This window comes from Lepidochelys olivacea (genome assembly GCF_965140295.1).
Source record: "Lepidochelys olivacea isolate rLepOli2 genome assembly, chromosome: 7".
In the NCBI taxonomy this organism is placed as follows: Eukaryota; Metazoa; Chordata; order Testudines; family Cheloniidae; genus Lepidochelys; species Lepidochelys olivacea.
The window spans coordinates 32290888-32529495 of NC_140417.1; the positions used below are offsets into that span (position 1 = coordinate 32290888).

At 52.9% G+C, this 238608-nt stretch overlaps 17 protein-coding genes across 31 annotated transcripts; 8 read left to right on the forward strand and 9 right to left on the reverse strand.

Annotated features, from left to right (window-relative positions):
- Positions 1-3021: 3021 nt before the first annotated feature.
- LOC311523200 (toll-like receptor 5) lies at positions 3022-10330 on the reverse strand. 2 transcript variants are annotated; one of them, XM_084632975.1, is made up of 2 exons: positions 10254-10330; positions 3022-6577 (listed from the first exon to the last, which is right to left on the reverse strand). In XM_084632975.1, the coding sequence occupies exon 2, from the start codon at positions 6567-6569 to the stop codon at positions 4605-4607; it is 1965 nt and encodes a 654-aa protein (XP_084489101.1). In that variant the 5' UTR covers positions 6570-6577; positions 10254-10330; the 3' UTR covers positions 3022-4604. The 2 variants fall into 2 exon arrangements, with proteins under 2 accessions (XP_084489101.1, XP_084489102.1); XM_084632976.1 differs by lacking the exon at positions 10254-10330 and adding an exon at positions 8640-8698.
- A 4984-nt stretch (positions 10331-15314) lies between these two features.
- VPS51 (VPS51 subunit of GARP complex) lies at positions 15315-24405 on the reverse strand. Its single transcript, XM_084634983.1, has 10 exons — positions 24129-24405; positions 23239-23368; positions 22974-23120; positions 22114-22333; positions 20935-21676; positions 18123-18338; positions 17035-17253; positions 16828-16949; positions 16294-16381; positions 15315-15839 (listed from the first exon to the last, which is right to left on the reverse strand). Exons 1-10 carry the CDS (start codon positions 24342-24344, stop codon positions 15579-15581), a joined length of 2361 nt encoding a protein of 786 aa, XP_084491109.1. The 5' UTR covers positions 24345-24405; the 3' UTR covers positions 15315-15578.
- A 1170-nt stretch (positions 24406-25575) lies between these two features.
- Positions 25576-33707, forward strand: TMEM262 (transmembrane protein 262; the record flags this gene model as incomplete). Its single annotated transcript, XM_084635097.1, has 3 exons — positions 25576-25749; positions 26178-26277; positions 33595-33707. The coding sequence occupies 3 exons, from the start codon at positions 25576-25578 to the stop codon at positions 33705-33707; spliced, it is 387 nt and encodes a 128-aa protein (XP_084491223.1).
- Positions 26894-33630, reverse strand: ZFPL1 (zinc finger protein like 1). 2 transcript variants are annotated; one of them, XM_084633866.1, is made up of 8 exons: positions 33546-33630; positions 33149-33271; positions 32350-32461; positions 31693-31886; positions 31328-31403; positions 30683-30868; positions 30169-30307; positions 26894-29934 (listed from the first exon to the last, which is right to left on the reverse strand). In XM_084633866.1, the coding sequence occupies exons 2-8, from the start codon at positions 33248-33250 to the stop codon at positions 29745-29747; spliced, it is 999 nt and encodes a 332-aa protein (XP_084489992.1). In that variant the 5' UTR covers positions 33251-33271; positions 33546-33630; the 3' UTR covers positions 26894-29744. The 2 variants fall into 2 exon arrangements, with proteins under 2 accessions (XP_084489992.1, XP_084489993.1); XM_084633867.1 differs by having other exon boundaries at positions 30169-30304; positions 33546-33627.
- Positions 33674-59415, forward strand: CDCA5 (cell division cycle associated 5). The gene is made up of 6 exons (XM_084633868.1): positions 33674-33848; positions 36257-36366; positions 48810-48872; positions 58235-58273; positions 58558-59046; positions 59243-59415. The coding sequence occupies exons 1-6, from the start codon at positions 33779-33781 to the stop codon at positions 59321-59323; spliced, it is 852 nt and encodes a 283-aa protein (XP_084489994.1). The 5' UTR covers positions 33674-33778; the 3' UTR covers positions 59324-59415.
- A 12691-nt stretch (positions 59416-72106) lies between these two features.
- Positions 72107-80529, forward strand: LOC311524220 (uncharacterized protein; the record flags this gene model as incomplete). The annotated part of the gene is made up of 6 exons (XM_084635098.1): positions 72107-73540; positions 74329-74366; positions 75742-75870; positions 76918-76984; positions 78042-78149; positions 78960-80529. 6 exons carry the CDS (start codon positions 72107-72109, stop codon positions 79899-79901), a joined length of 2718 nt encoding a protein of 905 aa, XP_084491224.1. The 3' UTR covers positions 79902-80529.
- A 711-nt stretch (positions 80530-81240) lies between these two features.
- Positions 81241-93711, forward strand: NAALADL1 (N-acetylated alpha-linked acidic dipeptidase like 1). 3 transcript variants are annotated; one of them, XM_084633860.1, is made up of 19 exons: positions 81243-81598; positions 82037-82209; positions 82657-82775; positions 83871-83993; positions 84647-84836; positions 85511-85604; positions 87114-87218; positions 87985-88070; positions 88481-88600; positions 88792-88877; positions 89158-89221; positions 89656-89723; positions 89813-89904; positions 90384-90474; positions 90895-90976; positions 91077-91253; positions 92213-92303; positions 92753-92845; positions 93263-93711. In XM_084633860.1, the coding sequence occupies exons 1-19, from the start codon at positions 81360-81362 to the stop codon at positions 93429-93431; spliced, it is 2262 nt and encodes a 753-aa protein (XP_084489986.1). In that variant the 5' UTR covers positions 81243-81359; the 3' UTR covers positions 93432-93711. The 3 variants fall into 3 exon arrangements, 2 of the variants coding, with proteins under 2 accessions (XP_084489986.1, XP_084489987.1); XR_014712398.1 differs by lacking the exon at positions 92213-92303 and having other exon boundaries at positions 81241-81598; positions 93263-93371; XM_084633861.1 differs by lacking the exon at positions 88481-88600.
- Positions 93712-99393: 5682 nt separating this feature from the next.
- LOC311523659 (prospero homeobox protein 1-like) lies at positions 99394-106538 on the reverse strand. The gene is made up of 5 exons (XM_084633862.1): positions 105088-106538; positions 102416-103427; positions 100523-100624; positions 99896-100090; positions 99394-99601 (listed from the first exon to the last, which is right to left on the reverse strand). Exons 2-5 carry the CDS (start codon positions 103412-103414, stop codon positions 99416-99418), a joined length of 1482 nt encoding a protein of 493 aa, XP_084489988.1. The 5' UTR covers positions 103415-103427; positions 105088-106538; the 3' UTR covers positions 99394-99415.
- Positions 106539-109978: 3440 nt separating this feature from the next.
- Positions 109979-112759, reverse strand: SAC3D1 (SAC3 domain containing 1). Its single transcript, XM_084633865.1, has 2 exons — positions 111896-112759; positions 109979-111149 (listed from the first exon to the last, which is right to left on the reverse strand). The coding sequence occupies exons 1-2, from the start codon at positions 112449-112451 to the stop codon at positions 110686-110688; spliced, it is 1020 nt and encodes a 339-aa protein (XP_084489991.1). The 5' UTR covers positions 112452-112759; the 3' UTR covers positions 109979-110685.
- Positions 112760-117263: 4504 nt separating this feature from the next.
- On the reverse strand, positions 117264-126205 carry SNX15 (sorting nexin 15). 2 transcript variants are annotated; one of them, XM_084634628.1, is made up of 8 exons: positions 125997-126205; positions 125345-125380; positions 124733-124853; positions 123674-123789; positions 122633-122894; positions 120368-120514; positions 119806-120084; positions 117264-117654 (listed from the first exon to the last, which is right to left on the reverse strand). In XM_084634628.1, exons 1-8 carry the CDS (start codon positions 126093-126095, stop codon positions 117548-117550), a joined length of 1167 nt encoding a protein of 388 aa, XP_084490754.1. In that variant the 5' UTR covers positions 126096-126205; the 3' UTR covers positions 117264-117547. The 2 variants fall into 2 exon arrangements, with proteins under 2 accessions (XP_084490754.1, XP_084490753.1); XM_084634627.1 differs by having other exon boundaries at positions 123665-123789.
- A 1647-nt stretch (positions 126206-127852) lies between these two features.
- Positions 127853-131667, reverse strand: ARL2 (ARF like GTPase 2). The gene is made up of 5 exons (XM_084635369.1): positions 131186-131667; positions 130411-130521; positions 129471-129633; positions 128875-128955; positions 127853-128504 (listed from the first exon to the last, which is right to left on the reverse strand). The coding sequence occupies exons 1-5, from the start codon at positions 131362-131364 to the stop codon at positions 128370-128372; spliced, it is 669 nt and encodes a 222-aa protein (XP_084491495.1). The 5' UTR covers positions 131365-131667; the 3' UTR covers positions 127853-128369.
- Positions 131668-134039: 2372 nt separating this feature from the next.
- On the reverse strand, positions 134040-145674 carry LOC311524346 (RNA-binding protein 4.1-like). Of its 9 annotated transcripts, XR_014712530.1 has the most exons (5): positions 143847-143953; positions 140367-141376; positions 138857-138988; positions 138229-138299; positions 134040-138140 (listed from the first exon to the last, which is right to left on the reverse strand). XR_014712530.1 is itself a non-coding variant. In XM_084635368.1 (3 exons), exon 2 carries the CDS (start codon positions 141316-141318, stop codon positions 140386-140388), a length of 933 nt encoding a protein of 310 aa, XP_084491494.1. In that variant the 5' UTR covers positions 141319-141376; positions 145547-145674; the 3' UTR covers positions 134040-138988; positions 140367-140385. The 9 variants fall into 9 exon arrangements, 2 of the variants coding, with proteins under 2 accessions (XP_084491494.1, XP_084491493.1); XR_014712531.1 differs by having other exon boundaries at positions 134040-138299; XR_014712532.1 differs by having other exon boundaries at positions 134040-138299; positions 138764-138988.
- Positions 145675-155634: 9960 nt separating this feature from the next.
- BATF2 (basic leucine zipper ATF-like transcription factor 2) lies at positions 155635-162321 on the forward strand. The gene is made up of 3 exons (XM_084634891.1): positions 155635-155929; positions 157760-157861; positions 161242-162321. Exons 1-3 carry the CDS (start codon positions 155822-155824, stop codon positions 161434-161436), a joined length of 405 nt encoding a protein of 134 aa, XP_084491017.1. The 5' UTR covers positions 155635-155821; the 3' UTR covers positions 161437-162321.
- Positions 162322-183616: 21295 nt separating this feature from the next.
- Positions 183617-185168, forward strand: GPHA2 (glycoprotein hormone subunit alpha 2; the record flags this gene model as incomplete). Its single annotated transcript, XM_084633000.1, has 3 exons — positions 183617-183723; positions 184246-184430; positions 185067-185168. The coding sequence occupies exons 1-3, from the start codon at positions 183621-183623 to the stop codon at positions 185166-185168; spliced, it is 390 nt and encodes a 129-aa protein (XP_084489126.1). The 5' UTR covers positions 183617-183620.
- Positions 185169-190320: 5152 nt separating this feature from the next.
- On the reverse strand, positions 190321-208597 carry PPP2R5B (protein phosphatase 2 regulatory subunit B'beta). Its single transcript, XM_084635553.1, has 13 exons — positions 206217-208597; positions 199814-200010; positions 199313-199414; positions 198864-198956; positions 198098-198228; positions 197236-197295; positions 196744-196852; positions 195716-195769; positions 195582-195632; positions 195094-195213; positions 194557-194684; positions 194069-194170; positions 190321-193517 (listed from the first exon to the last, which is right to left on the reverse strand). Exons 1-13 carry the CDS (start codon positions 206413-206415, stop codon positions 193370-193372), a joined length of 1494 nt encoding a protein of 497 aa, XP_084491679.1. The 5' UTR covers positions 206416-208597; the 3' UTR covers positions 190321-193369.
- Positions 208598-215073: 6476 nt separating this feature from the next.
- LOC311524221 (solute carrier family 22 member 6-like) lies at positions 215074-225339 on the forward strand. The gene is made up of 12 exons (XM_084635099.1): positions 215074-215571; positions 215922-216025; positions 217324-217478; positions 218093-218261; positions 218661-218784; positions 219848-219957; positions 220693-220696; positions 221218-221618; positions 223137-223351; positions 223830-223938; positions 224201-224404; positions 224531-225339. Exons 1-12 carry the CDS (start codon positions 215200-215202, stop codon positions 224601-224603), a joined length of 2040 nt encoding a protein of 679 aa, XP_084491225.1. The 5' UTR covers positions 215074-215199; the 3' UTR covers positions 224604-225339.
- A 3361-nt stretch (positions 225340-228700) lies between these two features.
- Positions 228701-236570, forward strand: LOC311523495 (solute carrier family 22 member 6-B-like). 2 transcript variants are annotated; one of them, XM_084633510.1, is made up of 10 exons: positions 228701-229145; positions 231355-231458; positions 231747-231901; positions 232357-232525; positions 232881-233004; positions 233244-233362; positions 233931-234148; positions 234602-234710; positions 235356-235559; positions 235964-236570. In XM_084633510.1, exons 1-10 carry the CDS (start codon positions 228777-228779, stop codon positions 236010-236012), a joined length of 1620 nt encoding a protein of 539 aa, XP_084489636.1. In that variant the 5' UTR covers positions 228701-228776; the 3' UTR covers positions 236013-236570. The 2 variants fall into 2 exon arrangements, with proteins under 2 accessions (XP_084489636.1, XP_084489637.1); XM_084633511.1 differs by lacking the exon at positions 228701-229145 and adding an exon at positions 230636-230781.
- The last annotated feature ends 2038 nt before the right edge of the window (positions 236571-238608 follow it).

Consider the following 238608-nt stretch of genomic DNA (forward strand, 5'->3'; position numbering starts at 1 on the left):
TCTTTCGCCAGTTATTATTTATATTGCAGTAGTTCCTAGGACTGTTGTGCTAAGCACTGCACAAAGAGAGGCCCCCCACCAAAGAGCATGCAGCAGTTCCACTCACAACACATGCAGTTTCCAAGCTGCAGCTGGGATACTGATTTTATTTCTGGGCACAGAGCAGGGATTGGATGGCCCTGGGCAGACACCCCCACGTGGAACTCTCATTCCCAGAGGTTTCCTGTCCTGAAGCCGGGCATCCAGTGCAGTGCGGATCTGCCGCTCTATCTGGCTGTTTACCTTTCAATCCCTCCCAGCTGGAAAATTAGAGGCCAGAGTGTCTGACAGGTTGCAGGCATGGGCGGGGCTTCTCCGGTACCTTTCCCTTTGGGGGAAGGGCACTGGTTGTTAACTAGCTGGTCCTGTCCATGCTCTGTCACTGGTTCCAGAGGCACCAGAACCGGGCAGGGCCCTCCCACTTTTTGAAAGTCAGGGGGCCTGGCCCGTCCACTTGTCACCTGGGCAGACCCTGTCCCCTTCCCCTCCTCTTCCTGCCGAGTGCCCCTCCCTGGCCATGCCAGCATGGAGCCTGGCTGGGGAGTCTCAGCAGCAGCTGTGGGGAGCCACTTTTGGGAGAGCTCCAGCACCCCTGACTGGTTCAACATCCTGTGTCCACTCCTCCACTTCCAGAGGAAGGTCCTGGAGTACTTTTGACCAGGGAAGCACTGGGTCTCTTTAGGTGTCCTGAGCCTCCATCTGGAAGAGGGATGGTAGGGCCTGGTATGTATACACAGCCAGGTTCATACTTTCTGTCTTCAGGCTCTGCAGAGGCTCCTTTCTAGAGCTCATAGTCCGACACGGAGCCAGTTATGGCACGCCTTCCTGTGCCGCCTCTGAGGGCTCTGATATGACTGGCAGCTCTTTTAACTCCAGCCAAGAGTCTCCCTCGAGATGCCTCTGAGCCACTGGTCTTTTACCAGGACCTCCTCAATACCTTGAAGTTGGCCTCTGCAGCTGGATCCGTTGTGGCTACCGAGGGTGTCAACTCCCTGTTGAACCCTGGTTCCACAATCTACATTGTGTGGCAGAGGTGGAGGAGGTGACCTCGCTGCACAGGAGATTGGTCTTGGCTGGTGACACCAAAGTCGGAGACCTCCTGGACTATAGTCAGCAGGTCTAGGTGGATACTGTACACTCGCTGAGTGTATGGAGTTGCCCACCCCATGTGTCCCCCACCTCATGCTCCAGGATGTAAAGGCTGCCCTGCCCCCTGCCTCTTTATCTTTCCTTGAGTGAGTCCTGCAGCAGGGTGTTCCCCACGCACCTGTATCCCCTGGCCCTTGCCCTGCAAGCCAGCTGCTTCAAACCTCCCACAGGAGCTCCGCTTCCGAGCTGCATCACAGGAACAACTACAGAAGCTAGAGCTCCAAACTATCCTCGCTTTTCTGTCCTGTCCCTGATATGAACTGTCCTTTTGCCATCTGTGGAGGGCTAGGAGCCGCAGTGGGCCAGCCTGTATTCCACCTTGGTTCCACAGCCCACTGGTGTTATAGGTTGGCAGCTCCGCCATGGAGCCATGAGCTCAGACACATTGCTGACGTACTTTTCAGACTCCCCAACGCTTATTTTTCTTGTGGCGAGAGGGAGACCTTGACGCATTCATATTTACTGTGCACCAGGTTGCAGCCATTTTCCTGCATCCTCCAGAACCTCTTGCTGAGGTTCTGGCTTCACTTTTTTCCAGACCTTTTTATTTACACTCTCCCCATCCGTGGTCACGTGAAGTCACAGGACCTCTTCATCAACCTCCTCTTGGAGTTGGCCATGTATCTACCAAGGAAGAGGGGGTAGGACAGGGGGGTTCCTTGCAAACGTGACTGTGGGGCTCCAATTTGTGCACTTGCACATTCATGTCTCTGGGCAGAGTTCCTCTGGGCAGTGCCCATTAGCTCCCTGGACTCTTTTGAGAAGTAATGGCCTCTGTTCGGGGTCCTCTGCGCAGTGTCCCCCTCTGGAACTCTGCTTGTAAACATACAACCCTCACTCCCATTCTTGTCTTTTTCATTTGTTGCCCCCCAGAATTAGTTGATTCCCATGTTGGATTTTTTTGTCCTTCCCCTCTGAGGAGGGGGAGGACTTCTGGTTTACTAGATGGATTTCCTTTGGGGATTCATCACATACATGGGGACCAAATAGGCCTGAAGCAAGGCAGAGACAGCCCTTCTGTGTGGCTCTAGGAACTCTGTTCACTTCTGGGTCCCCGTTCTGCCAGAGAGAATGATGTCAGATCGGAAGATACTCTAAGAGAAGAACAGCCAAAAATGGCTGGAGGGACTGACTCATGAGTTAAGAATAAAAATTGCTAAATATGTCTAAGCTTGGGTCAGAACTGACTGAGAGGCATGGAAAGGGACAAAGGCTGAGACAAATGACGGGCTTGTTGAGGGGCATTCAAGGGGTGTGGCTGGGAGCAAGTGGCTGAATTTGACAAGAGAGAAATTCAGAGCTGAATAGCAGGAACCTATTCTTAGCAGTGAGATAAAGTTTTCTGTTCTATACAGGCTCTTATCCCACTCTCATCACTGTAGTATCTTTGCATTATGTAATATGACTAACATCTGCCCCATGGGGGTCATTCTTTCTCTTATCCTCTCCCCAGGGGGAGAATCCTGCGTGCAGTGGTTTGTTTAGGTAGGATTGTGTCTTTGTCCACACTGTTCTGTGTTTATGTCAGAGAAGGCTGGTTGGAGAAGTGAGCCTGTCACTAGGAGTAGAAGTCAAGGAGGGTTGGGATGGTCCTTGTTTCCCAGAGGATTTTGTTCCACATTTTTGGACCGGCTGCTGAGAAAGCTTGGTCTCCTGCACAGACAAACTCTGTGTCCTGCTGGCTTTCCCCCTACTTGATTTTCCTTTCCTTTCTTAAACCCTTGTACTCCCATGTCTTTGTAGCTCTCCCTGCAGCCCTGGCACATTCCAGGCTCTATGAATCCAGACTATTGTGTTCTTTTAAAATTGCATTTAAGAATTTGAGGTTTTATTGGCAAAGGTAACAACAAAAAATCAACACTGCTATTTCAGAGAGACCATTTAGGAAATAGCACTCATACAAAATCCCAGCTCCCATATGCAAGCCCCAACCATGTCTACATACATTGTTATTAATTATGTTGTCTATTGTGATGACATCTACAGTCCCAGTCATGGAAAAGGAGCCCATTGTGTTAGGTGCTGTACATGTGCAGAACTAAAAGATGGTCCCTGCCCCAAAGAGCTTGCAATCTAAGGCCACATCCACCCTTGAAAGTTTTACCAATAGTATTTTTGCCAGCATACAGCTGCTGCTGTTCCAGTGTCACCAGCATGGCCTTTGCCAGTACCACGCAGCCTCACTGTGAGAGGCTGTGAAAGCAAACGGGACACTGCACTGTGAGTAGGTGTACCAGTGTCCAGCGCACTGCCTTGTGGGTCATTTTTGAAGTAGGGGCAGGGACTTTTTGTTCTGTATTTGTACAGCACCAAGGGGTCCTGACTAGGATCCCTAGGCACTACGTTAACACAATATAAGAATAATGAATAATACCAGCACTCCCCTTGGGTGAGCGCATCCCTTGGTCTAAGTAAGGATAAAAGGTGTGTTTTTAAACACATGTTAAAATCCTAGTATAGGCAAAGTGATTGTAGGTTTAATATGGGTTTACCTTGACAAGCTAACGTGTTAAAACTGCAGCTCACCTGGTCTGCACTATGATTTCAACATGTCAACAGGGTTAGTTAACAGATATGGGCTAACGTGTTAAAATCACACCTTGTTCCCTAAGAAAGACAAGACCCCAGTGACTGGAGTGTAGCTAGTGATTTAACCTGCCTCTGTGCTAAACAGACCCTGCCTAATGCCCATAGTGTACCCATAATCCTCCAGGGTTGAGAAAGCATAGTTTCTGCCATGCCAGGAGCTATAAGGGATTTCAACCCATTCTACAGGCATTAGAAGAATAAAGGTGATGACACCGAGCACTTTATAACACCCCAGAGATTTATGAAATCTCCCAATGCCTCTACTGTAAGGTGGGCAAAGGAGAATTGTTGTACAGGGTTGTATAGCCAGGGGCAGGACTGTGAATAGAACCAAGGACTCCTGACTTCCAACACCCCTGCTTTAACTACTAGACCTCTCTCCTCCTGGAGCTGGAAACCAGGGAGCCTGACTCCCAGCCCTCTGCTCCAACCCACTAGACCCCACAGAATGGAAACAGAACTCAGGAGTCATGACTCTGAGCCCCCCTATTCTGATCCATGAGACCCCATCCCCAGAACCAGGAATACAACTGACCCCCCACCCCAGCCCCATCCTTCTAACCACTAGACCCTACTTCCTTCCCCTTGCTCTAACTACTAGACTCTACTCCCAGAACTAGGAGTTGAACCAAGATGCCTTGACTCCTAGTCCAGGCTGTGCTTATGCCTTTGGGAAACCGGTTCACAGCTGCAGGTGCCTGGGCATCGCAGCCTGTGATCACATAAGTATCACAGTTCAGTGCCAAGCGCACAGCATATGGAACAGCTTTTAAAGCCACACAGGTGGGATCCTATGCTGGGGAAAGCTGGGCACAGCATGGGCTGTACTACTGGACACAGCTGCTTTGGGTGAAGAAAAGGAGGGGCATTCCTGGGAAGGGAGGGGTGGGTACAAGACAGGTGACCCCTTCCTTCCCAGCACTCAGGGTCACGTTGGTGGAGTGCAGCCAAGTCTCCAGGTCCTGCAAGCTGCAGTGGCAAAGCAGAGAGACCTTCTGAAGATTCAGGAATGCCAGTGCCTGGAGTGGCTGAAGAACAGATGGTGACAGGGTCACCAAGGGGTTACTCTGCAGCCCTAGCACCTGCAGGGAGCGCAGATCCTGGAACAACCCATCAGAAAGCATGGCCATGAGGTTCCCAGACAGGTCCAGAGCCTGGAGAGACACCAGCCCCTGGAAGAGGCCCTCAGGCAAGGTCTGGAGGTTGTTTCTGCTGAGATTCAAGGCTGTCAGCCTGTCTAGATGGTGGAAGACATCCACACAGCCCCCTGCATTCCAGATGATATTCAGGGAGTTCTGGGAAAGATCCAGAACCCTGAGCTGACTGCGCTTGGGCATGGCTCTGTCCTGGCGCTCAGAGCACCTTGAGATCAGGTTGTGTGAAAGGTTTAGGAACTGCAAGGCAGGGATGCCCCTCAGCTCATTCCAGAGTCCCCTCAGGTCTTGCATGCGGTTGGAAGACAAGTCAAGGAAGGTCAGGTTTGTGGAAAGCTTCCCAATTCCCCAGGTGTCCTTGATCCTGTTCTGGCCCAGCAGCAGGTGCTCCAGGGCAGGGAGCCGCCCTGACAGCATGCGTGAGAGGGCGTTGTCCTGCAGATTCAGCGTCCGCAGGGTCCTCAGTCCCTCCAGGGCATTGTGCTGGATGGCCCCAATGTGGTTGGACTTGAGGTTGAGGTGCAGCAGTGGGGAAGAGCTTAGGCTCTGGAGAGTCTTCGTGTTCAGCTCCCCCAGCAGATTGTGGGAGAGGTCCAGGGTCCAGAGGTGCTGCAATCCAGCAAAGGCCTCCCCAGAGATCTCGTGGATCTGATTGGATGCCAGGCGCAGCGCGCGCAGCTCAGGGAGACCCGAGAAGACCAAAGGCCCCAGCTTGGAGAGGAAGCCGTGAGACATGTCGAAAGAGAGGACCCTGCTCCGGCTGAGCCCTGAGAAGGTGCTGGCAGAGAGGCCCTGCAGGTTATTGAACCCAAACCCCCTCCCAATGGCCCCCGAGTGCTGTAACTTCAGATGCCATATCTGGGCACCCGCCATGACCTTAAAGAACCATTCAGCACTACCCACATCCCATGGGTTGGAGGAGACATCTAGAGTTTCCACTGTGATGTTGCGGAAGGGACTGGGGCAGGAGTGGTTGTACCAAGGGTTCCTATAGGACAGAAGGTTGGACGAGAGATCTAGAAGAGACAGGTGTCGTCCCCCGAGGTGAGTCAGATCCTCCCCGCAGATTGTCTTGATCCTGTTCAGCCGGAGCTGGAGGAAAGCCAGCAGCTTCAAGCCTTGGAAAGAGGAATCGGGTCTCAGCCTCTTTATCTGGTTCCCTGTGAGATCCAGTCTTTTGAGGGACACTAAATCTTGGAAGTAGCCACTCTCCAGCACAGTCTCGTCAAGGCCATTGGCATCCAGCAGGAGCACCTCGAGCTGCTGCAAGCCAGCCAAGGCCGTGGGTTGGAGGCTCAGCTTCCTGTTGCCCCCGAGGTCCAGGAATGTGATATTGGCCACCTTCTGAAAGGCCTTCTCTCCAATGGAGAGTGATCCCCCTAGCTGACATCCCAGAGACAGCTTCCTGAGCCTCTCCAGCCTGGGGAAGGAGGAGGCCGAGATGTTGGAGAGGAGGTTGAAATTCAGCAGAAGGATCTGGGTGGATGGGTCAATTTCCGGCAGCGTCTCATGATGTTGAGCTTGGCAGCTGGAGACCACTGAAGCCTGGACCCTGGAGGCATGACAGCTCCGAACGTCAGCCAGGGCAGCACTAGAGCCCAGGAGCCAGAGCGCTAGGAGACAAAGGTGTCTGAGCATGGTGGAATCTGCCAAAGAGTGAGAACGATGTTACTCCACAGCACCCACTCTTGTAATGGGACATTTATACTGTGCCTGCTAGTGGTGCTAAGTGCAGATACAACCCACACCCATTCTGTGCGGCACGCTAGCACCTGCCAGTGATGGCTGGGAGATATATAGCGGTTGATGAGGCTGCTACAGGCATAATAAAGCTGTCTCTTAGCCCAGGCATAGAGGTTCCTGCTTGAGATTCCAGGTGTGATTCCTACTACTAACAACGCCCGCAGAGAACTGGTGTTATACAGAGATAGCAAGATATCTAAAAGGGGACTGCCCTGAGCAGGTTGCAGGGCAAGAGATGTCAATCTGGGGGTCACAAGCAGGTAACTTCTCTTTCTTTCCCAATTTAAGAACATAAGAATATAAGAACGGCCCTACTGGGTCAGCCAAAGGTCCAGCTAGCCTAGTGTCCTGTCTTCCGACAGTGACCAGTGCCAGGTCCCCAGAGGGAATGAACAGAACAGGTAATCATCAAGTGATCCATCCCCTGTCGCTCATTCCCAGCTTCTGGCAAACAGAGGCTAGGGATACCATCCCTGCCCATACTGTCCAATAGCCATTGATGGATCTATCCTCCTTGAATTTATCTAGTTCTTTTTTGAACACTGTTATGGTCTTGGCCTTCATAACATCCTCTGGCAAGGAGTTCCACAGGTTGACTGTGCGTTGTGTGAAGAATTACTTCCTTTTATTTGTTTTAAACCTGCTGCCTATTAATTTCATTTGATGACCCCTAGTTCTTGTGTTATGAGAAGTAGTAAACAATACTTCCTTATATACTTTCTCTACACCAGTCATGATTTTATAGACCTCAATCATATCTCCCTTTAGCCATCTCTTTTCCAAGCTGAAAAGTCCCAGTCTTATTAATCTCTCCTCATACAGAAGCCGTTCCATACCCCTGATCATTTTTGTTGCCCTTTTCTGAACCTTTTCGAATTCATATATACCTGTTTTTGAGACAGGGCGACCACATCTGCACACAGTATTCAAGATGTGGGCCCAAACCATGCATTTATATAGCGGCAACATGATATTTTCTGTCCTATTATCTCTCCCTTTCTTAATGATTCCCAGCATTCTGTTCGCTTTTTTGACAGCTGCTGCACATTGAGTGGATGTTTTCAGAAAACTCTCCACAATGACTCTAAGATCTCTTTCTTGAGTTGTAACAGGTAATTTAGACCCCATCATTATATATATATATATATATAGTTGGGATTATGCTTTCCAATGTGCATTACTTTGCATTTCTCAACATGAAATTTCATCTGCCATTTTGTTGCCTAAGTCACCCAGTTTTGAGAGATCCTTTTGTAGCTCTTCGCAGTCTGCCTGGGTCTTAACTATCTTTAGTAATTTTGTATCATATGCAAATATTGCCACCTCACTGTTTACCCCTTTTTCCAGATCATTTATGAATATGTCGAATAGGACTGGTCCCAGAACAGACCCCTGTAGGACACTACTATTTACCTCTCTCCATTCTGAAAACTGACCATTTAAACCTACCCTTTGTTTCCTATCTTTAACCAGTTACCAATCCATGAGAGCACCTTCCTCTTCTCCCACAGCAGCTTACTTTGCATAAGAGCCTTTGGTGAGGGACCTTGTCAAAGGCTTGCTGAAAATCTAAGTACACTATATCCACTGGATCCCCTTGGTCCACATGCTTGTTGACCCCCTCAAAGAATTCTAGTAGATTGGTGAGGTATATTTCTCCTTCCCAGTTATCTGGTACAGAAGCTGATTTAAATGATAGGTTACAGGCTACAGTTAGTAGTTCTGCAATTTCATATTTGAGTTCCTCCAGAACTCTTGGGTGAATACCAGCTGGTCCTGATGACTTATTGCTGTTTACTTTATCAAAATTTTTTTCCAAAACCCCCTCTAATGATACCTCAATCTGGGACAGTTTCTTAGATCTGTCTCCTAAAAAGAATGGCTCAGGCTTGGGAATCTCCCTCACATCCTCAGCCATGAAGAACAATGCAAAGAATTCATTTAGTTTCTCTGCAATGGTCTTACCGTCCTTGAGTGCTCTGTTAGCACCTCGATCGTCCAGCGGCCCCACTGGTGGTTTAGCCGGCTTCCCGCTTCTGGTGTACTTAAAAAAAAATTGCTATTACTTGTTGAGTCTTTGGCTCACTGTTCCTCAAATTCTTTTTTGGCCTTTCTAATTGTATTTTTACACTTCATTTGCCAGTGCTTCTGATCCTGTCTATTCTCCTCACTAGGATTTAACTTCAATTTTTTAAAGGCTGTCTTTTTGCTTCTCGCTGCTTCTTTTTCTTTGTTGTTCAGCCACGGCGGCTCTTTTTTGGTTCTCTTACTAGGTTTTTTAATTTGTGGTATACATTTAAGTTGAGCCTCTATTATGGTGTCTTTAAAAAGTTTCCACGCAGCTTGCAGGGACTTCACTTTTGGCCCTGTCCCCTTTAATTTCTGTTTAACTAACCTCCTCATTTTTGTGTAGGGCCCCTTTCTGAAATTAAATGCTACAGTGTTGGGCCTCTGTGGTGTTTTTCCTGCCACAGGGATATTAGATTTAATTATATTATGGTCACTATTACCAAGCTGTCCAGCTATATTCACCTCTTGGACCAGATCCTGTGCTCCATTTAGGATTAAATCAAGAATTGCCTCCTCTGGTGGTTTCCAGGACTAGGTGCTCCAAGAAGCAGTCATTTAAGGTGTCAAGAAACTTGATCTCTGCATCCCATCCTGAGGTGACATGTACCCAGTCAATATGGGGATAATTGAAATCCCCCACTATTATTATTGAGTTTTTTATTTTAATAGCCTCTCTAATCTCCCGGAGCATTTCACAGTCATTATCACCTTCCTGGTCAGGTGGTCGGTAAGATATCCCTACAGCTATATTCTTATTATTAGAGCATGGAATTTCTATCCATAGAGATTCTATGGTACAGTTTGATTCATTTACGATTTTTACTTCATTTGATTCTATGTTTTCTTTCACATATAGTGCCACTCCCCCACCAGCATGACCTGTTCTGTCCTTCTGATATATTTTGTACCCTGGTATTACTGTATCCCATTAATTATCCTCATTCCACCAAGTTTCTGTGATGCCTATTATATCAATATCCTCATTTAATACGAGGCACTCCAGTTCACCCATTTCATTATTTAGACTTCTAGCAATTTTATTCTAGACCCATTTCTGTTGTGCGCTACAGCTGTAAGGTACAGGCACAAGTAAAGCCAGGAGGCTCTCAAGGGTAGCTGAGCATGCCTTTCCCTCCCATCAATGTCCTCATATCCTGGCTATCTCAGGGATCGGGTACAGGGCACTGTGCGGTTGAGGGAATGGGGAGCCCACTGGATTCCCTCTCCAGGGCAGTGACTGCTGGCAGTGACCAACGACTGCCCAGTAGCATATGAAAAATGAGCGTGACCAGTCTCAGCTCAGCTCCCAGGGAACAGGTGACCATAACTGGCCCTTCATCTCAGCAGAGGACCACAGGGTCAGAGCTCCCCTCTAGCAGCCATACTCAGAAGGCAGCACCTAGGCATGCTGACCGGGAAGCTTGCACTGCAGGCACCCTGCTCTATCCTTGTGCAGAGCTTCCCCTCCCACCCAGCATCTCCCCCATCCCTACGAGACCCTCTACTCACCCTGAGGGAGCGAGGATTCGTGCTGGAGATACTGCACAGCAGCCGCGTTCACCGCCTATGCCCTTTGCCATCCACCCGTCTGCTCCAGCTTTATTTAAGCCCCCACCATGGAAGAGGACAGCAGCTCCCAGGAAGCTCCAGCCCCCACCTCGGTTGCTGTTTACTCAGCGGGTGTTCAGGAACTTGCGAAATAGGAAGTTGGGGGAAATTCCCCTCCGGGCCCCCTCCTGCAGTTACTGCTTCCTCGGGCCTTTGCTGTGAACGGTCGCGGGTCACCCTAGCAAGCTGGTGTGCATGGCCTTATATCTTCTTGAGTTAATGGGCCGCAGCCTTACTCTCAGCCCTGCTGCTCTAACCACTAGACATCACTCCCCACCCAGAGCTGGAACAGAACCCAGGAGTTCTGACTCCCAGTCTCCTACTTATACCAGTAAATGTGAGAAAGGCTGGCCATTTGGACTGGGACTTTCGTGACCTCAGGATGCTTCAGACCAAAACCTTGTGCAATCCTGGCCCGAGGCAGAGTCCTTCTTCATTCCCACTGGTGACCAGCTCCAAGCCTGAAGAGTGAGGCTGGAGAATCCCTGGGTTGTTGCTGGCTTGGACACATACTCCCTGTGTGCACATGGGCAGATCACTGAACCTCTCTGGGCCTCAGTTTCCCATCTGTGAAATGGGAAGAATAGTTGTTCCTCTGCCTTGTCTATTCAGATTGTCCTGGGGCAAGGGCTGAGTCTTACTGTGTGTGTGTGCAGCACCTGGCACAATGGGGCCCCAATCTCGATCAAGCATAGGCAGCCCCCAGCACAATGGGGGCCCCACTCTCAGTCAGGGTCTGTGAAACACCTGGCACAATGCAGGCCCTAGTCTTCATCAGGGTTTGTGCAGCACTCCATACAATGGAGCTCTGATTTCAGTCAGGTCTGTGCAGCGACGGCTACCAATAGGCCCCCGTCTCAGTGAAGGACTGTGCAGTGCCCGGCCCAATGTAGCCCTGATCTCATCTGGGCTCTGTAGGTGCTACTGCAATGCCAGTGGTAAATGCTGCTCCAACACTGGAATGGTAATCGGGGGCCTAGCCAGGACCATGTTTTGGCACTATGTTAGGAGGGAGGAAAAGGAGACAAGACCCGCAGCTGGGACTGCTCTGTGATGACACTTGACATTTCAGTCGTGCCAGGAGAGAGCCTGGCCAGGGAGAACCAAACTCTCTGTCTCCTTGAACTGGTATTTTCCCAGGTTGTGCTTTACCTCATTGTCAGAGCATGTTCACTTGCCCAACCCTGGAATCTCCCTGCCTCCCTGAGCAGCGCTGCAGAGCACAAGGAGTTAAACTCTCTGCGCACAGAGTGTCCCAGGACCCTGGGTAACTACAGGGTGCTCGGGAGCGTTACCCAACTGTGGCCCTTTCATCACAGCCTGAGCTAGTGCCAGGTCATGGGGCACGTGCCGTCCTCTGAAGCAAACAGGATCGGTCCAAGTTATGAAACCAGGGGTGTTCTGACTGCATAGGGGCCCGGTGTCTGGGATGCAGGAAGCACCACGGAGCCATGAAAAGGCCCCTTCTAGACAAGAAACTCTTGCTGCCATTGGAGTGGATAGTAAAAGAAAGAACCAACTGCTAGACTGCTGTGAGCTGGTTACCCCCCAGAGTTGTCTGGCCAGGATTTAGATGGGAGACCGGGTAAAGGTGTTGCAGGGAGTGGTGTAGGTTGCAGTGAACACCCTCTCCTTGGAGTCAGTGCAGATGCCTCCACGTGTTGCGAGGGGGTGCTGTGGTACAGGGAGTGGGGTGGGGGCTCAGTAGGGGGGCACTATCCCCTCAGAGGCAGTGCCGGCACCAGTGTGGCATTAAGGGGTGCTGTGCTGCATAGAGCAGGGTAGGGGCACGCTCCCCTCAGCAGGAGTGCTGATACTACTGGGGTGCTGTGGGGTAGGATACCCTGCTGGGTGGCGTGGCTGCCGCTGCTCTGCTGTAGTTTTTTGGCAGACACACAATGCTGCGGTTCTAACCCCTCATGCAGATTAAAGACATTTTTCCCAAGCGCAGAAGCATTAAATGCACCTCACTACCCAAATGCCAGCCTAGGTCAGTTCTGTCATCAGTGGCCCCTGATAGTCCCAGTTAGATCGGGGTGGGGGTTGTCCCTCCCCTTTAACTCCCTGTCCTAAACGGATGCTTTGGCACAGTGTTAATGCTTGCTACTCTCTACACCAGAAGCAGGTAAATTTCAGCAAGTGGTGAGCAGTCTTTGTATAAAAAGCTGTGGTGCCCGACCCCAGAGGCAGCTGAATCTAAGGGTATATGTACACCACTAATTAAGGTGTAAGTGTAGCAAGGGTAGACATACGCCTCTAGATTCCTTATAGTTAGCATGGGTAACAACAGCAATGAAGATGTGGTGGCACAGGTATCAGCATGGACTAGCAATCCCAGTAGATGCCTGCCAGGGACCATGGCTACTTATCTGAGCGGCTAGCCCATGTTGAAGTCCATGATGCCACATCTGCCCTGGTGTCGTTACCTGCACACTCTAGACTAAAGCTAGCATCGGTATGCTTTCGCACACTGTTCACACCTTAATTTGCGGTACAGCCATATCCTTGGCACTGGGTGAATGGTCTTTGTATAAACAGCTGCCATGCCCCACCCAAGAGGCAGGTGCAAGTGAGGCTTAGAGTATGTCTACACTTAAACCATTACAGCTACGGCCGCACCACTATAGCACTTCAGTGTAGAGAGTACCTGCACCGACAGGAGGGTTCTCCCATCCATGTAGTTAATTCACTTCCCAAGAGGCAGTAGCGAGGACAACGGAAGAATTCTTCCATCGACCTAGCGCCATCTACACCGGAGATTAGGTCAGCATAGCTGCATCTCTCCATGTAGTTATACAGCTATAAGTTCCCAATGTAGACCACCCCTTTGTATCTTTCTGAAGGATATGACAAGCCAATCCTATTTATTGGTAGAATCTGCCCCAGGCAATTACCTCTGACCTGGATGAAAACTGGATTTAAATTCTGTGCATGCACTGTGCTATTACAAAACCAGAGTGACACTCCACCATTCCCACCCTGAAGAATGAAGATGGGAAAATCCTGTGGTTTCAGGGCAGGGTCGCTGCAGGCATTTCCCCTCATACATAGCAATCATACTGTGGTCAGCATCTCCCTTTCTGCAAAAACAGAAGTAAGAGAAAGACAAAGGAAAGTGCAGGGCCATTACTTAATGGAGAAGGAGAGCAAATAATGGCTGACACAGGGAAGGCTGAAGTGTGTTTAATGCCTTTTTTGCTTCAGTCTTCACTAAAAAGGTTAGTTGGGACCAGATACTTAATACAGTTACTACTGAAAAGAGGGAGGAAGAACACATTCCAGAATAGGGAAAGAACAGGTTAAAGAATATGTAGCTAAGTTAGATATATTCAAGTCAGCAGGGCCTTCTTAAATGCACCATAGGGTAGTTAAGGAACATGCCGAAGCAATCTGCAAACCAGTCGCGTTTACCTTCAAGAACTCAGGGAGAATGGGTGAGGTCCCAGACAACTGGGGATAACACCTATCTTCCAAAAGGGGGAAAATGGAGGACTTGGGGCATTATAGACCCAGTCTGACTAACTTTGATACCCAGAAAAAGATACAGGCACAAATTATTAGACAATCAGTTTGTAAGCCCCTAGAGGATAATAAAGTTATAAGGAAAAGCCAACGTGGATTTGTCAAGAACAAATCATGCCAAACCAACCTAATTTCCTTCTTTGACAGGATAACTACCCTAAGGGATAGAGGGGAAGCAGTAGATTTGATATATCTGGACTTGAGTAAAACTTCTGACATAGTCCCACATGACATTCTCATAAGCAAACTAGGAAAATATGAAATTACTAAGTGAAATTACTATAAGATGGGTGCATAACTGGTTGAAACGCTGTTCTCAAAGGGTAGTTATCAACGGTTTGCTGTAAACTGGGAGGACGTATCTAGTGCGGTTCTGCACGGGTCTATCCTGAGTCTGGTACTATTTAATATTTCCATTCATGACTTGGATGATGCAGTAAAAAGTATGCTTATAAAATATCCAGATGACACAAAGCTGAAGAGGGTTGCTAGCACTCTGGAGGACAGGATTAGAATTCAAAATGACCTTGGATGAATTGGTCTGAAATCAATACGATGAAAGTCAATAAAAACCAAGTGCAAAACGCTACACTGGGGAAGGAAAAATCAAACGCACAAATACAAAACAGGGAATAACTGGCTAGGCAGAAGTACTGCAGAAAAGGAACTGGAGGGCGACATAGTGGATCTCAAGTTGAATATGATTCAAGGCTGTGATGCTGTTGCAAAAACAGCAAACGTCATTCTGGGATGTAGTAACAGGAGCATCATATGTAAGACACAGGATGTAATTGTACTTGCTCTACTTGAGGTGAGGCCTCAACTGGAGCCATGTGTTGTTTTGGGCACCACACTTACACACAAAAGGTTGTTCTAAAGATTAGTTGTTCTCCACGTCCACATAGAGTAGGAAGAAAAGTAAATGGATTAGATTGCAGCCAGGGAGATTCAAGTTAGATATTAGAAAAAACTTTCTAACCCCAACAATAAGCAAGGACTAGAACAGGTTACACAGGGAGCAGGCAGAATCCCCTTATTGGGGTTTTTGATAACATGTTAGACAGACACCTGGCACGGATAGTCAAGGTATACTTGGTTCCTACTCAGTGCAGGGGGATGGACCAGATGAGCTCTTGTGGTCCCTTCCAGTTCTACGTTGCTATGATTCTATAAACCACACAAAGTGAAACAACAGGAGGGGGAGAAGGGATGATATGGAGAAATGCAGAGGCTGTAGCACATGGCAGCTTGCAAAGGCAAAAGCTCTTGCACCCACATCCGGGAAGGACAGAAGAGGAGGCTATTGCTAGATGGGAAGGGAGATTCAGACCCTGCAAGTAACAAGGCACCAAGGAAGCCATACATGACACGGGGTCTCTGAGATTGAGGCCAGTGGAGGGGAGCTAACCCCAGAGCTTGCAATGAGCAGCAGAGACATGATCAGATCATGGTATGTTTTATTCAGCACATTCCCCTCCCTGTCCAATAAGATCCAGGCTAGCAGTAGTGAGAATATGCACATGGCATTCCCCCTCCCCCCGGTATGTTCACAGGCCATTCTCTGCCATGCTCTCAGGCACCCTTCATAACCATCTGGTATGGGAAAGATCTGGTAGAATGGATGAGTCTGAGGGGGACACGTGTCCACTCCCCACATAGGAGTAAGCCAGCATCTGCCTTGAGGCTGGGCTGACTCGCCTCATATCAGCCCCTCTCACAGATGACCTCAATGACACTCTGCTCCATGGGCACAGGGTCCAGGCAGCGGTGGGCTGTGCTGCCCACGATTTCATCTAGCAGGAAGTGCACCAGGTTCTCATCGCAGACAAAGCGCCACAGGTAAAGCTGTAGATAGTAGCAGTCCACCTGGATCTGCTGCAGGCCATAGCGCCCAAAGGTCCGCAGCCGCACGCATTCCAGGAAGGTCTTCAGGCTGATCTTGATTATGCCAGTCAGGACGGAGACCTGGGGAGTGGGTGGGGAGGTCATTCAAGCACTGTCCCTTATGGGCCTGGAGGACACAGAGGGGAAGAATCACCTCCAGGACTCCCTATGTGGCTGAAGTCTCTTGTGGAGGAATGAGGCCAGGTCTGGGCTGCACACCGAGCCGGAGGAGCAAGGGGATCAGTGGCAGCTAGGGAACAGGGAAGTGTGAGTGAACATGGAGTGGGTGTGTGACAGCTCTAGAGGGAAGGGTCCCCAGAGGACGGGGGAGGTGTGTGGGGAGCTCTGTTCCTCCTTTAATGCACTGTGGGGGGTCCCTTGAAGATTAATAGATCCTAAGGCCAGAAGAGACCACTATGATCAGATGGAGTGAGTGTTGGGAGATGTGTCCCTGCACTGAGGGGGAGCTAGAGGACTGGCTGAGTTTAGGGGGTTCTGATCTGTGGCTCTCCCCCAGGGTGGTAGCTCTGCTCACCTTGTTGAACTCCACGGGGCTGAAGATGTCGATGCGCTCAGAGAACAGCTTCTGAATGTTACTCAGGAGGTTAGTGTCCAGGGGGGCACTGCATGGGAAGGGGGGGGAGGTGAGGCAGAGACAAGGGGTTACACACTCACCAGGAACCCCACTGCATAGCAGGGGATTGGATCTGGGCAGGCCTCCTCACCTGAGGCTGCGTCTGGGAGTAAAATACTGGGTCACAGCCCTCTCCTCTGGGGTGCAGGTAGGAACAGCCGACCTGCCTTCGTGCAGGCCACTCACCCCAACATGTAGCTAGGAGGGTAGACACCTCACTGCAGCTCTGCCAGTGCCCCTCAGTTCTGACCTGCAGCCCCCTAATATCCCAGCCCTGCCGGTGCCCCTTAATCCTGACCAGCAGCCTCCTGCTATCCCAGCCCTGCCGGTGCCCCTCAATCCTGACCCACAGCTTCCTGCTTTCCCAGCCCTGCACTCCCCCCGCCAATGCCCCTCAATCCTGACCCACTCCACACCCTGCCGCAGCCCCCTGACCTGGGCGTGTAGCTGGGTGCGTAGCGGCTCTGCTGCCGGGAGCTGCTGTACACGGAGAAAGTCCTCTTGCTGGAGTCGCTGCTCTGGGCCTTGCGGACGCCCTCCTCGTACAGGAGCCCCACCTGCAAGCGGGTAGGCAAGAAGCCTGGGTGAGTGCGGGGTCCCTGGGGGTACAGGAAGCCCTGGATCCTCCTTTCCCCCACTGACCTGCACGTCGATGGAGGTGGTGTCCTCCACCACCCTCTTCATGACGGCCCGCACGTTGCGCGGCTCAATGGTGTTGACCCAGTCACGTGTCTCCACGCTCTTGCGCAGCATCTGCGAGATGATCAGCCCCTGCACCTTCACGTAGTGATTGAGCAGCCTCTGGGCTGCCTCGCGGGCCTCCGCACACAGGCTGGTAACTGGGGTGATGGGGGAGTGATCCTAGGGAGAGAGAACAGCGGGTCAGTGGTGCCGGACCGGGCATTTTCCCCAGCACCCACTAGCTCCAGGAAGGACAGGCTGCCCCACCCTTCCACATACGTGCCACCCAGCACCACCAGCTCCATGTGGGTCAGGGTCGCTCAGCCTCTCCATCCCACCTCACCCCACTGCTCCTCTGGCTCTGTGTGGGCAGGGGTGCTGCTAGGGATGACATAGGCTTCATTCCCCCCAACTCCCCACCAGTTCTGTGTGGGGCAGGGGCACTCAAGATGGCATGGGCTGCCCCCATCCTACCCTGCCCAGTGCCATCCATACATCGCTTCCCCCCAAGCTGCCCCCATCCCTGATGCTCCCCATGTCCCCACTGCCTGCAGGTGGGGATGGAATCTCAAACCCACTGAAGGAGTGGGGTGGTCAGATCAGCTGGGAACTGACAGGAAACCCTGTGGCATGCAGCAGAGCCAGGGGGGTGCATGCCCACACACTAGATCTCCCACTGCCATCCAGTCTGAATACATATATCCCATCCCTTCCCCTGGGCAAACGATTCCTCAGCCCTGAGGATCCCAGCCCTGGGGATCATCCCCTGGAAATCTGGCTTAGTCACACACTCTGGGGCCACTTCCTAGCATGCTCCTCTTCGGGGAGACTGCCTCCCCCACCCTGTCTAGGTCCATCCTACTAGCCCTTGATGGGAAAGGAGGCCCTGGGGATTGAGGGGCTTTGAACTGAACATGGGGTCCCAGGTGGAGAATCCCCAGAGCCAGACAGACAGGGACACCCCTCCCCCCATACTAAGGGCCTGGATCCTGGGGGCGGAGATGTATTTCCTCCTTGTTCCTGCGTCCCAGGGGCTGGCACCTACCCACCTGCACTAGGAACTGCTCATCGGTCAGGGTGAGAATGTAGCTGATGGTGGAGGTCTCATAGTCCAGGCAGAGGCGGGAGAGCAGGAGCAGCAGGGCCGGGGGAGTGGAGCCACCCTTGTCCCCCGTGCTCTCACAGAACTGCCGTGCCGTCTGGCAGATGGACTTGATGAAGCCGACGATCAGGCCCTCGCGGACACCCTGACTGCAGAACTCACCCTGGGGGATGAAATGGGGGGAGGGGTTCAGCACTTCCTCTTGCTGCCCAGTAGAGCGGCTCCTTCTGGAGCCAGGCAGCAATTCTGACACCATCTCCCCACTCCATGTCTGCTCCCCGAGATGAAGACTGCCCATGGAATACACCCAGATGACAGACCTGGTGGGGTTGTGGGTGGGGATCAAAGGGCACCAGCAGAAATGTCATAGTGGGAGGAGTCCTAGGAGCCATGGGTTGGGATTAGGGGGAAAGATATAGGAAAAAGTTACAGGGACATAAGACTCGACAGGACCTCCTAGGTTACTGAGTCCAACCCCCGCTATCACAAGCAACCAGGCCATATCGTCCTGGCCACAAACTCCCTTGTAAAATTAGTTGGGCTGTTTTCCCCCCACTTCACCTGCTGGGAGGCTGTTCCAGACCCTTCCTCCTCTGATGGGTAGAAACCTTCTCAATTCCAGCCTCAACCGATTCCTGGCACTTTATCCCCATTTGTTCTTGTGCCAACACTGTCCTTTAGCGCCAATAGTTGTTCTCCCTCCCTAGGGTTTGCCCCTCTGCTGTATGTACAGAAAGCAGTCAGATCCCCTCCTGGCCTTCATCTGACCAGTCTAAACAAGTCCAGCTCTTTCAGTCTCCTAAAATCAGCTCTCCTTTCTCCTCATCAGCCTAGGAACTCTTCTCTGCCCACGGGCCAGTTTGAAAATCTATCTGATAGACGGGGCTTTTCAGTACACCAGATGAAGGCATAGCAAGATCCAATGGTTGGAAGTTGAAGTTAGACAAATGTAATCTTGATATAAAGCAATTTCCTAGCAGGGAGGGTGGGTAAACACTGGAACAGCTCACCAGGGGAGCCGTGGGCTGGCCAACACCTGGAGTCTGCTGATAATAGCACATCTTAATTAATTAGCCTCTTACAGTTTGTATGGCAAATTCCACCTTCTCTGTATGTGTGTGTGTGTGTGTGTGTGTATACATATATCTTCTTATTATATGTTCCATTCTATGCATCCGATGAAGTGGGCTGTAGCCCACGAAAGCTCATGCGCAAATAAATTTGTTAGTCTCTAAGGTGCCACAAGTACTCCTGGTTTTTTTTCGGATACAGACTAACACGGCTGCTACTCTGAAACCTAAAGCAAAACTAGATTTCTTTCTAAACTAGATCTCTTTCATGCTTTAATCCAGCATCTGGGGAAAATTCTACAGCCTGTGTGCGTAGGAGAGCACTGCGTGATCATAATGGTCCCTTCTGGTTTTAGAATCTATGAAAGGCCCACATGGCTCCTTAGTTCAGGAGACAAAACACACAGCTGAATTGTGTATCAACATAAAAAGGCACATGTATGGTGTAGTTTCAATTGTACAAAGTCCTTGTGAGGGATGGGACATTCAGAAAGGCCGCAGGCTCTGAAGCCAGTTATGAAGTCAGGGAGGTCCCAGCAGCAGCCAGGAAACCCCTGCAGACTGATACAGAATAGTATCTGCATGGAATACATTATTCCAGAGGTCCCCAAACTGGGAGGCGCGCCTGCACCAGAGGGGCATGGAAGAACCTTCAGGGACAGGGGGCAGCAGAGACTGGGCCAGCCCCAGGGTTGGTGAGGGAGCACCACCCAGCCCCTCCCTGCCCGCAGCTCTGGTCCCATCCCAGCCGCATCCCCGGCTCCCAGCCCTGTGCCTGGCCCTATCCCCAGCCTGGGGGTGGGGTGGGGCTGGGAGCAGAGCCGCACCTGACTGCAGGCTCGGTTGCCAGTCCCCACCACAGCCCCCTATAGCTCCACCCCTGCCCCCAGCCTTGGCAACAGCTCTGTCCCTGGCCCCGCTCCTGGCCCCAGACCCACCCCCAGTTGTGGCCCCAACCTCGGCCCCCTTATCCCTGTCCACATCACTGCCGCACCCCAGCTGCAGCCTCCACTCCCGGCCCCAAAGACAGGGGTAAGGGCGCGACTCTCAAAAGTTTGGGGACCACTGCGTTATTCTGACTCCCTGAAAGGCCCATAGCCAAGGATTAGGTGTTTATGGACATGTGGTTTAGAGGATAGAGCACTGGGACTCAACAGACCAGGGTTCTATTCCCAGCTCTGCCCCTGGCCTGCTGGGTGACCTTCAGCAACTCACTTCCCTCCCTGTACCAGTGTGTATCTTTGGGGCCATATCCATACATATCCCATGGCATCTGAGTGCCTTACAATCTTCAACGTATCTATCCCCACAATACCCCTATGCAGCAGGCCAGAGCTATTATTCCCCTTATATAAATGGGGAAACCGAGGCACAGAGTGGCTAAGTGACTTGCCCAAGATCACAGAGAAAGCCTGTGGCAGAGCAGGAAATTGAACTTGTCTCCCAAGTCCTAGGCTAGTGCCTGAACCACTGGACCATCCTTTTGAGTTTCCTCATCTCTACAAATGGAGCTGATGATAGCAACTGCCCTTATACAGAGCTTTGAAGATGTCCTGATGAAAAGGGCTAGAAGAGCTAGGGATTGCTGAGGGGCACCAGAACTGCTGGAGAAGAAACTGAATACCCCTGACCCTCAACCTCTAACTCCCATGGTTCACAATCCCCTCCTCCCCCGCCAGGCAGTGTCACCTTAAAATAGGGCTTGTTGGAGAAGGTGATGTCCTTCGCTGTGAAAAGGTGAACGTAGGTAAGCACTGACTTGATCTGGTTAAGGACAGAGGCCGAGATGGTGCCCAGAAGCTCAGCCAGGTTGGGGCTCTCCTTGCCTGCCAGGCGTGGGGCAGCTAGTGACTGGCGCACATCTGTCAGACAGTCCTGGTAGAAGCTCTGCAGGGCCAGCAGGTACTGGCGGATGCGCTCCTTGGCGGCCCGCACCACAATCTCTGTGCCCTCTGCTGCCACGTTGGAGGCTGGCAGCAGCTTGGCCAGGGCTTGTAGGCGCCGATGGAAGCGATCCAGGGCCCGCACCAGCAGTGAGTTGTCCCCGACCCCTTTCTCCAACTGGATGCGCCGCTCCACCAGGGAGAAGTATGTCTCCATGAGGGAGTTGACGAAGGCCACCAGCTTGTCCTGCGCCATGCGGGTGATGCTCTGCACCCCTTCTCGGCTGACAAAGAGCTCCTGGTAGGAGGCGATCACCAGGCACATGTTGCTGACAAAGATGTTGCAGCCACGGTCGATGAACTCCAGGATGTCAGTGATAGGGGCACCACCTGGCTGCCCCAGCTCTGCTTCTAGGGCCTCCAGCTCAGCCTCCAACCGGCAGCAGGCATGTGAAAGGAACTCGTCACACAGCTCCTCTGCGGGTTCATCCAGCTGCAGCAGCAGTTCCACGCACTCAGCCAGGTCCTTTGCCCCAGAGCCCCCATCCCTACCAAGGAAAGGAGAGGACACTGGAGATGCCAGGGGAGCTGACACATGGACCCCCCCGCTCCCAGTGCGTCTGCAGCAGGGTTTAAGGGACGGCTATTGGAATTAACAAGAGCATGCAGCTTCTGGACCTGGAATCCAATCCAACTGTCCCAATCGAGGTGATAATTCTGAAACCTGATGATAGACCTCAGTGTTGCTGATTTCCACCATGCGGTCACTATTTGTGTTGCCGTTAAGTTTCAGAGTTAACAGCCTGACTGAAATGAATGGGGGAAGTTGGGTGATTAAGGTAATAGATAACCTATCACCCTTTGGATCAGACCATTGCACCCATCTACCCTGGTATCCCTCCCTCTCTGGGTCAGACCAATGCAGCTGTCCCACTTCATTCTGTGTCTGCTCCCCCAACACTGGATCAGATCCAAGGGCCTGTACCTGAATTTCTCCCGCAGCTTCTGTGCCAGGCTGGCCATGATCTTCTGGCAGTCATCCTGGATGCCCTGGAAGGAGGGCATGTGCTGGTACTGGTGCAGGATAGAGCGGGCTTTGCTGTAGTAGCGCACTGCCTGTCCATAGGCCTCCAGTTCCACACACTTGGTGAGGCGGGCAGGCAGCTCAAAGAGGAACTGCAGCTTGCGCAGGAGCGTGTGGACCCCTGGGATCCAGAGAGACCCTGTTAGAGACAGTGCCAGCATCCCCTAACACGCACCTCCTCCGTATGCCCTTCTCCAGCTGCTCAGGCAGAATGTGGCCCGGAGCTCTTCATGGACCCTCCCACAACCCCTGTTCTATCCTGATTCTTCTGGTCACTGGGTGGTTTCCTGAGCTGCTCTTCCCCCTCCATCAGCTGTCATCTTGGCCCTAGATCAGGGAGACCAGATAACACTGCCCTCCCGAGCTGTGGAGATGAGCAGCCACAGCACTGGCCAAGCAGGAGAATGAACAGTGCAGCTACAGGGCTCTCCCTCCCAGGCTTCCCTCCATGCCTCGTTTCTAGCCTTGGAAGCCGTAGATCCACTCCTGAGTCCCTGCCTCCTGAGAAGAGACTTGGTGTCTTGGCCCAGACAAGGCAGAGGACAGCACACCTACCACCCTCTCCCAGAATCCTCTCTGCTCTTGAACCTCACATAGGATTTACTGTGTCAGATACAACCAATGAGCTCATCATGCCTCCCCATGCCATCCCTACTGCCCTGGATCAAATCCATGAGCCTATTCAGCCCCATATCCCTACCACCCCAGATCAGACCCTTGGATCTTTCCAGCTGGCTCATAGGACAGCTTGTGGCCAGTACCCGAGAGCTTGGTGATCTGCTCGTGCTGGTCCTGGAGAGTGCTGCTGATGCAGGCACTGAACTCCGTGATGACAGCCATGTTGGCAGCCAGGCAATCCATCTCGTCCTCCATCTTCTTGAAGTCATTCTTCATCTTGCGGATTGTGTCTGGGGAATAGAAGAATGAAATCAGCCAGGCCCAAAGATTCAGCTGCAATGTTAAGGACACAGGCCCACTCATCCCCCACATCTGGAGGACTGGGATCTGGGTAGCCCTGCATGGTACCTGTGGCTGAGATGAACTTGTTGTAGTTCTCATAGACCAGGGTCTGCATGTCACTGTCCAGGGCGCGGATCTGCTTTACCATGTCAGTCTCACAGTCCATAAGCTGGGCTAGTGAGCACTCCTTCCGCAGCTAGGGAGAGTAACAGTGAGTGAGGGGCATGGCCAGGGATGCCAGCTCTGCCAGTCCCCTTCAATCCCCACCTGTTTCCCTATTATCCCAACCCTGAGCTTCGCCCTACAATTTTGCCAATTCCCCTCAATACTGATCTGTAGCCCTCTACAATCTCAGGCCTAGACTATGTGCTCTCCCCAGCTCTGCTGGTGCACCTCAAGCCTGACCTGCAGCCCCATCAATCTCAGGCCTGAACTCCCCTACTCTGCTGGTACCCCATATTCATGACCCACAGACCCCCCCCCATATTGGGGGATGGAGGTGCATGGGAAGGAGGAGGAAGGAGGGCTCCCCAAGGGAGGCAATAGTCACTGGCAGGGGTTGCAGTACTGAAAGGGGTTTGAGCGGCTGGTTTCCCTGAGAGACAGGCTATAAAGTCAACCCCTTTTTGGGAGAATCCCCAGGTGCAGTGGCTGCTGTGACAGGGTCCCTGGGAGTGAAGTGTGGGCGTGTGGAGTCCCGCCGGGGGCGCTACCCCCAGGAGCCTGGGTCCCTAGCAGGGGCAGACCGGGGACTTGAGGGGCGAACCCTGGAGAATCAGTATGGGAGGGGAGGGGAGGCTCCGCGGGCAGGGTTCGGCGATCCGGGGGCGGGGGGGGAGTCCGGCAGAGGGGTCAGTGTGTGGGGGGGCTCATTGAGGCATACTGGGGGGAGCGCCTTGGTACGCGGGGTCCCATAGGGACCCCTGGGTCTGAGCACATCCAGCATCAGGGAGCACCTTAGTGAGGAACACTTCCGGGTCGAAGTGCGCCCCATTGATGTCAGTCGGTCCCCCGGGATCCCCGCCTGGGGCCAGGCCGCCCCGAGCCTCCCCCGCCGGGTCCGGCAGCCCGTAGTAGAGCTTCAGCATCCCGTGCGGCCGCCGCTTCCCGCCCGGCGCCTCCGAGCCGGGCTCGGCCGGGCCCGGCAGGGGACCCCCCTGGGGAGCTGACATCTCCCCCGGCCCAGAGCCGCACAGGTTTGTTTGGATGAGGGAAAAAAGACGCTGAGGTCACTTCCGGGATCAGTGACGTTCCGTTGAGAACATTCCCCCCCCCGCTCCCGATGGTGAGGTCATTTCCGGGATCAGTAAAGTTTGTTGAGAGCTTTCACCCTCCATGGCGGTGATGTCACTGCCGGGATCAGTAACGTTCTGTTGAGAGCACTCAGCCCCAATGGCCGTGAGGTCACTTCCGGAATCGGTAGCCTTCTGCTGCTTTCACAAAAGCTCCCCTGGAGCGACGCGCTGTTCGGCAGACGACGGCCGCTGTCTCGGCAATAAGCCTCTGGCGGCTGGGGCAGCGCAACGGTAACCACGACAAGGCGCCGTTTGCAACTGGATGATGTCTTGTCATGAGCCAGTGACATCATAGGCGCCGCGTGGTTCCCTGAGCCTGTGGCCGCGCCCTGGCATGCTGCGATGTCACCGTCTGACATCAGCCAGTTCCATACACACATGAATTAATCAGCCATCTGCCCAGCATTTCCCAGACCATTTTATGATGTCAGCACACAGGTGTGATTTATGACATCTCCTAGTCCTTATTTTGCCACATGACACCTTCAAATGGGTTTATGATGTCATCCTATTATTTCAATGTGTTAGTCTAGTTAATCTGTGCGTCCATCCACAGATCTAACTATCCCCATGCACACATCATCTAATCTATCCATCCATCCCTTTCCATACCCATCTAATCTAATGCATCCAATCCATCTATCTACCCATCCATGCCCTCACATACCATCTAATCTATCCATCCATCCCATCGCTATCTAATATTCCCATACATGCTCATCCATCCATCTATACTCTATCATGCATGGGGACAATCTAATTTGTTTATCAGTGTGATATCTCAAATTGGGGGTAAGAGTTTATAATGATTCCCCATCCTGTATCCTTTTTTCCCCTCTTCCAGTGTGTCCACTCATTCAATCTTCTGCAATCCGTTCTCCTAGTCCCTATGGGTGTTCTGCAAACCTTTCTAGAACTCCCAGTTCTTTATGACCTCAGCACCCTGATACATGGATTCTGAACCACTCCTAGCCTGCAGTGAGGTCACGCCATCACTACAAACAGCCTGCAGACTGCCTCCTGGAGCTAAATACCCCCTCCCAGCACCATGGTCAGCATCAGAGTTACCAAGCAGCTGGTCCTTACACCTAACATGGGATGGGGAGGTATGAGCTGGAAGGACTCCTTTGTCACCATCACTTTCCCCAGCAAAGTAATCTTCACCAGTGCCTCCCTCCTGCTGCTGCTGGTTCACATGGGTATCTTCGGAGGAGACCTCTACCACTTCACTGTGACCCAGAAGTTCGATCTCATGAGCTTTCATGGCACCACAGTACTACTGGTAAGGGAGGTCCCCTTGCTCCTTGTGTCTTGCAGCTTGGCCTACAGGTTAAGGCACTAGCCAGGTACTTTGGACACCTGCTTTCTACTTGAATCTCTGCCACAGACTGTGACCTCAGGCAAGTCACCTCATCTCTGAAGTGGAGATAACCCATCTCTACTAGACAGGGATCTACAGGCTCTGGCCACTGTCAGACCTTAGGTCCAATCCAGGCTGGTTATTCCTATACCCCTAATACAGTTGAATACTGAGGGATGTCTATAGTATGAGGAGGGCAGCATTAGGACTCCTGGGTTCTAGTCTCAACTCTGGGCAGGAGTAGTAAGACATTTAGGAGGGGAGTGGGTTATAGCAGGTTAGCACTGGGGAGTGACAGATCAGGGAAGGGTCCTGACCATCTCCCTGACCATTTGCATTGGTCTCTACAGGTATCCCATGTGATGAGCTTTTACTGGGCCTTGCTTGCAACATTTTACACCTTGGAGGCCAATGACAAGGTTCTCAGGGGGTTTGCCCTGACCTCACTGGGTAAGTGACTCCAGCCAGATGCCTGAACTGCTGGGTGTTCCCAGCAAGGGCAACAGGGAAAACTCAGCTGAGTCTAACCAGTTTAAGTGGTTGGGGGGAGGGACAGGAGTCAGGACTACTGGGTTCTATCCTCATCTCTAGATGAGAAGTGTGCTCTAGCGGGAGCACCTTCCAAAGCCAGTTTGCAAAGGACATGGCAGCTGGGATTTAGGCTCCTCAGCTCAGGAGGTTTCTGAGCATGACTCAGAACCACACAAGGGCACAGCCGGGGGACCTGTGTGCGTGACCATGAACACGTGGACACTCAGTTATTCTGGGGAGGACTCCAGCTGTTTAGCTGCCCCTCTGGTCCAGCCGCAAAGGGAAGCTGTGATCTCCTTTCCCATCCCCTTGACCAGGGCTCTGGCTCTAACCCCTCTAGTGATGAACTTCACCCTCTTCGTGGGCCGCTTCTGCCTGGACTACCTGACTATTGAATACAGGGAGGAGATTTACTGAACCCCATCCTGGCCTTGTCCAAAGCAGCCCTGGAGAGAGACGCACACGCAGCATTCATCCCCAGATCTGTCAGAATTGGGAAGTGGGAAGGAAAGGGGGCAGTAACACACTGCTCAGGCTGTAGCCAAAATCAAGTTTAATAACAATATAGGATATTGCTGTAGTGTTAGCGATGGTGTCATTCATTAGTCATGTCACCTTCCTGCGAGGTGAGAGCAAGGCAGTCATTACAGCCAGGATCTTTCCCCCAACACGCCCAATGGGCACTCAACAACTCAGGTGGCCAACCCTCAGTGGGAACATTTGATGGCTATAGGGCTCATCCCGTTCCACTGCAGTGGCCCATCACAACCCCTACCCCAACACCCCCCTGACCATAGGGTCATGCTAAAGGGCATGGGCCCAATCCAACCCTCTGGCTCATGCTGGAACTAACCCAAGGGAGGGGAAGAGGTTCTGATTCCACCCCCTCCATCCCCCACCACAAACAGCCCCCATCCTTTGGTGGAAGCCCACAGGACTTATGTTCATAGCTCTCCTTTCCACTGGCAGTGGCTTGTGAGGAAGGTGATATTTTTCCTCTACTCCTTCCAGCCTAAGTCCCATGCCACCTCCCCTACCCCAGGGCTAGCAGAGCCATCAGCAGAAAAGGGTGGGAGCTGAGGAGGTTGCAAAACAGATCCTGACTCAGGCCCAGTCAAAGATCTGGACTCAGGAAAGCAGGGGGATTGGAGGCAATGGTCAGTTTTTGGGCAGAGGGGGTGTGTGGCGTGTGCTGTCTTTGGTCACTGAGGCCACCCCATGCATTTCACACCCTACAGGAAGAACTGTCTCCTATCAACCATTTCAATAAATAGAAGGAAAGCAACCGTATTCAAAGCATGAAACCCCATCCCCACCAGAGCTCTGAAAATCCACAAGTCAGGAAGTCTCTTCCCCTCCCCTCCCCTCCCCCCATCCATCTTTAACTCCAGTGCTGACCAGCATGTCCCATCCCCTCCCTAAACTCCAGAACAGGTCAATACTTCACACACACGTGTCCCTTTCCAGTAGGGGACAGCCCAAAGTACCCATAGCAACAGCTCTGTACAGAGATGGGAGGGACCAGCTTTGGAATTACACACACCCGCCCTCATGGAAAGCAGAGGGACACCAACCCCACCCCGTTCTCATTAGTAAAATAATCACACCCAAGAGGACCAGCCAACTCCTTCCCTTTCCCCTGGTATTATGAGATGGGAAGTGAAGGCTCCCCTCAACGGAGATGATGTTAGGGGAAGGGGTTAACGACATCTCATCCCTACAAATAATGCTGGACGTAGGGGGTGGATCTCAGTATTTGCCCTTTGAATTCTAGCAAAGTTAAGGCCCAGGTAGTTACTGATGTGAAAAATTAGAATTGGTGAAAGTAAGTTATATCTCCCCCACCCCCCAATATAGCTCAGTAGGAGGGGAGGGTAAATGAGGATGCGACAAGGGGCTGGTTCCTGTCATTTGGTTCAATGAGCTGCATTTGCAAAACTAAAACGTGTGTGTGTGTGTGTGTGTGGCAGGGAGAGGGTTGGGATCCAGTGTCCATTCCATTTGAACCCCCCAAGGATGTGTGGGAGAAGGGGGATGATGGAAGATTATGTACCACTCCCATTCACAGCAAAGCAGAAGGGTAGTTTTATGTGGGGTCTGTGGGTGGGGCTGAAATCCTGCCCCATCCCCAGGCAGGAAAGGAGGTTTATGTTGGAACAGGCCTCCCCCAAAAAGTCCCAGCAGCTGGCTGTGTCAAACAGATCCTCTGTCTCCCATCTAGTTGAGACCAGGAAAATAATGACACCTCCCTCTTCAGGGCAAAGGGGTTTTGGAGACAAGGGTGAATAAAGCACAAGGTGGCTTAACATAGCAGATGGGCTTAGAATCAGAGAGCTCTGCAGCGCTTTGAGGATACAGGAATGGGTCCATCAAATATGGGATGGGTTTTACAAGGCACCTCTGAGGAAGCAGAGTCTGCCCAGGATTGGAGAATGGGAAAGGGGAACAAAAGAGCCCTGAACCCTTTCAAACACCTGCATTCAAACAACTGTATTCTCACCCACTGAGACAATCTGGGCTGGCAAGTTCCAAGTGACAGACAGTTGAGAGGCTCCTAGGGGAAGGGCATTGAAGCCCAAGGTTTAAGGAGCCAGATGCCAGTTTCAGGGGGGCAGGGCTGTAATGCCAAGGAGTTCACGCTTCCAAGAAGGTGTGGGACATTTTCCCTTCAGTGCTGCTAACATCAGCTCTTCTGCAGGCAGGAATGGAAATGCCCAATTTCCCTGCACACACCCCACCAGCAGCATTGCTAGTTACAGAGTGGGGAAACTGAGGCATGGGGCAGGGAAGTGACTCACCTGAGATTGCGCAACGGGGTCAGCAGCAGTGGGAACAGAACTCAGGAATTCTGGCTCCCAATTTCCCTGCTCTGACCAATAAATCCTTGTGGGCTGGCAATGGAACCCAGGAGTCCAGGCTTCCATTCCTGTGCTGTCTCTCACTTGCCCCAGTCCTTGGACACTCGTACTAGCAGCACAAGCCCTCCCCGATCACCAGTGCTTGATGCTTTCCTCTTTCCTGGCCCATTCCAAAGCTGAACAGCTATAGTGGCTGATTCTCAGCTGGAGCACTCAGCGACTAGAGAGCTCATTCCAGCCCACCTCGGGGGGCCCAATCCGTAGCTGTACAAGTCTCCCCTTTCCTCCCAATCCTGCTCTGCCCACCCCACCTAGAGAGATGAGTCTCATTTTTAAAAGAGGCCAAAGTCACTTCACACCCCCCTCACCAGTTTCGTGTTTTGACTCTCAGCTTAGCTGACCCAGCAGTGTCCTGGCTGGAGGCTTCTCCTTGTACTCCCCCCGGAGCCCCATTTGCAGCTGCCAGTCCCCAGCATCCCTGCCTTGGCAGGCCAGTCTTGGTGCCCAGGGAGGAGCCACCAGCTTGGTTCATTCCTGGCCCACCCGGATGTGGGGGTTGAACATGGGGTCCAGGTTGGGGTCATTGTCGGCCGAGGCCCGGCCCAGCTTTGACATGATGATGATCAGGGTTAGGAAGCCGATGCCGCCAATCAGGAGGATGATGACAAACCGCTGCATCAGGGATCTTGGCTGCCGCTTCTTGGACCCAGAGCGATTCCTGCCAGGGGACTTGTTATTAGCATGACAGTAGCAGTGCCCAGAGGCCCAAAGCGACATCAGGGGCACATCAGGGCATGTGCATCATTAGCAGTATTATGGTAGCGCCTAAAGACCGCAAATAAGATCGGGGGCACATTAGCAGTATTACGGTAATAGCTACAGGTGCCAACCGAGATTGCGACCCTATCATGGAGTGCACTGGTTTCCTCCCACCCCACCACTGATCACTTACTTCAGAAGCTGTGCGAACCAACTGAGTGTTGGCCGCCGGCGGTACTTGTCCTCATCACAGTCGATTTGGGTGCTGGATGCTCTGCCACTGCCACCCCCACCCTCCCGGGTGTCATAGACCTTCCGTGGTGTAGAGGCTGCTGGGGAGATGGGGAGTGTAGGAGCTTAGCAGAGAGCCATTGGCACCAGGAAAGGAGAAAGTGGTGGTGGGGGGGTACAGGCACCCCCCTAACCTTATTGTCCCCCTTTCTGCCACAGCTAGGCAATCCATACACCTGTTCTTCCCCAGCCCTGTTGGCTGTGGTTGACCCAGACTCCTTTGCCCCTGAGTTATCTTGTCCTCTAAGTGGGCTCCTGATCCAGACAGGAGTGAATGGAAACAGCCTAAGGGACATGAGACACACAACCGCTACCCCACTCAGAAGGTAGCCACTGGGTCCTCACTTCTTCGGGGCTATGTTCCACTGATTCGTAATCCCCCCACCGCCGCAGGAGATGACAACAATGCTGCTCACCTGCATTGATGGTGATGGTCTCATTACTAGCATTCCCCATGTCGATGACTGAATGCTCCTCCTTCACGCCCCCATTGTTCACGCCCTGCTGCTGCTGTGGGGAAGAGAGGCCGGGCGGAGCACTGTAGGAATAGGCCGACATGGCACTTTGCTGGATGGTCTCCTCTGAGCTGGGGTCTGCCGTTGCTGCCAAGAAAGGAGGTAACAAAATGAATCCTGTGTGGAATGGGGCAGCCTAAGACAGCTGGCTTCCATCTACAAAGCCGGGACAGCAAACTGTGACCCACTTGCTCCATGGATCTCTGTGTCAGGGGCCCAACTAGAAGTGATGCCCTAGAACTGAAAAGTCTCATATCCCATTCCTTGATCCCTGAAAGCCAGCCAGTCTTCCCCTCCCATCACCTTAGAAGAGAGAGCAGATGAAATTGGACCCCTTGGTCTCATCCCAGGCAGCAGGGAGGTGGGGATTCTGGGCTACACGTGACCACTGGTCTGATCCAGTGTGGAAGGAGGGGATAGCAGACTAGGTGGGCCCCTAGGTCTGATCTAGTGTGGTGAGGGTGGGGGAGGTGGATACTGGGCTAGATGGGCCCTGTGCAGGCATCAGTGGAGCCATTCCCATGCCCATAGCCCGGCAGCACTTACCAGAGAAGCTAGACCAGTCAGTGTAATCTGTGGTATCAGGCGACTCTGTCTCTTGTATGGTATCAGCCTCATCAATCTGAAGAGAACAGAAGAAAACTGCGTCAGACCTTAGACACCAAAGCAAACTCTGCCCCATCAGCTCAGCCAATCCCAGATAGTGGTTGCTGCTCAAGCCGGAAGCTAGATCAAAGCTGGTGTCCCCTCTGCCGCATCCCCCAGAGGGGAAAGGCCCCTACTCTGTTTCCCATCTCCGGCTGGTACATTAACAGCAGTATCTGTCCAGCTTGGCTGTCCTCTTGGCTCCCATTTTGAAAACCCTCAGAGAGCCCCAAAACAAGAGAATAGTCTCATGGGTAATCTCTTACCAGTGGCAGCCCAAGCCCGGCCCGAGCCCAGTTCACAGTCGACAGTTTCTCTTGCAGCACTGAGGCCACCGGACTGACCAGGTTGGCTGGGGGGAAGATAGGACCCTTGCAGCTGGGACACTGGTAGCCAGCTGGGGCCGTGTTCTTTGGGAGCTGGTTTGCCATCTCGTTGAGACATGACCAGTGAAACAGATCTGCAAAGGTGAAGAGCATGGAATGTCTTTAAGTGAAGGGTCTAGATCAGTTACTCCCCTAGTCAGATCTACTTCACAAACATCTCCCCTTCCATTAGTCCCCAGGGGCAGCACAGCTGCTGGAAAGTAAGCTGGAGACCATTCTGCCATAGACATTGTATTCATCCACTCAGTTCTCATAATTGTAGGGGCTTTATTCCCACTTTCAGAGGCCAGCTGGCTCTTATGTGGGGTAAAGGGGTGGGGGAATCTGTGTGTAGAGATACCCAGTCTGATGAAGAAACTACAAAGACAGAATAAACAGGGTGCCATTTTGGCAATCATTTTTCTGACCCAAGTTTTATATTTGCTTTTAAAAAAAAGTAAATCAGGCTTTGGTGGCCAGGACTGTCACTTGCTAATGAAAAGAAAACCAAGCAAAGCTCTTGAAATGCTCCCAAAGCCATGGCTAAAAGTAACTCACCATAACACACAAGCCGGGCAGTATCTTTGGTGGACAGGAGGGTGTTGCAAAGACGACAGTTGGGGTTGTAATCACTGTCCTGAAGCCACTGGAGATAGGACTGAACAATGCACTGGAAGATACAGGAAGTTAGTGACAGAAAGCCCATGGTATGGGTGAGGTAGGATTGCAATTGGAGGGGCAGCACAAGAAAAGACTTTACATTTTAAGGCCTAAAGGGACCATTATGTTAGTTGAGTCTGAACTCCTGCCTAGTACAAATCACAGAATCTCACCCAGTGATTCCTGCATCAAGCTCATAACCTGTGTCTGAGCTGGAATATCTCTTGTAGAAAGATGTCCACTTATGACTTAAAGATTGCAACGGACAGAAAATTCATCATATCCCTAGGTATGAAGCATTTGTAGATGGGAACGTCCAATGAGGTCTATGCTAACAGGCCCCTGGACAGAATTGTGGAAGTATCAGAGGAAATACGAGGAAGGTGTCCATTGCTGGATATTAACAGGATGCGCCGTTCCAGGAGTCATGACACAGGATAGAGGAACACTGATAACCAAGAACTCAGGTTGGGGGCAGGGGAGAGGGTTGTTGAGCAAAGAGGACTTTCATATTTGATCCAGGTTGGCAGCAATTGAACCAGTGTCCAAGAGGGGAAAGCCCCGTATCCCATTCCCCATCCTCCTGAGCTAGCTGGTCCCCCCTCCCTGGGGCCACATTATAGCTGAAGCCCTAGAAACTCCCATTCCCCTGAGATGCCATTGCTCAGCAGCCAGACTGGAGCTGGAGTCCAGTTACCTTGGAATGGTTTGCGACGAGGCAGCTCTCACAGACATTCACTCGGTGCTCAAAACAGAAAAGGTTGGTGACTTTCCTTTTGGGGCATTTACACAGCCCCATGGTGCTTCACTGATGACACAGCTGGAGAGAAAGCGTACTGAGCAAAATCAAAGCCCAGATCGACCCCACTCCCGTCCCAGCGCTGGGACAGAACCCAGGAGTCCTGGGTCCCAATTCCCACCCCAACCACTAGACCCCACTCCCCTCTCGGCTCCAGGAGTCCTGTCTCCCAGTCCCCCCCCGCCCCTGCTCTAACCGCCAGACCCCACTCCCCTCCCCAGTGCCAGGGAGGGAACCCAGGAGTCCTGGCTCCCAGCCCCGCTTTGCCCCTCCATAGGGTCCCCCTGACACTCACAGGCTCCTATTGAGGCTGAGTCCGCTGTTGCCACGTCTCTTCCGGGTAGGACGCAGCTTGATGACGTTACGACCTGAGAGACTCCCCGCAGCTCGGCGCTCTCAGGGAGAGATCGGGTTCGAAGGCTCGCGAGAAGTAGCTGCCGCGTCACTTCCACTGTAGCGGCGGGTGATTCGAACGGGGCTTGGTGGCGGGTTCCATCCCGCTCGGCGCGGAGCGGACAGGCCCACGGGATGGCGGGCGGGGGCCAGAGGCGGACCCGGTCCGCGGGCGCGGCCCCAGCGGGGAGCGGAGCCCGCGGGGGTGAGTGCGGCCCGGGGGTCACCCTGGGCGGGGAGGGGTCTGTGCCGGGGGCGGGGGTCTCTGGGGGGCACTTGGGGGCTACGTGCGGGGTCTCTGGGGGCACTGAGTGCGCGGGGGGCGGGGTCTCTGGGGGGGGCGGTGGGTACGAGGGGGCACGCTGGGGGTGGGTCTCTGGGGGGGGCGGTGGGTACGAGGGGGGCACGCTGGGGGTGGGTCTCTGGGGGGGGCGATGGGTACGAGGGGGGCACGCTGGGGGTGGGTCTCTGGGGGGGCGGTGGGTACGAGGGGGGCACGCTGGGGGTGGGTCTCTGGGGGGGGCGGTGGGTACGAGGGGGGCACGCTGGGGGTGGGTCTCTGGGGGGGCGGTGGGTACGAGGGGGGCACGCTGGGGGTGGGTCTCTGGGGGGGCGGTGGGTACGAGGGGGGCACGCTGGGGGTGGGTCTCTGGGGGGGGCGGTGGGTACGAGGGGGGCACGCTGGGGGTGGGTCTCTGGGGGGGGCGGTGGGTACGAGGGGGGCACGCTGGGGGTGGGTCTCTGGGGGGGCGGTGGGTACGAGGGGGGCACGCTGGGGGTGGGTCTCTGGGGGGGCGGTGGGTACGAGGGGGGCACGCTGGGGGTGGGTCTCTGGGGGGGCGGTGGGTACGAGGGGGGCACGCTGGGGGTGGGTCTCTGGGGGGGCGGTGGGTACGAGGGGGGCACGCTGGGGGTGGGTCTCTGGGGGGGCGGTGGGTACGAGGGGGGCACGCTGGGGGTGGGTCTCTGGGGGGGCGGTGGGTACGAGGGGGGCACGCTGGGTTTGGGTCTCTGGGGGGGGCGGTGGGTACGCGGGGGGTGGGTCTCTGGGGGGGGCGGTGGGTACGCGGGGGGTGGGTCTCTGGGGGGGGCGGTGGGTACGCGGGGGGTGGGTCTCTGGGGGGGGCGGTGGGTACGCGGGGGGTGGGTCTCTGGGGGGGGCGGTGGGTACGCGGGGGGTGGGTCTCTGGGGGGGGCGGTGGGTACGCGGGGGGTGGGTCTCTGGGGGGGGCGGTGGGTACGAGGGGGGTGGGTCTCTGGGGGGGCGGTGGGTACGCTGGGGGTGGGTCTCTGGGGGGGGCGGTGGGTACGAGGGGGGTACGCTGGGGGTGGGTCTCTGGGGGGGGCGGTGGGTACGAGGGGGGTACGCTGGGGGTGGGTCTCTGGGGGGGGCAGTGGTATCAGATGTTTCCCTCAGGTGGGGTCTGGGGCAGTAATTTCTCTAAGGGGGATTCCAGGAGGAGCAGGATACAAGGAAGAATCATAGAATATCAGGGTTGGAAGGGACCTCAGGAGGTCATCTAGTCTAACTCCTTGCTCAAAGCAGGACCAATCCCCAACTAAATCATCCTAGCCAGGGCTTTGTCAAGCCGGGCCTTAAAAACCTCTAAGGAAGGAGATTCCATCACCTCCCTATGTAACCCATTCCAGTGCTTCACCACCCTCCTAGTGAAATAGTGTTTCCTAATATCCAACCTAGACCTTCCCCACTGCAACTTGAGACCATTACTCCTCGTTCTGTCATCTACCACCACTGAGAACAGCCAAGCTCTATCCTCTTTGGAACCCCCTTTCAGGTAGTTGAAGGCTGCTATCAAATCTCCCCTCATTCTTCTCTTCTGCAGATTAAACAAGCCCTATTCCCTCAGCCTCTCCTCTTAAGTCATGTGCCCCAGCCCCGTTGCCCTCTGCTGGGGACTCTCTAATTTGTCCACATCCTTTCTGTAGTGGGGGGCCCAAAACTGGACACAGTATTCCAGGTGTGGCCTCACCAGTGCCGAATAGAGGGGAATAATCACTTCCCTCTATCTGCTGGCAATGCTCCTACAAATGCAGCCCAATATGCCATTAGCCTGCTTGGCAACAAGGGTACACTGCTGACTCATATCCGGCTTCTTATTCACTGTAATCCCCAAGTCCTTTTTTGCAGAACTGCTCTTAGCCAGTCGGTCCCCAGCCTGTAGCGGTGCCTGGGATTCCTCTCCATGGGAGCAGCGTGTGGAGGAACATTTGTTGGAGTACTGATGGGGGCTTGGGGAGCAGGGTATGAGGAGAAGGTGTTGCTCCCTGTGGATGCAGGATTTGTGGGCATGTTTCCTGAGGTTTGGGAGGGGGGTCCTCAGAGAATCAGGATGTGGGGAGGGGTCCCACTGGAGGAGCAGGGTGCATGGGAATGTCTCCCTCAGGTTGGAGAATTCCTTGGGGTAGGATGCAGGACTGGAGGGTATTTCACAGCTTCCTAGCATCTTACGCCTATGAAAAGGCAAACACCAAGAGATAGGAAAGTACTGAGAGGCAGTTAAATGTCCCCACATTGGTAGTTTGGATGAAGGGGCTTCCCCATGCGGTGGGAACAATCAACTTTCAAACTTTTCCTCTCTCCCTCACTTTCAGACACTGTCTCCCCTCCTCTGAGGCGCAGGTCCGAGAGGATTTCAGGGTCTCCTACCAGGCGTGGCCCCCAGAGGAAACCTTTGGTGGAGAAGAAGATGGTGGGGAGCCCAGTGAGTAGTAGTGCATCCCTGTTAGTACCAAATGTTCCCAAATCCAGCTGTGGGAGGGTTTGGAGTAGGTTATACGAACCCTGAAAAGCTAGATTTTTCCATTCTGGAGAACTCAACAGGCTGTCAACCTTAAAAGTCATCCTGAGTTGTGCCCTCAGTCTAGAAGCATCCCCCACGCAGAAGTCCTTTGGTGCTCTGATATTATTTGCTCACCCAAGGCACTTTCCAGTCTGGACTGTTCCTTGCTTGTTTGGATTGTGAGCTCTGCAGGGCAGGTGTCTTACTCAAGTGGTTTGTTTGTACAGTGATGAATCTGCTCCTTATTATTGCAAAGCAAAGAGCTGCAAACTTGCTCTATGTGCAAAGGACAAGACATATCCTTGGCCATCTGAGGAAAAGGGATTTAACTGCAGCATCCCTTTTAAAAAAAAAAATAATGGATTGGGCAGATGCGCAAAAAGTGCAGTGCTTGGCAGTATGAAGGCTGTCTAAAGTGTAAGCTCTTTGCACGCTATTGCCACTTCATAAATAATGCACCTGGATGTGGGTTTAATTGTTGGCACTTTAGAAACCACGTATAATAGTCATGACTAACTAGAAGCTTCTCCCGTCTGAAAGCCACTCAGTGGCCTGTGTGAGTCAATTGGGTTTCTTAGTTCACAAATACTTATATTGTTTAATTGACTTACTCGTTGGCAGCCTTGACAGAGAATGGAACGGGCTGCAGATGCTGAACTCTTCTTCACTAGAGAAGAGTTGGGGTGGGCAGGCACTGCCCTTGTTGTACTTGGGCTGTGGATAGGCAGAGGCAAAGATTTTAAGCCCATCACCCAGCAGGGTCCATTCCGATCAGCTAGGCTCACCTGCATACCACAGGCTAGAGAGCCTCACTCATTGTTGCATCAAGCCCATTACTTCTGTTTGAGCTCCACCATGTCTTTTAAAAAGACAGCTAGTCTTGAGTTAGATGTCAAGTAATGGAAAATCCATCATGCCCCTTGGTAAAACTATTTCAGTGGCACTGGTAATAGCCATTAGGAACTATCTGCATGCACTCCAACTTCATTAACTGTGTTGGGTGCAGGTGTATTGAATGGTGGAGGAATAAGTTGGAAGAGTTGTGATGTGATCTGGGGGGCTGTGGCATTGTTCTTGCCCCTAGGCCACACTGTTGCTATGTGGTTCCTACATGCCTCCCTGTGCACTTTGTTTTAGTGGAATGGACATAGTGGTCATGCATTGAAATATTTGGATGATGGAGTTGTTAACAAGTGCTGAAAGAAATCTCAGACGTGGTTTGTGTCCAAAGAACTTTACCTTCATAACAGTTGTGACAACTGAGCACTCCCGAGCAGTGACGAATTATCTCACCAAGATTTCCGGTTTCAAAGTGAAATCCATCAATAACCCCTTTTACTTTACTATCACGGTTTACTGTTTGTTCAAGTGCCATGTCTGTTCAGACTCTGCTGAATTTATTTTTTAGACTGAGCCACAGCATGATTTCTTTGCACAAACTGCTCATGAACTTTGGGGGCATAATCTGGCAGAAGGTTTATGTCACTGACGTACACAGCTATCCAGAAGGAATAATTGGTCCAGTCAAAGGCAAAAAATAATGGTAACATATCTACAGCCACCGTGAGATGCAGGTCCCTGTTGCTGTCACGTTCTGCTCTAATGAAACGCATTAGGATGTCGGCCTAGAATTGGGGTTCTCAAACTGGGGGTCATGACCGCTAAGGGGGTCGCAAGGTGTCATCCTCCACCCCCAAACCCCATTTTGCCTCTAGCGTTTATAAGCATGGCTTGCTTTGTGACAGGGGTCACCAATACAAAAAATTGAGAACCATGGATCTAAGGTAGGAAAACCAGAATGCTGGGACCGGTGCTGGAATGGCGAGACTAGCCAGGTTATGAAAACCAGAGGACCTACTCAAAGGGAGTTAATGCAGGCGCTATGCTTCCTGTTGAAGATCAAGTTGCTAAAGACCTCTGTCTGTCATCCACAAATGGACAGACTAGTTGAGAGATTCAACAAAACCCTGAAGGCAGTGCTGAAAAGATTTGTGTCCTTTGATCGCAAGCGTTGAGGATCAGCTACTCTCTCCTTTTTGGCCCACAATAAGGGAGATGCTGCAAGTTTCCATCAAGTTCTCTCCCTTCAAACTGTTATTTAGCAACAGCCTCAAGGGATAATGGCTCTCCTGTATGAGGGCTGGGAGGAGCAGGAACTGAGAGCATCCAATGTGGCCCAGGATGTTCTCCAGTTCAGGAAGCTCCTCCAATTCCATTTGCTCACTAAAACCGTTGGGGTCCCAGCAAACACAAGAACGGGGTGCATGCCTCTAGATCTTCCAGTCCAGTGATAGTGTAGTTACTACTCCCTAGCACGGAACCCAAGTGACTAGCCAGATGACAAGAGCCTTTTGAAGTGGATCATCAGCTTGGGCCTGTAGACTGTGAGGTCCACCTGCTTGGGAGGTGGAAAGAAACCAGGGTCTACAATTTGAACCTGCTGAAGCCTTGGAAAACCAGGGAAGGGATGTTGACCACTCCTTACCCACCAGAAGCTGAACTGGGATTTCGGGCATCCATTCACCCAGAGCCAGCACACATGCAGAGAGAGGTGCTGAACTACCTGGACAAAGAGCTTAGGTTTTACTATTGCTGAGGCCTTTCCCAGTATATTCTCCCCTGCACCCGGCTAGCCCCAGCTGATACACCCTCTCATCAAGATGGTCCCAGGACAGCAGGATAGAGACCCCATACCCCAGAAGATGTGGGAGACAGTCTGGGAGCTACTGGAACATTTAGGGTCCGTCAGCTATATCAGTACCATAGATCTTTAAAAAAGGGTATTGGCAAATCGCCCTTGTCAGGGTTCCTTCCCCACTCTGAACTCTGGGGTACAGTTGTGGGGACCCGCTTATTTTTACCAGCTTCGGTTAAAAACAAAAGATGCACAAAACACAGAGGAACCCCCTCTAGCCTTAGTTTCAAAGTTACAACAAAACAGGAATAAACCTCCCTCCAGCAAAGGGAAAATTCACAAGTTGAGAAAACAAAGATAAACTAATACGCCTTGCTTGGCTGTATTTACAATTTCGGTAATGTGAGAGACTGGTTCAGAATGGTTTGGAGGACATGAATTGAAGAGCGAACAAACACAGAAACAAAGAACCCGAAACAAAGCCTTTCCCCATCCCCAGATTTGAAAGTATCTTTTGTCCCCGTTGGTTCCTTTGGTCCGGTGCCAACCAGGTTATTTGAGCTTTTTAACCCCTTACAGGTAAGGAGGAATTCTAGGCTACCCTTAGCTGTATGGTTATGACAGCCCTTCTCTCCCAAACTTCAAGAAAAAAGTCTTCTTGACTGACTCCCTTTGGGCTCTTCTACTTCTAGACAATGCCCTTTGGTTTAGAGTGGTAGCAGTGTTTCAGCATTTAATGAACAAGGTGTTCAGGCCTCATCAGCAGTACGATGCTGCATATTTGGACATTGTTATATATAGCAACAACTGGGCCTGCTTGCAACAAGTACAAGCCATCCTCCATTCCTTGGCTGAAGAAGGTCTCATAGTCAATCTGGCCAAATGCAAATTGGCAAATCAAAGTGTTACTTACCTGGGTAGTAATGTGGGATGAAGCCAATGTAGGCCACTAGTTAGCAAAGTGAAGGCAGTGTTGGCCTACTCAATTCCTTGAACAAAGAAAGCAGGTAAGAGACTTCCTTGGACTAGCTGGGTATTACAGGCAATTTGTCCCTTGTGCCGCCACCATTGCATTCCCTCTGACGGACCCCAATAAAAGGTGGTAATCCAAAGGAGGTCTGCTGGAACAGCACTTGTGATAATGCCTTTAACATGGCTGTGCCAGGAAACAGTCCTCTTCCATCCAGATTTTTCAAACGGGTTGATTTTAGAGAAGTAGGCCTGGGTGCTGTGCTGTTAGAAGGGGTGAATGGTGAGGCGCACCTACTTCTATACTCATGTAGGAAGGTCTTTCACAGGGAAGAAGCCTATTCCATGGTTGAAAAGGAGGCACACGCAGTGAAGTGGGCATAGAATCTCTTAGGAATTATTTTTTGGGTAACTCTTTTCCCTCATTACGGCCCATACCTCCCACTAACCATGATGAAAGAGATGAACCTGCACCTTATGGGGTGGTAGTTTGCTCTCCCAACACTATACTTTTAGTATACAACATCATGCTGGAGCAAAACACAGAAACACGGTGTGGGAGTTGGGCCCCTGAGGAGTGGGGTATGTAGTGGGGTAGGTTTGCACCCCAGCCAGGAAAGGATTAAAGAACTCCTCTGGGCACAGTCAGGCCCAACTTGGCCCACCTTTTAGGCCTGGATGACACCTTGAAAGGGAGAATCTAAGCCTAGTGCAAAATGGCACTCAGAGCTCCCTAGCCCTGCAGAGTGGGGGCGGGGGGGGAGAAGTTGATGCTTTCTGGGGGTACCCAAGGTTGTGAGGCACCTGACAAAGCCTTGTCTGTCCCTGTTGTGGGTCAGCTCCCCAACTCCACTGGCTGTGAGCAACACAAGCCCTCCCAGGCCCAGCTATCCATTTGCAGGCTAGCGATAGCATGCTCGAGCTCTCTGTCTCCCTGGACAGCTCCTGCACCCCTGGACATTCACAGTATTCGCAAACTTGCTGCTTCCAGAGGAACAGAACACCCCAGTTAATCTCTGATCAGCGCCCCACTTATCACACAGCACTTAGATATATTTATAGTGAAATCAAGTATATTTATTTAACAAAGCATAGTGGTGCAAGGAGTGGCAAGCAGAAGTATTGGAAACAGATGGCTACATATAGAATCATAACACACATTCTAGAGCCTAGACTTAATTAATAAGATACTCTCATGTCTGGTAGAGTATTGCTCACCCAAAATCCTTGCAGAGCTTTTCAGCCAGGCTGGCTGTGACCTCCTTTCCTGAGACAGCACGCTGCCTACTAGATGAAGGATGCAGTGTGTTCCTTTGCACCCTAAGATATCCCAGAACAATCCTTTGTCTTCATTCAAAAACAAGACATCCCCTTCAGTTTTCCTCTCTCGTAGATTTCATGGTTTTTCAATTTGTACTTGGCTCAGTATGCAAACAGCCATACCGTATGAGGCACATAATACACAAATAGCCAGACAGGGACAGAGGAGCATTTCTGAGGTATGTCACCTCCTGGTGACCTGCCTTAACTCCAAGACCTAAAAAGCATAATTTATAGTATAGATGCATAACTCCTTAAATATTATCCATACATACATTTAACACTAATTATGATGACAGTGGACTACTGGCTGTCACATGCCATCCTTCAGTGAACTATTATGCAGATATCTGGCTCAGGATCACACTAAAACCTTATGCACCCCCTGTACTCTCTGCCATTTGGCATCATGGGTCCTTGAGTCAATCATCCCCCCCTACATTGGTGCAGTAGGGTCAGCCACTGGCTAATCCACAGAACCCTCTTGCCTACACAGTGCATCCACCACTACACTTTCCTTGTCTTGAATATGTACAATTTCTATATCATAATTTTGAAGTGCTATATTCCAGCATAGCAGTCTGGAGTTGGTACCTGTTGTTCTGTGAAGCCATACCAATGGGGAGTGGCCTGTTAGGACCCTGAACTTTCTGTTGAACAGGTACGGCCTTAGCTCCCTGACCACCCACACAATTGCACAACTTTCTCTTTCTATAACCGTGAAATTTTGTCCAGTGAGGGGGGGGTGTCAGTTTTTTTACTTAAGAAAGCAGTAGGATGCTTCTTATTGCCTTTGCTCACTTGCATCAATATAGTCCACAGGCCTGTATTGGATGCTTCTGTGCAGAATTCAAACATCTTGTCAAAGTTTAGACTAGCTTCTCTGACAGAGCTCTTTTCACTTTTATTAAAATCCTCCTGACAGGCAGTAATCCAAACCACCATGTCAGGCTGCGTTTTCTTGCAGAGGTCTATAATTACGTACACAAGGTCTCTGAAACCCTCCACAAACCCGAGGTAATAATTTGCCAAGACTATAAAACACTGAACTTGCTTTTTGGTTCAGGGCATGGGACAGTTAACAGTGGATTCCACTTTTAAGGGATCTGGCCCCCTCCAATCCAGTGACCTAGATAAGGGACTTTGGCTGCCCCTGTCTTACACTTTGATGCTGTAATTGTGAGACCTGCCTCTCTGAATTTCTTCAGCACAATTCCCAAGTGATTTTTATGATTGTGATACACTTTTAACCTGTTTATATGCCATTTGAGCTGCTACCTTTCTGTTGGGCCTTTGGACATTATAGGTAACATCATTAAACCCTTTCTACTACCTCTAAAGGCCCCTCCCATGAGTTTTGCATTTTGTACTTTTTTACAGGGTCTAGCACCAGTATTAAATCTCCCACATGAAATCATTGATTGCAGGCATTGTAATCAGATCATTCTTTCTGAGCGGCCTAGCTTTTAAAAAGTGAGGTTTTGCTGCACTATCCCCATCATGGATTTTAAATCCTCCCCGAACCTCTGCACATATTCAGTCACCGGTTCCCCCTCTGCTTCAGTGCCACTTTCCCAGGAGTCTCTAATGAGATCCAGGGAACCTCTGACCATTCTATACAGCAGGTCAAATGGGCAAGCCCCAGGGACTCTGGGGGCACCTTCTGATATGCAAACAGATAAAGTAACACTATGTCCCTGTTTACTTACATTCTTAGCATAGATTTTAGGATCCAGTTGAACCTGTCAATTAATCCATTTGTTTCTGGGTGGTATTTTTCCCCACACATTCTGGGACATGAAAGCTGATCCACAATCTGATGAGACCTCTTTTGGAAAGCCCACCTGCTGATTATGGAGAACTGTGCCTTAGCAACAGTTTCAGCTTCCACATTTGACAGAGCAACTGCTTCTGGATACCTGGTGACAAAATCCACCACCAATAATATAAATTTTCCCCCTCTGAGTTGGTCTGGGTACAGGCCTTATGATGATCATAGCAAGCCTGAAAAATGCTGCTTTGATTGCCAGTAAAGGATGCAAAGGAGCCTGGCAGAGACATAAGTCACAAGGCTTGCAGTATTCCTCTTCTTCATTTTGAATATGGGGCCAATAGACATTTTTCTTTAGCCTTTTATATGTCTTCTCCATTCCTAAGTGATCAGCAAAAGGGCAGTTTTGGGCTAAGAACTTTAACTCCACACAATGTTTTGTGGGAATGATTATTTGTAGGGCCCCAGCAGGACTTCTGTTTTCCCCAACCAAGGCTTCCCTTTAAATCCTTCCCTCTTCTGAAAACCACCTGCTGTGCTCTCTATCTGGGTCAATACTGAGGATGCTTCCCCAAAACATGTCTGCAGTTGGTTCTGCAGCAAACTCCATTTTGGCTCTTGCTTGTACTGATAGCTGCCTCAGGTAAGGGGGGGACGACTCCTCATTTCCCTCCCCTTTAGACACATTGCTGTGTTTTGCTGGTTAGGTGTCCCCCACCCCCCACAAGCATTTACCTTTGGGACAGAATACTAATAGCCTTGGCCAGTGATATCCTGTCATTTCCCACCAATACATTAGCCAGTAAATTCTTAAAAACTCCTACGTTCAAAATACCCCTTAAGCCTTCCCACTCTAATTCAATGGGAGCTAAAGACACCATGGTTCTAAACTGCCCCAAGGCCAGGAGTTTTACCTCTTTCCTGGGAGCATATCCACTTCCTTAATGATGTACCTCCTGAGTAGAGGAGGTATGTGATTATGTCTCTCCTCTCCGGCACATTTGGCCATTTACCTTGGCCTCCTTCATACACTCTTTATCTACCTCCAGAAGGTCAGACTGCACAAAATTTAACTAGAACCCCCTTTGGCATCACTGAAGGCTCTGAACTGAGGGTAGCTGCGTTAACTTGGATAGATCAGGCATTGTATTTGGACTCCCCATTGTTTGTGCCTGTGTTGTAGGGACCCACATCAGAGAAAATACTTTGGGCTGTTCCCTCAGGCTGGGATCTGATAATTAGGGACTTTCGTGTGCTTATTCCCCTCCCCTTCTTCATTCTTTCCAGGAACAAACAAGGGTCTCCCTTTTACCCCAGGCTTTTGTCCTTCCTTTTGGGCCTTGTGCCCTAGGAATGGTCTCGCTTGCAGGTATAAGTCAGCAGCACTGGCTGCCTCTTCCACAGTTGCTGGGGAAATTTCCCACACCTCTGCCCCCACTTAATCAGAGCAGACCGCAAAGAACCGCACCGGAGCAAGCCGATCTACCAACCGGTGATCATTTTCTCCCCTTTTACTTTTCATCCATTTTCTCCGATAATCTCCCATTTTATGACCATATTTCCTGTTATCCAGTTGTTAGGTTTCTACACTTTAGGTGATATATCTATGGGGTAAATTGAAAGCTTTCTAACATCGACCCCTTAAACCAATCATACAACATAGCATTATTTACATTCATATAATTAAACCAGTTGTTCTGAACACCACTGTGGGTCACACATGCAGCTCTCTGTGTTATGTGGGCGGCATCCACACTATATACTCCCTGTGTGGCCTGAGGATGTCACATGGGCTGCAGCTGTGTCTTCATTGGGCCGCAAGTGGCCCACATGCTGCAGGTTGAGAATGACTGGATTAAATATGTGTAAGGCTTTGCCAGTCAATTTGGGAGGTAAGAAGGCCAAGTCTGTTCAGCAGGGATTTTGTACATCCTGCCTATCCTTTCAAATGTGGTCATATTCTTCAATGGACTCTCTCCCACTGTGACTCAGGCAGTTTCCCCCAGCTGGGTGATCCCTAGGGAGGATTACTTGTGGGCTGAGGATTCTGTTTGTGTAATTCCAGCTTTTTAAACTTGTGGGGCCTTTCCTTCTCCCTTCCTTTAACTTCTGTGACCTGCTTTCGCTCCTCTGCTTTCCTCTTTTTTGGCTTTCTCTGCTGCTTCTAGTTTATGATCTCCCTCTTGGCCAGTTCTAACTGGAGGGCTGCCCCTCTGGGACCTGTGCCAGGCTGGTTTCCTAAGCCTGCACCTCCCACTCAACTTCACGTAATTTTGATGGATGAATCAGTTCTCCATGATGCTTATCATATTGCATGAACAGAGATTTTTATCCCCTCTACTATTTTCCCTAAAGCCTCCAAGCCATGATCTGTACAGTTTTTCCAAGTGTGATTTGGTATGTTTGGCATGTCTCTGGCTTACTTAACCTGTCCTTTATGTTCTATTTCCCTTACCCAAAATAAAGCAATGGAAAACAACACACCATAACCTTTTTCTTTACCTGTTTCTAAGCCTCTCACTTTTGACTCTCTCAGTGTATATATACTATCTGGTATGTCAATGCTTGGCGCATGATCCTTGGTTAATCAGCAAACAGGGTGTAGAGTGTGCTGTTTACACCATTAGGATGCTACGAGGGGGTTCCAGGGTTGTGAGGTACCTCACAACCACCTGCCCTTTGTGTGAGGAAGCCTTGTCTGTGCCTGCTGGGGATCACTACTCTACTGGCCATGGACAACACAAGCCCTCCCCTCTGGACCTCGCAGACCCTGCTGTTACTCTGCAGGCTAGCTATTGGCACACTCAAGCCCTCTGAGTGTCTCCCTGGAGTCACCAACTCCTGCTCCCCTGGACACTCGCAGTATTCACAGATTTGCTGCTTCCAAAGAAGCAGTATAGCCCGGCTTACCAAATCCTCCTGAGGATCCCCGCTCTGCTTAATACACAGCACTGAGATAGGTTTATAATGAGATCAAGTATAAGTTTATTTAACAAACCATAGTAGCAAGTACAAGTATTGGAAACAAATGGTGACATATAAAATAAAATCATAACACACATTCCAGAGCCTAGACTTAATTAACAAGATACTGTCATGTCTGGTAGAGTATTGCTCACCCAAAATCCTTGCAGAGCTTTTCAGCCAGGCTGGCTGTGACCCTCCTTTCATAAGACAGCCTGCTGTCAGTCTGCCTGCTAGATCAGTGGTTCTCAACCAGGAGTCCGGGGGCCGTGAGCAGGTTTCAGGGGGGTCTGCCAAAATAAACCAGAGAGCAGGGCCGGCTTTAGACTTGCTGGGGCCAAGGGCAAAAAGCTGAAGCCTGAGCTCTGCCGAGGGCTGCAAGCCGAAGCCAGAACAACTTAACTTCACAGGGCCCCTGGGCAATTGGCCTGCTTGCTACCCCCTAACGCCAGCCCTGGCTTTTAATCTACTGGCTGTGCAGAAAAGCAGCTGTTGCGGCACAGGTGGGCTGTGGAATTTTTTTTAGCATGTTGGGGGGGGGGGCTCAGAAAGAAAAAGGTTGAGAACCCCGGTGCTAGATGAAGGGTTCAGTGTTTCTTTGCACCCTAAGGGTATGTCTACACTTGCAGAGGTTTTGCGCCGTCAGTTTCACCGGTGACAGGGAACCGGTGAAAGAAAAGTGCTGGTTTGTGTTCTCACTTAAACTTCCACGGGCGCCAGAGAGTGGTTACATTAGCAGCACTTCCATCACTGATGAGAGCAGCGCTTGAGGGAAGGTATCCCACAGTGCAGCTCTCTCCAGTTTGACGGTGGGCCTTATGGGAAGGGGTGGGGGTCAATCGCAGGGCATCCTGGGTCCTTGCACAGCCTCCTCTCCCCAAATGCTGATCAGCTCGAGTAGCTCAGCATTGCTCCAAGCAGGGGTCGTTTGCTTTGTGGAGCAGGCATTTCACTTGGCCAGATAAGTGAGCACTTGCCAAGAAATCAGGAAGGGGAGTTTTAAAGTTCCCTGGGCTTTACAGAGGGAGGGGTGGATGTCTGTTTACCTGGTGTCAGAGCAGCAGAGCTGCTGGCCAGAGTGGTCACCTAGGCACTGTGGGATATGCTCCGGAGGCTAAAGCTCTGTAAACAGGAAGAACATGTCTTCACCTGCACATCACCGCAAAAGCATCACCAGTAAGAGCTGTACGCTTCCCGTGGAGGTGGTTTACTTTTTGCGGTGAAACTTCTGAGTTTTGCTGCAAAAAGTCATTGGCAAGTGTAGACGCTCCCATGGTTTTTGTGCAAAAAAGGGACTTTTTCCGCTTTAAATGGCAAGTGTAGACATGCCCTCCGATATCCCAGAAAAATCCTTTGTGTTTATTCATAAACAGGATATCCCCCTGCTCTCTGTTACACCACGCAGAGATTTTCTCTCTTGTAGGTTTCACAATCTTTCAATGTGTACTTGGCTCAGTATGCAAATAGGCAAACAGTATACAAATGGCTAGACAGGGAGATGGGTGGGTGTTATCTCCTACCTGAAAGGAACATTGCCAAGGTATATCACCTTCTGGTGACCTGCCTTAACTCCAAGACCTTCATAGCATAATTTTCAGTGTAGATACATAGCTTCTTCAAAATCTGTTCATACATTTTGTAATGATTATGATGGCTAGTGGGCTACTGGCTTTCAGTAGAGACCTCATATGCCACCCTTTAGTGTGAATTATTATGCAGCTACCTGACCCAGGAAATCCCTGTAAAAAGCCTATACTCCTTTGCCCCATGCCCTCGGCCAGTTGGCATCAAGGAGTCCCTGGGTAGCAGACTGATTACCAGGAAAGCTGCTTAAGAGCTTCTGCCACCTGGACCCTAAGGAGAGGTAGAGGGACCATTTCAACTTTGTACCATTCCTTGCATATATACTCACACCCTTCCTTGGGAAGCTGGCGCAACAGTCCTGCTCTGTCTCTGGCATGCCAAAGAAGTCTGATGGTCCAGATCCCCTTTTACACGGTGTTCTGGCCTGTTACAGGGCCTGGGGGCTGTCATGAATATTCACACACATGCCCAGCCTCCCTTGTCCATATCTAACTTCTTCACCCTAATTATGTTGGGGTGTCCTTATCCTATAGATTAGTATAGTCATGGTTTCAACTAATTGTTAAATACATCAACTTATTGCCAAGGCCAGTCTGCAGTTAAGCATTTGCCAACATTTTATCCTAAAATATCCAAACCTAATATCAGTTCAGTGTTCCTGTGATTACCTGGTATTCCGTTGTACGAACTCTCTGCTTTAAGCACACTATTCCCAGTTCCCCAAGCCTCAGGGTCACTGTCGGGCCATTTATCTATAACAAAGTTCATGGGACTCAAAGCCTTATTATGGTAACTGGGTAAGCTAATGTCTTACAGGATACAGGCCTGTACGTTCCTTGAATTACTGTTAAGTAAAATAAAATGCTAAAGCTAGCTCAATGGGCTACAGCTGTGGGTCGTCAAAGACGGTTGTGTTCCAGTCTGACCTTTCTTTCCTTGAGCACATCTGTCTCTTTTGTCTTATGCTTGGACTGGAAGCTTTGGGGAGCAGGGGCCATCTTTTAGTTCTGTGTTTGTACATCACCTACCACAATGGGGTCCTGACCCAGGACCAGGTCCTAGGCTGTACTACAGTGCAAGAAACAAATAATAAGTCTTGTCTCTTTTATCCTATTTACGCAGCTTCCAGCTCCAGTGGTGAAGCGATTGATCATGGTGAAAAAGATCATGCCCCGAAAACAGCAGGTCTGTGAATCAAACCTTCCTGTAGCTGTTGTTTGTGTATGCATGCAAACTGAAATCTGTTTTGATTATACTCCCCAACTCCAAACCAGCCATAGACCAAGCATCGCTTTCCAGCCTGTAGGAGAAGTATAAGAATAAAGAATTAAAGTTAGGATGTTTGGTTAAGGATATATGTGTGTGAGTGTGTGTGTATATATATATAAAAAGAAAAGGAGTACTTGTGTCACCTTAGAGACTAACCAATTTATTTGAGCATGAGCTTTCGTGAGCTACAGCTCGCTTCATCGGATGCATACCGTGGAAACTGCAGCAGACTTTATATACACACAGAGAATATGAAACAATACCTCCTCCCACCCCACTGTCCTGCTGGTAATAGCTTATCTAAAGTGATCATCAGGTTAGGCCATTTCCAGCACAAATCCAGGTTTTCTCACCCTCCACCCCCCCACACAAATTCACTCTCCTGCTGGTGATAGCCAGCTATCCCATGATACCCATGCTATCACCAGCAGGAGAGTGAATTTGTGTGGGGGGGGTGGAGGGTGAGAAAACCTGGATTTGTGCTGGAAATGGCCTAACCTGATGATCACTTTAGATAAGCTATTACCAGCAGGACAGTGGGGTGGGAGGAGGTATTGTTTCATATTCTCTGTGTGTATATAAAGTCTGCTGCAGTTTCCACGGTATGCATCCGATGAAGTGAGCTGTAGCTCACGAAAGCTCATGCTCAAATAAATTGGTTAGTCTCTAAGGTGACACAAGTACTCCTTTTCTTTTTGCGAATACAGACTAACATGGCTGTTACTCTGAAACCTGTATATATATAGTGTGTGTTCGTGTGTTGTAAAGAAGGCCCCAATCAGCAAGTAACAGAGGCCATGAGAATAATTAGTATTACTTGTAGTGTGGGAAGGTTGTATGGTTTCAAAAGTAAAACTAATAAAATAAAGAGCTGCAGTAACAAGACAAAGAAAAACTGTCTTAAAAGAAACACGCCCAAACCTTCCCACCGTTCTGCTAGTAAGCAAAGGAGGAGGTGGGGAGAGAAGATAAGAAAGAAAAGGCTTTGGGAAGAAAGGAGGCTGTAAATCTTATCTGGATTAAGACTTGGAAAAAGGGTAAATAGTTTCACACTGATTTTTAGCTGAAGTCAGTAATTGGCAGTGACATCACTTGTTTGATAAAGGGTATAAAAAGTAAACTTTTAAAGGGTTCACTGCTAATACCTGCCTGACCACCGCTGGAACTGATCACTATTGGTCTAAGCATCCCCCGGGTTTAGCTCATTTGTAAGTATCTTGATCAAAAGTCCATAAATGTTTTGTTACTGTTTGGATGCAGTACATTGCTTACTAGCTAGACTTTTTAGGCACGTTTAGAGCAACTGTATAAATATAATTTGGCCTTGGGATTTAATAAAGAAATTTAGTGTTTGGTGGTTTCCCATATCAATTAGTGTTTAAATTAAATTAAAATTAGTGTTTGATGGTTTCCCATATCAATATTAATAATTCCAACACAGCCCATTGAGAAAGGAAAGGCAAATCTCATTTTGTTTCTCTTTCCAGCTCTGGAAAGGAGTGCTGTCTAGCATTTAGAGCAGAGTGGGCGGGTTGGCAGGACACCGACTATTAGTTCTGGCTCTGCAGCTGGTTTTCTGTATCATATGTTACAGGAAAGAGAACTTAAATGACTTGGGCAGGATCATGCAAGGCTGTGAGTAGGACCCAGGAGTCCTGGCTTCCAGATTCCACTGCTCTAACCTGCTAATCACTGTTCTTCTCCCAGAGCTGGGATAGAAATCCAGGAGTCCAGGCCCCCAGCCCTTTTTCTGTACTCGTTAGACACACTGCCTTCCAGAACTGAAAAGAGAACCCAGAAAGCCTCATTTCCGGTCCACTGCTCTGACCATTAGACAACACCCAGCCCCACCCATTATGAAGCTGAGATGTTTGCATCTGACTTGGAATGAATTGCATCTTTATTCATTTAATGTATGGACTTAAAAAAGCAGACTTCAGCAAACTCGGAACTGGTAGGTAGGTTCTGCCATGGATCCACAGCTACACCTCAGCTTTAAAACAGTCTCTTGGAAAGCCCCCCATTAGCATGGCAGATCCCCAAGGAGTCCCACTCCTTTCTTCAGGGTAGGCCATGCTGCCTCCTAGACTGAGTGTCTGGGCTCCAGCACTTCTGCTCTACATTGTGAGCTGTGCCCAGCAAGTCCAACTGAAATAGTCTTCTAGGAGAGACTTGTACACTCTTTAGGGACTAGTGCACCTCGGCAGATATTTATTGTAGGTAGGTAACAGCCAAACCTGGATTTGTCTAGAACAAGTCATGCCAAACCAAAGGAATATCCTTTGACAAGATAATGGGCCTAGTGGATAGGGGCGAAGCAACAGACATGATATGTTTGGATTTTAATAAGACTTTTGATACAGTCCTATGTGACGTTCTCATAAACAAATGAGGGAAATCTGAAATTAGGATAAGTTGGGTGCAAAACTGGTTGAAAGATTGTGTCCAGTTTTTGTTCTCAAAGAGTAGTCACGAATGGTTTGCTGTCAAACTGGGAGGGCATATCTAATGGGGTCCTGCAGGGATCTCTCCTGGGTCAGGTACTCTTCCATACTTTACTAATGACTCAGATAATGGAGTGGAGAGTATGCTTATAAAATTTGTGCATGACACCAAACTAGGAGGGAGAGCACTTTGGAGGACAGGATTAGAATTCAAAATGGCCCTGATAAGTTGCAGTTGTCTTTACTGAATTTCATCTTGTTGATTTCAGAGCAAAGTACTACACTTAGCAAGGAAAAAAATCAAATGCACAAATATAGAATGGGGATTAACTGGTTAGGTGGTAGTACAGTACTACAGAAAAGGATCTGGGGGTTCTAGTGAATCACAAATTCAATATAAGCCAATAGCGTAGTGCACTTGCAAAAGAGGCTAATGCTGTATCATTCTGGGGTGTATCCACAGGAGTGTTTGGGAGGTAACTGGCTTACTCTGCTTGGCAGTGGTGAGGTCTTAGGTGGAATATTGTGTCCAGTTCTGGCTGCCACGCTTTAAAAAAGATGCGGACACACTGGAGAGAGTCCAGTGGAGAGGAACAAAAATGATAAAACCTGACCTATGAGGAAAGGCTAAAAACCGGGCTAGGTTTAGTCTTGAGAAAAGACTGAGGGGGACCTGACAGCAATATTCAAATATATTAAGGGCTGTTATAAAGAGGCCAGTGATCAACTGTTCTCCACGTCCACTGAAAGCAGGACAGGAAGTAATCAGCTTAATGTGCAGCAAAGGAGATTCAGGTTAGATACTAAGAAAAACGTGCTAACCCTAAGGACAGTTAAGTAATGGAATAAGTTACCCAGGGAGGTTGTGGAACCCTTGTCATTGGAGGTTTTTAAAAACAGGTTAGGCAAGCAACTCTCAGGAATGTTTACTTGGTTTACTAGGTCCTGTCTCAGCGCTGGTGGATGGACTAGATGACAGATCCCTTCCAACGCTACATTTCTTAGTGTATATTGCACTGCTACTTGTCTGGAGAAGTTATGAATGGCACAGCTACTGTGTGAGCACCAGTTTAGACTTAAAATATTCCTATTCTGACTGCCACATCCCAAAAAGAGATTCTCAACTGTTATAATACATGAAAAATCAGGAATTCGGAAAACTGGGATAATGTGGCTGTGGATTTTGAAAGCTATTTTCTAATCTATGTAGCCCACTTTATAGATCTTAAAGCCAGAGGGACCATTAGATCACCTAGATCATTATGCAGGCCAGAGAATTTCACCCAGTTACCACTGCATTGAGCCCAATAATTTGTTTGACTAAAGCATCTTCCAGAAAAGACATCAAGGGATGGAGAATCCACCACTTCCCTTCAGAGTTTGTTCCAGTTAATCACCTTCTATTTGAAAAAAGAATAAGGGGAGGGGGTGGCTCATTTCTAATTGGATTGTGTCTGGCTTTAACTTCCAGCCATTGGTTCTTATTCTGCCTTTCTCCTCTAGGCTGCTAAAGAACCCTGTAGTACCTGGGATTTTTTTCCTGGTGAAGGTATTTATATGCCGTAATTGAGTCACCTCTTGTTCTTCTTCAAGAAGCATCCCTATAGGTGCTCCATGTCCAGATATGTACACGCCCATGCGCTCTTCACTGGAGATTTTTGTCAACAGTGCCCGTGGGTCCGCACCCCAGACACCCTCGTGCCCATTACAAGAGTATATGGGGGAGATGGACCTGCTGCCACTCCAGTTCCTTCTCCTCCGTCTGTGGCTTGCGATGGAGCATCACGGTGTCTGGTAGCTGAACTACGTGTCTCGCTGCACTTCACTTTCTTATACCATTTTCCTTTTAGTTTTTTCTTAGTTATTTATTTTTATTCTATTAGCTCCAGCTTGTGGTTTGAGGGGTGTCCACTCGCCGCATTTTGCCCATTTTGGGCCCTCAGGTTTTTTTTCCCCTGGGCCTCATCCATGGCCTTGACTGTGGATTATGCCCAAGACATTGGGCTTTGAATCTTGCCAGACCTGCCAAAGGTCCTTCCCCCACAGCGACAGACAATCAAGCTGCTTCCACTGCCTGGGAGAAACCCACGTTCCCTTTACATGTGAAATCTGTTTAGGATTTAAAAGCAGATCTAAATAATTGAGGGAGTACAGACAAACTCCTAATTATGGAGTGCTCTCTGAGACTTGTGGGGGGCGAGTCACTCCCCATACATCAGTTCCACCCACCACCTTCACCTCAGTGGTAAGCAAAGACCCTGGACACTTTGGGGTACTCCCCAGGTCCTCCAAGAAGAGAAGACCCCATTTGCCAGACAAGGAAAGGGGAAAGTCACCTCCTCAGTCTGTGTCTCAGGAGACCTCATGTCCCGGTACGGGTACTGCTGAGGCTCCTATTCCCTCCAGTACCGCAACCTTGTTACCAACTAAGCCGACCACATCACATACTGAGAGGCCATCTACAGCAGCACCAGCATTGCCACCCGACTCAGTGCCTCCAAAAGCCTGAACAAAGGCAAAGTCCTCGTCGGTACCATCTTCCATAGCCAGAAGCAAAAAGTGTACTGTACCTATTTTGGTGCAGTCTCTGGTACCGCTCAGTGTTCTTACTCCTGAGGAACCACATCTGCAGACCCCAGTACCATCCAGGCTCCTATGTTATGAGGACCTCTGAATCCTCAAAGAGCCCAAATCACTGTTATTAAGAGGTACTGAGAGATACTCCCCACTGTTACTTACCCTCCGTCCATTTCTTCAATGGTGACTCACTCTCTGGTACCGACACTTTCCCTGTGCAATCTTTGAGGGCTCCGAGAAATATTTTCAGCTGGTACCGTTATAACATTCTCCGGCACCACCTCACCAGCCTCCCTTTCTAGCCACAGTACTGACACAAGTTCAGGTCTCTTCCCAGGGCCTAGTTCTGCCCTGACCACCAGTACCCACACCCCTGACCACCCCCCAATGGATATAGAGGATGACGCCTCATCTGACTCAAAAGTGTCTGTATATGATTTCTCCACCTTTCCCTCCTTAGAGATTCATGCTGAAGAAGGAGCTCATAGCAGGAAGTACACCCAGTTACCATGGCAAGAACAACCTTGGAGTCCCACCACAGTGGGCTTACCGGAATCCTTAGGTGACCCTTTCTAAAGGGTCCCATCCCAAAAGAGGTCACATCAGGATCATCATTACTTCAGCATGGATGGTGTGGCAAACTGAAGCCACTGTCCCACTTATGTGTAAACAAGCTGACAAAAAGTATCACATCCTCCTCCCCGCAGAACTGAGTGTTTTTTTCTCCCACCTGATTCCCAGTTCTCTGGTGGTGGAGGATGCTAACAAACAGACCAGGCAACATCAGTTCTGTTCCACAACGACTGATAAGGATCTAAAAAGGACTGGAGCTTCTGGACCCTAAGAAGCACTCCTCAGCCTTCTGGCAGTTCAGAGTGGCCAATTATCAAGTCCTGGTGGCTAAATATGACTTGACTGTCTATTCAAAAATTTCAACATTTAATGAACACTTGCCTCAGGAGCACAGAGAACAATTTCAGGTCCTCTTTGCAGAAGGTCGGACAGTTGCTAAGGCATCTCACCGAGCCTCGCTAGATGCTACTGACACAGCTGTACGTTCCCTGACTACAGCAGTAGTCATAAGCCCAGCTTCCTAGCTACGGTCTTCCAGCCATCTCCAGGAGGTACAAAATACTGTAAAGGACCTTCCTTTTGTTTGTTAGTGACCTCAGTTTGTTTAGTGATGCCACAGATGGGTCCCTCCATTCTCTCAAGGGCTCCTGGGCGACACTAAAATCTCTGGGCATCTCTATGTACACCTGCAATGAAAAGAAAATACAGCCAGTCACAGGTGGCTCAACGATCTCGCCCAGTCCACTACCAGGAGACCTCCCTGGAAGAAGCACAAATTCCCATGAGACCTCCCTGGAAGAAGCACAAATTCCCTAAGAAAGGGCCTTCTCCATCAGCAACGTCCCAGCCAGCAATGACTTCAAAATGTCCATTGTGACCAGTTGGGTGAGGATCACAAACTACTTCCCACTCCAGATCCTATGTTGCATCTATTCCCCTCCATTTCCTACCTTCCTGGGAGCTCATCATCTTGGACAGATGGATCCTAGAAGTAATTTCCATAATCTATTCCATCCAGTTGAGCTCTTTCCCACTCCCTGTCCCTCTTCAGGGACCCCTTTACCTCCCTCCACAAAGACCTCGTAAGGCAAGAGGTACAGTCCCTCCTAGTTTTGGGGATGATCTAACCTGTCCCACTGGCCTTCATTGGGAAAGGGCTCTAGTCTCAGTACTTCCTCGTCCTGAAGAAAAATGGGGGTAGGTGGGTGGAGGAGACCAATTCTAGACCTCAGGACTTTAAACATCTTCATCTGCTCCCAACAGTTCAGTATGATGACCCGAGCAACAATTCCCTTTCTGAATCTGGGAGATGAGTTTGGTTTGTTTCCCTCTACCTTATTTTCATGGTGGCATTCATCCCTTGCACAAACAAATCCTATGTTTTGTGGTAGGCAAGGACCACTGCCAGCATTGCATCCTACTCTTTGGCCTCTCCACCATCCCCCGCTGCCCCCCAAGGGTCTTTATCAAAGTTCTGTCAGCCACGGCAGCCTATCTTTGCCATATTGGCATCATCATCTTTTCCTGCCTAGCTGACTGGCTCCTGAAAGGCCTCTCCCTTCTCAAAGCACAGAGTGCAACCAGGAAGACCGTCTCTGTTTCACTTGCTGGGTCTCCACCTCAACATGGAGACATTTACCCTAACACCCACACAACATATAGACTTAATCTGGACCACTTTGGACTCCTTCCACCAGAGCATACTTGTCCAGGGACAGATTCACCCCTGTCTCCAACCTTGTTTCAATAATCCAACAGAGTCCACTAACCACTACGAGGATTTCCTAAACTTCTGGACCATGGGGAAGCCTGTATGTTCACAACTCCCATTTTCAGTGTCTTCAAGCATGGTTGAGAACCATCGACACCCCCTACAGACACAACCTATCCAAGTGGGCGTCCGTACCTCGGAAGGGTCTTGATTCTCTGAACTCATGGAAGGACCCACAAAAAGTGTGCATGGGAGTTCTGTTTCTTCAGCATTCTTCAACGATCATCACCACAGATGACTCTGTCACATGTTGGGGCGTACGCTCCCAAAACCTCACAGTTCAGGGCAAAAGGACCACCCTCCATATCAACATACTGGAGCTCAGAACAGTCAGTTACACTTGCCATCACTTCCTACTATACATCAAGGACAACAGCGCAGCAGTGTATTACATCAATCAGCATGGAGGAGCAAGATCCCAGTCCTTGTGCACCAAAGCCATAAAACTATGGTACTGGTGCCTATCACATTGCATACAGGTGTGAGTGCTTTTCTGCAGCCCAAATGCTCTTTAGAACCAAAATGCTCTTTAGCTCACAATCTCGATTACCTGCTGAATTTAAAAACCACAGACTTACTGCTGAGCTCCATCAAAGTTTACCTAGCTGCCCTCACAGCTTCTCACCTTTCCAGAGAAGGGTTCTCAGTCTTTGCCCCACCCCACCACTGTAAGATTTATCAAAGGCCTATTCAACATCTTCCCACCTATCAAGGAACTAACTCTGCCATGAGACCTCACTTTACTTCTTGCCTTTTACCTCGACAGGACTAGGCCCTTTTCAGGTTTCCCCTGGACTCTTCATCTCTGTTGCAGAACAAATGGAGGGACATCCAATCTCCACCCAAAAACTGTCCATGCGATTTGCAGGTTGTGTTCTATCATTCTATGAGTTTTCAGGGGTTCATCCTACACTCCAAAAGTTATTGCTTGTACCACCAGGGCTCAATCTACCTCTGTAGCCATTCTCAAAAATTGACCCATCTCAGGCATCTGCAAGGCCACCACCTGGTCTTTGCCGCACACATTTTACCAGCATTACACTCTTGTGCCCTATTCCAGGACTGATACAGCCTTTGGTGGTGCTGTCCTTTGAGCAGTACTGAATCCACTTCCTCGCACTGGGGCCTCACTTCGAGATGTATCTCCCTGTGGGTGATCCACTACCTGCTCTCCTTCCCCTTGGCCTCAGAGTCTCTTTCTTGGGACTTTCGTGGTTGAGAAGGAACTGGAGTGGTGTCAGGTATACCCCTCCTTATATACCCTCATATCTGGGCACAAGGGTCTCTGGGGTGCAAGCATGGAGCACCCCTAGGGAGACATCTCAAAGAATTCAGTTTACTATACCAGGTAAGTAACTCCTCCATCTTTTTGATAAAGAGCTCAGTCAGTTTAGTTTGTATCCCACTGTAAGGCATTTTTGTGGCTGAGGTGACTTGTTTGGCTGATGTAAGTTGCATTAATTTCCCTTTTGCCTTCCAGCCTGCTGTTGCTTTAACTGAAGCAGAACAAACCACATGCATAAGTTATTGTAACCTCTATTGTAACCTTGAAATGTTTGTTTCAGTGATTAATCCTTGATTCCTTAAGTTGGTGTGGAGTAAAATGAAAAGCCCCACTGTGGTGATATGGCATAATTATGTACCTGACAGCCTGTCGAGCTACATTCCCTATGTGTTGCTGAGCACATCTCTCATCCCAGACACCCCCTTCTGAGGGATAAGAGTGTCAAGTTCTGAACTGAGACATTAGATGTTTGGGAAATGGTCTGATTTTTATGAGTGTCCTAACAAGTAGCATTGAGTCTGGTATTTCTAAACACACCATGAGAGTGTCCATGCTCTGTATGTCCTTCCCCTTGTCCTCCCACAGCCCTTTGGCTACACACTAATTGTAATTCATTTGTTCCTCCAAGATGACTGGTACTGCTTTGACTCCACGGCGCAGCCCCAGGGTAAGTGTCTATGTTCTCCTTTGGGTTCTGCTAGTATATTGGATATCAGGGGAAGGATGGTACCAGTGACTTAGGGCACTAGCCTCAGACTTGGCAGACTTTGAACTTTTACAGACCTGCTTTAACTTAAAGTAAATATGGGCTGAGCTACTTCCTTTAGACAGCCCTGAGACTGAAGTGTCCATTGGCCCCGCCAGTGAGGAGTGCGGGTGGCTGGGAGATCCACAGATTAGCTGTATTGGTGAGGGAGAAGAAGGGATAAACTCCATCTCCTTTCCTTGCAGATCTCCCAGAAGGCAGGAAAGGAGAACTTCCCAGTGGAAAGCAGCGAGGCCAAAGGATGTGGAAGCACTGATGCTAACCCAGTCTTAACATCATCTCTCCCTGCCAATGCCTCAGGCCTGGTGGAGAAGGCTGCCCTGTCTACAGTTAGCATCAATGTATGTGACTCTCCTCCCCAGGATGAGAGGGATGTTCTGATGTCTAAGAAAGTGCGCCGATCCTACAGCCGTCTGGATGCCTCACCCAGCTTGGACATGTCAACACCCACATTCGCCCATGGCCTGCAGAAGAAGTGCTCGCTCTTTGGCTTTGAGAAGTTCCTAGTGCCTGATGCACTGGCAGATGTGTCTCCAGTGGGTAAGGTTTCCCCTGCCCAGGAGACTCCAGTGGAGCCCAGTGCCTTGGGCTCCACTAAGGAATGGGACACAAACATTCCTGGCATCTCCTTTCCCAAAGAGAAACGGAAGAAAAGGAGGATCCCCCAGATAGATGTGAGTACTGCCAGCTTGGATGGGAGACCTCAAGGGAATGAGATTGGGAATTCTGGTATCACTCAAGTGCTCTAGTTGAGGGATGGGGAGATCTTTGGGGCAGGGACCCCTGCATTCTGTTAGCTACTCTGTATCAATCAGCTTGTGCTTGTTATAATTACAGTTTTTCTGTTGTTTTTTACTTCCTCTGCTCTAGAAATCTGAACTGGATGAATGGGCTGCTCAGATGAATGCAGAGTTTGAAGAAGCAGAGCAGTTTGATCTTCTTGTGGAATGAAGCCTCTCCCAGTAACCTGCATTATTCTTTTGTACATAGAGCTGACGTGTTGTTTTTTCACTCTAAAAATTAATAAAGTGGTTTTGTCTGTCTGTCTCTCTTTAGAAGTCTGCTCTATAGATTCTGGTATGTATTGCTTACTAGGGCTGTCAAGCAATTAAAAAAATTAATCGCTCTATTAAACAATAATAGAATACCCTGTATTTCACTATTTCTGGCTGTTTTCTACATTTTCAAATATATTGATTTCAGTTACAACACAATTCAAAGTGTATTGGAATTACTAAAGTAGAATTATGTACAAAAATAACTGCATTCAAAAATAAAACAGTGTAAAACTTTAGAGTCTACAAGTCCACTCAGTCCTTCAGCTAAGCAAAGACGATAATGCTGCTGGTTACGAAAATGTAGAAAAACATCTAAACATCTTTAATAAATTTTAGGGCTGGCAAGCAATTAATCACTAGTAATAGTGCAATTAATCGCACTGTTAACAATAGAATAAAATTTATTTTTGGATGTTTACTACATTTTCAAATATATTAATTTCAATTACAACACAGAATACAAAGTGTACAGTGTTCACTTTATATTTATTTTTATTACAAATATTTGCATTGTAAAAAACAAAACAAAAAATTTTTCAATTCCCCCCCTACACAATGTGAAATTTTGGAGCCTACAAGTCCACTCAGTGCTACTTCTTGGTCAGCCAGTCACTCAGACAAACAAGGTTGGTTACAGTTTGCAGGAGATAATGCTGCCTGCTTCTTGTTTACAATGTCACCTGAAAGTGAGAACACGCGATTGCATGGCACTGTTGTAGCCAGTGTCGCAAGACAGTTATGTGCCAGATGCGCTAAAGATTTATCTGTCCCTTCATGCTTGAACCACCATTCCAGAGGACATGCATCTATGCTGATGATGGGTTCTGCTTGATAACGATCCAAAGCAGAGCGGACTGATGCATGTTCATTTTCATCATCTGAGTCAGATGCCACCAGCAGAAGGTTGATTTTCTTTTTTGGTGGTTTGAGTTCTGTAGTTTCCACATCAGAGTGATGCTCTTTTAAGACTTCTGAAAGCATGCTCCACACCTCGTCCCTCTCAGATTTTGGATGGCACTTCAGTTTCTTAAACCTTGGGTCGAGTGCTGTAGCTATTTTTAGAAATTTCACATTGGTACCTTCTTTACATTTTGTCAAATCTGCTGTGAAAGTGTTCTTAAAATGAACATGTGCTGGGTCATCATCCGACACTGCTATAACATGAAATACATGGCAGAATGCGAGTAATGGGTAAAACAGAGCAGGAGACATACAATTCTGCCCCCGCCAAGGACTACAGTCACAAATTTAATTGACACTTTTTTTTTAACGAGCATCATCAGCATGGAAGCATGTACTCTGGCATGGTGGCTGCAGCATGAAGGGGCATACACACGTTTAGCATATCTGGCATGTAAAGACCTTGCAACACCAGCTACAAAAAGTGCCATGCGAACGCCTGTTCTCAAGTTCAGGTGACATTGTAAACAAGAAGCAGGCAGCAGTATCTCCCATCAATGTAAACAAACTTGTTTCAGCGATTGGCTGAACAAGAAGTAGGACTGAATGGACTTGTAGGTTCTACAGTTTTACAGTGTTTTGTTTTTGAGTGCAGTTATGTAACTTGAAAAAAAATCTGCATTTGTAAGTTACACTTTCACCATAAAGAGATTGCACTTCAGTCCTTAGTATTTTTCAGTTCACCTCACACATTTCTTTTATCATTTTTACAGTGCAAATATTTGTAATCAAGAATAATAATATAAAGTGAGCACTGTGCACTTTATATTAGTGTTGTAATTGAAATCAATATTGAAAATGTAGAAAAAACACCCAAAAATATTTAATAAATTTCAATTGTTTTTTTTTTGTTTTGTTTTTCACCTATTAATACTTGAGTACAGTCAGGGACTCAGTAAGGCAGCTGGAGATTAATGGTGGAGTGGCCTCCCTGGAGTTGGATAGAAGGGGGCAAGGGCTACCTGCTCATTGGAAAACATAATTCTCAATGAGACTCACTGTACTATGTGGAACTCTGTGCATCTTGCATATCTCAAGTAATTAATGTAACCTGTGTATTGTAACCTGCTGCTGTCAGAGGCGGGATGCAAGTCCTGCCTCTCTCCCTCTCCCCTGGCACTCCTTGCAGTACCGGTAGGGGCCCACTGTACCCCATTAAGGCAATTAATAGTGCAAAAATTATGGCATTTGTATAAACACCCCTCCCTCCCTCCCTCGGCCAGGGCTTGGGCTTGGGCTTATTGGGAAAGGCAGGGCAGCTTTTTTATTTCAGCTCTTTGTGAGCCCTGGCGACGCCCCACTCCCAGAAAGCGGGTCTCCCCGGAACGCTGCTGCCGCGCACCCCCTTGCCCAGCGCCAGGCCGCCCAGCAGGCGGGGCCCCGCAGCTGCTGCCGCGCGCTGCAGCCTCCTCCGGGGCGGGGCCCTGGGGGGCGAATCAGCGACATCGGCCGCGGCGCCAGCCTCCGCCCCACCCGCGAGCCGAGGCGGGCCCAGACCCGCCCGCGGCTCACTCGCCTCCTTTCTTCCGGAGGCTGCCCACGCGCCCGGAGGCCACGTCCGGGTTTGATCCCAGCTCCTGCCTCCCCATTGGCGACACCCAGGACCAACAGGCGACTAGCCACGCCCTGTTTTACGGCACATGCGCGGAAGACGTAGTCGTGCCCGGCAACGCTTGTGCCAGTATTTTCCTCCCGCCGCCGAGGCGGTTGGTTCGGCTGCTTACGGGAAGCCACCAGGTGGCAGCAGAGAGGGGGCTGGGGCTGGGGCTGCTCTACGCCACGCCACGGGAGCATTGCCCCGCCCCGCCCGGCCCGGCCCGGCCCAGGGGCTGCTGTTACACGGGGCACCTTGCACAGGGAGCGCCTGGGGTGCAGAGAGGGGCCCGATCCTGTATGCGCCGCCACCAGCTCTCTCCACCCCTGAAATCTCAGCGTCCAGCTCCCCACCTGATCACGGGGGGGGGGGGGGTGGCTGCAGGGAGCCCGGCTGATTCCCACCCCCCTTTGCCTGTCTCCAGCCGCGCAGGGAGCCTCACAGCCCCGCAGCTATTCCTGCCCAGCCTCCCTGCCATGCTGCTTTTTCACCCCTGGGCTCAGTGCAGCCACACGTGTGCACCCACCCTGACCACTGCCCCATGGAAAGCCCCGGGCAGCACGAGGCCCTGGTGCTATGGAAAGCTGGGGGACTGGATCCCTGCCATGGGTAGCAGCACGAGGCCTGTCGAGCCCACTTGCCCCCAGCACAGGAGGGGAGGCCGGACTCCGCATCAGAGTGACAGGGGTGAAGCAGGCATCACTGACGCTTCAGCATACGGGTGAGGCTACGGCACAACATGAGTTGCAACGCCGGCACTCCCACACCCCCAGCTGAGATTTCCCTTGCCCAGCCCCTAGATCCCCACAGGGCCAGAAGCCACAGCCCACCTCCCCATGGGTGCAAAGCAGCACGATCACATCACCCAACAAAAACTTCCGGGGGGTTGGGGGGAGATGGACTGATGGCATGAAAGTCCTTGCAGTGCAGAGGGGAATGGGGGGGCTATCAGTGGTGAGGAGTTTGGGGGGAGGCTGCTGCTGCTACCAACTCACTGTCACTGCCCCCCGCCCCGCAGCTGTATTCCCCAACTGCTTGTTTAAGAGCTGATTAAATCCATGCCCCATCGATCCCTACCCAGGAAGCCAATGGAGGCTGACTCTAACCTTGCTGTATCTTTGCTGGGGGCAGCGGGATCACATGATATCGATTGGGCGGGGCACTGAACGCTGCACTCTGGCAACAGAGGCGGAATCCATGTTTAGCTTGTGCCCGAAAAGTTTTGGGGAGGAATCCAGGCTGGTCCCCTCCTGGTGGAAATGGCAGCTGAGTCCTTGGGCCTAGTTCATCTACAGGTGGGAGAGAGACCAAGTGGGTTGCGGGGAGTGTGAGTGCAAGTGACTGGGGATCACAGGGATATGTGTGCACAGAGTCCTTATTTATTCCAACATTCATCCCTGATCAGACTCATGAGATGCTTTGTTTGGGGCTGTAAACTCATCCCTCTAGCTCAATAAACCCACCCCAGAGCGGCTACCAGAGCAAGGGATCCCTGTTATAAACAGCCCCAGCTAGCGAGGAGCATGGATCACTGAGCTGGGGGGCTGTAACTAATGCAGGAGGCGCAGCAGGCCTGGAGAAGGATCTGGCTAACAGGAGAAACAAGGTGTGTGGGGGAGGGGTTGTCACTCACCTCAGTGGGTCTGACTCAGTCCCACCCCCACACCAGGGCTGCTCTCCAAACTATGACTGTCTCCCTCATGATGTTATTTTCACCAGGGCCCTAGGGCAGGCCAGACTGATCAGCGTATTAACCTCTGCACAGCACAAAGCAGAGACAGCCCCTCACGTCACACCATGCCAGCTGCCTTCCTGCCCTGGACTCTTGTGCACCATTGCTGTGATTGTTCAAACAGCCCCTATGCCCCAGCCCAGATGTGGCTGCATCTTGGCACATGGGAGACGTCCCTTGCATAGTGTGCAGCCTACACCAATGCAGGAGGTTCCCCCCACCTCATGGAGTGGGCAGTGCCACCCTCAGTGCCCGTCTGTCACACTGCACACGCTAGTTCAGGGCTGTTGAGCCAAATAATTCCAGGATCTGGGAAAACTTTTTTCTTTGAAATGACCAACCAGCCAAGGCAATACCAGACCGCCCCTTGCATGAAGGCTGCAGAGTTAAAAGCTAGGGAATGGCCTCAGATAACATAACTCTGTCCTGAGAGCACATTTATTATTTGTATTCTGGTAGCTCCTAGGAGCTGAACGGAGCTCGGGGCCCCTATCATGCTGGACAGACCCACAGTCCCTGACCTGAAGAGCTCACAGCCTAAACAGACACAGGGTGGGAGGGGAAACTGAGGCAGCAAGTGATAAAATGACTTGCTCTAGTCATCACACAGCAGGTCAGTGGTAGAGGTGGGAACAGAACCCAGGTGTCCTGAGGCCCAGTCACTGTCTCCCCACTCTTTAAAACCGATTTCTCAGTTGCACTGTCCCTGCAGCTGGGACAGGGAGAAGGTGGCTTTAGGGTCTTGCCTACACTTGTCTACACCAAAGCGCTACGGCTCGGCCATTGTAGCATGTCATTTGCTGCAGCGACAGGAGGGTCTCTCAGTTAATCTGCCTCCCAGAGAAGCAGTAGCTACGTCCATGTCTATGCCAGGGGGTGAGGTCAGCTTAACTGGGAGGGGATGGACTTGGTTTGAGTGTAGACAGGGCCTTAATCTTTGCCCTCCTCAGCATGAACTGGAGCAGCCTTCCCATGGCCCGCAGTGGGATAGAGTAGCCAGGGCGCAGTGCACTCCCCTTACACCAGTTCTACACCCCTTGGGAAGGCCCCTCCCCCTTTGAGGGGGGGAATCCCCAGGAGCCCATCTACACCCCAGAGCAGTCGAACTTCAGGGTGGCATAACTGAGGATGAGGCCCATCATAGTTAATTACCTGATCACATGATCCACAGGACTTTCCAAGAGCATCTGTGGCATCCGGGAGAAGAGGACTCCGGGTTTGCCTAGGAGTTAAAGGTGTGTGGTTACATAGTGTCACAGCATCCCTGCTGCAGGAGGGGTCATGGGAGGGAAGGATGGCTCAGGGGCTAGGGCACCTGTTTGGGCCTGGGGTTAATTCCCTGCCCTGTCACAGACTACCTGGGTGACGTTGGGCAGGTCACTTGGCCTCTCTGGGCCCCCATTTCCCCACCCCTAATATGGGGATAATGGCACTGGGGGGACTGGGCAGATACACATATAAGAGATGTGTGAGGTGCTCAGCCAGTACCACGATGGGGAACCAGAGAACCTGGGAGCTTGACATCCCCACACCCCCAAATCCCACAGCTCTGCTACCCCCCAGCCCCCAGAATGCATCCAGCCCAGCAGCAGTGCTTTGCACCCTGGGATAGAACCCTGTGCTTCTAGGGGCGCCACCAGGGAAGCAGCAGGGGCTGACGCCTCGGGTTTAGTGACGTCACAATCATTATCCAGGGTACCAGACCCAAGGTTGGGGCCCCCCTTACACCTGGCACTGCCCAGACTCGCAGCAGCTCACACACGACACTCCGCTCCAGATTCAGTCTGACAACAGAGCAACAGCAGAAACGCCAGTGCCTGCCAAGGCCCCATTCTGTGAATGTTTTTGCTTTAAAATGGACTGCCCAGTACCCTTGAGTTTGCCCCATCTGCACACCAATACCTGACTCTTACACAGCACTTGCAGTCTGTAGCTCTCAAAGCCCTTTACCCCAGGAAGTCAGCCTCACTACCCTCATTTTACTGATGGGGAAACTGAGGCACTGAGCAGGGAAGTGGCTTCCTCAAGCTCACCCAGCAAGACAGTGGCAGAACTGGGATCAGAACCAGCTGTCCTGAATCCTCGCTCCAGTGCGCTATCCACTAGGCAGCACTGCCGCCTCCTCCTATTACTTGCGGAATAGTGGGTGAGTGGGTAATTAAGACACACAGGATTGTAACAGCAGGCCAGCATTAAGGATGTGCGTGTCAGAGCTTTGCAACCCAATGGGACCTGACTGCCGGTGTCAGCCTCAGGGCAGGTATAAAAACAACCCGACCCTCACGGGCTCGGTAGCCTCGGATCCCCTCTTGCCCATGAGGGTTGGCGTGGTGGTGGCTGCATGCCCCACTCCTGCCAGCTGCTGCCACCATGCTGCGCTGTGTGCATCGCAAAGTGTGTATGCCCAGCAGCGTCAGCGCAATGGGAGGCAGGCGTGGGCACACAGCTGCCCCCACGCCAACCCCAGGAGCAGGAGACTGGCAGAGTCGGATCGTGGGCATGGGGAGCCCCCACCAGGCCGAGCCCCAAGAGTGAGGGGCAGCACTGGAACAGGGTCGGGAGCAGCGACCTGGGAGGAGGAGGGAACCAGCAGCCCTTCGGGTGGCCAGCACTGGGCCGGGATGCGGGATCAGGGCTGGGGGTTAGTTAGCCCTGGCGACTCTGCAGAGGAAACAAAGTAAAGCAAACGGAGTCCAGGCTGGCGGCTAGACCCTCGCACACGACCCAAACCCAACGGGACCAGCTAGTGTTGGCTTTGGGTCAGCCTGGGTATGAGAACTACCCAAAGTGCTCAGAATCAGGCTCTGGTCCTCTAGTCGGGCTCATGTCAGGCTTTAAAATTAGCCCTGAGCAAAGGTCTAAGATGAGTAGCAATGTGTGTCTGTGTCTCCCCCTAGTGGATATTTATCTATGAACCTGCCACATGCACCAGCAACATGAACTCTGGCATCTCCTGCCGTCTGAGTGCTTATCGCAATGCAGCCTTAAACATGGGGAGTTTAAAGAGATCACTAATGACAGCACAAATTATCATCATCATTTCTTATTCGTGTTCCAGTGGTGTCTAGAGTCCACAGCTGAGATCGGGGCTCTTGTTACCTATCAGCTGTGTGTTCTTGGGGAACCAGGGTGCAGTACCCATCCTGTCTGACTAACGAAAGACCTCCCCCCGGACCCCCAGCCTCTGCTTGAACCAAAACCGATCAGAAGAAAGACTTACAAAAAACAATGAAAAGGCAGTGGAAGACACACCTAAACCCCTCCGGACAAGGGTGACAGGATTAAGGAAACTCCCCTAGCCTCATTTGCATTGAGATGGGACAGGGAGGCTTCTCCATTAGCATACAGAATGGAGAACATAAATTCCAAGGCAAGAACCGCACTGAACTCTGGGACCAGAAAAGCAGGGAAGCACTGCATGATGGGGATCTCTACTCCATATGTGAATGAACCCACACCTGCACACACCCAGCTCAGTAGTTATCAGACCAATTCTAGTAATAAATCCTTTATTGGTATCCAAAAGAGTGAAGCTGCCTAATTGCATTGTGAGCTCCCTAGAAGGAATGAGCACCTTCCATGGTCTAGCCTGAACAAAACAACTTTGGTGTACTCCCTTGAGCCATCACTTTACCCACAAACAAACCTAGTGTTCTCCCTTGGACTATTGTTCTTTCCCTACAAAAACCCTTACCCATGCTCAAGTAAGTGTTCTGATGCCCAGATCCAAAATCTGCATCAGTTCCCTTGGGACTTCATCTTCTCCTGACTGATCGTGCTGGGGGCTCTGCCTGTCTCCAGCACTCCGGACCCTCAGCTACCACCACCACCTGGGACCCCCGATCAAGCTTCACAGAGTGGTGAGAACCCAGCTCTCTCTCTTGGTACAGCCTTCTGACCCTGAACTGAGATCAGTTACAGTTTTCTAACCCTGACTTTTATAATCAAATTTAAGTTAGATTTACTATTGTCACTGTTTTGTTTGTTTGGCTTCCCTATGGTTATTAAAAATAACTTTCATGGTTAAGCTGGTTGCTTCTCTCTCTCTCCCCCTCATGGGTGTTTTTTGGCTTTCTCATTCATTCTGCAGCAACCCTCCTAGTACCTAAGCTAAAAGATCCCCGCAGTGCCCAAAAGTCCTGTGGTGTTTGCTCATCAAGTGGGTTACTACCAGAACAATCGTAACGTGAAAGTGGGGATAGGGTTGTGCTGAACTTGGGGCATATGAGGGTGGCTAGGAAGTGCTGCTCGACCCAGTCTGCTGAGTCCAGGGACATATAAGGGGTCAGCCTGGGAGTGCCGATTAACCCGGTCGTCTCAGACGCACACTGTTAATGTGTGTGTGTTCGTTTGATTCTGGGGCTGGGAGAACCCAGTCCTGGGGAACCTAGGTCCTGCAGGATAGCTCCACTGGGGGGGAACTTACAGAAGTAGTGCTCCGTATGAGAACACAAGCGACACACATAGGCGCCAACTTTTCCAGGCGCACATGGGTGCTCACCCCTGGCCCCACCCCGACTCCACCCTGCCCCGCCCCATCCCAACCCCTTCCCCAAATCCCCGCCCCAGCCCCGCCTCCTCCCAGAGCGCGCTGCATTCCCCCTCCTCCCCCTCCCTCCCAGTGCTTTTGCGGCGGTAAGCGCTGGGAGCTAGGGGGAGAAGTGGGATGTGGTGCACTCAGGGGAGGAGGCGCAGCAGAAGTGAGCTGGGATGGGGAGCACCCACAGAGTCGGCGCCTATGCCACAAGCAGTACATTGATAGAATTACAGAACCTCCCCTCCCAGAAGAGTAACCCTGATAAATGAGCGTACCCCAAAGTAATGGGCAAATCTGGTAAAACTCTATTGTGCTGGGCGCCACACAGATACCCCCTGCAAACAAGATATCCCCCCACCATGCCAGGCACTGCACAGACACACAGTCAGAGACAGTCCCTGCCCCAAAGATGTCACAGTTTAAATAGACACCAAAGCCCTATATGAGAAAGAAAGCACAGAGTCAAATAAAGTGAAAAATCTAAATGCATCGAACGGTACCATAGATTTTCTAGGGATAGAAATTCCACCCTTGAAGAAGAAGAGTACAGTAGTAGGAATATACCACCGACCACATGACCAGGATGGTGACAGTGACTGTGAAATACTGTACCCCAGATCAAAACAAGCGTAAGAGAACCAAGAAAATGCCACATGGCTAAATAGCAAAGCAAGAGGCAGTTAGAGACAAAAAGGCATCCTTTAAGAATTGGAAGTCGAATCCTGGTGAGGAAAATAGAAAGGAACAAAAAACTCTGTCAAGTCAAGTGTAAAAGTATAACAAGAGCAAGCCAAGAGAGAGTTTGAAACACAACTAGCTAAAGACACAAAAACTAACAGGAAAAAACAATGAGCGGGGCCACCGGAGGATCTAAGTGCTAAAGGAGCACTCGAGGAAGACAAGGCTGTTGCAGAGAAGCTAAGTGAATTTGTTGCATTGGTCTTCACTGCAAAGCACGTGGGGGGCATCCCCACACCCACGCCCTTTCTTTCAGGTGACAAATCTGAGGAACTCTCCTAGATTGAGGTGTCAGTAGAGGAGGCTTTGGAACAAACTGATAAACAGCAATTAAGTCACCAGGATCAGATGGTATCAGCCAAGTGTTCTGAAGGAACTCAGTTGTGAACATTGCAGCACTATTAACTGTGGTATGTAACCTATCGCTGAAATCAGCCTCTGTACCAGGTGACTGGAGTGTAGTTCATGTAATGCCAATTTTTTAAAAAGGCTCCAGAGGTGATCCTGGTATTTACTGGCCAGCGAGCCTGACTTCATTACCAGGCAAATTGGTTGAAACTATAGTAAAACACAGACTTTTCAGACACACTGATAAACACAGTTTGCTGGGGAAGAGTCAGCACAGCTTTTGTAAAGGGAAATCATGCCTCACCGATCTATTAGAATTCTTTGAGGGGGTCAACAAGCCTGTGGACAAGGGTTATTCAGTCAATATAGTGTACTTGGGCTCTCAGAAAGCCTTTGATCAGGTCCCTCACCAAAGGCTCTTAAGCAAAGTAAACAGTCATGGGATAAGAGGGAAGGTCCTCTCCTGGATCAGTAACTGGTTAAAAAGACAGGAAACAAAGGGTAGGAATAAATGGTCAGTTTATTAGAGAGAGGTAAATAGCATTGTTCCCCAGGGATCTGTACTGGGACTTTTGCTGTTCAGCATATTCATAAATTATCTAGAAAAGGGGGTGAAGAAGTAGGTGGCAACATTTGCAAATGATCCACAATTACTGAAGATCGTTAAGTCCAAAGCTGACTGTGAAGAGTTACAAAGGGATCTCAGGAAACTGGTTGACTGGGTGACAAAATGGCAAATGAAATTCAATGTTGATAAGTGCAAAGTAATGTACATTGGAAAGCATAATCCCAACTCTACAAACAAAATGATGGGGGCTAAATTAGCTGTTACCACTCAAGAAAGAGATCTTGGAGTCCTCGTGGATAGTTCTCTGAAAACATCTGTTCAATGTGCTGCAGAGGTCAAAAAAGTGAACAGAACGTTAGGAACCATCAGGAAAGGGATAGATAATAAGACAGTAAATACCGTAATGCCACAACATAAATCCATGGTTCGGGCCCACCCCTTGAATACTGCGTGCAGTTCTTGTTGCCCCATCTCAAAAAAGAGATATTAGAATTGGAAAAGGTACAGAGAAGGGCAACAAAAATGATGAGGGGGATGGACCAGCTTCTGTATGAGGGGAGATTAAAAAGACTGGGACAGTTCTGCCTGGAAAAGAGATGACTAAGGGAGATATGACAGAGGTCTATAAAATCATGAAAGGTGTGGAGAAAGCAAATAGCAAAGTGTTCCAGAACTAGGAGTCACCTGATGAAATCAATAGGCGGCAGGTTTTAAACAAACACAAGGCAGGACTTCTTCACACAACGGAGAGTCAGCCTATGGACTCATTGCCAGGGGATGTTGTGAAGGCCAAAACTATAACAGGGTTAAAAAAAGAACGAGATAAACTCATGGAGGACAGGTCCCTCAATGGCTATTAGCCAAGATGGTCAGGGACACAACTCCATGCTCCGGGGGTCCCCAAACCTGTGACTGCCAGAAGCTGGAACTGGATGACAGGGATGGATCACTCAAAATGGCCCTGTTCTGTTCATTCCCTCTGAAGCACCTGGCCACTGTCAGAGACAGGACACTGTGCTGGATGGACCATTGGTCTGACCCAGTATGGCCATTCCTATGATGAAAGGAAGGAGACAAAGCTGAGGCACAGGGAGGGGAAGGGACTTGCCCAAGGTCATGCAGCACGCTAGTGGTAAAGCTGGGAATAGAACCCAGCTTGACCCGACTCCCAGGCCAGTGCCTTACCCATCATACCACACTGCCTCAAGAAACACGAGCCTTGTAAGCCAGCTCGGGTCAGTCCCAGTTCTGTGGCGCTTGCATTAACTCCGGGACCTATGGCACGCAAGAGCAACATTCATGTACCCGAGGCCCTGATGCTGGCAGCGAGCTCTGGCCAAGTCCCCAGTGGGAGAGCTGTATGCAGCTGAGACAGAGGGCTCTTCCCAGCACCGACCAGACCCAGGACACCAGAGCAGGAAAGGGCCTCACCAGAGGCCTGGGACCTAGCAAAGAACTGGTTACAAGAAGGGAGAGGTTGGTTTGAGAGACAGCAGCTAAATACGCTTCATATACCATGCCTGAGAGACAGTGAACCTCACACCATGCCACCTTTGAATCCAGTCCCCCTTCCCCCACTCCTCTCCCAGCACTGCAGGTAGAACCCAGGAGTCCAGGATCCTAGCCCCCACTGCTCTAACCCACCAGACAACAGTTCCATTTTGGCAGAGTCACAGGGTACATTTTGGGTTACAATGGCACATTATGGCCAAGATCAGCCCCCTGTTGTGCCAGGCGCTGCACAGATCCCTGACTGAGATGAGGGCTTCTATTTGTGCCAGGTGCTGCACAAGACTCCCTGCCCAAAAGACAAGGGGTGGGAGAGGAAACTGAGGCACAGAAAAGGTAAGGAACCCGCCCGAGGTCACACGGGGGCTCAGTGGCAGACCTGGGAATAGAACCCATGTGTCCGGACTAGCAGCCCGGTGCCCTAACCACTGGCATTTGAAGGAAACAGGAATTCAGAGCAGCTTTCCCGGTTCACTCCTATCTGAGATGCCAGCCCGTGTCCCCGCCCACACCCAGAGTGGCTGTGCTGATGCAAGGCCATCTGTGGGTGCGGGAGGACATGTGGGTAGGTGGACGTGGCCAGCAACCCATCCTTCCTCCCTCCCTCGCCTCCACCACACGCCCCAGCGCCCATCGTATTGACACTTGCTGCTTCTGCTCTACTAAGCCGGCCGGTCTGGTTAAATAACCATGGTGAGGGGGCGGCGTCAGAACCAGGCAGGAATTGCCGGTGCTGTGAGCAGCTCTTGGATGGTGCGTCCTGCTCTGAGGATGAGCGCCTCAGCCATCCGCAGGAAATCCTACAAGAAAGCCCAGGGGCAGGCAGGGCCCTTCTCCACAGCGCACTGGGACGAGGCTGGTGGTGGCCAGGTGCATGCTGGGAAGCTGCAAGTGATGGAGAAGTTCTTCACCCCGCTTCAGCGCCACAAGGACGGGAAGGGCTCAGAGCGGGAGATGAGCCGGTGCCGCCAGCAGTGGATGGAGGGGCAGATCGACCGCTTCTCCTCCTCCTCCTCGGCTGCATCTTCCACCACCGCAGCCTCCTGGTCCTCTGAAGCCAGCCTGGAGGAGGAGGCCTTCTTGGGCGGCCCCATGTCCCAGCCCCAACATTCCCAGTTGTGTGTGAACATCTCAAAAGAAGCCAGGGCCTTGCGCCGGGGAGAGGAGGGGACTGCCAGCTACAAGACTGAGGAGCCCGTCTCCTTTCCCCAGCTGAAAAAGGGGCACAGCCAGAGCGTGGACCGGCTGTCTCGGCAGCTGGGTCCCCAGGAGGCCCAGTCTCCACCTCCTGCCCAGGGCAGCGGGGAGAGCCGGCTCTACAAAGCCAGCAGCCTGGAGAGGAGCTTGGTCTTCAATGAGCAGGCTGAGATCTTGGCCCCACGGCTGCACAAACGGGCAGGAGCCCCGGCACCCAGCAAAGGCATCCTCAAGAACGGGGCTGTTGCCAAGGGCGACGGGCTCCGCAAGGCCAAGTCCATCGAGACCTTCCCTGTGCGTGCAGGCGAGAGGGAGACCCAGGTCCCACCGCCCCCCAGGGCTGAGGAGGAGCTGGAGCTGCTGCCGGAGCTGGGAATCACCAAGAAGCACCACAGCATGGACCAGATGAAACTAGTAGAGGAGAAGCTGAGGTTCTCTGAGTTCCTCAACGAGATCACCAGACAAGTCATGAGCCCCTCCAGCCTCAGCTCCATGGGCTGGAAGCCACCAGAGGCTGCCAGTGCCGGCAAGGGCTCTGGCACCGACAGCTCTGAGTCCAAGAGCTCCGGTAGCAAAGGCAGCTCCCAGGGGTCCCTGGCTGAGAGCCGGGAGGGCCAGTGCCAGCAGGAGAGGGGCCCCTACGGCAGGAGGAGGGGCCCCCGGGGGGATCACACCAACCCAGCTCCCTCCAGGCACATGGACAATGTCAGCAGCCTGGAGCTGGGCATGGACCCACAGACCAGGCAGGGCGGCGAGGAGCAGAGGAGGCCCGGGGAAGGCAGGCCGGGCCATGGGGAGGAGACCGCGGGTCACGAGCAGCCTCCTGCCCCCAGGAAGGTGGAGAAGGAGCGGGCCAGCCCCCCGAAGGAGCCCTGGGGCAAGGAGCAGCCTGAAGGGACAACACAACAAGGCGGGGCCCACTGCAAGGTAGGTGGCACTAGTCCCTCCAGCACTACGGCCCCACCCACATCCCTTCCTGACCTTCCCCCATCCCCCCAAGTCACCCGGGCCCTGCAGCACCAACGGATCCCCTCCCCCAACCCCCGGGCCCTGCAGCCCCAACAGTTTCCTACCCCCCCCCCCCCCGACATCCTTCAGGTCACCTGGACCCTGCAGCACCAACAAGTTATCCCCTCCGCCCCCCACCAGAATTACCTACACTCTGCAGCCCCAAACAGATTCCCCCCACCCCCCCCACAGGGTCATCCTGCAGCCCCAACCTCCCAAAACCCCATCCCATCCCCACATTCCCTGCACTCACCGGCAGCCCCAATCCCACCTCCTACCCCAGGAACACCCAGATCCTGTGCCACCCATCTCCTCCCGACCCTCCCCTTCAATCACCCAGCCAACTGCAGCCCCAACCCTCCCAGAACCAGGTCCATCAGCACGGTTGTCCAGACAAAGGGCCAGATACAATTCACTCTGCAGCCTGTCATCTCCTCCCCGGGAGCAGGGGGTCTATCTCCAGCTCTGGCATGGGAGTGGGGTCTAGTGGGTTAGAGCGGGGACTGGGAGTCAGGACACCTGGGTTCTATTCCAAACTCTCTGTACGACCTTGGGGATAAGTCCCTTCCCTGCTGTGTGCCTCAGTTTCCCTCTGTGTTCAAGGGGGTTATGTAGGCTCACCCACTCTGAGATCTTGTGCTGGGTGTTGGTGGTGTTTTACAAAGACTCAGGTTGTTGCTGAAGTCTGTCTCCGTCTGTCTATCCAGGAGCTGCAGCCACAGGCAGCCGATACGGAGCCAGCTAAGTGAGTATTGAACACATACCACATACCTTGGCGCCTCCAGTCATGATGCATGTTCCATTTAAGCTGCGTGTAAGAGACAGGAGGTCACTGTCCCGCTCTGCTCAGCAAGGGCGAGGCCTCAGCTGGGGTGTTGTGTCCAGTCTGGGCCCCGCACTGTAGGAAAGAGTTGGACAAACTCGAGAGAGTCCGGAGGAGAGCAACGAAAACGAACCGAGGTTTAGAAAGCCTGACCCGTTGGGCACATTCAGCCTAGGGAAGAGAAGGCTGAGGGCGGACCTGATAAGAGCCTTCAGTGTGTCAATGGCTAGTACAGTGAAGCCAGAGATTAGTTCTGCAGCACACAAAGGAACCAGCGCCACTCCCAGCAAGGGAGATTTACATTAGAGGTTAGGACAAACATTCTAACCCTGAGAACAGTTAACATGGGAACAGGTTACCTAGGGAGATGGACGAATCGCCATGATTGGAGAGTTTTGAGAACGGGTTGGACAAACATCTGTCAGGGATGCTCTGGGTTTACTTGGCCCTGCCTCAGTGCAGGGCACTGGACTAGATCTCTCTCGAGGTCCCTTCCAGCCCTACACTTCTGATTCTATGCCCAGTTCTTACATATCCCCGTCCCTGTCCTGGAAAGACTGAAGGCAGCTTGAAGCCTCCTTTATACCCATACCTTAGTGTCAGGACAATTTCAGTGTTGCTCAACGTCTGACTTACAGCTAGAGCACAGTGTGAACAGCGGCAGAGAACGGCCAGAGCACAACACGCTCCAGCCGCCTCCCTGATCCGCCTCCCACGGCCCCGGGGGGGTGGGGCAGAGAACAGCCAGAGCGCAGCACACTCCAGCCGCCTCCCTGATCCGCCTCCCACGGCCTGCAGGGGGCAGAGAACAGTCAAGAGCACAGAGCACTCAGACTACAACCCCTCTGCTGGAAACAGGACCAGTGCAGGGCCCTTATGCCAGCTCCTCCCCAGCTACGGGGGGTGGTGGAGGGGTGTGGGGAGGGGGATCCCAGGGGGCAGTCTCCACCCCACAGTGTACAAAGAGGCCTAAATGCCCCAGAGATTCTGGCCCCCAGAGGTGTGAAGGGGACTGCACTTGAATACGTGGGGATGGGGTGTGCTCTAAGAGCCCCCAGCAGCCTCGGAGTGGCTCTGCAGGGGGAGCGCCGATGGAGGGCTTTAGGCAGCTAGGCCCCTGGTCTATGGGCAGAGGGGGGCATGCAGCTCAAAGATCCAACAGGGGAGCCAGGCCAGCAGCTCTGGCCCAAATGGATTCTGGCCCTAGCTCCAGTCACTCCAACCGGGTCCAGGGCTCTGGCATGACAAGACCTCTCGGGCTCAGATTCCCCACTGCCAGTGCTCTCTGTGACCCCAGGCTGCCCAGAGACCATGGCGTGGAGCAGGCGGAAGGAGCAGGTGCAGGGGCCAAGTCTGGCCCAGCTGGGCAACAGGATCTGCAGCAGACCTGGGAAGAGCTGGAGTTGCTGAAGGAGAAGTTCAGCAGGTGAGGGATCCAGAAGCCTGGCCTTTGGGGGCGCGTTGGGGCCTCCTCACAGCCGCTCCCCCAGGAGGTGGAGTCTATTACAGCCCTACCCCCTTGTGGGTTGAGTCTGCTGTCATAGCCACACCCACCAGGAAGCAGAGTCTAGTATAGCCCTTCTCCCCTTAGGGGCGGAGCCTGCTCTCCAGTTCACTCGCTTGGCAGTTGAGTCTGTTATAGCCCCAGCCCTCTTGGAGGCATCTAAGTCTATTCTCACAACCCTACTTCCTTGGAGACAGGGCACTCCCCCACATGCACAACTAACCTGTGGGACTCCCCGCTGCAAGTACAAAGAGACAAAGAGCTCTGATTGGTGGAGCTGGCTTTCCAGTAGCACCTCCTGCCATTGCACAGCTCTGAGGCCCTCCCTCTCTTCTCCCTGAGGTTCAAGTTTCTTGTCCCCCTAGGCCCTTCTGGGCACAGTCCCACTCATGTGGCATGGCTCCCCTTGGCCTCCGCTGCACTGCCAGCAACACAGAAGCCTGTAAGAGACCAGCCCCCATTAACAATAATTATGTCTATATTGAGAGACGGTAGAGATTGGGAATGTATCCCACTGCCTCCACCAATCACACACTGAGTCACATGGGTTCTTAGTCTGTGTGCTCCTCTGTCGGGCACTCAGCAAAATCGGGTCCCGAGATTGATCTCGCAAGCTAAGCAGAATTATGTCTCATTAGTACTTGGATGGGAAACCTCCAAAGAAAATCCACAGTCCTGCAGAGGGTGGAGTGTGGACTCAGTAGGGGGTGCTTTCCCCTCACAATCAGCACTGACCCAAAAACCCCAGCACAGTGCCACCCAAAGCAGGCTGCATCTCAGTGCTGGGCAAGAGATCATTATATAAACAGCTCCCATGCCCTCCCCCCCAGAGGCGGCTGCATCTTAGCACTGGACGAGGGATCCCTGTATGAACAGCCCTCACGCCCCATCTCAGCACCAGGTGAAAGATCCCTGCATCTGTAGGGAGGTTTTCAAGACAGTCTCAATCTCTTGTCTGTTTCCCCCCAGGCTGCAGGAGGACTATTCCAACACCCAACGCACCAACCAGCTGCTGGAGGAGAAACTTCACCTCATTGTAAGGGCAGCTTCATTGCTGGCGGGGAGTAGCCCCAGATTTGGGCTTACAAACTCCCCCCATTGAAAGGCAGCAACCCCATGGTCAGATCCATGTACCCTGGACACTCAGCTGCCCAGACAGGGAACAACCCACTACCTCATTCAATGCAGGCTCTTATACTGGGCCCATCACCACGGTATCCGAGCCTCTAATCCATACATTAAGTGCAATGTGTAGCTACACTCCCGAGGGACTTGGGGTCCAATTTTTCCACCCCACAATCTCTCCCATAGTTCTGATGAGACATGAGGCCAAGTCTCTCTCCCCTTCTCCACCCCCCATTGGGGTATACAGCTGCCCTGACAATTTGCACAGAGGTTTGGATATTAACCCAGGTATCCCAGCCAAATCCCAAACCATTTCATGGCCTTAAAAATTGCTCCCTGCCTGGCAGTTTCAATCAGACACGGGATCATCCAACATGTCCTATCTTCAAATGCTGTCCAACATTGTTGTGCAGATGTTAAACCACCCCCATGCCCGACCCCAGAGGTGGCTGCATCTCAGCACTGGGGGCCCAGGCATCCCAACTTCCAGCCTCCCTCAAGCACTAGGCCATTCTTCCCCTGACCCTTTCGTCTTGCTGTCCTAAGCATAGGCGCCGACTTCTACTCGTGCCGGTGGGTGCTCAACCTCCCTCTGCCCCCGGCCCCTCCTGCCTCTGCCCTGCCCCCATTCCAACCCCTTCCCCAAAGTCCCTCCCCCAACTCTGCCCCTATTCCGACTCATTCCCCAAATCCCCGCCCCAGCCCTGCCTCCTCCCCTGAGCACGCCATGTTCCCACTCCTCCCCCCTCCCTCCCGGAGCTTGCTACCCCACCAAACTGCTGTCTGGTGGCGGCAAGCACTGGGAGGTAGGCGGAGGAGTGGGGACGAGGCGGAGAAGGAGGTGAGGTCGGGCGGGGAGCTTGGCTCCCGGTGGGTGCAGAGCACCCACTAATTAGCTCCAGCCCTGGAGCACCCACGGAGTTGGCGCCTGTGGTCCTGAGCCCTTTGCTGTCCCCCTCTCCCCGCAGGCTCAGAGCATGGCAGCTGAGAGACAAACCCTGAACCAGCGCATTACTGAGCTGCTCGAGAGGCTTATTAGTGCCCAGAACACCATCTGCACGCTGGAGAGACTCAATGTGAGCTCAGGGGTGGTGGGCGGCCTGGAGAGCACAGACTGGGGGAGCAAGGGGAGTGTTCCTGGTGGAGAGGGTGAAATGTGCGCTATGGGGAGGGGGCAGGTAGAGGTGGTGCTGGGAAGGAGTGGGAAATGCTTCCAGCTGTGGAGTCAAAAATCCAGTACCAAGGAAATGTCGCTAGATTCCGGAGCCAGTGGCAGCCATGTATTTTTAAAGCCCAAGAGGTGAGGAATTAGTGCCGTGTATCTCTGGAAAGCTGGGACTCAGCTTTCTAATGGCACAGAGAGACCAGGTCTAACCCCCACGATGTCAGAGATACGGAAACTCAGTCTGCCACCAGCCCTAGCACTTTGCGACCCTTTCAAACTTCTGTGGCCTCAGGGAAACAAGCTCAAAGGTAATCAGAATGATGTGGCTGGGGGAGCCACTAGCTTGACAATCCTCAGGGTTACACAAAATCCCAGCTTTCCATCAGGGCAAGTCTTGCGTTATTAGCTTGAAGACTTGAGGAGATACTGCACCTTAAACAGCGACGGCTGCAAGCTTTAGCAGTTTTTGAGGCTGCTAAACTCACACCAGAGTTCCAGAGGGTAATCAGACTGACGGGATTGAAAAATCCAAGGGCTCAGCAACCATAGAGCTCGAAATAAATGGCTGACACCACTGAAAAGCTGAGGGAACAAAGCATTCAGATACAGCACTCGCAGTTAAGGAGATATCGGGCTTTAAACCACCACTGGCCCCTCTGTCTCATTGCGCTGGGCACGGCCGCGCTAGGCTGGTGTGACATCCCCTCCCCTGTCCCCACAGATCTCGGCGCTGCTGTCAGAATCAGCGGGGAAGCACCGTCACATGGAGAAGGCCAATTCCGCCGACAGCCTCTACTCCCTGCACATCTCTGATGTGGCGCCCCCTCCCGCCTTCATGGACAGTGCCTCCGACGCCCACACCACCACCACCACCCCCAGCCAGTCTGACTCGGCCACAGAGGCCAACAAGCCGGGCTGCAGCTCCGAGTCGCACACAGCCACGCCCAACGGAGACAGGACTCCGGCGCCCAACTACCACAGCCTCCCACCCCTGGGGCAGCTGGAAAGCCACAGGAGAACCACGGCCTTCATGCCGTGGAAGCAGCAGCGGCCTGGGGAGCTGCTGGAGCACGTCAACTCAACAGAGAGTGAGTGCAGTGCGGAGGAAGGGGCCCAGATCCACACTCTCCCCATGCCGCACTTCCTCTACCTGAGGCAGGAGGCGCTGGTGGCTCCCTCCGGGCCCACCCTCCCGCTCACTGATGCCCTGCGCCCTCCATCCCCGCAGGGCCTGCTGCTCGGTGGGCAGCTGGAATTAGTGCCAGTGCCGGAGCTCAGCAGCACCGACAGCTCTGATGGGGATGAGGCCTGGAGCCAGGGCCTTGGGGAGAAGGAGCCAGGGGTGTCTCTGGATTACCAGTCAGCTCAGAGGATCCTGGACAGCCTGCTGAGGCAGCACCAACACCTGGAGAAGGAGCCGGCGAAGGCGAGTGGAGGGGGCTATCAGGACAGGAGCGAGATGGGCCAAGCCAAGGAGCACCAGCGCCGGATCCACTACTACTGGGACTTCCAGAGCCCGGGCAAAGAGCAGCCCCAGCTGCACCAGCCCCTGCTGCACCAGCCCCAGCACAGAGGGGGGTCCCTGCCCCGGGCCAAGGGCGAGAAGGTGTTGCAAAGGGAGCAGGAGTGTGGGGATGTGGTGATGGACTCCACACTGCTGTAAGGGGGCCCATAGGCAGATGAGACCTCCACCCCACAGCCACTTCATTGTCTACCCCCTGCTGCCCTCTACCACTTCACTGTCTACCCCTCACCACAGCAAGGAGCCCAGGGGATCAGGAGCACCCCACTGAGCATAGGGAACTGTAGTCTGGGTTTGCTACAGACTGCCTGGGAGACAGACAGAACGGGGGGGCGGGGGGACACGTTGACCCAGAGAGATCTGTGGGGAGAGGACAGACAGACAGCCCAGAGAAATGAGAGGAAACAGATAGAGACAGAGACCCAGAGGGATGGGGTAGGAGATGGATAGACAGAGCCAGAGATGGTGGGGGAATGGGATGGGGACTGACAGGCAGACGCAGATAGAAAGGGAGGGGGACACAGATAAAGGAAAGTAGGAGGGAATCCCACAAATCCATGTGGGGCCAGCAGCATCAATCCTGGGCTGACCCCTATGGCTGCACCCCACCTTGCTGCTCTCCCCACCAGCCCCACCTGCATAAACTTGCATTTACCTTGTTGACTGTGATCTGATCCACCCCCACCTCCCCATCCCACTGTATACAGGCTCCTGGACCGAGCCACTAGCATGACCCGACCCCTTTTAATTACAATTACAGGCACCAACGTTAAAGGAATAAACTCCGAAGGCCAACGGGTGTTTGATTTTAGCCCACGGAACTGGGCCGGCACACGGGGAAGAGTCACCCGGCGCCGAGATGAAGCTGTCTCCAGGGTGGGACACGGCAATGCTTATAGAGAGATTCCCTCAATTAGTGTTGAGATGCAGGTTCTGTCCCCAGCTCTGGGAGGGGCATGGAGTCAAGTGGGTTAGGGTGGGAGGCTGGGAGCCAGGATGCCTGGGTTCCATTTGCCCGTCTGAAAGAGGAGATCTATCTATCTGCCAGTCTCCCTGCTCTAACTATCAAATGTCTCCCTTCCCAGAGCCAGGGATCGAACTCAGGAGTCCAGCCCCAACTCCCTGCTCTAGCCAAAATACTCCACTTCTTCCCCAGGACCACATGAATGACCCAGAGTCCTGACTCCCAGCACACACCCCCAACTTGAACCCACAAGACTGCACGCCCTTCTCAGAGCTGAGTATAGAACCCAGGAGTCCTGTCTCCCCTTGGGAAGCTCTCAACCCACCAATGCCCTTTCTAATGGGGGTGGGGAATGGAACCAACCGCCTTTCCATCTGTTTCCTGATTCCCATTTATGGAACACCGGCTTTATGGGCCAGTCCCTGGTGTCCAAAGGGCATCCCTCAGTGCCATGAATTAGGAGTATTGTGTGGGGAGGGAGATAAGGCTGCCAGGCTGGATCTGGGAGCTAATGAGTAACCCCATGAGCCCTGGTGACAGTATCAGAGGCATGGGTTGATCCAGAGGGTGTGGGGCCCCATCTGCTATAAAGGGCCCACCACACACACCTCACCCCCAGGAAGAGGCTGGAGCCCATGGCAGGCTGTGGGATGAGCTGGCTGAAGATCCTAGGGGCCGTGATCGTGGGGGCCCTGCTGCTGACAGTCGGAATTCTGTTGGGCCACTTCGCCATCCCCAAAGCGGGGAATGGCCAGGGGGCACCCAGCCAGGGGATGCCTAACTGGGTGCAGACCGTGGGCCGGGATCTGAATGAATCCCTGCTGCAGAGCTTCATGGATCAGGTGGAAAGCGGGAAGATCCGGGAGAATCTGAAGTAAGGAGGGGAGGAGCGATGGAAAAGCCCCATTGAATTCACCCATATTCAGGAGATCCAGGACTCCTGGGCTGCAAGGCAGGATCATCCCTTACAGCCTATTCCCACCCAGGGGGATGGGATCATCCCCTATAATCTATCCCCTGCCCCACCCCATCCCCTGGGGATAGGACAGGATTGTCCCATACAGTCTAGTCCCTCCTTGGGCCAGCTAGCCTTCTCTCAACCTGTGGCCAGATTGGAACCAGTGCCCCATCGAGGGAGAGGCCCTGTATCCCTAGCTTGTAGCCCCAGTTCTGGGAGAGGAGTGGTGTTTAGTGGTTACAGTGGGGGTGGAGGGAGGAGCTGGGAGTCAGGACTCCTGGGTTCTATCCCCCACCAGAACCTGTAGTCCTGAGGGAGCTGTGATCTCAGGCACTCCCCTGTACCCTTCACCAGGACCCTGGCCTCCCAGCCCCACATGGCTACAACTAAGGGGGATGAGGAGCTTGTGAAGCTGCTGCTGAGCCGCTGGCAGGACCCGCAGATTGGTCTGGACAGCACCAGCGAGGACGTGTATGGCGCATTCCTGTCCTTCCCTGACCCACAGAGACCCAACAGCGTGGCCGTGGGTGTGTGTGGGCAAGTGAGGGCTGGGTGTGTGTGTGCAGGGCACAGGGCTGTAGTGGTGGGTACTGGAGGGAGGGCTGGAGTGGTGGAAGGAGGGCAGGAGAAACTGGGAGACAGGGCAAATGGGTGCAGGGGTGAGGGGGACACTGGGGCAGCTGGGCACAGGGGCTTGTGGGGTGCTAGACAGGCCCTGAGGCAGCTGGGGCTAGAGAAGGGACAGGCAGCAGGGACTGGGGCAGGTCTAAGAGGGAGAATGGGGCAGGGGACAGGCCAGGAGGCCGGGGTGGGGGGGAATTAAGGCAGCGGAGGACAGGGAGCTGGAGGGACAGGACTGGGGACAGACAAGGGCAGAGAGGGGCAGGGAGAGATGAGGCAGATGGGGGCAAAGGTCAGAACGGGATGTCCCACAGCAGGCACCCCACACTGACGAGATCTGCCTCCACCCCCAGTGGAGAACAGCAACCAGATCTTCTCAACCCGGCGCAGCGAGAAGGAAGTGACAGCGGACCAGGCCCATGCAGATGTGGTTCAGCCCTATGCTGCCTACGCCCCCCCTGGGAACCCCAGGGTATGGAGCAGGGCTGGGTATAACCCCTCGAGACCTCCTCATGGCCTCAGCTCAGACCCTCCCACTGCACCCAGGGGCTGTCAGCGAGTTATCTTATCTCCTCTCCCAATCAGAACCATGTCCCTTCTTTTATGAGCCCATCAAGGCTGCTAGGAGATCTCTGTCCCTAGGGTGACATGCCAACCACTACGTATCTATGGAGACAGTCAATTCCCTGCCCTGCCCTGCCCAGGTCCTCATATAGCCACAAACAGCTGTCACCGAGCCAACAGCCACTTATCCCCAGCCAGCCACACAGGTTGTCATGCCACATCTCTCCAGATATAAACAGCCACCCAGACAGGTCGCCTTGCCAACAGCCACGTGTCCATGGAGATAGTCACCCCAAATGTCACCACAAGACAGCCACGTATCCCCAGAGACAAACAGCGAGCACTACATGGGTTGTCACTCCAACAGGTGGGGTATCCTGAATGACTGCCTTCAGGCTGTGGTAGCAACAGCCGTGTATTCCAAGCTGCCCCCCACATCCCCATGCTGATGACCACATGACCACGGAGCCAGGCAGACATATTGCCCTGCCGACAGCCACACAATCCCAGAGATAAACAGCGAGCACCACACGTCATCCTGCCAACAGACACCTCTCCAGACAAACAGCCACCCAGACAGGTTGCCTTGCCAACAGCCATGTGTCCAAAGAGACAGTCACCCCAAATGTCACCACGAGACAGCCACGTATCCTGAGACAAACAGCGAGCGCCACATATCATCCTGCCAACAGCCACGTACCCCCAGAGATAAATAGCCACCCCCACATGTCATCATGCCAACAGCCACATATCCTGAGGGATAAACACCCCTAACACATTGCTGTGCCAACAGCCACGTATTCTTGGAGACAAACAGCCTCCCCTCAGCCCCCATCACCAAAGTGACAGGCATGTACCCATGGAAACAAATGGCTGCTCTCACATCAAAGACCCAAGTGGACCCTGACCCATGACAACTTTATCTTGCCCCCCCCTCCCCCCCAGCCCCTCTGATCCTCTCTCCCGCAGCGCCCTGGGGCTGACTCCTCTCTTCTCCCCTCAGGGGAGGCTGGTCTATGCCAACCAGGGCAAGCGCAGTGATTACCAGGAGCTGGTCAACATGGGCATCAACCTGAATGGCACCATCGCCATCACCCGCTATGGGGGGGCTGACCGTGCTGCCAAGGTGAGGGGAACTCAGGGCCTAGGGTGACATGCCAACCACAGGCCACGGACACCAGGCTGCCCCCTCATGTGGCACTGAAGAGGGGGCCTTTGGGCTCCCTTCCCCCTCATCCAGTTGCTCCCTCTCTGCCCCCCCATCCTAATCCCCCCATCCTTTGTCCCCCAGTTTTCCATCCCATCACCTCTCTCCCTGCTCTCCATCCCATCATCCCCTCCCCATTCCTCCAATCCCTTTCCCCCCAGTATCTGACCCAAGGCCCCTTCCCCCCAAGTCCAATCACCCCTGTTCCCACTCCCCCAGTTCCATCAGCTCCAGCACTTTCTGCCCAAGGCCTGTCCCCCCAAAGCCTGATCAGCCCCAGACAGTGCACTGCACAGATCCAGGGGTGGGGGATACCAGAAGAGTGGCCCACCTCAAGATGGGGGGCTGGATGGAAGAGTCACGGAATGCCATTGCTGCCCCTCAAGGTGGTGGGGGCAGGGGAAGTCTAACTAGAAGAGGGGGAATTGAGGCAGGAATAAGAGAACAGCTCACCACACATACTCCAGTCTGCGCCACAGTGTGTGTGGGGGACATTCCAGCTGCCATTCCCGTTCCCCCTGGCAATGGTGGTGATGGTGGAGTGGATAATCTGACTGACCCTAACCCTCTAGGCAGTGAACGGGGCAGAGTTTGGTGTAGCTGGCGTGGTGGTGTATACAGACCCTGCAGACATCAATGATGGGCGGGCATCCGAGGAGGAGACCTACCCCAACTCCTGGTACTTGCCCCCCTCCGGTGTGGAGCGGGGCTCTTACAATGGGTACTTCGGGGACCTGCTTACGCCCTACTATCCTGCCAAAGGTAACATGGCAGGGCAGGGCGGGACTGGCTTTGACCCACAATGCTTCTTGCTGTTCCCTCCCATGAAGAGGAGGGGAGTCTGTCACAACCCCCTGTGGATGAGGCCAAGAGCCTTCTTGAATTCATCCCCCCACCCCTGCTCTTGTTCATCCAGATGGCACTCCATCCTCTGCCCCCAGCTATATCCTGTAGCAGGACGTTCTGCAGATTAACCAAACCCATGGGGGAATTGCTGCCCTGGAGTGCCCCCTATTCCCTGCACTATAGGAGCCCATCTGGCCTCCTCCACCCAATTCACCTCTCCTTCCGCCACCATCTGCACAGAACCCAAAAGTCTTGTCTCCTAGTTCTACGGCTCTAATCACAAGACACCACGCCCCTTCCAGAGCCAGGAATAGAACCCAGAAGTCCTGACTCCCAGCCCCCGCTGCTCTAACCACTAGACTCCATTCCTCTCCCAGAGCTGGGATAGAACCCAGGAGTCCTGACTCCCCAGGCCCTCTAGTCCTCCTTGTGACATACCTCCATCTGGGGTATGTCCCCTGCACCCCATCAGATCCAAGTCTGGACTGCCCACCATCTTTGCAGCAAATGACCCCCCACCATCCCAAACAGGGCACTGGGGGAAGGGGGATAATAAGCCTCCTTCTGATTCACCTGCCTTTCTCTTGTAGAATTCACCTACAGAATCAAGGAGTCAGAGATCCAGGGGATCCCACCAATCCCAACTCAGCCAATTGGCTTTGAAGACGCCCAGACACTAATCTGGTGGGTGACCAATTCAGTGGAGTTGGGGCAAAGAAGCTGTGAAATCTGGCTGAATCCACCCCTTAATGCATTTCAGTGCCCACTACCCATTAGACTCACAATCATCTCCCCTGGCCCTGGCGTTGTCCTGTAGCAGGACATAACAGGTGAGAATGGCTGCTGGCTGGTGCATGGATTGGTACTCAGGACCCTTGGGTTCTGTTCCCGGCTCAGCCACCAGCCTTCTGAGTGACCTTGGACAAGGCACTTCCCCCTCTTTGTGCTTCAGTTTCCCCATCTCTAGAATGGAGATAATGGCATTGACTGAAAAGCACTAGATAAGAGCTAGGGAATATTACTGATCATGGAATAGTTTGAAAGGGGAATACACATGTGCACCATCAGCTTTAGCCACTAGGTGGTGATAACTCCGGCCCCAAGTCCGTTTGTTAAAAACACAGTCATTAAGTGCAGGGAAAGAGTGCAACAAAATTAAATGCAGCCAGACCACTGCCCCTCTGCTTCTGATTCTGGCATTGATGCACCACTGAGGTCAGGAAATTCACCTGAACTGAATTACTTTGATCGTCAGCAATTTGGGGCAAGCACCCCAACCCAGAGGCGGCTGCATCTCAGCCCCAGGCAAGAGATCCCTGTATAAATGGCCCCCGCGCCGTAACCCAGAAGCGGCGGCATCTCAGTAGTGGGGAGGAATCCCTGTATACATGGTGCTTCTGGGCACTACCACAATAAGATAATAAATAACCCCCAAGGCAATGGGAAATGCCTCATTCTCTCACAGTCCTGACTACACCATTGTACACCTGCTGTATTGTACATGCCATGGCCCCTCCATAGAGGGCCATGTAGATTTTATGAGAAGTGGATTGAACAGCCTAATAGCACAGGTTTATGGTGTAATGTATATATGAAGGGGGTGAGGTTCAATGGGTAGAGCAGGAGGAGCTGGAAGTCAGCACTCTGGGTTCTCTTTCCAGCTCTGGGAGGGGAGTGGGGTCTAGTGGTCAGAACAGCAGACCTGAGAGCCAGGGTTAGACTGTGGTGGAGGGCAGGCTGGGAGTAAGGACTCCTGGGTCTGTCCCCAGATCTGGGAGGGGCATAGGGCCCAGTGGGTTGGAGGAGAGGGGGCTGGGAGTCAGGTTTCCTGGGTTCTTTTCCCAGGTCTGATTCCCTGCATGCCCTTGAATGACCCACTTCTCCACCTTGTGCCTCAATTTCTCCATCTATAAAATAAAGACACCCACCGTGCACCTCCTGGGTAGTGTGGGGGTCCCCAGTGTTTGAACTGTTCAGGGGTGTAAAGCACTTGGAGTGTCCTAGGGAAAAGATGCTGCAGAGTAAACAAAGGAAGGTTATTATCAGGAGTGGGAATGCAGCCTTCGTGGCCAGGGCAGAGCTGCTGAGGAGACTGACAGAGGAGGCTTGGTGGTTTTGCGGGGGCAGCAAAAGTGGTTTGTGGGGAGCAGAGACTCTAATAACCCCATATATCTCTGGCTCTATGTCTTCTAGTAACCTGTCTGGCCCTGTGGCTCCTGCGTCCTGGCAGGGCTCTCTGGGCTGCTCCTATCCTGTGGGACCAGGATTCCGCACAGGGGGGCTGTTTCCCAACACCAGGTATGGATGTATACATGTGGTCCAGGATTGCATCCCACCCTGCCCCAGCTCCCACCAAAAGTCACCTGGGAATTTCGACTTCCCCCTCCTTCTCCAGTGCTCACTGTGTTAACCCAGGCCCTCAGACCCTGCATTCCCTAGTGGTGTGTTCCCAGCAGACACAGAGTAGTTAGATCAAACCATACAGTCTTCTTGCTGGGAGGCAACACTCCTTTTGGTCTCAGGAGTCAGAACAAGAACCCAAACACAGAGAGAGACAAAGCCCAGAGGCTCAGCTCACTCACCTTACTCCAGGATGGCTTTCTGCAGACTGACTGCTGCAAGGCCCAGATCCAGGCTTCACTGCCTCTGAGCCCCCTGCCTGCAAGCAGGACCAGAAAAATCCCTGTGAATTTAAAGTGATCACAATCTGAACAGGTTTCAAGACACCACATCAAGACCCTAGCTGACCCCAAATCCCCTCTTCTCCACTCCCCTGGCACTGACCCCAATTTCCTCCTGCACCAGCTCCCATCTCCAGACCCACCCAACTGCACCAACTCCCCCCGGACCCCACTGCATTGTTACCACTTTCCCCTCCCTGACCCCCATTGCAATGACCCAGACCCCACAACCTCCCCTAGACTCCTCCCATGCTGGCCCCAATTCCCCCATCCCCTGTTCCCCGCTCCAGCCCCCATCATGTCAATCTCCCACTGCATTGACCCTGACACACACACCCCAACCCCCACTAGGCTAACCCCAGCTCCTCCTGCTCTCCCCACAGCGATGTCCAGGTCAACGTCTACAACCAGCGAGTCATCAAGAATTCCTCCAACGTGATGGGGTTCATCCGGGGCAGTGAGGAACCTGGTGAGTGTGCCCCCCCGAACAACCACCAAGCACCCCCACACCTACCACCACTCCCACCACCCCAACCCCCTCTCCCCCACCCCACAAACCTGGAGTGTCCCCCACCCTGCCCCATTCATCATACTGGGATACACCTCTCTCCATGCCCATTCCCCCAAACCTCTCATTCCCTTCCCCTCTCCATGCCCTGGAGCACTCCTCAGTGGTCTCCTCTTCCCCCCATGCTCAAGAATGCTCCCCAGTGACCCCCACCCCCCTCCAACACTGCTCCTTTATCATCTGGGCTCACAGCTGGCAAGTTCCCCCCACCACACTCCATCCTGAGCAGCCCTCCCCATCCCTGTGCACTCCCCGCAACATCCCGATCAGCAGCAGGGCTCCGTCTCTCTCCTCGCCCCCCCACCCCCCAGACAGGTATGTCTTGTACGGCAACCACCGAGACAGCTGGGTGCACGGAGCCATCGACCCGAGCAGTGGGACGGCTGTCATGCTGGAGATCACCCGCGTGCTGGGCAAGATGCTGAAAGAAGGTATGAGGGCTTGGGGGGGCGCACAGGGGTGCAACTATCCCCAGTGCACAGCTAGGGAAACTGAGGCACAGAGTGGACTTGCCTTCGAGGTCAGCCAGCACATCAGTGGCAGAACCCAGGAGTCCTGACTCCCAGAACTGCCCTGCTCTAACCACGACGTCTGAATCTCCAGGCTGTGTGTTTCTCCACAGGGAAGTGGCGCCCCAGAAGGTCCATTATCTTTGGCAGCTGGGGGGCTGAGGAGTTTGGTCTGATCGGCTCCACTGAGTACACAGAGGTAAAAACCCAAGAGAGAGAGGGGAGAGGGATTAACAGTGGCTCCCCTTTGGAGGGGATAAAATGGGAGGGAGGGTGGATGTGGCTGCTGCCCTCTGTTGCATCCAAGCAGACCTGCACCCAGGTATGTGCTGAATGTACTGTAGCGGATCAGGATGTTACAATGAGCCTGTCACTCCCTGCACCAGACTCATGGGCCCAGCGAGCCCAGAGCAGACCCATGGGCCCACGCAGCTCACCCGATCCCATTGCACTAACTGCTGGGTCTCTCCCTTGCCCAGGAATTCTACAGCAAACTGCGGGACCGGAGCGTGGCCTACATCAACGTGGACATCTCTGTCTTCGGTGAGCGTCCGTCTGTCCTGCCTTCCCTCCTCCGTGCTTGCTGCACCATCCCCTTCTCTGCGTTGTGTAGAAGGGCCGCGACACCGGGCCCAGGCGGGCTGGGGTGTTTTGGGGAGGAAGGGATGAAAGGGAGCGTGCAGCGTGCGAGTGCATGTGCAATCAGACGGGCACAAGTGCGAGAGCCTGCATGCAACTGAATACGTGTCTGAGGAGGCGCAGCTGAATGGTTGTGCGAGAGTACACGTGCCAGAGGGTGCGACTGAACAGCCATGGAAGGGAAAGCATGTGCCACATAAGCAGGTGGCAGAGAGTGCAGGTGATGCCGGTCTGGCTGTGCTGCGAGCCACTTGGTGCCGCAGAGCCCCAGGGCGTGGCGGGTCTCCCTGTACGATCCGGCACAGCCCCTAACATTGCCTCACCTGTGCTTTCCACAGCCAACGCCACCCTGAGAGCCCAGGGGACACCGCCTGCCCAGAGTGTCATCTTTGCAGCTGCCAAGCAGGTACCAGGGTGGATCTGTGGTGGGAGAGGTGTGTGTGTTCGTCGCCTCTCCTACTGCAGGGGAGTCTGACTCATGTGAACCTATTCCAGGTCCAGACCCCGGCCAGTTCCTCCATGTCCGTCTATGACAACTGGAGAAACCACTTCAACCGCATCAGCCCCAGCTACGGTGTCATCCCCAAGTGAGAGCCCAAGTCAGTGGGAACCACCACCCAGGCCCCCACACTCCAAGGGTGGATGATAGGGAGTGGGAGGGACCGGAAAGGGGCCAAGATCTTCTCCTCCCGACCCCCTTCTGTGGCTCAGATTGAAGAGAAAGCTTAATTGTTGGGGGAGTAGCAGATGGGGGGTGGGGGATACTGGACTGGATGGACCCACTGTTCTGATCCACCGAGGGGGATACTGGGCTAAACATGCCCAATGGTCTGATCTGAGGTGGCAGAGAGGGAGAATACCAGGAGCCTGGGCAACTCTGAACCATGACAACAGCCATAGAACATACCAAAGAATGGGGGCTTGGGGATCTCCCCCTGTAGGCAGGGGCCACATCAGCGGAACAGGAGATGGCAAATTCTGCTCTCCACCCAGGGATGTTTCCCCTTCCCACTGTCTCCCCCCTGCCTGGCCTTGAGTCACTCACCCATCTCCATCCCCCGCACAGCTTAGGGTCCCTGGGTGCCGGGAGCGACTATGCCTCCTTCATCCATTACCTAGGCATCACCTCCATGGACATCGCCTACACCTATGACAGGGTAAGGACACCTGCTGCTCTGGGATGAGCCTGCCTGAGCTGCTCCCTCCTGACAGACATGGCCTCAATCCCAGATCCTTGCCCACGTGGGGCATTCACTGGGTGCTGGAAAAGAGGCAGGGAGAGCGCAGAATTGGGCTATCTCGCTGCTACCCTCTGCTCAGTAGGGGGCGCTCTCCCCTCAGTCAGTGCTGACCCCTGTGCTGTGCCTGGGGGGCACTGTATTGCAGGGAGTACATTGGGGGGGCCCAGTAGAGGGCACTGTCCCTCACAGTGCTGACCCCAGTGTGGGGCTAAGGAGCTGGGCAGGTGAGTCAAGGGGAGGGTTTGCTGGGGGATCTCACCTCACTAGGGGAAAGAGGGGGGCCTTGGGATCTGTGCCCCTTTTGTTTTCAGCTGCTTTGCCCCTTCCCTGCCATAGAACAAGACATCTGCTCGGATTTACCCTGCCTACCACACGGCCTTCGATACCTTTGACTATGCTGACAGGTTCATCGACCCAGGTAAAGGGGCGTGGCATTCACCCTGAGCAGGCATGGGGGCCTGGGTATTGCGGGGGAGGTTTAGGATGCATCTAATCCCTTTATCCGCATTTGGCCACAGGGTTCACCAGCCACCAGGCCGTGGCCCGGACGGTCGGCAACGTGCTGCTACGGCTGGCCGACAGCCTCGTCCTCCCCCTTAATGTGAGCGACTATGGAGAGAAGCTGGATGAGCTGTACAGTGCGGCCGCCCAGGGGGACTTCCTGGCCAACCTCACTGCCAACAATCTCTCTCTTGGTGCGTGCTGGACTCCTAAGTGTTATCCTCAACAATCTCTCTTTTGGTGTGGGCGGCAGGACTCCTAGGTGTTATCCCCAACAATGTCTCTTTCAGTGTGGGACTCCTAGGTGCAGGCAGGTGGGACTGCTGGGTGTTATCCCAAACAATCTCTCTCTTGGTGTGGGCGGGCAGGACTTCTAGGTGCTATCCCCAACAATCTCTCTCTCAGTGTGGGCGGGTGGGACTCCTAAGTGCTATCCCCAACAATCTCTCTCTTGGTGTGGGTGGATGGGACTCCTAAGTGCTATCCCCAACAATTTCTCTCTCGGTGTGGGTGGGTGGGACTCCTAAGTGTTATCCCCAACAATCTCTCTCTCAGTGCAGGCCGGACCCCTGGGTGTTATCTCCAAAAACCTCTCTCTCGGTGCAGGCGGGTGGGACTGCTGGGTGTTATCCCCAACAATCTCTTTCTCAGTGTGGGTGGGTAGGACTCCTAGGTACCATCCCCAACAATCTCTCTCTTGGTGCGAGCGGGTGGGACTCCTGGGTACTACCCCCAACAATCTCTCTCTCACTGTGCTCCAGGGTGGGGGTTCAGTAGGGGGCGCTCTCCCCTCTGGGTCAGTGCCAGCTCCAATGACCAAGTGCAGTTCTGCTCAGTAGCAGCTGCACTCCCCGCAGTCAGTGCTTTCCTCACCATGGTGCTAGCAGGTGCCGTGCTGCAAGATGGGGGGACTCAGCAAGAGGTGCTCTCCCCTCTCAGTCAGTGCTAACTCCTGCACTGCGGGCACTGGCTGCAAGGAGCAGAGCAAGGGGCTGCTCTCCCCTCGCAGTCAGGGCTGACTCCAATACTTCAGGGGCCCATAGCCTGGCTTCCCTGGAGAGCCCAGATTGGTGTGGGGAAGGTGCTGATGGGGACCATAGGGAGAAGGGGCTGCAGACCTGCTCCCTTACACTTGGTCCTGCCCGCCTTGCAGACCCTTTGAAGGCTGCGATTGGTCAGTTCAAATCGGTGGCTGCTGACTTCAACCAGCGAATAAAGAAACTGAAGGAGGAGGAGTCTCCCAGGTGAGACGGGTCCCTGACTGCATGTGCAATTGCACTGGTGGGTGTCCATGCCCGCCTGCCTCTGTACAACTGCACGGGTGCACAGCTTGGAGGCACTGTCCTACAGGGAGTGGTCACACGTGTTAGCATGTTCACATATACATGCATTGACATGTTTGCACAAGCATGGCCTCTGTGAGGGTTGGGGAGTCTCCTTTATCTACAAAGGGCACATAATCCTTGGACCCAGGGAAGGAGGGGTCTGTTGTCCTTAGTGGAGACCCCTCTGGGAATGGAGCTTGGAGGCGGGGGGTCTCTTCCAGTCCTCCAGAAAGGGAAAGGTTGGGACAAGGTCACAGGCCTGGAGAGCAGTAGGCAAGGCTGGATGAAATGATGGAGCCCCCCCACAGGGCATCTGATGTAAGGGGGACCCTAATCCTACTCTGGTCTCTCCTTCCCACCCACCCCAGTCCTCTCCAGATCCGGATGGTGAATGACCAAATAATGCTGCTGGAAAGGGCCTTCCTCAACCCCCAGGCCTTCCCCAACAAGTACTATTACAGGTAATGCCATGTGGGGGGCTGGACAGGACACCTGGGTTCCATTCCCAAGGGCCCATCCTCACCAATCCCTGGTGGATCCTGGGTGAAAGGGCATCAGCAAGAGAATGACATCTAGGAGGGGCGTGGGGTCTAGTGGTTAGAGAAGACAGGTCTGGAGTGGGGATTAGGGTTTACAGCCTGGGGGCTAGGAGTTGGGACTCCTGGGTTTTATCCCCAACTCTGGAAAGGAGTGGTGTCTAGTGGTTCAAGCATGGGGGGGCTGATATTCAGGACACCTGGAGTCTATTTCCAGCTCTACTGCTGACTCCCTGCATAACCCTGGGAGAGCCCCCTCACCTCTCCATGCCTCAGTTTCCCCATGTGTATCACAGGGCTAACATGATACTGACCTCTCCCATTCTCTTTCCAACTCCTCAGCCACGTGATCTGGGCATCCAAATCCTCTGACCAGGCCACCTTCCCAGGACTGGCTGACGCCTACACCAGTGCCCTGGAGACAGGGGACTGGGACCAAGTCCAGAAGCACCTCACCATCGTCGTGCAGGCTGTGGAGAGCGCTGCCTCCACCCTGGAAGCCGTGGCCTAAAATCTTGGGGTCCACCCCAGTCCCACCCTGTCACTCAAAACCCAGCAGCTTATACATCTCAACTATCCTACTCAGAAGGCAGTCCTGGCACCCCGTCAATGCCAAATGCCTCCTCCATGCCTTGTGCTGAACTGATGGCGTCCCCTAGTGTGGGCATTGGGGGGAAGAGCATGACATCCCCAAATCCCAGTGAAGTGGGGTAACCTGCTCTCCCTGGGACCCCTGACTGATTAGCCTCCACCCCACCTCCCTAACCCAGCCTGGACTATTAAAGAACAGATGACAGCAGCAGGTGCTTCTGTTTGTTCATATGGTTGGTGGGAAGAGTGGAAGGTGAAGCTCATAATGGCGCAGGGAGGCCATCTTGGCCCACAGGAGCTCTGCTACCACAGTGCAGTGGCCAACTTGGACCCAAAGGCACTGCTGCCACCACAGGTAGGGAAGCCATGGTGGGGCCCCTGGGCCTCGCGCCCACAGTATTGCCCCCCCGCATGAGATCAAAACTCACCGCTCTGACCCCAACCATCATGGGACTGGCCCACACACCAAGGGAGTTTTGTTGTTTTAAAAAGACTAGATTGTAATTTTCAGTCTGTCTCGATATTGAAAGTCCTCTGGCCCATCCCCAAGTGGGGGTGGGAGGACAAGTGGTGTCACTCACTCTATCAAATTTAACAGGTATGGTGATTTTGGCCCCCTGCTGCCTGAGCTCTCACCCCAACATCTGCCTATCCCTTGCTCCCCAGCCCCTTCCTCAGTTCAGCCCCCCGAGCCTGAACTCTGCTTCTCCTGGGGTTCTTCAGCCCCCTCTCCCAGGCATAGGGGCTGTAGTGTGGTCCCCCCCCTTCCAGGCTGGGAGAGGCAACTCCAGGGGCTCTTCACCCCGCACCCTTCCCAAGGCGGGGATCAATCCCAGGGGGAGGAGGGAGCAGAGCCATGCTGAGCTGCTGGGGTCTTTGCTCCCTCCCTCCCGGAGGAGGACTTTTCTGGCTTCCAGCCATGCAGGGGCTGGAACTTCTCATGGCATTACCAGATAGGCTCCAGAAATCCATCCTGTCACTCACAAAAACACTGTGAGTTGGGAACACTTCCATGGCCTAAGGTGACCATCCTGGGCCCGGTGGGCCCTGCTACCACAGCACTGTGGCTGTTAAAGGCCCCACAACCACAACACGGAGTGGGAAGGGGGTGGGTCCGGATTCCTGGGTTCTATCTCCACCTCTGGGAGGGGCATGGGGTCTTGCAATTAGCCCAGTGTGGGGTGCTGGGAATCAGGGCTCCTGGGCTCTTTCTCCATCTCAGCCACTGCCTCAAATCCAAGTCCCATTCCCTCTCAACATCTCATTTTCCTCGTCTCCAAAACAGCAATAACAATGCTCCCCCACCTCTCAGCCCACACAGGCCCTGCTGCTGTGGCATGGCAGCCATGCTGGACCACGTGGGCCCCACTCTACGGCTGCTTCCTCTGAGGTATACAAATTAGGATGTCCACATGTCACAGTTCAGAGCAACTGCACATGTATTTCCCCTCAATGGCCCAGCAAGGGCCCCCGCCCCCAGCTTTCCACTCCCCAGCTCTTTACTCTCCTGTTGGAGACCCACGGCCCTCTCCCTTCTGACTGGGAGATTTGGAAGCTGCACAGGTCCCTGCCTGCACAGTGTTCCCTGCAGCAGAGGCACCTTGCCCAAGCCAGACCTTTTTGCTTTCTCTTTAGAGAAAGAAGGAAAAGGAGTACTTGTGGCACCTTAGAGACGAACCAATTTATTTGAGCACAAGCTTTCGTGAGCATCTGTGCATCCGATGAAGTGAGCTGTAGCTCACGAAAGCTTGTGCTCAGATAAAAATGTTCCTCTCTAAGGTGCCACAAGTCCTCCTTTTCTTTTTGCGAATACAGACTAACATGGCTGCTACTCTGAAACCTGTCTTTAGAGACGGTTAACACATATCATTGCTGCAGTTATAAGGTACGCCCCAGCACTTCCTAGGCAGGCCTAGATTATTCTTAAGGTAAAAAGCACGACAGAGAAAACATTCAAAACAATACGAGAATCCACTCACATGCTGGCTGTTTGCTGGATCAGGAAGAAGGCCTTGAGTCAGGTTAAAACCAGGCTATTTATCCAAAACTGCTTTCTTTGTCTGTTGTGCCCTCGAGAATCCAGTTCGATCTCGTGTACGCGCAGTGCTCCAGGGGGTGTCTCCTCTAGAGATGTTACAGGCTGCCGGGGTGAATTTCCTTTACCACCTCCTGCTGTTCTCCTATTGACCTGTCCCGTGGAAATACATGCAATTCTGCAGTAACACAGACACCATCGCGTTTTCAGTACATGGAGAGCAAAGATGTTAAAACAAATGCAAAACGTTTTAATTTAATTCAGTAACGTTCAGTGAGGACATTGCAGGAAGTTATCAGCCTGTCACACCAGGATGATCCTGAGCCCATAAAACCATACAGCTTGCAGTGTGTACTGAACACCTGGACAAACATCCCAGGGCAGGGACAATCCTGGGAAAACCTGGACAGGTGGCCATCTTGTACCACACGGGCCAGGCCCTGTTACCATGGCGCAGCGGCCATCTTGGGCCATACTTGTTGGGCCCAGTTACCATGGCGCAGCGGCCATCTTGGACTACATGACTTTCACAAGGCCCAAGTTGCAAAGAAGCCACTGGCCCTTGGCTTTAAGGTACCAGACACAGCTACAGGCAGCAGCACCAACGGGGAGGGGGAGAGCCTCCAGCCCAGCAAGCCCCACATGCTGGCACAGACTGAAGGAGCAGTCGCACGTTACGAGGGCTCTGTACCAAACCGACAGCTCTCATTTACCCTGTGGTCTCTGTCCCAAGACTATGGGGTCAGCTCCCGGCCCCGATGGAGTAGCAGCAGCCTCGCAGCGATGGCAGCTCCCAGCTTGCGGGTCCTAGGTGTCTCCCACTCTTTCCTGCAGGGATTGGGGCTGGGAAAGCGAAAGGAAGACGGGTTAGTTCCAGCCACTTTGCAATGGGATCCATCTACAGCCACCCCTGGATTTGGGCAGGCAGCCTCTTCTCTGCTCCACCCCAGACTGCTGGCCCCAGCTCCTCCTGCTTACTGCAGTACAGCAGCTATGGGTTGTCATCCCCTCTCTCACCCCTGTGGCCGGTGGCTAAGGGGTGGGGAGATAGAATTCTCTAGCTAAGCACTGCTAAGCAGGGGCAGGCTGAGTCGGTGCTGTGCAGGGAGCAGGACAGAGGCTCAGTAGGGGGCGCTCTGCCCTCACAATCAATGCTGACCCCGGTGCCTCGGCTAAGGGGTGCTGTGCTGCTGACCTTAACATGAGATTTCAAAATGAGGCTCACTGACACCGCCTGGTCACTAAACCTGCCTAGCACTTTCCCCAAGAGCCCCCACTATCTGGCCAAATTCCAACATGGCCCATTCAATTTGGCCTCCTACCGACCAGCTGGTTACAGGAGTGTACTTCTTCTTCTGTCCCATCGGTTGGGTAGTGTTTCTGTGCTTTCCCTGCCCCAGAAACAGCTACATCTCAGCATGGGCAAGAAATCCCTGTGTAAATGGCTCCCACGCCCCTCCCCAGAGGTGGCTGCCTCTCAGCATTGAGCGAGAGAGCTCTGTATAAACAGTTCCCATGCCCCACCTCAGAGGCGGCTGCATCTCAGCACCGATGAGGGAGGGAGCCATGTATAAACAGCTGCAGTGCCATCCCAGCAGCAGCTACATCTCAGTGCCAGGAGAAGGATCCCTGTATAAATAGCAGCCCCAACTTCGTGCTACCCGAAGAATCCCTGTATAAGCAGCAGCCATCACCCATTCTCCCAACTCCCTCTGACCTGGGGTTGGATCGGGATTGGTACCCAGAGCTGATAGACCCCATATCACATTCCACCCTCCCTCCCTGCGCGGTGGCCACCAGTTACTGCATTTTAAGAGTCCTTGGCAAACTCCACCGCCTCTCAGAACCAAAGCAGGAGACTGCTGGACTCTGAGCCCCTCTGGTCACTCCTCCACCCCTCTGGTCATTCTGCCCCATCCCTCAGGTCACTCTTCCACCCCATCTAATTCAAACTAGCCCCTCCCCCAAAGCTCTTTATGTCCCCTAGTTCCTCCCAGTGTCTTTAAGCAGAAAGCTTTGGAAAAATCCTGCAATGATTGTGCAGACTGAGGTCACCTTTAGCTTCTGCTGAGAAATCCTCCCCCACAGGGACTAGGGGACAGGATTCCACAGCACGGGGGCGGCTCTAGGCTTGTGGGGCTGCCAGCAGAGACTATTGCAGCACCTTGGGCTTTGAGGCCATCATGCTAACATCATCCCTCCCTCCCCCCACGGTTAATCGGGTGTATTAATCTGGCCATTTGCAGCTGGGCCAGGCAGGGAGGGATTTGTGATTTTAAAATGCACCACCAGCTGTTCAGCCACCTGAGCAGGGCAGCCATTTAATTAATCGGGATCCAGATGGGGGGTGGAGGAATTGTCCTCCGCACTCACTCTGGCTCTCTCTCTTTCTCCGCACTTCCTAATCCCCACAAGTTGGCAGCGTCTCATCCGCATAGGCATCAGCAAATCATCGCCCCACTGGCCCCCCTCAAAGGCAGTATCACATCACCTGAGTCTTGACTCCAGTCTCAGGCCTGGTACTGTTTGTGTACAATAGTAGCTAGAGACCCGCCCCCAGAGATCGGGGCTCCATCGTGCCAGGCACTGCACAGACCCACAACTGAGACTGTGGCCCCCGTCATGCCAGGTGCTGCACAGGACCCGTACTGAGATCGGGGGGCCCATTTTACCCAGTATTGCACAAACACACAGCAAGAGAGAGTCCCTGCCCCAAAGAACCTAAGCAGACAAGGGGAAGGATAATTTTCCCCATTTGATGGAAAAGTCAAGGCATGGAAAGGTTACATGATATGCCCGAGGTCACATGAAGTTTGGCAGAGCCAGGTGTCCTGACTCCCAAGGTAGTGCCCTAACCACTGGACAACACTGCCTCCAAATTCCTCCAGAACCCCCAGACCAGGGGAGTATGAATTGCTGATGTTCTGGGCTCACACACAGGGCTACGGGTAGGGTGATCTGGCACATGCACCCGCTGGAATTTAACCCCAGCACCCCAGTCCCAGACCCAACCCCAGGAGACAGACAGCAGCTTTTCAATGTGTCTTTATTGGCAGGGTCCAGAGGGAGCGTGAAGTCTCAGCAATACATACACTGGGAAGCACAAGCCCCTCTCCCCGCCACCCCCCTCCCTCCTCCCACAGGCCTTAAACTCATGGACGTGGGCAAGTGCAGCCACTAACACAAACCACCCACTGCTTAGGGTGTGGATAGGCCCCATGTGGGTACTGTTCCTAGCTGTAGATCCCACCCCAAGAAGAAACTTTCACCTGTACCTGATCTGTGCTCCCCATGCCAGCCGCCTCCCTCACTGCTGGGATCCCTCCCCCGGCTCCACTCCCCAGCCTGCGCTCCCCACACCACCTCCCCTGCAATTGCTGGGATCCCTCCTCCATCCCCACCCCCGGCCTGTGCTCCCACAAGCCTGCCTCCACCATCCTGCACTTCCCACGCTGTCTGCCTCCCTCCCCTACTGCTGGGATCCCTCCCGCATCCCCATTCCTTTCCTGTGCTCCCCACGCTGCCTGCCTCCCTCACTGCTGGGATCCCTCCCCCATCCCCATTCCTTTCTTGTGCTCCCCACACTGCCTGCCTCCCTCCCCCATCCCCATTCCTTTTCTGTGCTCCCCACGCCGCCTGCCTCCCCCACTGCTGGGATCCCTCCCTGGCCTGCAGTCCCTACACTCTCCCAATGCAACCTTCTCTGCTATGTGTGGGGAGGATAATTTTGAAATGTTGGTGGTGTCAAGGCCACCCCGACCTCAGCCAGTAATTTAGCAACATTGTGGATTACATCAGCAATAAATTACCAGAGCCCTCCCCCCTCCCCCCCCACCAAGGACCCCAACTCTGCAGCGCCCCTCCCCGAGTCACTCATGCACAGTGTCTGGCAGACCATGGGGGGATCTGAAGGCATCGGGTATGTCGCACTCCAGTTTGCAGATAACCTTGTAGATGGATTTCTTCCAGGAGGGGTCAGCATCACAGCCCCGGGAGATGGCACTAAAGAATTCACGCAGGGTGATCTGGGAGACCTCCAGGAACTTGCTGGGGATCTGGGTGGGGGGAAAAAGACATGAGGGCATCACCCTGTCAGGACTGGTGACAACTGGCACAGGAGGGGTCTTAGCAGGGCTCTTTTATTCCTCCCCCAAGGTCAGTTTCCTCTTGTCAATTGCTCCCATGCTGCCAAGATCACCCCAGGCCTGCACTCCTCACCTCAGCCGGGATCCCTCCCCAATCCCCAACTTGGCCTGTGCTCCCCTTCCCACCCACGTGCCCCACTTACGGGGCCCCTCCCAAATCTCCACCCGGTCTGTGTGCCCCACGTTGCCTGCCTCCCTGCCCACCTCGTAGTCATTGGCTTTGTTGTAGTGCTGGTTGAGGACACGGGCCAGCTCCGAGTCCCGGGTGACAGTCAGCATCTCGACGCTGAGCACCCCATCGCTCAATGCCTGGCGTGAGAACTTCTCCATCTGGATGTAGAAGAACTCCCGGAAGTTGCTGAACCACTTGATGAGCTGGGACGTGATGCAGCGATTGAACTGTGGGGACAGCAAGAGGAGAGAGACGTTGCCATCAACGCAGCCCTGGGTCTCAGTCCCCCAATTCACTGAAAACGGAAGAGTGACCCACATTCCCTGCCCCAACTTCCTGGGAAAAGGGGGGGGTCCAATCTCCCCTTCCTGCCCCCCAATTCCCTGCAAACAGGGGTTCAATCCCCCTTCCTTCCCTCCAGCTCCCTGGGAAAAGGACAGTCCAATTCCCCCCCGTCACATCTCTCGTCACATGATCTACCTAAGTGTCTGTTTCTGGCAACAGGGTCAGTGTGGGGGGGGGGCGGGGGGAAGGGACCCTCCCTTCATGGGTGGATGGTGCTAGAGGACCTGCATGGGCCATACAGAAGGGGGCCTGGATCCATGGGGAGGGTCCATGGTCAAACTGTCCCAGAGTTGGGGAGGTTCTGAAGGACCCACCTTGACATCGGAGAAATAGGTCTTGAGCGTCCCGGAACTGGGGTAGCGAGTGTAGAAGAACATCAGCTTGGCCTTCTTCAGGTGCCCAGGGGTGAGGCCCTCCTGGGAATGATGGGGTTAAGGAGCAACCAGGGGAAGGGCTATAATGGGGGCACCTCACTCCAAGGCCCTCCAGAGAGCAGACTGCCCCTGCCCCCCGCTCCCCCAAGAAAGCAGTGACCCCTGACCACGAGCTGAGAATAGAACCCAGGAGAGTCCTGACTCCCAGCCCCTCCTCCCCATTGTACCCCACGAATCTCACCTCTCAATCTCTTATCTCCACCCCGGCAGCTCAGCTCAGGCTGTAAAGAGAGAGGGGGTCAGTGGGTCATAGGTTGTGTGTGTGGGGTGTATGTGTGTGTAGCAGTGTGTATGGGGGCTTTCGGGGGAGGGGCAGTGTAGGGGAGATGGCTGTCAAGGGACAGGGCAGCATGGGGGAGGCAGTCAGGGGGGGCAGTGTGTAGGGCACATGCAGTGTGTAGGGTAGGGGATAGTCGAGAGGGGGGCAGCACGTGGGGCGGGAAGCAGTCAGGAGGGGGGCAGCATGTAGGGTGGGGACAGTGGGGGGAGAGGGCAGTGTGTAGAGCGGCGGACAGGAGGCAGTGTGTATACTGGAGGGCAGTTAGGGGAGGGGGCAGCATGTAGGGCGGGGGATAGCGGCAGGAAGGGGCAGTGTGTAGGGTGGGAGGCAGTCGGGAGGAGGCAGTATGTAGGATGGGGGACAGTGTTGGGAGGGGGCAGCGTGTAGGGCGCGGGACAGCGGGGAGAGGGGGGAGTGTGTAGGGTGGGAGGCAGTCAGGGGAGGGGGCAGTGTGTAGGGTGGGAAGCAGTTGCGGGAGGGGGCAGTGTGTAGGATGCAGGGCAGCGTGTAGGGTGGGCAGTGCGTAGAGCAAGCAGTGTGTAGGGTGGGAGGCAGTGTGTAGGATGGGGGGACAGCAGGAGTGTCTTTGCCAGCCCACCCCCACTAATCCCGGGGATTATTCCCAGCAGGTGCCTAGTGGGTTTCAGTAGGAAGCTCTTTCTGAGCTGGTGCAATCAGCTTAGGGTCCGGCTCAGCCTGGTTAACCATTAAACCTACGCCAGGCCTCAGGGGACTAGCGGTGGGTGGGTGGTGTGGAGGGAGCAGGTGATGCTAACACCTGCCCTGCCAATGCCTCACAGGTGGCAGCAAGATGTGAGCAGGTGTGGAGTGGAGCAGGGCAAGGCCAGAGGGCAGGGCTCAATGAGTGTATGGGGTGTGCGTGAGGTGGGGGGACAGGAGTATGTGTATAGGTGTGGGTATGCTGCATATGGGCCGGGGGAGGGAGAAGGAAGAGGCTGTATGTGGATGTCCAGGTCAGTATATGTATATGAGGCAGGGGCCAGTGTGTGGGAGTTCAGCAAGGGGATGCCCGTGTGTGGGTCTATGGGAAACTGTGTGTGTGCGTGGACGGTGAATGTGTGTAGGTTGGCTTGGGGCAGAGTGTGTGTGTGGTGGGTCAGTGGAGGATAGGTTGTGTGTGTGGAGTGAATGTGTGTGGGCTAGTTGGGAGCAGGATTGGGGGGGCAGTGTGTGTGGATCGGGGGGGACAGGGTGTGTGGGTTAGTGTGTGTGCGGGTCAGACTGTGTGAGTGGGTCAGGATGTGCATGGGGGTGAATGTGTGTGGGTTAGTTTGGGGCAGAGTGTGGAGGGCAGGGTGCATTTGAAGGGGGTGAACCTGTGTGGGTTAGTTGTGGGCAGGGTGTATGCGTGGGTCAGTGGGGGACAGGATGTGTGTGGGTTAGTTGGGGGCAGGATGTGTGAGGGAAGTGTGGGGCAGGAATCAGATCCTCTCCCCACTCTACCCCAGTCCTGGCCGGCTACTAAAGGATATTGAGGGCCTGTAGAGTGCTGGCTCCTGGCCATGGTGCGTCTCCGTGGCCTGACTCTTGGGGAGCTGGCGGTCAGTCGGCCCTGCCAGCTGGAAGAGGGCACAGTGCGGCTGCAGCAGGTGGCGTGAGGACAGCTTGGTGCGCAGGCTCAGACTCTCCCAGTAGGCCTCTCCTGCTGCTCTGTCCTTGAAGGCAGCCAGGTATGGGGGCACAGCCATGGGCTGGGGGAAGGTGCTGGCCACCAGCTCTGGGGGGGCACGGGGCAAGCTCTTCCTCACCACTAGGGGCAGTGCCTCTGTCTGGTCACTTGGGTAACTGCAGGGGGGCTCCTCCGGTGGGGGTTGCTGGCGGGCAAACACCTGCATGACCGTGTCCACCACCTGGGTCATGGCTGCCCCAAGCTCCTCCTTCAGGGCCTCGGCCAGGGTGCCAGGGTGCCTACTCCCTTCCCCAGGATGCCGGGTGCTGGCTCCAACTCTGCTTGGCTCCTGGGACCAGGCTGCCCCCATGTTGCTTCTTTCCTCCTGGGCCACCCCGCTGTAGATCTGGCACAGTTTCTCCTGCAGCTGGAACACTTGCTCACGCATCTTCTCCAGCTGCTGCTTGAGCTGGCTCCGTTCCTGGGCCCGGCGGGAGCGGCCATACCCAGAGCCTCCTTCTTCCAGGCCCCCATCACGGTATGAGCTGCTGATGCTGCACACGATGTTCTCTACCCGGGCCCGCTTAGCCCAGACAAAGTCCTTGGCACTTTCTGGATCCAGACCCCTCTTCGCCGGGACCTCCCCGTCCCCCTGGGAAGACTCACCCAAGTCACAGGCCTCCACCAGCTTGGCCTTCACACTCCTGCGCAGCCATTGGGAAATGAGATCACTGTCAGGGTAAGGGGCCGCCATGTCCCCACAGCCCCTAGGTTGGTTCTGGAGGCTGAGCTGGTAGCCAGGGTCCTCCAGCTGCTGCTCCTCTAGCCGCTCCAGCTTGAGATTGGTGCCGGAGAAGGACATCGTTGTTGGGAGTCTGCAAAAAAGATCAGACACATGGGAGTTGGGGAGCCGGCTGTACACTGTGCTCCCTCCTGCAACACAGCGCCCCCAGTACCGCTCTGGGGCATTGGGGCCAACACTGAATACCAGGGGAGAGTCCCCCTACTGAGAACCTGCCCCACTCCCTGCAGCACAGCGCCCGCTAGCAACACACTAGGGCACTGACGGTGAAGGGAGAGTGCCCCCTACTGACTCCCCCAACCTGCTCCTTCTTTGGCTTTTCTCAGAGGATCCCGCTCTGTGTGGTGGGGTGGGGTCTGTCTCAACCCCAACCTAAAGGTGGGGCAGGAGTTGGAAGGGGTTAATACAGCTGGCTCATGCAGAGATCCCAGCTGGTGGACCTTGGGCTAACAGGTTAGGGGAGGGTGCAGGGCCATTTAAGGGCTGTAGGCAGAGGTGCCACTAGAGCAAAGGTTCACTCTCCCCCCGCCCCCAGCAAACTCTCCCCTCCATGGTCTCTGGCCAAAGCAAACAGGCCTCTGGCTGCTCCCTGAGAAGGCAGACGCGTGTGGGCCTGATACAAACCTAACAACCCCCGGTTTTGCACCACGCACAGTGCCCCCAACCCTCCATCCCCTGCCCCCACATCCACCCAGGCCTGGGCTATGGCAGACCTCCCAGTTCCCCCTCTGAGAGCGCCCTGTCCCCCTTCCAGCAGCCCCCCCTCCCCCCGCCTCTCCTCTGCTGTGATCCCCTCGCTGCCCCAGGCTGTGGCAGGCCATCCTGCTGAGATCCCTGCCCCACTCCCCGCAGCCCTCGCCTCAGACCCCCCTCCCCGACTCCTTCAGGGCCAGGATGCTGCTCTCCATTGTTTTTATCCTGACACAAGAGTGCAACCCCTCCTCCTCCCACCCCCCTCCCCCGCCCCCCAAACCCCTACTAGGAACAGGCTGTGTTATGGGTAGAAAGCAGGAGGATGGGGCAACGGGCATCTAACAACCCCCATGACGTTGGCTGGAGGGGGGCAGCAGCAGGATTCTGGGATCTGTGACTCTCACTCTGGCTAAACTTTATAGTAAACAGGTAAGTCCCCTACCTCCCTTCTGCCACCCTGCATCCTCCGAACCAGGCCCTGCCTCCCGCAGCATCCTCCACCTGTCTCCCCCCAGCCAGCCCTCTACATCCTCCCACCCAGAACCTGCCTCCTTTCAGCCCTCCTACATCCTCCACCCAGACCTTCCCTGTTCCCTTGCATTTCCCATCCCAGCTCTCCCCTAACCTCTTCCTGCACCCCCAACCCGGACCTTCCTACCCCCCAGCCCTGCATCCCCTCTGGCTCCCCTAATTAGCCCAATCCCCCAGCCCCTCTGCAACCCTGCTTCACCCCCTGCACCGCACCCCCAGACCTTCCCTGGCCCCAAACCCTGAGCATCACCTGATCCAAACTCTGCACCCAACTCCCAGCCTTCCCCTGCTCCCTGTATGCCAACCCTTATATTCCAATTCCAGCTTCTCCTCACCCAGACCCTGCCTCCCCTCAACTTCCCCGCCCTGCTCCTGAACCCCCATGACCTCTGTTCCCCCTCCTCCCCAGCATCCCTGGGGTGCCCTGGAAGTCCCCAGTTGACTCTGCCCCTTTTGCCCATGCTGGCACCTGAAGGCAGGTGCCAGGGGCAGATGGTATTCTGACTCACCGCTTGGCAGGTGCCCACCCTGGGGAGAGCCCCTGAGCCCTGATTCCTGATGCCAGCTAGTCTCTGCCACACTGATTGACAGAGCCAGGAAGGACCTGGGTCATTCCTCTGGTGACATCACACCACGGGGACACAGCCCCACGTGGGGGGAGGGGAATGCCAGTAGTAGGGGAGGAGCTGAACCATGATTGGGCAGAGGGTTATCCCCTTGTCAATCCTGAGGCAGAGTGGGAGGAGGGACAAGCTGGACCCAGATGCCAAAAGGAAGAGCCAAGTCCTGGAGACCATTAAGGGAGAAGGAAATGCTAGGAAATAAGTGAACACAGGAAGCCACCCCTCTCCCAGAACTGAGGAGAGAACCCAGGAATCCTGACAGCCCCCCACTCTAACCCATTACACCTTGTTCCCCTCCCAGAGCTGTGGGGAGAACCCAGGTGTCCTGACTCCCAGCCCCCCTGCTCTAACACCCATTACACCCCACTGCCTTCTCAGAGCTGGGGGGAGAACCCAGGTGTCCTGACTCCAAGTTCCCACTCCTGACCCTGTCCCACTAGAACTCACTGCCCTTCCAGAGCTGGGATAGAACCCAAGAATCCTGGCTCCCAGCTGCTCCAGTCCCCAGACCTTTGGCTAAGTCAGGTGGCTACAGCCCTCGCCTCCCAGCTGCCACTCTGGGGTGCTGTAAATCACACCATAAATACAACGGTACTTCCCCTCAGGCAGCTGGCAGCCGGGGCAGCCTCGGAGCACGAAGGGACCTGCCAGAATCCAAGGGGCCACAGTGAGTGAGTGAGTGAGTGTGTGTGTGTGTCAGTCAATGTGACCCCAGTGGGGGAGGGGATCAACAGGGTCTGGGGGGTCCTACGTGGTTGGGATCTGTGGAGTCCCAGGAGGAGGGAAGGGGACAGGGGGAATTGCAACCTAAAACTGCGACATTTATGGGGCAGCTGTTCAAAGAGACAACCCCCTCCCCTAAACACATGTACCCACTCGCATTCAGACACCTTCCTCATGCACAACCACACCCAATGCTCACAGCCAGGCGTACCCACACTGCTTCACATAGGGCCCACTATCTAGCTGTCAATACTCCCCTCCCTGAGTCGGGACAGAACCTGCCTCCCAAGCCCTGCTGTTCCAATGACATCACTCCCATTCCTGTGGTGTGGACACAACCCAGGAGTCCTGATTCCCATATCCCCCATCCTCAATGCTCCACCCTGCTCCCCTGCCCACAGGGTCTTTAAGGGTCTCTTCCCCACTCATCCCAGACCCACTCCCCAGGGCTGGTTTAATGAGCTAACCCTGGGAGAAGCCTTTAGCCAACCCATCAGGAATGCGGGTGGATTAGTCTGGGCCTGTGGCCGCCACAATAACCACCCAGCCCCGTACGTGGGTGGCAGGCCAGGGCTTAGGCACAAGTGCTGTGTCTGCTCCTATATTCACGTCTCGATGCGTCCAAAGGATTTGTGCCCCCCCCCCCCCCCGCGCTGCCTGGCCCATTCACTGCCTCCATTCAGCCCTTAATCTCCAGCCCCCACCCCGGCCACTCCGCGCCTCTTGTTTTCTGCTTGCTGGCATTATCAGGGCCTGTTTTCATGCCCCTTTGACACAGCAGAGTTCCAGGGACCCATAGGGTCTTTGCACAGAGTTGCACACCCCAGTGCAGGGAGTTGTTCCCCTGGAGGCATGGGGGGAAGTCATGGCTCTTCCCAGTCCCTCCCCGCCCATGGATCTGGGAATAGAAATCCTGACTCCCAGCAGCCCCGCTCTAATCACTAAACTCCACTCTTCTGCCCACAAGGTATTTAAGGGCCTATTCCCTTCACCCACCCAGTATCTGCTCCCTGCCTGGGGCAATTCTGGAAGGTGCGCAGACTGGCAAACTCCCTTGCACACTGGCAGACAGATCCTCCTGGTTCTTTGTGACCAGTGCCATAGGTGACCCATGGGACCAGAGCTGTTTTCATGTGTGGACACACAGTACCCATTGAGCCAGGCACTGTACAGACTCACAATGGGGATCAGAACCCTTGTCATCCTGGGTGCTGCACAGACCCATGACTGAGACTGGGGCCCCTGTTGTTCTGAGTGCTCCACAATCCGCAGCTGGGACTGGGGTCCCCTTTGGGCCAGGCACTGCACAGACACAGAGTGAGAGACAGTCTCCTGCCCTGAAGAGTTTGCAGTCATGGACAAAGGCAGGATTATTCTTCCCATTTGTCAGACAGGCAACCTGAGTCACAGAGTGGATGATCACCCATAGAATTTGCAGCAGAGCCAGGTATTGAACCCAGCTGTCCTGAGTCCCAGGCCAGCAGCCTAGCCCCTGGAGCACCACCTTAAAGGGCAGACGTGACCCATCTGGATCACTACGGAACAGAGTCACCTGCTCTGATGATGGCAAAATTCCCCAGACTAATAAAAGCTCCAGATAAGCAGATTCATTAATCTCCTGGGAGAGACAGGCCCCTCATCCATTACCTGAGGATCTGTCACTTACCCCGTCACAGACATCACGGGCAGGAGTTTCCCAGGGGCTGGAAGGTCCCAGCTTATCAGTCCCAGCTGGGCCCCGTGAGAACATGGGCCTCCAGTTCCTCTTGAGAGGCTGCTGTGTGTTTGCCTGAGTTGTTTTAAGATTTAATTGGACACCATAAAGGGGAGGGAGGGAGAGGCACCTTGCAGGGAAATAAACACAGCCCAGATTCTCAGGCTGTCGGATTCTGAGTTATAGACACCCCCCACCCATCCTGGGGATACACAAGGGTGCCTGGGAATGGGACATGGGTTTTTTCCTAGATGGTGCTAGCTAGGCCAGACTGGCCTGAGTGGGAGACTGGTAGGCTCAGGAGGCCTGGGAATAGGATACAGCACCTTTCACCTCTAGGGGGCACTGGCTTCCATCCAGCCCCAGGTGAGGGGGACCAGCTGGCTCAGAGGGGTAGGTCCTTCCCTCTTTAGGGGACATCAGCTCCGATCCAGCCACCGGGCAGGAAATGGAACATGGGGTCTTTCCCCTATAAGGGGCATCAACTCCAATCTAGTCCCAGGACTGGGGGCCTGGCTAGCTCAGGGAGGCTTGGGGATAGGATATGGGGCTTTTCCCCTATAGGGGGCCCTAGCTCAAATCTGGCCTTACAGCAGATAGACTGGCTGGTTTAGGGGGTTGGGGAATGGGACACAAGCCTTTCCCCATCCCCATTTTGGGGCAGTGGCTCTGATCCAGCCCCAGGTAGGGGGACTGGCTAGATCATGGGTGTGAGGAATGGGACAAAGGGCCTTTCCAATCCAAGGGGAACTGGCTCTGATCTGGCCCCAGGCCAGGGAGACCAGCAGGCTCCAGGAGGCGGGGAGTAGGAAACGGGAAACAGTGGGAAACCCCTTTTCTGTATGAGCACAACCTCCTCAGGTCTCTGGCCTTCGCCTCTCTCAAGGAGGAATCTTGTGATTCTCCTACTCTTGGCCTGGGTGCTGGGCTACATCTGGGCCCATCCCGGGCCTGCTGTGTTCAGGTACCAGCAGATCTTCCCTCTGGGAGCCTGTAACTAGTGGTTTCAGAGTAACAGCCGTGTTAGTCTGTATTCGTAAAAAGAAAAGGAGTACTTGTAGCACCTTAAAGACTAACCAATTTATTTGAGCATAAGCTTTCGTGAGCTACAGCATCCGATGAAGTGAGCTGTAGCTCACGAAAGCTTATGCGCAAATAAATTGGTTAGTCTCTAAGGTGCCACAAGTACTCTTTTTCTTTTTGTAACTAGTGGGTTACAGCTACCCCTAAGAGCCTTCGTCAAACCCAGGTATCAATTACTGAACCACAGGAACAAAGCACAAAGGAAAATGTTCTATCCCAACCATCGGCCTAGGCGCATGGCTCTCTTTTCTGGCATCCAACTATGCTTCTGGTGGGCATCCTGCAGGGCGCACTACCCCCCAGATGAGCAGGCCTCGGGCTTTAGTCTCAAAAACCTGGGTCATTTTAAACTCTGCCAAGATTTGGGATTCCCATCCCATTCCCAGAGCTAGGGATAGAACCCAGGAGTCCTAGCTCCCGCCCCAGCCCTCTCCCCACGCTAAACCACTAGTCCCTACTCTCCTCTCTGAGATCCTCTGGCAAGGACGCGTGTGCATCCCAACTCTCAGACATCACACACAACCCCCATTCCACACTCAAATTCACACACACACACACAGAGACCCTGCCTCATAACGCCCCCACTTGAGAAACCTCACACACAACCCATCCCCCAGTAACACCATGACTCCCCACATACACACAAGGCAACCACACACAATACCCCTAGACAAACACAACCCCCCATTTATCCCCAATGATTCACTCACTTCCCCCCACGCACTGCCTCAGAACACTACATACTCAGTCCCCCTAGACATTAACACAATGCTCCAGCATGGCAGGACCACACCACAGACAGAGGTGGATTAAGGTTTCGTGGTGCCCTGAGCCAGAGCAAGTAGGGGGCCCACTCCCCATAGCTTCTGCCTGTGGTCCCGTTCCTGTTCCACCTGTGGCTCTGCCCACAGCCTCACATCTTGTGCCCTGTCCAGTCCCCCCCGTGGTGCCCACTCCCCCCTTCGGCTCAGCCGCTGTAAGTGCTGTCTACCCTCCACCCCCGCTAGGGCCACAGCAGGAAGTGAGAGCTACCCCCAGCCCAGAGGCCACAGCAGGGAACCAGAGCTCCTCCAGTCCTGGGGCCGCAGCCAGGGTGAGGATGCTATGTCTTCTCCTGCCCTGCCCGGCACTGCGACTCACCCAGCCCCACCTCAGTGCTTGTCTGCTGGGGGTGGGGCTCCCCAATTGGCCAGGGCCCCTGGGCAGGGGTGCTATGGGCCCATTGGCTAATTTGCCACTGCACAGACCCACAACCTCTTACAAATCAACATTTATTGTAAAACTGACTTCTACTCCCTTCAGACACCCCAAAATTCCAGGGGCGCTCTGGGCTGTGTCCTACATCTCCCACAACCTCCTGCCTGGGGCAGGGGACACTGGCTGCCATTCCATACAGCTCCCCGCCATGTGGATCGGGGACCCAAAACCATCACACCAAAGTTCAGACCCAAACCAACTCTCACAAACCCCAAGATCCAAGCCAGCTTCCTGAATCGCAAACCCACGAGGGGCGGGGAGGAGGGGCAAGACAAATTATGCAGCACAAGGGGTCAAATGGAGGAAGCCGAGCCCATCAACAGAGAAAGATTGCCCAGAGCCATCCAGTTGCACTAGGCACAGGTAAGTTACTTCCTTTACCCTCTTTTATGCAGGGGGAAAAAGAGGCAAAGGGAGTGGCTTGGCGGAGGTGACACACAGAGAATCAGTGACCGAGCCACTAAGAGAACCCAGGAGTCCTGGCTCCCAGTCTCTTACTCTAAACCTGATTCCTCTTTCACTGCAAGGAGCAGAAGCCAGGGACAGGAACACAGGAGGCTCCCTCTCAGCCCTTCCCAGAGCCAGCAATAAAACCCACAAGTCCTGACTCCCAATCCAGCCAACTAGACTTCATTCCCCTCCCAGAGCCAGGGAGAGGAACGCAGGAGTCCTGGCTCCCATCCTCACCCCAAGGTCTCTTCAAACCATTAGCTACAAGCATCTTCGATGATCTCCAGCAGGGGGGCCTCCCCTCGTTTACTGTCCACTAGCAGCTGCGAGGGGCTGTGGACCAGCACGTCTGGGTCCCTGAAAGCTCCTTTCTGGAAGACCACGGCTCCATCCAGCACCATGAGCCCATGATGGCGGCAAAGCTCTGCCATCTCCTCAGGACCGTCCACTGCCAGAAGCCGGGCGAGCCAGGTCAGGGGGCAGCGACAGTTCCTGGTACTGAAGCCGTGGCTAAAGGTGAGCAGTGCCAGGCGCCGGGCAGGGCCCAGGTGCCGATGGAGGGCGCAAATCGGCAGGTAGGGCAGGGCCTGCACCAGGCGGAAAAACCGTGCCCAGTTGCGCTCCAGGTAAGCCTGGTTGACAGCCAGCGCTGTGCGGAGTTCGGGGGAGGCCCGGACAGGGTCTGGGAGCTGCAGGACCTGGCGCAGGGCTTCCGGAAAGCCTAGGGTGGAAAAGGGGCAAATCAGAGCAGCACCCCCTGCTGATCCCCCCATGGCTACTTATTGCAGCACAGCACCCCCTGCTGAGCTCCCCCCCACTCCCTGCAGCACAGGGCCCCTACTGAGATCCCCCATCCTGCTCCCTGCTGCACAGCACCCCTCCCTGACCGCATGCCTCTCTCCCTGTCATCTGGCTCCCTATGAGCCCCTTGCACCATTCTCTTCAGTCCAGCACCCCCTACTGAGCCCTCTGTGCCACCCCATGCAGCACAAGGAGCCCGCACTTCTCCCCGCAGCACAGTGCCCCATACTAAGCCCCTGCCCCCTCTCTGCAGCCCAGCATCACCCACTGATCTATCCATATTGCTCCCTGCAGCACAGCATCGCACTGGGGTCAGCACTGACTGCCATTGGAGAGTGCCCCCTACTGAGCCCCTGACCTTGATCTCTGTGGCACAGTGCTCTCTACTGAGCCACCACGCTATTCCTTGCGTCACAATACCCCCTGCTGAGCAACACGTCCCACTCTCTGCAGCACAGCACCCCCTACTGACCAATGAATGCAGCACAGCACCCCCTACTGAGCAACCAGCCCTGCGCTCTGCAGCACAGCGCCCCCTACTAACCCCCTCCCACTCCCTGCAGCACAGCACCCCCCCCCAAACCTCCCCCCACTTCTGCTTGCAGCAGTGACCCCCACTGACTCCCTCCTGCTTCTTGCAGCACAGCACCTCCCAGTGCTTCTCACCCAGGTTGTAGAGGAGGAAAAGGGCCTGGAAGGCCGGCTCCCCGTGGTGACAGCTGTCCCGGTAACAGCGCCGCAGCCAGCTGAAGCACTCCTGGAGCTGGGTGCAGTGGAGGTGGGGGTCGAAGCGGGCAGGGGGTTCCCGGCACAGCTGGTAGCCGGCATGGAGCAGGTAGCCCAGTGATCGCTCCAGCAGGGCCACGCATGGAGCCCCTCGCAGCTGCTGCAGCGTGGCATCCTGGTGCACAGCACGCAACCGGTCGGAGATGAAAGCATGAACCTCAGCTGGGGGCAGGTCGGCTCGCGGAGCCACCTGGCCCAGCAGATAGTGCACAGTGGCCAGCAGCACTGGGGCAGGGCGCAGCTCCTGGGGCTGGGGCAACTCCTTGCCTGCAGCTGGACGGGAATACTCCTTCACCACACGGGCAGGGTCACCCTGCCGCGTCCCCTCCCTCAGCTCCAGCCGGTGCAAGCGGCCCTGGCGCTCCCGCTGTGCCAGCTCACCCAGCGGGCACATCCCAGGGCATGTGCCCACTGGGAACTCATCTGCACCCCCCATTGGGCAGGCACCTGCAGCAGAGACAGAGAGTGTGAGGATCTGGGCAGGGGGGCTGTTGGGGGCCCCCACAGCATGTGGGGCGAGATGAGGAGGATCAGGCCCTCCCTGTGGGGACTCTGAGGAGGGGCAGGTCTGAGGTAAAGGCCTCTCCTTGTGGGGCCTGGGAGGTGGGTGATCTGAACTACACCTCTGGTGGGGCGCCTAGGAGGAGACCTGGGGGTCACGGCTGCCCCTGTGGGAGAACTGGACCAATCCCAGCCGCCCTGCAAAATTATATCCTCCCCCCACACACCTGCCCAAAGCCAGGGATAAAACCCAGGAGTCCTGACCCCCAGACCCCCCACTCTCCTCCCCGCTCTGAGGAAAGAGCCCAATCGCCCCTCCCCCCAACCAAGGAACCGTCCCTGGGTCCCACAATGCCCAACCCGCCCCGCAGCTTGCAATTCTCCCACAATGCACTGCGCCAGAGGCGGCTTCCTCCCTGCACCGGCAAACGGCCCGTCATCATCATGTGATATCATCATCCAATCCCAGCCGTGCAGGGCTCCGGGCGGGGAATGCTGCTGTCTAGTCCCTGAGAAGGCGGCGGGGGGGACGGCGCAGTAAAGACCTGGGTTCTATCCCTGGCTCTGGGGGGTGGGCTGTGAGCCAGGACTCCTGGGTTCTATTCCCAGCTCTCCCTTTGGCTCCCCTCTTGACACCGGGAGGGAGTTCTTTTGCCCTCTTTGTGCCTCAGTTGTTCCCACCCAAGTTGGCAGCTGTGCGCTTTGTTTCCTTGCTGCTTGCAAAGTGCTTTGCAATTGTGAGCAGGGAAGGGAACTCCTGGAGCTCCTTCCCCAGCCATCAGGGCAACGGGACCACATCCCTTCCAGAAGAGGAACCTAGGAAGTACCATGCCCGGGGGCCCATTTAGCCTGGTATCCTATCTCCCAGAGCAGCCGGTCCCAGCTGCTTGAAAGGCAGGCGAAGGAGCCCTTCAGTAATGACATAAGTGGATCACAGGGGCAGATTCCTCCTGACCCCCCATTAGTCAGGAGTGAGCTCTTGCCCTGAAGCATGAGGATTTCAGCCTCTTCCCAAAAACTAGGGGACATTTTACTCTTTGCTCTGGATGTTCTCATTATTCAGATCAACATCCAATTCTAGTCTGAATCCCTCTAATTTGGCTTCAATGAGACCTTGTGGCAATGAGTCCCACAGGCGGTGTGGAGACATTGTATGATCAGACCCACATTCCCTAACTCTGATCAGAATTCAGTTCAGCCCCCAAGAAAGCCATAAAGCCAGGTTGCAGCTACACACCAGGACACTGAAGAACCAGGGAGATTTCTCTCCATTGACCCACACCCTCCCCAGCCGAACTTTCTCAGACACATGAGGGGTGGGAAATTTACAGGCAAAATACATTTAACACGCAGAATCAAGACTCCTGGATTCTATTCCTGGCTTTGGGAGGGGACTGGGGACTAGTGGTTAGAGTAACAGGGTCAGGACTCCTGGGTTCTATTCCCAGCTTTGGGAGCAGAGTGTGGTCTAAAGGGGGCTGGGAGTCAGGCTTCCTAGGTTCTTTTTCCAGGTTTGGGAATAGAGTGGGATCCAATGGGTTGGGAGGAGGCCAGAGAATCTGGTCTCCTGGGTTCTATTTCCAGTTCTTGGAGCGGGGAGGGGGGGGTTGGGGGGGACGAGACAGGACTCCTGAGTTTTTTATTCAATTTAAAGAGAATCCAACAGACAGCAGCTCTCCAGAACTGTCAGCTCTCCCTGACTCGGAGGAGTCCATCAGAGTAGTTACAAGCCTCAGAAACATTAAAGGATGTACCCTGCCAGTACTCTGCAACTGAGGCACAGAGATGGGAAGTGACTTGCCCAAGGTCACACCCTGAGTCTGTGACAGCACCAGAAATCAAATCCAGGTCTCTGGAGTCCCAGCCCTGGGACCTTAACCACCAGACCTCATAGAAAGGCTCTATCCAATACTTTTCTATGGTAGTCATAGTTGAGAGCCATTAGGAAGGGGACTGAACTCAGGCTCTTCAATGCAATCAGCACAGGCCTCTACCAGATAAGCCACAAGAGAAATGCCATTAGTTGGCAGCAGCGGTAGTAGGCTCTTATCCATTGTGCAGACCAGGTAAAACACAGAGAACCTGGTCATTATGCAAGCAAGGCTGTGAGGCAGAAAGCCCTAAGGATTCCCCCAACAGTTAAGATTACAAATTAAAAATGCCCCCGGAGTAAATAATTCACCCTCTTCTCTTCTTCTCCCAAAACAACAAGACATGCCCCACCCAACATTTCCCCATCTCTGGGTGAGGCTCACCTGCTTCTCTGAACTGAGAGCTGTATTTGATGGGTAGCTAAAGGGATGCAAGATGGAGGACCATGTATTTATAGATTAAGTCCTGCCCAGAGGCAGGATTTACCTGTGGGTGTGTGTGGGGCTAAGAGCTTTACATATAGATGAGAGCCACTAGGCTAGTTCTGGATTGACTGAGGAAGGAGAGTAGAGCTAGTCAGGTAGCAAATCTATATGACCTGGATGAGTGGGGATACAAAGAGTTCCTGGAATAAGAGGAAATGGTGAACCTTGGTATGGCAGGAGGAGCAAAGGGGTCACATAAAGGCCCTGGTTTGTGGGAAATGGAGGGCACACAGAATCCCTGGCATAGGGGAGAGAGGGGAATGGAGGGCATGCACATATTCTGGCCTGGGAGAAAGGAAAAGGGGGGCACACAGAGCACCTGGTATGGGGAGAGGGGTGGGGGGAATCACCATGAGTCATTGAAATAGAGGGCTGTGACCCAAAGACCACTTGATGCCAACTAGCAGAGGGTACAGTGATACATAAGGGTACAAGGATCCCCAGAGTTCACCAGAAAGGTCATGGAAGGTCTCTACTAGAAGCCTGCGTCACACTGATTGTCAAAATAATTGTGAGCTGGATGTATGGAAAACATGAGGAGTTGTGGCTATGCTGAAAATTGTGTTCTCTAGGCCTTGTAGTTAAAGGCAAGGCACTCAAAGCTGTGTGGGAGGCACCTATCTTCCCTGGTTGGGCCATTGTGTGTGCCCCAGGAGAAGTCTGCCAATGCACTGAGTCCAATGAAGAGCTCCTGCAGTCTTCAGAAGGAAATTAACAGGAAGAGGGAAATGGGGGGTGCAGGACGGACCCTGTTTTCAGGAAAAGCTCAAAGGTTTAGTCTGGTATTTCTGGGGTGCAATGAGAAGCCCTGGCATCCCACAATCTGCAAAGACAGACTGCCAGTGGGCTTGAGCTTATGAAAGGGGGATCTCAGCCATGCTGGCTGAAAAGGCTGGGAAAAGGACTTGGGGCAAGCCGTCCTGCAGGAGAGGGGCAACGTCTTGTGAGTTAAGTAAGTCTAGGCATGTGATTATTTTGTTTTCTGTGTAACTGAGATGGTTTCCAATATTCTTCCTGTCCCTCATTTGAGTCTCTCCTCTGCTAATAAAGGTGGTTTGTTTTCACTCTGACTGGCTAAGTGCTGGATGTTCAGCGGAGCAGGGAGCCGGAGCTGACTCTTGGAAGTTGCTGTGTGCTGCTCCCGCGGGCATGGCAAAGCTGAGTGCACCCAGTGGGTCAGGGCCTGGGTGCTCCAGGGCGACAGGTGGAGGAGCTGGGGGTCAGTGTGCACCTGGGGCTGAGCTGTAGAGAGGGGGAGGCTGGGCTTGTGTTGCCAGAGGCGGGGGGCTGCTCCACAGCAGGCACAGACAAGACCCCCTCAGGCGAAGGGCAGGTGGCAGGGAGGTGCCTTGCAGCCTTGGGAGGGCGGTGCCCAGAGAGCTGTGGGGAAAACGGAGGGCAAAGAGCCCTTCTCCGCTAGTCCCCATTACCCAAGCAGCCTCATGTCCACACCGGTTCGTTATTGACAGAAGCCTGCTACAGAATGGCCTGCAAGCCTTGTGGTTATAGATTCTGGGTTGTTGTTGTTGCAGGGTCTCTTGCAATCACTGCCCTGTCCGATTGTGCCTCTAGGGGAAAGCCTGAGGGTTAAATCCTGACCCTGCTTTCAGGGGGAAGAGGAGAGGGTACCAGCCCCACAGGACTGATGCAGGGCCCCCTGCTAAGGACAGAGCCCTGGCCACATCCTGGGCTCCGCCAATAGCCCCCTGTGGGCTCCAGTGCTGCTGTGAGAATGAGCCAGCAGCAGTCCCACTTCAGGCTTTCACACCAGTCACCCCATGCAGCTGAGTGGGGGAGGACAGGTGGTGCAGGTCATGCCCACATGCAGCAAGAAAGCAGGACCACAGGAGTTCCTCTGTATTCCATTCTCCTCTCCTCCCTTCCTGCTATAGGTTCCTCCATCCCTTTAGTGTGTTGGCCTTGTCACCTACTAGTGGCTGCAACACCGAGGATAAAAGACCTGCTGCTGTCTGAGGGAAGAGCCTTGCTCAGCTCACGTGGGAGAAGCCGAGCCCTTTGACCATTACATTCCCATGTTCAAGTCCCAGGACTCCTGTGGTCTATGCCCAGCTCTGAGAGGGGAGGGGGAACTGGGAGTCAGGCCCCCTGGCTTTTATTCTATGCTCTGGGATGGGAGTGAGGTCTAGAAAACTAGAACAAGAGGGACTGCTGGATTCTATTCCCAGCTTTGCCACCAGTTTCCTATATGACTTTCGGCAAGTCATGTCTCTGTGCCTCAATTTCTGCAAAGTGGGGGTGCTGACCTCTCCCTCTGTGGTTGTGGGGGCTCCAGGGCTTGTTCATCTTTGCAAAGAGCTGGAGCTTCCTGCCCAATGACGATTCAAAGCACAAGCCAAGGCAGCAGAAGAATCACCCACTGTCTGGAGAAGTGCTGTAGACACAAACATCTTTAGTAGTGCAGAGAGAGATTTCCCCCCTTCACCATACAGCCCTGTGTTAAAGCAAACCATGGAGGCTGTGTGAGTGGTGTGTTTCTAGCCAGGACCTGTAGTCCTGCTTCTGAGCCCGGGCGGGGGGACATGAGAGAAAGGCCATAGCTAAGTCACCAGTATGAGAATGCATTGGCCCTAGATCTCTTTGGAAAGGCAGCTAGGGGTTTAGATCTCAGCTCAGCCCCATGTCCTGGTGGCAGGGAGGGGACTTAGATCCTGGCTCATGGCTGAAGATGGGTCAGATGCAGCTGGACCAGCTCTTCGGCCCGATGTAGATACTCGGCTGTCTTCTTTTTCACCGCTTCCCGGCGGGCAGGATCGGGGTCTCCTGGGCAAGGAGAGGGGAAACGCACAGATGTGCCCATGACCGTAAGCAAAGAGCTGGCTCCCTGCACTGAGCTATGGTGCTAGCCCACTCCTCCCTGCAGTGAAATGTATGACACTGAGGGCTTGTCTTCAGCTGCAGAATTAATGCAAGTGCAGAGGTGGTTTGAACTCAGGCTGGCCAGCCCCGGAGGGGGTTTAGGCTAAAACTCCAGGGAGTGAATCTCACCAGCTGCTAGCACGACAACAGTCCAGGGTGACTGCAAGCTAGTGCTGCTCGACGGCAGCTAATCTTTCAGTGCCTTCCCCCAATTCCTCCCCGTCTATGTGCCTGCAAAGGACAGACAGGTTCTCCCCCAATTCACTAGAAAAGGATGAGAGCCACTCAGCTCACTGTGGTAATAAGAACTATGGGATGCCCCCTCCCCCCCCGAAATCTTAGCAGCTCCCAGGAGTGGGGCAGACACATCAGCTGAGACGAGGCTAACAATTTGCATGCAATCCTAGAGTTAACTCTGCAGGAGACATTGTCTTGGCATGCTGCCAGCTGGTCCCAAGGGACTGGTGCATAATCTGGGCTGAGGACCAGGGATTTCAGGACCAATACCCACACCTCCAATCTCGGTGAAATCTCGAGAAAGCAGCTGTGGGTTTGTTCTCTACGCTGGCTTGTTTGGCCACAACAGGCCAGATTAAACGTGGGAGGATCCCACTGCTGTTAGGTAGCCTGAGTTAATTTGCAACCCTCCCATGGAAATAAAAGCCCCCCCCCCCCCCAAGAATCAGGGAAGGGCAAAAAGCCACAGCAAAATCTGTGCTTAAGACTGAGAGGAAGGGCAGCCCTGGCAAAGGGACATAGGATCAATCTCACACCCTGGGTAACCTTGATGTTGGGTGGCTCTTCCTTGCTCCTGACAGCAGGCTGAGGGTGGCTGGCTCATTGGCAATACCCAGCTGCAGCTGGGAAGCTCTTTGTGGCAGGGACGGGCTGTTCCATGTTTGTGCAGCACCTAGCACACCAGGGTCCCGCACCAGGACTGGGGTGGCCAGGTGCAGCCGCACTCGTGGTTACTGGTCAGGAGAAGGGAGGCCCACCCTGAACTCCAGGGCCTTTCCGTTTGTCTGGCTGGAATGTGGAAACGTATGAAAACTGCCTCCAACCACTTCCAGAATCTCCGGAAATGGTCAAGGTGCCAGCACCCTGCGGCTCTGGGGACAAGGAGCAAACCCCCATTTCCCCTAGAAATTGGTTCACTTGGTGCTGCAGGCAGAGGCTCACTGGCGCCGCCTGCTGCTGTCTGCACCTATCACAGGCAGCAGCTCACCAGGGGGCCCTATACTTTGTTGCTCAGGCAGGCCAAGCTCTGTGTGTTACCCAACTTCTTAAGTGCTAATGGAGGATTGGATGGTGAGGGGTCCAGCTGGGGGTGGAGGGGCGGTAAGGGTCGAAGGCCCTGTCTGGGCAGGGGGCTGGACACAGCCGGGGCAAACGAGGGGCTGGCCAGCAATGGGGCGGGGCCGCTGGCTATACAGCTTGGCCTACCTACACCATGAAGGATGCAATGTTCCAGTAATGACAGCGCTGGCCCAGGCCAATCCCTGGATTGACTCTCATCCCCTCATGTCCCTGTAGGTGAGCAGGTTGGCTGTTGGTTTTCCGCTGTGACGTGGGGAGGGTTGTTCCACCTCAGCTTGTGAGAGCTGCCCCAAGTCCCTGCTTGGGGTGATTTAGGATCCTCCCCGCCCCCCATAGAGAGGGGACCAAGCACGGCCTGATGGAATCAAGGCCTGTGACTCTGCTCTGTGGGGGCAGAAATCGATGGAGGTGTGACACCGCTGATGGGAGGGAGGGTTCCAAATGCAGACACTAATGGGCAGGGGGCTAATAGCTGCTGTGACACACAGACATATCTGGGAGAGTAGGGGAGGGAGCTGGGAGTCAGAACTCCTGGTTTTGATGCCAGGCTCTAGGAGAGGAGTGGAGTCCAGTGGTTAAAGCAACGGGCAGGGGGCCAGGACTCCTGCATTTTGCTCTGGCTGTGCTGCAGACTCCATGCCATGCCTTGTGGGGGATGTCACTTTCCCCTCTATGCTAAGGACGGTACTGGTTTATCAATGAGGTCAGACCAAATGGTTCCCCCACCCCTCCAAGTACCTTGCACCCCCTTCAGCAGGATGTCCACCCCATTGCGGTAGCCACAGAGGGCCCCTGCGTAGTCTTTGGCTGCTTCTCGCTTCAAGGCCAGCGTGATCTCCTCAGTGGCCACTGCCAGGTAGCCTCCAGGGTCCAGTCCCTGTATTGCCTCCTGCTCCGCAGGCTGAGAGATCTGCAGGTCCCACAGGGCATCAGCCGCCAGCTCAATGTCCTGGCCGGGGAGCAGCTCTGATCCCAGGGCCAACGTGGCCCCCTGGGAAAGGCTGGCTGAGCATTGCTCTGAAAGCACAAAGTGTGTGTGTGGGGGAGGCATGTTAAAAGGTAGCAGGGACCCCCTGCCTGCTTCATGAGACTGAAACCCTCCATTCCCCCCCTCCCACTATGGGGAGCACCAGGCAAGCTTCCCACCCCCACATCCTCCACGTGGCCTGAGCCCGCCCAGCTCCCAGAGAAGAAAGCCTCCATGTCCCACTCCCCTGAGCCAGCCAGTGCCCCAATCCTGGGCTTGGATCAGAGCTGGCATCCCCTAGAGATGACCCAGACCCATCTAACCCCCTCCTACCTTCCTTGATGAATGGGTCAAAGAGGGCCAAGTCCTGGTCAGACAGGGGGCCGCGGAGAGGCGACCCGCTCTCCTTCTCCTCCTCCCCCACAGAGGCAAAGAGCAGGTCCAGGTCCTCCTCTGATTTAGCAGCCAGTGCAGGGTCCCCTGATCCAGGCAAGAAGCACAGGAGAAAGTGTGGGTGTCTGAATTGAACCCCACCCTGAGAAGCCAGCCTGCCTACCTGCCCAGGGAGCAGCCCCACCATTAGCTGAGGGTCTGGTGCTCAAGGCCTCAGTTTCCCCATCTGTACAACCAGGAGAATCACCCCGTTTGTCTGTGAGCTCTTTGGGGCAGGGACAGCCTCTCGCCACTGTAATACTACTACTAATGCACCCACCACAATGGGACCACAGGCTTGGCTGGGGCCTCTAGATGCTACTGTCTGATTAATAATAAAGCACACACCCTAATGGGGCCTGTGGGCACTACCCTACTACGACTAATAATGTGCATGCTATAATGGGGTGCAAATCTCAAGCTGGTTTCTAGATGCTACTGTAATGCTACTAATACACAACAGAATGAGGCCCTGATCTCAGCTGGGGCCTCTGGCTGGGACCATAATACACACACTATAATAAGGGCCCAATATTGGATGGGGCCTGTACATGTTACCATAATATTACTAATAATGCACACCCATAATGGGGCCCAGATCACAGCTGGGGTCTCTAGATGCTATTCTACTATGACTGTGTACCTCAGAGTGGGATCCCAATCTTGGTCAGGGCCTCTGTGTTCTGTACTCTACTGTATTCCACCATAATGGAGCCTCTAGGTACCACCATCACATGAATAGTGCTGCTAAGTGCATCTAGGCTGGGCCAGCTGAAGAGCCTCTGCCCGAGGCAGGATAGAGCCTGGGATCCAACAATCTTCACTGGCGAAAGTGATGCCTTTCATTATAGGCTCAGGCCCCTGAGCTGCCTCTTGTCCAGTCCCTCCCTGGTGCTGGGCTGTGACTACAGCTCTTTGTTCCCCGCTCCTGACTCGCCTGCTGTAGCAGCAGAATCCTCCCTCACTCCCCAACCTACGAACTACATGATGCATCATCCCCCGTCCCCCCCTGAATCAGCTGAATGTCATGTGCTCATGGTGCATTGTCCCCTAATCCTGCTCCCTGGCCTGCAGAGAAGAGGAGGCCTAGGATTCTGAAGCACCTGCTGCCCCAATCAGAGCCATGGATAGTCAGTGCCTTTGGAAGCCAAGCCCTTGGCAAGGACAAAGTCCTTCACGGAGATCAAGGCTGCGATTTGTAAAAGGTGTTAAATGCCAAAATCCTCTGGGAGTTGGGGACCTAATTCCCAATCGCAGCCTCCCTACTAGGGAGTGGCTCTTAGCAATTGCACTTGAGACAGCTGATCACTGGGCTGGTCAGTTTCACATATACGGAGATGCAGCATGGGCCAATAGCTAGGGAACAAGGCTGGGCCTCAGGACTCCTGGGGTCTATTCCCAGCTCTGCCACCGACCTGCTGGGTGACCTTTGACAAGTCCCTTCACCTCTCTGTGCCTCTGTTTCCCACCCTTTGTCTATTTAGAGTGTGAGCTCTTCTGGGCTGGGACCATGTAACACAAGGAGCCCTGAGCTCAGCTGGAGCCTGTAGGTACCACCGCAATACTGGTGAGAATGTGCGCATCATAATGGGGCTCTAATATGGAGGGGTCCTCCAGGACCAACCTTAATACTCCTGCTAAGGTGCACCCCATAATGGGGTCCCTTCATGCTCCCACAATATAAATAAGAGTTGCTTAAATCTTTGCTCTGAAACGCAGCTGGCAAGTTTCCCTTCCTGCTCCCCCTGCCATAAGCACAAGGTTGGTCTGTTTGGTTAGCCAGGGTCAGGTTTAAATGGGAAAAAGGTTCCTGAACGTCACAGATCACCAACACAACATTTAATGGCACAATAATGTTTTTGCCCCTCTGTTGTGCCTTTCCGCTGTGGAAGTCAAGAACTTTGCCCATAGCAATTAATTAACCCTTCGCAGTCCTGCTGAGAGGCTGGTCAATATAACTATCCCCAATTTGCAGACTGAGGAAGAGCAGCACAGACAGGGGAAGCAATTTGTCCACGGTCACACCACGAGTCTGTGGCAGGGCCTGAGACTGAACCCAGAAAACCCAGCTTTTGTCACTCGGTCAGACTCCCCTGCTCCCAGAGCTGGGGATAGAACCCGGTCGCCCTGCTGTAACCCACAAAACCAATAGCAAGAATCTCGTACCTGTCTCCTCTCCTTCGTCTTCCCTGTTATGCTCCTCCCCTGCTACTCCCACAGCTCCCCGGGGCACTGGGCTCTGTGGCTCCGTCTGCTCCCTTCGGTGCGGTTCTGGCTCCCCCTCAGGCTCCAGGCTCGGACGTCCCAGCTCTGCCACAGATCTCCGAGCATCATCCCCAGCATCTGTGCCCTCCTGTGGCACTGGGATCAGAGGGGGTGGCAGGATGCGTAGGTCACAGGCCTCCAGGGGCCTCTTTACCTCCCCTCCCTGGAGGAAGGGAGCAGCATGGTAAAGGGGCAGCCAGGGACTAGAGTGCTAGTCTGGCCATGGGGGCAGGGATGGGGTATTAGCCCTGTCTGCTGCCAGGGGAGCAGCGCAATGATGCTTCCCAGGACATTTTGACATGCACAGTGGGGAAGATGGGCACAAATGGGGGAAGTGACCTGCCCAGAACCACATCCCAGTTCGCCACTGACCTGCTAAGGGAACCCAGGCGCCCAGATACCAGCCCCACCCCGTAACCCACCAGATCCCACATCCCTCCCAGAGCTGGGAATAGAACCCAGGAATCCTGACTCCCAGCTCCCACTGTTCTAACCCGCTAGACCAGGGGTTCTCAAACTGGGGGTTGGGACCCCTCAGGGGGTCATGAGGTTATTACATGGGGGGGGGCGGGTCGCGATCTGTCAGCCTCCACCCCAAACCCCACTTTGCCTCCAGCATTTATAACGGTGTTAAATAAACAAAAGTGTGTTTTTAATTTATATGGGGGGGGGGGGTCACACTCAGAGGCTTGCTATGTGAAAGGGATCCCCAGTACAAAAGTTTGAGAACCAGTGTACTAGACCCACTCAGTCCTGACTATCATCTTTCAGATGAGTCTCTGCTGTACACTGGGATGGGGAGAATCTCCTCAGCCCAAGCTTTTCATGGGAGGTGTAGAGCAACTGGGTGGGCCGTTGGTACTGCCATGTATGTGAGCAGCTTGATGCATCAGCAATGGACTCGGACCACTCGGTCCCTCAGCCCAGCCCTACCCCATGTACCCTGAAGAACTCCTTGAGCTGGGGGCTGTTGTTCAGCGCAGGAATGTGCACCGTGAACCTCAGCATGGCCTCAGCTGCTTTCCTGCGCTCCTCGATCACCTCGGGCTCAAAGCGGCCTGCAGGAGAGAGCTCCTATTAGCATAGGTCCTGCAGCACAACCCCCTCCCCAGACAGACCATCCACTCCACCTCTACGCCTGTGGTAGATTCCAGCCCACCCACCCCTGCCACTGTCTGGTGGGCATCCCACCTCAATTCACTTCACATGGTATGATCCACTGTGTGCCTCGGTTCTGGGAATTTGGTGCGAGCCCCCCTGCAGCATGCCCTGGCATGACCTTTCCCCTTTGGGGACACCAGCTCCAGTCTATCCCCAGGGCAGGGGACTGGCTGGTTCAGGGTGGCAGGGAATGGGCTATGGGACCTTTTCCTGCTAAGGTGCACCAGCTCTGATCCAGTCCCAGGTCCCTAGTGAATTAGGTCATTCCCATTGGAGGCCCGTTTGGTGATCTGGTTGTGAAGTGACTTGGAGGGTAGGTCCAAGCGCCCCACACCAGCAGTCTCTAGGGGTCCACTGGAGACTCAGGCTGTTGTGCCTGGGGAAATGGGAGGTGGGATGTGTGGATGGCGGGGTGGGGTCTGGGTATGTGGGAGGGGCAGTAAGGGAGCTCTGAGTCTGTGTGGGGACCTATGGGAAGTTGCAGGGTGTTGGTGGGGGGATGGGACAGGGCTGTTGGGGGAAGAGGAGGAAGGGGGCTGTGTGAAAAGAGCTGGGTGTGTGGGCAGATGTTATAGGATGTCGTGGAGCACTGTGGGGAGGAAGAAGCTGTGTGGGAGGATGCGGGAGCTACATGGGGTAGGGGGCTGTGCTGTGAGGATAGGAGGAGTTGGGCATGGGAGAGGGAGCTGTGGTGGGGGGGAAAGGTGGAGGGATGGGGAGAGCAGAGTGCATCTGCGTGTTGGGGGGAGCTCTCTCTGCCACTGCCCCTGCTCTGCGGGCACCCAGATGAATCAGGCTCCAGGGGCTGCTGAGTCCCCTACCCCTTGGGAAGCCCCTTACCGAAGACCTGGGCTTTGGGGAAGGCGGGGAACTCCTCCATGCGCCGGAAGAGGTTGCGGTGGATGTAGGACAGGTCCCCATGCAGCTTCTTGAAGTCACTGTACCGTTTCCAGACCGTGATCTGAAGGACACAAGCCCCCCAAGTGCCCCAGTTAACTAGCCACAGATGTGCTCTAACCCTGCAGCTCCCACAGACCCTTCCCTTATTCCCCAAACTGCAACCCTTCAACTCAAACCCCCAAATCCAAACCTATGGACCCAGCTCCTTCCAGGCTGAACTTTGATGTCAAACTCCTGGATTTCTGTTCCCTAAGGCCCTCCTGAATCTCACCCCCAGACTTCGGTCACTCTGCCCCTGCCCCACAACCTTTGCCATAGGACTCAAAACCCCAAGACAAAACCATCCCCAAAACTCAGCTCCACCAGACCTCAAATTTTGGGACTTTGCCCACCACTGCTGAGCAGCCGTGCATGTGGGCTAACCTGGAGTGGAGACCCCCCCAGAATTCTTTGCTCCCTCTCTTTGAGGACACAGATGGATGGATATGGATTCCTTCCCACCCTTTCTTGGCACCCCTCCCCAGCATGAGCAGATGGGTTTAAAAGAGTCACCTCCTTGACATCCTCCGGTTTCGTCTTCGAAACAAACTAAGGAGGGAAGAGACAAGGAGTCAGTAACTTCCAAGCCAGGAGGAGGAGATGGGGAGAATTAGGGTTAATGAAGGGACCAGCTGAGCGGGGCCATCAGCCAAGGATGTGGGAAATGTGGCAGCCATGGGGTGCAGTGTGGCAGGGGTCACCCCCATGGGACATGGGCAATGTGGGGCATGCCTTTGACCTGTAACATCTGCAGTGCCTAGGGCTTATGGCAGGGCCTCCCACCTGGGACGCCCCTGGGGTGTGGAGAGCTGTGGCAGGTGCTGGCCACGACACCGTCCCACGTGCGGTCTCCCGGGACCCAGGGACACAAGGCTCCCCCTGCAGGAAGCTTCCCTCTTAAAGGGGCCACAACCACGACACGGTTCGACACCCCAAAACGGAGACCCGACAGGGCCCACACGCAGCTCCCCACCTCTTAAAGCGGCTACGCACAGTGTCCTTTCCCCTGAAAAGCACCAGGGACAAGTCTCGCCCCACGGAGGCCGAGCGAGGTGCCCCCCTCTCATGGGAGTATCAGCAGCCCCTGCTGCCCAGCAGGAAGGCCCTTCCCCTTAAAGAGATCACGCGCAGCCCCCTGGGGAGGGTCCCAGGAGCTGCCCCTCACCTTGGCTGTCACTTTATACTCGGTGTAGCCCTTGGGGTGGCTCCTCGGCTCCGTGACCGTGTAATGCCGCTGGTACTCATCCTTCACCCTGCAGGCCATCACCCTCTTCCCATTGGGGCGGCGGCCCCTTTAAATACTGAACCCGCCCTCCCACACATCGGCAGCCAGCGGCCCAGCGGCTGTAACTGCCACCAGGGAGCGTGGGTTTGCCGAACAGCCACTACGCATGCGCAAGCGATGTAGGCACCTCCCCGCCCATACAACGCACACGCGGCTGGACCTCCTGTCCCCGCCCCAGCCCAGGGAGCGTGTGTAAAGTGCAAGGCTGCAGGCGAGCTGAAAAGTCAAGGGCTCTTCTGGAAAGTGTTACAGGCAGGGTAAGCGGGGAGTTGAGCTTGGAATGGGGAAAGGAATACAGAGGGGCAGACTGGCAGGGGCAAAGAGGTAATTGGGACAGCACTGGTTCTGAACCAGGGGTACACATAGCCCTGGGCGTACACCAAAGACTTCCTGCGGGTACATCAATTCGTCTAGTTATTTGCCTAGTTTTACAACAGGCTACACAAAAAGCGCTAGCCGAGTCAGTATAAGCTAAAATTTCATACAACAATTTATTTATACTGCTCTATATACTATACACTGAAAATGTAACTACAATCTTTATATTCCAATTGATTTAATTTAGAATTATTTGGTACAAATGAGAGAGTGAACAATTTCTCAGTAACAGTGTGCTGGGACACTTTTGTATTTTTGTCTGATTTTGTTAGCAAGTAGTTTTTAAGTAAAACGAAACTTGGGGTACGTAAGACAAATCAGACTCCTGAAAGGGGCAACGTTGTCTGGAAAGGCTGAGAGCCACTGGGTTACAGGGTAAGGTATAAAGGGGTGTAATGTTATACGATAGAAAGTGGAAGGTAACAGGGTAGGGCTAGGGCAGGTAAATAGAAAGTGGAGAGAAAAACGGTGTCACCCTTCTAACGCTGATGCACTTTACAAGCAGGGCAAAAAACTGGGAATAAGGTTCGAAAACTTGATGCTTCCTGGAACCTCAATCCTCATGTCCCATTCCAACTTCAACCAGGCTGCTCAAGCCCCACAGTTCAATGTTGGGGGGCAGCTTTGAGGTACATCCTTAAAGTCGAGGTCTTGCTATTGCTGTATGGACACAGCTGACCAGAGGGTATGTCTGCAGCAGCCCAGGGGTTCTCACTGCCTGAGGGACCTTGGCCAAAACAGTACCTCTCATAGCTCTGCCATCCCTTCTCCACCCCAGAGGTTGCTGCAGCATGAGGGTGAGTGGAGAGCTTGCAGAGCAAGATGAGATTAAATGCACTGGAAAGAGGTGAATTATTAAACTGTATTTGACAAAGATTAACTTTCTCAGTCACTAAAATGCAGCTGCCTCCGGGGTGGGGCACAAGAGCTGTTTTTACAGGGATCCCTCACCCAGTGCTGAGATGTAACCCCCTCTGAGGTGGGGAGCAGGGGCTGTTTATTCAGTGACTCCTTGCTTGGCTCTGAGATCCAGCCACCACTGACTGGGACAGAGGGGGCTGTTTAACAGCTCATAGTAAGAGTTAAGAACAGGAACTGAATCTCTCTCTGCTTAAAACCACAGGGGGTTCAGGATAGAGGGTGAGGGAGATCCTTGCAGACACCCACCCCGGCCTGCAACTCAGCTGAGGCTGGAAAAAAATATACCAGCATCACTAAGCCCATGTGAAAAACAGATGCTGTAGCTGGGCATCTGGAGCCACCCCTATGGGTAGTCCATCTCTCAGGGGAAGCTGGCACATTAAACCAAAACCACAAGGCAACCCACGCAGGGTCAAGGACTCCAGGCACAGCCAGGACACAGGCCACTGATTTTATTAGCGCAGGAGATGAAAAATGTGAATGAATGTTTTATACAGAGGTGGGTTGTTTTCTTTCTTTTTTGTGGGGTGAGGTGGGAAAGAGTTCCTCTCTGCCAGTACCACTCATGCACACAGTTCAGCAGGCCTTGTGCTCTAGTGATGGGGTCTCAGTTACGCCACGCCCTGCCCCGCCCCATAAATGGCTTGATCCTTCTGCTTCCCCCATCATTTTGGTCCAACTGATTGCCAGCATTAAAGGTTCAAACCCTGAAACACATGCACAAGACCCGGGTCAGGGGCACTAAGCCATGCGTCAATCCAGGGGCAGCTGGGATCTAGGCAGAGTCCAAGGAGAGTTGCTGTCCCGATGACTGACTGTTGGAGGAAAGCATGATGGGAGGGTCCATGGAAACAACAGCCACATGGTCCTGGGAACTCTGTTCAAAGCTTGGATGCAGCCCCACCCCCACTCCCGCAGCCCCCCACAAAGGAGGGGGCCAGGTCTGGGGCATGGTCAGTCCGCAGTGAAGATCCGGCTGGAAATATCATCCAGGAGCCAGTCAATCCCCGTCAGCAGGTTCTCCCCAGTGAAGGCACTGCAGGCCTGGATGCACCAGTGGTGGCTTTTGATGCTGTCTAGTTCCAAGGCCTTAAGGGAAGACAAGACGACGCTGAGTTACCTGAGTGTGCTGAGACCAAACTTGTCTTCAGCCCACATCTCCCAGCACTAGCACACCCTCCTGTCCCCGTCCTGGGGAGGGAAGGATTCGCCCCTTACTCGCAACCTGGTAAAACTGAGGCACGGAGAGGGAAAAGATGATACAGCGAGTCAGTGATAAACTGGAGACAAGTCAGGAGTCCTGGCTGCCATTCATCTGGTGTAACTCTTCTACCCCACTCCCCTTCCAGAGCTGGGAACAGAAGAGCTGACTCCCAGACTCTGACCCCCGTCCTCCAACCAACAGACCCCACTCCCTTCAGTCAATATCCCTGGTTTGCTTCAGGCCAGTGGCTCTCACCTCACGGATGGCATTGGAGGACAGTGCCCCCGGCAGGTCCTGTTTGTTGGCGAAGATGAGCAGGGTAGCTCCAGCCAGGCGCTGTGGGGAAGGAATCAAAGGGTGAGCTGCATGGTCCTGTTGTCTTGGTCCCCCATTCCTGTTAGCCCTTCAAGCACCCTCCCACCCAGTCAGCAGCCAGGCCTACCTCCTCCTCCTCTGTCCCAGACAGGGGGCTGTTTCTCAGTCCTGAGGGACCTGGCAGCAGGGAGACTGGGGTCCTCTCTGCAGCAGAGGCAGGTGCTGCCTCCAGCAGGCCAATACCAAACCAGGCACCTCAAGGACCCCAACCCAAATCCCAGCTACCTCCAGCCTAGTTCAGTCAGAAGTTGTCCCACCGACCCACAGGATACAGCCCCCTGAAGGATACTTTGTACAGCCCACTCCCTCATGCCCAAAAGATACACCCCCCTCTCCCAAAACACTTGATATAACCCATCCAATACATATAACTTTTCCCACAGGATACACCCCCCCATCCCCTCCAAGACAATTGGTACAGCCCCCCACTCCCAAATATAGATCCTCCCTTCCCCCCAGACAGATGCAGTTCCCACCTCTTCCACCAGGAGGCTCTGCAACTCCTGCTTGCAGACTTGCAGGCGCTGCTGGTCAGCGCTGTCCACCACCCAGATGAGACCGTCAGTGCTCTCAAAGTAGTTGCGCCAGTAGGAGCGCAGGGATGTCTGTCCGCCCACATCCCAAATGTTCAGCTTGAACCTGAGGAGCAGTAGAAAAAGACACAGACTGTGGAGGTAAAGGGGCAGCCAGGCAAGATCCCAGCATGCAATGGGGAACAGGCATCCTGGAGCAAGGAGGGGATGTTGCCTCTGCATCTGGCTCTGGGGAGACCAAACTTTCTTGGCTCCAAATTCCTTAAGAGCAACAGAAAGTGAGCAAGGGGCTGAGCTGGGGGGGTAGGGGGGGGCAGGGGATCTGTCAATAAAGCCTCATCTTGCTTTGGTTAAGTGAAGCCTGTGAGGGCAGAAAAACCACCCACATGATCTGAAGGGAGTTAAGCTCATGGGGAGCAGGAACTCTTAGGGGAATGCGGTGAGGGATCTGTACAGAACTTACAGTAAAGAAGACAAAACCAGCTGGAGACCAGGGTTGTTGAGATCTCTTAAGCAGGGGAATCAGCTCTCCAAGGGTGCACTATAGAATCACATAAATGTAGGGCTGGAAAGGATCTTGAGAAGTCATCAAGTCCAGCCCCCTGCACTGTGACAGGACCAAGAAAACCTAGACCATTATATTCAATTTGTGATCCATTGAAACCCCAAGATCCTTTTCCACAATGCTACCACGTATGGCTAAGGGGGTTTGAAACTAGGGTTGAGCAGAGACTGAGGGTTTACAGTGTGGGGAGGGGTGGATAATCCTGCCTTGCAGGTGGCGGGGGATCAGACTTTGGAGGGACAATCCTCTCCAGGGGATGGATGGGCTGGGCAGGTTTGGGGTCCTGTGGATGGATTAGGCACTCCGCTGGGTGCTCACCCCCGGTGCTCCAGGGTTTTGATGTTGAAGCCCAGTGTGGGTGAGATGGTGTCGATATCCTCCCCATTGAACTTCTTCAGGATGGTGGTTTTGCCAGCGTTGTCCAGGCCACTGGGGGAGGTAGGTCAAGGAGATGGGATAGCTCAGTGGTTTGAGCATTGGCCTGTTAAACCCAGGGTCGTGAATCCAATCCTTGAGGGGGCCATTTAGGGATCTGGGGCAAAAACTGGGCATTGGTCACCCTTTGAGCAGGGGGTTGGACTAGATGACCTCCTGAGGTCCCTTCCAACCCTGATATTCTATGATTCTATGACAGCTCAGAACAGGGAAAGCCACCAGGGGTGGCAATGGCTGGATCAGCTGGATGGTGGATCAGCCCATAAAAAGGAAACTCCCAGTTCGGACTAGTGCAGCCCCTTCCTCTTCCATCACCCCCTCACAGCACTTGGTACAACCCCTCAATTCACTGGATACAGCCCCCCAGGAGAGTTGGTACACCTCATCCCCAAACCCACAAAATACAGCACCCCTCCAGGACACTTGGTAGAGCGCAGATCCCAGCCCCACAGGATACACCTCCTTCCCCCAAACCCTTGGTACAACCCAGCCCCACAGGATACACCCCCAAGAACTGTTGGTACAGCCCAGCCCCACAGGATACATCCCTCCCCCCAACTCCTTGGTACAGCCGTCAGCTCCCACATCTAAAAGATAGAAACCCCCTTTATCCCGCGATGCTTGGTACAGCCCATCCTCTCCTCCTGCAAAAGGATACAGCATAAGTAGCCGCAGCTCCCGCTCCTTCTGTCGCATCTTCTTCAGAATAGTCAGCAGCCCCATCACCAGCAGTCCAGACGCCTCTTCCGCCCCGCCCGGCACCCGCTGCTCACGGACCAGCGCCCATTGGGTCCCGTCGCCGCCAATCACCGTGACGCTGATCCCCATTGGGCACATTCTCTACACCTTCCGCCCCCTTGCCGAAAACCAAAGAGGACGGATCCGGCCGCCAGGAGAGATCCTCACAACGTTAGATTTTCCGACATCGCCACCTAGGCGACGGGGCTGAAATTACAGATCCCACCCCCAGGAATCACAGAGGTGGTGGACTGTCAGGTGGATGAATCCTTAAAAGGAGCCCACAGCGTCACCTGGGGGTGGAGAATGGTATTACAGCCCCTCAAAGGGGTTCATTTACAACTGATGGGAAAGCAAGCCCGAAATGGGACAGCTGGATGGGACCCCATCTAAGCCAGGTGCCAGCCAAGCCCAAGGGGAAAGCAAGCTGCCCCCCCAAGCCAGGGGAAAATGAGAGGGGGCAGTAAGTCACTGACCCCACCCTAGATGGGGTGGGGGGAACCAGCCAAACAGCAGTGCACCCTAACAGCCAGGCTGGCTACTACTGGCCCTGACCCCACCAACTAGGCTCCTGCCATCTCTGCTGGTGGCACGAATCCCACTGCAGAAGGGAAGTTGCACTGGTGGCTTAGCCACGTCCGCTCCCAGTTTGTGTCATCACAGGTCTCCGAATCATCTTCTGCTGTTGGTGATAGAGCTAATAGCAAACAGGCCACCCTTATCAAGGCCAGGGGTTCCCACACCCCAGATCCCTTAAAACAGGGCAATGATCTCTGCTTTCACTGCTATTAACTCCTCCCAAGCCCCTAGGGATCACCCCTCCCCAACCACAGCTCAGAGCTCCTGTGCGCACTAGATTGGGGGCTAGGACCCTTGTAGGGATGCTTATTCTGCAAAGCACCCATCACTTGCATAGCTGGTAGATGATATACTATGCTTACACATTTTAGAGTAGTAGCCGTGTTAGTCTGTATCCATAAAAAGAAAAGGAGGACTTGTGGCACCTTAGAGACTAACAAATTTATTAGAGCATCAGCTTTCGTGAGCTACAGCTCACGTCATTGGATGCATCCGATGAAGTGAGCTGTAGCTCATGAAAGCTGATGCTCTAATAAATTTGTTAGTCTCTAAGGTGCCACAAGTCCTCCTTTTCTTTTTATGTTTACACATCTCACTGTCTACCTTTACTGAAAAGAGAGGGTGGTGCAACAGCTGCAGAGCACCAAGCTGGTGCTATGCAAGGTGTACAAATGCCTCTGCGTCCCTCAGCTGGAAGGAGGTGCTGCAGCACAACCAGGTAGCTATTCAAGGTGGTGAGCACAGAGAAATACAGTAGCATCACAAATGACCAGTAGCAGGGAAATTTGTAGCCATTCTTCATTTCACTGGTTATGGCTGTCACCTCCAAGCCTCCCTCCTCCACAGAAGCCCTTCAGGAACCAGGATGGAGAAACTGATTGAGCTATTTGATCAGTGCAAAAATTGGTGCCCTCTCCGTTCTGGGACTGAATTTCATACTAGCACGTGATAGTGGAGTACAAGCTCTGGAGAGTGAAGTCCTCTCTATCTCAGCAAAAGAGCAAACGCCCTCCCCTGTACCTACAGGGGATCCAACTCTCAGGAGTTAGAGACGAACCAGCCCTTCAACCCTCCACAGGAGTGAGGCTGGAGAAAGGAGCCAGAGAGGGGAAGTGACCTGTTTTTCAGAAATGCAGAGCAGCCCCCAACTCATATGAAGTACAGGAGCTGGAGGTTCTCAGCACTGCTGGCACTGATAAAGGACTGTGAGACTGAATGCCAGACAATGGAAAGTTAAAAACAAAACAAAACACTTGACACTTTCACTTTCCTCATGGGAGCGAGGCTACTGGCAAGCAGAGTAAACAATGTTCTAGGAAATAGTACCTAGGAGGGCACTGACTATCAATCATTTGGGAGATCCCCATCCTATGACCACACCCATAGCCTGGGAACTGTGCTCCATGTTTCCAGGGGAAGGAAGAAAAGGCTACTGGAAGAAGTGGGAGGCGGAGTCAGTCTAGCTTCAGAAGTAGCCTTTCCCATTATATAGGATTCCCCTTCTCCTTGCTCTGGGGTAGGTGGCCCTCTAACACCAACTGTTCTGTACTTCTGACCATCTAAGGTACTTATCTGATCCCCATTAGGAGAGCCTGTGTGGCCCAGGGGATCATGCACCGGACTAGGACTCAGGAGAGTGGGGCTCTGCCACTGGCCTGCTGGGTGACCATGGGCAAATCACGTTTCCACTCTGTGCTTCAGAGTTCCCCTGAATGGGGGGGGGGGGGGGGGGTCATGATTCTGACCTGCTTTGTAAAGTGCTCTGAGATCTGCTCATAAGAGCCAGGGATTGCCTTTATTTGGGTGCCTTGAAGCCTCACCTCTTTTTCCTCCTCCCCATCATGAGGCAGTGTTGAGCTATTATCCCCATTGTCCAGATGGTGAAAACCGAGACAGAGTGGCCTGCCCAAGGTGACACCAGGAGTCTGTGGCAGAGCTGGGAATTAAACCCAGGTCTCCCAAGCATCCTCACCACTGGGCCATTATCCCACCACAGAAGCAGCTCTATGGACAGAGAAGAGAGGGAGGTGAGGGATGGTGTCTCCTGCATCATGAGATCAGCTGGGAGGAAGATTTCAGGGTCTGTGACTCCTCAGAGAGGAGCCCATTAGCAAAGCCAGCTGGCCCTCTTCAGTGACTAGCAGAGAACCACGGACCGAGGTAGACACGAAATAATCAGCCGCCAGCCCAAATGCTACTGAAAACAAGGATGTTTATTAGTCCCAAGCGTTGCCCCTACAGCCCCTACCTGTGTGATGCTGTACCAGGTGCCACCCACCAACCCCAGAGCCCTATGCCAGGGTGACAAATTTCACTCAAGTGCAGTTTGGGCCTCGGATGAGTGCTGGAGCCAGGTAGCCAATGGTCACTGATACAGCAGAAACAAACTGCTTTCAGAGATGCTAGGGTTCTGCAGAGGGGGCTGCCCCTAGTGCCGATGGAGTTCCAATGTGAAATGTCACGGCAGCTTAGCACCAGCTACACAGAACTAGCAGGCAATCCAGTTCTGGGTCCACACACAGCTCTGCTGATGCGCCTCAGTCCTGGCCCGCAGCCCTGATGCTATCCCAGGCTGGGCTCCACTTCAAGCCCCCCCCGCCCCAGCTCTGCCAATGCTCCTTAATCCCAACCCACAGCCGCCCAGCTATCCCAGCCTGACTCCCCCGCTACACAGTTCTGTCAAGGTCCTTCTCAATCCTGACACACAGTCCCCTGGCTTCCTCTCCCAGCTCTGCTGACCCCCCTCAATACCCATCCCAGACTCCTCTCTCACACAGCAGCCAATGGCCCCCAATCATGTCCTGTAGCAACACCCTCCACCTCCACTAGTCCATCCTGGGCTTCTCCTGAGCTGACACTAGCTATCTGGCCATCCGGGGGATGGAGTGGGGTGGGGTGCGGGGGGTTAGTTCATTGGGGAGCAGCAAAATAAACTCAACCCGTCTCATGTAGCTCCTATAGTCAAGTTTAACCCAGATCTCTAAAGGAGGGAGGCTTTATAGTTACTGCTGCTCAGAGCCTCCTAGGAAGTTAATGTATTCCACTGCTCCAACCCACAAAGCACTGAGCTCTAGCCTTCTACCCCGCCCTTGGCCTCCACACACACACCTACCAGCCTCAGGAGCAGCTCGCCATGCTCATCCAATGCAGAGGAGCCTGCAGTCCCCGCACTCCATTCTTCTCTGCTGGAGCCAATTGCAATGAATAAGGAGTCGAGACTACTGCTGAAGATACCCGGTGGTAGACACGCCTCTGTTCTCGTCCCACACACGAGCTCTGTTGGCCCCATCTCTGATGCGGGACCCCCCCATGTCAGGGGGCAGGGATCAAGGAGGGAAGCTGTGGAAGGTGTGGTGTTGGTCAAGGCCCCGGGTTAGACAAGGAAGCAAGGTGACTCCCACCTAGAAGCAGCGGTTTATTGATCTTTCTGAGGCAGAGAAGAGGCCCCACCAAATCTGAGCTGCCTTGGTATAGAGCGAAGATGCAAGGCTGCCCCCACCAGTCTCACCCAAACCAAAGGCTGCAGGAAGAATTTTATCACCCAGAAGGAAATTGGGACAACCTGGATCTTTACGCCAGAGAATTCCCTCCTGTCCCAACACCCCTAGATGGAGAAAGCATGCCAGCCTTACAAGCCGGCATCCCACCCACCAGGTGATGAGAGTTCTCAACACCTTGAAAGATCAATCCCACCCCAAGCACCAGTCGTGATCACAGGGAAAGACCTCTCCCAACTCCTAGCTCCATGCAGATCTCCCCGGGCAGAGCTGGGCCAAGGCTGAGTTTGCGCCCGTTGCCCGTTACCCAGCAGCCAGGAGGTGTGGAGAATCTCACCGAGCAGGGAGCCTTCCGACAGCATCCAGAGCACTGTGGCAGAGATGGAGCTCGCTGCTTTCGGAGAACAAGGGATGGTGAAGTTGGGCTGGGAGGGAAAGAGAGAGAGACAGAGAGAGAGAGAAGGCCCAATCCGCTCTGCTCTAGGAGAGAGTAAGAAGAGAAGAGAATTTCAGCTGGAGGCTCCCCAGCTCCAGGCTTCCTTTCAGTTCTCGTCGTCACCAAGCCGTTCCACACACGGATCATGTTGTGGGTGGTCTGTTGTGCCAAAGGCCTGGGTTTACCTCAATCTGCCCCTTCCTGTTCAGGTTGATGAGGAAGAGGAGAGCGCACCCATTTTGATGCAGTAGTGCCAAGGAATTGAAGCTGGGAACTGTCAGCTGCCCTAGATCTGTATGTTCACCTTAGGCTGCATTCACCCCACACTGAGCCTGGGCTCATGGCACTAGTAGGGCCACCTAACCAGAGCCAAGGGTCTGTATTTCTTCAAGCAAGCAACCCTAATGTTACGTAACTTAGAAGATGAAGAATGATCTTAACGCTCAGGTGCAGGACTGGGAGTCAGGAGACCTGGGTTTGAGTCCCTGCTCTGCCAGTCTGTCTGCGTGAACTTGGCCGAGTCATTTAGTTGCTTTGTGCCTCAGTTTCCCCATCTGTAAAATGGGGAGAACAGCGTTGCCCTGCCTCACAGAGGTGTTGGGAAGATAAATCTATTCAAAACTGAGATGCTCACATACTGCGGAAATGATTCACTGCTTTGAAGACCAGAACGGCCCATTCTGATCAGCAAGGTTCACCTCCTGCATACTATAGGTCAGAGAATCCCTTTTCCTGCATCACTCCTGTAATTTGTGTGAGGTACAGTGCAGGTTTAGGAAAGAGAGCCAGTCTTGACTTAAAGACTCCAAGTGATGGAGAATCCACAACGTCCCTATGTTCACTGACTAATTCCTCTCGGGGTTAAAAATCTGTCTTATTTCCAGTCTGAATTTGTCTCGTTTCAACGCCCACCGATTGGCTCTTGTTCTGCCTTTGTCTGTGAGATTAAAGACTGCTCTACTCTCACATCTCCACCCCGGCTGCAGACAGTGATCAGGTCACTATGGGAACCATATAAAGACCTAAACTAGATTACCACAGTAAGGCAGGTGGCACATGTTTTCAGAACATAACCTCTCCGCGGCAGGGATTTCTAATACTACTTGACTCAGCATCAGCCAGTGGAGATCTTAACCAAACTTGAATCAACCCTTCCCCCTTTTATAGAGGAGATCCACAGACTTGCCCGGAGGTCAGTGCCAGAACCAGGGACCAGAACCCAGATCTTGTGCTGTCTGTGATAGAAGCACACGACTATTCCTTCCTCTTGGAGTGCGAGTGAAAGGGAAGGGGGGAGAAAAGCGCTTACCTCCTGCTTCATCTCAGGTTGGAGTCCCCATGGGTGTTTAAGGCTCACAGTGGTTAGAGAGAAGAGACTGGGAGATCTTCAGGGAATCCCTCAAGTCATCTTTCACCTCTGCTAGCAGGATGCTTGGTGGGTCCTCCAGAAATCCTGCTCTTCCCCTGACATGTCATCTGAGGCCAAAAGAGTTCCTGGTCTGGGGGTTACCTTGATGTAAGGTCTCTTTGGGATAGGGTCAATCTAGAATAGACGGGGGAGTTAGATTCACTAGCCCCTCCTTCCTGAGTTTCTAAAAGGATCTAGGGGCTTTGCACCCTGCCCTTTGGTTTCCCATTGGCCTGGAGGGGCTTGGGTTAACAGCTGGCCTTCAGCATAGAATGCACAGATTTAAACACAGAGCTCGGATGGTGCATGGCTGCCAGCTCCAAAGACTCTGGGGAGTCAGCAGACTTGACAGTCCCAACAGGATGGCTCAGAAGTCAGGCTGACAAATGTCTGTCCATGAACCGTACTGAAAGCAGATACCGTGCCCCCTCTTTGGATGGTTATGGAACTAAGACTTGCTCCCTAATGCTCCCCCACAGCCAGATCCAGACAGTTCTGACTGGACGCTCAGAGCGGCTTCCCCTGAGCTGCGGGCTCCTCCAAATCCTGTTCTTGGGATACATCATCCCACCCCCGCTTGGTCAGGGGATGGAAGCAGTCTGACCTTTGAGCCTGGGCTAAATGGCAATGATGCGTATACAGCCCTTTCCATTAGAGGCTCTCCAGGCACTGAAAGGCTCCCTCAGTCACACATGGGGAAACTGACACAGGGAGAGGAAGTGATCTGTCTACAAGCTTATAGTGGTAGACTCTCCCTGCTCTAACCACTACACCATTCCCCCCTGTACCCCACTCCCCTGCTCACAACATCATCTCCAATAAACACAGGCTCAAACACTCATCAGGAAGGTCTTTCTGCCTTACCTCAGTCTGCCATGGACAGATGCCAGAGGGAGACGTTTACCCTGTCGACTGTTTTTTTCTGATGCTCCCACTTCACCTCCCAGACGTGCTGCTGGGGGAATGAAAGGGTCTCTCTATCACTTCTCTCACACACCAGTGGTCCACCTAGTTCTGTATCCCACATCAATAGAAGGCATTACCCAATGCTGTACCAATGGGGGGTGCAATTCCTGGCCCCAGCCGGTGACCATGTTCTGCCCAGAGTCTGCTCCTAGGAGAGAAAGCAGCTCAAGCTGACTATTCAGCAGCACAATGGATTCCTATGCCATTATCTCTGGCAACTGAAGACAGCTACTAAAAAGCAAATGGAAGCAGTGTGTGCTAGCCCTAAGCGGATGCATGCAGGGGGATCTGGAATGACCAAAGCGATCCCCAGGCTGAGACATGCATGTGCTAAGGAGTGGGTCTGTCCCTAGATCTTCAAACCCAGTAAGGGCAGGAACACGAACTAGCCAGAGTACCTCACAAGGGGTGGGGTTGGGGTGGGGAGGTGTGGTGGAGCGCTTTAGATGGGTGGAGGCAGCATCCCCAGCAAGAAGCCAAGATCTCTTTGCACATGTAGTGCTTACCCAAAGATTTAAACACAATCTCTGCTGTGGGGAAACCGAGGCACAGGGAGGGGAAGGGAGTGGCTAGAAATAGAACCCATGAGTCCTGCTAGCCTTGCGCTCTCACCAGAGGGAGCCCTCTGGACTGCTGAATGGCTAACCCAAGAGCACCAGAAGAGGAAGAAGCGCAGGTAGGGGGCAAGGGGAGTGGTATATTCACTCAAGCTTGTAGTGGAGGCTTCATGCTTCCTTCAGCAGGGTGGTGGTTAAAGGCATTGCGCTGTCCTGAATCAGCTCTGCCTGCACCTTTGCAGCCGAGATCCCTTTCCCCCTTACGCCTCCGAGCACCGGGCTGTGTATGGAGAAAAAAAAAATCAATGGGGTGGGGGAGAAAGGGTTACAAGGTTAGATACCTGACAAGTGAGGTCTAAACAAATGTGTGTGTGTGTGGGGGGTGGGGGGGGGTGAGGAGTTGGCATCAACAACAGGAATAAACAGATAAGGGGCTTGCAGTAGGTCAGAGTTACAGATGCCCTGGCTAAGTTAGAGCAAAGGAATGCTGCGGCCAGAAGGCAGGAGGGAAACCCAGGCAGCCTGTGGGGTTGCTAACAAGGCACTCGCTGTGGGGAGGGCACATGGAGACGGGAAGGGAAGAGGGTCGCTCCATTAACTGAGGCAACTGCGGTGGAACAGGCAGCGTGATACGGTCAAGCGAAATTGGGGTGTCAGTTTTGCCATATGCCAGGCACAGAGGAGGGAGGCAGAAAAAGAAGAGCCGCACAGAGGGTTGGGCACAGTTAAAGCGACGCAGCAGCTGATTTGACGACGAGACGCCGGGAAGTTCTGTACAAGCTGTTTAATCATCAATGTAAAAAAATGAAAAGGGAAAAAGAAGCCGTGACACGGACAGAGACTTTGGATGCACCAAAAAAATCCACTTCCTTCTGTCATATTGAGGTACAGAAACAGAACAAGGCACCCCTCCCACCCTCCAGTCCTAGCTACGGATCTAGAGACACACATTTCAAAACTCTGCTCCGCAATGCACAACACAGGAAGACCGTGCCGAGGAATTAGCCAGCAAAAAATGAAAAAAGAGCACTGCAAGTTACAACAGTTAAAACTGATGAGATGGGAAGGGAATCAAGAAAGGATCAGCGCTGAATTATGAGGAGAACTGCCTTGGCCTTCAGTGCAGAATTGCAGGGGGCCAGTTCGTCACAGTGGGCGACAGATCTTCCAAACTGGGATTATTTTCTTAGAGACCGAACCAAACCAAAACATGAGGAAAGGAAACCAGGAGGGAAAGGGGATGAGGGGGGAAAGTAGAGAAAAGATGCAACCTAACAAACCTCGGAAAGTGGGAGCTTTGAAAAGACTGAAGGAAAAAGAAAGCAGGTTAATATCTTAATGGGGAGGGAGGGAGGCAGGCAAACTCACTTCTCGCCAGCGCTACTTGACCTTCAAAGGAAATCTAGGCTATATATATATATATATATATATATAAACACACACACACAAAAGGTTCTCTAGTTCATAGGAGCCTATTTACCGCCTTTCAGGAGGCATGGTAATCTCCATCCACTGTGGATGGCATCAGAGAGCTACTTTAGGGAGGAGTGGCACTCCCTTACCCCATAAAAAACTGTGCCAATAAGGAGTTCTAGGGCTAGTTTCTCTCCACCCCATGCCGCCGCCCCCCACCGAAGCTAAGATCTCTGGTCACTTACTACTATAAGCCCAGTCAGATTAGTACGTCTGGGCATATTGAGTGGCATAGCCGTTGCTGTATTTCTCATAGTACTCCCCTGCACTGTAGGTGGCACCCATGGTGTACTGGGAGTAGGTAGCTGCTGCTGCGGCTGCAGCCGCCACTGCTGCATAACCCGTTTGGTTGTACACTTGGCTGTATGTCTGGGCGGCAGCTGCGGCAGCGTAGGGATCAGTATATTGGGCCACCACAGCGGTCGTCCGCCTGCCCACAGGGCTCCTCTCTCTGTATGCGGTGGGGGTAGAGGGCGGAGGTGGCAGGGCCCTCTCGTATGCTGTCCTGGCAGTCATAGCCCGGTCGTAGAGCTCATAGGCATAGCGGTCGTAATATTCCCGGTCATACCAAGATCGGGGCGCATAGTGGGTATACGGAGGTGGTGGCGGGGGGATGCGCCCCCTGGGAAAGTAGTAGCTGGGGGGGGTTGGAGGTGGCACAGAGGTCCCCTTGGTTGTCTTGAGTGAGTTGTTGCTCTTGGACAGCGTTACAAAGATCTTTTGGTCCTCCAGAGGCATGTCGTTGAGGTTCAAGATGGCATCCATGGCTTCCCTCTCCTTGGCCATGTGGACAAAGGCATAGTTCTTTACAATGTCGCACTCCACCACCTTGCCAAACTTCTCAAAGAGCTCCTTGATCTGTGCTGTCGTGGCCTTGCTGGACACATTGCCCACATAGATCTTGGTGGCGTTACGGATCTTGGAGGTGGCGTACTCCACCGTCAGGTGGGCCCCGTAGAACTCCTGCTTGTGCAGCTCGCTGATGGCCTTGTGGGCCTCGTCCTCCTTCTCCATGTGCACAAAGGCGAAATTTTTCAGGATGTCACACTCATTCACCTGTCCATACTGCTCAAAGAGCTTCTTCAGCTCATCCACTGTGACAGAAGGGGAGACCCCTCCCACGAAGATCTTCACCATGGCGGGAGCCTGCACTTCCAGCCTGCAATGCTCTCGGGAATCACCCACGCAAACTCCACTGAGAGACAGAGGGGAGAAGAGTTATTTCCTGCTTACGTTCAAGCTATCACAGTGATACCAAGTAGGGCTGTCAACCGCAGTTAATGTTGCGTGAGTTAACTCAAAAAAATTAATCGCGATTAATCGCACTTACCACAATAGAATACCAATTGAAATGTATTAAATATTTTTGGATTTTTTTTACATTTTCAAAACTGATTTCAATTACAACATAGAATACAAAGTGCATAGTGCTCACTTAATATTTTTTATTACAAATATACACACTGTAAAAATGATAAACAAAAGAAATAGTATTTTTCAGTTCACCTCATACAAGTACTGAAGTGCAATCTCTCTATCATGAACGTGTAACTTACAAATGCAGATTTTTTTTTTTTGGATACATAACCGCACTCAAACAAAACAGTGTAAAACTTTAGAGCCTACAAGTCCACTCAGTCCTACTTCTTATTCTGCCAATCGCTAAGACAAACAAGTTTGTTTACATTGATGGGAAATAATGTTGCCTGCTTCTTATAATACAATGTCACCTGAAAGGTGTTGCAAGGTATTTACATGTCAGATATGCTAAACATTTGTATGCCCCTTCCATGCTTCAGCCACCATTCCAGAGGACATGCTTCCATGCTCGTTAAAAAATATAACTAAGTAATTAAATTTGCGACTGTACTTCTTGGCGGGAGACTGTGTGTCTCCTGCTCAGTTTTACCTGCATTCTGCATGTATTTCATGTTATAGCAGTCTCGGATGATGACCAAGCACATATTCATTTTAAGAACACTTTCATAGCAGATTTCACAAAATGCAAAGAAGGTACCAATGTGAGATTTCTAAAAATAGCTACTGCACTCGACCCAAGGTTTAAGAATCTGAACTGCCATCCAAAATCTGAGAGGGACGAGGTGTGGAGCATGCTTTCAGAAGTCTTAAAAGAGCAACATTCTAATGCAGAAACTACAGAACCCAAACCACCAAAAAGGAAAATTAACCTTCTGCTGGTGGCATCTGACTCAGATGACGCAAATGAATGTGCGTCAGTCCACACGGCTCTGGATCGTTAACAAGCAGAACCCAACATCAGCATGGAAGCATGTCCTCTGGAATGGTGGTTGAAGCATGAAGGGCCATATGAATCTTTAGCACATCTGGCACATAAATATCTTGCAACACCAGCTATAACCGTGCCATGCGAATGCCTGTTCTCACTTTCAGATGACATTGTAAACAAGAAGCAGGCAGCATTATCTCCTGCAAATTGTAACCAACCTTGTTTGTCTGAGTGATTGGCTGAACAAGAAGTAGGACTGAGTGGACTTGTGGGCTCTAAACTTTCACACTGTTTTGTTTTTGAATGCAGTTTTTTAACATAATTTTACATTTATAACTCCAACTTTCATGATAAAGAAATTGCAATACACAGTACTTGTATGAGGTGAATTAAATAAAATTTGTTTTTTACAGTGCAAATATTTGTAATAAAAATATAAAGTGAGCACTGTACACTTTGTATTCTGTGTTGTAACTAAAATATATTTGAAAATATAGTAAACATCCAAAAATATTTAAAATAAATGGTATTCTATTGTTGTTTAACAGCACGATTAATCGTGCTATTAGTTGCAATTAATTTTTTTAATTGCTTGATAGCCCTAATACCAATCTCTCTAGGGGTGAGGATGGTCTCAATTTGTGCTCGCTATGCTCTCCTAGATCAAGCTCTCCTGGGGTAGGGATGTGTCTGATTTGTGCTCTCCAAGCTCTCCTCAACCAAGCTCTCAACAGCAGGAGATGTGTCTGATTGGTACATCATAAATGTATGGCACTTTACCTAATACCTTATAACACCATGAATGTACTACAGTGATCAGCAGAAAACCCAGCTGCCTGCGTGGGGCTGACAGAACAAAGCTGGACTGGGAATCCTGTGGCTATTTTCACAGTTGCTTATGGAAGTGGATGGCCTACACAGGCTAGCAACTAGAGCGAAACCTGTAGTAAACCCGTAGCTGCTTAGCTTTGGCAGCATGCAGCCCAGACACACAACCTGCACCTCCTCCACTGGGGAAAACTCAGCCCGGCGATGGGTACTAGAGAAATGGAGAAGCCAGGCAGGATCTCAGACGCCTTCGCCACCTGCAGTGATCTCCCCACCTCCAGTGGGGCAGGAACGAGGGCTACAGAGGAGGAGCCTGGTGCCCTGGGCAGGGAAGGGGGCGTGGCTCGAAGCAGGGGACTGTGAACTTGAGGGACAGGCAGGAAACCCTTAAGCCTCGTGACCAGGCCACTCGGGGTCTTCATAGGGCCAAGGGCCTCTGCCCCTCACGGTGCTCCCCAACGTCCCTCAACGGTATCGCCCCCCGTGTTTCCCGCGGATACCATCCCCGCATGCGCACTGAGCACAAGCCAGCCCGGGGCCGTGATCCCTCGGGCTCCTTCCCGTCCCGTCCCGTTCGCCTGGGACTCACCGCGGAGGAGGGCGGAAGGGCCAGGAGACCTAAAGCAGCGCAGCTCCCGACGGAGGCCAGCTGTTCCCGCAAAACCACAGAAACAAGATGGCGGCGCTCACTTCCGGTCACCGGACCCCTGGGAAGTCCAGCTCCAGGCGCGGAAGTGATTAGGGCGCCGCCATATTTGGGACACGTGATGACGGACACGTGATCACCATCACGCTGCCAAAAACAATAACGAGGCGGAGGGAAAAAACACTGCTCCAGTGACGGCGGGACCATCGTGTAATCATTTGATCGCGGTCCCCCCTCCCCTCCCATTCCTGATAAAGCCGCATGGTGGCGCCGTCTTTGCCTCCTAGGATCAGGAAGCAGCAAGAGAGAGGCCGTCCTCCTCCCAGACTAGAACAGAGTTTGGGGCCACGTCTTGTGCCGGGCAGATCCCCTGCCCCAAGGAGACCTGGCTTAGCTGCTGGGTCTAGCCTCCCTACTCCGCCCAGCTCACTGCCACCAGCCTAGACACAGCTGCTGAAGAGTTTGGCAAGGCAGGTGGCTTCAGGTGTTAGGAAAAGTTACCAAAGCATAACCTGCCCTTTGGGTGGAGGTGTCACAGCACATGGCCCTGCTCAATGGCTAGTAGCAGACTAGGCTCAGGACGTGCTTGAGGATACAATTATTCTAGTGAGAAACAGCACAAACAAGCAAGGATGAGGGGTTGCTTAGCCTGTCTCTACTCCAGGAAGAGGGGAGATACCGCTGTCTGATAGCAGACACTGGCATACAACAAGGATGGTTTCCAACATAAACACACACGAGTGGTGAAGTAAGGATGTCTCAGAAGAGCAGGAATGGGGTATGAAGCCTTTCACCTTTAGTTTAGGAGCTCCAGTCTGTCTCTAGGAGCAAGGGGGGGAGGGCAGGGGAGAGACACAAACCGGCTCAGATTATTCCACCTTTAGTGCACTGATTTCAAATATGACCCATGTCAGGAGTGGCTGAATATAGGAATAGTTACTGCCAGACTGGACCAGCTCCGATATCCCGTCTCTGGCAGTGGCCAGTGTCAAACTGTTTTCCGTCTGACACTCGTTCAGTGGCCCCACAGGATACAACTTAATTCTCAGTCCCACTCCCACTGGACAGGCAGCCACAAAACCACCACCACTTTTATTAGCAGCCTCAGTTCAAGGAGCAAAGCGAGGAAAGGTGCCTCCTGGTGGTGGGACACAGAGACAACTTCAGTATCCACGTTATCACGTGTCCCACATATGGCGGCCCCCAATTAAAAGATGCCTATAGCTGAACATATGATCTTTCAAGTAACCACAGGTCTGGTGTTAACCTGTGACCCTAAAAAAATAACTAGCCTCTCAGCTTCCTTCACAACAGCACTCAGATATGCCTCACTCCTGAAAACCAGGGCCTGGGCCGTGTATAATGAAGGATTAGTGTTAGTAAAGCCCTTTAAGTGTTGATATGTGTCTAGGATTAGACACTTAAGCCGCCCCTCACCCCCCCTTTGCCCTCTGGTAGTTCGACACCCCTCCCCCAAATTCATCTGCTGGCTGCTCCCCAGCTCCATCCCTTCCTGCTCCAGCCACCCCGCCAGCACCCCACAGCCCCGTTCTCCTCTCCGGCCCCGGGGGGCTCTCCGCTCCCCCACTGACGGCTGCCCCCACCTGAACGGGGGGGGGAGGGGCCACTTCTCATTCACTCACCGGGGAAGCCCCAGAACCGGCGTCTTGCCTCCTCCTCACAACACGCCCCCACCAGCTACTTCTGCTCCAAACCAGAAGTCCGTCACTTTCTCCCCTTAAGTGTCCGAGTCCTCCCAGTGCAGCGCCATGTTACCTGGGTCATGTGATCAAAGGACTATTTTTCTCTCCCTCTTTCTCACGAGCACACACTTTAGTCTCCCTGCCCCTCCCTACACAATGGAGTTTCAGGGTGGAGGGGGAGCTGTTGGGGATGATGTGGAGCGAAATATGCCATAACATCCTGTTGGCATGGTGCCCACTTGGGATGAAATAAGTCATGGGCACACAGACCTGGAACACAGACTATGTGCTTTGCAGCATCAACAGGGTGTGAAATAAATCACTGGCCCATGGCATCACCACATGAAATAAGTCACCACAGAGCATCAGGGGTGTGTAAAATAAGTCACTGACCTGTGGCACCCCAGCATGAAATATATCAGCACGTGTTGCCTACATGACATGAAATAAGTCATTGGCTCATAGCCCTACAGCGCAAAATATGGGGAAAGCTGAGGAAGATGAGACTAGGAGTTTGAATGTCACCTCTTCTCTGTGCCCCATGTCAAATATGTAACAATGCAGAGTCAGGGTGGTGTGAAATATGTCACCACTCAACAGCAGCCTGAGCTGAGTCACTGATCCATGGCAACAGGGGTGTTAAATATATCACAGCACCACTAGGAGTTGCTGGGCCTCAGCCCAGTTCCCAGCAGGATGGGTGTCCCCATCACACAAATCCTTCACTGCAAATCACCCACACGTCACCATCACTCCCAGAAGCTAATGATATAGCTGTGCACCCAGTTACACCAGAGTCCTGCTGAATCAAGGCTATAGCATCTCTGCCTATTAATTACTATTATTATTATTACTACTAGTAGTAGTCGTATTTTTGTAGCACCAAGGAGGCCCAATCTTGGACCAGGACCTCAGCAGGACCTGTGCTAGGCGCTGTAAAAACACAGAACTAAGAGACAGTTCCTGCCCCAGAGAGCTGACAACCTCATTATAAAGAACATAAGAACAGCCATACTGGGTCAGACCAATGGTCCCCATTTGGCCAGTATCCGGTCTTCTGACAGTAGCCAATGTCAGATACTTCAAAGTGAATGAACAAATAGGGCAATTACAGAGTGATCCATCCCCTGTCATCCACTCCCCTTCTGGCAGTTGGAGGCTTAGGACACCCAGAGCATGGGGTTGCATCCTTGATCATTTTGGCTAATAGCCATTGATGGATCTATCCTCTATGAACTTATCTAATTCGAGAGACTATAAGATGGAGACAGACAGGGGAGTACAACCAATAGATACAGACAGACAGGGGGAGTACAAGGAAACAATGAAACAATACCAGTCAGCATGATGGTGTGTTGAGACCACAGAATAGCAGCCTAACCATTGCCAAGTTTTCTGTAGGACTCACAGTAGAAGAGAATTTTAAGGAAGATTTTGAAATAGGATAATGGAATGGAATGCTAAACTGTATTATACTGTTTTGCCACTAGGTGGCACTGTGCATAAACACCTGATTTAAAGGGAACCTTAGGTATAGTTGCCAGACCATTAAAGGATCTCACGATGAACATATCTGGTGTGTATAAACCAGCTCTGTGACCAGTCCATATCTGGTACAGAAAAACATGACATGGTGTCAGAAGTAAACTGAGAACAGAAACAGAAGGAAAACAGCAACAAAGGTTGTAGGATCTCAACAGCATGCCACTCTTCAATGCCCCAGAGAACTTCAACTTTGACAAACATTAAGAATGGACACACTGAAAACAATATTTTGCAAGATTTTGCATTGCTACCAAGCTGCACAAAGAAACTGGAGATGTACAGGTATCATTTATATTTTATGCTATAGGGAAGCAAGCAGAGCATATCTTTAAATCCTTTTAAAATGTGGTTTAAGAAAAAGCATGTTTCCAACAGAGAATTCAAGAACCAGAGAAAAATGCTGAATCGTTTAAAAGAGCTCTGCATACAGTGGCTGAAAACTGTGATTTTGGGATTGCAAAACATGGAAATATTAGAGACAGGCTGGCTATTGGGTTAACAGGCAAAAACCTTTACAGCAATTAAAAATAGATCTAACCCCACACACAGCTCTTCAAATTGCAAAATAGTCTGAACTGGTGAAACAGCAAAACCTAGAGCAACTTGACTACCTGAAAAACCTGAAACTAGCTTAGAAACTGTAAACAGACACTTGAGCATTAAAAGTTAGTATCATAAAACCACCTAGGTGAGAAGAGAAAACTCCCAGGCTAAGGCTATGTACACACTACAGCTTACATCAGTATACATTATGTCACTCAGGGGTGTGAATAAGCCACCCCCCAGAGCGAGGTAAGTTACACCAACCTAAGCACTGCTGTGGACAGAGCTATGTCAGTGGGAGAGCTTCACCGCTCACGGGGGCTGAAGTAAATAAGTTGATAGAAGAGCTCTCTCCCATTGACTTAGAGCATCTGCACTAGCAGCTCTACAGCAGCGCAGCTGCACCATAGTCTAAGAGGGACAAATTCCAGCCTACGTACATAAGGTGTGAAAAAAGTCATATCCAAAGAGTTTATACATGTCCAGCCAGAGGCACATGGTGTAATACAGGGATTCTCAAACTGGGGGTCCAGACCCCTCAGGGGGTCACTGAGGTTATACCTGAGGGTTGCAAGCTGTCAGCCTCCACTCCACCTGCTTTGCTTCCAGCATTTATAATGGTGTTAAATATATAAAAAGTGCTTTAAATTTATTATGGGGGGGGTCGCACTCAGAGGCTTGCTATGTGAAAGGGATCACTAGTACAAAAGTTTGAGAACCACTGGTGTAATACATGCATGAAATATGAACATTTTGCAGCTGTTAGCCGCACCAAAGCAGTCAGGGAGTTGATTCATATTACAGACAACCAAGAGCCATTGTTTCTGAGATCCACCTCTTGTGATGAAATAGAACCTAGCTGGAGAGTGAAGCTGAGTATTCATGGCAAGTCTATTGACTTTAAAATGGACTCAGGAGCTGACATCATAGTCATCTCAGAAGTGACTTACAATCACCTTCAACCCCACCCAGTGCTTAACTCTGACACAGCTCTGACTACCCCTGGAGGTATTTTGAATTGCATTGGGCCAGTTTACCACAGAAACAACTTACAAAGACAAAAACTATGCATTCAGAGTGCATGTGGATCAAAGGATCAAAGACAAACAACCTTTTCAGCCACAGTGTGGCAGCCATTGTGGGCCTAGTGTGAAAGGTGAAAGACCTTGATGGAGGACTTGATGACATTGGACATTTGAAAGGAGATCCAGTACAAATCAACTTAAGAGACAATTCTCAGCCATACAGTGTACAAGCATCACTACCAGAGAGACCATGGAAGAGACAGCTGCAGATTTATGCAAATTTAGAATTAATTATTTCCTAGCCATAGTGGACTATTTTTCCAGGTACATAGAAATAATGTACTTGAAAGACATAACATGTCTCAGTGTTATTGAGAAACTGAAGAGCACTTCTGCTCATTTCAGTATTCCAGAACAACTAGTGATGGAGAATGGATCACAATTCACTGCAGCAGCATTTAGATCATTCCAAATGAAGTATGATTTTGATCATATTACTAGCAGCCCACATTACCCACAAGTGAATGGAGAGGCTGCGACAGTGGTACAGACAGCCAAGAAAATCCTACAGCAGGAAGATCTAGTCCTCACTCTTCTGAGTTACCGATCAACACCAATAGCAGCTATTGGATATAGTCCAGGACAATTCCTGATGGGAAGACAATTCAGAACTACTGTTCCAACTTTGGAAAAGAGCCTCTCTCCAAAGTGACCAGACATGACGAGAGTAGCCAAATCGGATACAGATGCTTAAAGCCCTTATGAACACTTTTACAACAAATGTCACTCATTTAGAGAACTAACAGGTCTATAACCTGGTGACCATGTTCATGTCCAACTGGATGGAGAAAAAGGAAGGACAACTCCAGGTGTTGTAAAGAAAAATAATTCAGTGTCCAGACCATATGTAATCAAGCCTGGCAGTGGAGAATGCAACAGAAACCATCAACATCTACAGTTTGTTCCTCAGAATGAACAATCAACAGAGAACACTCCACGGATGGCAGATGCAGAAGAAGATTCAAGGATTCCAAACTAACCACAGCCACTTGTTGCAGCTAATGGACAGCCAGAAGACCACGCTGTTATATATTCAGGTTGTGTAACTAGAAAACCAGTATGACTAAGAGACACTTAAAAGACTGATACATACTGAATTTCAAAGACAATATGATAGTGTAAATATTGTAAATGTAGGAAAGTGGAACTTTAAAGGGGGAGCTGTAATGGGATGCTAAACTGTATTATATTGTTCTCCCACTAGGTGGCACTGAGTGTAAAATACCTTATTTAAAGCTAAAATTTAGCTATACCCAGCAGAGCATTCAAGGATCTTATGATGAACACATGTGGTGTGTATAAGCAGGGGCTGAGACCAGTCCATATCTAGTACAGGAGCACAACAGATAACGAGGTAGCTCTGGGGGTATTTGCCAGGAGTTCCTCCCAACCCTGAGGGGCAGCATTGGAGAAAGTATGAAGGTGCTTAGTTGAAAATTTAACAAGTGGGTGATGAAGGGTGCATCCTGGGCCAGTCAGAGGTGGGAGTCAACCTTTCAGTACTACTGAATGAGAGATGATAGGTAAAGTGGGGTTAGGTCAGGAAGGGCCTTCAAAGTGAAAGCAACCAGCTTATGTTTAATAAGATAAAGAACAGGAGGCCCATGAAGGGATGCAAAGAGAGGAAAGACTTGACTTGATGGGATAGGAAAATGATCTTTGCAGCTGTGGTATTCTGAATGGATATGAGTGGGGCAAGATTGCATAGGTCAGCATAGGCGCCAACTTCTCCTGGTGCGGGTGAGTGCTCGATCCCTCCCCGCCCCGACTCCACCCCTTTCCCGCCATCTCCTGTCCCTGTCCCACCTCCATTCCAAACCCTTCCCCAAAGTCCCTGCCCCAACTCCGCCCCCTCCCTGCCCCTATTGCACTCCTTCCCCAAATCCCCACCCCGGCTCTGCCTCTTCCCTGCCTCCTCCCCTGAGCGGGCCGCATTCCCGCTCCTCCCTACTCCCTCCCAGAGCTTGTTACACCACAAAACAGCTGTTTCACGGCGGCAAGCACTGGAAGGAGAAGCGGGGATGCGGCGCTCATGGGAGGAGCTGGAGGCGGAGATGGAGTGAGCTGGGACAGGGCATGGAGCTTGGCTGCCAGTGGGTGCAGAGCACCCACCAATTTTTCCCTGTGGGTGCTCCAGCCCCAGAGCACCTACAGAGTCGGCGTCTATGTATGTCAGTGCGAGAGAGACGGATATTGTGGTAATTAAGACGTGGGATGAGAGCCTGGATGAGCAGTTTAGACAAGCTGTATCTAAGAGATGTTATGCAGAAAGAGTCTGCAAGATTTAGCCATAGACTGGATATGAGGCCTTAGAAAGTGGTCCAAGTTGAAGATGATGGCCACGTTACAGGCCTAAATGACCAGCAGGATGGTGGTGTTGTCCTCAGTGCTCAAGACAGAAGGTAGCGGGGTGGGCTGGGGGAGGAAGATTAGGAGCTCTGTTTTAGTCATGTTGAGGTTGAGTCGACAGCTAGACATCAATGAGGAGATGTCAGAGAGACAGGGCAAGATTTCAGTTTGGACAGGAGTCAGGTCTGGAGCGGAGCAGAGCAGTATCTGTGAGAGCCGTCCACATAGAGATGGCAGCTGAATTTATGGCTGAGCATACCAGAGATAAAGTGTAGAGGGAGGAGAGGTCCCTAGACACAGTTGGTGCCAATTAATGATTAACTAAATCTCCCTCAGTTCCTGGTAGTGATGAGGGCCTGCTGCATCTCTTTACCAGAAACACCAATAAAAATCTGATAAGGATATCAGCAAAAGTTAGGGTGCCTGTGGGTGGATGGGAACAGCTTGAAAGTGGTATGTACGATAAACTCATAAACCCACAGGTATTTAACTCTCCTCCAGTATTGGTTGGTTATAGTCAGTTGCAGTGTGAGTGCCACTCCTATGACCTCTTTCACCCTAGAGCCAAGGGTTAATGTGTACCCTGGGCAATACCTGTCTTAGGTAATTAGATGGCCCCCATTACCATGGTATCTGAGTGCCTCAAAGTCTTGAGTGTAGTGTTGCCCCTCTGGCCCAAGGAATTAGCCATTACCTGGGGCCTTGCAGGGCTGCTTCCATTAGTAGGAGAAATCAGTGAGATGAGGTAGGTCTATTCCTAGGTGTAATCTCATCTATTCACAAAGAATGCACACAAAGTCCTGTTTCCCGGAATGCAGTAGAAACTAACAACAGCTGCTAGTTACCTTGCTTTGAAATCCCCAAGTCTGCCCCTCCAGTGGGCTCTGTGCCCAAAGAGCCCTGCCTTGCTGCTTCCTCTCAGGGTCCCACTCACGACAGCTTCTTCTCTTCCTGGCACTGGCCAATTTGACCCTCTACAACCCAGGAGAAGGAGCTTGACTGTGGGGCCTATCACAGTTGCAGGGTGACTGGATCTGTATTCCCTCTCCATGGCTTCTCAAACGTCACCCACTTAAGTTTTCTAGCTCCCAGCCATTGCCTTTGTTGGGTAGAGACCCGCGTCTCTCTCTCCCTTCTGACCAGGATTTTTTTTACAGCTGCACTGGTCCCTGCCTCACACTGTGATATCCCCAGCAAGCCAGTCTGCCGAAAGCCCAGTCCTTGGGCTTTGCTCTCTCTCTGAGGGTTATGAACAGTCTATTGCCAGCAGTTACAAATGACCGCATAACTCCTTCTAAGCAGGCGCATTCAGTGATGAGCTGCCAAAATCTTAACAATGGGTTCCCTCCTCACCCTATGAGGGGGTCGTTGCTCACCCCCTCCCCCCGGGATTCCTGCCCCATCCAACCCCCCCCGCGTTCCTTGATGCCCGGCCCCCAGGACCCCTGCCCCATCCACCCCCCTCCCCTGTCCCCTGACTGCCCCCAGAACTGGGCAGGAGGGTCTCGTGGACCACCGTAGTGGGTGCCCACCCCACCCCTAAGAGCCAGAGGCACCTGCCAGGGGGCGAGGTGGGGAGTCCCAGCGGTGCTTACCTGGGGCAGCTCCCAGGAAGCATCCGGCAGGTCCCTCTGGCTCCTAGGGGCGGGGGAACGTAGCTAGGGGGGAGCAGGGGGAGAGGCCGCTCCCCCCATTGATCACATCAAAAATGGGGCCTTAGGCGCCGACTCCCTGGGTGCTTCGGGGCTCGAGCACCCACGGGGAAAATTGGTGGGTGCAGAGCCCCCACTGGCAGCTCCCCACCCTGCACCCGGCTCACCTCCGCCCCTGAACCCACCGGCCCACTCTGCTTCTCCACGCCCCCTCCCCCCCGGCTTCCCGCGAATCAGCTGTTCGGCGGGAAGCCGGGGAGGGCTGAGAAGCAGGCCGCAGCTTCCCATTCAGGCCGAGGGTGGCGGAGGTGAGCTGGGGCAGGGAGCGGTTCCCCTGTGCCCCCCCCCCGGGTTATCTGCTGCGGCGTGGGCGGCCCTCCTCACGCCCCCCACGCCCCCCACCCCCCCCACACCAGAGCTCACCTCCACCTCCCTGGGTCTGCTTCCCGCACGAACAGCTGATTCGCGGGAAGCCGGGGGAGGGGGGGTGGAGAAGTAGAGCGGGGAGGAGGCGGAGCGGAGGTGAGGTGAGCTGGGGCCTGGGGTGGGGTGGGGAGCTGCCGGTGGATGCTCTGTACCCACCAAATTTTCCCCTTGGGTGCTCCAGGGCTGGAGCACCCGTGGAGTTGGCGCCTAAGGTGCCACTTTTGGCCGGTTAAATTTAGAAGCCCTTTTAGAACCGGTTGTCCCTTGCGGAACAACCGGTTCTAAAAGGGCTTATAATTTAACAACAGGTTCTAGCAAACTGGTGCGAACCGGCTCCAGCTCACCACTGGGCACATTTATTCTTAAGGTAAAAGCGTTACAGAGAAAACATATACAAGCAATAAACAAATTTAAACACATGCTGAATGCACCAGGAATCACCTATCAGTCTCACAGGGCCCTAGTAACCCAAAGTCTTTCTAGCCCCTCCTCCGGGGTTGAGGGCCCTTGGATATAAGGTCCTGGCCAATCGCTGGATCAGAAAGAAGGCCTAGTGTCAGTTCAAGGTCATCCTTTTATACCAAAAGCCTTTTCCTTTGTCTCCCAGTCTCTGGAAAGCCCAGCTTGAGCCAGTATATGCAAACCCCTCCAGGGGTCATACCTCACTCGAGTTGTTTATCTTTAGGCCAGGTCTACACCTGGAAATCAGGTCAGTATAACTATGTCACTCCCGGGTGTGAAAAATTCACATCCCTGAGCGAAGCAGTTCAACCGACCTAACCTCTGGTGTAGATAGCACTAAGTCAACAGGAGAATTCTCCCATCAACATAGCTACTGCCTCTCGGGGAGGTGGATTTCCTACACTGATGGTAGAATCCCTCTTCTCAGCCTAAGTAACATCTTCACTGGAGCGTTACAGCAGTGTAGCTGCAGTGTTTTAAGTGTAGACCTGCCCTCAGTGATTCACCTTAATCACCCCCCACTGTCTGTAGTCCCTGTAGGGGCTGTAACCCACCCCCAAGGAGTAGAGCGCAATCATACATAAACCAATCATAGACTTAACACAAAATGGTCCCCAAAGATATTGCAGAGGACCTATTTCCGTTCTCTTGTTGCCTCACATCTCTGGGCAGAGTTCCTCTGGGCAGCATCCGCTGAGTCCTTAGACTCCTTTGTGGACAGCTGGCCGCTGTCTAGGGTTGCCAGGGAATTCTGATTCCCAGTCCCCACTGCCATGGGCGGTGGGTGAAGCTTCCCCTCGGGGAAGCTAGCTCCTTGCCCCGCCTCTTCTACCCATGACCATGCCCACCCTCCACCCCAGCTCTGCCCCACCATCTCCCCCTTCCTGCTCGTCCCCTCCTGCCACCACTCACCACATTCCTCCTCCATGAGGCCCCTACCACCCGCCGCTCCCTGCGTCCCTCCTCTCCTCCACACACCCTCTTCCCCTGAGGTCCCTGCTGCTCGCACTCTCCACATCCCTCCTCTCCTCCCCCACACGAGTCCCCCCCACCCCGCACAGCATCCATCCTCGCCTCCACTCCCCTCCCCTGCAAGGCCCCCCCTGCCCAGCCCTTGCTGCAGAGCAGAGGCGGGTCCACCATGGCCCAGGTGTCCAGTGGTGGGGCGGCGGCAGCTGCGCCAGGGGAGGCTTAGCCTCCCCTGGCCTATTATACCCGCTGCCTATGCCCATTGTTCTAACCGCTAAACTGCCCCTCCCCCTACTACATACACTAGAACCAGCAAAGGAACCCAGGCATCCTGCCTCCCAGACCTGTGTTTAAGCAACTAGACCTCACTGTCACTTTTTACCGCTAAATAGTAACAATATATCTTGAAGGGAAAGTATCCGCCATGGGACAGATCCTCGCTGGTGCAAATCCCGCATGAGCCTTCCCTCCTTTAGCTTGGAAGGATCTGCAGATTTGCACTATCTGAGGATTTGCCCCAGGAGGATATTTAAAGCTTGAGGACTTGTCTTCTCCCCTAGTGTGGCCTTGAGACCTGGGACTGGCTGCCAGGCCAGCAGGGTGGTGAGGAAGCTCTGAACAGACCTGGGGACAGGGGCAATCATGGGCAGGAATAGGGTGACCAGATGTCCCAATTTTATAGGGACAGTCCCGATATTCTGGGCTTTGTCTTATATAGGTGCCTATTACCTCCCACCCCTATGCCCCGTTCCAATTTTTCATACTTACTATCTGGTTCCCGTAGGCAGGAATGAGGAACCAACTGCCTGCAGAAAAGTGAAAGGACTTAGGGAACTGGCCAGGGGACGCTGCATGTTCTGTCTCCAGACTGCCTCCAGATAGGAGGAAGCTCTTGGGCTTGCCCACAAAGCAGGAAATTCCAAACACGTGTCTTCCAGCTGAGCCAGACTTTTCTGAGCAAAGGTCTGGTTTAGGATAAATCGAAACTGAGGCTGGCGTCACGAATATAAAGGCTGGCGTCTCAAATGCACTGGACTCTTAGGAGATGGCTGGCAGCCTGTGAGGGAGAGCTTGGCCAGGCCAGCGAAGCACAGGGGCTCTCGGGATGATCCCAAGGTCCTAAGCACCCCTCTGCCTGAGGACACACTTTTCCTTGGTGGTCTGTCACCTCAAGAGCTAACCCCATGCATGTCCACAGCATGGAGCGGTTTGGGACTAACCCTGTGTCCCAGAGCAGCACTAGCTGCCTCTCTGAGAACTTGCAGGGTGGGAATATACTAATGTCTGGAGTGGTAAGTACAGAGAGAGCTGTGTGAGAGAGATTGTGTGAGTGTGTGACAGAGAGAACTGTGTGAGTGTGCCAGAACTGTGCATGTGTGACAATGTGTATGTGAGACACAGAACTGTGTGACTGTGTGTGTAAGAGAGACAGAAAGATCTGTAAAAAGAAAAGGAGTACTTGTGGCACCTTAGAGACTGACAAACTTATTTGAGCATAAGCTTTTGTGAGCTACAGCTCACTTCATCGGATGTAGCTCACGAAAGCTTATGCTCAAATAAATTTGTTAGTCTCTAAGGTGCCACAAGTCCTCCTTTTCTTTTTGCGAATAAAGGCTAACATGGCTGCTACTCTGACACCTGTCAAGAAAGATCTGTGTGTGACAGAGACCTGTGTGTGTGTGTGGCAGAAAACTGTGTGTGTGAAATGTGTGTGTTTGCCAGTGTGTGTGTGAGAGAGGGGACTGTGCATGTGTGCAAGAGCATGTGTGTGAGAAAATGTGTGACAGAAAGAACTGTGCTTGTGTGTGTGACAGAGACCTGTATGTGTACGTGAGTATGTGTGACAGTGAGTGTGATAGACAGAGAACTGTGTGTTGTGTGACTGTGTGTGTGTATGAGACAGAGATCTGTGTGTGTGTCTCTGAGAGAGACCTGTATGTGTGTCAGTGTGTGTGAGAGAGAGAACAGTGTGAGACAGAGACCTGTGTGTGTGACAGAAAATAGTATGTGTGTTTGACAGTGTGTGTGTGTGTGTGAGAGAGAGAACTGTGCAAGAGAGTGTGTGAGAAAGTGTTTGTGTGACAGAGACAACTGTATGGGTAGGAGTGTAGTGTTTTTGTGTGTCACAGAGAGAGAGATTGTGTGTCTGAACATTTGACAGATATTTTTGTATCTGAATGTGTGTGTATGTGTCTGCCTGTGTGAAAGGGAGATTGTGTGACTGTGTATATGACAAAGACTGTGTCTGAGCCAGATTGTGTGTGTGTAAAAAGTGAGAAAGATGTGGGGAGACAGGCAGAGGGTCAGCTGTAGCTGTCTGTCACCCTGGAATAACCAATTCATGCCCAGCATTGACTCCAGGTTCCCCTCAGGTAGTTGGGATCACAATAGGGAGACTGACTGCCAGCCTGGGTGGGACTCGCCACAGTGCCTAGGTCACCTAGGAGCCCCAACCCACAGACGGTCACTGGGCCTGTGCTCCTAAATCCCCTGGGGGCTTTCAAAAGCCACAGCCCTTGTATGCATGAAGGAGTGTGCCCATGGCTGCCATGAGGCATGGCGGGACAGGGTCAGCCCTGAGCAGATTCACCATTGAGCCATGACTGGTGTGTGTTCAAAGTAGCCAGTGCCAATTTTCCTATGTGTCCTATGTGTTCTATTGCCCCAGAACTCTGGTGCTTTGTTGTTGGCTTGGGTTCACTTGGGATGATAAAGAGAAGAGAAGAGACACCTCTAAAGTCCTGAGTGCCCTCCCCAGCTCTAACCACTAGACTCTACTCCCCTCCCTGAACCAAGACTAGAACCCAGGAGCCCTGACACAGTCTCCTGTTCCAACCCAGTGGATCCCACAGCACCCTGTTTCTATCCCCAGTGCAGGTACAGTGTGGGTAGCAGCAGGGCAGGTATCCTCCCTTCTCCCCTTGCTCTTCCCCATGGTTGGCTTCACTTCACCCAACTTCTAGGAGGGGAGAAGGGGGTCAGCCCCAGTGGCCCATTCAGCCCTTGGCCTCACTGCTAAGAGGGTGGGTTGGGGATCAGCTAGTGCCCTCTGTTCTGGGGAGCTCCCTCAGCTGAGGCCCAGCCAACTCATCTCATGCCTCACTGGTTGATTTGTCTCCCAGAATTCTTTGGAAGAAAAGAAGCTGAAAAGACGTCAAAAGAATCGGGCAGCTGCCCAGAGGAGCCGACAGAAGCACACGGAGAAAGCGGACGAGCTCCATCAGGTCAGTGAAGGGGGCTAACAGTGACAAGACAGGATGAAATATAAGGGCGCTGGTGCAGGACCCCCCAAAGGGAAGGCTCCCCCATTAGCAACTTAACAAGAACTGATGGTGGGAGTCAGGGAAGTCATAGGTGCGAGGACTACTGCCCTCTGGTGGAGGTGATCAGAACTGTATAACTATGTGTCCTAAGGCCTATACTTCTACCGGTGAGCAGGGATTCTCTGTCAGCACAAGTGGCAAGGCCCTGAGGTGGGATTCCTTAGTAAGACATGCTGGAACCACAGCCTAGGAGGAGGGAGGATCTCACTCTCTGGCCTGGAGCAATCGCTGGCTCTTTAAGACCCAAGCATGGGATGATGGGGTGAGGTGCCGTCCCGGCTGTCCAGAGCCAAGGATGGGAGGCAGGATGAGGAGCTGGGGCTCTGCAAGATGGTTTCCTGCAGCACCAGAAAGTTGGGGTTTTGTGAACCAAAAATAGCCACACGCATTAAGTGTGGCCCCTGGGCCCCTCACAGTTTGCTGGTGTGGGATCTGGTGCGTTTGTGTGAAGTCAGTGCAGGCCCATGATCACAGCAGGAGACTGGGAGTCAGGACTCGTGGGTTCTGTTCTCTGCTCTTGGAGAGGAATAAGCTTTAGTGGCTAGGGCCGGGGGAACACTGGGACTCATTCCTCCTGGGCTCCGCTGCCACCTTCATGGAAATGATTCTGAGCCCTCTCCCTGCTCTAGCCCATGAAACCTCCCCCTCCTCTCCCAGAGCTGGGGCTAGAATCCAGGAGTCCTGGCTCCCGTCCTGCGTGTTAGTCCTTACATCACTGTATGCCCTGAAGAGCTGACAGTTTAGATAGACAAAGGGTGGGAGGGGAAAGAGGCATAAAGCGGGGAAGGGACTTACCGAGGCTCACCCAGCAGGTCAGTGGCAGAGCTGGGATCAAGCTAGGAATGAGCTTCTCTGGTTTGTGCTATGCAGGAGGTCAGACTAGAATCAATCATGATGGTCCCTTGTGGCCTTAAAATCTATGAACCCAGGTGTCCTGACTCCCAGACCATGCATACCCATTAGACTCTCACCGTCTCTTACTAGTCTGTTCCATCGCATTTGTGAGCTGCAGAATTTCTAGCCCTCCATTCTCTATTACATCCCGGTAGCAAGGTACCCAGGGGGTTTTCCAAACCATTCCTTTTGCATGCAATTGGTTAAGGAGACACCGTGTCTAGCAAGGACACAAGGCTATGTCCAGCTGAGCTGTCAGAGGGAAAGTGATAGCAAAAGCACTCAGTGGTCTGGACTCTGCTGGGAGCCAGTGAGAGACAAGAGACCTTGCACAGAGCAGGAACATAGGATGTGCCAGGCTGGCCCAGTAGCCTGTCTCTGACAGTGCCCAGCAACAGATGCATCAGAGAAAGGTGTAAGGTTCCCATAAAAGCAGCTATTCCTGTTCTCCATATCCGTTTCCACACTCCTTTTTCAGAGTCTTCCTAACCTCTTGGCCCCAGTGACTTGCTGTGGCAGAGAGTTCCACAGTCAAATGCCATGTTGTATAAGTGAGCTTCTCCTTTGATTGGTTGTGAATTTCCCTCTTTCAATTTAATCGAACAGCCCCTTGTTCTTATGGTACGAGACACAGAGAACAGAAGCTCTCATCTCCCTTCTCTAGACTAGTCAGTATTTTAGAGACTTTGATCATGTTCCCTCTCCTTTGTCTCCTTGAAACCCATCCCAGTCTTTTCAGAGAGTGTTTTCAGGCCTCTAACCCCCCTGCTCATTCTGCAATGTCCTTTTGGAGATGGGGTGACCAGCAGTGCACACAGAACCTAGCTCAGGTACCTGTCTGCACCCCATTACCCTAGTCACTGAGCATTTCACTGGCCTTAATGCATTTTTATTCTCCACACCCCAATGAGGCAGGGCAGTGCTATTATCCTCATTGTATAGAAGGGGAAAGTCAGCCACATAGAGACTAAGGGACTTGCCTAAGGCCATAGAGGAAATCTGTGGCAGAGCAGGGAATTGACTCTGACCACTGCGCCCACCTTCCTCTGCTATCCAGTATTCCAGAGGAGGCCGCACCGTTGATGTACAGAACAGCACTGGAAAATTTTCCTTATTATTCTTTACCCCAGGGCCTTTTTGGCCCCTCATCAACCCCCACACCTCACCTTCAATACAATCAAGGTGCCTAGAAATCCTCAAGCCCCATCCATGCGAGGGGAAGGCTGTGGAGTTAAAGGCCCGGGGAGGGATGGCAGCGCTGAGGGCAATGCTCACGCAGCCACAGGGCGCATAGTGTGATGCATGTGCAGGCACAGCAGCGTCCCCTGCTGGATAGAACCGGAACTGTTCAGCCAGGAGTCCTAGATCCAGCACAGCCAATAGCAGGCGGAGGGTGGGGGAAATCAGGCGTCTATCCTTGCACCAGCAGGATTATGTTACTGGCCATGGATTATCTACAGTTTTTAGGGCCCAATTCTGTCCCTCTGCATGACCCTGTAAAAGCAGATATGGGGGTAACTAGGAGCAGAATTTGGCTCATGAGAGCCAGTGACCAGCCTATTCACCCAGCACCCATGTCCTGCTGTATGGGCATTGATGTGAAAGCACCATCAGAGCCTGTGCCCTGCTGTTTGGAGTCAGCTGCGTACCTACTGTTGCTGTTTGCTATTCTGTGACTGCCCCCACATCAACCACTAGGGATCACTGGTGTTCTGCACAGAATTGGCTAGAAATAATTAATAGAGCTGATCTTCCTAATAATTAAGGAGAAGCTTACATCATGGATTCCATGACTTTTAGAGACCTCTGTGACATTTTCCACTTCAGCCCTGAGGGGACAGGCTGGAGCTGTCAGCCAGCAGGGGCCCTGGAGCTCCCAGCTGGCATGGGGACCCAGAGCTCCAAGTCATCAGTCCCAGAGCTTTCAGCTGTGGTGGGGGGTCCCCGGAGCTCCCAGCTGCCACGGGTGGCCCCCAGCGCTCCAAGCCACAGCAGCAGTGCATGCTGGACCCCTCCCCCCTTCCACAGCAGGGCTCAGGCTCTTCCCCACCCCGCTCGGGCTTCAGTCCTCCCCCCATCAGCCCTATTTTGTCACAATTATTTTGATAAAAGTCAGGGACAGGTCACAGGTTTCTGTGAATTTTTGTTTATTGACCGTGACCTGTCCCTGACTTGTACTAAAAATAATGGTGACAAAATATTAACCTTACTAATAATCAAGTAGTAAGAATGAGAACTGAGAACAGAACCCAGGAGTCCTGACTCCCAGCACCCCTCTCCCCTTCTAACCCATTAGACTCCACTGAACCTGGCCTCCTAGAGACCCATTCTCCAGTGTTGCCTGAATTTTAGTCTAAACCCTTCTTTCTTTGCTCCCTTCACCCCAGCAACATGAGCAGCTGGAGCAGGATAACACAGCCCTGAAGAAGGAGATTGAGACCCTGAAGGAGGAGCTGAAGTACTGGACTCAAATGCTCAAGAACCATGAATCCACCTGCCCAGACATGCTGACTCCCTCCTTGCCAACACAGACTCCCATTCTGCACTGGCTGGCTGAGGAGCTGAACCAGGGGATACAGTGACCCTGGCTACCCTTTGGGAGTCATAAGCTAAGGAGGGCTGTTAAACTGTGAGAGAAGAGCTGCTGCACTGAATCAGACCCATGGACCCATCCAGTCCAGTATCTCTCCCTCCCTGCTGCCCTGGCTCAGGCCCACAGCCCATGTAGTTCTATCTTTGACCTCAGCCAGAAGCCGATGCTTGAAAGGACAGCACCAAACGTAATCTGGGAGGTGGGCTGGTGAGTGGATGCAGCTTTGCTTCCTTCCAGGCAGCCGATCTCTCCACAACAATCAAACCATCTTCTGCAGGTCATGGTTAGAGGGGGAATTCCTGACCAATCCCTGAGCTATCCCAGAATGGGATCAAGCACAGACAGAACCCAGCACAGAATGGGGAGCAGAAGACCCTGTCTGATGCTGTCTAACACTAAAGCCAAAACAAACTGGTGCCATGTAAGGAGACTCATAAAATTCACACTCCCAACCTCCAGCCAACACCTGACCTTGCTCTAGCCAGCCTGGTTTCTCCCCTACCACAGAACTGGGGATGCCAATCCGCTGGGATTCCCTAAAAGGTGCAACTCAGAGGGGCTAGTGCTAGGCCCTATCCATTTAGCCCTCAGTGCAGCTCTGTTGCATTATGGTGTCCAGGCTTTTTCCCTAGCCTTAAGTACAGGGTAAATTTTACCCTAAGGAGCCATTACCAAGCTGCTGTCTGGGCAATTGTTTGGACTGAAAAAGAACTGTTATTTTCCTGGATTCTTTGCTAACTGGGCGCCATGTTTAATGAGACAAGGGTGAACTTCTGACATTTTTGTAAATGTCTGTTCTATGTAATAGACACTGTGTTTCTGCATGAGAGTCTATTGGTTTGGGGTTTGTGTCTGCACAGGTGTGAACCTTAAATTAAACTGGGTTTATTCTCTTGTAGGAGGGGGTTCAGTTTTTGAGGCGGAGGCTCACTTATTAGATTGGTATATTATGAGCCAGGCACCCCATTATGGTGTACACATTAGCCATATAATCAGAGTCCAGGAATGTCACTCTCACAGGAAGCCCAGAAGGGACCACAGTGATTATCTAGTCTGACTTCAGGCACAGTGCAGGCCACAGAACCTCCCCCACATACTCCTGTGATAGACCCATAACCTCTGGCTGAGTCATTGAAGTTCTCAAATCATGATTTAAAGATTTCAAGGGACAGAGACTCCACCCTTTACACTAGCTTAAACCTGCCTTTGATACATGCCCTAGACTGCAGAGGAAGGCAAAACCTCCCCCGACTCTCTGAAGACTATGATGGCTATAGAATGAGTGTGAAGCAATGGAAACAGCTACAAGCATGCTTGAGGGCTCTTTTTGTTCAGCAGGGCACCAGGTTGAGTCATGATGGGCTTTGCCATGTGGTACCAGCCATTTTTTAATGAGTGCCCCCTTGTGATGCACAGCTATAGTAAGGCACTTATCTGTGCCATGGCAGGAGTCCTAGACCATTGGTCGAGTTACTTCTGAGATCACCATCCTTACTCTATAGCTATGCTGCATTAACAATTTTCATTGGTTGTATGCGTGAGACTGTACAGACGCTGGATTACTTGATTCAGCTACCACAATTCTTCAAAACTACCCCCACCGCAACCCCACGCACACAGCCCCAGCACACATGCTTCACTCACCACTGACACACCAAGACAAGCCTTCCAGGACTGCCATTGAGTCAGCACACAGCGAAGCAGCGCCAAGCATGGCAGAGAGTGTTTTTCGCTTAGCATATCACCAGGTTCAATCACCCCTGGGCCATGGGAGAACCGGATGGGATGCTGGAGCCCAAAGGTTCTGAGGCAGTTGAAGTATGACAGCTGATCAGAGAAGATGGGCACAACAGGGCTGTGCCTCACTACACCACAATGGATAGAAACCCAGGGTCCCAAAAATACTACTTCCCTCCGTGGCTTTACTGCTGCTGTTCTCTATTTCCTGTTCACAAATACTTGGCACTTTGTGCTGCGTTAACATGTTTGCTGCTGCAATGTTCAGTGAATAGTAGACAGGAATACTGGGGAAAGCCTCCCACGGGTACTGAAATAATCAGATTCCAAGCCCTACAGAATTGGGCACAATGCCCATACTTACTGGTATATGGCAGCACTGTTTCCCATAGAATCATAGAATCATAGAATATCAGGGTTGGAAGGGACCCCAGAAGGTCATCTAGTCCAACCCCCTGCTCGAAGCAGGACCAATTCCCAGTTAAATCATCCCAGCCAGGGCTTTGTCAAGCCTGACCTTAAAAACCTCTAAGGAAGGAGATTCTACCACCTCCCTAGGTAACGCATTCCAGTGTTTCACCACCCTCTTAGTGAAAAAGTTTTTCCTAATATCCAATCTAAACCTCCCCCACTGCAACTTGAGACCATTACTCCTCGTTCTGTCATCTGCTACCATTGAGAACAGTCTAGAGCCATCCTCTTTGGAACCCCCTTTCAGGTAGTTGAAAGCAGCTATCAAATCCCCCCTCACTCTTCTCTTCTGCAGGCTAAACAATCCCAGCTCCCTCAGCCTCTCCTCATAACTCATGTGTTCCAGTCCCCTAATCATTTTTGTTGCCCTTCGCTGGACTCTCTCCAATTTATCCACATCCTTCTTGAAGTGTGGGGCCCAAAACTGGACACAGTACTCCAGATGAGGCCTCACCAATGTCGAATAGAGGGGACTGATCACGTCCCTCAATCTGCTCACTATGCCCCTACTTATACATCCCAAAATGCCATTGGCCTTCTTGGCAACAAGGGCACACTGCTGACTCATATCCAGCTTCTCGTCCACTGTCACCCCTAGGTCCTTTTCTGCAGAACTGCTGCCTAGCCATTCGGTCCCTAGTCTGTAGCTGTGCATTGGGTTCTTCCGTCCTAAGTGCAGGACCCTGCACTTATCCTTATTGAACCTCATCAGATTTCTTTTGGCCCAATCCTCCAATTTGTCTTGGTCCTTCTGTATCCTATCCCTCCCCTCCAGCGTATCTACCACTCCTCCCAGTTTAGTATCATCCGCAAATTTGCTGAGAGTGCAATCCACACCATCCTCCAGATCATTTATGACGATATTGAACAAAACCGGCCCCAGGACCGACCCTTGGGGCACTCCACTTGATACCGGCTGCCAACTAGACATGGAGCCATTGATCGCTACCCGTTGAGCCCGACACTCTAGCCAGCTTTCTACCCACCTTATAGTGCATTCATCCAGCCAATACTTCCTTAACTTGCTGACAAGAATACTGTGGGAGACCGTGTCAAAAGCTTTGCTAAAGTCAAGAAACAATACATCCACTGCTTTCCCTTCATCCACAGAACCAGTAATCTCATCATAAAAGGCGATTAGATTAGTCAGGCATGACCTTCCCTTGGTGAATCCATGCTGGCTGTTCCTGATCACTTTCCTCTCATGCAAGTGCTTCAGGATTGATTCTTTGAGGACCTGCTCCATGATTTTTCCAGGGACTGAGGTGAGGCTGACTGGCCTGTAGTTCCCAGGATCTTCCTTCTTCCCTTTTTTAAAGATTGGCACTACATTAGCCTTTTTCCAGTCATCCGGGACTTCCCCCGTTCGCCACGAGTTTTCAAAGATAATGGCCAATGGCTCTGCAATCACAGCCGCCAATTCCTTCAGCACTCTCGGATGCAACTCGTCTGGCCCCATGGACTTGTGCATGTCCAGCTTTTCTAAATAGTCCCTAAGCACCTCTATCTCCACAGAGGGCTGGCCATCTCTTCCCCATTTTGTGATGCCCAGCGCAGCAGTCTGGGAGCTGACCTTGTTAGTGAAGACAGAGGCAAAAAAAGCATTGAGTACATTAGCTTTTTCCACATCCTCTGTCACTAGGTTGCCTCCCTCATTCAGTAAGGGGCCCACACATTCCTTGGCTTTCTTCTTGTTGCCAACATACCTGAAGAAACCCTTCTTGTTACTCTTGACATCTCTGGCTAGCTGCAGCTCCAGGTGCAATTTGGCCTTCCTGATATCATTCCTACATGCCCGAGCAATATTTTTATACTCTTCCCTGGTCATATGTCCAACCTTCCACTTCTTGTAAGCTTCTTTTTTATGTTTAAGATCCGCTAGGATTTCAGCATTAAGCCAAGCTGGTCGCCTGCCATATTTACTATTCTTTCGACTCATTGGGATGGTTTGTCCCTGTAACCTCAACAGGGATTCCTTGAAATACAGCCAGCTCTCCTGGACTCCTTTCCCCTTCAAGTTAGTCCCCCAGGGGATCCTGGCCATCCATTCCCTGAGGGAGTCGAAGTCTGCTTTCCTGAAGTCCAGGGTCCATATCCTGCTGCTTACCTTTCTTCCCTGCGTTAGGATCCTGAACTCAACCAACTCATGGTCACTGCCTCCCAGATTCCCATCCACTTTTGCTTCCCCCACTAATTCTACCTGGTTTGTGAGCAGCAGGTCAAGAAAAGCGCCCCCCCTAGTTGGCTCCTCTAGCACTTGCGCCAGGAAATTGTCCCCTACGCTTTCCATGCGACTCTAAGCTTTGGTCACACACACAATGCCACAAAAGAAAGCTACCCTCACCAGCCACAGAGAGGCTAAAGGAAGGAGAACCCTAAGGAAAAAATGCCACGTGTACAAGCATGGGCGTTTAGCTACTAGTTAGTAGCACAGTAGCATGTAGGACCAAAAAGAAGCTCAGGGCCCAGCTGGGGTGTGTACATTAGTTGGGCTCAGACAGAGATCAGGGCCCATATTATGGTGTGTGCATTATTAGTATTTGGGTAATGCCTAGGCACCCCAGCCAACATCGGGGCCCATGATAATACGTGCATTAGCAGCCGTAATATTACAGAATCATCTATTGAGCCCAATCTGCTTCAGAGCATAAACTCACCTCTAACTAATGGGGGTCAGGAGGCCACTGTCCCTGAGGGCAGGTTATCCCCTAAATGCAGAGTTCCTTGCAGCTTCCTGGGAAGCAGCGAGTGCAGCCAGTATCAGAGATAGGATACTAGGCTAGATGGGCCAACAGGTCTGTACCTCCTGTAGTGTGACCAGCACCAGCTAAAGTGCAAGTCCAGGAATGCCCTGTCTGGATGGAGCTTTCCAAGGGAAATTAACTAGAGCTAGTTGGGATCCGGAATCCCCCTTTTGAGGAAGGTTCTGACATTGCAAATGTTTCATTCTGAATCTAAAAGCTGAATTTTGGAAGTTTTCCTGAGAAACAAAAGATTCAAACGCATTGAGTCATTTTGTTTCAAGAAGACAAAACTGCGTTATTTCAACAATGACAAGTGTTTCATTGAAATTTTTATATAATAGTAAAATTCACTTTACTATTGGTTATAATTCTACATGTTCTATTTGTAACATACCATATATATGTTCTGTTGAATATTTTAACATAAAGTCTAAAGAAAATGAATCAAAAGAAGAAAGTAAAAATAAAACACTTCTGACACTGATGGAAATTTCTCACTTTGTTTCAATGTTAAAACAATACTTTCTGGTTTTGAGAATTTTTCATTTTTTTTTCTTCTTCAAAAATGGAAACCTGTTTGGTTGAAAAATTTTCAACCAACTCCAAAATTTACCCTCACATACTGAAATGCCAAGTGGAAATTCTCACACAGCTCACCAGCTTCAATCAATACCAACTCCTTTGTGCCTGAAATGCTGCCTTTTGTGTCATCCACTACCTTAGGATGAGATCTCTGCCAACCCTATACCCCTCCTGCACTTACCTGCTGCTGGGAGACTGTAGACCACAGAAAGCCATCATTGTACCCTGTCCATTCACCACCCGGATTTGATTTCAATTGCTGCTTCCCACATGGCCAGTTTGCTTAAACAGAGAGAAATTTCCACTTGATGTTTGCTGAGTTTCTCCCTAGGTTCTTAGCTGGCCTGATGGATTTCTCCTCACAGCACTCCCCTTAGTAGGGGATCACCGAGATTTGGGACATACACCCTGAAAGGCAAGTACAGTTAAATGGATGAAACTAGGTGTGACACAGAGGTGGTTCATTACTGTCAGCAACGCGTCAGGCCTCACACACACACACACACACACACTACACCCAACACATAGTGGTCATGATATAGACCCAGAAGGTGGCATGTAATATACCACTGGAAAACTAATAACTCCCTGCAACTGTCCTCCCTTTCAGGGTCAGGGTGTCACCTCTTGGTGGCATCAGGGAGTTGGTATGTGCAGCTGCCAGGTAGAATGGCTGGCGGACAATCACCCAGATACCAGTTCAGGTCTCCAAAAAGGAGGAATGGACATGTCAGCTGGTAGCCCCAGCCTCCTGGCTAGGGTACACGGCAGAGTCTAAGGCTCCGGTCCTGTGGGTGAAGCATTCTACAGCCCTCTGCCTCCTTGCAGGGGCAAATAGCAACAATTGTCCGTTGCTGGCCTTTGTGTTGTACCAATAAAATAAAAACCAGCAGGATCTTATTAAAGGGAAAAAGGCAAAATACCACATTTATTGTGAATACAGAAAGAATCATAGTAAGCAGTTAGTTATAGTTATAACATTCCATTCAATCTCAAATTTATTCTCACATTCATTCATACAAACATACACACACAGGTTCTGCAAGGTTGTTATCATAGTTACCAGCCTTAGAGTTGCTCATGCCAAGCCACTGGCCAGGTGGCCTGGACATGAGGAGGGAGCAGGGCCTTGTCAGATGCTCATCTGATGCTCCTGGAAGTTGGTTTGCAGAATCAGACCCCAAAGTTCTCACTTTTTAGAGTCTATTTTTATAGGAATTTCTTCCTATGCCAGTCTATGGGAATTGCTTCATCATGCTGTTGCTGAATCAATCAGCAGATAGCACATTCCTGATGGCTCCAAGATGTTATCTTGTTCTTTGGTTCTCCCATCCTTGAGGCTGTTGGGTGGATTCCAGTCTGCCCTCCGGGGGGGGGGGGGGTCGTCTGGTTATTTCCACTTGACGCCTTCTTCAGCCGATGGACACTGGATTCTTAGGCTGGCACCTCCCTGATCATTCAGTTATTATCCACACCAAGCATCCATCCACATACATCCTCTATCTCTATTTTAATCACAATTGTTAATATAACAAAAGGGTGGGGAGTCTCTGGGTGCTGTTTCTGTTGTTAGAGTATTGCTTTGAGTCTCTCTCTCTTGTGAATTGCTTTGAGAACAGACTCTGTCTTAGAATGTACTAACACAGTTAGCAGCTTGCAAGTTTCACACATAGAGGGAGAGAAACAGTACCAAAAACCAAGAGACCTCTTAATTAGTAATACCCTGGAATTTAAACTCTGGGGAATCAAACTCATTTGTGATTTTAATACAGAACTTCTTTAATATGATCCAACATAATCCCCCTTTTGACACTAAGATTTATAATCGTCAGTGTCACTTTCTATGTAGCCTATTCAAGAGAAAGTACTGTGAGGCAATTTGAGTTTGTGATTCCAATTCATGCCACATACATGATCCTAGTGATGTATCTTTACTACAAGGTTCTGGGGCAACAGGCAAGGTGAGGCACACCCACTTTTGAGGAGTCCATTCGGTACAACCTCTAGTGTCCAATAGCTTCCTTCCCTCCCCAGCCCACTGGCTCAAGGTCCAGGGTAGCCAGAAGGATCCCATGTGTAATATGGGGAGTGGGTTAACCTTCAATACCTTTGCCTCCAGGAACTGTTAGTGTGCAATTTTGACAACAATTTCTCCCATTAACAAGTCTGGTTTACAATACTGGAAACATATTGCATCCATTCATATCGATAAGTGTCAAACAATGATCTCTTTCTTTGTTTTAACAAATGCACCAAACCCTTAATATTTCCCAATATGACCCAGAACATTTTGTGTTCCAAAGTAGCTAGTGCAAGTATCTGCATTTCAGTGCATCCCATAGCTATGGCTGTGTAGTTTCCTATTTCTAATATATTTTTTTTCTTATGGATAAGCCATGTGGTAGTATTAAGCCATTACTAAAGATTCCATTGGCCTTTTAGGTTACCCAGACCAATTTGGACCAAGTCTACATTGGCATGTACTTGTTTTTGTATCAGGCTGTCCTGTAGCTGGGACAGAAAGCTTAATTTATTTTTAAGTTCCTGCAGGTCTTCAGTATTTTTTTTTTAAACACACAACAGTGCTAGCAACAACACAAAACACAAGACAAAACATAGAACACAGAACACAATTTCTATTGTGACAGTAGATTCATGGTATTGGGTTGCTTTTCAGCTGGCAGCTTTTCCTGATTTTCTGAAAGACAAAAAGAACATGTTTCTACCCCTTTTGGGGTGGCAGATTATTGCTTAAAATATTTCTTTTACAAATACCCTTGCTGATTGCAGGCAAAACAGAGAAATTGCCCCCATATTTTCCTGTTTTTGTTCTATAGGCAGGCCAGGTTTCAAAGGCTTTTATCTTTTAAGGGTTATGGGGAAATTATCCCACTGTTTAGTCATTAAATCCCTGAGTTTTCCTTCTTATACAGCAGACCAAGTTTATAATGTTTTTCCTGCTGTGTTAAGCTTTAAGTTTTATTTACAGGTAATAACTGAGAAGCATCATTACCATACGACCTTAAAGGATTTTTCCAAAAATCATACACACTATACGTTGTTACAGGGATACTTATTATCATTAAATTTATTAAAATTATCTTGTTATCCCATGCCTTTTATTTAGACAATTTGTTTGCTGACTAGGTATGTCCTTTATCTGCAGCTCCTTTGTGCTGCTAGTTCTTTCCTTCCTTTATCATTTAGGTAATTTGCATTTTCACAGAAACTTCCTGCTTTTGGATTTAAAGCCATCAGCAGCTCAGAGACTCTATCTTAAAAGGGACACAATCAACTTTCACCAGAGTTTTGATTACTTTTAACTTCTGCTTCCAAAACACACAGCAATCTGAAAAAGAAAACCCAACCTATTGTGGCTCCCTTTGGAGCCCTAATAGCATTTTAATTAAGTAGCATGGTATGTTTGCATTTCTTTTGCCCCTTCTACAATATACCCTGCACATGTTCTGGGGCAAATGCACATTCCTTCCATAGTTTAACTTCTATAACATTATCCAGATCCATTTTTACATAAGGTGTCACTATTTCTTTTTTTGCTTACAGAGTTTTCATGTACCTTTATCAAAGTGACAGTCTGATTACTCAGAGCCATTTTAAGACTCAGTGTTTCTAACATTGCTTCTTTTTGTTTTGTGCACCTCACCCCTGCTGTTGCTTCAGAGAGGCACTGTCTTTTTTTAATTTTTTTTTTTACTACAACTCTCATCTGCTGTTTTGTTACAAAAACAAACAAACAAAAAACAAACAAACAAAAAGAATCCCAAATTTTTTTTTTTTTATATTCTCCTGATTTTGACTGCCCTGCTGCAGCCACAACTTAAAAACATTTTAAATTTTGTAAAGCATTGAGTTACCTTTTAAGGGTTAAATGCCAAATCCCAAAGCCAAACAACACTAATTACCTGTGTCTAGCAAAAAGGTCTGTCAGTTTTGCAACTTTGAATTAAAGAGTCAAATGGATTTTTAGTGGCATTATTTAAAACAAAAACAAAACTAACTGGTCCTTAGAACTTTACATATTTACACACACACAGACAGATACATACACATTTTCTTTTCCTTAACATCCCTTCCACACTGCTCTGTTTTTTTACATCTTACATTCCCTTTATACATTTGAGGCAGTTAAGTTCCAATAGAACCCTCTTATGTTCTTTTAGCAAATTTGACTAAATTGTCCAGTCAAATGATTTTAATCAGATAGTTTATTTTTGCCTGGCTAATTTACAGACATTCCTTTGGAAAAGGGCCCATTTTTCTTTCAGAATGGCTGCAAAGAAACCAAGAATGCTCTAACACTTTTCCTTTTTAACATTTTCGGTTAAAAGTTGTTTGGGTGAAATACAAAGTTTAACTGCTTAATTCCCTCCAGCCTCTGCAGAGTTAACTTTTTTTTTTTTTTTTTACTCTCTTTTCTCTTTGTAATTATGCCTGGGGGTGCCGTACATAGGACCTTCTCCCCCTTTACCTGCCTCCCTCCAGCCTTTGCAGAGTTAACTTTTTCACTCTTTTTGTATTCCTGGAGTGCCTCTTTCACTATTTTCAGCTGGCTTTGGATATTTGTAGCCAGCACCTTCCAATTGTCTGCTCCCTTTTCCATTTGTGCCTTTTCCACTTTACATGAAGACAAGCGGAGGGAAGAATCCTTACATGCCTCCCACAACAACCAAATTGCTGCTGCATCTCTTTTGGCAGCACTAGAAGGTTTGTATATGAGGATATACTGAGCCAATCTATCCTCTAGGTCCGAAATAGTGCAGACATCAGCTAGGGCTTGTTTAGTCCAAGGACTGTGCCCAAATTTTTGAAGGATTTGTTTAAAAGGTGTAATTTCTTTAACAAAAGGTGAGGTTGGAGTTCCTTCTGACTCCATTCCTCCCTCTGGTACTCGCTTACCCTGTTTTCTTTTAAACATCTTAACATGGATATTTCAATCTCTTTGTCACTGCTGGTATTACTTAGCAAGTGACACAGCCTAGATTCTGAAATCATAGCTTAATCTATGCGTTTTTCCCCTGCTACCTTCTCGGAGGCCAGCAGGTCCGGTTAACCTGTTTCTCCCTGCTACCTTCTCGGAGGCCAGCAGGTCCGGTTAACCTGTTTCTCCCTGCTACCTTCTCGGAGGCCAGCAGGTCCGGTTAACCTGTTCTTCCCTGCTACCTTCTCGGAGGCCAGCAGGTCCCCTGCTACCTTCTCGGAGGCCAGCAGGTCTGGTTTAATCTGTTTTCCCTACTACCTTCTCGGAGGCCAGCAGGTCCCCTGCTACCTTCTCGGAGGCCAGCAGGTCTGGTTTAATCTGTTTTTCCTGCTACCTTCTCGGAGGCCAGCAGGTCCCCTGCTACCTTCTCGGAGGCCAGCAGGTCTGGTTTAATCTGTTTTCCCTACTACCTTCTCGGAGGCCAGCAGGTCCCCTGCTACCTTCTCGGAGGCCAGCAGGTCTGGTTTAATCTGTTTTTCCTGCTACCTTCTCGGAGGCCAGCAGGTCCCCTGCTACCTTCTCGGAGGCCAGCAGGTCTGGTTTAATTTGTTTTCCCTACTACCTTCTCGGAGGCCAGCAGGTCTCCTGCTACCTTCTCGGAGGCCAGCAGGTCTGGTTTAATCTGTTTTTCCTGCTACCTTCTCGGAGGCCAGCAGGTCCCCTGCTACCTTCTCGGAGGCCAGCAGGTCTGGTTTAATCTGTTTTTCCTGCTACCTTCTCGGAGGCCAGCAGGTCCCCTGCTACCTTCTCGGAGGCCAGCAGGTCTGGTTAACCTAATAGAAATGCCTAGCTCACTAGAGCTGGCGGTGTGCACACCAATATTTACAATAACTGAGGTTTTTTACCAATATTCCCCCTTTCGCAATTCTCCACCAAAATGTTGTACCAATAAAATAAAAACCAGCAGGATCTTATTAAAGGGAAAAGGCAAAATACCACATTTATTGTAAATACAGAAAGAATCATAGTAAGCAGTTAGTTATAGCTATAACATTCCATTCAATCTCATATTTATTCACACATTCATTCATACAAACACACACCCACACACATACAGGTTCTGCAAGGTTGTTATCATAGTTACCAGCCTTAGAGTTGCTCATGCCAAGCCACTGGCCAGGTGGCCTGGACATGAGGAGGGAGCAGGGCCTTGTCAGATGCTCATCTGATGCTCCTGGAAGTTGGTTTGCAGAATCAGACCCCAAAGTTCTCACTTTTTAGAGTCTATTTTTATAGGAATTTCTTCCTATGCCAGTCTATGGGAATTGCTTCATCATGCTGTTGCTGAATCAATCAGCAGATAGCACATTCCTGATGGCTCCAAGATGTTATCTTGTTCTTTGGTTCTCCCATCCTTGAGGCTGTTGGGTGGATTCCAGTCTGCCCTCCGGGGGGGGGGGGGTCGTCTGGTTATTTCCACTTGACGCCTTCTTCAGCCGATGGACACTGGATTCTTAGGCTGGCACCTCCCTGATCATTCAGTTATTATCCACACCAAGCATCCATCCACATACATCCTCTATCTCTATTTTAATCACAATTGTTAATACAACAAAAGGGCGGGGAGTCTCTGGGTGCTGTTTCTGTTGTTAGAGTATTGCTTTGAGTCTCTCTCTGTGTGATTTGCTTTGAGAACAGACTCTGTCTTAGAATGTACTAACACAGTTAGCAGCTTGCAAGTTTCACACATAGAGGGAGAGAAACAGCACCAAAAACCAAGAGACCTCTTAATTAGTAATACCCTGGAATTTAAACTCTGGGGAATCAAACTCATTTGTGATTTTAATACAGAACTTCTTTAATATGATCCAACATTTGGACCTAAAGGTTAGTGGGTGGCCAGCCCTGAGCAGGGGGCTGGGGTTAAGGGGACCCAGCCCTAGGCCCTACCAGTGGCAGGCGATCCTGCCACTGGGGAAATACTCGCTGCCTTACATCCCAGCAGCACAAGCAGACCAAAGTCTTGTTTCCTTGGGCTACTTCTGACTAGTTCCTGCCGTTGCTGCTCTGTGACCATTGGGATCTATCTCTGTCTCACAGTCAGGCGGCCCTTCCTCTGGTTTCTCCCCAGGGTCTTCATCTCCTGGGGACATGGGTTGCCTTTTCTTCCCTGCTACCAGCCACAGGCTCAGCTGAGGGCTCAGCTCCCTGGGAAGGACATCTGCCTCCTTCCCTGGTCCAGCCACAACTGAGCTAGTGCAGGGCCCTCTTCTTATAATTCCTGTCCACCCCCAACACTTCCTGCAAGGGAGGTGGGCATGGCAAGGTTGGCAACACCCACCAGGAAGCATTAAACCCCTCTGTGCTGGAGGGAGGCCACTCTTCCTCACTACACTCCCTGATCATTAATATTCTTGTGTGATGTATGTACAGGGTGTGTACAAGGAGTCATGAATATGTGCTAGAATTATGTTCTTAAACTGTGTTTGGCAAGCACCACATAAGCCCACTCTGCCTTGGACAATGGGATGTGTATTTGCTTGTCTGACAAGCCTGGTCGTCAAGCAGAGACATTGAAGATATATTTACATACGCAGTAAACAAAGCCATCAAGCTAACAGGAGAAGGAGGTACCAACTCATCTCTCACCAGCAGGGGAGGAACCAGAATGAAGTTTTCTCCAGAGTGCATGGCAACTGTTCCGAGCAGGAGGAAAGGAACTTTATCTGAGAATCCATTTCAATGGTTTACCAGGCTGTAAAGACAGGGGGTCTGCACTTCAAGTGCTAAGCAATTGACTCAACTGATTTTTATAAAATTACTGTATTATAAAAGTGTATTGAGTATGTTGGATTGAGATTTACTTACTTAGCAGATGGGTTTAACAAATTTATTAAGGCAAAACACCCGGCAAGCCATGATCAATTACACACAAGTGGGAAGCTTATCAGGACAATCTTATTACAGTTGCCTTTAGCACCTGCCAATACAGCTTCAACCTCCCTTTTTTACACAAACTTATTTATAACTTGGTTATTTTTTTATATATATTTGTTTGTTTTTATATTAACTTTCCTCCCCTGGTTTAAATTGTTGGTTTAAACATTTTTTCTAGCTTTTTAGTTACTTTGTTTGTTTTGGCAAACGTGATTGCTTTTCATTTTTTAAAACACGTGCGCACCACTAAACATAATTACAATTTGTTACACATAAATAGTTCTACTCATGCTTACTCTGTTAAACATTATTAAAACAAACTTAAAATTCACAGCAGGCTTTTGTTGGGTCTAAATATGCCTTTGCTTCCAACAGAGTAAGGTGTTTTATGAAAGCCTGTGACACACTGGTGATTAATGTCATGCTGCATTAACACTGAGGAATGATGGATGGTCACTGATATTATACTTTAAAATTTGTGACCAAACTCAGGGAGAAACAGGTTCTGTGCCAGAAATGAGGGAAGGCAGCAATTTACTCTTTCCAATATGTGGAATCCAAACAATAGGAGCCCCATTTACATACGAATCAGCAAGGCGATGGGAAGCCCACAGAAAGGGAAGAACAGCAAGAAACCTTCTGGCTCTTGAAACCTAGACAATGAACTTTGGGAGGATATTGGGGGCCACAAAAAGTCTTTTACGTAGAGACTGTCCAGTTTGGCCAATGTACATGGCAGAGGGCAGATGGCAAATGATAGCATATATCACATTGGTAGATGTGCAGGTGAACGAGCCTCCGATAGTGTGGCTGATGTGATTAGGCCCTATGATGCTGTCCCCTGAATAGATATGTGGACTCTACGTAAAAGAATAAATGGACACAAATCAGACATCAAGAATTATAACATTCAAAAACCAGTCGGAGAACACTCAATCTCTCTGGTCATTCGATTACAGACCTAAAAGTCACAATATTACAACAAAAAAACTTCAAAAACGGACTCCAAAGAGAGACTGCTGAATTGGAATTAATTTGCAAACTGGACACCATTAAATTAGGTTTGAATAAAGACTGGGAGTGGATGTGTCATTACACAAAGTAAAACTATTTCCCCATGTTTATTCCCCCTCCCCCCCCCCACTGTTCCTCACACGTTCTTGTCTACTGCTGGAAATGGCCCATCTTGATTATCACTACAAAAGGTTTTTTTTCTCTCCTGCTGGTAATAGCTCACCTTAACTGATCACTCTCGTTATAGTGTGTATGTTAACACCCATTGTTTCATGTTCTCTGTGTATATAAAATTGTCCTACTGTATTTTCCACTGCATGCATCTGATGAAGTGGGCTATAGCCCACGAAAGCTTATGCGCTAATAAATTTGTTAGTCTCTAAGGTGCCACAAGTACTCCTGTTCTTTTTGCAGATACAGACTAACACAGCTGCTACTCTGAAACCTGTACTTAGCAGTGAGTCAGTGGCAAGATTAGAAATAGAACCCAAGAGTCCTGACTCCCTCCCACGTCCCCTGCTCTAGCCACTAAACCACATCCCCCTTCCAGAAACAGGAACAGAACCAGGAGTCCTGGCTGCCTGCCCCTCCCCCTGCTCCCTTCTCTAGCCACCAGACACCCCCTCCTCCTTCCTGCAGTTACACTGCTCTCAATGAGATCAGACTCCGGCCCGGCAGCTATTTGGAGACGAGTCACCCTAGCTACAGCTTTTATGATGGAAAAATAAAGCCAGCCCCAAACTCTGACCAGTCCCTCACTGATTCTTTAATCTAAGCCCCCTGCTCAGCATTTCTCAGTTAACTCATTTTCCTTCCCCCTACACGCACAGACAGGTACTTGCAGGAACAAGACCCAGCTCGAAAGGCCTTTGTCTTTCAACACAGGCAGCCACTGAGCTAATGTCAGCTTCCTCCAAACTGTCATTCAGGCGAGGTGGCTACCTGCCTGCTCACGTCCCCCCCAGTTCCTCCCTGCTCTGAGGGGGTCAGCAGTAGGGCACTTCCACATGGGACTACCCCAGCAGCACAGCTGGCCCCACCGTATAACATCAGATGGGCCTGATTCTGATCTTAGCGCCTCCGGGATCAATGCAGAATCACCCAGTGGGGGCAGGGCTGGATTCTGATCTCAGCTCCTCCAAGGTCAATTTGGAGTCACCCCCCAAATGCATTGGGGTCAGGATCTGTTTCTGATCTCAGTTACACTATGTACATTCATAGTCACCCTCACTGGCTTCAGTGGAGGCAGAGCAGATTCTGCCCTGGTGTTAACCTATTCTGCTGCTTACCCAGCAAATAAAAGGCAGCCCCACCCTTGATCCAAGCTCCCTCACTCCTTCCCTGGACTCTGGGGTGTTCCAATACAGAACAGAACTTGGCTACGTGGACCTTTCTTTCCGGCAAACCACAATCCACTTCTCTTGCTACAAACTTCCCAAGACCTCCCCTTTAAAAACCACACCCCACAGATGCAACATAGAACAATTAACCAAACAGAGAGCAGCGATGGGTCAGTTGTTAGGGCCCCTCACCTGGGTTATGGGTAGACCAGGGTTCAATCCCCTGTTCTGTCACAGATTCCCTGTGTGATCGTGGGCAAACTAGCCTCTGTGCCTCAGTTTCCCCATCTCTACTGCCCTGCCTCACAGGGGTGTGTGGGGATAAATCCATTCAAGACCAGGAGGTGCTTAGACACTACAGTGATTGGGGGAGGGTGCAGATGAGTACATAGGAGAGACAAAAAAAGCAGAGGGATATTGATGTGTGCTTGGCTTCTTGAATGGACTAAAGGAGAGTGGGCAGTTGGTATTTCCACAGGCTGAGAGTAATACAGAAATAGCCCCATGAAATATTTATTGTAATGACTCTTTTTGCATGATCATTTCCCATAAGTTTGGCGAGGCCCTGGGACGTGTACATGTACATGCACAAATCTATGGCTTTGCTCAGAGAACGAAGGGATGCTAGAGATGGCTTGATACAGGATACAGTTACTTTTCCGCAGTGATCTTGTGCTTTCTTCCTTGGGACCAATGGCCAAATCCTGATCTCTGCCAGTGCCAGATGCGACCCACACTGCACTTGGAAATAGCTGACGCAGGATCTGCTTGCTGCACTGCAAACCAGCAGGCAAGGGTGAGATTTTTCCAAAGAGCCCAGCATCCACAACTAGGCTTGTAGCAAAGCAAACTTCTGGAAATCAGGCCCAGTTGGGGGTCCTGAGCCCTTGGGAAACATAAGCAAGGAACAGCTCAAAGTGAGGAGCTGTTTACAGGCCAGAACTGCAAGGCAGAGGCGTCTCACCTGAAATTCAACATGAAGCCACGGCCCTTGTGGGCTTCAGAGATCCCTTGGCACTTCCCCCAGCCAGGGCATGAACCTTGGCATCCCAGCCCAGCTCCAGTGTTTTGCCTCCTTAACTAACCCTTCGTTGTTTCAAGATCCTTAATTTCCTCCCCTAAACTCTTGCCTGTCAAACAGCTGCCCTGCTCCACCCCAGAGACGGATGGATTGAGCTGAAACACACAAGCAGAAGTGCCACTAGAAACACAGCTGATGATCTCCTCACAAAGAACCCAACTCAGTCACGCCAGCTTTTCAAAGCCCTCTTTATCCAGGGAAGTCTGACATCTCAGCCCTTCTGGCCAAATTCCACTTTCTTTACGCAGCATTAAGCTTTCTGAGCCAACCCTCCATTTAGAAAAAGCTTGGCCCCAAGACTCAATCCAACAATAGCAGGTTTATATGTTGAACTTAATCCGATGCCTAAAATATGTCTGGGTGATATAAATAGTTGCTGGTAAAGAATTGGAGCTTTCTCCCTGCTCTTTTCCAACATGTTAAGTCACAACCCCCCTTAGTTTAATTCAACTCTCCTGGAATTAAAGATTTAATTGGCTTGGAGGAGAGAGGTGTTAAGAGCCCTCAGTGCTTTGAGGCTGGGCAGAGCTCTGCTAATCGAGTTAGTGTCTGGTTTAGTGACCCCACGCATACAGAGGCCCAGGGGAATCACATTCTCCAAAGATGCTTATGCCCCATTTTCAAAAGGACTCCAAGTCACTTTTGAAAATGGGGCTTAGGCAATTTGGAAAATTTGATCTTTAAGATTTTAAAAGTCAGGATCCTAAATCCATTATCCCCTAAATAAAGACAGGCCAGTGCTATTCTTACAGCAGGAAGGATGGTCTTGTAGCTAAGGGGCTGGACTAAGCCACAGGAGGGCTGGGTTTGATTTTTGTCTCTGCCACTGACTCCTTCGGTAGCCTTGTGCAAATCACTTCCCCTCTCCGTGTCTCAGTCTTCAGCTAAAAAACAAGGCTAATTCACCTTCTTTTATCTATGTAGACTGTGACCTCTTTGGGGCAGGGACGGTCTCTCGCTCGCTGTCTGCCTGCCTGCCTGGCACAAGGGAAGGCCTGATCTTGGACAGGGGTGTGTACGGCACCCACCACAATGGGGGCCCCAATCTCAGTCTGGGTCTGTGCAGCACCCAGCACACCTGAGGTCCCCCAGTCTCGGTCAGGGTCTGTGCAGTGTCTGGCCCAACTGGAGGTCCTGATCCTGGCCAGGGCCTCTAACAATCTTGCCCTACCATGTATAGCAAATAAGAAACCCCACCAAAAAACCCCCAAACAAAACCACCCAAGTTGTTGTTTTGGTTTGAAAAAGAATCTTTAAAATGAATCCCCTCTCCCCCAGATCTCCCCCTCCGCCATTGGTCAACTTCAGCCATTTCCAGCCTGGGTTCAACTGCCTGTCATCCCCATAGCTGGATTTAACCTCCTCCAGAGGAGACACTGGGATCCCTTTGTTCTATAGTGGCAGTTTTGTTCTTTTGGGAAGGATCCTTCCCTTCCCCCCGCCTCTGGGTGGCAGGTTTTCATTCAGCTTTCAGAAGCAAGATCAAACCTGTCAGTAAAGATTAGGAGAAGGCAGCCATTTTCCTAGATGATAAGGCCAGAAGGGACCACTGGGATCATCTGGTCTGACCTCCTGCACAGCACAGGCCACAAGACATCCCTGCATTAACTCCTGTGTGAACCAGAGCAGACCTGCTAGAAATACCGACAATTTTTAAATCAAGATTGGATGTGGTGGAGAATCCACAACCCTTCCTTTTGGAAGTGGTGAATTCCCCCTCACTGTTACACATTTGTGCCCTGCTTCCAGTCTCAATTTGCCTAGTTTCATCTACCAGCCACTTGATCTTGCTTCACCTTTGTCCATTGGAATCCATTGCTCTGAGAACTGACTCACCATTTCACCTTGGGCAAGTCACTTCCCCAGCTCTGTGCCTCAGTTTCCCCACCATTAATGTGACCCACCCCACAGCAGAGCCAGAAAGGTTGATTCTTGTTTCTAGGGTACTAAAGGAGGAAGTGACGTCACCCAAGGGCTGCAGCAGGCCAGGAATAAACCCAGGTGGCCAGAGTTCTAGCCCAGCATACTAGCCATTGTACAACATTGTCTACTTGCCCATGCTTTTCCTGGAAGGTGCTGGGGTCTCTGCAGAGCTGGCACCGTCCCCTATCAAGCAAGAGACAGCTCAGTGATGGATGGAGAAGAGCAGGGATTTTGAGGGTTAAGGCATTTGGCTGTGGCTCAGGAGATCTAGGTTTTGGCTCAGCCACAGACTCCCTGGGTGACCCTGGGCCGGTTGCTGACTCTCTCTGGGTCTCAGTTTCCCCACCTGGAACATGAGGTTGATCATTCTTCTTTTGTCTTATTTATTTAGATTATAATTATCCCTTTAATCACAGATGGGGAAACTGAGGCCCAAAGAAGGGTGATGACCCACCTGAGGTCACTCAGCAAGTCTATCGCAGAGCTTGGTTCTAGAGACCAGTGATTAATTAATACACCCTGGCACACCAAGGAGAGCCACTGGACAAGGACAAGCCATTGTTCTTCGCTGAGCTGCCCATGGAGCCAGAGCTGTGACCTGGAGTGACCCTGCAGCAGTCTGGAGAAATTGTTATTAGCAAGAAATGGGCACATTTTGCAAAGGCAATGCAATTATCTCCCTAATGCACCGGTAGTCAGATGCACGCCGGGGTGTCTAGCAGGGGATTTACTCCTGAGCTGGAAGCACCTACTGTGCTCCTGAGCTGGAAGGCTGCCTGCAGGAAGACATTATTGCAGTTTGCTTGGTCTGCAGAAGCACAGTTTGCTTGGTCTGAGCGGGCGCTTGCCATTCATTGGTTCTTTGGATCGCAGCATCTGGTACATCAGATGAGATGCAAGACCCATGTCCTCAACACTCATTAAAAGTCCCCTGGCTCGGTACTGTTAAATAGCTGCTGCTTCTCACTGGTGGATGTATAAGTCTCACCCCACCCCAGAAGCAGCTGCATCTCATTGGGAGGTAAAATGGGGTGAATACATAGTTTGCACTGTGCTCAAAACAAGACATACAAATCTAGCAACACCCCTGTTGTCTCTAGACAGCATGCACAGCCGTGTGGCTAGAGCTCCAGGCCTTTCCTTCTACAAGGACAGGTCTGGAGTTTACAGATAATCCCCATTGGCTGTTAGCAATATGGGGCTTATGAAACACACTTGAGTCTTTCCAATTCCGTCTAACAGAGGACAGTGGCACTTTCTGTCATGCACATGCGCATGAACTCTCTATGCTAACAAACTATTTCTTGCGCTGCCCCCGAATTGATGGTTCTAAGGGGAAGGGAGTTTATTGTAACCACGAGTGGTCTTTTACCCAGCTCCAAAGCCCCTTTTAAGCCAGAGCTAAGAAGGGCTTGGCCTCAGAAGCTGATGGAAGTTGTTGGGGTGGGATCTCTGAAAAAGTGAGTGGCTCTGGAAATCCAGAGAGCAATTTATTTCTCTTAGCTGGGAGGGCTGGTGGGGGCGGGGCAGGAGGTGGAGATGGGAAAAGTAAGAGTCCTAAAGGGGCAGGCTGAGGTGTGGAGATGCAAATACCTGAGCTAGATATAGCACCTGGGAGAGCTTGCAGCAGGATACCATGACTCGAGAGCTGCCCAACAGGACCCTGGTGCACGACAGCTGCTAACACCCTCTGCTGTGGACTTCCTGCCAGCCAAGCACAGATGGTAGGATACACTCCTGGCTGGGGGGAATTGAAGGGGGCAGAAAGCTGGGGTCTGAGCTGCACTGAAGGCAGAGCAGGTTCCTGGGTCCTTTCAATCCTTGAGGCAGGAGGAGTTTGTAGGTGAAGAGAGAATAGTCATTAGAGGGAACAATTGAAGGCTCACAGGCTTGTGCTAGCCAACTTGGCTCCCAGAGTGGGGACTAGAACCCAGGATGCCCAGCCCACTGCTCTCACCACTAGACCCTCTCCCAGAGTTGCTGATAGAATCTAGGAGTCCTGACTCCCAATCCCTGCATACTAGTCAATGCACCTTTGATCACTGCTCTTTTGATTTGCAAGAGAAATTGAGTTGAAAGAGCTTGCTATAGCGAAAAGGAAAATCTATTTTACTGTATTTGCTGTTCAGTTTTACTCCAGGTAGAACTGTACAAATCTGAGTGGGCACAAGCAAACAATATGTGCTTTAATTGGACTAAATCGATTACTTGATGAGGGACTCTATCCTGGGAAGTTGCGGCTCTGAAAAAGATTTGTGGGGTGTGGTGTGGTAGAGAATCAACTGAATGGGAGCTCCCAGTGTGATGCTGTGGCCAAAAGGGCTAATGTGATGCTTGGATTCACAAAGCGGGGAATCTCGAATAGAAGTAGAGAGGTTATTTTGTCTCTCTATTTGGCACTAGCGTGGCCAGAACACCCTGTTCTGGTTCCACAGTTCACGAAGGATGTGGATAAAGTGCAGAGGGTTCAGAGAAGAGCCACAAGAAGGATTAAAAGGAGGACTTGTGGCACCTTAGAGACGAACAAATTTATTTGAGCATGAGCTTTCGTGAGCTACAGCTCACTTCATCGGATGCATCCGATGAAGTGAGCTGTAGCTCACGAAAGCTTATGCTCAAATAAATTTGTTCGTCTCTAAGGTGCCACAAGTCCTCCTTTTCTTTTTGCAGATACAGACTAACACGGCTGCTACTCTGAAAGAAGAATTAAAGGATTAGAAAACCTGGGTGACAGTGAGAGACTCAAGGAGCTCAATCTACCTAGCTTATCAAAGAGAAGGTGAAGGGGGGGACTTGATCACAGTCTAGCAGTACCGACATGGGAAACAAATATGGAATAATGGGCTCCTGAGTCTAGCAGAGAAAGACTGGAAGAAGGTGCACATTTTTATCAGTGAGGATAATTAACCACTGGAACTAGTTCCCCAGGGCAGAGGTGGATTTTCCATCATGGACCATTTAAAATCAAGATTGGTTATTTTTCTAAAAGATCTGCTCTAGGAATGATTTTGGGGAAGTTCTCTGGCCTGTGCTGTACAGGGGGTCAGGACAGATGATCACAATGGTCCCTTCTAGCCTTGGAATCTATGAACCTGAGTGTGTGGGGAGGGGGGATAGGGACAGCCCAGACTCTGAAGCTTGGTCTATGGCCTTTGCCTCAGCACATCCCAGTCTCTTCTGTTCCCAAAGGCTAGAGCCCTTCCACTCAAGAAGGATCCCCATTAGCAGTATAGGAGCTAGGACACACAGCTCAGAGGTTCAGATTCCAGCCAGCAGAGGCTAGCTGTGCACACATGCATGCATGTGCACACCATTCTAATCAGAGCAGTCCCTTTGCTCCCACCTCCTGCTGCCCTGATTCTGTACCCTGAGCATGTGCCATTCCCGTTGCAGAGCCCAGGCACCATGCCGTCCTGCCATGCTGTCATCATCATCTCCCTGCTGCTGATCCTGATGGTTTCCCCATGCTGGAGCTATGAGACCATCGGGCCTGGCTGCCATCTGCACCGTAAGGACAGAGGAGGGGGGAAATGGAGCGGTGCCAGGGCTGAATATGGCACCAGGGAGCCAGGATCTCCCTAAACCTGGATCTGATGCTGACCCCCTCCCCGTGGACTCCTGAAATTGCTGCATTTTACCGTCTGGGAAACTGACGCACAGCAGGGGGAAGTGACTTGACCCTGAGGTCAAGCATAGTCTGTGACAGAACCAGGAATAGAACCCAGGAATCTCGGTTCCTAGCCACTCTGCTCTAACCACTATAGCTCCCTGCCCCCCACAGTAGACTTTTGTACACCTGTACTTTATAGGGATGCTCATGGCTGTAAACCCACTTGAGTGTTCAGTGCAGGGGATGGGTCTTTTGGATCCTAAAGTTGCCAGTTCAAATCCCAAGCAAGTAGGGTCCTTCCTGCTCTGTGGGCCTGGTGTGGAATGAGTTAGTTGGCTCTCTGCCCAGCCCCTACCTCATCAGCACAGATGTTGAGGGCAGGCCAGGCCATGAAGACTGAACTCTCCTCCGTCTCCATAGCATTTGATGTAACCATCAAGAGCGACCGCCGTGGGACCTGCCGTGGGTCCCATGTGGTTCAGGCCTGTGTGGGCTACTGCGAATCCAGTGCCTTCCCCTCCAAGTACTCCGTCCTGCTGGCCAGCAGCTTCAAACACAACATCACCTCTGTGTCCCAGTGCTGCACCATCAGCAAGATGCAGAAGGTGAGCGGGGCTGGGGGATATGCCATAGATCCTGCCCCACAGTGTGGGCCCAGGCTGGTATGAGTCTTCCCACAAACTCAGCCAGACTGGGAGACATGGGGCTCCCGTGTGCATGCAAAAGCTGGGATGATAGATAGAAGCAAGAGAGAGGGGGCTCGTTTCGAGGATACACAGGTATGGGGGAATCCAGTAGCTCCCCAATGATTCACCAGATCCCAGAGACAGCAGCTGGGATCGAAGCGCTTAGGGGAAGCTGGATGGACACAGCGGGGCTGATTCTCAGCTACTTTGGGGATTTGGTGCATGCTACAGCCACACGAGTGATGTGACTGGCAGAGGTGCAGCGCACCCTGGTCTGGCACAGCGCTCACGAGAGGGGATCTTCAGCGCTGGCTGGAATCTCAGGGCTACTCTGTGGCCCTTTCAGAATCCATCCCTGCCAGTCAGTGTGGCGTTAAAAGGGCTCTGCTCCTAGGAAGGGGCGTGGCCAGAATGCAACATTCTCTGGCTAGTCTCTGCCCCCAAGGGATCATGGGAAGTGGCATCCGCTCTAACTTGCACCAGGGCCTGGAATTCAGGGTGGGCACCGGGGGTGGGCACCAGTCCCTCTCTCACCCTCCCATCCCCCTGCCACAGATCAAAGTCCGCCTGCATTGCCGGGCCGTCCGCCACGAAGAGATAGAGATCTTCACTGCCAAGAGCTGCCAGTGCGACATGTGCCGCCTCTCCCGATACTGACTCGGCCAGGGAAGCCCTCTCCTGCGACACCCAGGAACCCACAGCCTGGGCTTGTCTAGAACTGTGCATATTAACATGTGTCAGCAGGAGCCACTGCAGTCCACACCAGGCTTGTTTTGCCACCACGAGAGGGCACCCCGGCTGCTCCCAGCTTTACCAAGAGCTTCAATTTGCCAGTTTGCTGCTGTTGTAGGTTTGTCTTTGCAAACAGATACCATTAGCAGTCAGCCCCCAGCCGGAACAAACCGCAGAGCCAGGCTCCCCAACCCAAGTAGGGCTGTAAATGGGTGTTGCCTGTACGCTGGGCCTAGTCAGAGAAATTCATGGGCTCCTTTCCCCTCTGCTGTGTTGCCAAGAAGCCAATACCTGATCTCAGGTTAATGTATCTGGCTAGAGCAGGGGTGGGCAAACTTTTTGGCCTTACGGCTACAACGGGGTTGCAAAACTATATAGAGGGCCAGGTAGAGAAGGCTGTGCCTCCCCAAACAGCCTGGCCCCTGCCCCCTATCTGCCCCCTCCCACTTCCCACTCCCTGACTGCCCCCCTCAGAATCCCTGACTCATCCAACCCCCCTCCTCCTTGTCAGGAGCTCAGGGGCTGGGTAGGATGGTCCCGCGGGCTGGATGTAGCCTGCGGGCCGTAGTTTGCCCACCTCTGGGCTAGAGCATAAAATATGTTCCTTCCTGACCCTAGAGAAGAGATCAGCTCATGCCTTGGCCCCTGAGAGTTGATTGTCATTCGCAGGAAAGATCCCTCCATGAGTAGAACATGACTGAATCCTGACCCCATAACAAACGGAACCCTTTAAGGCCCCTTTATTTACCAAGCAGAGCATCCTAGTACAGAACCAGAACCTAGGCCTCCTAGGGTGTCTATGGAAGGAAAGTGGGTTCCCATTGCTCATTTTTATACGGGAGTGCCAGAGGCAGAGCCAGAGACATAGCTTGAGCCTGCACACATCTGACCTCACCCACACCTGGTAAAAGGCCAGTTGGAGCTGGTATAGGGCGTAGTGTAGTGGGGTAGCTAGAGGGCTGTGTTTTATATACTGGCGATATGGGGTCTAGTCGTTCTGACCTGCTTTGTGACCATGTGTACGTTCTTTCTTCTTACTGTGCTTCCCATCATTTGCCTATTTCGATTGTGAGCTCTTTAAGGCAAGAACTCCCTTTCACTCTGTCTGTGCTCCCTGATGGGGGCCCTGATCTTGGTCAAGTTGCCGAGACTCTAATATGAATAACAACACTGCGTTGGGGCCAAGGCCTACCTGTGCTTCCGCTCTCTGGCTGAGTGCTATAGTATGTGAGCTATTCAAATAAATGATCTTGCTGAAGAAACTTCAACTTGCCCAGCAGTTTCTGTGCCAAACAAACCTTTCCAGCTGGGCTGCTTAAAGGTGTCAGGCCCAGCTGCTAAAATTAAGCAGCACTTAAAAAAAAATCCCACTCATCTTGGATCACCTACAGTCTTGGTGACCAGGAGTTTTGCTGGCTGCAAGAAGCAGCATCTCCTCTTGATTCTCACGTCATAGGTGTTAAATCCCTAGATGGGTTCTGTACAAGTCATAGAAATAGGCAGGGCCAAATTCAGCCTCAGACCATGGCCCCACCAGGGAATAGTGTTATACCAGGGAGCCAGTCTGCGTAGGAAGAGGCAGAAAGGGCCAGTGGCCAAAGCCCAGACCGTGAACAATTAGAAGATAAGAATTCAGTCTCAGCTTTGGGGGGTGGAGGTGTGTGTGGGGGAGCGAATCTAGGGGTTATAGTGTGGGGTTTTGGGTTCTATTGCTCACTCTGTGAGGGGAATGAGGTCTAGGGGCTAGTGGTTAGAGCAGAGAGGGACTGAGAACCAGGACTCCTGGGTTCTATTCTCAATGCTGAGAGAGGAGTGGAATCTAATGGGTTAGAACCGGAGGGGCTGGGAATCAGGATTCCAGGGTTCTATCCCTGGTTCTGGGAGGGGAGTGGGGTCTAGTGGGGTAGAGCAAGTGAAGAGGGGAGCCAGAACTCATGGGTTCTATTGTAGTCTCACCATGTGACTGTTGTCACTCAGTGCCTCCGTTTCCCCCTCTTTAAAACAGGGATAGCAACCTTCATTGCACTGGTGCAAAGGTTAACATCATCAGAGGAGGGAAGGGGACTCTGGGCTGGGATAGCCTCTTGCTGAGCTGATGCCCTAGACCCACAGTCTGGTTGTGTAAAGGGCCTCATCTCCCAGCCAGGTGTGTAGGTGGTTCAGAAGTCTGAACTGGAGCCCCCACCCCACTCCCAATGTGCTCAAGCCACTTGAGGAACCATTTGGCCTTCAAGGAAAGCTCTACTCTGCACACGTGGTGGGGGTAAGGGCATGGGGTTGTGGCAGAGGGGGACTAGACATGGGAGCATGGGGCAGAGACCAGGGTGGGGCTGATTTCTGTATCAAGGAAACTGACTTCAGCTAGGAAACTTTATTCTGATTAGAGAACACTAGGAGACCTGCCCCTCCAAAGGCTCTTTCCCACACACAGCTGCTATCAGTCCAGGCCACTCCTGCAGGGGCAGCAACAAGCCACCGGGGGCATGATCAATGGAGATCCCTGCAGGTCCATGAGCGGCTGGTAGCTACTGCCCTGCTGGGGCATCCAGCCTAGGAAGAATTCAAAGCCTTCACCGCTGGCCCATGGGGGCAGGTGCTCCTGCTGGCTGGTAGACAGACATACTTGCAGGGGCAACTCATTGGCTGCCCAATGGGGAAGGTAACGCACGCTCTGGAAGCCTGCTGGTCCATTGGAAGTGGTCTGCCTACTGAAGACGTATTTGTGGCTTGAATCTCAACACCATGCCTCCATTTTCCCAGCACCCTCCAGGGGCAGAGTCCCACAGGTTCCCCACCTCTGTTTCCCCAGCATCCTCCTGGAGGGGGCCTCCTACTGGCATCACCCCTAAGTCAAGGCACTGGCTGAGGGTTCAGTTCACCCATTTCTCCCCCCCTGGTGGCACATGGGTGAAAACACTCCCCTCTCCCCTGCTGCCAGCATCCGTGCCTGCAGGAAGGCAGACAACGGGTTAATGCTGGGGTAGATATTCCAGAAGCGGCCAGAGGTGCAGAGCTGGTGATAGGGTTCCCTGTAGGGCACTCACAGGATGGGCTTCTTCAGCCTCCTCTGACATACGACTACCTATGGTATGGGGAGTGATGTATCCTGCCCTAGGATGGAGTGGGGGGAAAAGCAAAAGGAACCGAGTTAGAATCAGACCATATAGATCAGCACTTCCCAAAGTTTTGCTGGCACGAGTGCATTTCAACAAAGTACTTCCTGCCGGGACCCCAGCCAGTGTGGAGGGCACCATTTTGAAGAGCAAAAGGGCATTGTCCGCACCGAGTGACCAAGACCATGTACCCACTATGTATGCAATGTCACACTGCATAGAGGCAGCCATTTTGCTCTACAAAATGGCAGCCTCTACAGTGTGATCTCATCCATATGGAGCAGACGAGGTCACACTGTGTGGAGGATACCAGGCTGTAGAGCAAAATGACATCCTCCATGCATCATGACCTCTCACACACAAGGGTCACACTGTGCAGAGACAAATGGCATCCTTTGCATATTAGGGACTGCCCCAAACTCATCTGCTGCTGGGGTCAACCCCCCTTTGGAAACTGCTGATATACAGGCTCTTTAATGGGGTGGCTGCTGCTGCTGCCGCCCTCTTCTGGAGAGAGTCAGCTGTGCCCGGAGTGTGACTTGAGCAGTCCTGCTAGTGGAATAGCAAATGAAGATTGCTATTGGCTCAGACATTAGAGTCCTCGCATCCCCTTAGAGTATCTGACCCTTCCAAGTGTGACTGGGATTATACCCCACTGGAAATGCTCTGATCCCCCTCTTAGAGACAGGGAAACACCACACACAACTAGGATTTGAAGCCAGGACTCCAGGGTCTCATTACAGAGCTGTATCCACAAGGCCAGCCCTTCCTAGGCTGCAGGGAGAAAATAGTGCTGGTTTCTATTCGTACTCGGGGAGAGCTGGGACCAATTCATTACTGGGTGCTCCCCACTAGGACACTGATATCCCTCTTTGCTCTGCTTGTTGGCAGGGGGTAACAGGCCACTCCCCAGCCCCAAGGCACAATGAGCATGGCTGGCCTTCCTACTTCCATCCCCTGCAGACGGATTTAGAGCAGGGGTGGGCAAACTTTTTGGACCAAGTTTTGCAAAACTATACAGAGGGCTGGGTTGGGAAGGCTGTGCCTCCCCAAACAGCCTGGCCCTCACCCCCTATCTGTCCCCTCCCACTTCCCAACACCTAACTGCCCCCCTCAGAATTCCCAACCCATCCAACCCCTCCACTCCTTGTCCCGACCGCTCCCCCCAAGACCCCACCCCCTATCCAATCCCCCCATTCCCTGAGCGCCCACCCCTAGAACCCCCAACCATCTCCTGCTCCCTGGCTGCAGCCCTGGGACTCCCCACTCCTCACCCCCTTACTAGGCCAGAGCCAGCCATGTCACCGCGCTGCCCAGCAAGAGCAGCCGGACAGAGCGCTGGCAGTGTGGCGTGCTCTGGCTGGGCGGGAGGGGCCGGGGGCTAGCCTCCCCAGTCAGGAGCTCAGGGGCTAGGCAGGACAGTCCCACGGGCCGTAGTTTGCCCACCTCTGATTTTAGAGCAAGCTCTGAACACCATGGACCTGCCCCTCCCCAACAGAGGGGACCACTAGCATCCTCTACCCATCAAACTCCATATGCTGCTCATATACAGATTCCCCTCCAGTCCCAGCCCAGTCACCAATTGTGAAGGCTGGGGGGCGGGGGGGGGGGGGGAAGAGGGGAGGACTGGAACTCTGAGTCCAGAGTTCTATGGCCAGCTTTGGATGGGGAAAGCCTAGTGCTCTTCCCACCCGGCTTTTCAACTCGTGTTTCTCTCTTTGCCCAATGAGCAGTTAATACTTTGCCCTCATCTACTGCCACCCAGCAATTAACACTGCCACCAGCTGTGGTGAGTGTATTTTACATAGCAAGAGAACTCCGTGATCTGCAACCTGCCCAAGGTCACAGAACAAATCAGTGACTGCGAAAAGAACCCAGGTGTCCTGACTCCCAGTCCCCACCTACATGCCCCTTCTCCCACCTTCACAGCCTAACACTTTGTGAATGGAATCTGCAGAGCCCAGTGACATGAAAGTATCTCTTTATTGAATACAGACTTATCCAGCAAACAAAAATAAGGGGGGAGAAGAGAGAGGGTAGCTTTAAACCAAATTATCTTAAATATAGTAATTTAACTTCTTGTTTTTCACTCCACCCCTCCCCCTGAATTCCTCCTCCCTCAAAAATAACCCCTGGTGTCCATCCCCAACCCCAATTCCCTCTCATGGTAACTAAGTCGCCGCTGTATCTAAGAGACAACAATTGTGCACCCGGTTACTACAGTCACCATATGGTGTGAGTTGCTACAAATAAATTAAGGTTTAAATTAAAAATATCCCACTACTCCCACCAATAAAATAGTAATTAAAAAAATAACAAACCCCCCAGGGAACTGTAAAATATTTTAAGTCATGCCTAGTATTGAGGGCACGATGTGATACCCGGGATGCCTTTTGGCCAGCGCCGGCACTCAAAGATGGGAAGAAAATTAAGACATTGGAGATGCAAGAGCATGGGCTCAGCAGGACTAGAAATGGGAATTTTTCAACCCCCACACCCCAAAATGGTAAGTCTATTCAACACCCCCTTCAAATGGCATAGTCTATTCAGGCCCCTCCTTCTCACCCATGAGATACATTACCATCCACCCAGTCAAATGGTGTAGTCCATTCAATGTGAGACAGAGCAGTCAACTGCCCCCACCCCCGCAATGGCAGGTTCCATCCAGCTCACCCCCTTTAATATAATAGAAACTATGCACTTATCCCTTTCCCAGTGCTGGAATGCTGAGTCCAACCTCCCTTGCCCTGTGACCACACAGTCTATTCTCCCCCCCACACCCAATTGCTAGACTTGGAAAAGTCAAGTTTAACTTCCCCAACCCAGCAATGATCATCTATACAGTTCTCCCTGCTCCCAGAATGAAACAGTCCTAAATCCGTTTCCCCTATCTCCTGAGATGGCACAGCCTAAATTATTTAACACCCTTCTCCCAGTTCCATGGCAGGGCCTATGCAGACCCCTCCCTCTTTAGCCCCAAAGATGTAACAATCGATTCCAGATGGTACAAGCCACTCAAAGACCACATCAAATAGTAATCTTCAGCTCATCCCTTTATTTCCCCAGATGGTACAGTCTATCAAGGCTCCAAGCTGGAAAAGTGGTTGGTTCAACTTGATCACTCCCTAAGGAAATGGAGCAGAATGGACCATACCATCTAAACAGGGAGGGGGTATACTGACGCTACCATCTGGGGAATGCTGCAGGATAGAGTGCACCATGGGGGGAGGGGATGTTTTGAATAGACTGACCCATGTTTCCAAGGGAAATTGAAAAGGAAGAAGGAAGCATTTTAAAGTGACAGTAGCAGCTGACAGCTGCTGCGGGGAGGGGTCATGGCAAGAAGGAATGTACCCCCAAGAGCTGAACCAAGAGGACTGGGAGGAAGAGGCAGGGGAGATTGATATTAGCTTTGCAGGGCTGTAAGGCTGCTCTCTTCCTTGCCTTTCTGCACCACCCCCATCTCCAGGGAGGGGTAACCCCACCCTCACATACCCATGGACCCCAGATCCAGTTCTCCAGCTGCTTCCCTCTCTGTCCCTTAGCAGTGTACAAAAAAAATCAGAGTGTGGCTGACAACAGGCCCTCCACTCCTGCCTCCCCACTAACAATCCCTTCTGTCCTCTGAGCTGCCACATCCATGGCTGCTGGTCCTGAACCTGAGGGCACTACACAGACCCCTCCAACATCTCTGCTATTGAGGCATTTGTGCTAGGGGAGATACATTTGCCTGTTGGAGCAGCAATGGAGGCCGGGGGGAGAAAACAGGATCCCATAGAAGCCTGGTTTCCATTGGGGCATGGGGGGTATGACAGGGGAATCTCCCCTAAGTATGTTTGTGCAGGGCAGTCAGGATTGTGCACAGATATATAGGAGAGGGGGATCTTCCCCACGCTGTTTGTGCGGGAGACTGAGATAGGGGTGGAAATGGGAAGGATTGTGGGGTGCGCGGATGTATGGATCAGGATTGTGGGGGGCCCCAATGTATTGGAGGGGGGAGATCTCCCCCAAGCTGTTTCTATAGGGGAGTGAAGTGGGGTGCAATGATGAATAAGGGGAGCTAAGAGAGTGCCCCACTAAGCTAACTGCCAAGTTTTGGGGAGCAAGCTCCAGGGCTGAGAGATGGATCTGCCCCAGGGGCGGTAATGAGCCAAGGGACAAATGGAGGAGGATTAATGTAAGTCTCAGCTGATCTTTTTCAGAGTCCTTCCCATCACAGCAGCTCAGTCTCACCACCTCCAGGCTCATCCCACAGAGGGGGAGGGGGGCAGGAACTGAACTCCCAGCCTCTCAAAAGGAGCTCTACTCCCTCCCCTCTTACATTAGGAGCCCTAGGTTGGAACAGGAGGGTCTATTGCTTTAGGAAACACAGAGCCCCCCCATCCGGCCCCTACAGCAGAGCCAGCCACAAGCCACTGCAGTGTGGTGGGGGGCTGGGGGTTCAGCTTGCACTGGGATTAGCTAAGCTGGGTCCCCCATCTAACCCCTTGTTATATCCCATATGCCAAACAGAGGTGGCTCCCTGGACCAGAACAACGGAGACAGGCTGATTGCCAAGCAACTCACCCTGTCCCTAGCAGCCATGGGGACCCCTTCACCAGAGGTCCCGTGCCCCTGCAGCCTACTGCATCCCTACCCTGCTCCTACCCCAAGACGTAGCCTGGCCCTGCCCCTTTGGCAAGGGGCTGAGGCTGGACCCTGCACCACCAAGGAATGGGAGGCACTGGGGCTACCGCCAACAACATGCCCCTGTGCCAGCTAGGACCCACAGAGGTCACGTGGGGTGATGTGTTACGTGTACACCATGGAGATGTGATGAGAAGTGCCAGCCCAAGTGGGGTGCAATTGCTGAAGCAGGGGTGCCCCCCTCCAGTCCTGTTTTGGATCCGTGTCCCTGGTAGGATGGGGATGGCGATGGCTGGGGGGCCCGTGGGCTCCTGCAGCACAGAGGGGCCAGCTCTGGTTTGGCACAGGCTGGGCAGGGGAGGGGCTGGTGGCCGGCTGGGCATCTCTCTAACTCTTGTTGCCACCCTGCAAGCCCAGGCTGTGCTGGAGATTGAGTCGGTTCATTTGCGCCTCCTCCAGACCCTGCAGCTTCTTCAGCTGCAGCTCGTCCAGCTGCTTCCAGAGCTCCTGACGCTCTTTCTCCTTCTTCAGCTCCCTGCAGAGACAGGGTGGCAGAGTGAGGGGGGAAGGCGGTACCCAACTTGGCCCCTTGCCGATAACCCAAGGCAGCACCTGGGGTCAAACGCCCTCAGAGGAGCTCTGGAGAAGCCCTAGGGAAACCCAGGCCAAGATGGCCTCAGAGCGCCCCAGGGCATTGTGGGGGATGGGGCATGCCCTCGGGAAACCCAGGCCAAGATGAGGGGAGCACCACCCAAGGGCATTGTGCAGGGACAACCAGCATAACTCGGCAGCATCCTCTGGCCTTCCACTTCTGCACACTGCTGGGGGCGCTTACTCTAAACTGGCTGGGGGCTCCTCACTCCCCGGCTGCCAGCCCAACTCTGTGCAAGGGCTAAGAGACAGGTATGGCCTATGGAATGCCAGGCAGTGGGTCACATGACTGGGCAGCAGTGCCCACCTGTCCCAGAATCCCTGTGGGACTCCTGCATAGAGGGAGCTGGCCCTAAGGACATGGGGGGAGGAGACTGGCCCCCATTCCAACATCTGGATGCCCCACATTCCCTCCAACACCTGGCCCCCACTCACTGCTGCTTCTCCACCTTGTAGGAGGCCGTGAGCTCATCAAAGAGTTTCCCATTCATCTCCATGAAGGTCTTGAGCACGTTGTAGACCAGGGAGACGATTGTCCTGTGGGCATGGGGGAGGGAGGAGAGGTGAGACCCTGACTGGTTTCAGGTGCCAGCCCTATGTTGGATTCCCTGCCCCAGGGAACCCACCAACCTCTTCCCTCAACGCATCCTGGCGCTTGCCACAATGCTCACCCCCCACAGCCCTGCAAAGCATCTTGGAGTTTGCCAAGATGCCCACTTCACAGCCCCCCGCCCAGGCTCCTCACCCCAGTTCCCCAATGCCCCCCCAACCACCCTGTGCTCCTTACACAGCAGGGGAGGGGTTGTGGAGAACAGCAAGACCCTAGGAGGAGAGACTCCCCAGAGAGGAGGGATCCCCAGTGCCTGGAGCCCTGCAGGGGCTAGAGGGCAGGCAGCTGAGACATGTCCCCCACACACACTCACTGGTTCCAGTGCTCCTTGGAGACCCGGTAGAGGGTGCCAAAGATAGCAGGCAGCACCGTGTGGCAATTGTCCTCAATCAGACTCAGGATATATTCGTTGTTCCAGAAGTACAGAGCCCGCTCTGCCACCTGGGGACAACGGAGACAGGGCGAGTGCTGGGGCTGCCCAGCCTTGCACCCTCCCAACCCCACTCACCTCCCCTACCACCTAGAATGAGTGCTGGGGGCCGCCCTTTTTGGGAGTCTGATCCCCACCAGCAGGGGCCTTGACTGCACCCCAAGCCTGAGGAAAGGACCTCAGCACCAACAACCCCGACCCCCTCAGCCCCCAAACTGGGGTGGGGGACCCAGGATTCAGGACCAGCCCAGACTCAGGGAGCCCTAGCTTGACTAAGTCTGGACCCCCTCCCCAGCCCCTAATTGGGGGCAGTGACCCTTGGTGTCCTAGAACCCTGATGGGGAAAGCCCCAGACCCCAGACTCATGAGGGGTCTAGGCCCCACCCTGAGCTCAGGCCCCACCCCCCAGCCTGCACACACCTGGAAGTGGGGGCTGGAGATGCAGCGTGCGATTTGTTTGAAGAGCGGTTCCTGCACCTTGACAAACTGCGAGGGCTCAATCACATCCAGGATCTCCTCAATCTCTCCCAGGAACATCACCTGCCGGGTATGGGGAGAGGCAGATCTCCCCCTGTGAGCTACAGGGCTAGGAGAGGCACCCTCGATAACCCACCCAGGTCACACCCCACACTGTGTGCTCCCTGATCCCCACAGACCATGTCTCCCCACACCCAACAAGCATCCCCCCAACAATGGCCACCCACTGTGCCTGCCCCCAAATCCCCCAATACCCATTCTTTACCCCATCCAGTGCTATCCAGTCTTTCACCCCCCGCCCCACATCCCTCTAGGCCCCTATGCAGTGCACAGATGCTCCTCACCAATGCCCTTCCCCACAACCCTACCCTCCAGGTCCCCATGTCTGCTTGTTTCCCGCTAGCAGGCCCCTAACCCAGCCCCAGCCCCACCTCCTTCTGAGTGCAGGTCTTCGGCCAGTATTTCAGCAGTCCCCGGATCACCTGTGGGGAGGGGGACATGGTAGGGTTAGAGAGGAGAGCCACTGGGCCCTGGATCGCATCCCCCACCATGGGGCTGCACTTACATGCTCCGTCAGGGTGGCATCTTTCTCCAGGAACTGTACCACGCAGTACGCCAGCTGCAAGGGGAAGTGGGGTGGCATCAGAAACGGAGCCCCTGCACTGGTCCCCACCCCCTAGATTCCTCCCTAGCCCATTGAGCTCAGATCCCCACCAGCAGGCAGTGGAAGCATCTGAGACAGGGCTCCCCACACCACCTAAATACTAGAACCCAGACGGTCTGTTCCCCATGCCCATCCCACATGCAGCACCTGACCGAGATCCCTCCCAACCTGCAGATTTCGCCCACCCCCTCCCTCAAGAGGTAAGATTCCCATCAGCAGGGTCCATGACTAAGGCCCTTCCAAATTCACAGCCATCAAAAACACATCACAGACCATGATATCCGATCTTTTACCCTGTACTACACAACCTTCCCCTCCCCCCCCCCGCAATAATCTTGCAACCCCCCTACCACTCCTTTGTGTCAGGACCCCTACAATTACACCACCATTAAATTTCAGATTTAAATAGCTGAAATCATGAAATTTTTGATTTTTTAAATCGTATGACCATGAAATTGACCAAAACGGACCATGAATTTGGTAGGCCCCTATCCATGACTGACACTATCCCAGCTTTATGCCAACAGACATAAGGCAGCCACAAGGGGGCAGTAATGAGGCAACTTCCAATGCCTGGAACTGCAGGGGGGATGGGGAGGGCAGGGGAAATCAAATCTCAGAGGGGCTAAAGGCAGTGCTGATCTGGACAGAACGGCACAGGGGTCCCCCGCACAGCTGCTGCACTAGGGCATGATCACTGAGACCACTCTTCAATCTCCCAGATGAGAGCCAGACCCTCTGACAGGGTAGAGGCCCTGTATCCCATTCTCTGCCCCCTTGAACCAGCCCATTCCCTGAGGATCACTTACTCCTTGCACAATTTCAGGAGCAGACTCCTACAGCTCCCGCCCCTGGAGGTGACCCCTTATCTGACCTGGAGGTGAAAGGTCAGACTGCAGGGCCACTCCCAGAGGGGGGGTGGCACTTACCTGGGCATGGAAGATGGAGAGGGATTTGACCGAGTGCAGGGGGATCAGCACCCGCACCAGGAAGTGCTTGTGCTCAGTCTTCAGGGGCAGGGCGAAGCCATTGATGATGCTGCAGGTTAAAGGGAGGAGGGACAGGTGGTGACACAAACACACACACAACTTGGGGGATGGAGATCAGGATCCAGCAGCTGACGGGGAGCTGGAGCTGTGCTGGCTCCATCTGGGTGTGGGATGGGATAAACTGTGGGGTGTGGTAGGATGGGGGAGAGGGAGCCCTAGACCCCAGCAGCCTCTGGGGGGAGGGTACAAGGTGCTCTGGTGGCTACTCTATGGTTACTGGTGGGGGATGCCCCCTGGGGAGGGCTGAATCCTTATGGGCACCCTCTACTGATTTCCAGAAAACAGATCATGGGCCTGTAAGGCTGGGCATCCCCCACCCCACCAATGTGCACCCCCCACCCCTGCATACCTGTCCCCATGTCCAACCATTACCTGCCCAGGATTTCCAGGAGCTCGGCCACACCATTGAAATGCTCCGTCTCGTAGATAAACCTTGGGGGGGGGGGGGAGAAAGAGCTAAGAGATGAAAATGCCTCCAATGCCTCTTTACTAACCCCCAACTCCCCGCTGGAGCACTCACCCCTTGGACCCCCATATGTGGTAGGGGGAGGGAGCCAGCCCTGCCAGCAGCGTGGTGGGGAGGAAACAGGTGCCGTGAATTCTGGAGGGGGTGGGGGTCTAGGGGAGGCTGCTGTGGGCAGGCTAGTGCCCCCCCATGGCTTCAGTACCAGCTTCAGCCCAGAGCAACTGGAGAACGCTCCCAGGGAGACTGTGCTTTGCAGGCAGTACACTGCTCCCTGATGGGCACCCTGAGTCACAGTAACCCTCTACTGGTCATCCCAACCCCATGGTCAAACTTAGGGGGTGATTTCCCCAGCCTCACTACACATACTGGGCATATGTGGCAAAGCCCCGTAAGGGCACATCATCCCCCATAGAGCAGGGGGAGACCTGGGTAACTGGTGGAATTCAGGGCCCTGCCCCCTCTGAGACCAGGGGACACAACTCAGGCACCTGCCAACCACGAGAGGATGGGGGGGCAGGGCTTTATATGCTTTGGGGACATACTTCCAGGAAGTCCCACCCTCCTGCCCCCGAAAGAATCATGATGCCAGGGAATCCCACCACTGGCCACAAATCATCACCCCCCAGGAAGTCCCACCCTCCCCAGGAGGGACTTCCTGGAGTGCCATGGTAGCCCATGCTCCTTGGTTAGGTCAGAGTGCCTGGCTTGAGACTGGCTGGAAGGGGACCTCTGCCCCCTAGCAGGCTCCACGCTGCCTGGGGGGCTCACCGCAGGAAGATGTTGTTGCACTGCTTGCGGATGTAGGCACGCAGTCCCAGGAACTTGCCATAGACCCGGTGCAGGATGGTCTTGAGGTACTCACGCTCCCGCGGGTCCTCACTGTCAAACAGCTCCAGCAGCTGGGGGGGCAGGGGAGAGGGTCCCACAGACGACCTTGCAACCTGCCCCACCCCCGCCAACCTTCATCTCAACATCCAGCCTGAATATCCCCGGGGGGAGTTAGCTCTTCCCCCCCAACCCTGGTATCCCACAGATGACCCATCCTCCCCCATCGCAGACAGTAGGTGCAATGATTAGTTTGTCCCCGGCAGGTTCGGAACCGACCCAGATCTGCTCTAAGCATGCCCACCCACTCCTGCCTGCTTCCCCAGCCTAGGATCGGCTGCAGTGGGTGAAGCCCCCTCACTCCACGCACCCACCACAGGGGGTACTGCTCCTAATGAACCTGTCCAGTTCTGGGGGTGTGTGTCTGCTGCCAGCCAAAGTGCCCCATCATAATGAAGGTTTGGAGCCCAGTCAGGGCAAGAGTCAGCAAACTTGCAGCACCCTAGCTAGGAGCCAGGCTCCCACCACCCAGGCCAAGGGACCCCTTGAATGTAGAACCCTGGAGGGAGGGGACTCAAAGCAGCCATTACCCCCACCCCACTGACTCCTCATGCTGCAACAGACCAACAGCAGCAGCCTCTCATGATCTTCCACTCCCCCAATATTCCTCGGTCCCCCCAATCCAGCTGCTTTCCCAGGCACCACTCACCATCAGCACAAATTTCTGGTCGACGTAGCGTTTGGCCACAGAGGGCTGGAAGTCAGGGCTTTCCAGGAAGCGGAGGAAGAACTCGTAGACCAGCTGAGCAAGAGAATTTAGAACACTGCTGGATGCACGGTGGCTCTCCACAACAGACAGTATTTTCATCCTTGCATCTTGCCACCCAACTCTGTGGCATAGCCCTGCTCCATTGCCCATAAGTACGCACCCTCCTTAAGAATGGCAGGGAGTCCAGCCTAGATGCAGAGCTAGAAATTGTGCCCCTCCCCCAATCCCTGCCCTGCAGCCAGCTGGATGGGAGTGCTGCCAACTCTGGGTAGGAGCCCCAACTGTGACTATATTCTGCTGCCTCTCTGGGCAGCAAGATCGAATCCTGCAGCCCCCAGTGGCACCAGACCCCTGCCCTCCTGCCACACGCTCCCTGAGGGGTGTCTCACCTGGAGATGGGGCCAGGAGGGCTCCAGGTTCGGCTCATCCTCTTCAGGGTCAAACTCGGGGTTCTCAGTGGGTGGGAGTGTCCGGAAGATGTTGACTGAGATCTGGAAAGATTAGAAAGGGGGGTCAATTGGGTCTGTAGAACCCCCCACACCACTACCCCCAACCAGCCTATTCCAACCCCCATTCTCCACTGGGGTCAGTCCCACCCAGAATGCCACTGACCTGCTCTTTGAGCAATGGAAAAAGGCACAGAACCCAGGAGTCCTGGCTCTCAGCCCCCCACACCCACCCCCCAAACCCACTAGACCCCACTCCCCTCCCAGAGTTGGGGTTAGAACCCAGGAGTCCTGGCTCTCAGCCCCCCACACCCACCCCCCAAACCCACTAGACCCCACTCCCCTCCCAGAGTTGGGGTTAGAACCCAGGAGTCCTGGCTCCCAGGCCCAACTCTAGCCCATCAGACCCCATTTCCCTCCTGGCACCTGGCCCTGCTCCCTCACCATCTTGATGATCTCGGGGTAAACGGGCTCAATGAGGATGCCACGGTTGGTGGCCACACACTCCACCAGCTCGTTGAGCGCAGCCCGCTTGATCTCCTTGCCCTTGAGGTCGGCCACGCAGTCCAGGAAGTCGAAGAGCACGCAGCACTGCTGGAGCTTCTTGCACAGCAGCTCGTGCAGCTCCGCCACCGCCACGTCTGCAGAAAGGGGGCATCAGCACCAAGGACACCCCCGCCACAAAGTGATGCAAAGCCACACATGGATTGGAAGCTTAGCCCCGACAACACCCCCCGCCCATGGGAAAGTGGTACAATCCCACATGGACTTCCACTTAGCCCTGACACTGACACCCCCCCCACAAAGTGACACTATCCCATGGGGGGGGGGACTTAGCCCTGACAACATATGCACATACCCCCCCAAAGTGATCCAATCCCAAATGGACTGGTGGGTTGGCCCCAACACCACACCACCTCACCAGACAATGGTACAATCCACCGTGGGCTGGGGTTTCAGAGCCAAGCATGCACCCCTAGTGTAAAGGGCTACAATCCCACATGGACTGCACCCTCCCCAGTATAGAATGGTACATTCCCACATGGCTGGGGTGCAACGCTGAGCATGCCATCAGGATGAAGTGGTACGATTCCCATTGGGGAGGGGGGTTCAGCACTCCCACATCTGGGGAAAGGGAAGTCAGCACTGCGCAAACATCAGCCCCCAGCATGAAGTGGTTCAGTCCTAGGTGGATGGGTGATGGGGCTTAGCCCCAAGCCCTAACCCTGGGAGAACAGCCAAAGGGAAGGTAAACCCCAAGCCAATTCACTGTGCTGGGGGTTTGCGGAGAATCACCATAGTCCCTGCTCTAGGGAGCTCTCCCCAGGGGTGTCTCCCTGTCTGCAAATCCCTTTGGCATGAAAAGTCCATTCACATCAAGCTGTTCCCTTCCCATGTTACGTGACAGCAGGGACAGTCTTTGCTCTGTGTCTGTACAGCACCCAATGCAATGGGGCCACGGTCCATGACTAGGGTTCCTAGACACTACTACAATGCAAATAATTAACAATCCAAGCCCTGTTTAACACCAATGAAGAAGTTAAACACTGGGTTTTGTGGTGACTCAGGGTCACAGATTCTAAGGTCAGAAGGGATGAACCTGAGTGCCTTGTATTGAAGGAGCATATTGATATAATAGGCATCACAGAAACTTTGTGAACTGGTGATAATCAACAGGACATGGTAGTAACCGGGACATATACAGGAATGACAGTAGGTTGTGCTGGTGGGGGAGTGGCACTATATGTGATAGACCTAGTACAAACCTTAAATTAATTAAACTGTCCCACAGAATCTCTAGGGATAGAAATCCCATGCTTGAGTAATAAGAGTATAGCAGTAGGAATATACTACCGACCCCCTGACCAGGATGGTGACCATGACTGCAAAATTCTCAGGGAGATTAAAGAGGCAACAAAAATATAAACCCCAATAATAATGGGGACGTTTTCAACTATCCCCATACTGACTGGGTACATATCACCTCAGGACAGGACGCAGACACCATTAATGACCTCCTTGGAGGAGCTGTGACACAGGACACATCTACACAGCAGGTGAGAGGGTGCTTCCCCGCTCAGGCAGACAGAGCTTGAGCTAGCAAGATAGCAGTGCGACCTTGGTGGCAGCCTGGACTAGCCAAGAGAGTACAATACTGCCCAACAACCTGAGCATGTACTAGGGTAGCCAGCCCAAGTCGCTGCAGCCACGCTGCTACTTTTAGGCTCTTGCTCAAGCAGAGCTAGCCCATGTATGTCTACCTGAGCTGGGATTTATACCTGTGAACCAGGAATAATTACGGGTATGATGGTAGCACTGCACAGAGCCCCCAACCCCTCCAAGATCAGGGGCCTGTCATGCTGGGCACTGAACAGACTTTCAAGAGACAGTCCCTGCCTTGAAGACCTCCGTCAAAAAGATACAGGGTGGGAGGGGGAAACTGAGGCACAGAGAGGGGAAGAAACTTGCTTATGGTCAGTGGCAGAGCCAGAAATAGAACCCCGGAGTCCTCGTGCTCTAGCCATTAGACTCCATGCAACCTGCCCCTACAGCCACTCAGACCTGGTGTGCAGCAGGGAGCCCCAAGACAACCAGGGACCCTGCAACAAAACTTCCGGGCTGTCTCTGGTTTTCTTAAAGAACCCCCATGGATCTCCATTTGAGGCCAACAGGGAAAGTTGCCCCAGTGCACTTCCCTCAACACACAGATTACAGCCCCCCTCAGAATAGAGTCCCTAAAAACAGTGGGGCAAGGAATCTAGCAGAGCCCCAGTAAATTCTGTGAAGAGATGATCTCGGATTCCACACCCCTTGGTCTCCAAACGTCAGAGCCTCTCCCCAGCCCCATATCTAGGTTCCACTCTGAACTCAAGAAGCTACTCAGCCCCAACAGCTCTCTGGGGAGATGGCACTGGCATCAGCTTTGATCAGCAAGAACAGGCAGCCCCCACCCCCACCAGCGGCCGGGCTGGGACTGGCACAGCCCCTGCCTGTGATGCCCTCAATATTCTAGCAACATGTGGAAGCACAGCTAGAGCACATGAGGCTGGGATAACAGTGGGGAGACCCTGTGGCGGGGCGGGGGGTCCTGGTCAGGCAGGTGGGATAGTGGGAGGTTCTGCTGCAAGACTGGCCTTTTGCCTCCATGGACCTGGCTGTGAATATAGGCACTGGCCACTCCTGACAATCGCCGGGCCAGGGGAGGTGCATCTGGGGCAGGAAAGACAAACACGGCATTTGACACAGTAGAAGGTGTTGCAGGTTGAGACTGAGACGCATCAGCAGCAGAGCCAGGGCTGCCAGTGGGTCAGGACTGAGGAGCAGCAGTGAGTTGGCTCAGCAAGCCCACTCCTGGTTCTCTCCTCAGGGAGGCTAGTGGGTAGGAAGCCCCACAGGACCAGTCTCCACAGCAGCAGAGATTGGAGATGAAGCAGCAGCATCCAGAGCCCTGGGAAGCAGGGAGGAGGGGAGGGAACATAAGGCCAGATGTGGGGGAGGAGGAGGAGGAGATGATGCCCATATTCCTCCCAGAGCTGTCTCCCAAGGCAGACAATTTCCTGCCTCCAGGTGGAGACAGCAGCTCATGAGGCAGCCCCAGCCAGAGACACAGCTGGGACCAGGTCCCCTGAAGCCAAGAGAGAGAACCTGGCTCCCCAAGCCCCATGATCTAGACCCAGCAGAAGCCCTTGCTCCCCCAGACACAAGCAAGGCACTGTCCCTGAAGTCCCCAGGATTCACTTCCCTGCCTGCCTGCCAGGCAGCTCTGGTGCCTCATGTTCCATTCTGGGCAGGGAGAGAAACAGGAGACCCAATAAAACAGACCTACAGAAATTCACCTGCACCTCCAGGCTGGACACAGATGGAGCACATCTCCCCTACCACCTTCCAATCTCCAAATTCTGCCACCAGTGCCTCCTTGCCCTTCAGCTCTGCCCCCATCCCCGGAAGATATCAGGGGCACAGCTGGCACTGGGGGGCAGGGATTGACAGGCGAGATCTTTAAGTCAGGCAGTGGGGGATGTTGAACACTGAAGCTGGGGGGTTTCTAAGGGAAGGGAGGCTGAATTCACCACCAGGGCCTCAACCACTGAAGGTGCAGACTGATGGGTGGCACAAACTCCCCTCCCAGCTTGGAATCAGGCTGAGACTTGACAAATTCACTCCAGGAAGAGGCCACCAAGCAACTCAGAGCAAAGATGGTGGCGCCTGGAGGGGAAAGGCCCCATGTCCCATTCCTCGTCCCTGAGCCAGCCAGTCCTCCCACCCTGGGGCCAGACCTGAGCCCGGGCCTCCTAGAGGAGAAGGCCATTCAGTCCCACTCCCTCCTTGGTCTCACTTAAGCCCCCAGTGACAGCTCCATGCAGCTAGCAGCACCAGCCTCCAGGCAGCTCTGAACAGAGAAGCCTACAGGGCTGGGATTGCAGCGTGGGGGTAAAGACGTGATCTGTGGAAGGCCCAAGGGATCCCCCGACACGGGTGGCAGACGTGTGGGAAGCCAAATCCCACACTGTGTTTTTAAACCTCTGGAGCTTAAAGAGCTTCTTGCTATTGCAGAGCTGAGCTCACATATGCACGGAGCTCCGCTGGGGCTCCTCTATCCCGACCCACAGCTCCCCTGCTACCCTAGCCCAGGGCTTCTTAGCAGATGTGGAGCTTGCCAAGCCAATGTGCGGCAAAGCCCTCAGCTCACCATCCAATCTGGTCGGAGGGCAGTCGCCAGCGAGTTATGACACAGTCTGACTTTGGCCACAGCATGGGGGATCCTCTCGCTAGCCCCAGGTGCGAAGGTCGGCTGCACACTGATCCTGGCCTGCTTGAAGTCGGCTCAGAAGGGCCCATGAGAATCATGGCAAATCAAACCCAGGTACATGTGTGGCCAGATCAGTTATACCAGACTGGTGTCTGACATTGACTTGCAGCCCCCTTCTATTACAGCTCTGGGCTCCCACACACATAACCGCCCCCCTTCCCCCCCCCCGCAGCCACTGAGAGCGCCAGTGGGTATCTGGAAAGGTTCCCAGGGAGACACTCAGCATCAATTTGGCTGCTGGCTCCAAAAGGCACTTAGAGAAACCAAGCAAACACCCAGCATTGTACTGAGGGGGGAGGAAGGTCTAGCAGGTTCGGGGGTGGGGGTTGGGAGTCAGACTTCTATTCCCAGCTCTGAGAGCGGAGTGGGGTCCAATGGTTACAGCGGGTGGGTGGGTGGGTTGGGAGTCAGGGCTCTAGAGTTCTATCCCCAGCTCAGGGAATGAAGTCTAGATACTAGGCCAGACTAGATGGGCCCATGGGTCTGATGCAACATGGCAGCTTGAACACAACAAGCACTAGATGACCAGGGAACAGTTGCCGCTATAAGCGGTGATCCCTATGGGACACCTCCCTGCCCATGGGGGCCTGCCCCCCACTACGGACTTCAATGATGGTGCGACACCCCAAAAGATCCTCCCCCCATCCCCAGATCCAGTACCAGAACTCCTCCCAAGTCCTAACCCCCCACGGGATGCTAAGGCGATTGGGACTGTCTAGCAGGCCAGGGGCTAGAGACTCCCAAAGAAGTAAGGAAGGGGAAGGTTTGAACTAAGGGCATGGAGGGCTCAAGGAGCTGCCAGTGCTGTTAGGGGAGGCATCAGCAGGGCATCAGCATCACACCCCTGCCATTGCAGACTGGAAACTAACAGGATAGGGCCAGCCTAGCTCTGTGTCCTGAGTGAACTGGCTGTGCAGTGTAGCCACATGTCCTGCTTGGAGCCAGGCTGGGACCTGGCAAATTCATCTCATGCTGTGGGCAACCAAATGGTCATCAGAGGTCAGTGATGTCCTAGTAACTCAGCCTAGATGGGAACTGGTGCCCATATCCCATTCCCCATCCCCTGAGCAACCAGTCCCCCTTCCTGTGGTTGGTTCTAAGCCAGTCCTCATGGGGCTGCCTCATTTCCCAGGGGCCTGTTGTGCCATGCAGGGTGGCTGAGTCACTGGGCCCAGATGGGCCAAAGGAAGAGGGAGGGGTGCGGTGACTAAGGGGTTCCAGCCACTTCCCTCTTTGCAGGAGCAGGCAGGGAACACACCACAGCAGAGCCAAGCTCAGACCAGCCTGGGGGTAGGGGGGGAAGAAGAGAACTGCAACCAGCATTGCCAAGTAACCCCACCACACACAGCCCAACAACAAAAAACCAGGCCCAGAGCTCCCATGTGACCCACTAACAAAACCAGCGCGACCCTCCAACAAACCTGGCCTAGCTCCACTAAGGGACCTACAGCACAGTTAGCAGTAGCCCCCAGGATTCCCAAGAGACCCTGCAATAACAAAGACCAACACTCACAGGCAACCCTACAAAAGCAAAGCCAGGCTTGATGCTCCCAAAAAGACACTGCCATAACAAACCCAGTACAGACAGCACCAGGACTCCTAGAAAACCCTACATTAACAAAGCCCAAGATCACTTAGCCCCAGAGCACTCAGGTGACCCCTGTGCAGGGTGACACTGGGGATGAGGTGCTGTTTGGAATCACAAAGGGCAGGATAACAATAAGGCACTCAAAGCACAGGGCGTGGGTGACAAGGGAAAATGGGGCTAAGCAGGGCAGACAGGAAATAAGGGTCTCATGCTCACACTGAGCATTCCCTTATCTGCTGTATGGGACAAGCCCTGTGCAAATATCCGTGTGTCATCCCTTGAGCAGATGGGGAAACTGAGGCACAGGAGGCACTTGTCCAGAGCTGAAGAGAATCCAGGAAGCCTGACTCCCAACCCCCTGCTCCAACAACTAGACCCCACTCCCCTCCCAGGGCTGGGACAGAATTCAGGAGTCCCACTCCCAGTCCCACCAGCTGTGCGACACTCACCTTTCAGCAAGGGCAGGGGTGTCAGCTCCTGTTGGTTGCTCTGGTACCGGAATTGGGATGAGCTGTGAGAGCGGCGCTGACGGGAGCGGCGCAGGGAGCGCCGGGAGAAACCGTCCACTTTATCAGGCGGGGGGACAGGCGACATCCCTGGGGATGAGGGGCTGGTGGGGGTGCCAGCGGGGGGCAGCTTGGTCTCCATGGTCGCAGGCGGAGGCAGCTATCAGAGCTACTTGGCTCCTCTCCTCCAATAGACAGGGCCACTCTGGCTAAGCCAAGAGGATGCTGGGTAAAGCAGTGCCCGTTAGCACTCTGGAGAGGTGTCCAACATGGCAGGAATATAAGCTACTCGCATCCTCAGCACGCACCCCATGGCAAGAGGGCAGCACGTATCCAACACAGCTCCCCTTCGCGCTCTGGGGCAGGGTGCAGGTGATCATCCAGTTTCCGATTCCCAAGAGGATTCCAGGCCTGGAGCCTTACTTTAGGTCTACAGGTACATTCAAAGTTTCAGACCCAACAAGACACCTGCTTTGGCATGAATCACTGCAGGGGGTATTATCCCCCTCACACAAACACCTGCCCCACAATTGGCTACAATGGTAGGGGTGGGGGATCACCTATTTATTCCACGGGCAGCCCGATGCAGAGGATGAGTTCAGCTGAAATCCAGGCAGTTCCTCAAGCAAGGGTTAAGGTAAGTTCCTCGTGCATTTGGAAAGCAAAGTGTTTTTACTCTGAATCCCAAGTTTCTCTTCCCCACGTGTCTCCAAGGGGGAATGAATCAGGCAGCCCAGTTCAGATACCCCTCCCCCCAGTAGTGATCCTGATGAATCAGAAGCCAACGAGGATTTGAAACCAGCTCCCTCCAAACTTTGGTGACTGTAGGATAAATGTAGGGGGCAATTCTAGCAGCAAAACCCCTATCCCTTTTTGCAAACCCTTAAGTAATAGTGCATTCAATGCCAACCAGATTGTGCTCCCTCTGACTTAAGACTGGACTTTAAAAGACACGTTTGTAAACCATCTCTTCCAAAACTAAAGACACTTCCCTAAGTTCATTTGCTTTCAGCTTCCTCCACCCCCAAGCCAAAGCAATGATGCAACACCAACCCCTGAATTTAGCAGCAATGTAGTAAATTGCACACACCAATAAGACCTGCCACCCCCATCCAAGCAGCAAAAACTTTACAAAGGGGGGAAGTTGCTAAATGACACAGACTGCAGTTCCCCACCCTGCTGTCACTATGGGGAAGATAAATGTAAACGCTTTTTACAGCACTGTGCCCACAGCTACCCAGCTTGTTTTCCGAACTAAATGGAAGACTTTATCCTTAAAAAAAAAATCAGACCCATGCACCAAACAAACAACACACACACACGCACTATCTTCCATTCACTGGCAAAGCTTATGGCTTAAGGATGCTGTAAGTAGCTCAATCCCCTCTGCCCTCTACCTAGGCGGCTTCTGTCCCTTTGGAGAGAGCCAAGCCACGATATTTAAGCCAAAATGTAACAGATCTAGGATTTCACACACACACAAAAATGTAACTACTATAAAAAATTGGAAGGAGATTCCGGTCTCTCTCTGACACGGACAGGATCCAAGGGTCGGAAAGGAAGGAGGAAATTTGTGTCCTGGGAGGGGAAAAAGGAGGGTCACCAGTCATATAATCATCTCCAACAGGGTCACCTGCTGTAGGTTTGGGGAGCACAGGGGGGAGATAGCCACTGATGCATCAGATGGGTCATTCTGCACCAAGTTGCATCCCCCAACCTATGGCCAGATGCACTGAAAGCAAGAGATCTCTGTGCAGGGGGGGAAAGACTGGGGGTCACTCTCGCACCTGCTCCCCTCCCTGCTGCCTTCCTCAGGTGGCAGGGTCACGGCTCTGGAGAGACTCTGGACTCATCTTACCATGGCTCCCTCCCCAACACGCTGCCCTGCTGGGAAGCTCGTAAACAGTCAAACAAACTGAATAAATGACAGCCCCCGTTGCGAAGCCTGCCCTTGTTGCAATGCAGAGACCGAGGCCTCCTCCCTTCTTGTCCCGCTCCCACCCTCCCCAGAGGCAAGTGCAACCGGGGCTTGCAAAAAACAACCCGAGGCCCCCTCCTCGCAACGCAGTATGGAAGCTAAGGTGAGGCGGGCGGCTCGTCTTCTCTTCCTGGGGGCTGCCCCACCGGGGATGCCTGCAGCCTCATGGACCAGCTCCCCCGCCGCTCTGCAGCTCGGCCTGTGCGGATCCAGGGAGCAGCCGATGGCTTGGGGCCGAGGTCAGGGGCTTGGATGCAGCAGCTCCCCAGCTCGGTGCATGGGATCCCGGCCCAGGCAGCGCCAACCCCCTGGTCCCGCAAGGCCCCCCCTCCCCAGGCAGCAGCCTCCGCTGCCTCTCTTTGATGCTGCACCGTTCATTAGGCTGACATTAAGTAACCTCTCGGGGCCACGTGACGCCCTTCCGGCCAACCCATTGGTCCCTTAAAAATAGAACCTGCGTCATTGCTGTAGGATGATGTCACCCCCAGCGGCCATTGGCTGGGCTGAGAGCAGGACTCGGCCCAGTTTTAAAGGCACAGGGCGTTCCCGGCTGGGCTGGGAGGTGCTCCGCAGGTAGGGTTCAGTTGCACTAGGGGTTGCTCCTACGGTTCACACCTTTTGCACCTTCAAGAGCTGCTCGCTCTGTTGCTTGCACGGGGAATTGCCCATATTGGTGCACCAGGGTGTTGCTCAAGTGACATGACTGCAGCTGTCACCGGGGCCCATTTGCACAGGAGGCACCAGGAGCTGAGCAGCTGCCCTGGGCACTGCTCACGCGTTTGCACTAGGGGTCGCTCAGTTATTCCAGGAGTTGCTTGCCTCGTTGCAGGAGGAATTGTTCACACATGCCGGCAGAGCTCCTCACACATTTGTAGTGTCACTTGCAGCTCTCACACGATTGCACGGGGACATTCCCAGAACAGAGCGCCTGCAAGGTTTCTGATGGCTTCAAGCCAGGCATGTAAGGAGGTTTCGGCCTTGCAGTCGGAGAGTGCCTGTCTCCAGCCCTGGGAACATTAGCATTAATCATTTGAATCTGACATGATTACAACCTCATTTCCTCTGTATTACTCCAACGGGGCTTTCAAAACCAATGGCAAGGGAGATTGGACACCAGAGCCAGAGATGGAATAAAGGGGTCTCAGTCCTAGCTGGTGAGGCTGGACAACTGCATCTCATGGGGGGTCCACCCACTAACCCCAAGAAATCCTGCACTATCATCTTTAGAACAAACCAGGAATCATCCAGGGCAAAATTGCATCTCAAATGCAGGAAGGAGCAAGTGGGATTTTTTAGTGGGTTAGAGCAGGAGGACCTAGGGGTTCTAGTCCTGGCACTGGGAGGGGAGAGTGGTCTAGTGGGCTGGAGCAGGGAGTGAGAGTTGATTGTTATGGGAGTGGAGCAGGGTCTCAAACAGTAGGATCAGAGGCATTCTATATTCCTGGCTTTGCCACTGCCTCAGTTTCTCCCCTCTGTAGAAGGGGGATAATAGCACTTGCAAGAGGCTGCCAAACCTTTACTAATGAATTTTCATTGTGTGCTTTGAGAGCAACTAACTCTGGCAGAGTGCTGTGTACTGTATTCCTTTGTAGTGGTTATGATACACCATGGGTGTTAGAACAGTTATTAGTGTAACCATGGCTAACGATGCCTCCCTTCCCAATGTTTATTTGCATAAATACTGCAACCCCAGCACTTTTGGGTTCAGACCAAATCCCCTCCAAAATAAAACACCTGATTGTCAGGGGCTGTGTTATTACTGCTTGCAGGAGCATGCCACACTACATGGTTAAATCAGCATCCTGACCCTTTGCAGCATGGGAGTTGTAGGCAGAGGGTGCATGACAGGGACGCTAGCCTATCCTGCTGCTTCTCGTTCTTACTCTGTAGCCCAGTCCTAACCTCCTGGATCTGTAATGGCTGCTTCTAGAGATGTAGTGAGTGGGCCAGGCCTGCTCTTAAAGGGGCCTAGAGAGGTTTAGAGATGGGTCCCTCTCTAGCGGGGAATGGAAAATGCAGTTCTGCAGTTCTGTTGCCATGCAGGTGGCTGCTGCCTTGCACTGGGAAGGATTGCCCTGTACTGTATTGCACACAAATGGGAGTCATGAGCTGCACCAAACTTGGAGGATGTGTTACACTGAATTACATTGCACTGATGTGCAACACACCAAAGAGAACTGCATTAAAGTTGGTGTGACAGCACAGAATTGCGTTGCATTCAGCTGAATTGTCTCAATCTGGAGTGCAGTTAATTTCATTGGAATTCACACAGGGCCAAATTCTCCTCTGTATGATCTCAATGATGTGGCTGTATCTGTTCCATGGAAGCTTTTTGTACAATGTACTGGCCTTTAAGGCCAGAGGGGATCGTTTGGGAGGCCATATACCCTGATTCCATGTGTCTGGGGACAGCAAATGAAGGCTGGAAAAATAATGGAAGCGACCATTAGGAAAGAGGAAGTTGGTCCCGGGGAGCAGTTAGTTTCTGGGAGTTTGTGACAGGTTCCCCGGATGCAACCTGGATCTGGGGTACTCGGGCATACTAACCTAGGCTCCCTCTCACACTGTGATGCTGTGACAAGCTAAAACCTCCCCAGGTACTTTACTTACACAGCCATCCACAGGCAGGGACACATCCTGCTGAGTTATATGAATGCTTTTCCTAGCCACTCATCAACTAACAATCGAGAGGCTCCAGTCAATTCCCCCAGCTCCCCAGCCTAGGCACCCAGGGCTGTACTGTCTTGCCCTGGTCAGAAGCCTGATAGTGTAAGTTTATTACACAGTCTGCCCCTCTCTCAATGTGGAGAGGACATGCATCAGCTTTTGTTCACTGAGCAGATTTCCCAAGCACTTCAACCAAAACACACTGTTTAAGGTAAAATATAAACAGATTGATTTACTACAAAAAGATAGATTTTACGTGATTATAAGTAGTAAGCGTACAGATGAAAGTTGGTTACCTAAGAAATAAAAGTAAAATCGCAATCTGAGCTCTATAAACTAGACAGGATTTGAATCAAGCAGTGTCTCACCCTGATGATATAGTTCCTTAATACACAAGCTGGGGTTCTCCTTTCCAGCCTGGGACCATCTTCCCAGTTCAGTCTTTGTTCTCTGGACATGTTTCCAGGTGTTGAGTTGTAGGGGAAGTGAGGCCAAGTGATGATGTCACTTCCCCTTTTTTATAGTTTCTTCCAACTTGCTGGAAAGACCCTTTGCTATGAAGTGAGTCAAGTAGTGTCCATTGTCTACATGCTCTCTTTGAGAGATCTCCATTGTATACAGTTCCTGGGATAGTCCTTGGTAGTGTGGATTCCCCTGAATAAGTCATCAACACTGTCTGGCTTCTCCACTGTTGTACCTGAAAGGCTGGTTGGGGGTGTTTCCAACTTCACAACACATTTCAGTAACACACACATAGCAAAACTTAATAACTTCCCATACAATGATAACACATACAATCCAACAGAATATTAATGTTCAACAGGTCAAGACTTTTAGAATGATACCTTACAAGGCATACTTTGTATAAAACATATAATAATCATATCACCATGGTAAATATGGGGGTGCCAGGGTATTGCTTTGGGGTACAGAGTGCCACAAAGGGGAAAGGTATTGGGCCATCCAAAACCCTTACTCCTTGAATGGCCTAGGACCAGGAGCTTTGAAGAGTGGGCACAGCAATGCTCCACTCTCTCCCATCCAGCACAGACATGGTTTGGAGTTTAGACCCACCTGGGAAGGATCAAGAAACTGGACAGTGACTGGCCAGATGACTCAAGAGGAAGCTCCAAGCCCAGTAAAGTGGGGAGCTGCTCAGGTGGAGAGGAAGAGCTCATCTGGGACACAGCCCCAGTGGGCAGAGCTTGTGAAACCCCTAAATCTGAGGGCAGGCCAGGCAGACCAGGACTGAAATCGCCCAGTCCCAAGAAGGAGGGCCAGGAAATCCTGAACTTAAAGAGGGTAGCGGGTTAATTTAAATTAATTAGCCCTAAGAAAGGGGAAATATGGTTCTTAAAGACTCTGGGTATAACTGGATTATTCTCAGTACATATAGGGAAACTGAGGCAAGGTGCCTGAAGGGCTGTCCTAGGCCACAAGGGGGTGTTATGAGACAGCATCCATGTATAGCTTTGAACCTGTGAGCTACCAGGCACCCTCAACTACTCATCTCCCCAAAGGATCAAGCCCTAAATGAGAAGAGCATTTTGGCTCTGTGTTATGTTGCAATTGCATTGAAGCAGAAAGCACTCTGCTGCATTTCATTTCACTGTCTGCAATTGCATGCAGTGCGCAGCATCTCCTTGAAATGCAAGGGGCTGCACTGCACTAGAGGGACAGGGGAAGTAGTGTAGCCCCTGAATTGAGATGGAGGCTGTCACATTAAATTGCACCATGTTGCAATGCGTTGGAGTAGGTCACATGGAGTAGAATTGCATTAGGAGACTCTTAGAAGTGGGATACCTGACTGGAGGGGCCGTGGGTGAAACCAGTGGCGGCAGTGAGAGGGGAATAGCTGACTGGAGGGGCCCATGGGTGTGACTGGGGTGGCAGGGATGGGGGATATCTGACTGAGGGGGCCCATGGATGTGACCAGGGATGTCAGGGAAGTAGATATGGGGCTGGAGGGGCCCGTGGGCCTGACATAGCGCTGCCTGGGGATACACATTGAATCCCACTTTCTAGGGCTATCAGACCAGCTCCCCCTTGTCTTGGGGCCCCAGCCCTTGGCTGGGCTGTGGAATTATGGCAGGTCCCCACAAAGAGCCAGCCCTGGCTGCCACCAAGCTGGGTCCACACCATGGCTTCATCTGTGGCTGAACTTGTCTCCAGCAGGGAGGGAGGTGCTGTGGGCCGAGCTGAGCAGGGATTTGGGGCTCCTAAAAGTGTCTTATGGCTAATGGATGAGGGAGGTGAAGGTCAGAGGATAGAGATAGCACAGGGGCTGGTGGGTGGCTGGGCCCCACAGGGCAGGGCCGTGGAGTAGTGCAGGGGGGCTGCAGGGAGGGGGGCAAGTGCTGTGTCCCCCCAAACTCACCGTCCCCTGAGCTAGAGCAGCCCCCTGCTGAGACTCTGACAGCAGGGTCACCTCTGTTCCAGACACCCCCACCTCACGCCATCCTTGCTGTCCCTCCCCCACTGTTGCTACCAGAGCCCCCACCCCATTCCTCCAATCTCCAGCACCCACGGTGAGAGCATCGCTTTGTGAACCTAGTGACTGCTTCACATGCACACACACATGCTCAGACATACATGTATACACATGTGCATATGCATATGCGTGTGCACGCACATGGGAACTCCCACATACATGCTGCTGTGCCTACAAGGGGGCAGCTGGTGCGGGTGGGAATTGTTGCCACAGTGGGGTGGTTAAATGGGCGGAGAGGGTGTCCTCTGGGATACGTGGGGACTACAGCGTGCTGGCAACCCAGCCCAGCTCTGGGCCTAGCTCAGAGGGACAGGGAGAGGGTATTGCAGGGTACAATGCCAGGGGCAGACAGGTAAGCCCTGGGCACCTGCCATGGAGAGGCTCAGGGTTGAGGCTGGGTATGTTGGTGGAATGAGATATACCAGCCCTTGCCAGAGGATTTGTGGGCCAGTCCCGTCCTAGCAGGTGATGACTCTATGGCCGGTCTCAGCCTCTCTCCCTGGAGCTGGATTCCTGCTGGGGACCACTCCCTTCAGTGTGTGATGAGTCTGCCTGGTCTCAATCCATCTTCCCCCATCTCTCTACCCGCCGTGGGGCCAGCCCTTTGGCCCCTTGCTTAGCACCATTAACATTGTGACATTCGGAGGCTGATTTTGAGGGGGACCTCCCCCCCGTAGGTGAACCCCTCTCCCTCCCATTGTGAAACAAGGGGATGTGGCCGGATGAGACGTGAGTGCATGGACCAGGCTGTGGAGGCCAAACTTCAGCAATAGGTGACTGAGTAGTGGAACTGAAGGCATCAAATTGGGGGTCAGGGGGGTGATCTTGATTCCCACAGGAAATGGGTTAGTGTGTGAATCCGGTAGGAGAGTAATGATTAACCCTAAATGTGCTGCTCTGACGTAAGAAGGGGTGATTGGGCCTCACGCCTGGGGGAGGTGACCAGACCCAATCCCCTTGGATCAAGATGTGGGGCGGGGGGATAGGAAGGAAAGTTGTTTGCTGGGTGGATGTGTCTTTAAAAGGATGATGTGAGGTGAAGCGGACGTGGAGGAGATAGAAGAGGGTTATGGGTTTAGAAGGTTAAAGGGGCAGAGATGTAGAAAGGTAAATGAGGGCAAAGCCAGAACTCCTGGCAGGGGCTGAGACTTGACTCAGCTTGTTGCACATGCGAGGCACATTGGCAAAGGTTCCCCCACCCCACCCAGGAGAGATGGGTGTGGGGAGCAGAGATGGGCAGGTGACCCCAGAATTGTCTCACTCTGCATCATTAGTAACACTCCTGACTGGGTCTGTGACTAGTGCCAGCTTGTTGGGGGATGAGCCAGTGCCTGGGGCAGAACCAGTGCCCGGTCCCCAGTGCCAGGGCAGACGCAGTGCCTGGTCCCCAGCGGCTGTGCCCAGTCTGGCACCAGCCTTCTCTCTTCAATCCCAGCCCTGGATCCCAGTTCCTAATCTCCAGTGCCCACTTCCCCCTGCCTCCATGCCAGCTTCCTCCCTGTTAGCAGCTGCCTCTAATTGTGGGCAGAAGAGAGGAGGGCACTCTGGGTTAGCAGCATAACATGGCAGGAGTCAATCGTTAACCCCCCTCCCCACCTTCCCCTCTGCTCTGTATATAAGGCAGCCAGGAACTGGGAAAAGCTGCTCCTTAAGGGAACCTGTGCCCATCTCTCCCTGCAGGTGCCTGTGTCTGTCTCTCCGTTGAGGCACCCATCTCTCCCTGCAGTCACCCCAGGAGGGGCTTGTGCCCATTTCCCCCACCATCTGGTGTCCCCTGCCACCCCCCAACCATGGCCTTTGGAGACCTCCTGGAAAAGGTGGGCAGTGCAGGTCCCTTCCAGCTCCTCTGTGTCCTGCTGCTCACTGCGCCTGCCCTCCTCATTGCCAGCCACAACCTGGTGCAGAACTTCAGTGCCATCTCCCCTGAGCACCAGTGCCGCCCCCCGCCACTGGGCACCAACGCCAGCTGGGTGGGCAACAGCACGGCAGCTCATGGGGGGCTCTCCCTGGCCCCGAGCCCAGAGCGGTGCTGTCGCTTGGCGGGCACCCATGGGCAGCGTCCAAGACGCAACGGTTCGCTGGGCAGGGAAGGCGAGACAGAGCCCTGCCGGGACGGGTGGTACTACGACCGCAGCACCTTCTCCTCCACCATCGTCACTGAGGTATGGCTCATAGCCCCTTTTCTTCCCCACTGCCCCGAGGCAGAGCCATGGGGTGAGGGCAGGGATGGGGGGACCCACGTAGGGGGAGGGGATAGAGTGAGGACTGTGGGGAGAGAGGGGAGGGGAGGTGGGGAATGAAGAGTGACAGGAACTGGGAGGACGGTAGGGGAGAGAGAGGATGGGGAGAGCTGGGGAGGGGGCCAAAGAAGGGTGTGGGGGAAGGTTGGGTGCTGGGGGATACATGGCTATGGAGTTCCAGTCCCCCCAGGACAAACCACTGACCGGGAGGGGGCCCCCTGGGGGTGCCACACCCTGTCCCTGTGGGCACTGACTGTCCGTCTGTCTGCCAGTGGGATCTGGTGTGTGACCTGGGCCCCCTCCCAGCGCTGGCGCAGATGCTGTTCATGGCAGGGGTGCTGCTTGGAGCCCTCCTTTTCGGAGTCTTCTCAGACAGGTGGGTGAGGTGGGGGCGTCCCCCTGAAACTAACATCCCCCACCCTGGATCAGATCCCCCTCTCCCTGCTGCCCTGGCTCAGACCAATGGGCCCATCCAGCCCATTATCCCCTCTACCCACCCACCCCTGGATCAGACCAATGGGCCCATCCAGCCCAGTGCCCCCCTGCCCACGTCGCCCTGGCTCAGATGCATGGTCCAATGCTAGGTCATTCCATGACGTATGGAAACATTCCCTGGGTTGAGAAGCACCCTACACTTGCGAGTGGTTTACCCCTCACTTGTCACTGGCTGGTTATTGATGCTCAGCTCCCCAGCACCGCCTGTTAACCATGGGTTGTGGGTGACAGCCCCATCTGTCAGCAAAGACACGTCCGTCGCTGATCAGCGCTCAGCACTCAGCCAACAGGTTTTAGCAAGGGCTGGTTATTGACAAGGGGGTCCCACCCTTTGCTGCTTCTGTTGTCCCAGCACTTGTACACACCATGCGTCCCTCCAGCCCCTGCACAGCTCCCTCTGCTGCATCCAGCTCCCTCTAGTTCAGGGACACGCTGCAAGCCCCCTACCACTCCCTCATGCCAGGATCACCCATTGTCCCCCAGTGCCAGGGGCTGTGGGCACACCCCTTTCCCCACCCACCCCCCGTGTTCCCTTACCTACCCTCCCCCATTGTTATTTGTCTGGGAGATGTCATTCCCGCCCCCCCTCCCCCTTACACTCTGTTGGGAGGATGGGCAGAGCTGAGATGGAGTGTTGTCATGCTGCTAGTTCATTAATTGGTGCCCTCAATGAGCTTTTTGGTCTCGGGTGTTTGAGGCTGTGGCTCTGCTAAAGTGCTGCTGGGGCTCCGGATACCCTCCATTTCCCTCTTCCAGTTGTGCCCAAATTCCCCATAGGGTTTTAGCAATTGGTGCCTGGAACGTTCCCTGAAATTCTGGGCTGGATCAGGTGCAGCACTCAAAGGTTATTGTGTTGCAGACAGAGCGAGAAATGCCAGGGAATCGAGTGTACAGCCAAGCTCGGTTAGTTACAAGTTACCAGATATCGATGATCAGGGATCAAGTGCTGGTCACTTGTTTCGATGATCAGTTATTTACCAGTAATGATCAGTGAGCTGGGGCAGTTGCTGTTGATCAGTGATTATCAGCTGTCAGTTACTGACTCCAAACAATCACAGATGCCCGATGGAGCGCTGCAGTTTCCTGTGGCCGTGAGTACCGCAGGTGAACAGTCTGCCATGTGAGAGCTGTGTTGCTCCCTCTGGGGTCTTACCCTGGACGCTCCCCTCTGTGATGCAGGTTTGGGCGGCGGGTCATCCTGCTGTGTTCTCTGCTATTGGTGGCTGTCATGGGAACTGGGGCTGCCTTATCCTCAGACTTCCTCATCTACTGTGCCTTCCGCCTGCTGAGCGGGGTCGGTCTGTCTGGCTTCCTCCTCAACTACATCTGCCTCAGTGAGTATCCCCAGGGCAGGGGCAATGGGACAGGGCCTTTCTCCTCTAGGGGGCACCAGCTACCATCCAGCCCCAGGGCAGCGGGACCAACAGGCATGTGGGGGACAGGATACAGAGCTTTCTGCTCCACTGGGCACTGTCTCCAATCTGGCCCTAGAGTGGGGGCCCTGGCTGGCTTCAGGGGATGGAATATGAGGGCTTTCTTCTCCAATGGGCACTGGCTCCAATCCGGCCCCAGAGCAGAGGGACTGGCTGGCCTAAGAGGGTGAGGAATGGGATATGGGGCCCTTCCTCATAGGGGGCACAAGTTCCAATCCAGGTTAATGATGCCCAGGGACCTTCCCCATCCAGTGTCCCATTGCATAGCATGCAATGAGTTCGCTGTGTCTCAGCCCAGTTCCTAGCAGGAATATCTCGGCTGGCCCTAATTGTGGGAGGCTCGAGTGGGGAGGCTGAAAGGGCTACAGAATGAGCCCCACCCCCGTCCCCACCGTTCCCAAGGCTGGCCTTGGCTGAGGCCCATGAGTGATGGGTGTGGGGAGGGGCTTGGTCTGAGAAAGGGGCCCAGGAGTCACCCCCCAGCTCAGATGTTTCATCCCTCTGCCCCTGCCCAGGTCTGGAATGGGTCCCCACCAAGTCCCGCGCCCTGGTGGTGACATGGCTGAGTTACTGCAGCACGGCAGGTCAGGTGGTGCTGGCTGGCCTGGCCTACAGCATCCGGGACTGGCGCTGGCTGCAGCTGGCCATTTCTACCCCCTTCTTCATCTTCTTCCTCTGTGTCTGGTGAGTCCCCTATCCCTAGAAGGGCCTTGGAGAGGAGTGGGGTCCAGTGGCGAGAGCAGGGGGCTGGGAGCCTAGACTCCTGGGTTCTATCCCCTGCTCTGGATGGGGAGTGGGGTCCAGGGGTGAGAGCAGGGGGCTGGGAGCCAGGACTCCTGGGTCCTACTCTCTGCTTTGGGAACGGAGTGGGGCCTAGCGGTAAGAGCAGGGGAGAGGACTGCGTTCTATTCCCAGTCTTGCCACTGCTGAACTCTGTGACCTTGGTGGGGGCAAATCACATCTCCCCTATGCCTCAGTTTCCCCCTCCATAAAACGGGGCTGAAGAACTGACAGCAAAGCACTTTGAGATTCCTCCAGGGATCAGCCCTGTCTGAGTGGAATCCTGGCTCCTCCCCTCCGCAGGTGGATCCCGGAGTCCGCACGCTGGCTCATTGTCAACCACAGGCCTGCAACGGCCCTGAGCAACCTGCAACGGGTGGCCCGGATCAACCAGAAGCAGCTGGGTGGGGACAGCATCTCCCTGGAAGTGAGCTGATACCCTTTGACCCCTCGGGGTCACAGCATGTCCCAGCCCTGATACCCAGCTGGGGCTGGCCCTGGCGAGGGGGATGGGAGGCCCTTGGGGGGGCCCCAGTTGGGTTGGCACCTGGCCCATTTCCTCACCTGCATGGCACTGGGAGCTGGGAAAGCTGAAAGGGGGCAGGGTCTTGTCCAGAGAGGAACCCCCGCCCCAAACACAGTGGGGGCAGCAAAGGGGGTGGAAGTTCCTTCGTGGGCATGAAGATGGGGGGGCAAAGGTGAGAGGGCAAGAAGTGCATGTCACACGGGGCGAGGGCCCTGATTCCATCTAGAGTTGAAAGGGCTTCATCTCTTCAACCAGCCAGTCCTGTGCACACTCATGTGTCCGTCCCTCCCTCCCTCACACACCCATCCTCTGTCCCTCCCCAAACATATCGTCCATCTCTCCTTACCCACACACACCCCCGCCCATCCCTCCCTCCCCACACACACCCGTCCTCGGTCCCTCCCCAAACATATCTGTCCATCCCCCCTTACCCACACACACCCGTCCATCCCTCCCTCCCTCACACACCCGTCCATCCCTCCCTCCCCCCTTCACCCATCCATTCCTCCCTCCCCTCACACACACATCCCTCCCTCCCTCCGGCCCGTCCGTCCTTCCATCCCCCCCCCCCCTCCATCCCCACACACACCTGTCCATCTATCCCTCCCCACACACAGCCGTCTGTCCCTCCATCCCTCAATCTGTTGCTCTGGGGCTGGCCCTCTCCCAACATTCAGGGCTGGGATTTGCCCCCTCCCCCCATTACACTCTCCTAGTGCCCAGGCTACCAGAGCAGATGCCAAGGCCAGAGGCCATGGTCGGGGTCTCGTGCTGAGCTCCTGCCTCCAGCCTCAGCCCTGCGAGGCTCCCAGCTGAGGGCAAGATGGGGGGTGGGGCTCTGGGGCTGGCTAGGTCCTGGGCTGGGCGAGTGGGGCCAAGGGAAGGGGTGATTCAGTGTCCAGCCTCCTCCTCGCCTGGGGCCTTGAATAGCCAGGGCACTGCTGAGCCACCTTCTCTCTCCTAGATGGTGGAGAAGGTGGGGGGCAGCCTCCCTGAGAAAAGCACATGCTCCTGCCTGGGCCTCTTCCACACGCCGGCCATGAGACGCATCTCCTGCTGCCTCATGAGTGTCAGGTAAGGGCCCTTTGCCAGCCTGGGGCTCAGAGACTCCAGCACCAGGGAGTGACCCTCCTGCACCCTGGAGGGGATGGACAGAACCATATGTCTACCACGGGATAAGGGTACCTATGAGGGGACAGCTAGATGGTGCAGGGTGGAGGGGTAGTGTTGAACTGGATAGAAGGTCAGCTGTGGTGATAGACAGTTAAGGAAAAGAGGGTCCATGGGGAGAGGGAGGGATGGACGGATAGTCGATCTAGGATTTAGTAATGTGGATGGATGGACACAGATACATCTTCCTGGATCTAAGGAGGGAATGGAGGGACAGATGGGTGGATGGATGGATTGACACAGCTAAATCTCTGAGGAGAGGTGGAGGGATGGACAGAAGGACACATCTATGAGGATGGATGGTAGAGGGATGGACACAGATGTATCTAGGAGGATGGACGGGGGAAGGGTGGACACAGATGTATCTAGGAAGATGGATGGAGAGGGATGGACACAGATTTATCTAGGAGGATGGACAGGGGAGAGATGGACACAGCTGTATCTAGTGTGGTAAACCCAGGACAAACAGCTACGGGGGGGCCTAGTAATCAGTCCCAGAAGGTTAAAAGGCCCCTCCCTATCCACTGACGAGAGGTAACCACAGGTTAATAAGGTTCAGCTGAAAAGGGATTCCTAGAGAACCAATTAGGTTCAGCTGACTCCAACTGCTTAAGACCTTTTTAAACCCTCACCTGTTAGGAAAGTGAGAGTAGTAGGGAAGCTGCTAGTAGGCTGGGTGCAGCAAAACACTGAACCTTTCCAGGAAGGGAGGCTGTATTCCCTCCCCAGAAGGAAAAGGAAAGCAGGCACAAGGGACTGACTGAGGAAAGGTATAGCCTGACCTTGTGCCACCTAGATGGACTGCCTTGCCCAAACCTGTGTCTCCAAAGCTAAAAAGAACTGAGCCTGCTGAGGTGAACAAGGTACTTTGCCACACATGGTGTCAGTGGTGGGATAAGTGAGTGAGGATCTGTGGCAAGCCATCTCAGGGCAGGGTAAATCACCACAAACAAATAAATGGAGGATGTAGTGAAGGCGTTGGTACAGGCCACTGTGGCCCAACAAGAGGCTACCAGGATACAGATGGCTGCCCAGCAGGAGTCAGTGTGAGTCCAGCAGGAAACAAACCAATTATTGATGAACCAGGCAGTCCAAGATCGAGCCACCCTGAATGAAGTGGTGAACCAGTTAAAAGCCCTGACCATGCTGACGCATGGCCCCCAGGGGGCCTGGCCGCTGCAGGCAAGCAACTATTTACAGAAGATGACCACAGACGACGACATAGAGGCATATCTCCTCGCCTTTGAGAGGATGACCCTGCGGGAGGCCTGGCCCCAAGACCAGTGGGCAGGTATCCTGGCTCTGTTTCTGTGCGGGGAGGCCCAGAAGGTCTATTTTGAAATGACAACAGAAAAAGCTATGGATTACCCCCAGCTGAAGGCGGAGATCTTGGCGAGGTCAGGCGTGACACCAGCCATAAGGGCCCAGTGCTTCCACAAGTGGAAATACTGGAACAACAAGGCACCGAGGTCCCAGCTATTTGACTTAATCCACTTCGCCCGGAAGTGGCTCTGCCCCGAGACCCATGGCCCGGAGAAAACTGTGGAAATCCTAGTGTTGGACAGGTACATGAGGGGGTTGCTGCTGGACATACGAGGGTGGGTCTGCCAAAATGATCCCTCCTCCTATGATGAATTAGTTGCCCTCAGAGAGACAGCTAGCAGCCCAAGAACTTTCTTGGACCACTGGGGAAGGAAGGCACCAGAATCGGAGACAAATCTCTGCCCCGAGGCCCCAGTTTGCCCTAGTGCTAGGCCGGACTATGGAGGGGAGGAAGGAGCCTGAAGAGCAGCCAGAGGTCCCGGAGAGACTTGAGGACTGGGGGAGAAAGGCTCGGGAGGTAAAGCCCAACAGTCCTAAAAATTGGGGGCTGCCCCGAGCCGGGTACCGGCTATGTATGTGGCTAATTGGGGCATATCACTGCCCAATGCCTGAATCTAGAAGAGCCCATGCAATGCGAACTGGGAGATATAGGAGGACCATGTGATCTAATAAATCTAGTCGGGGTTGCGATGGTCTCTCATAGATACACTAGCCCCGTTAAGATGAATTGAATTGTATAGAGACCACCACATTAGTAGACTCGGGAAGTGTGATCACGCTGGTCTCGGGAAATCTGGTCGGGCAAGGCCAACTATCCCGGGCCAAGCTCTCAGGAATATCCTGTGTGCATGGCGATGTCAATTATTACCCGACCATCCCCGTAAAAATAGAAGTTCTTGGAAACCCCACTAAGGTGACGGTGGGAGTAGTTCCTTAACTCCCCTACCCAGTCCTCATCGGACGAGACTTCCCAGGATTTGATAGCCTACTCCCTGGAGAGGAGGCGGAATGAAGTAATGAATCCAGGACCCAGGGGATGGCCCCGATAGTTAAATTCCTTCTATGAATTTGCCCAGGATTTGTTCTCTCCACCTGGAAAGCCCAGGAAGACTCGGAGGGAACGGAGGGCAGTTAAAATGAGGGGAACGAGAATCTTGGCCCAGTACCAGAAATCTACGCTTGTAGGGAAAAGAGATGGCCCAACGGACAGCGGGACTGGGCCAGAGATCGACGACTCTGTCACCAGACCTAGTTCCCCGAGGGTTTTCCCTGAAGGGGAGACAGAGGTAGATCCCCCTGAGTTTGGGCAAATGGGGCCCTCACTTGGGAATTTTGGACAGGATCAGGCCAATGATCCAATATACAACAGTAGATATACAATGGATATACAATGATCCAATATACAACAGTGCAGCAAGACACTGAACCTTTCCAGGAAGGGAGGCTGCATTCCCTCCCCAGGAGGGGAAAGGAAAACAGGCACAAGGGACTGACTGAGGAAAGGTGTAGCCTGACCTTGTGCCACCTAGACTGACTGCCTTGCCCAAACCTGTGTCTCCAAGGCGAAAAAGAACTGAGCATGCTGAGGTGAACAAGGTACTTTGCCACACTAGGAGGATCGACAGGGGAGGGGTGGACGCAGCTGTATCTAGGAGGATGGATGGGTTGTTTCTACCCCTGATGTCACAAACTGGCTGAGCTCTCCATGTTACCTATGAGTCCTGCTCGACCCTCTGACCCATCTCCGCTCTGCTCTGCAGCTTTTCCACCAACCTGGCCTACTTCGGGCTCTCCATGGACCTGCCGGCCTTTGGCCTGGACATCTTCCTGGTGCAGACATTCTTTGGGGCCATCGACATCCTGGCCAAGATGGCCTGTACCCTGGCCCTGAGCTACTTTGGGCGCCGAGCCATCCAGGCCAGCTCCCTCATCCTGGCCGGAGTCTTTCTCCTGGGGAACATCCCTGTACCCAGAGGTAAGGAGCCCCCTGGAGCCCCAGGTTCTTAGCCCATTCAGCTTCCAGCAGTGATGGGAGCCAGGTTGGTCCCACTGTGCTGGGAAGTGGGGGAAGCCCTTGTGACATGGCTCTGCCAAGAGTCTCCTGTCCCATGACCTTCAGGAGAGATGGCTCAGGGGTTAGAGTGGGAGGGTGGGGCTGGGAGTCAGGACTCCTGGGTTCTATCCCCAGTCCTGGAAGGGAACTGGGGTCTGGTGATTGGAACGGAGTGGGCAGCTGGGAGTCAGCACTCCTGGATTCTATTCATGGCTCTGCCTTGGACAAGCCACTTCACCTGTGCAGCCCCATGCCTCAGTTTTCCCACTGTGAAATGCTGCTGTGATACTTTGCATGGCTCATGTGGCAGCTGTGACGTGGGACTGCAGTGACTAAAACCTGCACAGGGCTCTGATCTCCAGGAAGGCCAGTTCCACAACCCCATCTCTCCCCTCTCCAGAGATGCTGATGGTGCGACTGGCTCTGGTGGTGCTGGGAAAAGGATGCCTGGCTGCCTCCTCTGTCTGCTCCTGCCTGTATGGGGGAGAACTCTTCCCAACCGCTGTCAGGTAAAATCAGGACTGGGATTCCCCATCTCTGATTGTTTAAACAGCCCCTGCGCCTCTCCCCAGGGGCAGGTGCATCTCAGCACTGGGTGAGGGATCTCTGTATAAATAGCCCCTGTGACCCACCCCAGAGGTGGCTGCCTCAGTGCCAGGCAAGGGCTCCCTGTAACAACAGCCCCTGTGCTCCATCCCAGAGGCACCCTCATCTCTGTGCGGGGCATGCTATTATTGTTACGAGTCTCTAACAGCATACTGTGTCTGGCAGGCAGACAGGCACTGGCTTCACCACTGTGATGGCTCGTCTGGGTGGCATGGTGGCCCCGGCGGTGCTGGTGGCTGGGCAGCAATTTCCCTTCCTGCCACTGGTGATATTCGGGGTGGCTCCCGTCGTGTCCGGCATCGCGGCCTGCTTCCTGCCAGAGATGCACAATGTCCCCCTGCTGGACACCATAGAAGAGGTGGAGGACAGGTGTGACTCACAGGCTGCTGGGGTATATCTCCTGCTGCCCTTTCCCCTGCAAACCTTTTCCTTGCCTGTCAATCCCTTCCCACCTGCCCTTTCCATCCTTTTCACACCCTCCCTCTTTTGTTCCAGAGCCAGGAGGAAAGGCGAGGAGACGCCCGCCAGGGAGACTGTGGCTCACGTTGTCCACTCAACCAGGATCTGAGCAGCCTTCCCTGCCACCCAAAGCCCCCAGTCCTGGCCCCCGCAATGCACAGGCTGCACCAAAAGGCCCACTGAAGGGAGGAACCACCTGCTGTTCCCTTTGCAACTTAGGAATCAGCCCCCTTAAAGAGACAGGGCAAATGGCGGGTGGGGTATTCTGAGCTGTGTCACTGAGCTGCCTCACAGTGGGGGGCCCTATGCCTCACATGCAGGGAGCCTGTGGGGCGTGGACAGAGCAGGGAGACACCTCCCCAAACAACTTTGCCAGGTGTGATGGTACCTGCTCCCCTTGCTGGTGTATATTGGCCTGACACCCGCTCCTCCCTCCAGTCCGGCAGGGCTGTCACTGGCCCTGGCTGTCACTGGCTCCCCCAGGTTTTGTGTATTGGCCTAATACTCGCTCCTTCCTTTGGCCTGGTCGGGCTGTGAACGGGCTCCTCCTGGTGATGTATCTTGGCCTGACACCCACCCCTCTACAGCATCTGTGGCCCATTCATGAGATGCCGGTTTCTGTCCTGCTGCGAGCTGAGACCCAGCCAACAGATTTCATAGCTGCTGATGAGCCACTACCAAACTGAGCATGGATTGGATCCTGTGGCTGAACTGATGGTCTTGGGGAAAACTGAGCAGAGTGGGGAGAAGCGCCTGGGGGCTCTGAAGGTGTCGATGGCTCCCCGTTAGGTGCTGGGGGCACCTAGGTAGCTCAGCTAGGCTGTACAGGAGGCGGGGCAGTTGGATCCAATCTGTAACATTCACCAATGGGGCTGGAGTTTGGAGAGACCCCTCTGGGTGGGGAACGAGTTCCCAGGCAGCAGGGACAGGATGTGTGTGTGTGTGTGGGGTGCCTAGGTGAGATTTCCTGCACTCGTTCCTGTGGTCTTCTGTACATTTTTGTAAATAAACCAGCCACACTAAAAAATTCCCCTTGCTCCATGTCCCTGATCCCTGCACACCAACCACACCATAGAGTCAGGGCTGGAGCTCCTCTGGAAACAGGGGCAGGGGGCATGTTTCTCTCTCCAGAAAGTGTTGATATTTTTGGCAAAAATCTAAGTATTTTGATTCTGAAATGCCACTGCAGTGCCTCGTGGAAGATATAGTTTGGCAGCCTCCTGCTCCTGTCTTCTCTGTGAGATGGGTGCCCTGATAACTACATCTCCCATGATGCACCATGGTCTGCCCTCTTGTAGATGGGAAGGGAATGCATCTTGGGAATCTCTGACTGGTGCATCATGGGAAATGTAGTTTGAGTGCCTCATTCTCCTCTAGGCTGGACTCCCTGGGTAGACTGCATTTTCCCATGATTTACCATACTCTCCCCACATGGGGGTGATGGGGGTCAGAGCCAGGCAGGCTCCTGCAGGGATGCTGGGGACCATGTGCATAACAGTTTCCACACCTAAAGAAGCTATGTCACGTGATGGCTACTAGCAGAAGGGGGAGGGGTGTCTGGTGATATGAGCACCCCCGTGTTACCCCTGTGTTGTGGTAGGATACCCTAGGGGGAAGACTGGAGGGGACAATCTAGCCCTGGATACCAGGTGAGTCTCCTGTTCTGATCATCCCAGACAGTAATCACAAATCTATGTGGAGTAGCAGGGCTGCCGAGAGGGGCACTCCAGTGGTGGATGGGTGTAGAGCTAGGGAGGAGTAGATTGGGGGCACGCCAGGGATGGGTGGGTGGAGGAGCAGAGAGGGGTGCCCCAGTGGCTGGGGTGGGGCAGAGAAGAGGGATGTGCAGTGATAGATCAACAGACCCACCGTTTAGGCTGCAGGGGAAGGTAAGAAGTTCATGTGGGTCTTATCCAGGGTGATTTCAGATGATCTCCCAAGTTTTCTATTGGGCTGGCCCTGAACTGGAAGATCTCCTTGGGCTGGTGCCTGCAGGGGCATTCCTGGCCCAGATCCCTCCTGGGGGTATAGGAGGGGCCCCCTGCCCGCAGAGATACTGCACTACCCCTCCTCCACATGCACACACACACAGGGCTGCCATCTGGAGAAATGGTGTGGCCAGGTGAGAGCTGTGGATGCAAAGCAGAGCAGAGCCCCGACAGAAGCGAAGCAGTGGTGGCCTGCCACACAGGAACAGCGCTCCAAGCTGCTCAGCAGCATGCGGGCTGGCCGATAGGGCAATGCCTTGAACAAAAGGGGCCACTGATGTGGAGTGCCCAATGTGACACCCTGGCACCCCAATATTCACCACTGTCATGTAATTAGGATATGTTTTGTACAAAGTAAGCCTTGTGAGGTATCGTTCTAAAAGTCTTGATCCATTAGACAGTAATATCTCATCAGATTGTATGTGCTATTGTCGTATGTGAAGTTCTGAAGCTTGGCTATGTATGTGTTACTGAAACATGTCGTGAGGTTGAAAACACCCACAAGCAGCCTTTCAGGTACAACAGTAAAAAGGCCAAACAATGTTAATGGCTTATTGAGGAAATACACACAAGCACAAGGATTACCCCAGGAACTGTGTACAATAGAAACTTCTCAGAGATAGCACTACACGATGGGAACAGTTTGACCCAGGTCACAGCAAAAGAGCTTTCCAGTAAGTGGGAAGAAAGTATAAAAGGGGGGAAATGACATTATGGGGGGACCTCACTCTCCCTACAACACCACACCTGGAAACACCTGAGGAACAAAGACTGAACTGTGGGAAGTGATGGTCACAGGCTAGAAGGATTTTTAGTCTGTGTATGAAATCCTGGGAAAGCCAAAACAACTTGTGTCTGAAGAATCTGCCAGCCCATTTATCACTCAGGGTAAGAATTTGCTAATTTATATCCTTCCTATCTAGTGTGTTAAGCTCAGTTTGCGTTTTTTGTTTATTTACTAAGGTAATCTGCTTTGTTCTGTTTGTTATCCCTTATTGTCGCTTAAAATTTACCTTTTGTAGTTAAACAAGACATAAATTTATTTCAAAACCCAGTTTGTGCAATTCATATCAGGGTGGGGAAGCTGTGCATATCTCCCTCCACCTTGAGGGAGGGGGCTATTTTTATGAGCTTAAGCTGTACAGATGTCTCTATACAATGAAAGACCATATGATTTTGGGTTTACACCCCAAAGGAAGTGTGCACGTGAGTGCTGGATAAAGTCCTGACATGAATCCTCCCACACAGCTGATTTCAGTTTGTGTCTGCAGCTGGGTGTGGCCTTACCTGTGTGTGTGCTAGAGAAGACTTGAGGGCCTAGCATAGCAAGGACTGGGTGAGGAAGCCCAGGCTGGTGGAATGGGCGGGCTCAGTGGAACCCCAGCATATCAAGTGGCATCCTGGACGGGGTGTCCAACCCATCACAGGGAAAATAATCCATTCTTTGTCTGTTTGGACTGTGAGTTCTTCCAGACTGGAACTGTCTTTCACTGTGCAGCACCCAGCACAATGGGAGCCCTGATCTCAGTCGGGGTGTGTGCAGCGTGTGGCACCATGGGGCCCTGATCTCAGTCAGGGTTGTGCTGTGCCTGGTACAGGACCTCACTCATTCTCAATCCAGTGTCTAGGCTCTACCCACCCACAAAATTCAGTGCCAGGCAGGGGGAAGGCTGTAAAGGGGGGTCTGCTCCCATTCTGGCTAAATCCTCTCCCACCAAATGGAACACTCCTGTCTGTTGCCTGCCCAAGGGAGCCCACTGGGTTTCCGTGGCTCATTAATGCCACATGGTCTCAGAAGCGTTCGTGATGTGGGGCAACTGGAGCGGGACTAAGTGGACTCCACAGCTTCCAACCATGTGAGCCATCACCTGGGAATGACTGTTAGTCATGGGGGCGAATAGAAACACGAGCCCTAGAGGGAAATGCCCCAGGATCCCATTCCCCACCATCCCTACCAAGCCAGCACCCCACCCTGGGACTGGATTGTTGCAAGCACCCTCCAGAGGGGAAAGGGTCTGTGTCCCATTTCCCATTTTGTGACCTGGCTACTTGCCCACCCCCCTTCCCCCCGCACCTCAGTAGATGAGTAATGCTTCTGAGAAGTATGTCCTCTGCTGGACCTTGTTCCCTTCCCTACTTCCTCCATGTTCTCAGACTCCCACCTGACTCTGCCCTTGATGCTGGTCAAAGATTTACCAGGGCCAAAGGCTAGATAGATTGACTGCTATACGAACCAGGGGCTCTGGAGAAGAAGAGCAACCAGGCAGTCAGGAAGAGGTTTCCTCACAGCCTCCATGGCCCCTGGAGTCCAGCTGGAGAAGGAGCAATGCATGGGCTTCTTCCAAATCATCCTCATCGCCCTGGTCTTCCTCCCTCTCCTCATGGTAGCCTCCCATAACTTCCTGCAGAACTTCACAGCTGCTGTCCCCAGGCACTGGTGCTACATCCCGGTGGGAGACAATGACACCACAGAGGTGACAGGAGACCTGCTGAAGATCTATGTTCCTATGGATGACAACCAGGAGCCAGACAGATGCCTGCGGTTCAGCACCCCACAGTGGCAGCTCCTGGCCCCCAACGGAACCAGCACCAATACCACTGAGCCCTGCCTGGATGGGTGGGCGTACGACAGGAGTGTCTTCAACTCCACCATCATCACTGAGGTACAGAGGGGAGCATGAGGGATCATTTCAGGGGAGTGGGGACCTGGAGCTGTGACAACATCATGGGCTGGTTATCTATCCTTCCACCTACCCACCTGTCCATTCACCTACCCATCTATCTATGTCCCTATCCAACCACCTATCCATCCATCGACCCCACCCCCTCGGTTTTGTGCTCTCACCCATAGTATCTCAGCCTGTTTCATGCATTAGACTGGCATAGTAAGGTGCCTACTGCACGACATGGCATCTCTGGCTCTCCTTCCTCTTGGGAGTATACAGACTGTGCTTGATGTAGGGGCTGTTGGATCAGCTTGGTGGCAAAGCGTTATCTAACAAGCAGCGGGGCTATTGGGCTGTGGCTTAGCTTTCGCGTCATGTCCTCTGGAAGTTCTCCCCTGGGTCTGAACCATGCCTTATCTCTGTGGCAGCTAGCCTGTGCTTTGTGGTCGCCCTGGCCCTTCAGGAGCTCCCTCCCTTGGCCGGCCCTACATGGAGGAGATGTCTCCGCTGTAGCTATGATCTGATCCATGAATGCCTATGTAGACCAGGACCAAGGCTGTGACCTGGCAGGGCCTGGAGCAAAGGGTGGGTGCTCACAGCCTGGTGGTGCAGGGACCCCCCTGCTGCCCTGACTCATTGGAAGGAGCCCTTGCATTGACTGCACAGTCAACACCAGCCAGGAGGTGACGCAGGGCGGGGCTTCTGAGCCAGCTGGAGGTGGGAGGAGCTAGCCTGGAGGCTGCCTGGTCAGCCAAGGTCCATGATGACTCAGTGAGACCCTGAGATGCCCCCTCGGAGGTTTCATCACCTAAGCAAGGCCCAGCTAGTTCAGTAGTTGGGAGACCTTGAAGGAGTGCCCAGCTTCTCTGGGGAGCCAGGTGAGGGGCTCACTAGGGCTGCTTTTCCCATGGAGTCTGGGCTGATTGTGCTGCTGCAGGGAGAAGGGAGGTGGCTCCCTAGGGGGTGCTCTTAGTGCTGACCCCAGCAGTAGGGGATGTCGTGTCACAGGGTGGCTCAGCAGGGGATACTCTCCCCTCTGAACTGGAACTGTCCCCAGCGTGGCACCGAGAGGCTCTGTGCTTCAGGGAGCTGGGTGAGGGGGGACCTCAGTAGGGGGCACTGCCCCCTCGCAGGCAGTGCTGACTCCAGTACCCCAGTGCAGTGCTAGGGGTTGCTGTGCTGAAGGGAATGGGGTGCTGCCCAAGGGCCTGTGTCTCTGTGCCCCTCCTGCCAGCCCACAGGGGCCTGCTGTGGCAGAAATTCAGCCTTAGCCACCCCTCTGAGAGCTGGGATAATGGATGACAGTCCTAGTGTCTTCCTTGGCGTGGATCCTGTTCCAATCCCTTCTCCTGCTCTTAGCTCATCCATGACATGTCGTGCTGCCAGCTGCCCCTTGCCCAGCTGGGTTACACAGTAACCCGCTTTGAACAACCCATGATCCCCGGGTGCAGGCCCCACCCATCATTCCAGACTCCAGATTTGGGGGATGGAGGGGGACATGGACGGGGATGCTGTCCTGTCCCCCCAGCCCTTGTGCGGGGCGGTGGAAACTCAGCTCTTCCTGGCTGCATGGACAGTGCCGGGCCAAGGCGGGGATAAGGGCTTTGTTGTCAGCAATGGGTGGCACAAGGGAGTGAGTTGGAATCAGCAGGGCATAAAAGGGACAGAGGGCATTTGAAGGGCATGGGTGCTGGCAGGCTTGGGCACAATATGTGGGGGTCACAGGGCTCAGGTGGGCATGGGAGCTGCAGGTGGGCATGCACAGCAAGGGAGGTTTTGAGTGGCAGAGGTGGGCATAGACAGCAGGGGCAGCTGGGATGGCGCTGGTGGGGATGGACAGGAGGAACAGCTGGGATGGCCCAGCTGGGCTCTGACCAAGTGGGCCCAGGTGGGTGCAGGTGAGCTCAGATGGCACAGTAGCATTGGGGTGTAGGCTCTTCTCAGTCTGTTGCATTCTGGGTCGTCCTCCCCTCACTCCCCCTAGATATGGAGGTGCTGCTGATTACCCTGACTGCTGCCAAGGTACAGATACTAGCCAGGGCTCAGGTAGCTCAGGTGGGCACTGGAGCCATAGGTGTGGTTCCTGGCCCTTTGTGCCAGCTGTGTCCCTGGAGCCCATCTGACTATGCAGTCAGCCCTTTGCCCAGCAGTGCAGGGTGCCATGGGGCATCCTTGGATTCACACCCCTCTCCCCACTCCTCCCCAGTGGCACCTGGTCTGTGGCCAGCGGGCTCTCAAGGATTTTGCCCAGTCCATTTACATGGCGGGGGTGCTGGTGGGAGCGCTGGTCTACGGGGGCCTGGCAGATAGGTGAGTAAAACAATATCCCCCTTCCCCGCCCTCCTGGAGCACCCCATGCATCCATCCAGCCTGGTATCCCCATCCCACATCAGCCCCACGGGCTCATCCAGCCTAGCATCCTCCCTCCCATCCCCCGTCCCCCCCCAGATCAGCCCAGACTGGTATCCCCCCTGCATCAGCCCCATGGGCCCATCCAGCCTAGTATCCCCTCCGCATTGCCCCCCTCCAGATCAGCCCCATGGGCCCATCCAGCCCATATCCCCCCTTTCGCCAATGGTATTGTCTCCCCTGCTGCAGGCTGGGGCGCCGGGCACTGCTGCTCTGGTCCCTGCTGCTGGTGGGTGTGATGGGCACCGGCGCTGCCTTCGCCCCCAACCTGGCAGCCTACTGTGCCTTCCGCTTCTTCAGTGGCACGGGTACCGCGGGCTTCATCCTCAACAGCATCAGCCTGAGTGAGTGGGGGGAGGGCTGGGGGCAGAGAGCTGGCATGGGGGGGGCTGAGTGTGAGGGTACGGGACCTGGGCAACTGGGGTGTGGGTGTGTGAAGAATGGGGGGACAGTGGGGTGTGTGTGTGCATAAGGGGAGATGTTCGTGGGGGGGCTGGAGGTGTGGCTTGTGGGGGAGTTGTGATGGGGGCTTTGTGTGGGAGTGACTGCGTGGGATTTTTGGGGGGCTGTGTGGGAGGGGGGAATGTGAGGGAGGTTGTTTGGGGAGGGGAGGGAAGTGTTTATGGAAGTCCTGGGGGTGGGTTCTATGTGTGGGTGCATAGGGGGCAGCTCTCCCCACACTGCTCCGTCCTGGGCCCACCCAGTGCAGAAGGGTGCAGGGTTGAGCACCACTCCCCAAAGTTGGGCAGGCAGGTTGAGGTTGGAGGGTGCTGCACCTCACCCTACTCCTTGCCCCCAGCCATGGAGTGGATCCCATCCCAGTCCTGGGCCACGGTAGCCACCATCCTTGCCTGCAGCCTGACGCTGGGCCAGCTGGTCCTGGCTGGACTGGCATACAGCATCCGCGACTGGCGCCAGCTGCAGCTGGCATCCTCAGCACCCTTCTTTCTCTTCTTCCTCTACAGCTGGTAGGTGCCCTTGGGGCTGAGGGGCAGGGGGACCACACATTCATCGGGAGCCACGGCTCCAGGTAGGGATGGCATTATGGGCTCAGGAGCCGCAGGGCGCCGTGTCTGGGAGCCCAGAGGGGACCCACACCCTATGGCAGTGGTAGCCTGTTGCCTGGTCCAAATGAAGACCCTCAACCCTGTTCCCCTCTGGCAGGGTCTCCATTTGGCTAAACCAACTGGCAGGAGAGCACAGAATCCCAGATCTGTTGCCCAGAGCCCAGCGGACGTGAGTGCCCAGTTGTCAGCAGGCACCATGCCCTCCCCTCCCTCTCTCTCTCTCTCTGAGCCCCAGTCCAACCCCTCCCTTCCCCAGGTGGATCCCAGAGTCCGCGCGCTGGCTCATCGTCAACCACAGGCCTGAGATGGCGCTGAGGAACCTACGATGGGTGGCCTGGATCAATGGCGAGAAGCTGGAGGGGGAGGGCATCTCCCTGGAGGTGAGGGGCACAGGGTACCTTGTGGGGTCTAGTCGCTAGAGAAGGGCGGGGCTAGAAGTCAGAACTCCTGGGTTCTATGCCTGGCTCTGGGAGGGGAGTGGGGTCCAGTGGTTAGAGTTGAGGGGGCTGGGTGTCAAGTCCCAGGGTTCTTCTTCCCTGGCTTTGCCCATCTCCCCCTCTGGAGAGGAGGTATGATTTCTCCACCCTGGTCTCAGCTCCAATCTTCTCTCCCTCCCCAGACACTGAGGCTGGAAATGCAGCAGAAGAAAGAGAGCTTGGGGCCCTCCCGGCACTCTGCCCTGGGGCTGTTCCGGACAGCGCCCATGCGTGGGGTCACCTGCTGCCTTATGCTGGCCTGGTAAGGGGCTCCCCTTGCCCCCATCTGTATCCTCCAGGCTAACAATACTAGTGCGATAAACTGACTGGGGAGGGTAGTTGCACCATTGTCTCTTGTTGAGTGGGATTCCCCTGGGCTTAGATGGCAGGAGGATCTGAGTTCTAGTCCCCACGCTGCTTAGCCCCCCAGAGGATTCCATGCTCAGGATGGGAGCAGAGTGTTTATCCCCACAGCACTGATTTAAGCTAAGAGGAGGTATGGGGGAGGCTCAACTTTGCTTTGGTCCCCCAGTGGCTGGGTTTGTCATGGGGCAGAGAGTTTCTTCAGTGGGGAGAACCCCCTAGAAGTAAATGTGGGTGTCACAAAAACCCTGTCAGGATTCCCCCCATGTGAACAGGAAAGTCCCACCCCCATCCCCGAGCAGCTGGAGACAGAGACAGATAGAAATGGGGAGGGAGAACCAGACAGACCAGAGGAGGGGGAGAGACGGAGGGAGAGACAAACAGACGGGAATGGGGCTGGGAGATAGTCACACACTCTCCCCCTTTGAGCCTCCCTCACCCCAGTTCTCCCCACCCCCGTCCGGCAGGTTCTCCAACAGCTTCTCTTACTACCACCTGGCCCTGGACCTGCAGCGCTTCGGGGACATCAGCATCTTCCTGGTGCAGCTGATCTTTGGCGCTGTGGACGTGCCCTTCCGCATGCTGGTGGCCGTGGCCGCCAACCGCCTGGGGCGCCGGCTCACGCAGGCTGCCTGTCTGTTCCTGGGGGGACTTTTCATCCTGGCAAGCATCCCCGTGCCGCAGGGTGAGTCCAGCACGTTCGCCCAAGTCGGCACACCGTTCCCCACTGCCCTGGGCTTCACCAGCTCGGAGCCCCGCCCAGATCAGACCCATGGGCCTGGCCAGCCCAGTAGCCCCCACTTCCTGCCGTCTCGGATCAGACCAATGGGTCCATCCAGCCTGGTATCCCGTCCTCCCTGCTGTGCAGGAAACCGAGCCAGTGATGGTGTGGTGGAAGCTGGGGCAGCTTTGGGAGTGGGAAGGAGGTTTGGCCAGTGGCCGAGATTGTAGCCCTACAGGTGGCCCAGGGGACTGGCAAGTGACCAGTGCCCCTGCCCAGCTATGGTGCCATGCAGCCCCAGCGCGGCGGGTTTGGTCCTGGGCTGCCCATCACCCAATGCTGGGTCTCTGAGTTAGTGACAGGCACCTCCAGAGCAAAAATCTGCATTCTGGGTCATCCTCCCCTTGCTCCCCCTAGACATGGAGGTGCTGCTGATTGCCCTGACTGTCCTCGGAAAAGGGCTCTTCTCCTCCTCCTCCAGCTGCTCCTACCTGTACACCACAGAGCTCTACCCTACCGTCATCAGGTGAGTGGGGCGGCGCCCTCTGCTGGACAGCATCAATGGAGGCAGCATTGCCTGAAGCACAGGGAGCAGGGCTGGGAGTCAGGCCTCCCGGGTTCTAGTGACTTGGCATGTTCAATCTAATCCCCCGCCACATGGTGAGGAATGATGCCATGAGGCCCAGCCTAAGGTACAAGGTACAAGACGTCCCTCCCTGGGGTTCCCCCCTCATTCAGCTAGCCGCTCCAGTCCCTCCTCAGCCGGGACATGGCTGAGCTCTGTGGGTGTCTCCCCTCGTCTGCACCCTCCGGTCCTGCTGGGGTCCTCCTGAATCCTGCTGAACCTCTCCATTTGGCTGGGACACTCCCGATTTCAGCTACCCCCACCTGGGTCTCAAGTGCTGCTTTAGTGTCCCATTGGGGGAGCCCTGGAGCTGTGCCTGGGGCAGATCTTGATGGAGGGAGGGGGCCAGTGATGTATCCAATGGGGAGGAAGAGCTGAGAACTGATGGGTCTGGAGTGGGAATGAATAGATTTGACTGCAAGGGGGTTATGCAAATAAACAGTTGCTTATTCATAAAATATGCAAATTAGACCATCTGCTCATTTGTATAAAGTATCCAGCCTTAATGGGATTGCTCAATTCTCTGTGGCTTCCCCTTCTCCCCAGGCAAACAGGGCTGGGGGTCACCAACATGATGGCTCGTCTGGGAGCGGTGGCAGCCCCCATGGTGCAGATGACCCAGGCCTTTGTCTCCTTCCTGCCCCTGCTCCTGTTCGGGGCAGTGCCCATCACAGCTGGCATCCTGGTCAATTGCTTACCAGAGACCTTGGGGGTCCCACTAGCCGACACGATGATGCAGGTGGAGGACAGGTGTGTACAATGGGCACTGTGTGAGGGCTGGGGGCTGGGCGTGGGATGGATTGTGTGTGTCTGAGGATGAGTGTATGTGTGTGAACCTGAGAGTGTGTGTACATGGACACAGGTGTGTGAATGTATGATAGATGGATGCAGTGTGTGTGGATGGATAGAGGGGTGTCTATGGGGATGGCTGGATAGATAGCTGGGGTGTTTGGGATGACTGGGGTGTGTATACATGGCGATAGATGGATAGCTAGCTAGCTAGGAGGTGTGTATGGGGACGGATAGAAGGACAGATCTTAAACACTTTACACAAGCCTTGGATGAAAGGACAAAGAGTCATTAATTATTAATTGTTGTTTTTAATGATCCAGCTGTTTGGTGCTTTTGTTCTTCTCTTCTCCCTTTGTTTTCAGAGCAAGAAAGAAAAGGAGCAAGAAAGAGGAACTGAAAACCAAATTCTAAACACAGGCTCGTGTGTCAGGCACTGGACTGGGATTCTGGAGACCTGAGTTCAAATCCTGGCTCCCTGTGTGACCTAGGGCATGTCACTTCATTGCTTGGTGCTCAATTTCCTCATCTGTAAAGTGTGGCTAATGATGCTTCCCTGCCCAGTGGGGATTATGGGGATAAATCTATTAATATGTGGGAGGCTCAGATACTAGCATGATAGGCCCCACTGCAGAACTAGATAGAGATAGAACCAGACAACCAGCTTTTTATCACAGAAGCAAAATCTTGAAAGGGTCCTTTTTGTCTGGGATTCTCCAGCTTAGATTTTTAGTTTTTTTGGTGCTCATTTGCCACAGGATCAAGAGGGGAGACATTTCTTCCCACTAGGATGACTGTAAACCCTGAGAGAGCTAGCATATTTAAGTCTTTCCGGCAGGTATCCAATACTACCATGGAATTGACCCGCTTGCAGTGCTTTTCACAGTTGATTTACACATGGCTCATCAGGGACTAGCAAATGCTGGGGCAGAATTGGTAGATTGGACTCTGAATCAATTTGCTTAGCACATATTAACGTGACGGTGTTTTATTCTGTATACTTAACCTTCCTCCGTATCCACTAGCTGCATGGAAAATTCCCTTTGCTAGGAAGGGTTTTGACATGGAAAGCCTTTTGTGTGACCTCAGTTGAAATGCACCTTTTTAATATTGCTGCCCCTTGGCCATAGCTGGTGTCAGAACCTTGTAAATTGGTTTCCTATCAGAGGAGAAGTAAATGAGACAGACTCAGTGGGTATTTTCTTAATGTAGCTTGTTTATCCCCTGTGCTATATGCACCAGTCCTGGAACAGAGGTGGACAAAAACAGCACGACAGACAATCCGTTCTTTCTGTAAACTCTGCCCAAACACCCATGCCCAGTTCCCAGGGAGCTGCTCTGTCCCCCAGAACGGATGCGATTTAAAAAGATAAAAGCAAAGAGCAGCACATCTGGAAAGAAAAGAACTGCATTACAAAACCAACAATGATACAGTGTGGCTTCAAAGACTGAACACTGGGGAAAATAAATTGTAAGGCTATGTGTGACAGTGCCATCTGGTGATACTCCCCCATAGCAATATTAGCTGACCAGAAGCCATGCTGAGGAATCAATAGGATGATCTTCTTCCTGAAGTTGTACTGACTGCAGTGGTCCAAGACTGGGGTTAGTATAGACCATATGCAGCGTGTGTTTGCTATGTTAAGTAACCAGGTGGGACAGCCACCTGCTAACACCCGGGAGTCACAAACTGGTCCAATTCTGGTTTTCAAACGGGCACTGGTTTGTTGTGATGGGCTCCAATTGCTGGATCCCCCATGCTGCTTAGCCCCCTATGTCTGGGTAGTGACTGATCCCTGTCCCTGTACTGGGTCTCCCAGGGATATACCCCAAGTCTGACACCCTTCTTGAGCAGTGGGACTTCAGCTGCCTAGACCCTGGAAACAGTGCCCCAGTCCTCCCAAGTCCCAAAGTTGCTTATATATTTCTCCCCTGGAGTCTACCTGGCTGTGGGAACCCTGGTTTTCTTAGTTACACCATTCAGGGATAACTCAGCAGTAAAGGAAGGAAGTGCACAGACTTAGCAAAGGAATTTCTTATACACGCTCTCTGAAAGCATTGGAGAATTACAGGTTTATGGAAAACAGCAAACGCCTGCACCCCATCCCCTCTCTCTAATCTCAGCCTCCTTTACAAGGCCCTGGGTTTGGTCCCAGCCCTTTGTGGAGGCAAGCGTTCCTTCTGGGCCTTGTGTCTGTGGCCATGGAAATGCCACCCTCTGACTGGGAGAAGCACAGTCTCTGCCCCTTTGGATCAAGTGCAGCCATGTGTTCAGGCTTCTGGGGAGAGCGATTCCCTTTGGCCCTGCCAGTAGCTACCTGATTGTTTCCCCAAGAGACAGCCATTCAGTGCTGATGGCCTTTGATCACTCGGTCACAGCTCACAAACTCTCACAGCAGGTGTGGGTGTTCAGAAGTTCGCACTGGTATTTGGGATTTGCATTTCAGCTGTGCCGAGGAGCCCCACTCACGGGCCAGGGCTCCGTTGTGCTAGGTGCTGTACATTATTATTTCATAGCTGGTGGAGGCCAAGCTGTACACCTGATGAGAAAGAACAGCATCATATTACTGCCTGTGATTTTCCTAAGCAGCAGTAGGTGGCTCTACAGAGCTTCCTCTGCCTGCTGCACCAAATTGGCCTTACTGAAGTGGAAACTGGGCTCTTCTGGTTTTCCGAATTTCCCCATGATCCAGAGGGTGCTGCCCACTAAGACCTAGAACAGTCCCTGAAATGTTGGAATTCATTGTTCCCTTGTGGGCACTGATCTTGTGATTGCTGAGGAGCCTGCGGAGTTGCCTGTTGGAGACAGGTGGAAAATAAGATTATGGTTAGAAAATAAGATGACTACTGTATTTGTGACATTCCCCTCTGGTGTTATCCGGACCGGTGATCTGCTAGGTCACTCCAATCCTTGACTTTGGGAGCCAGCCTTACCCTGCTCTGCTGTGAGAACCCCCTCTCCTGGGCTGTTCACGCACAGCCTCTGGCATGTCAGCTGCTCCTGGGATTG

Coding starts and splice junctions, on each gene's coding strand:
- LOC311523200 (XM_084632975.1), bottom strand. CDS start 6,569: ATGCTCAGACACCTTTGTCTCCTAGCGCTCTGGCTCCTGGGCTCTAGT.
- VPS51 (XM_084634983.1), bottom strand. CDS start 24,344: ATGTCAGCTCCCCAGGGGGGTCCCCTGCCGGGCCCGGCCGAGCCCGGC. Junction 23,369..24,128: donor CGGAAGTGTTCCTCACTAAG/GTGCTCCCTGAT, acceptor TACTCTCCCTAG/CTGCGGAAGGAGTGCTCACT. Junction 16,382..16,827: donor GCACCCAGCTACACGCCCAG/GTCAGGGGGCTG, acceptor CTTCCCATGCAG/TGCCCCCCTGGACACTAACC.
- ZFPL1 (XM_084633866.1), bottom strand. CDS start 33,250: ATGGGGCTGTGTAAATGCCCCAAAAGGAAAGTCACCAACCTTTTCTGT. Junction 31,404..31,692: donor CCGGGCTTGGGCTGCCACTG/GTAAGAGATTAC, acceptor TGTTCTCTTCAG/ATTGATGAGGCTGATACCAT. Junction 30,308..30,682: donor GACCATCACCATCAATGCAG/GTGAGCAGCATT, acceptor CCATCTCCCCAG/CAGCCTCTACACCACGGAAG.
- CDCA5 (XM_084633868.1), top strand. CDS start 33,779: ATGGCGGGCGGGGGCCAGAGGCGGACCCGGTCCGCGGGCGCGGCCCCA. Junction 33,849..36,256: donor GGGGAGCGGAGCCCGCGGGG/GTGAGTGCGGCC, acceptor CCTCACTTTCAG/ACACTGTCTCCCCTCCTCTG. Junction 48,873..58,234: donor TCATGCCCCGAAAACAGCAG/GTCTGTGAATCA, acceptor TGTTCCTCCAAG/ATGACTGGTACTGCTTTGAC.
- NAALADL1 (XM_084633860.1), top strand. CDS start 81,360: ATGGCAGGCTGTGGGATGAGCTGGCTGAAGATCCTAGGGGCCGTGATC. Junction 82,776..83,870: donor CCCCCCCTGGGAACCCCAGG/GTATGGAGCAGG, acceptor TTCTCCCCTCAG/GGGAGGCTGGTCTATGCCAA. Junction 91,254..92,212: donor TGCCAACAATCTCTCTCTTG/GTGCGTGCTGGA, acceptor CCCGCCTTGCAG/ACCCTTTGAAGGCTGCGATT.
- LOC311523659 (XM_084633862.1), bottom strand. CDS start 103,414: ATGTCCTTCTCCGGCACCAATCTCAAGCTGGAGCGGCTAGAGGAGCAG. Junction 100,091..100,522: donor CCTATTTCTCCGATGTCAAG/GTGGGTCCTTCA, acceptor CTGTCCCCACAG/TTCAATCGCTGCATCACGTC. Junction 99,602..99,895: donor ACAAAGCCAATGACTACGAG/GTGGGCAGGGAG, acceptor CCCCCCACCCAG/ATCCCCAGCAAGTTCCTGGA.
- SAC3D1 (XM_084633865.1), bottom strand. CDS start 112,451: ATGGGGGGTGCAGATGAGTTCCCAGTGGGCACATGCCCTGGGATGTGC. Junction 111,150..111,895: donor TTTCCTCCTCTACAACCTGG/GTGAGAAGCACT, acceptor TTTCCACCCTAG/GCTTTCCGGAAGCCCTGCGC.
- SNX15 (XM_084634627.1), bottom strand. CDS start 126,095: ATGGCCTGCAGGGTGAAGGATGAGTACCAGCGGCATTACACGGTCACG. Junction 124,854..125,344: donor AACCGGAGGATGTCAAGGAG/GTGACTCTTTTA, acceptor TGTGTCCTTCAG/ATCACGGTCTGGAAACGGTA. Junction 120,515..122,632: donor AGACGAAGGAGAGGAGACAG/GTACGAGATTCT, acceptor TGCCTGGATCAG/GGGACCCTGCACTGGCTGCT.
- ARL2 (XM_084635369.1), bottom strand. CDS start 131,364: ATGTGCCCAATGGGGATCAGCGTCACGGTGATTGGCGGCGACGGGACC. Junction 129,634..130,410: donor AAAACCCTGGAGCACCGGGG/GTGAGCACCCAG, acceptor ACTGCTCCTCAG/GTTCAAGCTGAACATTTGGG. Junction 128,505..128,874: donor CCTCCAATGCCATCCGTGAG/GTGAGAGCCACT, acceptor TCTTCCCTTAAG/GCCTTGGAACTAGACAGCAT.
- LOC311524346 (XM_084635368.1), bottom strand. CDS start 141,318: ATGGTGAAGATCTTCGTGGGAGGGGTCTCCCCTTCTGTCACAGTGGAT.
- BATF2 (XM_084634891.1), top strand. CDS start 155,822: ATGCATGTCCACAGCATGGAGCGGTTTGGGACTAACCCTGTGTCCCAG. Junction 155,930..157,759: donor ATATACTAATGTCTGGAGTG/GTAAGTACAGAG, acceptor TTTGTCTCCCAG/AATTCTTTGGAAGAAAAGAA. Junction 157,862..161,241: donor AAGCGGACGAGCTCCATCAG/GTCAGTGAAGGG, acceptor CCTTCACCCCAG/CAACATGAGCAGCTGGAGCA.
- PPP2R5B (XM_084635553.1), bottom strand. CDS start 206,415: ATGGAGACCAAGCTGCCCCCCGCTGGCACCCCCACCAGCCCCTCATCC. Junction 199,415..199,813: donor ACCCCGAGATCATCAAGATG/GTGAGGGAGCAG, acceptor TAATCTTTCCAG/ATCTCAGTCAACATCTTCCG. Junction 198,957..199,312: donor CCTCCTGGCCCCATCTCCAG/GTGAGACACCCC, acceptor TCTCTTGCTCAG/CTGGTCTACGAGTTCTTCCT.
- LOC311524221 (XM_084635099.1), top strand. CDS start 215,200: ATGGCCTTTGGAGACCTCCTGGAAAAGGTGGGCAGTGCAGGTCCCTTC. Junction 218,785..219,847: donor GGGACAGCATCTCCCTGGAA/GTGAGCTGATAC, acceptor TCTCTCTCCTAG/ATGGTGGAGAAGGTGGGGGG. Junction 223,939..224,200: donor CTCTTCCCAACCGCTGTCAG/GTAAAATCAGGA, acceptor TGTGTCTGGCAG/GCAGACAGGCACTGGCTTCA.
- LOC311523495 (XM_084633510.1), top strand. CDS start 228,777: ATGGCCCCTGGAGTCCAGCTGGAGAAGGAGCAATGCATGGGCTTCTTC. Junction 229,146..231,354: donor ACTCCACCATCATCACTGAG/GTACAGAGGGGA, acceptor ACTCCTCCCCAG/TGGCACCTGGTCTGTGGCCA. Junction 235,560..235,963: donor ATGATGCAGGTGGAGGACAG/GTGTGTACAATG, acceptor CTTTGTTTTCAG/AGCAAGAAAGAAAAGGAGCA.